This window comes from Echeneis naucrates, chromosome 19, assembly GCF_900963305.1.
Source record: "Echeneis naucrates chromosome 19, fEcheNa1.1, whole genome shotgun sequence".
NCBI classification, from domain to species: Eukaryota; Metazoa; Chordata; class Actinopteri; order Carangiformes; family Echeneidae; genus Echeneis; species Echeneis naucrates.
In genome coordinates, this window is record NC_042529.1 from 1238368 (window position 1) to 1522467 (window position 284100).

Consider the following 284100-nt stretch of genomic DNA (forward strand, 5'->3'; position numbering starts at 1 on the left):
GTTTCAGACAATAACTGTATGTCGAAGCTTTCAACAATAACTATGAGCCTCATGGGAGAACTGTTGTATGAGCAGATTACCGTTAACTCATAAGGACTCTTTAATTTAAAGGCAGCTTCTAAGTAAAAGTGCTTCAGTGTGACGTCACAACAGAGCCAGGTGAGTCTCTTCTGATTGGCTGACTGTTACTGGATCACCTGTTTAGAATCAGAGGTCTGCCTTCAGCTTGGCAGGTAAAGACAACAGTCAGCTTCCTGGACTGTTGACAGATGAGGCGTTCACAGCCATCATGTATAAGAGGGTCACCTTTATTGTCACAAAACCACAACAGGAACGTACAAAAGCAGCAACCTTTTAGTTTGGTCGATTTTTCTCACACGAAGCAGCAACTTTTACTTTCCATACACAAAGTTGCGCGTTTGTTTTGCACTGTTTAAGTTGGTCTTTAGAGTTATACTGACTTTGTAGTAGATGATCATTCTTCTTCACAATTCACAAACGACACTTACCCCACACAGCAAGCATCATCAGTATTTAACTCATGTACAACATCATTCCCATATCGTCCTCAGTAGTTAGGATAGTTGTTTTCTTCTCCTTTATTTTCTCACAGTAAAAGGGGCTCTACCCCCCCGTTTAGACATAATACAAAAAAACTATGTTACTGTACAATCTGTTGTTTACTCTATCATACACTCACAAGTATACACAGAATTATTGACAAGAAAATGAGACCTCTGTTGACTCAGCGTGCAGATTTCCAGGAATGTATACAGTATGCATGCCATTTTGGATTTTTTTTTTTTCCCAGTTAAAAAAAAAAAATCACATAAAATCCATTCTGTAGTAGATTATTTGGGTTTATATACATGATCGAAACATCCACATACGGTTTGAACAATCACACATTCAAGAAACCATCAATAGAGTTTTAACTGTGTGGTGTAACACTATCGGTTATAATAGGAAGAGGAAAACAGCTACAAAATGGAGGCGTCCTACACAGAGGTGATTGTTTTTAGAGGAAGGAGGTTTTGTGCCCCCCCTGCCACAGCCTACGGAGTATTTCCCACGCCGCCGCCGCCAACTGGTCTCTGTGATCTCGTACAATGAAACAAAGTCATGATTCGCAGAAAAAATAAAAATCTTTAAACTCAGAAAAATAATAAATTTACAGAATAAATGCGCCACATGCTCATGAATCCTCTTCTTCAAGTATAAAAATACAAAAAAACCTTGATTATATAAAACATAGATGACACTTTTCTTTTTTACATGTTAATAAAGCGATATCTTCAAAACAAAAACTAAATGGTCATATAATAATATACATACAATATATCTGGAGTGTTCAGGATATAATTAACTGCCCCCCCCCTATTTTTGTGCTAGCTTTTAATGCTATCTGAGACTTCTAATACATTCCATTAATGTATGAAGCGGCCGCCTGTAATTTAATTTCCCTCAGCGGTATAAATACACGTGGCAGATTCGTATTTCCCCCCGGCGATATGTCAAACAGCAGAGAGCCTGTGTGAGGGATTATTCCTCTTGTCATTTTAGATTTGTTCCATGCCACAGTTTTAATATTTATTAATATTTCGCCCCCTCCCCATCCCAAGAAAAACAAAAAAAAAGAAAAAACCCAAAACATCCTGACTCTATTTCTGTGCTTTAAGTCAACCTTACATGGCACATCTGAGGTTTGAGTTCAGTTAAACTCTGAAAAACAGAAGCTGTTCCCAGTTTTAATACACTAAATCTGCACACTTTGGCATTTTGTCCAGTGATCCTGCCTGAAACTTTCTCCAGTCGTCCGCCACTCAGATGCAGACTTGATGTCTCCTAAACGTGCAGATCTTCAAAGGAACATTTATTTAAATTTAAATCTTCAGTTTGGCTTCTGAACTTCCAAACTCATCGATCTGATAATCAAACTGTTTCTTCTTCTCATTTCTGGGATTTAGGTGGACGGAAACCTGCAGTCCCTCCACAGTCCAACAGTCCGGGACCAAACCAGCGACTGAAGGGGATTTCAATCTATCAAAGAAACATCAAGCTGCATTCTGGGAAATGTAGGAACTGGAGCCGTTGGATGGACACACAACAGACTGCCTGGATTAGTGTGCAGACGTTGTGTTGACTTGTTAGATTTGGTGGATGATGGATTTACAACATAGAAGCGAAACCTCCACACAGCTTCGAACTGCAGCTCACAGCCAACTGAGTCACCTCCAAACGGTAAAAAGTCTACAGTGTGACCAGGAAGACGTTTTATTTAACTAATCACGGCTGTGTTGTGACTTCCTGTTTGGCTCCCTAGCGTCATAATTTCGTCGCCTTCAAGGTCTGAACTAGGATTTAGGAGTCCAAACCCAGAATGATGAACTCACTCCAGCTGAGACCTGAGAGACCTGAGAGGCAGAGAGACAGAGGATGAAGGAAGCAAAGCAGCAGAGAGAGGACGGGTGAGTCGGGGGGGGCACAGGGTGGGAGGGGGTGATGTTAGAGGAAGCAGCGAAGGGAAACTGATGACGAGCAGCGTTTCTGCTGTGGCACAAGAAGCAGCAGTCAGTGACAAAAAGCTCAGCACTGCCCCGAAGACAAGCGGGGGGCAGATTCAAGAGCACAAAATAAAAATGGAAACGAGAAGTAGTGACAGGGAGGGAGGGGGGGGAAGAAAAAAGACACAAATCAAAATTCACAAAGAGACAAATGTATTTCAAGTTTGTGTTAAATCTTTCAGTTGTGTTTCTAAAAGCACGTCCCCCCCCCACTACCAACACAACCAGTACCCTGCGCTTCAATCTCCTGTTTGGCTGGGGGTCGAGGGGGAGGGGCGGGGGGGTCATGCTTTGGTGCATCCTCTGTGGACGAGACAGGCGCTGCGATCAGAACTGTCCTCCACTGGGAGGACGACAAGGAGAGGAGACAAGGAGTCAAAAGGCAAGAAGAGGTGACTAATTGGATAAGGAAAGGAGAGAAGAGGACAGAGGAGGAAGTAAAAATGAAAAAATAGCCAAAACCTGCCTCACCTCCTTCCCTCCTTCCCTCCTTCCCTCCTTCCCTTACCCCTTCTGCCGTCCCTCCTTCACTGCTGGCCTCAGTGATCTGGATTCCTCCTCGTCCAGGCTCATCGGACCCTGATGGGTCTCAGCTACTAAAATCGTCCAAGATAATTCATTTTCATTCATTTCTCTGGACTAAGCTCTTCTGTTGAAGCTTTTATTCCTCTCATATTGTTACTGTGATTCATTATTAGGACTGCAGCTGCTTGGGGGGGGCGGGACCGGGACCGGGACCAGGACTGGGGGCGGGACCAGAGGACACGGTAAGAGTGATGATTAAATCCACCGTCTGTTTTTAATCAGACGAGCCTCTCCATCACACTGAGAATCAAATGACGTCACGCTTCATTAATTTCATTTAAAGCTTTTAAATCATATAAATTTTGTGATTTCAAACTAAATATTTGCTCACACCAGTTTAATCTACTTCATTTATGTGTTTTTCTTTTTTCCTCTGCAGTCTAATGGCCTCTGGGTAACAAACACCCGCACAATCCAAACGTGTTCATTTGCCCCAGGCAGGTGAAAACAAACACACACACACACACACACACACACCTCCTGCCGTTCACTGCCTGTAAACACACTGCAGCAGTGACACAGCAGTGAAACACGAAGATTAAAACGTTGAACTTTTGCTCCTTCTAAACCGATTTTGGCCCAAAATCAGTGAATCTGTGTTGCTGCCTTTGAATAATCAGAGATTATGAACAAAAAAAAATGCTTTAGCGCCTCATTTCAGCTTTAATTACATCTACAGAGAAAATCAACACTTTGCTGTTTATATTTGTGTGTATATTTAATACATGCAGTGTGATAGCTGCAGGCAAATCTGTTAGTTTTCAAAGCAGGAGGTCAGAAAGAGAAGCTCAGTATCTGACTTAAATATAAAAACAAACAATTTATTAAAAGTTCTGATGAGTTACAAGCTACATGTTTGGATTTGGAGTCTGGATCTGTAAAGTGGGATCAATGCTTAAACCATTACAGGACCTTTGTGTTGAAGTCTATGGGAATATGATTTTGTTAATGACTGAGTTAACTTGTAGTTTTATATAAGTAAATATAATATCTATATAATAACAGGTAGTTTAATGCCTCATGATTCTTTACAGTTGAGGCTGCTATTTATTTATATTATACTTTAAATATATCACACTGTAAATTTAAATTTTGGAGGATTTTTGATGGCGTATCAGGTTCACTCGTGACAGTGTGGGAAAAAAAAATGATTGAATTATTTTCTTTCAGGCTTTAGACGCTTTAAGCCAGGAGAGGAGAGGAGATGAGATGGAAAAGCCCCCCAACGCGATAATCAGAGCAGTGAAGACGTGTTAGCTTTGTGGCCAACGGGAGCTGCTGTCATCAGGAAATAAACTCAGGTGACGTGCTGCATTTTCACAGAAAACTGAAAACAGACTCCTGAAGTTGGAGCTTGGTAACAGAGGCAGTGAAGGTGCTCCTTCAGAGGATTTCCTGAGCTGCTCCCCTCAGCAGGTCGGGGGCAGCTTGGGGAGTCTGCAGGCGCAGATAAGATGAGCAGAGCTGCACATCTAAAGAAACCCACTCACACTCAACGCGGCGGCCTCATGCTCAGCTCTGATTGGCTGCTTTTCTGCACCACACTGGGCAGTTTCCTTGAAACCGACGAGTTTAGTTTGAGAGTTTAGAAGCTGCTGATGAAAACGAGTCGGGCCGGTCGACTTGCTGCTGCTTCTCGTTTCCTCTAAACGTCTCTCCAACATTCGGACTTTAAGAATCCGCTAACATGCTTATATTTCTCTGTTGAATAGCGACAGATGCTCGTTTACGTTGGGCTGAATAGAAACCGTCGTTCATATAATTGCAGTGTTAAACTTATATTTGTACTAAATGAAGCCGTTTGTTTTTACCTGCTCGTGGTTGTAAATTTCTTCTCCTTAAATTATTGTACACGGAGTTATTGATGCATTTCTCATTTTTGGCTTTGATGATGAATATTACATCAATAGAATCTGATCAGTTTGACTTAAATTGAAACAGGTTGAACATATGTTTAATTTTAGAGTTTCATATTTTCTATCTGGTCCTTGAAATAAATTAAATTACACAAAAGATGAAATTAGATTTCATAATCAGGTGCTGTTAATGTTCAAGTCTGAATCTTTTCCCTCCGTCTTCATTTCACGCATGAACTTAAAAGGCTTCTCTTGGGTCGACTCGTGCTTCGCTCTCATCATCTTGCATAATAATTTGTGCTAGCTGAGCTGCTAAAAAAATTAAAAAAAGCTGAAATGGATCGGCCTTTTGGTTCATCACACTCTGCCGCCTGCTGACCTTCAGAATTGAAGGAAAGCTTTTACAAAAAGAGCAGCGTGCGGTCGTTATTGGATGAATAGAGTGAGAGATGAAGGGGGGGTGGGAGATGAGAGTGGGGGGGGTCAGAGAGAGAAAATGTCTGGAGCATGATGAAATATCATCACGTTGACCTTGAGATGTGAAATCATTCCGTGGCATTGTTGCAGAGACAGATCTGACTAACCTAATGAAGCTAACTGAATCAGTCACAAGCACCAAAGACCTTCGTCAGGAAATCAAAACATCCACAAAAACAACAAAAAAAAACTTCACCTCAAACAAGCTAGGCTCGAGCCGGGAACTCAAACGTCAAAACACACATGAAGTGCCATGCGGCCTGCCGGTGGGGCCGATTCCGGCTCTCTGGGGCCGCAGGAGTCCCAGGGTGACGGCAGAGAGGTGATGCGGGCGGAGCGTCAGAGGTGGAGGTTTTTAGAAGTGGAATACCTGCTGCTGGCCCTGGATTTTGGGGAAATCCTCTTTCTGCTTGCGGGTCTTGGGCCTCTCCAGGCTGCCCTGCTGAAGGTGTTTGAGCCTGGCTGCCACAGTGGGGCCCTTTGTCGGCCCCGGGGAGTTGCTGCTGGTCTGTGGGGGCCAGAGGACGGCAGGTGTTAGCAAACGGCCAAATGTTTGTAAAAACAGTTTGTTTTGTCCAAAAAATGCCAGAAATTTGTGAAGCAGCGTTCAGGGAAACTCCGTAAAATGTAGCACCTCTCAACCACCTCTGAGAGGCATTCAGGGGAAATCTGCACATTATAGCATCTACTAATGGGCTGCATGCTTTTCTTTTTCTGTAAATAAATAAAAAAATTTAAGAACTGCCCTGACGTCTGTTTGGTCACCATTCATGAATCCTAAAACGGCGTGTGGAGGAAAAACGCAGTTTTAATGACATAATGAAAGATGCCAGCATTAATCACTGCAGACAAGAGCTTCAAGATAAAACAGTGACCTAAATGCTGTAAGTGAATAAAACCTGGCTCTGAATTTAAAACACCTTCAGGAGGAAAATAGATTCTTTCTGGGAAACGTTTCTGTCTGCAGCTTTGAACCTGAAATCCCTGCCCCCCCCCACCACCACCTTTATTTTGACAGCTACCTGCTTAGCGCCGTCGTGTGATAATTCCAACAAAAACAAGACGTCGTTGCTCAGCCCAGTGTGTCACCAGAGCTGTCGAGAGGATCACAAAACATCTCCCTCCATCCGTGCTGACTCACCGAGCAGCACGAGTTACAGGCTTTACACAACTAACGCAGAGAGCGGCACAAAAAGCTTCATCGCAACGTTCACAAACAAACATCATCATGCACAGGTTTACGGAGGAGGCAGCAGGAAACTGTTAAAAAGGTCAGAAAGAGAAGTTATGATTCCTGATATCAGGAAATAAATATAGATATCTTTTGTTAGCGATTAAAAACAGATTCAGTTTCTGATTTTTCAAGCTGCAGCTGAAGCTTCATATTTGGTCCAGAGATCTGCCAACTGTCAGTCTGATCTGGTGCAGGTGTGAACGCCTCCAGGTGATCACCTGATGTTTTAAAGGTATTCAGTCTGATTTCTCTCCAGCATGGAGGCGTCAAATTTGGTGTTTAGCAGTGAGAAAGGTTTGAGTAAAGTCGGGAATAAAAAGGAGGACAGGCAGAGTCCACAGGTGAGGCAGAGGACTTTACCTTTCTGCCCAGGGACCCCAGGGTGCAGGGAGGGGCGGGGCCGTCCTTCGCTCGGACGCCGTACCGTTTACTACAACCTGTTACAGGCGTTCTCTGAAACACCTTTGATCCAGAGACAGCATTATCACAGAGACATGACAAAGTAAAAACGTTCACCTCAGACTGACGGGTAAACCAGCCTCACCTCCAGCTCCGCGATGATCTTCTCCTCGTCGTCCTCGTCTTGAATGGCGGACGCTGCGATCACAGGCGGGGTGGAGGCGGGTCGAGGGGTGTCGGAGGGGGTCCGCCTCAGCTTCACCAGCGCTTTGGGCAACTCGGCCTCATCCTCCATCTGGAAAACATGATTGACAAGTTTCAGTGTGACCATGAGAGGAGCCGTCGTGGTGGTTTACAGAAGGAGGAAATGTTGACTTCATCAAAAATAATATTACGCTTATTAAGCTTCAGAGGAAACGAGCAGCGGCACCACACAGCAAAGGTTATGTAATTACTGCTGAGCTCAACTGGTAATGGCATTAGATTTAGATCAGAGGACGCAGGAATATCGGTCAACAAGAAAGAACATTTAATTACTGCTGCTTTTATTTTTTTTATTTTGCAACAGCTGGACGTGAACAAGAAGAGCTGAATGTTTCCAGCTCGGACGTGTTGACAATAAAAATCAGAAAATGTAAAGAGTAACCGGGAAAAGAGGATTGAATGTGTAGAAAGGTTCAGCTTGGCGCTTCCAGCCAGGTGAAGTTTATTTAGCAGATGAGTGAACCTTTGTGGAGACGAGCTGCCAAGAAAATGTGAAAGAACAACTTGACAATGTTCAAACAAAACGGGCCAAGTTCCCCCGAGGAGGAGCGCCATCATCTTTTCAGAGCGACGCCTCCAAAAACTTCAGGCTGCTCCGAAGACTCAAGTGAATTTTTGTGGGGATTAAGAGCAACAGCAGTCTGAAAACCTGAACCTGAACTCTGCTGGATCAGAATCCAGCCCGTCTCATAAAACATGAGGCTCAGCCTGACTCAGACAGAGTCATCAAGGACTGATCTGAATCCAGAACCTGGAACAGAAGGCCCCCACTGAGCCCTGATCTCCAGCAGCTTCTCACCTTCAGGTTCTTGGAGGTGAGGATGACTTCTCCGGTGCGGTTGGTGGTGAGGCCGTGTGCCGACGGGAAGCTTCGTCGTGGCGGAGGGGGGGGCGGAGACTTGGAGGGCTTCTCTGTGCGGTACCTGGCAACGCTGAGGTCGACTGCAGACAGAGGACAACACTTTTAGGGCCAAAAAATACACACAACAGCACAACAAGAGCAAGAATTTACCCCATAAACTCACCGGAGCCTCGGTGTGAACCGGCCCCCTCCATGCTGTTCAGCTTCTGGGCAGCCAGCTGGACTTTGCCGGGCTGCTGGTCTCCGCTGGGGGTGGGGGTGGGGGTGGGGCTGGCCGTGGTCCCGGTGGTCCCAGCTGTGGTGGAAGTTATCGGGATGGTGATCTGGGGCTTGGGGGGCACCGCCGGCTTGTTGATGTGCCTGGCTGCGAAGTCCAGGTCCGGGATGGCCTTCATCAGCTCGGCCTGGGTCTCCTCCAGCAGGCGGTTGATGTCCTGGGCGCTGAACTGGGTCAAGCTCGCACGTTTCTCCTCCCAGTCCCGCTCCGCCGCCTGACACACATACAGATCAGATGCAAAGTGCAAACAGCAGCGACACAACAGACACATCCGTGTTGTGTTCTCTTGTATTACATGAACAAATGGATTGTAAACAGGCTGCTGCTGGTGTGTGTGTGTGTGTGTGTGTGTGTGTGTGTGTGTGTGTCTGTGTGTGCAGGGCCTCAATGAGAAAACTACTTTAAATGTAAATGAATATTTGCCATCTGCTTAATGGCGACACATTCACACCGTTGAATAATGTTCATCCAACAACATGATCCACAGTCAGCAGCTGATTACCAGCCTGACTTCGGCCGACACCGACTTATCAGCCGGACGCCGACTCGGCAGCTCGTCCAGGACTCGGTTCCTGAAGGCCATGGAGGGCTGGATGTCCTGCTCAGGGCCCGAGGCGTCGGCGTCGCTGGCAGACACGGGCATCCAGTTGGCGAGGCTGGCGCTGGTGCTCAGGTCGGTGAGGCTGAGGGGGGGGCTGTTCAGGATGTCCAGGTCCGAGCCGCGGCCCCCGTCCTCTGCTCGCTTCGGCGGCGGGCTGGTGAGGTCCTCCGGTCCCTTCCACACACCCTCCGTCACTTGTCTGCACATGTAGGAAGGATACAATACACTACAATACACACAGCACAATACACCATGAAGGTCCTGGACTGTGTTACACAACAAACACAAAATACACACAATCAATCCTGAAATTGCTTATTAGAGCGGGAACTGATCGACAGGTTAACAATCTTCCTCTTCCTCATTGTTATCATTTTCAATTTATTTATATAAAACTACACAATCAGAAACATGCAACTGAAAAAGATTGAATAATAATAATAATAATAACAATAACATTAATAATGATAATAATATTTCTAGAAGGCTGTAAAGCACAATAAAAGGTTAAAGGAGCAGCAGACAGAAATCCAACTTTTTCTTCAGTGTCAGTGGACGGAGCTTTGTGGTTTCTGTTCCAAACAAATCGTCTGCCGCTTGTTATATTTTTATTTTCGTTCGTTTCATCTTGGAACCGCCGACTGTCTCTGTCCTCTGGTGATTTGATTCTGTTTTACATTCAGGCTTCTGTTTTTTCTTTTTTTTCTTGTTTACTTCAGTCGCTGAACAACAAACCTCAGACGACAACACGGAAGATCGAAGAGCATTAAAACTTTTTCTGCCTTAAAACGAGGTATGACTCAGAAATCACTTTGGAGCGATAAAAGCTAAGTGGTTTATGAGTCACATGACGAGATTTTCAACTTAATAAACAACCTGCTTTGATGAAATAATCAACTCTCTGATGTGTCTCTCCGTATTGAGTCTGATTCTTTTCCTCCAGAACTAACAGCTCATTATTTAGTGTCGTACGTCAGAAATCATTTTTCATCTGAGCTACATTTTTTTCCTCTTAATCTCTGAAATTTGAATCTTTCAAAGTTATCCTTGGAAATGCTCTATAGAAGCTGTCTGTGAGGACGATTGGAATCTCATCTGAATTTCAACCACTAAAATCAAGTTTTCAGACATTTTTTTTAAAAACTGCAATTTAGATCATAGACAAAACTCAGCGGCCAGTTAAATTTATTTTAATATCTTCCTCAACGATCACATTTTAACTTCTACTTTTAGACGCATGGACCTTTGAATGATTTTTATTTGGTTCACGTTTAGTTGATTCTTAAATCAGCCTCACAGAAAAACGTATCTGTGAATCGAACTGGCTTAAGAACAAACTGGGAGCGTTTGATATTTGTACCTGCGCAGCATGCTGAGCGCATCAGTCATGGTGTTGCAGCGCTTCAGCAGGGCGTCCAGGCGGTGAGGCTCCTCTTTCAGGAACTTAACCGCCTCCACCTCCACCCGCAGCACCACCCGCATCTTACTCTGCAGGCTGGGGAACTGGTCTAGGGTGGGGGAGGGAGAGAGAGAGGGAGGGATGAATGGAGGCGTCGGTGCATCAAAGGGATGTGTCGAGGTGTTGATGCGTGGAAAAATGGAGGCAGAGAGTGAGTGAGGGAGGTAAAGAGGAAGAGGACGGAGGAGGGTGAGGGGATTATGGGAAAAAAAAATGCATAACGAGATGACAGGATGCTGTTTCAGTCACAGCTCCTTGAAGGCGGTGGATTTTCCTGTCACATCCAGGAGGCGTCAGCGAGGCGGATGCTCGCTGGAGGTCGGCCAAGTGAGAGGGAGCAGCACGCTCGACATGTAGAAGCAAGAAACACACGCCATGTTTTCCTGCGTGGACGATTCACAGCCGCTCACAGTCTGGGCTATGTGTGGGCACGCCACGTATCGTGATAACGGAGCCGCCGCAGAGCTTTGGAGTCACACATTAACATTTAGGATGGAGTGTGAAGTACAGAGGTCAGAACCAGAACTTCACGAATATCAATTAAAGTCATAAATATTCATCTTTGGAAACACAAATTTGACACACGTAGTATTTCAGCAAAACAAGAACTGATTCGTGTTTTGTTCTTTGGTATTCGTAACCTTTTCGACCATGAAGCACAAAGTCACTACAGGGGAGAACGAGACTGAACGTTTCTTACTCTTGAGCTCAGTGAGCGTCTCTCCCAGCAGCCTCAGCTCTTTGCTCTTCTGCTCCACGTCCTGCTCCGTCACCAGGCCGTGGTTGACAGACGAGTTCCTCTGCAGCTCCTCCACTGATTTCTCGAGGTCACTGTGGATGTTCAGGCAGGTTCACATCACTCAGCTGAATGGGAACAATGACGTCTGAATTAAACTGGCTAAGTTTGAATCAGGAGCTGTCAGGATTACTCCACCGCAGCGCACTGACGTTCGATACTCTGACTTAATCCTTCCTGTCTAGACCAGGACCACCAAGACAAACGACTCTGTTTACTGCGCTTGTTGCATAAATCAGTGCTGCCCTGAACTCACTGCAGCTGCTGGATGAGCAGCTCCTCCTGGTTGAGGTACTTGAGTCGCTCCTCCTCCACCAGGAGGCGCTGTCTCTGGAGCGGGTCCTCCTGAGTGCGCATGGCGTCCAGCATCATGAGGCTCAGCTCCGACTCTGTCTGCCTCAGCAAGGACAGGACCGAGTCCTGGTTCTCCAGCTGGGACACAGAGACGCAGAGTGAGCACGCAGTCTAACAAACAGAAAGCTGCCACCCGATTGAAGTCAAACTGATGATAACGTCATTTATACAGAAACAGAAGCACTGATGGATGGACTTATTTTGAGCCTGCTGCTCCTGATAAACAGAACCTGACGAGCATTTGATTTAAAGCTACACACCTGCATGTTGCGCAGCTGCGACAGCTGTTTGCGCAGAGCGTTGGTGTTCTGCTGCAGGCCCTGAAGGTGGAGCTGCATCTGAAGCCGGGACACGGCCACCGGCTGGTTGGCCCCCGAGGACGGAGGCGGCATCAGGGCCAACGGAGCGGACGGCGTCAGAGCTGCACGATGACAAGCGTTGGTTTAAAATGGAGAAGCATCTCTCAGCTCCTGGGCTCCTTTAGAGCCCGAGGGAGGAAATAGAAGTTGTCCCGAAACACTTGGATCAGATCGAAGGTGTGAAATTGAACTTTGCACGAAGTCAAACTTGAGTGGAATCCCAAAAGGTTTGACTCATGACCTCAAAACTATTTGCTGGACTGAGAAGAGAATATTGGTTTTTGTTGGATTTGGCAGCAGAAGCAATTCAGGACAAGTTCTATCTCTGCTGCAGGTCAAAGGGAAGAGATTACAGACTTAATGGTAAACAGCATGGGGGGGGGGCTCGAGGACAAACAGGGTCAGGAGTGAAAACAAAGCTTTTCCACTAAACCAGAGCATTTCATTATGGGAAAAAAGTCCCCAGACGTATGAGTGTTTCCAACTTGTATAATCCCCTGAAATGACAATGCTCTGACAGTAATTAGGGTGTTGAGTCACACACATCATGCAGAAGAACACAAAGGGAAAGGAACTGGAGGACAATCGATAACAGAGTGGTGGGAGTTGCATTTCAAAGACACTTTCATCCACTACGACCTAAGAAACAGAAAAAGATGGACTCCTGCGTCGCCCGCAGACCAACACGTGTGCTGAAAGTAATATCTCTAACACCTCTGCAGACGAGGTGACACCTCCCAGTGAGCTGCAGAGCATGTCCCCGAACAGCTGAAGGCACCGCGGACTTTTTCAGGATAATTTAAGAAAAAATTTAACCTGTCTCTGCGGCCTCGGCAGGAATTAAAGATGAAAATGCTCCATAGTTGAAATGACCAGTAGGTTTCCTCAAAAGACAAAGATGTCAATGATATATTACCATGAATTTAATTATTCATACATCCAAAAAAAAAAAACAAAAAAACAAAAACCCAACTTCTGTATCAAAGCAAAACATCCAAATCCTGGAGCTTTCTGTTCAATCATGGACATGCAGCTGAAACCGAGTTCATTTAAAGATAATCAGCATTAAAGACGTTTAATGTTTAAATAAGAAGTAAAAATATTAAGAACATGTCTAAGAGTCATTTATTGTGTTTGCCGGATGGGAGGCAGAATACTTTCAATCTTTGTGTATTTATTATGTTGCTGTTATATTTGGCTGGGAAATAAAAGCATGAACACATTAAACAAGAGCACGTCTGGCTGGTTCACCTTCCCACACCTTAAAACCACCAATTACCCACAATCCTCTGGTCAGTCAGTCATTTACCGAAGACCTCACTGAGCACGGCAGCATCACACTCTGAGCTGTAATTGACTGAAAATACACCTCATCGATGTAACAGATGCTCCAAACAATCTGACCGACTTTAATTGGAGGAAGATGAACGATGCAGGTATCCAGTTTCAGACGGTCTGCGAAGCTTTACTGGAATTTAAGCAAAAATCTATTTCCAACAAGCAGAAACTCTGCCAAAGAAAAGCCCCAATTAATCTGCAAATATGGACGATTATCTAGGAGATCAAATTTCCAAACATTTAGGAGAATCAGATAGAGAGAGAACATTAATTAAAAAAATAGGGGATCCCTCCTCCTCCTTCATTCTCCACACTGTGAAACGGCCACGAGAGAAATTAAACATGCAGATCTCACAGCAAGTTTCAGAATACAGAAAAAAACAAAAAACAAATGCAACTGAGATGATTCTGACTCAGGCAGGGGGGCATGAAGGAGGGAGGAAAATCCTTCAGGACAACAAGCTAACAGGGATCTAAACACAGAGAGAGAGGACGATCGAACAGGAGACACACAACAGTAGCTACCTTTCTTTTTTTTAGTTCGTCCAGCTAAAACAAGAAGCATGAGCAGCAGTTACACAACAGCAGCGGCGGCGGCAGCACATACAGTACGAGGAAGCTTTGCAGAGTCAGCCATTAGTCACATACGGACACTTTAAGAAATTATGCAGAGAAAATGAAACAGCGGCGGCTCTGTGAGAGCAAGAAGAGCCCATTTATGTGGATATCACACAGGCGGCAGCAGGGAACAGTGACAGGCGGTGATAGAAAAGAGTTTGGCTCTTATTTTCTGTTTTTGTTTTTTTTTTTTTTTTGGGGGGGGGGGGGGCAGGGTAGTGAGCACTTACTCTCAGTTCCTGAGCAGTCGCTGGCTGACTCAATCTTCTCCCTGGAAGAGGAAAGTGTCAGAGCACTTAGAGCCAGAACACAGTATCGACTGAGCTGCTGTGCTGCTGGAAGAAGCTGGTTTCAGACTCTGCTGTTCTGCCGTGTGTGTGTTTGTTAGATTTCAAATCTGAATGGTGAATCATCACCTGACAGATGCTGCTGTCGCAAGTCTGACAAAAGCAAAAGCTTCAGACGTTCAGTTTCTGATCCATCAGGAGGCGTCAGGACACCGAGCTCAAACTGAGTCATAAAGAACCGTCTGCAGAGACCAGGAGGACCAGGAGTCCTGCAGCAGATGGTCCGGACCCCACTGAGACCTGATACCGGTCCGGGGGAAGTGAGAGACAGCGAGTCCTGACCTGATTCAGTTCTGATCAGGGCTGAGGTCAGTGTGTGTGTGTGTGTGTGCGGTAAATGTGTTCATAAGATAAAAATCCAATGTCTCAAAATATGAAAAAGTAGAAAATAGTAGACATTTAAAAAAAATAAATGTAAAAACTGATTTCTACAATAATTAAATAATATACAACTGCAAGGTTAGAGATGAAGTATCTCAAATGAGCAGCAGGTCTCAGGTGGATGATGCAAATAAGCCACCTGAGGACTAAGTCAGTCATTAGTCCTGATCTAATATGGTGTAATATTCATTGGTGCTGGTCTAAGAGGGTCCACTTCTCCGATAATGGCTTTCTGTGTGTGTGTGCGTCTTACGGGCTGTCGGCCTCCGGCGCTCGGCTCAGGACTCTCTGCAGCAGTCCGGTCAGGCTGGCGATCTGCTTCTCCATCGCCTCCATTCGCTCCCTGGAGTCACACAACAGAGAAAGCAGGACTAACAGAGGCTTCACAGATCTGGAGGGCAGATCCAGGTTCCTGTGTGTTCCTGTCACAGGGTCAGGTCACCACAGTGTCTTTGTTTTGACCTTTGACCCCTGAACAGTCAAACAGCCTGGATCTTCTTTGGATCAGAACATTTAAAGAAGCTCAACAATTTCCCCACTTTGAGAAGTCCCTGAGGATCCGTCCTACCTGGTCTCCGTCTCGTTCCCCAGCAGAGGAGAGCCGAAGCCTCCGGCGCCACCTCCCTCCCCTCCGGGACCGGCCATGAGGCAGAGCTGCTCCGAGGTGAGACCCAACCCGGCGGCCTGGGCCCGAGCTTTGGGACTGTCCCCGAACACTGAGGTCATGGAGTCCCTTCGTAAACTCTGCCTCCCGGGGGATCCGCGTCCCGGCATGGTGCCTGCGTAGGAATCCCTGACATCGGGGATCTTCTGTGGGGAGGAGGGCGGCGCCACCCGCAGTCCCATGGCCAAGACGGACGCGGCGTAGGCATCGTTGTAGAGCGGCCCCCCCGGCCTGTAGAGAGCGCCGCTTTCCATCAGCTCTCCTTGTAAAGCGGCGGCTGAGTAGGAGGTGAGGGTGCGCACGGACCCAGCTCCTCCCCCTCCCCCGCCCCCTCCCCGGCGGTACAGCGAGCCGTAGGGGTCGGCCCGGGCCGGCAGCGGGGAGTGAGGACCTCCTGCGAGACTCAGCCGGCTGGTTTCTGCACCCAGAGCGTAGGGGTCGGCGTACAGCCCCCCTCCACCTCGGTCGTCTCCTCGCAGCAGCACCATGCTCCTGGACCCGCCCACTTCGTTGTCGGGCTTCACGTCCCTGCGCTCCAGAATGGCGCTGGAGGAGGCACAGAAGGCCGGCTGGGCCTGGTGAGGCTGGTGGAGCTGTGGCTGCTGGTGGGGAGAGGAGTGGTGGGACTGGGGGTGCGGCAGGGAGTGGGTGTGGTGGGGGGGCCCGGCGTAGGAGGAGGGCCGGCCGCCGCTGTAGAGGAGGCGGGCGCGGGACGGTGAGCCTTGAGGAGGCGAGGCGGAGGAGGACGAGTGCTGGGAAGACATGGGCGGGTTGCTGAGGCGGCGGTTGGGTGGAGAGTCCTGAGGCGCGTACACCATCTCCCTCTGTGAACACACACACAGACAGTGATGCATTGTGGGAGCTTCCTTCAGGCCTGGGTGTCTCATCCAGGAGATGGTAGTCAGGCACATACACTGAAACGGCTCCAACAGAACGGAGCACACATTCCCGCCACAAAAAAACCTCACGACCTCCGTTAGAAAAATGGCGGCAGCAGCATGTTTGTTTGATTGTGTGCAAACAAACAATCATGGAGTCAATTAAAACTGTTAAAAAAAAAAACAAAGTTTCTGAAGTTGGTGGAGATTTATTTTCCGTGAAATAAAAGTTTGGGAGGAGAAAAGATGATGACATCACATGGTGAAGCCATCTTGGTTTTTTTAAACATTCATTTAGCGTTCAATTTCAGTGGAATTTAGTTTGATAAAGTTTATTTATATAATTATAATAATTATCTGTAGCTTTGCCTCTTTTTCTGTGTCCACATCGGATCCTAACAGCCTCCTCGTTCTACCTGACGTCTATTTTTAGCTTCACGCGGTCACGCTGCGTCACAGCCAGCCCGTCGAGCCCTCCCTGTTTAAAGCGTCGTAAATGACCAACCCTGCAATTTTGTTGTTTTTTTTTTTTTTTTCCAATCTAAAAGAGTAACGATCTTTGTCACAAAGAGCCGCTGCAGTCCACTACAACATCTCACAACAATTCACAGACGCTGACAGGAAAAACTGTAAATTGGCCTTTAAGTGCGTTTCAAGTTACACTTCATCGCTTATAGACAGACTGAGCATGAAGGGATTTTGTTTTGGAATCAGTTCTTGAAGTGTGAGAGGAAGGCGAAGCTTCAGTATGTGACGGCTGTGCAGTGGACGATACAGATACAGCGAGGAAACAAAAGACGACGCTGTAATTGCTCATGACGCACAAAGCCATCTCCAGGCGATGATGCAAATTGAAAAACCAATATTTCCCCATAATAACCCTCCGGCCTTCTGCAACAACACCCCGTGGACAGCCTCACAGCAGACTAATGACTCCGGTGCCATCATCTTCCATCTTGTCTCTTAGCAACGGCCTCGTATCGACACCGTCCTTTAAGACGTACAAACATTTCATCTCCACCTCCCGAGATCCCTTGAAGGCACAAGGCATCTATTACAGGTGCTCCGCGGAAAGAGCCATCCCTCGGCGCCATTCAGCGCCGGCAGGATCTGCCAATCAATCTCATCCTTAACCACGTTCTGTCCGGAGCCACAGCCAGACTTCAGGAGTCCTGGACCGCCTTCTGTGGTCCGCAACCAGGGCATAATCTTACACACACACGCACACACACACACGTCTTCGTTGCTCACCTTGGTGTGGCAGAAGCAGCCAATGTACCTCACACACATTACAGTCAAATAAACCTTCTGTGAAACGCTGGGAAGATTTCAGAGTCGTGCTCGAGCTGGAGCGATCACGGCGAGACGGAGCGGTTGACCTCCAAAAACATCAGCTGCAATGCATGCCCACACTCAGAAACGCACCGAGGCAGCAGCAGAACAACCACTGCACACACACGCTCAGAAAAATAAGACCTCGGGCCGTTTGAGTGACAGTAACAGGAAGAGAAAACGCGTCAGAACCGTCCAGCTGTCGACTGTTTAAAATGCAGGTTCATTTTTCGCAGTGTGCACTTCACGTGTCTGCTTTTCTGTAATGAGATATATCTGCTTTATAATTTATTCTATTTTATAAAAGCTGGCTTCTCCAACACTTTAAATTAGCGCTTCCTCATTTCCATAATCACAGCACAATTAGAGGCAACAAAAGGCGAAAGGCTTGTGGAGGAAACACTGAGCTGAATGACACAGCTTCTCTCTATCAGCCCGTGAAGCATTAGAAATCATGCTACTCACTTTTTTTCAGGATCCTGATGAGTTAACATAAAGTGTGGCTCAATGAGAGCAAAGGTAAGTTTCACTGTGAGAGATGAAACCACAAGTTTTAGTTCTGTCTGAAATTAAAATAAAGCTCTCCGGACCATCTATGAAGACCATAAACTCATCAACGCACAAAATGATGATGATGATGTCATCAGACACACCTGGGAAAAAGACAGCCCGACTGGATGTCATATTTCAAACACACATCATCTAACTCTTGTTTTAAAACTCTCCCTCTCCAGCGGCCCAAATCTGGATCCAAAGCCCGGTTCGAGGATGAATGTCTGTTGGTTTATGTAACTCATGTTTCTAAACACAGAAACATCATCAGCGTTAACGTGGGGGAGAATGAAGAACTATTTTCAAGGAGGAATTACGAAGTGTGTAATTTGTGGGGTGATTTGGTCGGCTCTGCCAGGAAGACACAAACCTTCGTCTCGCTCCTTAATCTATGAGTCATGAGCCAAGTGCAAACACTGAATTGGTGATGAAGAAAAAGGTGACTGGGATTGAAGCAGCAACGTTTTCTTGGCAGCACAATAATACAAAGCTAATGCAGATTAGCGAGTAAGTCTTTCCCTCCTACGATCGGTCTTTTCTATCAGGGAGAGAAAAATTGGGATGCAGCCGCACACTCAGATACACTGTCACCTACCCGCAGGTCTCCGTTGGCCAGATGTGGACTGTGGTGTCCCGGGTAGGTGCCGTAGACAGGCTCTTTGCAGTAAATCTTAATTACGCAGCGGTCCTGAACGTCCCGCGGGTCCTCCAGCTCGTAGAAAACGTTCCGGGTCTCATCTTTGATCAGCAGAGCCGTGCTGGGAGACCTGAACATCGATAGTCATCAAAGCAAACTGAGAAATAGTCCATGCAAAGACAATTTCAGCAGCTATTATGGCCATTCATTTACAGAACTGGGAGGTCTTCAGTGGAATGAGACAGTCCTGGTTCCAACGTGAACGTGAACATCTACAGTGGAGGAGAGTTTGAAAAGTTTTTGGTCTCACTTTGTCAGATTCTTGATTAGAGCTTTGGGAAAGATGAGATTTATTTATCTCTGTCCACTTGTGGCCTGAAAGTGGCAATTTCACGCCTCCTTCATCTTTATAGATTTTTATCTGTTTCCTGTTTACAAGAGCTGTTATTTCTATAAAAGCTTCTGAGGCTGAAACAGCAGCGTGTCATTTACACGTCTCATCTTGTGATTGATCGGTGGGAACTCGCACCAAACGAAGCGTAACTGCATCACTAAACAGATCAATAAACATCCCGTCTGGAGGGGAGGGGGGGCGAGTCACCTACCTGAGCATGGCCATGGTGAGCCTCTGGGGGAACATGTGGACTATCAGGGCCCTCAGAGTGTCCAGGCTGGTCAGCTCGTGGGTCAGATGGACCCGGCGGGTCTCTTCTCCAAGCTGGAGGAACAAGATTCCTGCATTTATGGATGGGGGGGGGCAAAGAGGGAGATCCGTGATGGTGGGGATGATGAGGTTTGAAGAGAGTGGAAGGACAGAGTTCATCTCAGAGTGTTCTAATTCTAAGATTCAGGATCGAGAGGATCCTAAAAAAGGACAAATAACTACTGCTGACATTCTAATTGAATAACTGCTGCTCAGATAAACTGGATTTCTTGTAAAGTTACACTCTGAGATTTAACTCTGGCCTGGCAATAGACAACAATAGAATAATCCAAATTTCAACACATTTGGTGTGAAATAGCGGACAGACGGTCATTCTGCTGTTTCCATTTGTGTCACACCTGAACGCAGTAAGTGAAATTACAGTTATCTCTGCAGCAACCAAGTGAGGTGGCCGTTTTTAGCTATCAGACTGTGTGATCGCACATCTGATCACGTTTCATGCTGCAGCGATCATTTCAAAGGTCCTTCTTTCTTCTCCAGTGTTTTATTTTGGAGGGCCGAGCTCAGGAAGAAGATTTATTTGACATCTCTTCAGAGGTCCAGGTGGCGACTGTTACAGAGTGACATCACAAAGACCCCAGACATCCTGACGGACTGTTTCTGAATCTGTACGGACCTTTAAGGAGCTGACAGGTCGCCTTTCTGTCGTTCATCATTCAGTCATAATCACAGCTGACAGGTGGACGCTCGGCCGGACCAGGTTTTACTGGACTGACACTTGATGCCTTCAGTCAACACAAATCAGTGATTTTCTGTATGAGGACGCCGCTACTTCGTCACGTCTAATGGGCCTTGTTTGCTGCTGATGTCAAACACATCAAACAGGATTAATAGTTCATCTGCCCGGATGAGTCCGACCGGCTCTCCGGCCGTCAGTCAGAGCTGCTGTCGATAGCTCAGAGACAGTCAGAGTTTCATCAATCAATTCACCAAATGGTGTCAGTGCAGTCGGCTCTCTTCCCACAAAGGGAAACCACATCGCTGCCACATCCTCACCTCAAATGATCAAACTGTCATGGGGGGGCATGAGCACGAAGCAGGAAGTGCACGCTACTGATGTAAAGTCATGACAGTAAAGGCTGTAAACTGTGACTCCAACAGGTGAACATGACATTCAGCTTCAGGGCTGATGGGAACGTCACGGTGCAAATGAAACCTGAAGGTTTCCAGGCCGGTGTGACTTTTGTTTGTGTGTTCTCAGATTTCTTTGACAGGAAACCAATCGGGTTGGTTTCTTTCACGTCTCTCAACAACGTCATCAGCACAAAGTGTCACCAAAAATGAAACCAAACCAATACGAATAAGAAACTAGATTGATGCTGCTCTACGATACAACGGTGAGAAGCTTCAGACATGAAAATGGAATTTCTCGTCATTTTTTATGGAAATAAAACGTCTTCACTAAGAACAATGCGACTGAACCTATGCCTGAGTTCAGCCCTCAGGTGTGGATCATTTTCAGGGGTCTCACCTGGTGCTCGTAGTTTGGCCTGGCTGGACGATCGGGCCAGCGGCAGGCTCTGCCGGAGCCGGTTCATCCGGTTAAAGCCCATGGGGATGTCGGGCTCCGACATGGTTTCCAGATTTTCTGCTGACGCGAAGGAAACCCTGCTGGCCTGGTCAGCGAGAGCCGGCTGTGTCGGGCTGAGTCGGGTCACACGTGGCGTACGAGTCTGTGAAGCAGAAGGCAAGAAGTTAGAGTGGAAGCAGAAGGAGACGGGTAGAGAGAGAAGATGCCAAGACAACATTCAAGCCAATGAAATGTAGAACGAGCAAACAAAGACAGACAAAATGCGTTTGATAATCAGCGGAAAGAAACAAAAGCACTGAGAGGGAAAGCTTTTAGCACACAGGCACAGACAAATTAAACAGTTAAGCTCAGACAAAGCAGCTCTTGCATCATCCTCTACCAACACAGGCTCGACAAAAGGAGGCTGAATCCTGGAGATAAAATTAGAGCAGCCAGTTGGGTTAAACAAACCGACTCTAACTGGAGTCCAGAAACACACCCACAGTGACAGACAATCACTTCAGTCAATTAAGGGCCCCATATTGGACGAAATGAGAGATCCATGTGTCCCTTTCTGATTCTAAAGCAGGTCCAGGTTCTCTGTATTCTCCATCAGCCTTCATTGACAGCAATCTGCTCAGCTGTGAAGAGCCCGCCGATCACAGCTGAACTCAATTACAAACCCGTAATGCAGATTACCACCAATTTTTCACCTGTGCAATTTGAAGCGGCGGGAGGGTGCCAAATTGTGAAGGACCTCTCATTACAGCACAAGCAGGAGCTGCTGCAGCAGGTTGGCTTTTAATGAATCTTTACTGACAGACATTTTCCAGACCAAAGAATCCAGTAATGAGCTCCCCCGGAGCTACGTGGAGCCGCCGCCGATCGCCTTCTGCATCTGTGCATCTCAGCTGTGTGAGTCCGTCGTTTGAATCCTCGGGGCCACTCAGCCGCGCATGTGTACACAAATATGTGGGAAATGCCAAGAACCATGTGAAAAGACATAAACACTGAGCATGAAACACACAAACGCACAATCTGATGCACAAAATCATCTCTGGAGGTTTTTTCTTCTTCTACATTCACAGTCTGTGAGCCGTTAAAGGTCGACGGTGTTGGTGTCCAAAGAGAGTCAGCCAATCAGAAGAGAGTATCTGAGGCTCATCACAAAGTCCCAGAAGTCCTAACAGCTTTTTTTAAGTCTCAGTTTCTGAATCCAGACTGAGACCTCGGAGACTTTGACTGGATTAATGTAGAACCTGGAGCTGATTTAGAGTCCCACACCACATGGAGGTCTACCTGTAGACCCGATGGACTCTAACATGCAGTCTGACTGTCTGCTTCCACATTAATATTGTTTTGTGAGTCCACGTCTTTCATAACAGCCTGACAGATTATGTGTGCTGCCTCTCATATGTTCGGAGATTTACGGCCTCGTCGGTGCTCGTCAGACGACACACACTGCACAACAAAAGCACACAATAATCAGACCACTGCGGGAAAAAAAGAAAAAGAACGAGGCCCGCAAGAGTTCTAAAGTTTAAGTTTAGCGAGCTGTGAAGAAAAGATGAGAAAGAGCAGATAAAGGTTAGAAAAAGCACGCGGCTGAAGAGAGTAAACAGCAGAGTGGAGAGAACAGGACATAAAGATGGATGAAGAAATATGGTCTCCAACTTCTTCCAAAGTAATTTCCATTTGCTGCAGAGGACCTTTTCTTCAGGTTAAAGAGGGAGGGAGAAGCTCCGCTGCACATTCAACACTGCTGGGCTTTTTGTCCACTGTAAAGGACAATTAACTTTAATCTCTCTGAGCTCCTGAATCATTTAAACCACGTACAGCGCCGCCGTCCTGTCCAGGTGAATTCAGGTGCAGCGGTGCATCGTGGCAGGTCTATGAGAGTCAGGCTTTTTCATCGTCAGGACCGAGGTGAGAAACTGAGCTGCTGAGAAGAAATTAATCAGCTTCAAAGGGAAAATTTACAAAAAAAAAAAAAAAAAAAAGATTTGGGCGCTGAAGTTTCAGGTTCTGCTCATTTCTCAGATTAGCAGCAGAAATGTTGCTCAGTTTATCTTGAGATGTGACAAATGGCTAAAAAAATGATTTGACATTTACGTGAAGCGAGTCCTAAATAAACAGATTAAACCTCCTCCCGTTTTATCTCTGCAGATGTTTTGTCCATCACAGAGGAATCTGTTTTTAGGTTTAAGTCTCTTTTCATACTAATCTTTTATCTGTTGTGGTGTAATTCTGTATCTGTCCCATGTTGTTGTTGATAAATGTCTCTGTGTGGTTTTACTTCACCAGCCCGTCAGATTCTACAGTGTCACAGGCCGCAGAAGTAAACTTCACTCACCATTACCACAAAAAATAAAATAAACCACCACAACATTACTGAAGCTGCAGCTCTGTTGGAGTCAGGCGTCCTGGTCTGAAATCTCCAGAGCACAACAGTCATCGGATGGGATGATGGACACAAACACGAAGGTCACTAAAGTTCAACAAGCTGCCACAAAAACGTCCGTGAGAAGAAGCAGCGAGTCAGTCAGCAGAAGGGCTGATTCAGTTCTCCTGTCAGTCAGTTTCTTCTTCACTGAGGAACACGGTGAAAGGAGGTACATCATTTCTGTGAGCTGCTCAGGAGTTCTAACGTCGGCTTGTCTCGTGTCTTTATTGCGCAGACGCTTCGTTAGGAAAACCTGAGCAGAGTCGGTACGACTGTGAGACCAAACGCTGCTGCCGCCGAGTCATTATTTCACAATGACTTCAAAAAGGAAAAACTCCAGGAGCTGAAATTTCCTTAAATAAGCATTACATTTCTCTGATCTTCAGTCCTTCACCTCTGACGATGAATCAGAGATCCAGTCAGTCTCACTGAGTCCGTGTGATTTGTTTCAATATGAATTTTAACAGCAGTTAACTCAAAATCAGGAGGTTTCACTCAACTACCCATTTAGACTATTAACAAACAGCTGGCTGCTTCAGAAACAGCCTCCGTCCAACCAGTGAAGGCTGACAGAGCTCCCAGCCCAGCCCGACTCTAAACGCAGGAACAAGTCACCGGCATCGGAGAAAATGCTGCACAGCTGCCAACATCTGGGCACATTTGGTTTGTGTCAAAGTGAAAGACGACTTCACACCTTCTCTTCAGAAAAAGGTTTGAGTAAGAAGCTCATTATTACTGAGTTATTGGCAGAATCAGCTGACAGTCTGGACCGACGTGTGAAAGCCAAAGAGGAAAAACGGAGGCAGCTCACAGCTGAGTGAACAAAAAGAAGACGGCGGCGTCGCTCGCATTAGAACATTAACGTTAGAGGACAGATCTGTGAGCGCGGCGTCGGTGAATCAACATCATGTGACTCTTCTTACCTCGGCTTTCAGCATCTTTAACAGCCTCTTCCTGTGATGCATCAAGTCCTCAGAGTGGTGTGCGTCTGACACACAACTTGTTTTTAACCCTCAGACCCTGTGAGTGTTGATTGATGGGGGGCAGCTGTGCACAGCTGTCCAGAAGGCCCCCAACTCAGAGATTTCACAGACATTATCTCCACACACCGTGACATTCCTCTCCACTGAGGCGCCGTCCTGGGAACTGCTGTTTCGCAGCATCAACAGAGCGAACACACCTTCACAACAACAACCTGAGGGGAGGGAACACGTGTTCGACACGTTTGCTCCGGAGCTGCCTGATTTAGCCACTTCCTGCAGAGCGGCCGGAGGTTAATCGCTGAAGGGTGCTGCTTTTTAAAATGAGAGGAGGGAAACCTCCTGTTCCCTGCCTGGATATGGAGTCACGGTTGAAGTGTTTCGATCGGAGGCTTTAACCCCTCCGCGGGCTGATTGGAGACCGGGCTCGACCTTGACATCGACGGACCAGATCTGTATGATCCGTCTGACCCGTCCTGGATCTTACTGTATCTGTAAATCACTCGGCAGCGTTCGGCCTTCAGCTCTTCAGCTCTACGGCCAACACAAGATAATTGTCTTTCACATCAAGTCGAGAGGGAGTTTCTCCTTCTGTTATTGCTCTCCACCAAGTTCAGCCTTATTACTGTGCCTGCTGCTGAGCAGACCTCACAAGTTTCAATAAGTGATTCTGGCCACGTAGCTCTGTCCGGCGCTGCGGCAGTCGGCCTCCTAAGCCTTTCAGCGGCCGAGAACGCTCTCTGTCATTCTGCGAGTCTGACTGGGGAATAGCCATTTTCCGCGGAGCATCAAATCAACAGCCAAGCAGCACGGGGCCAACAGAGGCAGGTTAGCGTTGAGCTGGCTCGATGGGACAAATATGTCGGGGGAGTCATTCACCATGCCAGACACGGTGAGCACAGCTGAGCACTTCACACACCACTAAAATGAAACATCCCTCAAAGAAAATCTATTATTTTATATTTTCAGACGAGTCATTATTACCGACCTTCATGTTTAAATGTAAAATATATTTCAGAATAAAGTGTGAAATCTACACCCTCCAAAAAATGTGCACAAACTACAACGCTGTTAACACAAACAATATTAGCTCCTCTTTAAAGATGCTGTATAAGAATTTTATTATCTTTTACTTCCTCCAGTGATGAAAATAAACTCTATTAGCATGCTAACAAATTAGCACCATCCCATCTCATAGCGTTTCCCACCTGCTGCTCCTGGAAGAAACAAAAACCTTAAGAACTGATGATGAAGGTCAGTCCTGTTTGGTGTTTTACAGTTCAGCGTTTCTTTCTAATGAACTTTTCCCCTCCCTGTGTCACCACGGTTACTTTAACCAGCCGTGGAAAAATCCCCCACAATTATAAAACCCTTCAAAATAACTGGGACCCCCCCCACTCTAAATTCAGCAGAGGGGACAATGAGCTGAGATTACTTTGGCCACTGCAAACAGAAAGACCAGAGCTCATGAGACGTACAATGGAGGGTTCATATTTGTAAAGTGAAGCTGGAGCTGCGAAAAATGAGACAATTAAAGAGCTCTGAGCTCCGTTTGTGCTTCTGACAGTGTCGCTGTCAAACAGCAGCAGATTGAATCCTCGCTCACTGACGAGCTGATATTTTCCTGTCCTGTTTCATGTGGATGTGTGTCTTGGAAAATGTGCACGGTTTATGCACATTTTCTTGCAGTTTCCATGACCACTGCAGGCCCACATGCACGTAAAAATGTGCATGTGTGTGCTTTAGCTCACATCAGGCTAAACACATTCACTAATCTCTCACGTGTTTTAGCAGTGGTAAGTGGCGTCCACGCTTATGTGTGTGCGTTTAGTCAGTCGTCAAACTAATAAAACATCAAAGGGGACCAATGGGGGACGATTAAACACACACACAGACACACACAAACACACACAGCGGCGCACTGCTGCAGGGGTTTCTATTGCATCAGAGGAGGAGGCGAGAGTCCCCGACTCCCTGAGAGGAAGAGGAGCGATAACCAATCCTGACTGAGCTGCAGACCGACAACGAATGGGGGCCGATCGGTGTTTGTCACCAACAGAGCTGCTGCTGCTGCAGACTGCACACAGACACACAACAAAACCGAACATGACCAAAGACTGCACACAGACACACAACAAAACCGAACATGACCGACACACAACAAAACCGAACATGACCAAAGACTGCACACAGACACACAACAAAACCGAACATGACCAAAGACTGCACACAGACACACAACAAAACCGAACATGACCAAAGACTGCACACAGACACACAACAAAACCGAACATGACCAAAGACTGCACACAGACACACAACAAAACCGAACATGACCAAAGACTGCACACGGACACACAACAAAACCGAACATGACCAAAGACTGCACACAGACACACAACAAAACCGAACATGACCAAAGACTGCACACAGACACACAACAAAACCGAACATGACCGACACACAACAAAACCGAACATGACCAAAGACTGCACACAGACACACAACAAAACCGAATATGACCGACACACAACAAAACCGAACATGACCAAAGACTGCACACAGACACACAACAAAACCGAACATGACCAAAGACTGCACACGGACACACAACAAAACCGAACATGACCAAAGACTGCACACAGACACACAACAAAACCGAACATGACCAAAGACTGCACACAGACACACAACAAAACCGAACATGACCAAAGACTGCACACATCAGCAACAACCAGGAAACGTCACTTAAATTTGACACACTGACGTCATAATTTGAATTTCCTAAAACTCTGATGTTGTCATGATGAGTCTGTGTTTTATTTATTTTGTGATCCATCACAGCAAAGAAGTTTTTAATCGGGGTTCGACGTCAGCGACATTTTGATAGAAACTTAAGATAAAAGCTCTTTGACGTTTGCAGATGACTCATAATCATTTAAATCAAAACAAAAAAGTGTTGCAATGAATCTGTAAAGTGTCAAACTTTAGCTTTCTGAATTAAATTACAAAAACAAACGAGCCTTTCTGTGACAACACTTTTTTTTTTTTTTGAGGAAACGGAAATCAGTTTTGTTTTTTTTTTTACTTTTCGTATGATGATGCTCGATGATGCGGATAACAAGCTCCTTCCATTCCAGGATGCTCACATTCAACACCTCCATCAGATTTTTGAGTTACAAATGTAAAATAGCTGCTCCTTTCAAGTTTTTTTTTATCATATACTGTGAAACGAATCAAAGCTTTTACAGCCTGTTTAATCCGAAAGCTGCAGCTCTTCCATTGTTCCATTTCAGAAAATCCTTCAGCAGTTCATATTCACTGCATCAGCAGCAGGCATGAAAGGAACCTTTAAAAATATCAAGTCATTTTATGGCTAAGATGCTGTAAGCTGCACTAAGTGCTTAGGTTAGCATATACACAACAGCTCAACCTCCGGGGTCATGAAGGTTCGCTCAGTGAGCAGAATGCATTCAAGTCAGAAGTGGTACTAATAATGTTTCAGAGCTGCTCATTGCTCTGCAGCGCTGCTCTCATTTCATGATCGGACCTGCTGAAGTCTTCTCTGTTACAGTTCATGTATTTGTGCATCATTCTTGTATCTATGTCTGTAATTTGTCTATTTTTTTACATTTCCAGCAAAGAAAGCTCAAAGAGAACTTTGGCTCAATCATCCAAATCTCTCTTTTCTTCATTTCACTTGTACAGTTTTGAATATACGGTGCCATTTGACGTGTTGTATCAGATTTAGCTTTAAGCTAATTCACTCCTGACCTGTTAAACACAATCACATGAACTCAGACGCTCATTTCAACAGGATTACGTCCGTCCTTCAACTGAATGTCGCACTCGACTGCTGTGATGAGATTAATTAGCTCATAGTCCAGATTCTGGTTAATTAGCTGCAGACGTTCACATGATGAGAGTCAACTTCCTGGAAGCGTGAGGCCATACATGTGGCTGTCACTGACTGATCAGCACTGTTTACATCTCTGTGTTGCCAGAGCTGTGAAACTGAGGTTTCATCTCGATGGTTGTGTTGAGTGTGGGCAACCGAGTGGAGCAGAAATCCTGAAGGCAACACTGTGTTTGTAACAGTGTGGGCTTCCATTGGCACCTTTCTCTTTTTTGTGTGTGTTTTTGCTTCATGTCAGATAATCCCACGTTCCATATTTTCAATCACTCAGTAAAGTGTAAAGGGGAGAGACTACGCCGATATTAGCAGGAGAAATAAGAGACTGCTCGGAAGCTTCGTTCAGGATCACACCTCTTCACCAACAACAAGCCTGAAGGGGAATATGGCTGTACAGTGAGGTGTCGGGGGGGGGGGGGGCGGTTGACCGACTGGGAACTGTGACGTTAGCGAAGGAAACATCACGTTTCAGGATTGATCCTCCGACCATCATGTGACTGTCAGGCTGAGCTAAACTTTACCGGCACAATTTCAGATATTCCACAATGGACATGTACGACATCCAACAATAATAATGATATATGAAATGATCCCAACATGTTCTCAGGGGCCCACCGAGGGGCCACAGAGGCACTGCATGAGGGCCGACAAATCATTTTTAATACAGCCAAGCTAATAAATCAGGGAGAATGAGGTTATTATAAACAGTAACAGAGCAGCAAACAAGGACTCTGAAATGACCTCATATGGTGGGAAATGTTGAGTAGTTTTAAATATCCACCTGAACCTGAGTCAGGATTCATTCATCCTCTGGGGAGCATGAATGTGTATTATATCTCATGGAATCCATCCAAGAAATTCACAAGACAATGAACCACAACGCTCCACTTGGCCTGTTTATCTTTAAACAAAGAAGACACAAATCCAGGACCATCAGAGTCCGTCAGAAAACCATCATGCCGGAGCAAAGTCAGCAGTCAGCTCTGCTTGGAGATGTACAAACAAAAAGTTCAACACAAAAGTGTGCGGCAGAATGTGACCAACACAGAGCGGTGATGGCGAAGAAGCAGGCAGGCATGCAAAGAGACAATGGAGAGTGATCCTATTAGAGACAAATCCACACAGAGACACAGATTTACACCCAAACACAAACACAATATTGGCACTGACCTTGAAGCTCCAGTAGTTTGGCTGTTGCTAAGAGCAGGAGGGGAAAGGGGGAGAAAAACAAAGAGCAAAGGAGACAGAAAAGGGACGGGGGGTGAAAGGAGGAAAAACAGGATCCAGTGTGAGACATTTTCTCGTGTACAGAAGGTCAACCAACCTCAGAGAGACTGATGACGTCTCACCGGTTTAGTTTGATACGACCACAAACCGTCTCATCCTAAACAAACAAGAGCTGGAGAGAAAATGACGAGATAATTCCGGCGACGATGGCCAGATTAACTCGTGCTGTCCTTCACTGTCACCAGAACAGGACTTTAATTGCCTCTTAGCAATGAATTAATTATTAACCAAATATTTACAGTGACTTCACACACACACACACACACACACACACACACACACTGATGTAGGCTCCTTAAATTCATCCCCACGCGTTGTCTGGCGAGGACCCAGCGGTCGGATTAAAGCAGCGCACCAACACTGGATTAAAAAGATGCATCGTCACTTCATCTCCCAGGAGGCCAAGTTTCAGGTCAATGATGGATCAAACTGAACCCCAAGAACCGTGGAGGTCGCTGTTTACCTGGGAGTCAGATGTTCTAAACGCTGCTGACCATCGATTACTGATGGCGGGAGGCAGCTAAACGATCGGAGAGCAAAGCCCGTGACAGCCTTCATGCACTGAACATTTTCCCCGGAAAGAAGCTGCTGCGGACGCTTCCAGGTTCAGGCGAGGTCCTGGTCCCATAAAGTGAACGTGTTGAATCAGAACACGGATCCAAACACAAAGTCCTGAAGTGAAAGAGGCAGAGAGGCGGCTGCACTTGAGCGGCCTTCACAGGGCGCGGATTTCCTTTTCAATGTCAATGAACCTCTAAATATATTTTCATGGAAGGGTTTTTTTATACTACAGCACTTGGACTTAAAAATATTCACATATTGGACATTTTTGAGTTTGAGTCTGAATACAAAACGTCATAGTGAGTCATCTGAATGTTTTTGATATTAATTTCAGATAAAATATCAGGTCAAACATCATTATTTGATCTGGCAGCTTTGCAGAGTAAGAGATGATAGTTTTAGTTTAGTAAACTACACTAAAGTCATATTTATTGAACATCCGTCTCTCCTCTGATTTAGTCAGTCGATGACCGTTCACTGTATGTGGCAGAAACAGCAGCTGAGAGAAGCTCGAATAACGAGGCAGCTGTGATCGTCTCGTTCCGGCCCTCGAAGTAAATTCTGATGTTGTAGAAGGTCTCAGAAAAAGGACTGAGCAGCAACAAGCCCGTCCATCAGATAACAGTCAGGTCCTCTTAAAACGAGGCAGCACTGACCCCAAAAGCCTTCAATCAATCAATCAGCGTCTGGATCTGACTGCTCTTCTCCGAGCCGAGATGTCTGCCTCTGTCTATCATCGTCCATCAACCGCTGAGCTCAGCCAGAGTTGGACTCAGCAGCAATCAGACAAATATGACGTCATCAAGAGAAAACATGTTTCATCCGTTTCAGAGTGAAGCTAAAAACAGACACAAACGAAGCACAAAGACCACAAATAAACACAACTGGACCTTTAGACCGCTTGAGCCTTTCAGACAGCTGCTGCTCTGAACACATTCAGATCAGGCACAACAAACTATTTACGTCTATTTCAGCCAAAGTGAGAGCGTACATGAGACTTTAAATTTTAAATTCAGAGCGCAGGTGTCTTCATGTCGTCTGTGAGAATGAATTCTATCACAGACGCTTTGAGAGCTTCTGAAAACACAAATCCTCTTAATAATTTAACGAAGGTGTAGGTGGAACTTAATTCATGTTTGAGCAGCTGTTCTGGGAACTGCCTGGATTTTCTCGCCCCGCTCACAAAATCTTGGTTGCCACTTTTGAAAATGGGTCTCACTTGATGTTTAACGTGGAGCGGAGCGGGCCGGACAGAAGAGACAACGAGCTCTGTCCAAGCCCGCTGACCAACACAGCACAATGTCTAAGATGCCTTCAATCAAACCGAGAAAGTCAAAGCAGCCCAAAACCTGTATTTTTTAGGATTTCGGTCCTTAAAATTTCCTTTTTTGGACTTGACAGCCACATGCAGTCTGCCGTTGTGTCCCAGTCCAGGGACCAGATCCTGGACTCCCATCACCTTGCACCCTGTGGACGTCCAGCTGTTTTGGGGATAAGCCTTTGTGTTTTATGGCCCCTGGTTTTCCCGTGAACATTTAAAAGTCTAATTCTCTCTCTCTGTTGTGTTTGTTTTCATTTACCTGCCCAACGACTTCTGGGATAGTTCGGACAAATTAAGGACCCAAGTTAGGGCCAGAACACATAGACACAACAGAGCGACCATCAAAAAGACAAAACAACACAATGAGTTTCCACAGAGACACAAAACCACCTTAAGATCTTTATCCCCAACTCTCTGAGCCTCCTGATGATCTTTCTTACCAAACAAACTGATCCACAGTGTAAATATCTGTTGATTCAACCAAACGAGGACTTTGTCGTCTTCACATTTTATCTGAACTGTTTCATTTATATAAACTATAACTAGTTCAGGCCGTAAGTATTTGGTCAGTTAAATATTTTTTTGTTCTTCAGGCCCCGAGCTTCTTTCGAGGGGATCTATAAATAATAGATCTGACATTAAAGTCCCAGTTTGAGCAGGTTTACGTCAGAACTGAAGCGGCTGTGAGGGAGATCCGGACATTTTAGCGGAGAGAAGTTTAGGTTTTCAGAAATAATTGGACAGATCAGACTCTGCTGGACTTCCCTGGAGATCCTCTCCGGTCTCTGTCTTCAGCTGACGGACTCCTTCCTCAGCTGGACGTGATGAATGATCCTGAACTTCTCTCTGTGTTGGAGGTCATCAGCAGGTTTGAACATTCGACCAACTCTGAGCTACATGTGAGCTCTTTAGTGCTCAGCATGACAAAAAAAAAAAAAAACACGCTGTGTCGGCAGGTCCACATCTCAAACTCAATTCTCTGTATTTGAACATAAATCTAGTCAAACTGAAGCTGAGACTTGGCCAGTAGCTGACAGTATTGATTTTATGTCACTAACATCCTATTGAAGATTGTCTTAAAGTACCTGATGATACAGCAAGCCTAAATATTGTTCCATGGCATTCTTTTTTTATTTTCAGTTTTGATTTCTGATTATCTCATTCATGATAAATAAATGCTCATCTTTTGCTTTTTCTTCTTTTCTTGCTGAAAAATGCTGACGCTGTGGAGGACCGCCTTCGGGGTTTGAACTTTGGAGCACTTCCTTCCACGTGGCGGCTTCCTGATTACCGGAGAAGAGCTGCGAAGTGGGCGTCAACATTGTCACCGTCCTCGCAGGTTCTCGTCAGAAATGATCAAAACAGAAACAAACGGCTGATTGTTGTGTCATAATCCTTGGCGTCTTGGCGTTCACACGGAGCCGTGCGCTGTGTAATCACCTGCTCCCACCGTTTATTCACCTTAAATTGGAATGACGAGAATTACCGCCAAGTCACTCCACAGATAATTTAATGCACCAACAAGCAGACCGTTTTTGGAACATAAAGCTTGTCCCATCTCACACAAACAGGCCCCCTATGCGCCGTGACTCAGTGATCAGTGCCTGCAATATTTCTCAATCACTCGAGCTGGAATCCCGAAGCGCACATATGTGCCGAGGAGGACGAGCTCAGAGGGACGAGTCCAGAGAGACGAGAAAACACGTCTGACCTGCATGCCAAGTAGCCATCTTTGAACCCCCCATATCGCCACCTCACCCCTTCCTTCCTCTCCAAACACACAACAACACATTTGCACTCACACGCACACCGAAACACACTTGTGTTTACGCTTCTGCTCAAAACCTGAAATCATGATTCACAAATGTTCACACACACGACTGCGGCAGCACAAACACACCTGGACAACACCTGTCTGACACAGGTGGACCCTCCCCTACACACACACACACACACACACACACACACACTTAGATTAATCAGAGGAGGAGAGGATCAGTTTTGACCTCATCATCAGCTCGAACTCTCTGGACTTGTACACACAACAAACGCACATGCATACACGCACACACACGCACACACTCTCTCTCTCCTGTACTTTACATCACTCCACTCCGTCATCAGTCATGCAGCAGCAGCAGCAGCAGCAGCAGCAGCAGCAGCAGCGTCACAGTCATGGCAGCTTTACGGAGGGATGCCTGAACGCCTCAGCTGAGGATGGAAGGACGGCGGTTGGAGAGAGTTACCGTGGCTACTTAAAGAGCACGACGACCGCCTGCTGCATCCTCCCGCTCCACACGCCTCCCTCTTCCTCCTCCCCCCTCTCCATGATTCTTCTTCCTAAAATGTATTTTCACTGCAGCTCTGTCTTTCCCGCGCCCCGAAGATCCGCCAGCGTCCCCTCTTCGCTTGTACCCGTAGTAACGCCTAAGAGGCAGATAGCATCCCTTCCTGCCCCTCCTCCTTGCTCTCTCTCGCTCTCTCCCTCCCTCTCCTTCTGTGTGTCAGTCTCTCTCGCCCCTCATCCCTGCTGTAAACGATAAAAAAAAGAAATCCTCTCTCCTTCCTTCACTGTCTCTCCCGTCGCTCCGTCTCTCTCACTCAGAACAGCCTGTGCCTCCTTCCAAAGCTCAGGCATTGCCAAACATATGATATCACTGGGTTGCCATATATGGGGAGGCAGTGGGTTGCCATGACGACAGCAGACTCCACCTGTTTCCTCCTCCTCGGCTCAGTCCACCTTCTCGTCAGGAGACGGATGGGCTGGTTCGGGTAAATAGACACAGACCATGAAGAGCAAAGAGTGGGTGGAGAGGAGGGAGGAGCTGGACGGGCGAGACAGGGGACATGATGGACAGAATGGGGGGGGGGAGACAAGTCCAGAGACAGGAGGACCAGAGACAGAAGGATCAGAGACAGAAAGAACAGAGACAGAAGGACCAGAGACAGAAGGACCACAGACAGGAGGACCAGAGACAGAAAGAACAGAGACAGGAGGACCAGAGACAGAAGGACCAGAGACAGGAGGACCAGAGACAGGAGGACCAGAGACAGAAAGAACAGAGACAGGAGGACCAGAGACAGAAAGAACAGAGACAGAAGGACCAGAGACAGAAAGAACAGAGACAGGAGGACCAGAGACAGAAAGAACAGAGACAGGAGGACCAGAGACAGGAGGACCAGAGACAGAAAGAACAGAGACAGGAGGACCAGAGACAGAAAGAACAGAGACAGAAGGACCAGAGACAGAAAGAACAGAGACAGAAGGACCAGAGACAGGAGGATCAGAGACAGGAGGACCAGAGACGGGAGGACCAGAGACAGGAGGACCAGAGACAGAAGGACCAGAGACAGAAAGAACAGAGACAGGAGGACCAGAGACAGAAAGAACAGAGACAGGAGGACCAGAGACAGGAGGATCAGAGACAGGAGGATCAGAGACAGAAGGACCAGAGACAGGAGGACCAGAGACAGAAAGAACAGAGACAGAAGGACCAGAGACAGGAGGACCAGAGACAGGAGGACCAGAGACAGGAGGACCAGAGACAGAAAGAACAGAGACAGGAGGACCAGAGACAGGAGGATCAGAGACAGGAGGATCAGAGACAGAAGGACCAGAGACAGGAGGACCAGAGACAGAAAGAACAGAGACAGGAGGACCAGAGACGGGAGGACCAGAGACAGGAGGACCAGAGACAGAAGGATCAGAGACAGGAGGACCAGAGACAGAAAGAACAGAGACAGGAGGACCAGAGACAGAAGGATCAGAGACAGAAAGAACAGAGACAGGAGGACCAGAGACAGAAGGACCAGAGACAGAAAGAACAGAGACAGGAGGACCAGAGACAGAAAGAACAGAGACAGAAAGAACAGAGACAGGAGGACCAGAGACAGAAGGATCAGAGACAGGAGGACCAGAGACAGAAAGAACAGAGACAGGAGGACCAGAGACAGGAGGACCAGAGACAGGAGGATCAGAGACAGACAGAACAGAGACGGGAGGACCAGAGACAGAAAGAACAGAGACAGGAGGACCAGAGACAGAAAGAACAGAGACAGGAGGACCAGAGACAGGAGGACCAGAGACAGAAAGAACAGAGACAGAAAGAACAGAGGCAGGAGGACCAGAGACTGAAGGACCAGAGACAGGAGGACCAGAGACAGGAGGATCAGAGACAGGAGGACCAGAGACAGAAAGAACAGAGACAGAAGGACCAGAGACGGGAGGACCAGAGACAGGAGGACCAGAGACAGGAGGACCAGAGACAGAAGGATCAGAGACAGGAGGACCAGAGACAGAAAGAACAGAGACGGGAGGACCAGAGACGGGAGGACCAGAGACAGGAGGACCAGAGACAGAAGGATCAGAGACAGGAGGACCAGAGACAGAAAGAACAGAGACGGGAGGACCAGAGACAGGAGGACCAGAGACAGAAGGATCAGAGACAGGAGGACCAGAGACAGGAGGACCAGAGACAGAAAGAACAGAGACAGGAGGACCAGAGACAGGAGGACCAGAGACAGGAGGACCAGAGACAGAAAGAACAGAGACAGGAGGACCAGAGATAGAAGGACCAGAGACAGGAGGACCAGAGATAGAAGGACCAGAGACAGGAGGACCAGAGATAGAAGGACCAGAGACAGGAGGACCAGAGACAGGAGGACCAGAGACAGGAGGACCAGAGACAGAAGGACCTTTTGATGAAGGATCCACCAATTGGATCTTTGGTCTCCCAGGGGAGGGAGGAGCCTTCGCCTATTTGCCCCGCCTCTGAAGGATGAGGCTCTGAATCAGGACCAAACTATGATGTCACAGAGTCACTTCAGCTCTGCCAGAATATGATTGGTCAAAATGGAGGCAGAGCTGCAACACAATCAGTGAATTCATAAAAACGCAGACGAGACTTTAAGAACTTCAACAGCAACAAGAGAAAAAGACTGCAGCGGAAAAGTAAAGCAGGAAAAATGATGTGACAGATGTTTTGTTGGTCGTTCGTTTCTTCGACGGAACACTTAACCCGAATTCATGACCAACTGTTCAAATGGAGCCTAAAAACACAAGGTGGTCCGTCTCCTCCCTCCAGATGTCGACTGACGGACGGGTGTCAGAGCCGGAGGGGAGAGTTTAATATCATATATTTTTCATTCTGACATTTCCTTCACATATTCTATCGCTCACTCTCTCCAATAATTACCACGAAAAAGTGCCCATTGCTGCCCCAGCGTTGAGAGCCGGTCACGAAAATGCCCCGGAGACATCTCGCCACATAATGCGCCTGTGTGGGTTTTTCCGAGCCCACCGATGTGCCGCTATTATCTCCCAGAGAGAAAATGTTTGCGTGGAAACGGAGAAAGCACTCAGCGAGCTCCCACCTCCCCCGAGGCTGCACTCTCCTCTGGATCTGCATCCCAACACACACACGTGGATAATCTGGGAATATGTGTTCCACCGAGACGCAGCGCAGCAGCACCGAAATCACAGACCGCCATTAATCATCCATTCCTAAGTCGGTTAACAAACAGACTCTGGAGTTTGTTTAGTTCTTTCAATGTGAAATTCAAAGTATGAGCAGACAATTTACTGTAGTACTTCACATTATTTTTCTTTTTTTTTGGGGGGGGGGGGGTAAAACTTGATATTATTCTGCCTACATTTTTTTTGTTATTCAATCTAACATATTTTCACAACACTAAAAACTATTTTTGAAAAAGATATGTATTTTATAACATTTTTAATATTTTGTGTTGTTTTTCATATTTTCATTCAATTTTTTTTTTTTTCTTGTTACTTTGTTGTTACGACAGTAAAAAGCACTGTGTAAGAATAACTATTATATTAAATTTTTCTTATTAGAAATATCATCATTCTACATGCTGCTGTTCAAAACTATATATACGAAATTATTCTGTTTTTGAATATTCTGCCACCTTTCATGATGTACAATATATGACACAAAACATTATATTTGATATTATTGAATATCGGTCCAAGTCCGGCTCAGCATCTGTCTTTCTACTTCAAACTCTCAGTCTTTGCTCGCTAATTTTATTTGTGATAAACATCTTTTTACTTTTTACCTTCATGTGTTTGAAAACATCTCCATAAAATCAGAACAAACAGCATCAGTCCGAAGATCTTTTATCATCAAACCAACGCTGTCCTTCTGATGATAGCTGTCGTCGTGGTGAAGTTCTCGGAGCTGCATCGTCACGTACAGAAAGGTAAACGGTTTGTGGCTCAGCTGAGTCCTGCTGCATGTTGGCGGGTCCTCGGGAAGATTCAAGGAAACAGCAGGATAATAAAACCTCCATCTATTTTCACAGAACTGAATTAAGTGTGTTTCTTGGTGTGCAGGACTAATGAGGATTTTAGTGTCCAGTAATAACCCTGCAGGTACCGAGGGGAACCTTTAAGGACTTTTTGTTCTTAGCTGACAGCTCATTAGGCGTGTTATTAGCAGTTACCTGTCGTCCGGCGGCGGCGCCCTGCGACAGGCTGCCAGGGCTGTTGGAGTACTTGGTCTTCTGGAGGTCCATGAGGGCGTCACGCTGCCGCTCGATGTCCGCCTTGTGTATGCTGTTCAGGGCCTCCAGGCTCTTGGCGGCCACGGCGTTGTGGCGGCGGTCCAGCGAGGACGACGTGAACCCCCCGTTGGTGTTGTCGGGGAACCGCCGGGCCCCACGGGCGGTGCCGCCACCAGCCAGGGTGTGGTAATCCCGCGGGAACTCGGCATCACCGGCAGAGATCATGGGACCCTTTCTCTTCTCTCGACCTTCGGAGGAGGAGAAAGTGAAGGCGTTAACAGTGACATAACTATCAGTGCCTCTGCTGTCATGATGACTGAAGGACTCACATTAGACAACATCTAATACCAAACGTTCAGCAGGACTTTCTGGAATAATCGACATTCCAGAATTTTATCCCCAACTTGGTCAACAAGTCAAGTAAAACAATGCAGATGCCATAAGGTCAGGACCTGAGCTGAGTTTGTGTCAAAGAAAAATATCAACTGAGGTGGAGAAACGTGACGAAGTGAACCTGAAGGCCGGATTGTTTCGACAACAAACAGCCAACCAAATCTATTTTTAAAGGTAGATGTTCACATCTTTAACATCTCTATATGCTTTTCTGCATAAAATCGGCCAATCAGAATTCTACTATCCTCTCTTCTGATTGGCTGACACACTTAATGAAACACTGCAGAGAAGAAATCAGGGACGCAGAACAACAAAAGTAGAAAGATGTCGACAGATCACAACAACAAAGAAAAACTGAAAAATTAGGAACTAACAAATTATTCCGTTTTTTTTTTTTTTTTTACAGCAGCAGCAACAGTTATTGGAAGACACAATCATTTTCACGATTCATTCGACGTGACAGTGATGTTCGCTGGATGTCAGGCCGACAGAGGAACGTTTCCTGACAGACGACTATAAATTCTCAGATGTGGGAGCTCACGGTGGTGATGGAAATATTTCCTGCTCGTAACAATCTGGCACAAGTTTAATATAAAAGTCGAGGAAACAAACGTTCGTGGTGACGGATGGCTCACATCGTCAGTCTCTGCCGGTTCATTTTCATATTCTACTGATACGAAGAAGTGTATGTGGGTAAAAGTCAAGATGTGAGATATGTGGTGAATAAAAAACTGGATGGACAAAGCCAAACATCCTAAACATTTTCCTGATGAGTTTCTGGTCTCAGTCTGACATACAACATGATGCTCCATTTAGAGGGAAACAGAGCAGATAGCTGGTATTAAAAAACAAGATGGCCGAAGGAGAAGTGACAGATCGGAGGCTTTGGAACAGCAGCTCACAAACTGATGGGTGGCGTCAAGAGTTGTGATTTAAACTGCTCTTTGGAACGCACACAAAACACACAATGTGTGTCGTGTCAACAATATTTAAAGTTTTGACCTTTAAATCTGTCAAGTGAGCAGCAAGAGTGTTAATGTGATGAACCACAAAACTGTGTCCTGAAGCAACACACACACAGAAGAACCACACTTCCCTGTCTCTTGTTGCTCCTAAACACACAGACACAAACATGAGAACACAACATAAAAACATAAACACACCTCTGGCATCTCCCCCCCGTGACAACAACTGCAACATCTGTCTAATCCAACAACAGCAACTGTCCTGGGAACCACGAAAATCACACACGAGTAACTTCCAGTCAAAGAGCTGAGGCAGAGATGGAAACGAGGCGTTCAGTGCCCTCTGGTGACCGCCGACGCTCAGAGCAAAGTCGGCTCGGTGCAGGTGAGCAGCTGCAGTTCAAGTGTGTCGTTCGCATGAGAGACCACAACTTGACTTTTATGGATCTGCATCCGCTGAAAATGAAACAAATGACAGAAATAAACCTGGAGGGGGACGTTAAAGGAGAGAGAGAACGCTCCCTGAATTTAAAATATCCAAATAATGACAGGCAGACAGATAGAGATAAAAAATAAATGTGTGGAGCTGCTACTGCACCTTCCAACAAAATGTCATGAGCGTCATTTAAACTAAAAACTAAATGCAAAAAACTGAATTTGACTATGAACACCGACTGACTGATTAATTGTTAGTTTCTGTTCGGTCCACATCATCAGCTGCCTGTCCAGGATTCAGGAAGACACAGATCTACCAACAAGAGCTGGTACATCTGTGACCAACTCAAACAACAGGGTGTATCCATGGCGGGAAGAAAAAGTGTCATAAAGGAGAAAGGGAACTGAGAGCTGGGAGAGAGACGGCCATGTCACTATAATTTATGTGAAGCTTTGAGCAAACCCCTGCAATGTTGTACAAATGGCTATCAGGATCTGTAACGCCTGCTCCTGTACCTTCACTTCACTCATCCAGGATCGGACATTTTACTGACCAGTTCAACCAGCAGCATCACAGCACCACATCACGTCTCACCGAGGGATTCGTGACGCATTTCCCCTTTTTCAACACAGATATTCTTTTATTGATGACGGATTCAATCATTAACATGAAATATCAGCTTGTCTAATTGAACGTGTATCTAATTCAATTACTTCTGAATTTGTCTTCTTCAAAAGGTCACGTCTCGTCTTTAAAGCGTTTATCCGGCTCCAGATAACCTTTAAAGGTCCATCTGGTCTGAAGGTAGACCTCCATGTGGTCTTTGATTCTAAAATCAGGTCTCGGCTTTATGTATATGCAGTGACACTATCAAAGGCCTCAGTCCACAGAGAAACACTCACAGCCTGGATAATGAAACTGAGAATTAGAATCGGACTCTTCAGGCCCTCCCAGAGCCGTAAGATACAGCTCAGATCTAAAATAAACACGCTGTTGTGGATTTATGGGTTGATTTTCGTTAACTCTTTCACGTCTGACCTTCGCCCTGAAAGCAGCTGCAGCTCTGTGCCTTCTTTTCCCGGAACCACGTCATTATTGGTCCTGGTGTGGGTTAAATGCCCTGCTGCCCCGCCTCTGTTACCCCAGCTCTGCCTGATGAATTGTCCTTTAATTTTCTTTCTTAACTCACATTGTTGAATCTTTAACGTGGCCCTTTGTCGCCGGGGGGCAGATTTCTTCCATTTCAGCTTCGTTGGCGTGCATGTGGGCACTTTTACAGTCTGGACAAAACAAGAGGGAGTAATATTCCGACGCTGGAAGCCGGACTATTCACATGATTCATTATTTGGTGTTTATTATAGTTGTGGGGGGAACGGAGGACCCAGCCGCCGAGGCCATATTTCAGCAGTTGGGAGGCGTTCCAAACGGCTGCTCAAGGCCACGTCCCAACATTTCTCATTACACGGCTGTAAGTGTGCGACTGTGTGCGTTTTGGTTGTACAACCTTGGCCGCTGCTGGCCGGAGCCTGACACAGGCCGTTTGTTAGTTTTATGGTTTCATCGGGTTGAAGTCTAATCACTCGTACCGGTCCGAGTGTCACTCAATTCTTCCTGCGTGACGTTTCAGGACAAACAGGAAGTCCTGCGTTGAAACACAGCTGCTCCAAGTTCATCTGGATTCGCTGAGATGATTCATCAACCGATTCACCTGCTATAAAACACCTTTTGGCTTTAGAAATATTCAGCACTAATGAAGCGTAAATGCTAAATATTCTCTGAAAACATCACATTTAATATCTTTTTCATTTTTCAGCTGCTGGTTGAACTTCTCCGTCCTTCCACTGATGGATTTATTCATGTAATCAGTTTTTCATACTCTCAATCATACTCCATGTTCCAGCTGATGGAAGGGCTCTGCCTCTCCTCCCTCCCTCCCTCCCTCCCTCTCTCTCTCTCTCTCAGCCATCAATTCCCAGCTCATCAGAGACCATTAATTACGAAGGAAGGCACTGTAGCAGGAGCGAGCGCAGAAACACTGCTGCTCCATCCACAAATTAGAATATCCAGCTCTCCGGGGCACTCGAAAATTAAAATAAAAAGCAAACAAGATCAGAACGCGGAACGCCGAGCTGGCTATATTTGGAACAAGGTCTGCCTGTGCTGAATGCTAAAATAAATAAATAAATATATAAATCTCTCCAAAACTGTTGCCGGCAGGCGTGGCGCCGGATTCCGGATCACAGCGAGCCGGCGGTTGGCTCACACATCTCACCCCACAATCACCCGCACTCAGAACGCAGTGTGCCTTCCCTCCGGAGGGAGCGCCACTAAACACTGCTCTCACAGTTTACAGTCCTTGAGCACAGATTAATAATTACAGTGCTTATTAGTAGTAACAGTAGTATTCAGAGATGTTAACACGTGACGCCTCTGACCGGCGCTGAGCGTTTCCATTATTCACTCTCAGCCTGAAGATTGATGCAAACGTGATGGGGCTTTTTGAAGTAGCTCTCTTCAGCTCACACTGAAGGTCCCTGACTCTGGACCTGATAGGGATGTGATTGAGTTCCATCATCTAAAGGCTTGAGAATATTTTCACGAGTGACTTGAAGATGTCTCATTCACCAAACAAACAGACGAGCGTCATCTGAGACGTTAACATGATTTCAGCTCTAATCTTTCAACATGGCAGCGAGTTCAGTTTGACTTTAGGACGACCAGTTGGACTTTTATTTCATCCAGATCTGCATCATTAGGCGGAGAACCGTAAATCCGGTTCAGCCTCCACCTCACATCTTCCCACAAACCACCAGCTACTGTATATCACACCATATGAATTTCAATAGGGGGCTAATTACGGCATAAATATGCAACATTTAGAAAAAGCTCTGCCTGCAGGCAGAAGGCAGAGTGTCATCATGAATCACACAATGAGATAACAGGACGGTGTGAAAGACGGCGGAGCGTTTTAGTCAGAAAAACCTCGCTCAGGTTCGATTCCCCCAGAGTGATGGCTCGGAGGGCGGCGGCGCCAACAACAACAACAAACAGTTGTTTTTTCCCCCACAGGTTCAGTTTGAGGTGGAACAAAAACGAGCCCACTGGTCGTGTGTCAGCAGGTCACTGTGACCTCATCGTTAGGTTTTGTTGCTAGGCAACTTCTTGTGGTCATCCAGGGAAACGTTTAAAGAGTCCACATCAGGAGGACGGCGGTGCTGGACAGATGGGTCGACGACATTATTTATCTTTTCCTAACCCTAACCGAAACATGGCTGTTACTATAGTAACCATGGCGACACGGGTTGGTTCACCGCCCTTGATAGTGCCACAATCCAGAGGCTGCGTTGGTGTCTCATTTCTCTGTGTCTCCTGGGAAACGAAGGATGCAGTCAGCTCTGTTTCCTCACAACAAAGAGGTCCTGGTTCGGTTCCCGGCCTGGGGCCTCCAAAGACATCCTGTTTGGGTTCACTGGTCTCTGTCTGTCTCTGTGATGGACTGCAGACCGGTCCAGGGTGACCCCGCCCCTCGCCCAGAGTGAGCTGGGATTGGCTCCAGAACCCGCCCTGACCCGGAAACAGATCAGAGGCAGAAGGTGAATGAACGAACTTGTGAACTGGCCTTTTAAAGGTTCAGTCTGGACCCGTATGAGTCTGAAGGGTTGATTCCTTCTTTAAGGGTGTCTTGAAAATAGAGATCTTCTTGGTGGAGGTTCTTGTGTTTGTTTGTGCGTCCCCTTAAACACACAGGACTGATGAAATGAGGGATGAAGGCTTTAATAAAACCAGGTACATTTATAGCACAAATAATCCAACGTGACGCAGCCGTGTGACATTTATCCAGCGCCGGTGCTGTTGAACGGACAGTAAACACCGACATTTATCACTGCATCAACATCAGCCCGGCGCCCGCTTCTTCTTTTGGGCGTCATCTCTGATAATCCGAGCCAACCGGAGAGGGAACTGCTCAGCCTGCAGATTCCCCCACATCTCTGGGAGTAGATCTTAAATTTGATGATCCGTCTTCAAAGAGAGGAATAATTTAGGACAGCGCGATGAGAAGCGGGGACAGCTGAGGCTCCATCCTCTTCCGCTCTGATCCGCTGTCTTGTAGTGGATCTTTGCTCCACGCTCGGTGAATCTGAGCCTCCTCTCCTCTCCAAAGCTCCTATCAGCTCATTTGGGCCTAAGTATCAAACTCTCAGCGCATCAATTTACCAACACTCAGAATGCGGCCCACTGAAGTGGGATGAGAGGCTGCATGATTAGGATGTCAGATGAGGGGGGGAGTGCAGGAATGTGACTGAGGTTATCAACAGACGCATGATTGAATTCAGACCAGACAGTCAATATGAATCCCTCTTTTCTGAGCAGCGCTGCTGGATCACACTCAGGCTTCACCCTCTGCAAAAAAAAAAAAAAAAGACGGAAGTCCTGATAATTAGAAAGTGATATTTTTGGCCTGTCTGAGTAATTGGTATCATCGAGTGAACAGCGGGACTGGATGAGTCAGGGATCCAGATCTATTAGGGGCCACTAATCAGAGCCTAACACCGGGCGCTGGGAGGCAGCCAGCTGGAGGACTGCTGCTTCGGCGACGACAACATAAACACTGTGCCGAGCTGGAGAGTGGCAGTGAAAGGGTTAAAAGCCATCAGACATCCGACGGTGGGAATCTCGTTTTCAAAGGAAACGCTTCAGTATTAATATATGCAACGTGAAACATCCGAGCTGTAACTAGGGCAACCCCGAGCCTTTGAAATCTGACGAGCATGATTCATTTATAAAATAAATAGCGGGACAGAACATCAGCAGCTCCCCGAGTAGGTATGAATGACGGAGTCAAATTACAGCTGCTACAAAGATGAAATGAGCCATAACTATTCTTTCCTTCACACATCTGAACGGAGAGGAGGTAAAAAAAAATAATAATCCACCAGGGTCGTCTTTTTAAAAGTCATCTCTCTGCAGGAGGTTTGAAAATATGAAAATATATTCATTTGATAATGTTTTGGGTATTTAAGCTTTATTGTCTTGAGAATCCACCGAATTTAAAAAAAAAAAAACAAAAAACAAAAAAAAACAAACATTGAAATATTCAGATAATACAAAGAGCTCAATCAACAATAATTTTAACAAATAAGAGTTTGTAATTGATTAATCATGAATTTGATTTGGTTTTGATTGGGGTAGAAATGTTCTGCTGCATTCATTTTAATATTTGTTTTTTAGCTAAATATTGGCACAGTATGTTTTTTTTTAATCTGAACTGCACAACAATCCATTAATACTGACGTCAATACAGAAAACTATACTCTTTATAAAAACTCATTTATGCATTGTTGTTGTCGTACAGGGCTCTCTGGTTGTGTAGTGTTCACTCTTCTCTTGGTTTGTGTAACCAAACAGGAAGTTTACTGACGCATTTTGGAGGACTGTTGGACGGCTTTGGATTTGCTTCTTTGTTTGTCCTCTTTCATGTCTGAATGTATTGTTGAAATTAATAACGTCTCTGCCAAGCTGCTTCTTAATCACAGCCGTCACTCCACGGCTTATTTTCATTTTTATTCTCTTTTAGCCAAAAACCAGGTTCAGATCAGTTCCCCTGAAGCTCTTTATACTGGACTACAATATTTACTTATCTGTTTCGTGTCGAGGTTTGGCCGACCAAGAACGGAGCATTAATGCTGACGGCTGATAGACATCACTGACTGACTGTTGGTCTTCAGACGTGATTTGGTCTGAGGAACTGGAGGTCTAATCTCCTCAGTGTTGTCGTTTGATTGGACTGTGAGCGTGAGGTCACCATGACATCATCCAGCCATATTCAGACTTTTATCCTCCGTTTTAACAGCTCTTGACTTCTGAATCACCAAAACAAAACAGGAGTATTTAATCAGGACATCAAAGATGGCATCCTACTTCAGATCCATAAAACAGCATCGTTCCCGTCAGGTTCTCCGTCTCTCCACCTTTATCGCCATTCACCTCAAGCTTAAAGGAAAAAAAAGTAGTTTATAAGCAGATGGTGTCGTTAAATCCAAATAATTCAATGAAACTGGTCGATTGCTGGCAAACTGCCTAAAAATATCTCCTGTCTGCAGATGGTGTGCGAGTTTGATCTGCACATTAGACTCTTCCTAACTGGCAGCGTGTTACATCAGCAGCCCGAAGTCAACTGGTGTGAGGAAAACTGGAGCGGGCCAGACAATTAACAAGACGGATGTGCTCTGAGAAGTGAAGCAGGAGGGAAATCCACTCAGCTGAGGAGGCCGTTTCAAAACAGCTTTGTGTGTCTGTCTGTGTGTGTTTGTGCACCTCTGCAGTCAGTCAGTGTGAGTGTGTGCACATTTCAGGATTTCAAAGCGAGCGGTTGCCTTGCTGATAATGAAATCCCACCGCTTATACAAATAATACACAAATCCAGAAACACCCAACAGTCCCGATATCCCAGAACGGCTTCGAAACGCAACACTTGGAAAAGTCTTTCATCTGTCAAACGGCCCGTGAAGGAGGAGGAGCCGGTTTCAACCTGGACACTTTGACCCGGCAGATGTGAACATGAGGGGGAAACTTATTTGTCTAAACTCCCACCAATCGATTCGGTCTGCTGCCTTCCTGCATCGCTAATGGAGGCCGACAGACTGCAGTCCAGCTCCGTCTCTGCTTGTTATCCCTGATCTCCGTGCTGTTCGTGTCCCCCGTCTCCTCTTAGCCCTCAGCATGTGAGGCTGACAGCTCGCTGGGCTCCGTGCCAGAGTTGATACTACTGTCTGTTGTAGGTCAGCCTCCCTCTGGGGATGGCGGCGGCGGCGGCGGCGGAGGGCAAACACGCAATCACAATACGGTTAACATGAGGCCGTGCCCCTGTGGCTGGATGGGTCACGCTCTCGCAGCTCTGTGGGTGTTACCCGTCATCTCCCTCACATCTCCTCAGCAGAAAACAGCACAACCTCAACAGACGCTCATTAATCCTTCCACACTTTTAGCTGCGCGGCGAGCTGGAAGCCTGATGACCGCTACACAGCCGACTTTAGCATTAGCAGATGCTAACTTAGCAAGTTTGACATGAACTCTGTGTCGAAACAAGTGAAGCTGATGCTGAAGAGCTTTAAACCTGCATCCAGCTGTTGGAAAAAGAAGTCAGACTGCACTGAAGTCAATGGGAAAACTAAAAGCACATTGATGGTGACGGTCACCTGGCTCTACTCTGTTAGCTACCTCGCCAACTTTAGCAGGAGAAGAGAGCCGTTTTCGACAGGACGCTGCTCTTCTTCAGTGTTAATGTAACCACGTAGCAACAGCTTAACGTACACAACACTCCTTCACAGAAGCACAATTTAAAGAACTGCTGTTCCTTCCTGAACATTGAAGACAAACTCTCAGCAGCTGTGTCGGAGTACCTTGATCAAATTTGCTTCATGGTCAGTGTTTTAATTTGCTGTTGGTTTAATTTGTCTCTAATGTGCCAGTCCAGCAGTTTGAGGTCGACACAGATTATTTTTCTGCGGTGCTGATTTAACTTGGTTGGCAGTGGAGTTTGTGCAGATTCATAATTCAGGAAGCCCTGAGGGGAAACAATGGATTTACTGCCTGTGACTGTTTGTGAAGTCATGCTGTGCTTGAGCCCGGTTTGTTGTTTGTTGTGAATCTAAAAGGTTGTCTGCCGCAACGCTCGATTTCCATTAAAAAGTGAAGATCAGAAACATCATAGATATGCACGATACTTCGAAGAAACAACACGAGGTTATCATTTTCATTCACATCTGAGAAGCGATGCGGTGCGGTTTCTTAGCAACTGGAGAGGTTTCCTGCAAAGTCATCGCTTGTCAACACTGATGGACAGTTTGGATCTGAAAATAAACAGGTATCTTAATTAAAGGAGCCGCAATTACACAGCAGATATTTAGCGGAGCTTTGCTCTAACTAGTCTGCCGATTTAATTATAATACAAAGAGTCGTGTAATGAATACGAAACTACTTTTGGGGCTCCGTCAGATTATCAGGATTGGTGAAGCTATTTGTGAGCCAGCACCGACTCTTTGTGCGAGATCAAAGAGCCGAGGAGGGAAATGTCAGCAGTGACTCAGATTAAAACTTCATTTGGAGCCGCTCTGCTTCTCTGCTCTCCAGGCCCGCACAACTTCATCCCAGCATATTCCAGACAGAAAAAAGGCCCCTGCAGTCTGGAGATGTACAAACTGATACCAGCCAGCATCAAAGTGAATTCTGAAGCCCCAGATTGTGAGTCACTAGATGCTCCAGCACAAAAAAAAAAACAAACGTAGTACACCCACTTCAAATAAAGCTTGAAATTGATTGTGAGTCAGTGGTTGTGGATCTTGTGAGATTTGCTGTACAAACTTGATGCACCTTCCAAAAAAAACCAAAAAAAACAAAAACGCACACACACAGACACACTATCATCCTGGGAAAGCGCTGAGAGCAGCAGAGTACAGTCAGTCAGCTGTGCACAACCATTTACATTTCAACCAACGGCAGCTCGTCCCCTGAGCATGTTCAGAAGGTATGATTATTAATACGGCCCGAGAGCGAGAGAGAGGATGGACAAAGTGGGGGTGTTGGAGCTAAATGTGCCTTTAAAGAGGAGCTTTAGAAAAGGCAGCGTCCCACATACGGCTGAAAGTACGAGCTCTGCTTTGGTCTCCACGTGAAGGTCAGCTCAGGTTATCTCCGCCACCACCGACCACCGGATACTTTCCCTGCCTTCCATGACAGTGCTCAGTTTGGCCCCGTCCCCTCTGCCCCCCCCCACTTCCTCTCTGGCTGCTCTCCCTCGCTGCTATCTTTTTTGTGGTTCTCTTGGGGCTATGCAAAGAAGCCGGATAATCTTGGTGCATGCAGACTGCAAGAGTGTTCTGCAGAGAGTGAGGGAGCTGGATCACTACAGCAACAAACCCCCCCACATTAAAAATCCCTGTGGTGCAAAATGTAGCATTCAGAGAGACCAGAAGTGAATGAATGAAGGAATGAAGCGTACCTGGATTGGTGGTCAAGTGCAGGTTGGCGTCCCCCTCTGGCCCGAGACTCTACATGGCTGTGGTGTAGTTATGACTGCACGTGTGTGTGTGTGTGTGTGTGTGTGTGAAGGAGGAGGAAAGAGTGCACAGTGCAGCGTCGGAGATTGGAGGCAGAGTACTCAATGTGAGCTAAGACAGAGTCTGTGCATCCCCCCCCCTCCTCTCTGTGAGTATAATCCTTTCCACAGTCTACGGGGACGAGCTGCAAATGAACCAGCTCTCTCTCTCTCTCTCCTGCACTTCTCTCTTGTTCTGTATCTCAGCTTTGCACATGAGCCCCGAGCAGAATCACCCCCCCCACACTCAACTCCCCATGCCTCCACCTTGCAGTAGATAAGCCAGAGAATTGCAGAGAGCAGTCTTGCCCTTAATGACGGCTACAAGTCTATCGAGCCAACCGCCTGCCCGAGGTCTTTACGACACCACCGTGTCCTCGCATGTTTCAGTCTCAGCGAGTCCCGAGTGGTTCGACCGTCACTCCAGCTGTTTGATATTTAGACATGCATGTTTATCGTTCACAGAAGCACTCAGGACGCGGTAATACCTCGGTGTCATTTCAGCGCTGGCAGTATCCTGAGTTGGTCTTATTTGTGTGGCAGCTTCAGCTGCATTTGAAGTTTTGTGTACTCATTTCTGGCAACGCTTGAAAATGCACGATGCAAATGCTGACAGTGACTCAGACCGTCCCTTATCCCATCTGGAAATGTCTGGAAACATATCAAAAACAGGACGAACGCTGTGAGATATTCTCCGCTGCCTGTGTTACATATTTAACCCTTTAATTCTGATATTAAAGGTCCCGTACAGTCTAAGGTAGGCCTCTGATTCTAAACCAGGTCTAGCTTCTAGAATAATACAGCGAAAGGAAAAGATCTCAGTGTGTATTCATGTCAAACCTGAAGAACCAATCTGAGAAGGATCGATTTTCAGGTGTATTCAGGTATTTAGGTCTGCTGTCACCAAATTCACTCAGGTCAACAAAACATACAGATGCTGCACACGAGAAGAATCATCAAAGCATTCAGCATTGTGATGGAACCGTTGTTGTTGCCGGGTCTGAGACGTCGCTTATTCAAGCCATTCAGTGCATTTCGCTGCAGCGTACAGAACAGATTGTGATGTTAAGATGTTTTTTCTCCTGCAGCTGGTTCAGATTCATCCATCTGCACATGTTGGTGTGCCCACTCCAACGCTCCTGATTCCTAATTTAGTGCGAGAGTTCCTCCCCACCCACGCGCTCGGCCCACTGTCTGTACCCATGATGCTACGCTGCTCCGCCACATCAAACCTCGCCTCACCGTGATGACGGATTATGAGCGTGTCAAATTGGCGGGATGTGTTAGCATCACACCGATCGCAGTCACATTTACTCCAACTACTCAATTATCAAGACAGACAGCTCAAAAGGATGATTGCCCACGATGGCGCCTGGACCCACTTTCTGCTTAGTGGACAGAGAAGGAGGGAGGAGGAAACTGAGCATTAGGGATGTTGTGATAGGAAGAGGACCTGGGTTACTGCAGACTGCCTTTGGATCCGGGCGGCAGAAATATGGAGGCAGAGGCCTACTTGTCATCCCAATGAAATCATTCTCCAGGGCTGCTGAGGAAGGCACGAGCTGCACACAGATGAGATCCTACAGTTTGTGTGAAGCTGGAGCAAGAAATAGACAGAAAAACGCTCCAAAAATAAAACTGTTCGCCGATTATATCGTGTTTGCGTACATGTTTGCAGCCTCGTCTTCTCTGCCAGTCATCAAAACGTCCTTGTTTTGATTTGACGGATGAAACGACCCGAAGAGTCCGGCAGTTTGTGACCATTAGACAAATATATTCACACAAGAGGCCGAATATTTGACACCAACATCCCTGTGTGTCGGGGGGGGAGTTTATTATAGTTAGCATTTATCTGCAGCGTGTAAATATTTAATGGTGCAGCAGCATAATGTCTCTATAAACATGAATGCATTTTAAATGTTTACTAATCTATGTACACTTTGAATTTCTTCTGACACTTTCAATATCCGTCTGAAGAGCAGCCTCCACTTACAGCCGCGAATCAACACATTTATAAACAATCAACTTTTTACAAGTTAATTATGTCTTATAAACATTTAACGGACCATAAACCAACAATAAATACTAGATATGGAGATTAAATCTGGTTAAACAAACAGTCATCCAATAACTCACTCTGCTCAACACAACACAATCATGTCACAGAAACAGAGTTTCTAAATAATCATTTTCTATAATCTTCGTCAGGAAGATGGAGAGAAGCAACAAATCTGGAAAAAGGGCTTAGCTGTCTAATAAAGACGGAGGAGGGTAACTACAGTCTCACACGATAAAGCCTCAGTTGTTTTACGATCTGCTGATACGGAATCTAAAAACAGATCCTGAGATCCGGATGCAGTCGGCCGCAGCTCAGACTCAGTTACACAACTACTTTTATTTTCCTGCTCAGATATTTGTGCAATAAAATGTCTCTTATTCGTGAAAGTGAACAAACCCTTCGCCGTGGTCGGGCGCCTCTGGGTTTTTGGGACATTGTGTTTTGACCTTGACTGAGGTTGAACTGATTGATTCAGAAACACACACACACCTGAAGGAAGTCCAAGAATCTGTCTGTAGACTTCTGCAATAAACCTGTGCTGAGATATAGATCTGGGTAACGGGATAAAATCATTTCTAAAGCTTTTAGTGATCGCTGGAGCAGAGAGGCCTTAACAGCTGGACTCTTCCTGACCGAGGTCTAAGTTGGGAAGGTGCCAAGAATCTGAAGGTCACCCAGAGAGCAAGAGAAGAAGAAGTGGTGAGCCTGGAGGACTCGAAGGTGGGTGGTGTCTTTAAGATATTAAATGTATTCTTGTCTAATGAGACGAATATTAAAACGTTTATCTGAAAAGATACTGATCTAAAATGTGCTTTTTCTTCAGCAGCAACAAACACTGAATTCGTTCCTTCACATTTAAAGCTTTCTGAGAGACGACAGGAACAATCTTTATCATCAGAGAGCTCACCATCAGAAAACAATGTGGTGTTCTGGAGCTAGCTGGTTAGCATGCTAATTTCAGAAGAGCAGAAGTGATAGAAAGATGGTGAGCAAAGAGTTTGTTGTCCAGGATAAATTAATCAATCATATAATCAGTTCTATGAGCAAAATCTGCCTGTTAGATTAGGATTCATCCTCAGGGGACCATGAACAGCTGAATTACATTTAAGTCTGGATCCGATTCATGGACTGACTGACTGACGGTCACGGTCGGCCCTAGACGCTCTAACCTTGGAAATGAATGGCAAAAGAATCAACTCTTCTCCGACCTTCAGCGGGTGACGCCTCACCTCTCTGCAGTGATGCAGACATGTTGGTTGCGGCGGCGTCTCTTTGGGTCAAAATGAGCAGCAACGCTACAGATTATACAGCGAAGGAGCAGGAAACGGAAACAAACTCTGGTGTCGAGCTGCCTTATTATTCTCCTCAACGTCTGATCACCTTTTTATTCAGCTGCAGGGGAGATTGATAAAAATCTGATCCGTCTCAGGTCACGCCACTAAATTCACCATCGACTCAATTTGTGTGCCATTTAAGTGACAACACTGTGATTCAAACAAACAAGTCCAAGTCTGAGCTGTTCTGCCTTTAAATCCATTCAAACTAAACGTGTGCTGCTCACAAATCTGCAGACGTGATGAATTTTGCACGATCAAGACAATTTCAGGAAAAAGCGTCACCTCCTCTGTTCGTTCCACAGACAGACACACACTCCCTCCACCTCTGCGCCCTGATGTGTGACAGTAATGCCATCTGATAGGCTGCTCTCCATCAAGAGATGTCACCGAAATAGAAATCCTTATATCAAGGACAAAATGTTCCAGCTGTTAGGAAATAAAAGATCTGCTGATGAAAATCTGTGATTTAGTCTTTGAGGGAAACTTCTCAAATGAGACTGAATGTGTTTCCCACTACATCAGAATACATGACGGCAGCAGGAAGACCTTGAAGTAACCTCCCCACGTGCACAAGCACGCGCACGCACACACACACACACACACACACTGCAGAATCCACAGCTCCGTGACGATTGTAAATGCGTTTCATTCGGCATCCTAAAAGCTACAACACGTTGGAGGTAAAAATCAGTCCATGCATCGAGAGACTTCTCTCCATTTAGGAAAACGGTGCAAAGCTGGAGCACGTGTGTTTCACCGCCGCTCACCAGTCGACCCCCGGCTGGGCAAGAGAAGCTGATTGGCTGGCGAGTCGGACTGATCTTCAACAAAAACACTCACAACTGGGAACTGCGGAGCAGCTTCAGAGGAGCCTTTAGTGTGACACACTGAAATTCCTGCAGACTTTCTGTCAAGAAAAACAACAATCGGACAAATTCACTGCGGAGAAGAGAACGTTTTTATGAGCGGCAGTGAACAAAAATCACTGATATCTTCAACCACAGTACGAGCTGATGAATGAATGCCCAGTTACATTAGCCATTAGTGGCGTTAGCTTCACCTGCTGGAACAGAAGCCACTTCAGCAGACGTCTGTTGACCTTAGACTCTGTCAGAGTGGACGAGGACTCTGCAGCGTCTCCTGAGACGACCTCTGGAGCTGGCAGAGATTCAGTTTCTGTTCAAGGACACTTTGGCCGAGCAGCAGCGAGTCCGCTCACGGCTCTGTGGTCTGTTGGGCCGACGCTCCTCAAATGAAAAATTAGGAAGATTATTATATTTTATAATTATTGCTGTGTGTTATGTGTTTAGAGGCACAAGGTTGAGTCTTAGCCAACTAAAACACTGACTCACACAGTTATTAACCATAAATCTCCGTTAAATGGGCTCCTCCAGCACCGTGACCCAACCCTGGATCGCCCCCTGCAATCCATCTGCACGTCATCTGATTTATTTGCTGACACACGTGGAGCCAAACAGGCTCATCACATGATTAGGAGTCACCAGACGGCAGGTCGGAAAAAGCATCAACAATGAAGCTGCTGTTCCTCTAAAGGCTGAGTCCTCGGTTCGATTCCCAGCCGGTCGGACTCACTTCCCCTTCTCTCCCTGTCGTTTCCTGCCTACACTGTCAAACTGCTGAATTCTTTTTAAGATAACACACCTGTTTACGGGGGCGAGGCCTCTTTGAGTGACAGCTGGGTGAGCGTATGCATCGAAGTGGCTGCCAAGATGGCCGCCATGGAGCAGCAGCCAGCGGTGAGCCCTTGCAGGGGGTTCATCTGTCTTTATTCACAGTCTGTGCTGCTGTTTCTACGACTGAACGTCTTTTCGTCCAAAATCTTCCTGACTCAACCTGCTGTGGCCTCAGGCTGCCTCTGACTTTTAGCTCTCCTGAACATGCAGCAGGACATCTGGGCTTTAAAAGCCTTCCAGCTGATGTTGCTCATGTTTCTCTGCTTCATTCCTACAACAAGCTGCTGCTCCTCTTTTTTTAACCTTTAATGTACCTGTTTTTTCCACCAACCCGCAGACGATTTGGTCAGAGCTCGTCTGATCAGGTGCCCTTTAAAGGCTGCATGGAGACAAATGATGTTGGATCGAAAGGCAGAAGACACGAAGTAACCTTTTTCTGTTTTGGTCTGTCATCAGTCACGGAGGAGGAGAATAATATTCAGGCCGAGGCCGAGACCAGACTGTGGCGGCTTTTCTGCAGTAAATCAGCTTAATTGCAAACCACTGCGTCACATTTTTCTCTGTGTCGGCCGATCCCATTTCTTCTGCGGCTGACAGTTTCTGGATGTAAAGTGCTGATAACAACCTCCGGTCTGCTAATGTGGAGGTGTCCTCATTTATAGCCAGGTAGCTTTCAGCATTTTAAGGCCGCCGCACATCAAACGGCTGTTTCTGTCATGCTGTTGTTGCTTGGACGATAACACAAGACAAAAGGTTAAAGGGTAAATCCTGCCCCAGGGCATCATGGGTACACGCTGTGCACCTACAGCAGCAATTTGTTGTTTTTCTGTTTGTTTGTTTGTTTGTTTTTACGTGAATAAATCCAGCTGAGAAGATTTGTTGTGAGTCCACAATATAGTTCAAACTTTAAAAATAAAAAAATGAAAAAATAAAAACTTAATGCAACTTCACGTCTTCCAGATGTTCTCATGTGAAATTTCAAAACCATGTGCCAGATGTGTCTGTTATTGAGTTGTTGAGCAAACAGAGTGAGCGGGCACGTCGACCTGACCTCCTCCAGCAGAGGGAGGCCTTCAACACACACCTCTGTTACACACCTGCTAAGTTTCCTGGCTGCAACTTGCAGGTTGCGACACTTTCACATTGACAAAATCTCAAAGCACAACATCACATTTGGCCTCCTGACAGCTGACTAATCAAAGCTGCAGGTGAAATAAAACCAGCTTCTCCACTTTCCTCGATATTTCCACCAAATTTAAGTCTCTCTGTTTGAAAACCAAACTTCTCAAAAATGCAGTTTTGCCTCATAAAAGAAGTCAAAGGCAGCAACATCAAGCACAACAACACAACTGATTCTCTAAATGTCAGAGTGTGAAGCAGCTCTTGAAGGAACAAACATCTCTCAATCAACATTACAGGCGGCTCACCCTCACCTGGAGCTTCCATGGCAGCGGCATCAATCCGCCGTCTGATGTTGGCGCCCTCTGCTCGGCAGCTTCCTGTCTCTGCCCTTCATTTCTTTCCCTTTCTCTCTGTCTCTCTTCCAGACGTCAACAAGTTTGATCAGGCTGATGTGGGAAAACTACTGCTTGGCTGTCTCTGCTCGACTCAGCGACAGATCCTCCACCCCGTCTCTTCTCTCTCTAGTGATTCCAACCAGCTTGATCTTTTTTCTCACCGCCTGCCCACCTCCACGCAAACTCTCCTGGGGAGCCGAGGGGGCTCTGACTTGTTATTGAGGCGACGTGACTCACATTCATTCATTCATTCACTCAAGAGATAAGTTGGGTGTTCACAGGCCACTTTATAGTCTGTGTTTCCAGATGCTCTGCTCAGAGTTAATCTCCTCATCTCCCGCCACATTCAGGGCCCTCCAGCCGTCTCTGGCCCGACACAGATTTGTGCCGAGTGGGTGTAAATCAATACTGATTATAGAAGACCTCCATTTTACTCAGCCGGCCCTGAGCCCCTCCAGTCAGATATTGTGCTTCTGGTGTGTTGTGATTGGGTGGTACAGTCTGTCAGTCACACAGTAGCCCCGCCCCCTCCCCCCTCCCCTCCTTCTGCTAAATGGAGCATCCTTTAAAAAATGGACATCATGTTGTGTTGAAGACTGTAAACTAAAGGCTGAGACCATGAACTCATCAGGGAGGAGTAGGAACATTTTCCCATAGACTTCAAGGGGATACTACTGGATCAACTAATCAATTAAAATCACTGAAATTTTGAAACTCCATTCATCTTTTTTTTGTACAGATTGTGCAGAATATGTTAAAAGTCTAAACATGAAAAAAAAAAGAGGCCATTTTCAGTTAAAGAGAGAAACTTCATGATCAGTTTGGTCGCAGAGAAAACGACTAAACGAACATCGTTTGCTGCCTGAATGTCAGATGAAGGTTAGTGATTTAACTCTTTGAGCGCTCCACGTCTTTAACATTTTACATGATTGTGCGAAATCTGCTGCAGATCGAACATCAGACACATTAAAAAAACTGAAACAGCAAACCAGCAAGACGAGGTTAGATACACAAAACCTTTTCTAGCAGTCAGACCTCCCGGGTCTTCCTGTGAAGATCTGAACGGGGGACCTGGAACAGTCGACTATGAAACGAGAGGATTTCACTTTCTAGGCTCAATACAGACAACTGCTGCTCACTTCTGTAACTTCAACAATAAGATATTCGAGAAACGGAAAATGTGAAAGGACCAAACTAACCAGTTCACCCACTGCCTTGTTAAAAATGAAGCCCATGTTCAGATAAACATGTTTACTACGTAAATGAGTTTCTGTTATTGCAGACGGATTCGTGTCTCAAATCTCCTTCGAATTAGCTGCCAAGTCTCCGTCCCTGTTTCCATCCTTCCTTCCTCTCAGGCCGACGGCAGCCTCCACCCGCCGCCCCCTTTTCAGGCTGCCCCAGATGCCAACCACAGAGGAGCAGAGCATCAACAGTCAGGCAGTAAACAAGCACCCCCGCCGCCAGACACAACCGACACCAGACACCTCCTCCCTCAGACGCTCGGTCCGGCCGATATCTGCAGGAAAATCCAATTTAAGAGACACTTCTAATGTACTTCAGACCGCTGCAGCTCTCTGGACTGACTCTAATTGGATGCAGCAGCTTCGTCTCACATCGAACTGCCCCAGATTTTAGAGCATCTTCACAACCTGCAGAAGATTTAACCAGAAAACAAACAAACAAACAAACAAAAACTAAGTACTGAGCAGCAAACACACACTTGGAGGCTGTGAAGTGATATCGATTCCATCTTCTTAGAACATGCAGGCAAAGACAGAGATCAGACTGAGGAGGAGAGGGAGAGCAGGAAGGAGGACAGCGGTAGTTTCCCATCACCCCCAGCGCATCAGAGAAAGGCACTCAAGTTAGAAATACCTGCAACTACAGAATGGACGGAGAGAGAGGGGACATGCCTGGGAAGGAGGAATTGCCCATTCTCCGCCTGGATGCACCAGTTTACCGTCACTTTCTCTCTGATCTTCTTTATCCCTCTTCTATCTTCTTCCCCATCCACTCCTCTTCTTCTGCTGCAGTTTCCTCTTGTTTTTCCTCCCCCCGCAGCGTCTATCCCTTTATCTCCTGCGGCGGTCCATGACGCCTCGGCAGCTCATCAGGCAGAGATGCTCTTGGTGTGCGGCGGTGTGAGAGCACGCCGGTGTGCAGGGCGCTCCTCAGCATGTCTTAGCATGGCCACTGAATAAACTCATGTTTTATGGATGCAGGGCCCTCCCCGTTCTGCTGCTCTTAAAGGGCCAGGGCGCCCCCCTCCGTTCATACGGCCTTTGATCTCTGTGCCATCCTCACACAGTTGGGTTTGGACCACGGGCCCAAAGCGTCTGTGTTTATCAGTAATCCAATCTCACCGTGTGGGGTTTGATCCGTCTCCCTGAGCAGCCGAGGCCGGGAAACAACTGATGGAGGGATGAGAAATAATAAGGGACTGCGGATGTTTCTCCGACACTTTCCACCAACAAACTGAGGCTGGTGATGAATTATGAATGCCAGCAAGGAAAGTGTGATACAGCAGACACTGATAGCACCACAAACAGAGCTCTGTGTGTGTGTGTGTGTGTGCGCGCGCATGTGTCCACAACAAAAGACATCGTCAAAGTAAATCCTGCGCTCACACCGGGTGTAATTCAATCCTGAGTTGAAGGCCATGAATTAATGACACTGTGTGTGTGTGTTCAGTGTCACCTGAGCTGTATATCATGCCCACTCCTGACACCTGATAATAAGATCTCCGGGGAGGAGGCTGGGGGGGTACGGCCACGTCTGTCATCTGCAAAACAGGATCAGAGACAAAAAGCATGAAGAAAGGAAAAAAAATGCTGGAACACGAGAAACGCTGATGGCAACAAAATACACGACGACACACAAACGAGTGAAAACTGAGTATATCACACTCTGAGATCGATCTTTGAAGGGCCGTTTTCATGTTTTGCCAGTTTAGCAGCTGTATTTTTCAAATGCTGGGCTTGTAAAGTGAACAGGAATAAAACAGATCGATAAATTAAAGATAGCACCGGGCCTGGAGGCCTTGACTTTGCCCTTGAGCTGCTCGCCTCTACTTCACTACACAGACACACAAACAGACACACAATCAGACACACTCCCATACAGCCGACACCACAGGTGGGCAATAGAAAGATATATCAGCGTGATGTATGCTCACCCTCGGTTTCTCTCTCCTGGAATCTCATTGAGGTTGGTTCGGAGCAGAGACGTCCTCAGCGCCTTTCTATAGGTGGCGATGTAATTAACGCACCAAGTCACAGCTCAGCAAGCCACAAATCACACCCTGAAGAGACGGAGCAGAGGAAACGCAATTACAGCGATGTGTGCCAGGCGAAGGGAACGGAAACAAGGGAAAGATTAATACACGAGTGGAAAGTTTCTTCCAAGTTTACATCAGTTTTTACTTCAGAAATGTTGGATTCCAGTGTTCAAAGAGCACCAACAGGGATAAGGAGAATAAAACTCTGTCCTAAAAGAGGAGGAAGGTGACTGACAGGAACTCAGAGGGGGTGAATACAGAAAGAGGGTCCAGAAAAAGACAGCAGCAGGGAGAAAGGAGATAATTCCAGATTCATGGAGACCGCAGCAGCCGGACAGTCCTGGAAAATACCAGCTGTGAGGACAAGAGACGTCATTTGACGTTGGGGGACAAAAATGTAAAAAATAATAATTAAATAAAAGTCATCATTACAACATGGTGTTTTTTTAACCTTTGCCCCCAAATTTGAGTTCATCTGGGAAAACTAGAGGCTCCCACACCGACAGGTCACATCACGGCGGGCTTACACTTTGTCCTGTATTCTTTTTCAGATAAATACACGTGTGGGTTGAGTTCCAGTTCTGTCAGGAATTTACAGGAAGATCCCCAAAGTAAAGTCCAGAGTGTCTGCTGGTTTCCTGCCAGTCCACGTCAAATCTCACTGTCTGGTTTGACAGCAGAAAGTTCCTACATTCAGGTTTTGTTTTAATTCAGAGAAGTAATTCTAAATACATTTATTGATTACACTGAAAGCTCTCTTTGGCCTCCTTGCTAACTTTCTCTGAGATCTTTGGGTAAAGATTTTTCTGGGGCCTGGGTCAAACTAAAAGGGACTCAGCCTTTGCAGTCGGGACCCCCGAGGCTTTAAAACAATCTGCTGAAGGAAATCAGGTCGCCTGAAACTGTGACATCCTCGCCTGGAAAGAGTTGTCACTGTTTTATGACTGTATTGGTTTGATACCCCAACTTGTTAATATTTTATTGATTCAGTTTAATTGCTGCATTACATAATGTAGATTTTGAAAAAAGAAAAGTAAATATGTTTAATTAAACATAACGAATCTCTGAAAAGACAAATATGTGGAGAAACACTGGAGACTGAGCTGAACACAGATCACTCCAAGAAAATAAACTAGTTGAAGTCAGCTTGAGAGGTTTAATGAATTACTATGGAGTCAAAAACCTTCATCTTCTGCTAAAACTCAAATATGAAGCCAGACTGAGTTACAGTGAAAAACATTCTGTGACATTCAGCTCGTATCAGCACATGAGACCTGAAAACAGAATCAGAGAGCTGCGACTCTCCTGGACCGTCTAGTTGTTTGTCACCGGCTCCGTCTGAATTGAGCTGCTCTATTTTTAATTTGCTTTGGAACAATCAGGCAGACGGACGCCTGATCTTTTGGCTGAAAGTGAATTATGAGGACAGAAAGTGGGTCAGGTATAAACACTGTGCCTCTAAACTGAGAGCACTTATTTCTAAATGACGACAGCATTTTAAGAAATCAGTCCATCAAGGGGACGGAAAAAAAAGGAGTCAGTTCATATTTTTAAGGATTGCCCAATTTTTTTTTTATGGACTGACGAAACTCACAATGTGTGTCAAACCTGAACAACCCAAAGTACAATCCAAGCAGATAGTACCTCCCTCCGCTGGGTCAGAATGAAACCACGAGGCTGTCGAACTGAGAATGAAACCAGGACAAGGACACATTTCAGAATAAACAAAAAGCTGCTGTTCTCGTCATATTTGGACAGGACTTCCAGCAGTGGTGCATCTTCGCTGTCAGAAGTTCCTGACATCCCCAACTACAAGTTATAAGTCAGAGGTTTGACAGCGTCTCCAGTCCGCTGCCCAAAGGTCACATGGCCTGCCAGCCCTAACCAGCGGCGCTTGTTGGTGGCCCTGTATCATAAAAACGCCAGCGTGCAGCGAGTAAACACTGCCCGCCTCCCTACGCTGACAGAAACACATCATTTTCTCTGAGTCATCACTTCTTTTCACTGTCAGGCCGAGAATAGACCAAAGCCACCGTTTGTACCATCGAAGAAGAAGGCCGCCTCTCTGAATCAAAGGCCAACTATCAGCTCGCTTTTAACATCTTATTGGTTAAAAATGAAATAAAACTACATTCATCACACATTCAGACTACAATCAGACGTCTGATGGAACCAGCAAATATCCACAAAAACCTGGAAACTAAATATTTTAGAGCTTTTGGGGATCAATAATAAACCATCACATGTGAAAAGATGAATGAAGCTAACTATTTAACCTCTACAGACAATTGTAACTTTTTATATTTTGTATGTTCAAAGACTGAGTGATGAAAATGAAAAAAAAAAACAAACGCTGCAACAACACGAAACAAATGAACCGACCAACAACGAAACAAGTGATCACAATAAAACCACAAACACAGCATCGCTTTAAACGAGACGAAGAACGGCAGCAAAAAAGAGAAAGAGCGGGATTTACCGTCAATACACTTCCGCTTCCGGTGCTTCAAAATTCTTCCTCACTTCCGTCTTGTCTTATTTTGTAAAGTGCGTCATTTCCGACAACACGCCGCCATGTTTCCTCCAGACGGCGCCACCTGTGGAGGAGCGTTGGACTTTTGTTTTTTAGTTCAATCACGTTTACATCTATTTTATTATTTAATGATAAAAACGTTTCATTCTTGGACAGCAAACACTGTTGTTTTAAGAACGAGTTAAATGAAAACTAAGTGGGATGTGGGGGCATTTTTCCATAGACTTCAACACAGTCTGACTTGTTTACAACCAGTCGATTGTTGATCCACTTTTGTACGTCTTGGCGCTGTAAAGATTATCTTTGTTGATTCGAAGGGGGTGGACAAAATAATGACAACACAAACAGCATCACAGGTGGAATTAATAGATAGCATCATGTTGTTGATAGCTTGATGTGTCCATGTTTAAAGCTCCCTTCCCTACAAACCCATCAACTCTTTTTCATTTCATTCTTGGTCTTTCTGCATTTTGTTTCCGCCTGATTTGTTTTCATTAGTTTCTCTTTGAGCGACGAGACAAAAGGCACGAGGAAAAATCTACAGACATAATAGAAATATCACAGAGCATAATAGAAATATTATCGGGGACGTGACCTTGGTATCTTCAATTACTCCGCACACTGCTGAAGAGCTGCAAGAATATAATCATAAAATGAACTGTAATCTACAAAACGACAATTTAATTTTAAAATATTTGACTCCTTCACAGGCTGCTGTTAAAAACCTGAACTTCACTCCCTGAGAGAAAAATCCTGGGAGATAAAATACATATATATAAAAATTCATTCTCTCCATTTAAAAGAACACTTGAATTTTTATGACTTTGTAGAAAAGAGAGCGGTTCGTTCTCTCCGGCTGCCTGAAGAATTAAATCAGTTGGTCTCTAAATGTGCCCCCCCCCCAGGCGTCAGAGCGTCTCTGACCCCAGGCTGACCTGTCTCTCTCACCCCTCAATTTACCTGCCCATCTAGGCCAATGCAGGGGTAATCCGTTGCCGTGGCAACCGCATCCTGCAGTGAAAAAGAGGAAGGGTTGCCGGAGCGCACACAGTGCACAGCTCAGTCATCCAGCTGAGGATCTGGGACGTGAGCTGGACTCCACATAAACCCAGAACTACTCCAGGCAGAGCAGAACCCGACCTCCGTCGTACTGGACCGGAGTGTCCCTGACATTTATCTGATGACTGATGAGGGTAAATAAAAAAGATTAAATACTAAATCTTGCTGAATTATTTCTACTGAGATGCAGGTCAGATTTGGCAGATCATCGAATTGTGTTTTTATACTGTACTGAAGTTACTTTACAAATACAAGTGTTTTAACATTGTTTAATTATTCTGATTAATGTTAATTCATCAGGGACAGGCAGGTCAATCTGTTGCAGAACAGAATGTCGTATTGCAATAATACATTGCATTGGATTTTTTTCTTCAGTCATCGATCTGAACACATTTGTTTTCACCACAATGAACAACAAAGATTTGTCTTTAAATTTTAGAAAATGTGTTTGATATGAAATGATTTATTCAACAAATAAAACAGATCTGAAACAAGAGCACACATTTATAAACCGTAAAACTAACAAATCCAAGTTAATTAAAAGATGTGTTTGTTTGGGAAGAGTAAACTGGCCATTTTGATGGAAGGAATAAAGACAGTATTTGTACAGATTCATTGGATCTTCATCATAAAACACAAACAATAAGTGCAAAATGTTTACGGTAATAACACATATTTACACACCCACCAACGACAAATGAGTCAGAAACACTTACCAGGAAGTAAACGGATTATAATTGAAATCAAATTTTAATTTCCAATCCAATTAAAATCTAATATGAACTAAAACTTAAGAACACTTGAGTGGATTGTTTGTGTTAGTTTCTAATTTGCTGCGAATGTTTTTTTCCAGGAAACTTGATAATCAGTTCTGCAGGAAAATATTCCAGAGAACAAACCTGTGAAGTAAAGTTTTGCTAAAGAGTCTAACGCTGCGGTCCATTTACTGCCGGAGCTTTCACCAGAATCTATGGGGCTTCCTCAGGAAACACACAACACAATGTAGCTTACCTTCAGCATCGTTGTGCAAATACAGCACAGAAAAGTGGCGTGTCGGGCTTTAACTTTGTTCTACGTAAAATATGACATTATTTTGAAGGCACACTAAGAAGTTAATATACAAAACATCCCACAGTCAGAGGAGTGAGGATTCAAATGCTACATGACTGCACCCTGGGTCCTTTTCATCATCGATATGTCACCATTCTTACATTACACAGCTGGAAAAAAACAACATGAATGTTCTTTTGCATGGGAGCGCCCCCTGATGGCCCCCCACCCACCCACAGTGTTAAACCTCCAATCCGGATCCGGATCAAATACCAGACACTCTGCAGAGTGAATCTGCGGGGACCAAGAGCTGCTTAATTCAAAGTAACCACTGGCAGGTGAGAGCAGGAAAGACGATGCTGAACCTCCTGTCGTTATCACCCAGACACACCTTTGATCCGACAGCAGTGTAATGGATCCGGGCTCAGAACGAGGAGCAGAGGTCACCTAAAGACTTTACAGAGCCACGCAGACACACGGGTGCTTCAGGCAGACCGGGAGAATGCCCCTGTTGATCTGGTGGAACTCCACCAGCTGCAGGAGGTCGATGAAGAGAGTCAGGCCGTCGTCCATGGTGAAGTACTTCCTGCCTCCGTCCTCGCACTGCAAAGAGGAAGAGGAGAAACACAGTTAGGCCTCAGCGTGTTTGCTCCTGCAGCACTGAGCCGGAGGGGACTCACAGGGATCACCAGGTAGTGTTTGGTCTTCAGCTGGTAACACAGTGACAGGACGAAGCACTGAGCGTGCTGCTGGCTGTCCCGGATCAGAAACATCCTGCAGCAGCACAAACAAAGCAAACGCAGACATTCAAACTTTATTCATCCAATGAAAATGTCCCTCCTCCTCCTCAGTAAACGTCTGTGGTCTCAACAACAAGCGGGAGAAACACATCGGTCCATCAGCTGGACTCCCGTCCTGCACTCACCCGTCCACCAGTCCCTGCTTCTCTATCAGCCTCTGAGCTTCTTTCCTCGACACGCCGCCGTGAAACCATGGCTGGGTTTTGTGAATGGCTAAAAACAAAAGAGCAAGAGGAGGATGAGCAAAGCAGGAAGCTCAGAGTGGAAGGTTTATGTCTCAGCTGGACTTACAGGAAGGTCTGGCTCCGGAGTTCAGGTTGGGCAGACTGCAGCGCAGGGCTTCCCTCCTCTGAAACACAAACATTTTTAGAAGCTTTTCACGTCACTGCGTCTTCCAACCTCCTTCAAGAAGAACATCACAGATTTGACAGACTAAAATCTATCAGCTCTCCTTTCAGGTTTGTTGATCACAGATTGATGTGTCGGATAATTGTGAAACTGATGAGCTGGATAATGATTCCAAGCGTATCCCTTGCAGTTTCTCTGCGGGCCGTCTCATTAATACTGAACTTGCTTTTGTTGGTTAGCTGGTGAATTAAACCTCTTTGTCCTCCATCCTCACCCTCCAAGCTCGGCCCTCCTCCCTCTCAGCGTTCTGGGCCTCCATTGGGCTCTGAATCACTCGTCCTCCGGCCTTCCCTGAGAAGTCCATGGCCACCAGACTGGCCTCCGACTTGGACTGCGCACGCGCGCACACACACACACACACACACACACACACACCAGGTATAAACAGCGTTAATTTGAGAGGATGGTGTGGAGATTATTTCCCAGAATCCTCCACTGTGACAAGCTCACCTTTCCATCTGTAAGATTGGTTCCTTCCAGGCTGTGTGGGGCCGACTTGGACAATTGGTAGTTACACTGAAGCTGCTTCCCGTGCTGACAACAACACAAAACACACAAAACGTCAGCCATTTGTAGGTTTTGCTGTCCGGACACGAGCATCAGAAGATCCTGTCTTTGCCAAATTTAGATCATCGGATAAACTGGCCACTCGGATCAGCAGAGAAAAAGATGTGGAACCTTAAACAGTCTGAAAGCCGACGTCCAACAAGTTCGTGTCTGCTCATTCTCAGCACACAGGATCTTCAGGTCCTGAACACGGACCGGGTTTTTGGAGGGCTGTGAAAAAGGCGCATTTATTTATCCTCATTAATATTCTTGATTGATTGAAGTTATTCTCCTTGTTAGTGTTGTTACCTTGATGCAGAAGGTGAAGTCTGCCGGTGCTCCGTACAGTTTACGGCTGTTCACCACAGTGTAGACGTTCAAATCCTCCAGCTCGGCCACATACTGTAGGTGTCGAGGTTCCTGCAGCCCAAACACAGAAATATAAATAAAGCTGAAGGTTCTTCCTGGTTCTGGTTCAGAGTTGATTCCCTGACCTTTGACGAGCCCTTGGTGGAGCAGTAGAGTCCGGAGCGCCGCAGGAAGAAGTAGACCTTCTTCCAGGTCTTCCGATTGGGCTCCTTCACGTGCAGGAAACCCTGGATTTCCGGGCAGGTCCCTGACCTCAGCAGGTTCTGTGAAGGTCACAGGGATCAATATTTGGATTTGTTTTTACAAAGTTCATCTGTTAGTTCAACTGATTATTGTGAACATTTCCAGAAAATGGGTGTTTTGACCTCGAGGTTGTATTTTGTAATGTAATTCGTGTGAGTCAACCTGTTTTATCCGGACTGGCTGCGCTCCATAAACAGATCGCTGTAGGAGAACCGTTTGCTCTGAACTCACTGTGTGTTTGTGTAAACATGAAACTGGTTTGAAAACCATCTTGAATGACTTAAAGAGCTGATTTTCTCTTGATTTTAATCTTTGTGCTGAATGAGCTGATTTCACCTGGTTTACCTGAATGAGCTGTGATGACGTCATCCCTTTGCCAACATCAGCGCTGTCGGAGATCATTGTTTCAGGGAAGAAGAGCTGCAGGAGGAAGGAGAGAGTTCGTCATTAAAGACGATTCGTATATACTGACAACACAAATAAAACACAAGAAATTACGATAGTTTGTGTATAATGGACTGGGAGAGTGTGTTATCACAAAGTTGCTTTACACCTTTCAGTATCAGTCTTATAAGAGCAGATAGGAGTCCTGTTTGCTGCTTTTCTCTGGTTTATATATATATATTCATAAACTGAATACAATCGGCTTTTTAACTGTTAAATCGTTGCTTCAATCTCTGGCAAGTTTGCTTTTCCTATTTTTTTGACATTTAATGATAATCATCAGATTGACAGCCGATCAGATTCCGGGCTGAGCCTCGTGGAGGCAGTGTGGGCCAGCGGCAGCACGGTGGGCTGGTATATCATCATCGAAACCAGTTTTCAAAGTGAGCTGGCATCTCTGAGGCCGAGCTGTGGTGTAATCAAATATCTGAGGCATTAAGTCAGCGTGTCATCTGGGATCAGGAACCAACATGACGTCAGACTACTGCACCAACATGTTTCGTAAAGAGTGTGAAAAAGGCTGCTCTGTTATTCAGCCGGGCTGAGGAGCTTTAAGGCTGCGTACCACCGGCTTCCTGAAGAACTCGTACTTGGCATAGTTTTTGCGGAAAACAAGCCTGGTGTCGCCCTTCAGAGACCAGGTGGCCTGAACATCCAGCACGACCTCGTGGTCCTCCAGACACCTCTCTAAAGGAGGCAGAGGAACGAGACTTGAAGTCAGCCATTTCACAGTTTCACTTTCAGCTCTTTGGCAGCCAGTTTTCAGTCCTCACCCAGGCCGATGGTGGGGTGGACCTCCAGGAGGGCCCAGTTCTCCTGGTCGCTGCAGTGAGCCGTCTGCACCAACATGTGACACACGTCTCTGGCTGTAGCTCGGACACACACCCAGACCGACCGGCTTTGGTTGTCCTCCCCGAACACCTTCACCAGCTGGACAGAAAGTCAAGTCAAATATGGAGCGTTAACGTTCTCACTGCAGGAAAATTCATCTCATCACGTGTGTTAGTCAGGTGCACAGCTTGACTGATGAAATAGAAAGTGTTTTACATTTTACTGGTGGTTTTTGCTCCAACATGCAGGATAATATTTCAAAGAAAGAAAAAAGAAAAACAGTTAAATTTGACAAACTGTGAATAAAGAGTTCTTTTTTTTTAGACTTTAATTATGATGATGAAAAAGTATTTAGGTGAATTATTCTGTCATAGGACAAAGAAAAGCACCAAATCCAGACGTTCCATTATAAATAGTTTCAGATTATTGGACTAATTGTTCCATTTTCATCCTCACTGTTTATTCTTGGAGGTGGACTTCTGGGCTTATTGGATTATCAACATAATTTCTCCATATGTCTGATTCCAGCAGCACATGTGATGGCGGCGGGGTGAACCGAGTGCAGGTTATTCGAGGGTCATGACGTACCGCCATCTGACACGCCGTCTGGATCCAGCAGCACGTTTTCCAGCCAAAAGGAAACAAACCTGTCTAACCAGAAATCTGCGGCTGTCAATCAGCAAGCCCCGACTGGTCTGGTGAGACCCGGCGTCAGTCGGGACAAATAATGTCTACGTATAAACCAGGAGGCTCGTGGGGGAGGGACATTCCTTCACAGTTCAATATCCGGCCAGTCTGCTTTGACTCCTGAGTGGTTCTATGAGAGCCGTGGAGGCGGAGGAAAATTTGTTTTTCTCAGTCAGAGCTAATTCAGTTTCTGTTTCACAGGAGATGTTTGATTTCATCCACTAAATTTCATTTAATATTGTAACCCAATCTAAAAGTGATTTTATGGCTCTCCGTTCCTGCTGGCCTTCTAAGAACCCCCAATTCAGACCCTGATGGGAGCGTCATTTAAAAAATGAAGACTGTAAACTAGACACTGAGATCATAAACTCATCAGGACATTTACTGAGGAGTCCCATAGACTTCAATACCATCTGACTTCTTTTTAGATAAGTTTAAGGCTCTTCAGACCCAGAGGGGGTCCTCATCTGAAACGGGTGACCAAATTGTGTTTCTGTTCAGCACCATGAGGACACAATACAAACACTCACTAACGCCATCCTAACAAACGGCGATGACGACAACTTATCTTCCAGTACTGGACCTGAAACAGCGACAGGCCGGACATGTTTACTCTGACTGTGTTTGGGATTCAAAATAAGGCAGCGTAGGCATGGCAACACAACTCACCGGTCACACACAATCACAACCAGCCTTCAACTGCTGCATTGGAAAACAGGTTGAGACACATTTAGAGGCTCTGCTTGCTGATGCCACCTGTCAGGCGTTGAATACCTGGGCAGGTGTGATGGGATTAACACTGCAGAGCTCTCATTTGTGCAAAGAAACACTTCTTAAAAGGATAAATCTGATGTTTTATACGTGTCGTTTTCACACATTGGCAAATCCCGCAAGGACACAAATGTGTTTCCCACATTTGGGATTCTTTTGTCTGCGGCTCTCACAATCGACTGCTGATCTCTGCAGCTTTTAGTAAATATGACTTCAACCGGAGGAAACAGTGCATTTATTGGAAATTCATCTTTATGGCAGTTTAACGTTTATTCGGCTGAAAAAAACAGGACTGGGGAGTTGGATCACTGCATCATTGGCTTTAGGTACTAAAATATAAAATATGTAGAATGAGAAAACACAGAATATCAAGGCTGAAAAATAAAGTGACTTTTCAGAATAATATTAAAACCAAAGTCAAACTGCAGCAAATATTTATCACACTCACGTGTTTGTCACTTGACGGTGGTGGAAGTGAACTGATGAGCACCGGCGACTTGGAGGGGCTGCACAGCTCTGGAAAGGGGTTTGGTATCGGCGGGATGGAGGAGGAGAGAGAGTCCACACTTTTCACCCTGAGGGGGGGCGGTGAAACCACAGAGGTGAGGTGAGAACCAGATACAACCGTCCTTTTTTATTCAGTTAATGTGGAACTTTGTGCCTCTGTTCTCATCTTTGATAAAAACTACAATGTCCAACTCTTTCAGGAAAGAACCAAGCCTTAAAAAATGAAAAATTACACTTGATTGCTGTTGTTTTTTTTTTATACATTAAGGCGACTTTGGTGCTACCTATTGCTGATTTACACTCTCAGGACACATAAAGTAACACTGCGATTCATTTAGAGTTGCGTTAAGTTCACCTGATGACTCTGGGTTCAGTAATTTCCTTCTTTTTCCTACATTTTTGGTCTCCACTGATAATGTTAAAACAGGCACCTCTTTTAACATGACGTATAATCACTTGATCTGTCCTTCCTTTAAAAATAATCTTCTTCATTCAGCAGAAACACAAAGGAAATAAACGACAGACTGACACACTTCTGAGTCAGACTTTTGTAATTTTGTAATGAAAAAGAGCATTACTGAATAACATCAGCCAGTTCCTTCAAGCTAATCACAAACCTTTTCAACTCAATACTGGGAAGAAAATCACAACTCTTTCTTTTTTTGGTAACTAAACCTAAAGCAGAAAATCTACCAAAGCATCAGGAAGAACTCTTTGTTTATGGTAAATGATATATCAAACATTAAATAATGAACTTCAGCCTCAGGTCTGTGGAGGAAAAAGAAGTAAAAACAGCAAAGCCACAACTCTGCCCAGAGGCTGAACAAACTCTTTAAGTAGCTGAGATTATTTCTGTCTCTAAATGACTGACAGCCTGAGGGCGAGTCACAGACTTGAGTCATTCCCCAGAACTCGGACTGACTCACACGTGTTTGTGCTGCGTATTGTGCAACCTAACTTCCCTCCACAGGTGATGGCGTCCGTGCTCACCTGTTTGAGGTGATGAGGATGGGCTGGGAGCGACGAGCGGACGAAGCCAGAGTCAGACTGGAGCCGCTCAGCAGCGTCTGAGCTCCGTCCTCGGACGCCTCCTTCCTGTCCGAGCCGTCGAACACTTCGGTCCAGGGACCTGCCACCTCCATCATGATACCTGGGGGGGGGGCAGAGAGAGAGTGTCTGCTTACAGGGGTCTTGAAAAACACCAAGCCCTCACTTAAAGGATCATTTATGTGATTATTTCACCAGCTGATGACAACAAACACATATGAATAAAATAACTTCAGTTCCTATTATTCAGCTAAAAAAAAGAGTAAAAAAAGATCTGTTTTGTCGCAGTTTTTGGGCTGGTGATCGACGCTTGTGTTGTTGGATTGATGCAGGTGTTTTCTGAATTTGTTTGTGTTTTGTCTATTTGCATGATTTGCCTGATGTTGCAGGGAGTTGGACTCTAACCCTGATTTGTGCAAAATAAAAAGGTAGTTTTAAGTTATTGAGGTTTTTGCTTCTATGTGAAAAATGCAGCTGAACTGACTCCTAATTTCAGGTTTTATTTCATTTTTGTGATTTCAGCCTATTCCTTCAACATCTGGAGGACATCGATGATCTGCTGTGACACAATTGCCCTTAATTTTAAAAGAATTAACTGCCTGCAATTTCACATCGCCTCCATCCAAACTTCAAAACTCTGTGTGAATCTCTTCATCCAACCTGCAGCCGTTTCCTCAGACGAGACAGGATGAGAATAATAATAAAACTCATCGTTCATCATTTCATCTCTAAGTCTATAGTGTCCAAATAGCGAAAAAAGATGGCAGCTTGACGCCTTTAAATGTTGTGTTAAAACCCAAATAAATAATATAACTAATAAAATCAGTTGTTGTTCTACAGGAAAAGAGGTGTAAAGCAAAGCAGGACCAAGATCCGGTCCGACCAGTGGTGCCACGGGATCGGGTGCATCTGAATGTCCTCAGACGAATGTGACATGAGCCCAGACGAGAAGGCCGTACGCCACCTTAAGGGGGAGGAAACCAGGAAAAGAGCAAGAGGCCGTGAGAGGGGCCACTCCCGATAACACACACAACCATCTAGGCAGTGCTGGCGTCCACATCAAGCACGGCTTGGATCTGGGATAAAACCTGGACCCTCCAGATGAGATTAAATTAGAGAACCCTATGGCCCAAATGCTAGTCATATGACTGTTCAAAGGGTTAGGGTTAGTGTAAAGTGACATTGTGATTGTAACAATCAGGAACAAGACAAGAACAAAACTATTACTGATCGACACAGAACAGAACCATTACTCTGAAGCCTGATGAGACCAAAAATGTCGTAGACGGGGGTTAGTCAGACAGGGGGGTGAATGTAAGGCGTTTAGGAAACACCGTTGGACCAACCAGGTCAGAGATGAAGGAGAATGCTGCAGGGGGAGGTAGCCTGTCTTTGGATTGGCTGGCCATTTTGGCCAAAGCAGCCATGAGTGCTGCCATGGTTCTGATTCCCTGAGCAGCAACGGACAAACGAACAGACGTGACGATCAAACGGTGTCATCCCAGGTGTGCTGGGGGACCCAACGATGTTCCCGATGCCTGATTATCTGACTGACATTGATTGGACGAAGACCCATGGACACTGAATAGCATGGCGGAGGGGGGCTGGACATGGGACACCTGCTGACAAACATACTGGACTGAACTGCTCCACAGTATACCAACAAACTTGTTATTATGTTATCACTGTAGTACAATCACTAATCAAGTACTATTAAGAGCTCAAATTACAAATGTATGCTTCCTCACCTACGTCACTGCGAGGCATTAACACTTCACATACATTCTGTAGTCTGTCTTTGGTTGTGGTAACAGCATTTATCATGTTGTATTTACTTAAAATACTGAACAACAGATCCTGTTAGGACTCAGTCCTGACAGCATCTGAGTTAGACAACACAATACACACAGAAGGGAGAACAATCATGAAGTCCAGAAAAAATAACATTTGCCACAGCATTCATCCATCAACACTGAAGTCTGCAGTTCTTCATCCTCTGACTGCAGTAATTCTCAGTTTAATGAGCCAAAATATAAAGATGTCAAATGAGGAAAGGAAGGAAGTTTATGAAGCTGACAAAGATTTTTATGCCATTTAAAGTTATAACAATGAATCATTGTATTTCTAAATAATAATAATAATAATAATAATACACTTTGTCGTTTTCCCGCGATCAGTGTGAAGGGAAAACATTGCACCAGTCCACCTTAATGAGAGTTCAGGCAGTTAAGGTGGACGGGGCCACATTCACGAACAGGTGTGGCGGAGAAAATTGAGAACATTTGAGAAAAGAAATTAAAAAACGCTCTGCGGTCACTTCCACAGTGAACCGGAGGTCCTTTCGGACCGCTGAACGTACCTGTGAGCAGTCTGGGCAGTCGGAAGGTTTCAGCTGTCAGCCATCGTCCTCATGCTCGGTTAAAACCCAAACAAGAGCCGTGCCGACCGGAGTGGGAGGAGCCTGCCCGCCAGGTGTGCACCGCGGCCCCGCCCCCTCCTCATTTTCCTCACTGCTTCAAATATGGCCACGCCTTCCTGCTCTGCGTCACTGCGTGGTTTCTGGGAGGATAATCACACATTAATATGGTATTTTTACTCCCAAACAGAAATATTAAAAGTTTAATCCAATAAATTCATTAAATTGTATTAGATTTGCTTACTACATTTATATAGATATAGAATAAATATTATTAATAAATATTATTTTTATTCAAACACATGTATTCTTTTGTATCTAAAGGTGTCAGATAAACACACTGGAGTAAGAAGCACAATGTTTTCAATGTGATGATCAGAAAAATAAAGTAAAATAGTTACAAGAAATATATTAATCATTCATTGCTGCTATTAAAATGGTTTTCTTGTGAAATCATTTTTATATAATCACATCAATCGAATTTGTCTGTTTTGCTGAAGATCAAATGGTACACAACAGTTTTCCTGTTTTAAAATGCCTATATTAACTTGGTAGTTATTTTTTTTAATTTTGATCAGTTCTACCAAATGACTGATGACAGTTTGTCTCCATCTGGTGTTTGAATCTGATGATTTTGAGTTTTGTTTCTCTTCAGCTGGCTCTGACCAGAAGGAGTTTATGTCCTGGGTTAAATATTTACAGCTTGTTTGCCATGTATGAAAAGACACAAAAAACGCAGAAATTCAAGATAAAAAACTTTTATTAGGCAATTGTTGAATGGAACTAATTAGTTTTCTTTCTGAAGGGGATTTGGAGGTGATGGCACAGCAGGGAAAACATGAAAACTTTGATGAACTAATGCACACCATGTTTGGAGGTCAAATGGCCGTGCAAATTCGCCCCAAAAACACCGTACCAACAGTGAAGAGCAGAGCTGGGAGGATCATGGTGGGGCTTTTCACGAGTAACCTGCATTTAATTGAAGGAAAAGTGTACAGAGAAATTACTGATTCAAGAATCTGCTGCCATCTACCAGGATGGTGAAGATGAAACGAGGGCAACAGCGATCTCAGACAGAAGGCATCTTGAAGCTGTCATTACCAATGAAGGCTTTGTATGAAGTCCATCCATCCATCCATCTTCTAACGCTTTTTTGTTTCTGGGTCGTGTGGTGCTGGAGCCAATCCCAGCCAATGTTCCAGGCAAGGGGCGGGGTCACCCTGGACAGGTTGCCAGTCCATTACAGGGCCAACACACAAAGACACACAGAGACAAACACTCTGTATGAAGTATTAAATACACTTTCAGTAAGCGCGTTCATTACTCTTCATTGTGTCATTTTATTATACATGATTTAATATCTGAACTTATGCTTGTGTGGATTACTTGGGTTGTTACAGACATCTGGTGAAACTTTCATGTTGATAGCACCCTCAGAAATACATTTACCGGGAAAAATGGTGTTCAATACGTATTTTACCCGCTGTATTATAAAAGTACAGTGGGAATAACTCACTGACTCAAAGTCGACTGGAAGTAAGTATGGTGGGAATCTGGTTGGACTTCACATGGACTCAGGAGCTCTCTTGGTGGGCCTGAGGCTGCGTGGGTGGACTGACCTAAATACATACATGGATATACATATACAAACACACATTATTAGGTTATAAATAAACACTATGCCATGAAAAATGGTCAGCATTTCATAATTCCCCCAGCCATGTCTGAGTCTTTTGTTGACAAAAGTCAAAGAAAATATTTGTTCCAAAAATCAAATATTAACGGGGTAAAGTTAAATGAACTAAATAAACTCCAAAGTACAAGAGTCTAATACTGTTTGTCCTTTATAAGGACGCTGCAGTAAGACGACCTTCAGTTATCTGCAGCCATTCCCTCCACCATGCTGTCGTCAGTCCACTGGCTGTGGCTGGTCCTTTGGTTACATCTGACCAGTCTTGAAGACGTTGAGGCTCAGTTTCCAATTCCCTGCACGAGACAGGAAGCTCTGGACTCGAGGACGTGTTGTCCCCTCTGGAATGGTTCTCCCTGTGGAGAGACGGCAGGTCGGGGCTACTGTGCACAGCATTTTTTAGAGGGTCGTGACTTACCGTTTGACTACAGAGTGGACTGGCCTAACTCCTTCTACGACAAAGTGTGTGCGTGCTACGGAAACTTTGATGGATTTGACTGTGGGGTGTGCAGTCCAGGCTGGCAAGGACCCGACTGTCTGGAGCCGCACAGAGTGGACCGCAAAGAGATAACTGATATGACTGAAGATGAGAGGGAGCTCTTCATTTCAAACCTGGACCACGCAAAACACACCATCAGCAACCGTTACAAGATCCTGACCAGCAATGACACAACCAAAGCAGGCAACTTTAAATTTCACGAGGCAACTGTGTATGACCTTTATGTGTGGCTGCACTACTACGCAGCCAAGAAGTACGCCGATACTGATGATGATGCTGCACATCGAGGCCCCGCTTTCCCTTTCTGGCACCGAATCTTCCTGCTCTTTATCGAGAGGGAGATCAGATTGCTCACTGGGAACCATAACTTCTTCATCCCATACTGGGACTGGACCAGAACTGACCACTGCAACATCTGCACCAATGACTACTTTGGGGCAGTTGATCCAGACGGTCACATAGACCAGGGTTCCCGTTTCTCAAAGTGGAAGGTGAGATCTCCTTCCTGTTCTTTTCTGAATGCCTCTTTCCTTCTCTTGCTCAAACTGCTCTTTTCCTACACAGACTGCCTGTGTTCTCGATGAAGGTCTCCTTATGATCTGCAGCCACCCTGATGACCCTTCACCTGCACCCATTAGCCGCAAACCAGGAAAGGACCGAAGCGCAGACACACTGCCAACCTCTGGTGATGTTCGACGCACAGTGTGCGAGGACAATTATGACACACCTCCTTTTAACAAAATGTCTAAGCACAGCTTCAGGAGCAGCCTGGAAGGTAAACACCAGTTCTATTTTTATTGAAGACCAAAAGACTTTCTGTTGAAGTGTCTGCTCCAGAACTTCAACAGTTTGTCAACAGTTGGCCTGAATGAACAAAACCAACAAAGGACTAAGATCTGCAATAAAAATGTGAACTTTGTGTTTATTTGGGTTCATTTGTCCTCTAAGGTTTTGATATTCCTCGTGATTCCCGAAACCTGCAGTCTGCTATGCACAACCTGGTTCACGATTACTTCAATGGCACCATGTCCCACCTCCCTACTGCAGCCAACGACCCGTTATTCATGGTTCATCACAGCTTTGTGGACAAGTAAGTGATCTCTTTTTAATTAGGGTTATTATATAACTTCTAATAAAGGATAAACTCCTGACATGTCCATTTGTACACTGAAAGGGTTAATATCTCATTGAATAGAGCAGACAAAGATCAGAGCGCTGAGCTGAGGCTCATCAGGGAATATAATTAGATCACCTGTGAAGAGACAACCGGTCTGAATCAACCAGCTAAATCCTAAAGTTTGGAAAACAAAGACGTTGGGTTAACAACACAATGACAGATATTTCCTCTGCTGTGGAACTCAACATCAGGCTTCTTGAGGTGTGGCTGGAGAGGCACAGATATGCGAGGTACCCCGAGAGTGACGAAATCCATAAAGCCCAGAGGAAGGAGTCCTACATGGCCCCGTTCTTCCCTCTGCGCACCAACGGATACTACTGGAACAGGAACATCTTAAGCCTCGGCTACAAGTACATAGAACACAGCATCCCTCACCCTGGAGCTGTTCACATTGGAAAATTTCACGATGGAAGTCTTTACTGTCTCTGGAGAGAGGCTGAAGGTACAGACCATTTAAAACTATTAAGAGCTCATCACAGTTGTAATTTGTCCAACCTTGACTGACGTGGTGGACATTGGACCTGTCTTCTTCACTGTCAGCATGTGGCTTGTGTTGTATTGCTGTGCGTCATTGTTGCAGTCGCTGTTAAAGTCACTGTGGAGAATAACAGTGTCTCATCTCTAATCTCCGTTTAGCCGGAAAATGACCAACGTACGACGCTCCGGCAGAGCAGGAGCTGCAGAACCTTTAAGAGGTGAGACGACACGTTTTATGGACTTGATTCTGATGAGAGCTCAACCCTCAGACCAAACCAGGCTGACAGCAAACCAATCAGTGCAATCTGTTGATCACAGTCAGGTTAGTTAGCTTATGGCTCATACAGTTGCTCAGTTATAGTCATTTTTGGTGAGGGGTGCCTGTTGCCAAGTGACAGGTCCTCTGTATCCATGGAAACCATCAATCAGACTCCAGCGCTCCGGATTTATGTAGTGGACATACCGTTCTATTTGGACTCAACCAACCCAGAAAGACACCTGTACAAAGCAATGTCTCATTAATACCATCACATGAGCCGAAACTTCGCCCCTCCTCTGTGATGTCATTATCCCATTCTACGCCCTGATGAGAGTCGTTGCTGAAATATACACAGCATTTACAATAACAGTTATTAATGCCAAGTTTTAAAAAATACCAATAACAATAATGGATAGCTGGGGATTACTATTGGCAATTTAAACAATGAAGATTTCTGAAGTTCTGTCACCAAAACTTATGTGCCACAGAATCTTATGAAAAAGCAGACTTCTCTTCAAACCATCTAAATAAATAAATAAATAAATAAGAAAGGGCAAACAAACAAGGCTCATTATCAAATCAGTTTCACCTTCATAAATGAGGGCTGAACCAGAAACACTTCGTTTTCGCTTCATTATTCAATTCTGTGATTCACCTTCCTTCACTTTTTTGCTTGTCTGTTTTTGTTTCACATGAGAATGACAACAAAAGGAGTGCGTCATTGTTGCTTGGCAACAGATCATAGAAGCCGATCGGTGGCGTCATATTGATGACTGAAAGCGTAAAATGCTGTCACACAATAATGACGTATCTTATCTTCCCGCGTTTTAATGAAGGTGTGCGGAAGTCCCCAAGAGTCGCAGAGAAATATGACAAAGCTAACTTCCTGTCAGGAAAAAGCTCTGCGGTCACGTCGACAGCAAAATGGAGATCCTGTCGGCGGCCTTCGGCTCACTACACCTCTTTATTTTATCTTTATTTTGGCCAGGGGTGTCTCTTTTTGTAGTGGTACACTGCTGTACCTGTACTCCTCCATCCTGGACTGACGCATCCGGAGCTACACCTCATGAAAATACACACACACACACATATTGATCTCACTAATGTTGGTCAGGTTAGCTGGTTCTAACCAACCACCTGCTACAGCTAACCATGCTAACTTCTCGGACACCTTCTTCCGGTCAGCCGCCTCACCTGGCTCGTTCTGGGTCACCTTCTTCCGGTCAGCCGCCTCACCTGGCCATTCTTCTGTCGTCTGTTTCCGTGTTTAACTTTCTGACTTTAACGGCAGACTGATCAAACTGGCAGAGAAACGAATAGTTTCGCGGGCTTTGCGCCGAACAAGCGTGTTGCTGTTACTTAGCAACAGGCCTCAGGCGACGGAAGCCTCAGACGGCCAAAAGTGATTAACACAGAAAGGGCGAAAAAGTTAAAGTGCAATACAAAATGCTGTTGTTGCATGTCATTATGCAATTTGAAGAAGGAATATGGAAATCACTGATCTCTTCTAGTGTGAATACGGCGTATAACAGCGTATCACGAAGACTACACCACCCGGCATGCACCTGTTCGGACCGCTGAAAGTACCTGTGAGCAGTCTGGGCGGTCGGAAGGTTTCAGCTGTCAGCCATCGTCCTCATGCTCAGTTTGTGTTTATTTTTGTGTTAAAACCAAAACAAGGAGCCGTGCCAGACGACCAGGTGCCGACCGGAGTGGGAGGAGTCTGTCTGTCAGGTGTGCACCGTGGCCCCGCCCCCTTCTCATTGCCTCACTGCTTCAAATATGGCCACGCCTTCCTGCTCTGGGTCACTTAGATTTTTGGGAGGATAATCACACATTAATATGGTCTTCATTTTTACTCCAAAACAGAAATATAAAAAGTTTAATTCAATAAATTCATTAACTACTTAAATAAATTGTATTACTTAATTTATTTGACCTGATTTGTCAGTAATAGAGTAGACTGACTTATTGTGTGGGTGTTTATCAGAATAAATTTGAATGATTTGACAGGTTGAAGCTCTGACCATTTGTCAGACACTGGTGCAGAAATGGATGTAATCTGAAAGTGATTTTATCTTATTTTGTTTCAATTCACAACATTAGACATTTACAAAACATATGAAGTGACTACAACATATGCATTAAATGTATACATAATTTTTCATGCAAATAAAAAATAAAAGTTAAAATCATAACTAAGCCATGTCTTTTAATTGAAAATGTGAATTAAAACAAAGTACCTATAGCTGAATTGGCCTTTTATTGTCAATCTGTGTCTTCATTTACACTTTACATTTTATTCTTTTGTAAAGAACTTTGCGTTGCCCCTGTACTACGCAACTACATCATTCACTATCGCCAGCATGGTGCTGACTGAGGGACAGGAGGAATGATCCATTAAATCAAACTCTAACAAAAAGTCGACTGGAAGTAAGTATGGTGGGAATCTGGTTGGACTTCACATGGACTCAGGAGCTCTCTTGGTGGGCCTGAGGCTGCGTGGGTGGACTGACCTAAATACATACATGGATATACATATACAAACACACATTATTAGGTTATAAATAAACACTATGCCATGAAAAATGGTCAGCATTTCATAATTCCCCCAGCCATGTCTGAGTCTTTTGTTGACAAAAGTCAAAGAAAATATTTGTTCCAAAAATCAAATATTAACGGGGTAAAGTTAAATGAACTAAATAAACTCCAAAGTACAAGAGTCTAATTTGTTTTTCCTGTTTGTCCTTTATAAGGACGCTGCAGTAAGACGACCTTCAGTTATCTGCAGCCATTCCCTCCACCATGCTGTCGTCAGTCCACTGGCTGTGGCTGGTCCTTTGGTTACATCTGACCAGTCTTGAAGACGTTGAGGCTCAGTTTCCAATTCCCTGCACGACACAGGAAGCTCTGGACTCGAGGACGTGTTGTCCCCTCTGGAATGGTTCTCCCTGTGGACAGACGGCAGGTCGGGGCTACTGTGCACAGCATTTTTTAGAGGGTGGTGATTTACCGATTGACTACAGAGTGGACTGGCCTCAGATGTTCTACGACAAAGTGTGTGCGTGCAACGGAAGCTTTGATGGATTTGACTGTGGGGTGTGCAGTCCAGGCTGGCAAGGACCCGACTGTCTGGAGCCGCACAGAGTGGACCGGAAAGAGATAACTGATATGACTGAAGATGAGAGGGAGCTCTTCATTTCAAACCTGGACCACGCAAAACACACCATCAGCAACCGTTACAAGATCCTGACCAGCAATGACACAACCAAAGCAGGCAACTTTAAATTTCACGAGGCAACTGTGTATGACCTTTATGTGTGGCTGCACTACTACGCAGCCAAGAAGTACGCCGATACTGATGATGATGCTGCACATCGAGGCCCCGCTTTCCCTTTCTGGCACCGAATCTTCCTGCTCTTTATCGAGAGGGAGATCAGATTGCTCACTGGGAACCATAACTTCTTCATCCCATACTGGGACTGGACCAGAACTGACCACTGCAACATCTGCACCAATGACTACTTTGGGGCAGTTGATCCAGACGGTCACATAGACCAGGGTTCCCGTTTCTCAAAGTGGAAGGTGAGATCTCCTTCCTGTTCTTTTCTGAATGCCTCTTTCCTTCTCTTGCTCAAACTGCTCTTTTCCTACACAGACTGCCTGTGTTCTCGATGAAGGTCTCCAAATGATCTGCAGCCGCCCTGATGACCCTTCACCTGCACCCATTAGCCGCAAACCAGGAAAGGACCGAAGCGCAGACACACTGCCAACCTCTGGTGATGTTCGACGCACGTTGTGCGAGGACAATTATGACACACCTCCTTTTAACAAAATGTCTAAGCACAGCTTCAGGAGCAGGCTGGAAGGTAAACACCAGTTCTATTTTTATTGAAGACCAAAAGACTTTCTGTTGAAGTGTCTGCTCCAGAACTTCAACAGTTTGTCAACAGTTGGCCTGAATGAACAAAACCAACAAAGGACTAAGATCTGCAATAAAAATGTGAACTTTGTGTTTATTTGGGTTCATTTGTCCTCTAAGGTTTTGATATTCCTCGTGATTCCCGAAACCTGCAGTCTGCTATGCACAACCTGGTTCACGATTACTTCAATGGCACCATGTCCCACCTCCCTACTGCAGTCAACGACCCGTTATTCATGGTTCATCACAGCTTTGTGGACAAGTAAGTGATCTCTTTTTAATTAGGGTTATTATATAACTTCTAATAAAGGATAAACTCCTGACATGTCCATTTGTACACTGAAAGGGTTAATATCTCATTGAAGAGAGCAGACAAAGATCAGAGCGCTGAGCTGAGGCTCATCAGGGAATATAATTAGATCACCTGTGAAGAGACAACCGGTCTGAATCAACCAGCTAAATCCTAAAGTTTGGAAAACAAAGACGTTGGGTTAACAACACAATGACAGATATTTCCTCTGCTGTGGAACTCAACATCAGGCTTCTTGAGGTGTGGCTGGAGAGGCACAGATATGCGAGTTACCCCGAGAGTGACGAAATCCATAAAGCCCAGAGGAAGGAGTCCTACATGGCCCCGTTCTTCCCTCTGCGCACCAACGGATACTACTGGAACAGGAGCATCTTAAGCCTCGGCTACAAGTACATAGAACACAGTGGGGACCAAGCTGATCTCGAGTACGAAATTCCACAATTTTTACTGATTTAATTTTAAAGCCTTCTTGGTGGATTGTTCAGTCTATTTTTGACATCTCAGTAAAATCCTCAATGTTTATTATTCAAATAAATGTATTAAAAAAATAGAACAGTTGAAATGTTTGTTGCATTGCTGGACTTTGATACCAATATGCTGCCAAATAATGGCCGGAAAACTGCAGCTAAGCACAGCAGGTAACACAAAATCAGTGGACACCAAACCCTGACAAATTCAATGCACATCATTTTATTCAAGCTGTGGTACTAAAACAGCGCAGTGTTATTCAGGTTTAACTATGCAAATTTCACTAACTCCACACATCCTCAGCAACATAAATGATGTCCACATATAATTCACCGGGGAACTAGGAGAGCTCAGGTCCACTGACTGTGCTTCACTGGCCATTCAGTGTAAAAGCTGTTCAACAAACAACCATAAATCAACACGTTTTGAGACTAAAACATACATATGAACAATTTCAATCTCTCTCCGAGTTTACCTCAAACTCCACCTGCTCTCCAAAGACACCAAGTGCTGAATCAGCTAAAGTAAAACTGTGAACAAACACACACACACACAATATGACAAAAAGTGAACGCAAGTAACATAAAACAATCATTATCATCATTATTATTATGATTATTCAACAACTGAAATATTTCTAAAGAAATACATAAAGTAGGTCCTCCTGTCCTGGTTGCACACACAGCATGGTGTTTGATTTCCAAAAAGGAAACAACCACATTTTATTTAGTCACCTTCTTTTTGTCTATTTTTCGCCTTCCTGCTCTTTAATATCTCGGCTCGTTGTTTTTATTTTTCGAATGTTGTTAAATTAACTGTTAGCTAGTCTGTTCGTTCCTCTCTGTGCTATCAGCTTTCTTCGTGGCAGAGTGATACAGCTCTGTGAAAAGTAACTCGATGTCATTATCGTATCTGCTCATTATACAAAACTTAATAAAATAATAATAATAAAGAGAAATATTCATCCCTTCCACATTGTTTCCAGGTTCCACTGTCTTCTGTTTACGTTTTTAAATGTTGCTAAATAACAGCTAGCTGGGCTGCTTGTTTGTCAGTGGCCGAGTGATACAGCTCTGTGACGTCACACCTGTTGAACGCACTCTTTGGACAAAGCTTACTAACCAATCAGATGGCCTCAATTGAGCTTCCTGCATCATAAAAAGTTTGTTTGCTGTCCTGTTGTATATAAATAAACTATAAATGCAGAAATTCATGTTCAGACACTTTTGAGTGTCTATTTTTTAAAACAGGAAAATCCTGCAAACTTTATTTGGGTGGCACCTTAAAATAAGTATTATTATTACAAACCCAGAGGCCATTAAATAGGCTGAACAGTAATAAACTCATCACAAACACTGCAGGAAAAAACTGAAAAACCATGTCACTAATATCATTAAATAACTGAAATCTCTGAAATTTGCCCTTCCAAAGTAATGCAATGTTAAGAAGGCACTAGATTACAAATATGACTTTCTTACAATCTCTTCTCTTGACATGTTTCTGGTCAATGTGTTTCGTATTTCTTTATTTTGCTAAGCAGGTTGAACTGCTCTTGGACTATACAAGTACATCATTGATACTGTTTCTGGCCAATCAAGCTCCTGCATGCTATTGACAGAGAGTATGAGAAAATACAGTAGGAATGATTCATTAACTCAAAAGCAAACATTTACTTGACTGGAAGTAGTAAGAGTGGGAATTGGGTGGGACTTTACGGGAAATCAGGAGTTCTCTTGAAGCGGGGTGACCTACTTCAATAACACACCCATACATTTTTTTAAGGATCTTATCTTGCCACTACAAAATGCATCCAGTTCATTTCCAATAGAGAACAACTGCAGAACAACGATAACAAGAGTAAAGTCCAAACATATGTAGAATGAGTGGTGATGCATAGGTTCATAAATACGCACCCTACCATGAGCAATATCTGAGCACTTTGTCTTCTTTTCAAAACGCTCAGACACATAAAATACAACATCAAATATTAACCAATACATTGTCAACCTACAAGGAAATTCCAATGTCGGTGAAACAGCTCCAAGATAAAAGTCAAAGTACAAGAGTCTAATACTGTTTGTCCTTTATAAGGACGCTGCAGTAAGACGACCTTCAGTTATCTGCAGCCATTCCCTCCACCATGCTGTCGTCAGTCCACTGGCTGTGGCTGGTCCTTTGGTTACATCTGACCAGTCTTGAAGACGTTGAGGCTCAGTTTCCAATTCCCTGCACAAGACAGGAAGCTCTGGACTCGAGGACGTGTTGTCCCGTCTGGAATGGTTCTCCCTGTGGACAGACGGCAGGTCGGGGCTACTGTGCACAGCATTTTTTAGAGGGTGGTGATTTACCGATTGACTACAGAGTGGACTGGCCTAACTCCTTCTACAACAAAGTGTGTGCGTGCTACGGAAACTTTGATGGATTTGACTGTGGGGTGTGCAGTCCAGGCTGGCAAGGACCCGACTGTCTGGAGCCGCACAGAGTGGACCGGAAAGAGATAACTGATATGTATGAAGATGAGAGGGAGCTCTTCATTTCAAACCTGGACCACGCAAAACACACCATCAGCAACCGTTACAAGATCCTGACCAGCAATGACACAACCAAAGCAGGCAACTTTAAATTTCACGAGGCAACTGTGTATGACCTTTATGTGTGGCTGCACTACTACGCAGCCAAGAAGTACGCCGATACTGATGATGATGCTGCACATCGAGGCCCCGCTTTCCCTTTCTGGCACCGAATCTTCCTGCTCTTTATCGAGAGGGAGATCAGATTGCTCACTGGGAACCATAACTTCTTCATCCCATACTGGGACTGGACCAGAACTGACCACTGCAACATCTGCACCAATGACTACTTTGGGGCAGTTGATCCAGACGGTCACATAGACCAGGGTTCCCGTTTCTCAAAGTGGAAGGTGAGATCTCCTTCCTGTTCTTTTCTGAATGCCTCTTTCCTTCTCTTGCTCAAACTGCTCTTTTCCTACACAGACTGCCTGTGTTCTCGATGAAGGTCTCCTTATGATCTGCAGCCGCCCTGATGACCCTTCACCTGCACCCATTAGCCGCAAACCAGGAAAGGACCGAAGCGCAGACACACTGCCAACCTCTGGTGATGTTCGACGCACAGTGTGCGAGGACAATTATGACACACCTCCTTTTAACAAAATGTCTAAGCACAGCTTCAGGAGCAGGCTGGAAGGTAAACACCAGTTCTATTTTTATTGAAGACCAAAAGACTTTCTGTTGAAGTGTCTGCTCCAGAACTTCAACAGTTTGTCAACAGTTGGCCTGAATGAACAAAACCAACAAAGGACTAAGATCTGCAATAAAAATGTGAACTTTGTGTTTATTTGGGTTCATTTGTCCTCTAAGGTTTTGATATTCCTCGTGATTCCCGAAACCTGCAGTCTGCTATGCACAACCTGGTTCACGATTACTTCAATGGCACCATGTCCCACCTCCCTACTGCAGCCAACGACCCGTTATTCATGGTTCATCACAGCTTTGTGGACAAGTAAGTGATCTCTTTTTAATTAGGGTTATTATATAACTTCTAATAAAGGATAAACTCCTGACATGTCCATTTGTACACTGAAAGGGTTAATATCTCATTGAAGAGAGCAGACAAAGATCAGAGCGCTGAGCTGAGGCTCATCAGGGAATATAATTAGATCACCTGTGAAGAGACAACCGGTCTGAATCAACCAGCTAAATCCTAAAGTTTGGAAAACAAAGACGTTGGGTTAACAACACAATGACAGATATTTCCTCTGCTGTGGAACTCAACATCAGGCTTCTTGAGGTGTGGCTGGAGAGGCACAGATATGCGAGTTACCCCGAGAGTGACGAAATCCATAAAGCCCAGAGGAAGGAGTCCTACATGGCCCCGTTCTTCCCTCTGCGCACCAACGGATACTACTGGAACAGGAGCATCTTAAGCCTCGGCTACAAGTACATAGAACACAGCATCCCTCACCCTGGAGCTGTTCACATTGGAGAAGTTTACCATCAAAGTCCTTACTGTCTCTGGAGAGAGGCTGAAGGTACAGACCATTTAAAACTAGTAAGAGCTCATCACAGTTGTACTTTGTCCAACCCTGACTGATGTGGTGGACATTGGACCTGTCTTCTTCACTGTCAGGGGCTGCAGAGGAATCGTCAGCCTGGGAAGTCCAGTGGCTGTGGCCCGTTGTGGGTGTGGCTTGTGTTGTATTGCTGTGCGTCATTGTTGGTGTCGCTATTAAATGCAAAGGTGAGAAAAAAACATCATGAGGTTGTGATGAAAAAGTCACTGTGGAGAATAACAGTGTCTCATCTCTAATCTCCATTTAGGCAGAAGACGACCAACGTACGATGCTCCGGCAGAGCAGGAGCTGCAGAACCTTTAAGAGGTGAGACGACACGTTGATGAGAACTGAACCTTCAGAACAAACCAGTTGGTGCAAAGATGATGCTGAAGTTAAAGATTAAAAGAACAAATTAAGAAGTTTTGTCAACGTTGTTTAAACGTCCCAGTAAACAGAGCCACCCCTCATCCTCCCCTACAAACGTGGATAGAAAAAAAATTGTGGCAGCCAGATTATAAACTCGAAGCTTTAAAATGGCAGCTCACAAACTAACTGGTGACTTCATGTTGGGCTGACGATTCTGGGTTTCTTCTATGAAGAGCTCGGCACATTGAAGTAAATGTAATGTAAAAGTTTACACAACACAGTTCTCTGACCTCTATGATTTGGCTGGTTGCTGCTAATCAAAGAATCAGTTTTTCTTCATTCCCAAAATGTTCTATCCCACCTTCTGGAAAATGGAAACGTTTCAGTAACTTTAAACAATTCTCTGTGTTTCTCGTTCTGATTCCGGGTCCAGCTCTGATCCAGTCTGGGTAAAGGAGAGGAACTTATCATCTTCAGCTGATGTCTAAGATTCATGACGATGGCTGCTGTTTTGTTTTTTTCTTTTTTAATGATCAGCTTTGTACTTTTTAAGGTTTTTTTTTTAGGTTAAATCTAAGACTGACCTTTGGAACAAATGTCATAAAATGTTTTTTATAACTCCTAACCCCTGAACTTATTCACCAAAAAGGATTTCACCTCATTCATGTCTGTGCAGTTTTCCTCAGTAATTCAAATAAAGGATTCAGGAATCAGGTGTGACATCCAGTTTCCAGTTTATTTGGTTGCTGATATTAATGCAGTCTATTAAAAATACTATTTTCATGGCAGGAGTTATAGTTCATTTATCAGGAGATAAGATGATCAACTTGGGTTGCCTTTCACATAAAACCTTTTTTTTTATCATTTCATCTTCATTACCAAACACTTTAAATTTAAATTGTATTCTGTAATGGTTCAGTTTGTTTTGAAATTCCCTTGTTCTTTTGTGTTTGTCTCCATCTAGTGTCTGAATTTGAAAATCTGAGTCATCTTTGACTCTTGATCTCAGTTTTGTTGGATCTTAGAGGCCTGACCCCAAAACAAAGGTGACAAGAATGTGACATTTCTCAGCAGAAGACTTGAATGTGGGAACGTTGGGATCAGTGTTATTTTCGATTCAAAACTGAAATTTGAGAACCATCTCAACTGTCTAGTCTAATTCTGCCTTTCCATCTTAGAAATAATGCTAAGATTAGATCACAGTTATCGTCCAGAGCCCTGGAACGTACCATTCATGCCTGCATCTTCTCTGCACCACTGCAATTCTCTTTTTATCTGCCTCAGTCAAACTGCTCTAACTCGTTTGCAGCTTGTTAAAAATGCAACTGCCAGATTTCTCTGTCGGGCTCTCCAAAAAGATCACAAAACCCCATCCTGGCCTTGTTGCATTGGTTACCATTAAATTCAGGATCCATTTCAAAATTCTCTAAATCACTTGCAAAGCATTACACGGCCCAGCTCCTGTCTACATTTCTGAATTACTTCACACAGATACATCTGCTCGTCCACTTAGATCCTCCAATCACAACCTTTTAACTATTCCACATACCAATTTAAAAACGAAAGGTGCCATCCTAACTCCTAAACTCTGGAACAGTCTCCCTCTCCCCGTCTGATCAGCGGAATCTGTTGTTTGTTTGTTTTTTTTAAATCCCTAAAGACTCACCTTTGTGGGTTAGCATGTATGTGAGCTTGTAAACTGTGAGCCTGTACATTGTCCTGTATATGTTCTACATTCTTATATACATAGATTACATACATATACATAGACTCCGGGAGATTTTACTTGATTTATGGGCATCAGGGAGCCACTATCGATATGTGGGAGACTCCCAGAACTTCCAGGAGACTTGGAATGTCTGAGTTGCTAAACTCATTTATGAAGTTCACCACCACCATGAGGGAAGAGTCTGTGACTTCTGGAATTGGATATTGGCCATATTTAAAATATAATGTCCACAGCTTTAAAAAAAGATATATAATAAAGTCTGAGCAATAAATCTGAATTTAGCACCACGAGTGTGAAACTAGCATATGCTCAGTTATTTTACAAACCTTCAAATTCTTTTCTAGATTTGGAAGCAGATAATCTGTTAAATTAATCTCAATGTGCATGATGAGACCTAATTTGAACCACGTTAAAAAAGGAAAGTAATCCTCACCTGCTCGAATGTTAATTACATTGAGAAGCAGAAAACCCATACCTTGCATGTTCTGAAAACTTCTGATTAATCCTCCTTTAAGTGGTGCGGTAAGCCAGCCAGAGCTGTTATTCAAGCTGCACAGATATCACCTTTGTCCTGTTGCACAAAGACAGCGTATGCAAGGGGATGTTAGTGGTCACTGTTCATATTCAACAATGTAATTCATGAAATAAAAAAATTACCCCTTCCTCAAATGCCATCATTACCGCTTCCAAAACTGCCAGTCTTCCTCTTTTTGGAGAGCTGTAACAGCTGAGGTGCATTCTTGTTAAGTGAAGCATAAAATGTAGATGGCAGTTTTAGATTTGTTATTGGTTTTGGGCAGTCAACCTTGTGTGATTGCTGGTAGGGCAAACAAAGGTTTGCTTTATTCAGCTCTTCCAACGTGACCTATTTTTTGCAATCAAATCTTTCAAACAGCGTGCCAGCTCCACAGAGACAACATCTTGGAACAAGTGGTGCACAACATCCGGCAGAAATCCTGTCATGGGATCGAAAAGGAGAGATGATCAGAAAGAACACAACTGTGTTTTACACCATAATTCTCATCAGTTTCATTTGTCTGCATTTCTTGACCCAGACTATCATGGAAATATTTTCTTCTGATTTCCAAACCACCGGTCACTGCATGTGATTTCTGCATTTCTGTCGGAGTGGCAAGGCAGAATGTCAGAATCTGCAGAAATATGCAGACCTGAAACTGTCACTGAAGCCAGCTAGCCCAGTGTTTCCTCAGCAGGCTCTCCATGGCGGCAGATTTAACTTTTACAACTTATTCATTGGCTGGCCAATTGAAAATGGCTTTTTCCTTTACAACCACTACAACCTATACATCTCAGCCATAAACAATGTCAGGTAAAGGCTGAACATAAACAGTAAAACAATGAAATAAATAAAAAATAGTAATCATCTCTTTAACAGCCAGATGGGTTAGGCCCATCACTTTGCTCCACTTCTCCTCCCTCATATGATTACAGAAAAAAAAATCGAGTGACTTTAGAAAATGTACTCACAAGTGTGAACATTGAAATTCTTTTTTTAAGTTAACCATTATCATTTGTGAGCCAGTAAAAGGCTGATGACACCTGACTAGCGTCATCTTCATCAGTTGTCTTTCTCTTCTTAGAGAAATATTTGAAGAAGCTCGCCAGAAAATGCAGTCGGCAGTTAACACGTCACGGTGTGTAGATATTAGCCTAATGCTAACAATTAGCTTACCGGCGTTAGCGTCACTGAGTGAGCACCCATTCGCTTCAACTGCCGGTATGTGACGTGACGTTAGCTGGCCACCAATACTTTGGAATGCCTATTTAACTTATAAAATCTATACTGAGTTATCTGAAGCTAATAAGCCTACCTTTTCTCCGGTAAGTCGCTGACGTCCCTCCTCTAACTTTCTGACCCGGGGCCGGATGTGACGTCACTTTCAGTAATTAACGTCTGCTAATCTTAATGCGGGTGATTTCTCTGCGGAGTAAACATTTGTTTGAGACCTATAAGCCCTACATGGACAGGGCACCGTTTCCTCCTGTCTGAAATTCACAAACAGGGCAGCGAAACGTGCGATGAAACATCAGATCCACATAACCCACCAACTTCTGGAGGAATGAACCTTCAGTGAATTAAAAGTACTTAAAGTGCACATGCAATTAGAATACAGAAGATAAAGGGGAGACGGTGGAACCTTTAATGTCTCAATAACTGTGTTTTCAGCAACTAGAAAACGCACATAATTTACATTTCTGCCTACGTTCATCAAATAATTGCGTCTATCCACAAGTCTGCTCGGTAAACACGTTTTTCTGTCCACTGCAGAAATTAACTATCTTTTTTTTATTAACCAAAGGAAGTGACTTTTATCGATACAACTCAGCGGAGCGCCCAAATGGAGTCGAGGCTCACTCGACTACGGGAAGCGATATTACGAATCCTACTATGGCCACGCCAAAACCCGGAAAGATTAATGCAACATATTAATCTTTGTTTTGGTTGTGAATTGTATCTAATTACGTGCCTTTATTAATTTTATTTATTTTTTTTTTTTTTTGTAAGCGCTTTTGCAGACATTGCCTTTAGTCCTTCCTGACATGCCGTACTTACAGTGTGTTTTGGCTTCCTTCTCCGAGTGATGACGTAATTTCTCATTGGTGAAATTCTTCTCAATGATAATATTAGTACCTTTAAAATAAATCACATCAAATACTAGCCATGTAACAAATTTAACAACTTCAATGTGCACAGTTCAAAATATATATATATAAAAAAATGAAACAAATAATTGACATAAATATTAATTAAATAAAGCACATTTGAGCCTTCTTTGAACTTTTGCTGAGCGGCATTATTTTCAAAACAATATATTTACTATCAATACAATACAAATAATAATAATAAAAAATATATATAAATGAAATAAAATTGTAAGAAACTAAAGATTGCACATTTGAACTGCATCTGCCTCTCTCCTTTGTTAACTGACAGCCCCCCCTTTCAGCAGTCTTGCCCACTTGTTCTAGGTTCCAGAAGATTTACTCTGAGTTGCAGGCGTCACAGAGTCACTGTCAACATGCGGGAAACTCCCACGTCCTTCCCTCATTTGCAGCCATTCCCTCCACCATGCTGTCGTCAGTCCACTGGCTGTGGCTGGTCCTTTGGTTACATCTGACCAGTCTTGAAGACGTTGAGGCTCAGTTTCCAATTCCCTGCACGAGACAGGAAGCTCTGGACTCGAGGACGTGTTGTCCCCTCTGGAATGGTTCTCCCTGTGGAGAGATGGCAGGTCGGGGCGACTGTGCACAGCATTTTTTAGAGGGTGCTGACTTACCGTTTGACTACAGAGTGGACTGGCCTAACTCCTTCTACGACAAAGTGTGTGCGTGCTACGGAAACTTTGATGGATTTGACTGTGGGGTGTGCAGTCCAGGCTGGCAAGGACCCGACTGTCTGGAGCCGCACAGAGTGGACCGGAAAGAGATAACTGATATGACTGAAGATGAGAGGGAGCTCTTCATTTCAAACCTGGACCACGCAAAACACACCATCAGCAACCGTTACAAGATCCTGACCAGCAATGACACAACCAAAGCAGGCAACTTTAAATTTCACGAGGCAACTGTGTATGACCTTTATGTGTGGCTGCACTACTACGCAGCCAAGAAGTACGCCGATACTGATGATGATGCTGCACATCGAGGCCCCGCTTTCCCTTTCTGGCACCGAATCTTCCTGCTCTTTATCGAGAGGGAGATCAGATTGCTCACTGGGAACCATAACTTCTTCATCCCATACTGGGACTGGACCAGAACTGACCACTGCAACATCTGCACCAATGACTACTTTGGGGCAGTTGATCCAGACGGTCACATAGACCAGGGTTCCCGTTTCTCAAAGTGGAAGGTGAGATCTCCTTCCTGTTCTTTTCTGAATGCCTCTTTCCTTCTCTTGCTCAAACTGCTCTTTTCCTACACAGACTGCCTGTGTTCTCGATGAAGGTCTCCAAATGATCTGCAGCCGCCCTGATGACCCTTCACCTGCACCCATTAGCCGCAAACCAGGAAAGGACCGAAGCGCAGACACACTGCCAACCTCTGGTGATGTTCGACGCACGTTGTGCGAGGACAATTATGACACACCTCCTTTTAACAAAATGTCTAAGCACAGCTTCAGGAGCAGGCTGGAAGGTAAACACCAGTTCTATTTTTATTGAAGACCAAAAGACTTTCTGTTGAAGTGTCTGCTCCAGAACTTCAACAGTTTGTCAACAGTTGGCCTGAATGAACAAAACCAACAAAGGACTAAGATCTGCAATAAAAATGTGAACTTTGTGTTTATTTGGGTTCATTTGTCCTCTAAGGTTTTGATATTCCTCGTGATTCCCGAAACCTGCAGTCTGCTATGCACAACCTGGTTCACGATTACTTCAATGGCACCATGTCCCACCTCCCTACTGCAGCCAACGACCCGTTATTCATGGTTCATCACAGCTTTGTGGACAAGTAAGTGATCTCTTTTTAATTAGGGTTATTATATAACTTCTAATAAAGGATAAACTCCTGACATGTCCATTTGTACACTGAAAGGGTTAATATCTCATTGAATAGAGCAGACAAAGATCAGAGCGCTGAGCTGAGGCTCATCAGGGAATATAATTAGATCACCTGTGAAGAGACAACCGGTCTGAATCAACCAGCTAAATCCTAAAGTTTGGAAAACAAAGACGTTGGGTTAACAACACAATGACAGATATTTCCTCTGCTGTGGAACTCAACATCAGGCTTCTTGAGGTGTGGCTGGAGAGGCACAGATATGCGAGTTACCCCGAGAGTGACGAAATCCATAAAGCCCAGAAGAAGGAGTCCTACATGGCCCCGTTCTTCCCTCTGCGCACCAACGGATACTACTGGAACAGGAACATCTTAAGCCTCGGCTACAAGTACATAGAGCACAGCATCCCTCACCCTGGAGCTGTTCACATTGGAGAAGTTTACCATCAAAGTCCTTACTGTCTCTGGAGAGAGGCTGAAGGTACAGACCATTTAAAACTAGTAAGAGCTCATCACAGTTGTACTTTGTCCAACCCTGACTGATGTGGTGGACATTGGACCTGTCTTCTTCACTGTCAGGGGCTGCAGAGGAATCGTCAGCCTGGGAAGTCCAGTGGCTGTGGCCCGTTGTGGGTGTGGCTTGTGTTGTATTGCTGTGCGTCATTGTTGGTGTCGCTATTAAATGCAAAGGTGAGAAAAAAACATCATGAGGTTGTGATGAAAAAGTCACTGTGGAGAATAACAGTGTCTCATCTCTAATCTCCATTTAGGCAGAAGACGACCAACGTACGATGCTCCGGCAGAGCAGGAGCTGCAGAACCTTTAAGAGGTGAGACGACACGTTGATGAGAACTGAACCTTCAGAACAAACCAGTTGGTGCAAAGATGATGCTGAAGTTAAAGATTAAAAGAACAAATTAAGAAGTTTTGTCAACGTTGTTTAAACGTCCCAGTAAACAGAGCCACCCCTCATCCTCCCCTACAAACGTGGATAGAAAAAAAATTGTGGCAGCCAGATTATAAACTCGAAGCTTTAAAATGGCAGCTCACAAACTAACTGGTGACTTCATGTTGGGCTGACGATTCTGGGTTTCTTCTATGAAGAGCTCGGCACATTGAAGTAAATGTAATGTAAAAGTTTACACAACACAGTTCTCTGACCTCTATGATTTGGCTGGTTGCTGCTAATCAAAGAATCAGTTTTTCTTCATTCCCAAAATGTTCTATCCCACCTTCTGGAAAATGGAAACGTTTCAGTAACTTTAAACAATTCTCTGTGTTTCTCGTTCTGATTCCGGGTCCAGCTCTGATCCAGTCTGGGTAAAGGAGAGGAACTTATCATCTTCAGCTGATGTCTAAGATTCATGACGATGGCTGCTGTTTTGTTTTTTTCTTTTTTAATGATCAGCTTTGTACTTTTTAAGGTTTTTTTTTTAGGTTAAATCTAAGACTGACCTTTGGAACAAATGTCATAAAATGTTTTTTATAACTCCTAACCCCTGAACTTATTCACCAAAAAGGATTTCACCTCATTCATGTCTGTGCAGTTTTCCTCAGTAATTCAAATAAAGGATTCAGGAATCAGGTGTGACATCCAGTTTCCAGTTTATTTGGTTGCTGATATTAATGCAGTCTATTAAAAATACTATTTTCATGGCAGGAGTTATAGTTCATTTATCAGGAGATAAGATGATCAACTTGGGTTGCCTTTCACATAAAACCTTTTTTTTTATCATTTCATCTTCATTACCAAACACTTTAAATTTAAATTGTATTCTGTAATGGTTCAGTTTGTTTTGAAATTCCCTTGTTCTTTTGTGTTTGTCTCCATCTAGTGTCTGAATTTGAAAATCTGAGTCATCTTTGACTCTTGATCTCAGTTTTGTTGGATCTTAGAGGCCTGACCCCAAAACAAAGGTGACAAGAATGTGACATTTCTCAGCAGAAGACTTGAATGTGGGAACGTTGGGATCAGTGTTATTTTCGATTCAAAACTGAAATTTGAGAACCATCTCAACTGTCTAGTCTAATTCTGCCTTTCCATCTTAGAAATAATGCTAAGATTAGATCACAGTTATCGTCCAGAGCCCTGGAACGTACCATTCATGCCTGCATCTTCTCTGCACCACTGCAATTCTCTTTTTATCTGCCTCAGTCAAACTGCTCTAACTCGTTTGCAGCTTGTTAAAAATGCAACTGCCAGATTTCTCTGTCGGGCTCTCCAAAAAGATCACAAAACCCCATCCTGGCCTTGTTGCATTGGTTACCATTAAATTCAGGATCCATTTCAAAATTCTCTAAATCACTTGCAAAGCATTACACGGCCCAGCTCCTGTCTACATTTCTGAATTACTTCACACAGATACATCTGCTCGTCCACTTAGATCCTCCAATCACAACCTTTTAACTATTCCACATACCAATTTAAAAACGAAAGGTGCCATCCTAACTCCTAAACTCTGGAACAGTCTCCCTCTCCCCGTCTGATCAGCGGAATCTGTTGTTTGTTTGTTTTTTTTAAATCCCTAAAGACTCACCTTTGTGGGTTAGCATGTATGTGAGCTTGTAAACTGTGAGCCTGTACATTGTCCTGTATATGTTCTACATTCTTATATACATAGATTACATACATATACATAGACTCCGGGAGATTTTACTTGATTTATGGGCATCAGGGAGCCACTATCGATATGTGGGAGACTCCCAGAACTTCCAGGAGACTTGGAATGTCTGAGTTGCTAAACTCATTTATGAAGTTCACCACCACCATGAGGGAAGAGTCTGTGACTTCTGGAATTGGATATTGGCCATATTTAAAATATAATGTCCACAGCTTTAAAAAAAGATATATAATAAAGTCTGAGCAATAAATCTGAATTTAGCACCACGAGTGTGAAACTAGCATATGCTCAGTTATTTTACAAACCTTCAAATTCTTTTCTAGATTTGGAAGCAGATAATCTGTTAAATTAATCTCAATGTGCATGATGAGACCTAATTTGAACCACGTTAAAAAAGGAAAGTAATCCTCACCTGCTCGAATGTTAATTACATTGAGAAGCAGAAAACCCATACCTTGCATGTTCTGAAAACTTCTGATTAATCCTCCTTTAAGTGGTGCGGTAAGCCAGCCAGAGCTGTTATTCAAGCTGCACAGATATCACCTTTGTCCTGTTGCACAAAGACAGCGTATGCAAGGGGATGTTAGTGGTCACTGTTCATATTCAACAATGTAATTCATGAAATAAAAAAATGACCCCTTCCTCAAATGCCATCATTACCGCTTCCAAAACTGCCAGTCTTCCTCTTTTTGGAGAGCTGTAACAGCTGAGGTGCATTCTTGTTAAGTGAAGCATAAAATGTAGATGGCAGTTTTAGATTTGTTATTGGTTTTGGGCAGTCAACCTTGTGTGATTGCTGGTAGGGCAAACAAAGGTTTGCTTTATTCAGCTCTTCCAACGTGACCTATTTTTTGCAATCAAATCTTTCAAACAGCGTGCCAGCTCCACAGAGACAACATCTTGGAACAAGTGGTGCACAACATCCGGCAGAAATCCTGTCATGGGATCGAAAAGGAGAGATGATCAGAAAGAACACAACTGTGTTTTACACCATAATTCTCATCAGTTTCATTTGTCTGCATTTCTTGACCCAGACTATCATGGAAATATTTTCTTCTGATTTCCAAACCACCGGTCACTGCATGTGATTTCTGCATTTCTGTCGGAGTGGCAAGGCAGAATGTCAGAATCTGCAGAAATATGCAGACCTGAAACTGTCACTGAAGCCAGCTAGCCCAGTGTTTCCTCAGCAGGCTCTCCATGGCGGCAGATTTAACTTTTACAACTTATTCATTGGCTGGCCAATTGAAAATGGCTTTTTCCTTTACAACCACTACAACCTATACATCTCAGCCATAAACAATGTCAGGTAAAGGCTGAACATAAACAGTAAAACAATGAAATAAATAAAAAATAGTAATCATCTCTTTAACAGCCAGATGGGTTAGGCCCATCACTTTGCTCCACTTCTCCTCCCTCATATGATTACAGAAAAAAAAATCGAGTGACTTTAGAAAATGTACTCACAAGTGTGAACATTGAAATTCTTTTTTTAAGTTAACCATTATCATTTGTGAGCCAGTAAAAGGCTGATGACACCTGACTAGCGTCATCTTCATCAGTTGTCTTTCTCTTCTTAGAGAAATATTTGAAGAAGCTCGCCAGAAAATGCAGTCGGCAGTTAACACGTCACGGTGTGTAGATATTAGCCTAATGCTAACAATTAGCTTACCGGCGTTAGCGTCACTGAGTTAGCACCCATTCACTTCAACTGCCGGTATGTGACGTGACGTTAGCTGGCCACCAATACTTTGGAATGCCTGTTTAACTTATAAAATCTATACTGAGTTATCTGAAGCTAATAAGCCTACCTTTTCTCCGGTAAGTCGCTGACGTCCCTCCTCTAACTTTCTGACCCGGGGCCGGATGTGACGTCACTTTCAGTAATTAACGTCTGCTAATCTTAATGCGGGTGATTTCTCTGCGGAGTAAACATTTGTTTGAGACCTATAAGCCCTACATGGACAGGGCACCGTTTCCTCCTGTCTGAAATTCACAAACAGGGCAGCGAAACGTGCGATGAAACACCAGATCCACATAACCCACCAACTTCTGGAGGAATGAACCTTCAGTGAATTAAAAGTACTTAAAGCGCACATGCAATTAGAATACAGGAGATAAAGGGGAGACGGTGGAACCTTAAATGTCTCAATAACTGTGTTTTCAGCAACTAGAAAACGCACATAATTTACATTTCTGCCTACGTTCATCAAATAATTGCGTCTATCCACAAGTCTGCTCGGTAAACACGTTTTTCTGTCTACTGCAGAAATTAACTATCTTTTTTTTATTAACCAAAGGAACTGACTTTTATCGATACAACTCAGCGGAGCGCCCAAATGGAGTCGAGGCTCACTCGACTACGGGAAGCGATATTACGAATCCTACTATGGCCACGCCAAAACCCGGAAAGATTAATGCAACATATTAATCTTTGTTTTGGTTGTGAATTGTATCTAATTACGTGCCTTTATTCATTTTATTATTATTTTTTTTTTTTTGTAAGCGCTTTTGCAGACATTGCCTTTAGTCCTTCCTGACATGCCGTACTTTCAGTGTGTTTTGGCTTCCTTCTCCGAGTGATGACGTAATTTCTCATTGGTGAAATTCTTCTCAATGATAATATTAGTACCTTTAAAATAAATCACATCAAATACTAGCCATGTAACAAATTTAACAACTTCAATGTGCACAGTTCAAAATATATATATATAAAAAAATGAAACAAATAATTGACATAAATATTAATTAAATAAAGCACATTTGAGCCTTCTTTGAACTTTTGCTGAGCGGCATTATTTTCAAAACAATATATTTACTATCAATACAATACAAATAATAATAATAAAAAATATATATAAATGAAATAAAATTGTAAGAAACTAAAGATTGCACATTTGAACTGCATCTGCCTCTCTCCTTTGTTAACTGACAGCCCCCCCTTTCAGCAGTCTTGCCCACTTGTTCTAGGTTCCAGAAGATTTACTCTGAGTTGCAGGCGTCACAGAGTCACTGTCAACATGCGGGAAACTCCCACGTCCTTCCCTCATTTGCAGCCATTCCCTCCACCATGCTGTCGTCAGTCCACTGGCTGTGGCTGGTCCTTTGGTTACATCTGACCAGTCTTGAAGACGTTGAGGCTCAGTTTCCAATTCCCTGCACGAGACAGGAAGCTCTGGACTCGAGGACGTGTTGTCCCCTCTGGAATGGTTCTCCCTGTGGAGAGACGGCAGGTCGGGGCTACTGTGCACAGCATTTTTTAGAGGGTCGTGACTTACCGTTTGACTACAGAGTGGACTGGCCTAACTCCTTCTACGACAAAGTGTGTGCGTGCTACGGAAACTTTGATGGATTTGACTGTGGGGTGTGCAGTCCAGGCTGGCAAGGACCCGACTGTCTGGAGCCGCACAGAGTGGACCGCAAAGAGATAACTGATATGACTGAAAATGAGAGGGAGCTCTTCATTTCAAACCTGGACCACGCAAAACACACCATCAGCAACCGTTACAAGATCCTGACCAGCAATGACACAACCAAAGCAGGCAACTTTAAATTTCACGAGGCAACTGTGTATGACCTTTATGTGTGGCTGCACTACTACGCAGCCAAGAAGTACGCCGATACTGATGATGATGCTGCACATCGAGGCCCCGCTTTCCCTTTCTGGCACCGAATCTTCCTGCTCTTTATCGAGAGGGAGATCAGATTGCTCACTGGGAACCATAACTTCTTCATCCCATACTGGGACTGGACCAGAACTGACCACTGCAACATCTGCACCAATGACTACTTTGGGGCAGTTGATCCAGACGGTCACATAGACCAGGGTTCCCGTTTCTCAAAGTGGAAGGTGAGATCTCCTTCCTGTTCTTTTCTGAATGCCTCTTTCCTTCTCTTGCTCAAACTGCTCTTTTCCTACACAGACTGCCTGTGTTCTCGATGAAGGTCTCCTTATGATCTGCAGCCACCCTGATGACCCTTCACCTGCACCCATTAGCCGCAAACCAGGAAAGGACCGAAGCGCAGACACACTGCCAACCTCTGGTGATGTTCGACGCACAGTGTGCGAGGACAATTATGACACACCTCCTTTTAACAAAATGTCTAAGCACAGCTTCAGGAGCAGGCTGGAAGGTAAACACCAGTTCTATTTTTATTGAAGACCAAAAGACTTTCTGTTGAAGTGTCTGCTCCAGAACTTCAACAGTTTGTCAACAGTTGGCCTGAATGAACAAAACCAACAAAGGACTAAGATCTGCAATAAAAATGTGAACTTTGTGTTTATTTGGGTTCATTTGTCCTCTAAGGTTTTGATATTCCTCGTGATTCCCGAAACCTGCAGTCTGCTATGCACAACCTGGTTCACGATTACTTCAATGGCACCATGTCCCACCTCCCTACTGCAGCCAACGACCCGTTATTCATGGTTCATCACAGCTTTGTGGACAAGTAAGTGATCTCTTTTTAATTAGGGTTATTATATAACTTCTAATAAAGGATAAACTCCTGACATGTCCATTTGTACACTGAAAGGGTTAATATCTCATTGAATAGAGCAGACAAAGATCAGAGCGCTGAGCTGAGGCTCATCAGGGAATATAATTAGATCACCTGTGAAGAGACAACCGGTCTGAATCAACCAGCTAAATCCTAAAGTTTGGAAAACAAAGACGTTGGGTTAACAACACAATGACAGATATTTCCTCTGCTGTGGAACTCAACATCAGGCTTCTTGAGGTGTGGCTGGAGAGGCACAGATATGCGAGTTACCCCGAGAGTGACGAAATCCATAAAGCCCAGAAGAAGGAGTCCTACATGGCCCCGTTCTTCCCTCTGCGCACCAACGGATACTACTGGAACAGGAACATCTTAAGCCTCGGCTACATGTACATAGAGCACAGCATCCCTCACCCTGGAGCTGTTCACATTGGAGAAGTTTACCATCAAAGTCCTTACTGTCTCTGGAGAGAGGCTGAAGGTACAGACCATTTAAAACTAGTAAGAGCTCATCACAGTTGTACTTTGTCCAACCCTGACTGACGTGGTGGACATTGGACCTGTCTTCTTCACTGTCAGGGGCTGCAGAGGAATCGTCAGCCTGGGAAGTCCAGTGGCTGTGGCCCGTTGTGGGTGTGGCTTGTGTTGTATTGCTGTGCGTCATTGTTGGTGTCGCTATTAAATGCAAAGGTGAGAAAAAAACATCATGAGGTTGTGATGAAAAAGTCACTGTGGAGAATAACAGTGTCTCATCTCTAATCTCCATTTAGGCAGAAGACGACCAACGTACGATGCTCCGGCAGAGCAGGAGCTGCAGAACCTTTAAGAGGTGAGACGACACGTTGATGAGAACTGAACCTTCAGAACAAACCAGTTGGTGCAAAGATGATGCTGAAGTTAAAGATTAAAAGCACAAATTAAGAAGTTTTGTCAACGCTATTTAAACGTCCCAGTAAACAGAGCCACCCCTCATCCTCCCCTACAAACGTGGATAGAAAAAAAATTGTGGCAGCCAGATTATAAACTCGAAGCTTTAAAATGGCAGCTCACAAACTAACTGGTGACTTCATGTTGGGCTGACGATTCTGGGTTTCTTCTATGAAGAGCTCGGCACATTGAAGTAAATGTAATGTAAAAGTTTACACAACACAGTTCTCTGACCTCTATGATTTGGCTGGTTGCTGCTAATCAAAGAATCAGTTTTTCTTCATTCCCAAAATGTTCTATCCCACCTTCTGGAAAATGGAAACGTTTCAGTAACTTTAAACAATTCTCTGTGTTTCTCGTTCTGATTCCGGGTCCAGCTCTGATCCAGTCTGGGTAAAGGAGAGGAACTTATCTTCAGCTGATGTCTAAGATTCATGACGATGGCTGCTGTTTTGTTTTTTGTTTTTTTTTTTTAAGATTAAGGTTTTTTTGAGGTTGAATCTAAGACTGACCTTTGGAACAAACGTCATAAAATGTTTTTTATAACTCCTAACCATAGGATTTCACCTCATTAATTCAAATAAAGAATTCAGGAATCAGGTGTGACATCCAGTTTCCAGTTTATTTGGTTGCTGATATTAATGCAGTCTATTCTATCTTTTGTCTTCATGACCAAACACTTGAACTGAATGGTACTCAGTAATGGTTCAGTTTGTTTTGAAAGTCTCCTTCTTTTGTATTTTTCTCCATCTAGTGTTTGAATCTGCCAACCGGCATCATCTTAAATTAACACTGATCCTGGTCGGGTCATTGACAGCAAATATTTGTTCATTCTATGGAAGCTGGAATAATGCAGTTTTGTTGGTCAGCTGCTGTGATGTAGGTGAAAGTGAAAAACAACTTCTCTTGTTCATAAATTAATTTTCGCCTTTTTAACTGCAGGTCAGAAACAAAATGACTTCTGCCATCTTGTGCTTTAACATGACGGACAAAAAGGTTCCTAAATAATCAGTATAATAGTTGAAGCCTGTGAGTTGGAGCTCATTTTAGATGTAACTTCAGGTAGGGGAAATTTCAGGAAGAAAAAAAAAAAAAAGGCTTTCACCGCTGACTGTTGGATCAAATCATGTTTATTAATGTGTTCAGGAAATCCCCACAGAAACAGTTTACAGGGGAACTTACAGATTTACAATCATTCTTGACAGAAGTGCCAGCTTAACCCCCACGGTTCAACACTGAGGACGCCTGCTGAATCTCTCCACCAGCAAACTGCACACTCATTCCCCCCTAACAAGTCTACTGCCAAGTCCTTCCAGCCCACAGACCAGCTACTGACAGAGTACTTGTGTTGCTCTTTCAGTCATGAAGTATGCAGCGCTTTAAGAAGTAGTTGCCTGTAAACACCCAGGGAATCGAACTAGGTTTCCTCTCTCTGCATCTGAGCCGTTCACAGTTAGAGAGCCTTCATATTTGATGCCAATCCTTCATCACAGAGCTGGATGCTTTCAGGTGTCAAAGTAAAACCCCCAACCGCTGGTGAGAAAAACCTCATTTGAAATCATACGCAGTTTAGGCCCTACTGTTCATGTACAGGATTTGTCTTACTGCTCAAATGCATTTGGTTCAGCAGTCATAGTACAAATAGAAATGCTAAAACTAGTTACAGAAAAAAACCACATGTAACATTTCTTAAAGGAATAACATGTGAAGCTTGTGAATGTATCAGGACAGCTGTCTCAGTACTAACCGGCTGAAGGTTGTGAAATGCCCAACACCTTGGATTTGACCCACGTTACGTAGGAACAGTCAGAATGATTCACTACGCTCGAGGTCGTCTCAATTCAATCAGAGGAATTCAACGCCAGCTACCAAAAACATCTCAAGACAAGAATTGCATATACTCGCAGATTCTAATTTTTGAAGTAGATTTCATTGTTTTTAAGATTGTTGGCTTGCCTTGTGCTTCACGGTCTCGCTTGGTGGTGGAGGGAGGGGGAGAAAGGTAGTGTTCGTCAGAGAACCATTAAGAATAATCTGATATATTCCGATACAATAAAACAAACAGCATGATTTTCAAATGACACCAGAATGATCGAGGATGGCCGTTTATTTTTTTCCTTTGTCTGTTTTTTGATTTGCTTCGACCTGATACAGGTTAAGATGCAATTTACTGAATCTCTTACTGGTGGGTTGAGGTTTCAAAATCAAGAGGTTAAAATGAACATCTAGCATTCAGTCTATCTCAGGTGAACCATTTCTAGTTAACAGATATATACTGCAGGGGACAGGGAGGAGAGCTTGCACCCTTGCTCTTTCTTTGCCGTGTGAAAACCATGCTTCCTCTGGAGAGTAAGGGTGAGGAGAAAGAGGGGAGGAGGGGGCCGTGCAAGACTGAGAGTGGGGGTAGGCTGAGTGGGGCGGAGGCTGAGTTTGGTGGATGGAGAAAGGGGCTTGAAAACCAGACTGCTGATTCCACAGGAGGTGTGTAAAAGGCACGCCAGGGTTACTCCCAATCCCAGCCAACATACACAGAGACGCCTTCACACCCACACACACACTCGCTGAACACACAAGGTACACACACCCAGACTCACTCTCTCACACTCACTCACACACACACAAGCAGCACAGGCTAGAGCCCCACTGACGAGGGAGGCGGGGGGGAGAGCAGGAAAGGGAGGGAATGAAGGAAGTTCTTGAAAGAAAGAGCTGCGGATGAGAGTCGGGTTAAATGGGAGCGAAGGGGCCTGGATCCGGTGCTGCCGCTGTGTTGAAACAGAAAAAATAAACAACAAACAAAAATCAAAACTGGTGGAATGGATCATTTCTGGTTCTTCAGCTGGTTGGAGAGCCAGTCCAGGCCCTCGTACAAGCCATCCCCGCTGGTGGCGCAGGTGGCCTGGATGTACCAGCTGCGCTGGCGGAGGGCGTGCAAACCCAACTTGTCTGTGATCTCTGCGGCGTTCATCGCGTTGGGGAGATCCTGGGAGGACAAGAAACTTTGTCATGATGCAGGTTTGATATTTGACACTGCAGCTGGACTTACCAAAAACAAGACTTTCTTATTAAGGGCAAATTTTTCCTTGCATGGTCCAACATGGATACTTCAAATCAATTGACCATCAGTTGAATAGTCAATTTCTGATAGAATATTAATAAATAATATAACATCTTTAATCGGCAGGTTTATATCTGGGAAAACAATCATTTGGAGGCACTCCAATAAACAGAAATGTGACTTCACCTGTTTATTTGCGAAAACGAGCAGCACAGCGTCTCTGAGTTCATCCTCAGCAAGCATTCTGGACAACTCCTCCCTCGCCTCGTTCACTCGCTCCCTGTCGTTGCTGTCCACCACAAAGATGAGCCCTACATGCACAAACGAGGTTAAAAACAGGGCTGTGTTAGGAGTAGTAACATCATCTCCCTTCAGTTACAACACAAAAAGTTTGTTTGTAATCACTCAGAAAATAACTTATCCTTTTACAGATCAAAAGCTTTTACTCTATGAATAACGAATGATATGAAAATTGTTCCCACTTCCTACTACCATAAGTCTGTTTGACCACGGTCAAAGTGATGTGGGGCCATGGAATGGATGTAACTCTCAATCAGCAGCCCCAAACATCACAGGGTCAGACACCTCCGCTGCAGCTCATTCATATAATACATACAATAATATCTGATCCCTCCATATTGGCTGTTATTGGGAAAATTTGCCAGCCGGACACCAGATAACAACCTTGCTCCCTCTCTTCCAGGCCTTTAAAGAATCTCTGGGTCTCTGCATGTCATAGCCCCCCCTGGTGCCCAGAAGAAAACACAAACTCAATGTCTCCAATAGTAACATTCAGTGCAGGTCAGATTGAACATCTCATCCAATCAGAAGAAGCCTTAAGTCCTGATATCTGAGTTTAAATGATATTTCCAAACTCTATTTTAAGTGTTGTTGCTGTGAAACGCTGGCACTGCAGCAGACACAACAAAACTAACTATTAAAAACTTTCATGCTGAGTTGGACATCTCCAGCCTGAAAAGGAGTTGGGACTTGCTTGTGCAGCAGCATCTGTAGGCAGGCAGCTCCACCGATTCTGTCTGTCTGCAGAATTACTGACTCCCAGCCTCCAGTGGACTACAAAAGCCACAGCGTATTTTCTGTCATTTATTACTGTGTTAACCTTCAAAACTGCACAGGACTGCTGCCTGCAGTTGTCACTCTGACCTTTGATTGTGCAGCTTGGAAAGGTTGCGTGATTATCACCTCACAAAGAAAGAGAAACTGTCAGTTTCAAAAACTTTCAAAGACCCTTTGATGCAGGTGTCTGAGCGCCCTTACTTGCCAGTGGCTGAAGATATTTGTGAAATATCACAGCTTAACACAAATAATTCAGGAGTCTCACAACAATTCTCACTTTAATTCTTTAATTTCATTTTAGGGGGTTTTAGAGGCCTGAAATTGTCAAGGTATCGAGTATTATATTATTACCATCCCAGGCAAAGAAAACAACTTGAAGCTACCAAATTAGCTCAAATCACCGTGAAACTTCTGGAGACAAGTATGTAAACTAAAAAGTTAAATTAAGAGTTTCTAATTGAGCCCCTACAGATTCCTTAGAGGGACACAAGTGTTGATTTCAATGTTTTTGTTCTGTTTTCTTTGTTTTATCAAATGTTACACCCAAGTTTGTAAATTTTCCTTTTACACTGCACTTGCTTCTTTTAAAATTTATTTTTATGCACAGAAGCAGCATTAAGTTCCAGGCAGCTTTCAACCTTTAGTACTGTCACAGATTCTAATGAATTAAATTTCAGGAAATGGCAGAGGAAAATCACACAATACGCCCTCTGAGAGCTGAACAATGGCGTATGAGTCAGTGGCTCACTGACTTTAAGATCATCTTCGACGCACCAGTGAGGCCACCTATGGGCAGCAATGTTCACTGACACCTCTGCCAGCTCAGATAAAGTCCCACTCACCTTGAGTGTTCTGAAAGTAGTGGCGCCACAGCGGCCTGATTTTGTCCTGACCGCCCACATCCCACACTGTGAAGCTGATGTTCTTGTATTCTACGGTTTCAACATTAAAACCTGGAGGAGGAGAATCAGATGAGTCAATGGCTGAAAGAACACACTGGGAAAAAAGCTCCATATCAAACACTCCACAAAATTTTATGTTTATCTAAATTAAAATCGTATGGAAATCAAGTTAATTCAAAATTAGGGCTGTGCAACAAACCGCTACACACTTTTTAATGTGACCATGGAGCGCTGAAACAGTCAGGTACATAAAACATTTTCCACTATTAAATAACCATTGAAGTATTTGGAAAAGACTTTCTTTACAGTTGGAAGAAACATTTGAAAATGTTCCTATTTTATGACATTACATCAATAAAATTACTGAAAAATATCCAGTAGATGAATCAATGAGATTAAACGGTACCAGTTTCTTTATCTCCATAGAATGAAACTGTGTTGGCCTAAAGGGGGATTTTGATCAAATCATTTATGATTATATTCTAAATCTTAAGTTTTAAGCTTGTGTCTCTGTTGACTAACAAAATTTGTTAGTCAACAGAGACACAAGCTTAAAACTGTGAAAACTTAAAACTGTGTGCATGTATGTTCAGATGAATCTCTGTGCACAGCTTGGTATTGCATGTCATGTCTTGTTTGTGTAGCGTCCCCGTGTCACTGTGGATGTTTGTAATTGGTAAATGTTGTGGGACTGGAATTAGCTCTCAGTAAACTCTGGTGCAACAGAGAAAATGATGACATTTGTATTTAATTTTGATCCTTGTTCTTTACAGCAGGTTGTCAAAGATAAAAATAGACACATTTTTGTCAGATTTGAAAAAAAGACAGGTTTCTGTAACAGAAACGGTCTTGTCTTACATCACTCAGTGCTACACACAAGAAGCAGTGAATACACTGAAGACATGCAAAGTTAAGTCAACGTGATGAATATATGGAGACTCATACCGATGGTGGGAATGGTGGTGACAATCTCTCCGAGCTTCAGTTTATATAGGATGGTTGTTTTTCCAGCAGCATCAAGCCCAACCATGAGAATCCTCATCTCTTTTTTGCCAAACAGGCCCTTGAATAAGCTTGCAAATACATTCCCCATGGTGACGAAGCTGTCAAAGAGAGGAGGAAAGCATAATTAAGAGTGTTAACCTCTGCAGTTCTTTTCAGTTTCAGCACCAAGGTAAACTCCAAGCTGGAAGGACAGGACAGAAAGAATGAATGATTGAGATAACAGTACCACCTGTCTGTTAGGCTACAGCGCTGGCTGTAAATACACAACACAATCGTCATTGGACAGTTCACAGAAGCACAAATAAGTGAAGTGAAAGAGTGGTAATAAGTCTATCACCCAGCGAGTAAAAGTCAGTTTTGTCTTTCCAATGAACTAAGAGCACTGAAGGGGAAAAAAACATGGTTTACTGAAGCTACTGGTTAAACATTAAAGGCAGGGTTTGCGGCTGTACATTACCAGCCAGCTCAAACTGTCAGCGTCACCCTCTATCTAATGTTTCCATGCTGCGAAAAAAATCTTAAATTTAGAGGTGCAATGGTTGCGGGCACACAAAACTCAAACTGACAACTATTTTATATTACCAAGTTATCATTTCAACTAAGATCACCAACATTTGGTAGCTTAGGTCTCTAAATATATATATATGTATAAATATATATTAACAGTTGCTCAAACCCGCTCAAACCCATCTGAGAAAACAATGAAACGGCAATGATTACTTTGGAGAGGAAATTTAGGACAAATTAGTTTTTAAAAGCTTTAAAAGACATTTACATCTAACTCATATTCAAATCTCCAAACTAGGCTGCTAAAACCTTACAAGGCTACATTTGCTGAATTGACTTTTCTATATATTTACATGCGTTACACATTTTCAGCAGCAGACAAACATATAATGACCCAACTGTTCAAATGCATGTAATCTTTAGTTAATGATCCACGTTTGTCAACTATTTCTTATGAGGTATATTTTTATGATTCCATCTTCTCAAATGTGAGAAAAGTTTATATTTTCTTAGTTGGACATGAGTGAAGTGAAGCTGTGTTTTGGGTTAGTCAGACCTCACAGATGATCTGAAGACGTCAACGTGTTTAGGAAGTTCTACCTTACATTTTCAGCCGTTTTATACCATTTCATTTCCTTCCCCATGTCTTCAGCGAATAGAAAATAATAACATGGAGATATAACGTTGAATTATTCCCAAGCATTGAAAGAAGCATTTGAGACCTTTTTAACCGGGATAAAGCGAACAGATAACCGATCACCAGATAAGAGAGGCCCGGTAAATGAGCTAACATGCTAACAACACCCCGACCTTAGCAAAAGGCCCACAATCCAGCTACTGTATGATTTACGTTTACATCTGAGTAAATGCGTTCATTGTGAGTTTAGTTTATAATCTTAAATGCTCGGACAGCCTGGGCTGGATAGTTTTATCCGGCTAGACCAGTCCGAAGCAGATTACCAGCGGCTTCATTAAGGGCGGATGCTCCGGCTAGTTAGCCTGCTAGCTTACGTTAGCTTCCTGCTAGCTGACGGGCGACACCGTCCGCGGACTGTTTAATGAGGAACTCCGGCGTTTCCGGTGAACGGCGTCGCCTTAATCAACCGATTCAACGCCGAGTAGCTGGCCTGGAAGAACCCCCCGACTCCAGCGGTTAGGCCCTAAACTCGGCGCTCTTTCGGCAGCTTTTCGGGGTGGCCGGGACTACCTTAGCGGGCAGGCTAACCGAGCCGCCGCTTGCTAGCTAACTGCCGCGTCACAGTAAAGAGAGTCCACCGTGACGTCATGTCCAACGGCGGAATAAAACGGCCCGTTTGCGCCAAGCAGCGGTCGGTTCTGTTAACTCGCGTTTTAGGAGCGAATGCTGCCTTTTTGTGATGGTTATTTACCTTTACAAAGACAGCTTCTCGATCTTTCCGTTATCTCTCACTGTCACTCCAAAATGGCGTCTTGCGCAACCAGGGAGACACCGGCGTACGGACCCTTCCCACCGCCTCACCGGCTCCAATCACCGAGGAAATGGTGGACCTCCCCGCCCGCCTCCGGCGCCCAGCCGGCCTATCACAGAGCCCGCAGCGCGGTGCGCAAGATGTGGAGGAAGTGAACCGCACACAAGTTTGTTCAAGTTTTACACCGTGACACCGGAGAGGAGGACGACCGACCGACCGACCGGACCCTGGCCCGGTTCTCCCGGTACGTCGGTGAGCCATCCGGACAAGATGGCTGCGGCTGTTAAACGTTAACATCATTAATATGAGTGTGTGTGTGCATTTTAAAAAGTCTCACATCTCAGTTAAATCATTACAAAGAGCCTCAAAAATATCTAAATGGGCTGATACATATCCAGAAAGACACACAAACTGACCTCAGAGACACAAACTGACCTCAGAGAGACACAAACATGACCTCAGAGACACAAATATGACCTCAGAGACACACAAACATGACCTCAGAGACACAAATATGACCTCAGAGACACAAAACTGACCCCAGAGACACACAAATATGACCTCAGAGACACAAACATGACCTCAGAGACACAAACATGACCTCAGAGACACAAACATGACCTCAGAGAGACACAAACATGACCTCAGAGACACAAACTGACCTCAGAGACACACAAACATGACCTCAGAGACACAAACATGACCTCAGAGACACAAACATGACCTCAGAGACACAAACTGACCTCAGAGACACACAAACATGACCTCAGAGACACAAAACTGACCTTAGAGACACAAACATGACCTCAGAGACACAAATATGACCTCAGAGACACAAAACTGACCTCAGAGACACAAACTGACCTCAGAGACACACAAACATGACCTCAGAGACACAAAACTGACCTCAGAGACACACAAAACTGACCTCAGAGACACACAAACATGACTTCAGAGACACAAATATGACCTCAGAGACACACAAACATGACTTCAGAGACACAAATATGACCTCAGAGACACAAAACTGACCTCAGAGACACAAAACTGACTTCAGAGACACAAATATGACTTCAGAGACACAAATATGACCTCAGAGACACACAAACATGCCCTCAGAGACACAAAACTGACTTCAGAGACACAAATATGACCTCAGAGACACACAAACATGCCCTCAGAGACACACAAACATGCCCTCAGAGACACAAATATGACCTCAGAGACACACAAATATGACCTCAGAGACACACAAACTGACCTCAGAGACACAAACATGACTTCAGAGACACAAACATGACCTCAGAGACGCAAACACGACCTCAAAGACATAAAATGGCCAACTATAGATCTGAAACAACAAAGATACGAAAACATCCAAGATGCCCAGAAAGAGACAGAAAACACCCTCAAAGTGACACAAAATAAGACGCGAAGAACCCCAAAGACACAAAATGAGACACCAGAGGACTAAACGTGCAGCGTTCAGAGAGAATGGATGAAGACCACAGAGTCAGAAGATGCTTCGGTGCACAAACCAAACACACTTTCCAGTGTCTGCTGTGGTCGGGCCATTGTCTCTCCAGACATAACGTGCTTTAAAGCCACTGGGGTCATGAGTCTTGTTTTCATTGTGTTATAATCCGCCCAGAGGGGATCAAGTTTTTAAGTTGGAAACTGGCTCCTGGGCTTCCAGCTGGTGGGCCGTGTTTAAATATTTGCCACGGGAGGAGCCGCTGACTGAACTCCACATTCCTCAAACATTAACCAGCTGAGCCTCAGGCTCTCAACCACAGTGACATAGTTAGGTTTGACTTCAAGTTTTTTTTTCCTGAGAATAACTGTATTTTTTTTCTCAACCAGGTTTTCTGAATGTTTTCCACAATGAAGGTTTAAACTTAGTTTGAACACGTGGCCTGGAATACGATTTTTGTGGAAAAATTATGAATTATTCATTCCTATTTTCAGCGGCAAGAAGGAAGTAGAATTTAGATATAGATACTAGAAAAATAAAATTTTAATTGTTCAGTGAACTACTTTCTGAGTTCTAATAATTCCATGTTTGCAGAAAAACATTTTGGTGTGGCTGTGTTATAGATCCAAATGATCAAAGCCTATTTATTAGAAATTAATCTGATTTAATCTGCAGAATAAATCTTTGCCAACGTCCCTTATATGGACGAATCATCTCTCCAAAGCCACCAAAGTCTACACTGTGTGTGTGTGTGTATCACAATCACACAAACCTTTCACACTATCACAAGAGCACAAGGAAATAATCTGTAAACAAACAGAAGCAGCTTCTTTGCTTTGAAGGTGTTTTTTTTTAATTAAGATAGAAAATATAAGTTACATTCAAGTATTAAAGTCTTCAGGGCTCAGGTGATATTATGACAGTTATTCATTGTTTTGAAGCAGCTTCGCTCATTTTACATCAGAAGATGAACTTTAATCCAGACATACAAAAACAGTCAAAGATTAGAGAACTGGGTCTCCTCTGTAGCTTGTACACATGGAAAGAAAAAACCCAACAACAACCAAGTAACCTATTATCCCACCCATTCAATGTTTATTCCAGCTCTCATACCATTGTTGTATTATTTGAATATTTACTTGTTAATTTCACCAGTGCTTCTTTAAATATGATATTTATATGTGCATCTATTTTGTAGTGGTTTTTGATAAGGTACAATTTAAATAAATTACATGTAATTAATGAATGTATTATTGAATAATATATAATTTATTAATTACAATTATAATCCATTAATAAGAGCAACAAATCCTCCTTAGCTTTGTCTTTTCAGCTACATAAGTCTTTAGGGAGACTGTCTGGTCAGCTTTCTGATCACTGACCCCCACCCCCAAGAAAAGTGCTGCAAGTTTGTCACTCACCCACAACTGTAAATAATAACCAGTGAAAAATTAAGGTTGATAACAAAAATCCACCAACTCTGTAGCTGTCAATGTTAATCCTCTATAAATGGATTTTGGTCCAGATCTGCTTTAATGCTTTTCCAGATGATGACTGCCACAACCTGGCAATCCAAAAGTTGTTTTTAATAATAAAGAACTAGGAAATGATTTATCAATCATTAACACAGCCATTAATTATAGTTTTTATAGCTCTTATAAAAGATGCCTGCGTAGAGTGGCAGTCATATGTATCTACGTATGAATGAGCAGCTTTAATCTGGAGTCAGGCTCCCTGTCCTTCTGCACACTTTGAAGAAATCCTTCTCTAAATTAACATACTAAAGTATTAAATTCACTGATCTCACATTTGTCCTAAAAGCAGCTTTACCCAGCTTTAACCAGGAAATTCCATTGTATACACCCACATATGGCATTTTTCACAGAATACAATAAGTGCAAACTCGTTAAAGTAAATTATAAAATAACAAAAATGTCTATTTCATTCCTGCAGCTCCAGTTGGCCGTTGCTGACTCTCCACCTCCAGCGCCGACAAGTATCAGGAGCTGGAACACAGCGGAGCCAAACACCAGACTTTTGGATTTCCTGGTCAAAAGGCACCGTCTTCCTGTCCAGGGTCTCCAAAGTAAAAGCCTTTCCCAAGATCTGGATCAAAGATGAGATTTTGTTGATCAGTTTACTGGAAATGTTGTATAGGTCAGATTTATAGTCCATTGAACATTTAAGTTATGAGCTATTTTCTGATTTCATTTATTCTTTTGAAATTTGTTTGAATACCTGATCACTGATTCCAATAGCAACATGGCCGACTTTGACCTGCCGACGTTCGCGGATTCTCAGACACTCGCCCTGGACGTTCTCAATCCAGATCTCGACACCTGAGAGAAATAGAAATAATAAATAAAAAGATAAACCAGAAAAACACATTGGTGAAATATTCCGCCATTGTACCTTCAAAGCAGTATGATGACCGATTGGCCGAGGCCAGCCACTCCAAGTGTCCATCTGCCTGACTGTTGCAGGAGGAGAAGACTCCAGAACTCAGGTCATCAGACGAATGATCCGAGTCCTAAAAAGGAAGAAGAATGATTTCTTTGACTCCACCTGAACATACGGGCCCATCTCTGTCTGGGTCCACATCTGCACACCTTCTCTGAGGCATCAATCTGAGACGTGTCCGAGCAGCTGAAACAAGACGGGGGGTCATCTCGAGGCTCAGGGGACGGGGTCTGCATCATGGTGCCTACAGCTAGATCTGCTGAGACACATCATATATCTAATTAGGAAGTGATTTTAAAGAGCTACCCTGGATATGCCCCTTAAATTAAAAATGATGTTGGATAATTACTGAGCTGAGCTGAGGACTCACCGTCCCTGAGGGACTCCAGCTCCGGCTCAGATCCCCACGGACTGTCTGCTGTCTGCTGGCCTTTCTGCAGCAAAGGGAAGAGGCCTCTGAGAGTGCGGAGATAATCCGTTGACACAGAAGATTCCCAGTCTTCCTCCTCTTCATGCTCCTCTTCCTCCCAGTCCCCCTCATAGTCCTGAGCCAGCTCCTCCTCTCCTACGTACATGTCCACATCTGAATCGGACTCCCAGTCCTGTCCGTCGGTGGTGTACTCGTCCCGCAGTGACTTGGGCTGTGAGTCCCACTCCTCAGTCATGGAGTCTGTCTCCACCTCCAGGTCTTGATCTGAGTCTCTGTCCTCCCAGTCCACCGCTGTCGTTCTCCAGGGGCTCACCCAGTGCATGGTGGGGGCTGAGGCAGCAGCTGATGGTTTGTTTGGGGTAACCTCAGGAGACAAAGAGCAGGGGGTGTCTCCAGTCTGGGTCTCTTCATTATGCAGTATCTCATAGGCAGTTTCGACGGACCGGGGACTCAGGCCTCCAACTGTGGGGCAAATAGTCACCAGAATGATGCAGAAGTGAATGAAATGATGGCAGGAGAGCTGCAGAGTGAAATACCTGCTCTGAGGGCCTTGGTGGCTTTCCTCCTCAGCTCTGTCGCAGACGCTCGTTTTTCCGGGTCCTTCCGGAGCCCGGCCCTGAACACTTTGGCTGTGAAGTTGTTACAGGCGGACGGCACCTCCCACAGAGGCGGAGGCTCATTCACAATCTGGGAAACGTGAAAATCCATCATGGTGGCCATGAGTCCGATTTTCAAATGAGAAAGCAAAGACAAGATGTTCACCTGCAGACACAGCGGATGGGAGTAGTATCGTATCCACGGTTGGCAGCCGTTGAGCATGTGCAGAAGCATGCAGCAGCTGCTCCATACATCCGCCTTGCTGCAGAGCTGATCTCCACAGGCCACCTCTGGGGCCATGTGGGTCTCTGTGCCCGGAAAGACGGCTCCTAAACACAAACACTTCGTTAACAATGAACCTGTGACCTTTAATAAAACAGACTCACAGCAGATAAACATGTGAACATTTCCCCGTTGGTCATCTTTAATATTTAAAATATAAATTCTAATCACACACAAAGTGACTTTCAGAATGGAACTGCAGGACATTTTAAATCATTCAGAGCACTTTGCTCCATGGAATGGAGGAGGTCATGTCTGCTCACTGCCACAATGCTCCTGTGATACCTGCTGCTTTTACTGCCTCCACTTTACAATTACAATAAAATGTGGTTTCAGCAGATTCCTCTGTCTGTGTGTGTTTCTGTTCATGCCAGTGTTGTGGGGCTGATGCTCTGCTGTGAAGAGTTAATTAAATTAAAAATTGATGTTTATATTGTTTGAATAAAATATAAATGTCATAACCTTGTGTGGGATGAAGGGAGAGTAACTTTTACAGTAGGATGAAGCTCAGTTTCACTGCTAAAACGTCATGCAGTCTGGTTTGACTGTCAGCTTGGAATAAATTGGTAAAACATTTTGTTACTTATTATTATTATGTAACCAGCCAGACCAACCAAGAAAAATATTAAACTTTTCAAGATCAGCATCCATTTGATAGAACAGCAACTTTTCAGTGATTAAAAACAGTGAAATTTGACTGACAGAATCTTTTTGAGTTGTGTTAATTTGTGTATCGCTGACTCCTCAGGATGGACCCACCTCTGAAGGCCTTGGTGCTCCAGCCGCTGTCATCTAATGTCTGTGAGAGACCGAAGTCACAGAGGAATGTGTCTCTGCAGTCTGCAGACAGCAGCACATTGTCAACTGGAATAAAATCAACACACGGGATTGAGAGAGACAGCTTGTTTTCATTTGGAGCTCATTATGAAACAGTCGACTGAAGAATCAGGATGCTGTCAGGGTGACGGGGGGCGCAGGGGAATGAGGCCTCAGCTCATCCAGCTCCTCAACTGTCCACTCAGAGCAACACAAGGTGAGACCGCTACAAATATAGCACACACATTTTCCCATTGGCTTCATGGAGATGTGATACGATGAGACTCTTAATTTGATGGCAGAGTGAACCTGCCCAAAGAGGGTCCTAATTTGAGTGAGCCCCCTCCCTGTCAATCCTCCCAGAGGGATTACTGAGGGTTTAGGCATGAGGTGTCAGTTCTGGATTAGGGACCGTCAGCACTGATGCTGTTTGACAGAACAACCAGCAGCTTCAGGCTTTATCACACATACAGCTACAGTACATGCAGATGATGCATTTCAAAATGTATAAAAATAAATATATATATATATATATATACATATATAAACTCCACTGAATTTAGAATTTGGAACCATAAATGTCCAGCTCATTTGGACTGTGTTGGTCTGTGCTTATGTTTTTATGCTCTTAATGTAGAGAAATGTCACATTTTACTGTTTAGTTATATAATATACATCAATTCACTATCTTTAATAAAAAATAACATTTTAGTCTCTCGTCAAAATAAAAGCTGGAGTCAGATCAATAGTGTCGTAGTGGTGGAGGAAGTAAGTTTACTATTCAGAATAAAAGTACTCCATGCGAGTAGAAGTTCAGTCGTACTAATTCACAAAATGTACCTGTTTTTGGATTATTATCATTGATACATTGATAAGAACAGGCAGCTCAGACAAACATTTACCTTTGACGTCCAGGTGAAGCACCTTCCTGTGGTGCAGGTGCTCCAGTGCCCCCAGTGTCTGGTGCACATAATGCAGGGCCAGATCTTCAGGTAGGCAGTTCATCTCTTTCAGGAGCTGGGCCAAACAAGCTGAGATGGGAAAAAACATCTGACATTAATTTATTTTAACGTCAGTAAAGTATTCTGTCCTTATTCTGGTTTCATTTATTAATTATAAAGGTCCACCTGGCTTTAAGTCCATGAAGAGTACGACATTGAGCCCGTCCCTCACGGCCCCAAAGAGCTCGACCACCCGAGGAGAGTCCAGAGTGCTCCACGTGCTCACCTCCTCGCTGCTGAAATGACTCAGCGGGATCTGAAACACGTTAACTTTTAATTCCACCATACTGCAGCAGTCCAGAGCAGGAGAGGCTTCGGACTCACTCTTTCTTGGCTTACCCTCTTGGCTGCACATTCAAACCCTGTCCTTCTGTCCCGGACACAGAAGACGTCCCCGTACGAGCCGTTCTGGATGTGATGGACGATGCTGTATTCCTCTCCCTCCCTGTACTGACATGTGCTGGGCTGCAGTTCCTGAAGGACACAAAGACACACAATGTCAGCATCAAGACAAAAATCAACACAAATCCACAAGTCCTGTTTCTCAGTCCATAAACCTGGACTTGGACTCTGGGTTTATGGTCTCAGTCTCTAGTTTACAGTCTTCAATAGAACAAAATGTTCATTTTTTTAAATGAAGCTCCATTTAGAGGGAAACAGACCAAGAAGGAGGGGAGGGGTTAAGGGGGCGGGGCTACTGTGTGACTGACAGGCAATAGAACCCAATCAGGATAGATGACAGAGGAGGTCAGACCCACCTTCTCCTCCGAAGATGTTGACAGATAAACAGAAGGCTGTGTAATGGGTGATGTCATGGAGGTTTGACATTTGGGCCTTAAGGGCCACCATACAGAGATGTGTGTGTTTTTAACTCATTGTGTTTTGTTGTGTGTCGCTGTGAACATCTTACATGATGAAACACAAGTCCTTCGTTCACAGCCATGCTGTGTTTCCGCTCCTTCAGCGTCTGTTTGATCAGATCTTTGAAGAAACTTGAAACAAAAAGCTTTGGCGTCCGCGTCACTTTGCCTCTTAATCCGTCCAGTCGTGAGTCGTCATCATCACTCAGGTCGTCAGCACCGAAGGCACAGAGGGTCCTGTTCACTGTTTCGGGGGCTCTGGAGGACTCTGAAAGTCCCAGCAGACTTTGCAAATCCCCCTCAGACTGACAGGATGAGGATTTAAACCCAGACACACGCATCAGGTCAAAGGTCAAACTTAACTCCTGTGCACAGCAGGAAGAGTCTGAGTCACTTTCATGAGTGCAGACAGATTCAGAGTCCTGATCCAGACCAGCATCAGAGTCTGATCCTCCTCTGTCGTCGGTGCTGGAGGCGTGGTGTCGTCCTGGTCTGAGCTGGTCCTCCAGTCCTTCACAGCTGCAGGCTTCATCATGGCAGCAGGGCCACGAGGCAGAGTCAGTGAACTGAGGAGGTGGCGGAATGATGTCAGCAGATAACGTCGTTTCCCCGTCCGCCGACTTCAGCCAGTCGATTTCCTGCACCCACAGGCCGCGGATGATGGGACGTTGTCCTGCTTCCTCCCAGCTCGATCTCGTTCTGCCCTTCCTGCATTGTTTCCTCTGCAGTTCAGCAGCCACGTCAAAGTCCTCGTCCTCTGTGTCACTCACGAAGGAAGATGTCTGGTCGAGACACCTGCAAGTGAGAAGAGGCACAGTACACTGAAAACGCTACAGAAAGGCTCAGCAGCCATCACCTGCAGGTTCAGGTGTTTGGTACCTGTACTGTTCGAGCAGCTGAGTCCTCGAGTAGAGACAGTGAGTGCAGGTTGGACTGAACTCCTGGAAGTCTTCCCCTGAGTCAGTGTGAAGTACAGTGTTCATTATTCATCCTTTCTAATAAGAAGAAGCTTTAAGTTTCCTTACAGGTTTCTGGTTCCTGGTCTGATGTAGACCAGAACAATCCTGAAAACTTAAAAATGTACTTACTCTCAGCCTGTGCAACGATGGAGATACAGGGCTTCTCCTCGGGCCCCTGGGGGGCCACATGTTTGGCGGTCCCATGCTGCATGACCCTGCTCAGATGGGGGCCGATGGCTTGGACCAGCGAGTCCTTCTCCTCCTCACCGGCTTGGCCGTTGTCCTCTTTGCCCAGAAAGGACAGCTCAGAGCCTCCAGTGACGATGATGAACGGCGTGTTGGAGTTAAACCGAGGGATGGCCATGTCTCTGTCAGCGTCAGCGTTCATTTACTGGGAGAACTGGGGGAGGACATGAACAACAAACACATGGGGTCAAAGGTCAGACTTCCATCCAATGATACTGTGCCTTCCTGAAAAACACACATCAACCACAAACAGTCATATCAGTATATTTCCAGATTTTGTTTGTTGTTGTAAATGTTCCTTCCTATTTTTAGATGATCTGCATTTCAAATTATTGTGCAGTATATTTTTTTTGTCACACTGTGACATCACTTCAGCAGGAAGAGAAGTGTTACCACTGGAGGTCAGCAGAGTCCAGGTCTTCACATCGTTCAGTCGACCTTCAAGCTCCAGTTTCATTCAACTTCACAGCAGAGGTGTCATTGGATCATATCAATCGAGGCTACAAAGCTTTTTTTTTTTTTTTATTTACTTTTAGACACTAAAGCTCATCTTTCAAAAAATGTCAATGGCGGTTCCATCATAGCTGAAATAGCAGATTTGTATCTGGCGAGTGTTTAACTTGCTGGTATTTGCCGGGCGTGAATGAATGGACACCGCCAGGCTGGCAGAGGGAGTATAAATAGCATGCAGAGAAGTAGCTGCATGCTTTCCACTGAGCAGGCCAGCTGTCAAAGTCTCTCTTCCTCAGCCCCTCGCCATGTTGACAGCAACTACTGGGGGGGGGGTAAACACAGAAACGTCCCACACAAAGACAAGTCCTCTCAGAAACCCTCCAGGACAGCACAAGTCCATCTGAAGTCTGACCAGAGACACAACCAGAGCTCTCAGAGGTCCAACTTTTGTTAGAAGTTTTAAAAGTAAAGAAACTAACTAATGAGGTTTAAACCTCATAATGATCTCAGACTGAAGTCAGGCTGACATGCTGACTTAAAGCTCCACATAGACCTGAAACTCAGCACCACGTTACCTCAGAAGGACTCTGCTGGTCCGGTCCACTCCAGGTCCAGGGATCCTGTTAGAGGACAAAGGAGGAAGAGAAAAGTGTCGTCCTGCTACTTTCTGCCTGTTTGTCCGGTGTTGTGTGTTTATTGGTATCCAAGTGTAACCTACCGGCTTTCGGCCCCCGCAGGCTCCACTGATTGGTTGACCACGTGTGCAAGTTATGTGCTCTTACACCTCTGTCACCCCCCTCCTACACACAGATACCAGCCTCTGGGACCCTGGACGGATCCGTCTGTCTTCCTCTTTTAGGTCATTCAAAATAAAAACAGGAAGGTCACTGAACTGAAGTTTGTGCCAGAAAAGCTATTGTACTCTTAATTTTCTTTGAGTCTCTTTATTCTGTCTTATAAACAGTAATTGTAGAACATGTTAACCAAAAAGCACAAATATGAACAATGTTTGGTGCTGATCCTCCTGCTCACTGAAGTAACCAGGCTTCATCCTCTGAGGATCACGAATGTCTGGAGAAAATTCGGCACTAATCCATTCAGTGTAGTATAAATTCAGGGATCCTTATGATTTAATGACATCAGTTTGGAGCATCAGGCACATTGATGATCAGTATGTTAACATGAACTCAAAGTGTTCAGCCGTTTTCTTGGACTGGATAATTGAATATTGAAATATTTAAGCAGACGTCCAATTCATTCAGTGTAATATTCATTTTTCTGCTGTTTCTGAATCAGGCATCAGCTCCATCACTGCTGCTGCTTCCTGTCCAACATCTGCTGCCCAAATAGAGATCACTGGAATCTATACATTGCTGCGGGAATTAGCAAAATACCAGAGGAGGGAGTGTGTGTGGGGTTTGGTGGAAGGCCTCTCTCCCTGGCAACATGTGAATGAGATCAGCGGCTGACCAATGAAGAGGCTGAGGACGACTTTTTGTCACTTCGCTGTTCTCTGCTGTTGGTGGGTCAACGCTGCTAAACATAGACCTGAAAATCCTCCTCCAGCCCCGTTCACTCCCACACACTCTGAGAAATCAGATAAAAAAAAACAACTCCTCTGTTCACTCAGTTTGACAGGATGGGAGAACTCATCTTCCTGAGGACAGTTAGCTTCGCTGAGCATGGAGGAGCATCCTCGTTCTGGCCAACCAACTGGGCCGATTCCAGCTGTTGTCATCCTGGATAAACGTCCACTGAATGTGAGACGTAAACTCATCAGAAAACAATTTACTGGGAAGGACATTTTCCCATAGACTTCAATACAATCTGATACGTGCTCCAAGATTTAAATTTCTATGAACTAAATAGATATTTGCTCTCAATCAATCCATGAGATCAGAAGCAGAATCTGGAGAAGCTGCTCAGTAACAGGAAGAATTTAAAGCTAGGTACCTCTGCCCCGCCAAATTAAAAGTACTTCAAAGTGCAAGCTTTTATTTTTAAAGGAAGTGCTCAGCTGAAAAAGATGATTTAAAAATTTGAGATTCAGAGCTGACTGTCTTGTGAGTCAGACTCCATTGTTCTTACCTCCACCGGGGCAGAAACTGGAGCCTCAGTGTCTGTTTTCGCCACCAGGGGGCAGATACTCCAGCCTGCCACTGCTGGCCTTAACACTGGGACAACTGACTGTCCTGTATTTACTTTGGTCGCCATAACACCTTCCTCCTGAGGAGGTGGGGGGGTAAGAGGATATGGAGGGAAAAGGGCAGAGGAGGACGTGAGTGGGCTTCAAAGATGACCTCACTGAATTCAATGTCAACATCAACCAAACTGCCATTTTCACAAACTTTATTTCAGGCTCGGGTCTTTGACCCCCCCCACACCCCACAAAGAATCCGCTGCCAAGTTTTTTTTTTTTTTTTTTTTTTTTTTTTTTAAAGGCAGCAAAAATGTACATCTGGAAAATAAAACACATTTAAACCAAGATATGTTTAAAGAAAAAAAAAAAGAAAAGAGTGACGGCTTGATGTTTGAAATGGTGACCTGTCGGTCCGTCCAGAACCTCTGACAGAAAACCAGAAACATTTTCACAACCTCGAAGAGCGGAGTTCAGAAGAGTTTCCCCAAAAATGATCAAAAAGAGTTCTTCTAATAAATCAGGAGGTTTAATGTCTTGACTGATAATTCCGACCATTCCATCGCTTCTTCTCTCTCAACTCTGGCAGCTTCACAGTCAGGAAAGTGTGTCAGAGCCATTTCAGTAAGAGAACAATAATAAAACTATAAAGGTGAGGAGGGAGAATAACATTTAACTTGGATTTTCCGTCTCCTGGTTGGAAACGAGGCCCCCGTGTGTTGTTAAAAAGCCGAAGTCTGGACTGTTTTCAGTTCCCCGTTGAAGGAGCCCAAACAGAATTCGTCCCCTTGTGTCATTAGGATGTAAACTATAAAGAAACTTATTCTAACCTACTGACCAGCAAATTCCTGTTTCTCCATGTCAGGACTTAAAATCACAAGAAACAATGAAGCAGACATCAAATTCAGCTTTGAAACTGAATTAAAATCAGTCTGGAAGCAAAGAAGTGGTTCTTCCTCAATAAGGGCTGATATAAAGAGGCAAAAAAAATAAAAACTAACACTGTGCAGCGATTTCAGTAAATCGTACCCAGAATAAGGCAGAAAGTACATTCAATTCTCAGCACCAGCACTGGGCAAATTCCATTAAGGTCTAATTCTGTTCTCCACAAACCTGAGCCATGCTGCAGAACCCAGATAGTCCAGACAGTTTGATAAAATGTTTTGATTTAAGGTCCAGAACTTTCCAGGACAGCATAGCTGCTAAAGCTGTTGGCTTACTCTATTCTTCGCTTCATCTTCAGTGTTAATTGATTTCAGGACGTGAAAATAATCAATGTAGTGCAAAAGATGAAAGTTTGAGTCTGGCCTTGTTCACCAAAGTGCTTCTGCTTCAGTATAACGTCTTAATTAGAGATGATCAGAGCGGGCCGTCTACTTCCTGTCCTCCTCACCTACCATCAAAACAAACATCCACGGACCAACAGACAAAACAGGAAGTTTGGAATAATGGGCTCGTGCCATCAGACAACACGAGCTGTAGGATCTGTTCACATCAGTGAGATTAAAGTCCACGGGGGACAAAGTCTGTCTTTCTGTCCCGCAGCAGAGAGTCCCAGGTCAGCTGGGTCTGCAGGGAGCAGCCTCCAGCCTGCAGGTCACAGGAGTATCCTTCAGGGCAGCAGTGCTTCGAGTCGGAGCAGCAGGTCGCCTGTCGGGGCAGAAAACACAAACACAATCAGGCCGGCTACACTGATGTGGTTTCTCAGTTAATAACGGGCTGAGCTGCTGAGTGGGGGTCGTACCCTCGGCGAGGGGCAGCAGGTCCACTCTGTCGCCGACTTCCTGCAGCACGTCTCCTGTTTGGAGCAGCGAAACTCCTCTGCTGCGTCACATGGTACGTCCCCGTCGTCTCTGGGCTCGGGCTGTACCACCTTGGTCTGAGGGACGGCATGGACGAGTGCGTCCCACTGCTTCTTCTCACACGTCCCTGTCTGCATGTTGCAGGTGTAGCCCTGAGGACAGCAGTGCTCGTGGTCAGCGCAGCAGACCGCCTGAGGACGAGAGGAAGAATCACAGTAATGCTTTGAAACGCTTTGAGGTTCTTCAGACTTCTGGGTTTGTTTCGTGGCGTTCGGACCTTGACGAGCGGGCAGCAGCCCCACTCCCCCGTCGGCAGCTTACAGCACGTTGTTCCGGAGGCGCAGCTGCTTTTGTCATCACATTTTACGTCTGTCACGGCGGCCGGCTCGGTCAGAGCGCTGACCTTGGCGACCCAGGGGATGACGTGGAGGCCCCTGGAGCAGGAGGAGCGGTGAGGCTCACAGGTGTGTCCGCTGGGGCAGCAGTGGTTTCCATCTTCACAGCAGACGGCCTGAGGGAGCAGCGGCAAACACTCATCAGCTGATCGTCACCAGTTTCCAGTCAGTGTGAGGCTGTGACAAACTCCACCCTTACCTCGGGCAGAGGGCAGCAGCCCCATTTGCGGGTGCTGTCGATGAAGCAGCAGGTGGTGTCTCTGGGGCAGCTGGTCTGGGCGTCACACATGTTCCTGACGGACTCCTTCTGCAGGGCCGGGATCTTCCGGCGCCAGGGCTCGCTCAGGCCGCCCGGCCTGTTGCAGGTCTGCTCGGCCACGTTACAGCGGTATCCTTTGGGGCAGCAGTGCTCGTGGTCGCTGCAGCACACGGCCTGAAGAGACCCGTTAGGGCGTTTACGGAGCACGACATCCAACAGAACAAATAAAACAACGCAACACTGAGACTCCTTTCACCTAAACAACTGTTCTGACACCGTCTGTGTGTTTGCACATGTTGCTGTTTTTTTACTGTCAAATAATCTAATAATTCATTTTCTTGAAAAATGTCCCTGCTGTCTCTCAGACTGTCGTTTTGGTTGCTGCTTCATTTATTTATGGCGCAAAAAGTGTTTTTATAAACACAGGAGTCCAGGGGATCATTAAATGATATGAAGGCCATCAGATTTGTTCCTGACAACATGTTTATGCCCTCTTTGTCATTTGATGGATGACGACAACTATAAATACGACTGCAGCTTCTGTTATTGGAGAAGCAGTCAGAGGATCGACACGACAGGAAAACGTCCCATTAATCTGATGTCCACACATTCCACAGCAGTCGAAACTGAAATCAGCAGCCTCAGTTTGTTAATGCACGTAGTCACCATGGAGACATGACGACAAATACTGACTTATTCACTCATCAGAACATTCAAGATATGAAACGTTGTCCCTGTTGTGTTATAAACACAACAGTCTTCAACAAAATGAATGGAAAAAACAAATGAAGCTGAAGAATCTGAATGTCAGTTTGTACTGTCAGCTCACATTCTGTGATCGGAGGGTTTTTAGTGAGACGTGGTGAGAAGAAAGAAAACAAAAGAGTAAGACTGAGAGGACAACGATGACTTGGGAAGGAGACAAAAAGGAGGGAGGAGAAAAAGAAAAGAAGTCAGAAGAAGAGGCAGAGACTGACCTGAGGTAAGGGACAGCAGGCCCATTGTCCCGAGTCCTTCTTACAGCAGGTCGTCCCCCCGGGACACATCGTCTCCTTGTCACATTTCTCATCCTGGACGTCAGAGGTGAGAGCGAGGCGTTTCTCCATCCAGGGGACAGAAGATGAAAAACCTGACGGGTGGTCGCAGGTCTGGGTCGTCAGATTACAGACCGTCCCTTGAGGACAGCAGTGGAGGAGGTCATCACAGCACACGGCCTGGAGGAGACGGACATAATTCACCATTATGACATTTTCTTTCATTGGAAGAGAACAGCAGTTAGGATGTTTTACAGTTCATCTGGGTACAGATGAAAATATTTCTGGCAGTGGTCACCTGAGGCAGGGGACAGCAGGCCCATTCTCCCCGAGGGGATTTACAGCAAGTGTTTCCATCAGCGCAGGCCACAGAGTCATTACAGGAAACGGCACCAACTGAAAGACAGAAGTCAGAATATATTGAAGTCTATGGGAAAATGTCCTTCCTTCTCTCTGATGAGTTTATGGTCTCAATCTGAAATACAACATGATGTTCGTTTTTTAAATGATGCTCCATTTAGAGGGAAAATAGATGAGGGGGTGTGGCTACGCTGTGATTGGATGGAGTACAGAGCAGGCCAGCTCCACCTTCGCCTAAAAAAAAAAAAATAATAATAAAAAAAAATAAAAAGATAAAAATCCAAGATGTCCAAACTGCTCCAGTCTCACTCACCAGTCACACCTTGGCTCTGTGCCGTCAGCAGCTCTGTCGCAGTGTTAACGATCTTCTGAGCCACCATGTGGACTCCGTGTGCAAACACACAGCTGCTTTTCCCATCAGGACACTTCACTGAACCACCAGAGGGCGCTAAAGACACAACAAATAAAATGTTTATTAGTACAGTATCATCAACATAGAACTTTAGACAAAGCAGAGTTTTGGTGACTTACCATCGTTGACTGCAGCAGGGAACTTCTTCAGCAGCGGCAAATGGATGTTATTAGGTTTGCAGACCTCACGCTCCATGTCACATGTTGTGTTACCAGGGCAACAGTGGACATTATCACTGCAGCATACGGCCTGAAAACGATTAAAGTATCAAACAGTTCATATCTGTTCCTGCAATAAGACATCACTCTGCTCGTTGTTTTTCGGCTCGCTCTTCATCAAGGAGTTGTGGTTGAATATAGTTGAAATTAAATTTTTCTATGAAAGACAATATTGTGCAAGTTGAAAATAACATGAACTCCTTACAAGTCTGATATTGACAGTGAAATAATATTAAAGACTTATTTTCTTCCTAAATCAACTTGTTTTGGTTTGGTTAAAAATTTCCTCGTGAGTAAATGTTTTGAATTCAATCATGCACATTAATAATCAAGGATAACTTTCAATTCTTGTTTTCTGCACCAGAGTTCTACATACATTTGGGGCAGGGCAGCAGTAGTAGCCTTTGTTGTGTCCCAGACAACAAGTTGTTCTATCAGGACAGCTGCTTTTCCCATCAGGACACATCAACGAACCACCAGAGGGGGCTGCAGACACACAAAGATGTTTGTTAAAAGTACAGTATCATCAACATAGAACTTTAGTCACAAAGCAGAGTTTTGGTGACTTACCATCGTTGACTGCAGCAGGGAACTTCTTCAGCAGCGGCAAATGGATGTTATTATGTTTGCAGACCTCATGCTCCATGTCACATGTCGTGTTACCAGGGCAACAGTGGACATTATCACTGCAGCATACGGCCTGAAAACGATAAAAGTATCAAACACACAGTTCATATCTATTCCTGCAATAAGCCATCACTCTGCTCTCACTGGTTGAATTCAAACTCCTTGCCGATAAATAATTATCTAAACTGTGCAGGTGAATAATCAAGAATTAGCTCCAGTCCTGCATACATCTGGGGCAGGGCAGCAGTAGTAACCACCGCGTTGTGCAGGACAACAAGTTGACCCATCAGGACAGCTGCTTTTCCCATCAGGACACTTCACTGAACCACCAGAGGGCGCTAAAGACACAACAAATAAAATGTTTATTAGTACAGTATCATCAACATAGAACTTTAGACAAAGCAGAGTTTTGGTGACTTACCATCGTTGACTGCAGCAGGGAACTTCTTCAGCAGCGGCAAATGGATGTTATTAGGTTTGCAGACCTCACGCTCCATGTCACATGTTGTGTTACCAGGGCAACAGTGGACATTATCACTGCAGCATACGGCCTGAAAACGATTAAAGTATCAAACAGTTCATATCTGTTCCTGCAATAAGACATCACTCTGCTCGTTGTTTTTCGGCTCGCTCTTCATCAAGGAGTTGTGGTTGAATATAGTTGAAATTAAATTTTTCTATGAAAGACAATATTGTGCAAGTTGAAAATAACATGAACTCCTTACAAGTCTGATATTGACAGTGAAATAATATTAAAGACTTATTTTCTTCCTAAATCAACTTGTTTTGGTTAAAAATTTCCTCATGAGTAAACGTTTTGAATTCAATCATGCACATTAATAATCAAGGATAACTTTCAATTCTTGTTTTCTGCACCAGAGTTCTACATACATTTGGGGCAGGGCAGCAGTAGTAGCCTTTGTTGTGTCCCAGACAACAAGTTGTTCTATCAGGACAGCTGCTTTTCCCATCAGGACACATCAACGAACCACCAGAGGGGGCTGCAGACACACAAAGATGTTTGTTAAAAGTACAGTATCATCAACATAGAACTTTAGTCACAAAGCAGAGTTTTGGTGACTTACCATCGTTGACTGCAGCAGGGAACTTCTTCAGCAGCGGCAAATGGATGTTATTATGTTTGCAGACCTCATGCTCCATGTCACATGTCGTGTTACTGGGGCAACAGTGGACATTATCACTGCAGCATACGGCCTGAAAACGATAAAAGTATCAAACACACAGTTCATATCTGTTCCTGCAATAAGCCATCACTCTGCTCTCACTGGTTGAATTCAAACTCCTTGCCGATAAATAATTATCTAAACTGTGCAGGTGAATAATCAAGAATTAGCTCCAGTCCTGCATACATCTGGGGCAGGGCAGCAGTAGTAACCACCGCGTTGTGCAGGACAACAAGTTGACCCATCAGGACAGCTGCTTTTCCCATCAGGACACTTCACTGAACCACCAGAGGGCGCTAAAGACACAACAAATAAAATGTTTATTAGTACAGTATCATCAACATAGAACTTTAGACAAAGCAGAGTTTTGGTGACTTACCATCGTTGACTGCAGCAGGGAACTTCTTCAGCAGCGGCAAATGGATGTTATTAGGTTTGCAGACCTCACGCTCCATGTCACATGTTGTGTTACCAGGGCAACAGTGGACATTATCACTGCAGCATACGGCCTGAAAACGATAAAAGTATCAAACAGTTCATATCTGTTCCTGCAATAAGACATCACTCGTCAACTTGTTGTGTACTTGGTCATTATGAGGCAAGTTGTGGCCAAACATACAGGACCTTAATTTTAATTAAATGTTGGATAATCAAATAGTTTCAATTCTTGTTTTCTGCACCAGAGTTCTACGTACAATTGGGGCAGGGCAGCAGTAGTAGCCTTTGTTGTGTCCCAGACAACAAGTTGTTCTATCAGGACAGCTGCTTTTCCCATCAGGACACATCAATGAACCACCAGAGGGCGCTAAAGACACAAAGATGTTTGTTAAAAGTACAATATCATCAACATAGAACTTTAGACAAAGCAGAGTTTTGGTGACTTACCATCGTTGACTGCAGCAGGGAACTTCTTCAGCAGCGGCAAATGGATGTTATTAGGTTTGCAGACCTCACGCTCCATGTCACATGTTGTGTTACCAGGGCAACAGTGGACATTATCACTGCAGCATACGGCCTGAAAACGATAAAAGTATCAAACAGTTCATATCTGTTCCTGCAATAAGACATCACTCTGCTCGTTGTTTTTCGGCTCGCTCTTCATCAAGGAGTTGTGGTTGAATATAGTTGAAATTAAATTTTTCTATGAAAGACAATATTGTGCAAGTTGAAAATAACATGAACTCCTTACAAGTCTGATATTGACAGTGAAATAATATTAAAGACTTATTTTCTTCCTAAATCAACTTGTTTTGGTTTGGTTAAAAATTTCCTCATGAGTAAACGTTTTGAATTCAATCATGCACATTAATAATCAAGGATAACTTTCAATTCTTGTTTTCTGCACCAGAGTTCTACATACATTTGGGGCAGGGCAGCAGTAGTAGCCTTTGTTGTGTCCCAGACAACAAGTTGTTCTATCAGGACAGCTGCTTTTCCCATCAGGACACATCAATGAACCACCAGAGGGCGCTAAAGACACAAAGATGTTTGTTAAAAGTACAGTATCATCAACATAGAACTTTAGACACAAAGCAGAGTTTTGGTGACTTACCATCGTTGACTGCAGCAGGGAACTTCTTCAGCAGCGGCAAATGGATGTTATTATGTTTGCAGACCTCATGCTCCATGTCACATGTCGTGTTACCAGGGCAACAGTGGACATTATCACTGCAGCATACGGCCTGAAAACGATAGAAGTATCAAACACACAGTTCATATCTGTTCCTGCAATAAGCCATCACTCTGCTCTCACTGGTTGAATTCAAACTCCTTGCTGATAAATAATTATCTAAACTGTGCAGGTGAATAATCAAGAATTAGCTCCAGTCCTGCATACATCTGGGGCAGGGCAGCAGTAGTAACCACCGCGTTGTGCAGGACAACAAGTTGACCCATCAGGACAGCTGCTTTTCCCATCAGGACACTTCACTGAACCACCAGAGGGTGCTAAAGACACAACAAATAAAATGTTTATTAGTACAGTATCATCAACATAGAACTTTAGACAAAGCAGAGTTTTGGTGACTTACCATCGTTGACTGCAGCAGGGAACTTCTTCAGCAGCGGCAAATGGATGTTATTAGGTTTGCAGACCTCACGCTCCATGTCACATGTTGTGTTACCAGGGCAACAGTGGACATTATCACTGCAGCATACGGCCTGAAAACGATAAAAGTATCAAACAGTTCATATCTGTTCCTGCAATAAGACATCACTCTGCTCGTTGTTTTTCGGCTCGCTCTTCATCAAGGAGTTGTGGTTGAATATAGTTGAAATTAAATTTTTCTATGAAAGACAATATTGTGCAAGTTGAAAATAACATGAACTCCTTACAAGTCTGATATTGACAGTGAAATAATATTAAAGACTTATTTTCTTCCTAAATCAACTTGTTTTGGTTAAAAATTTCCTCATGAGTAAACGTTTTGAATTCAATCATGCACATTAATAATCAAGGATAACTTTCAATTCTTGTTTTCTGCACCAGAGTTCTACATACATTTGGGGCAGGGCAGCAGTAGTAGCCTTTGTTGTGTCCCAGACAACAAGTTGTTCTATCAGGACAGCTGCTTTTCCCATCAGGACACATCAACGAACCACCAGAGGGGGCTGCAGACACACAAAGACAGCAGAAGAACATATTAATTAATCAATAACAAGTATCATCAGCACACAACTAGAAACAGGCAGATTGATGTCAGGATGGCTCACTGTTGTTGGGTAGAGCAGGGATCTTCTTCATCAGGGGAAAATGGAACTGAGGGCCGAGAAAGACGTCTGAAAGAGATGTATTCATTATTAGTTCAGTGTCAACATGTCGAATAAAATCAACCATTACAGAGCAAAAGACTGATGCTAATGAAATCTGTTATTATCTTCACCCTTGGTCGACTTGTCTAACGGTCCATATGATGAATTTCCCACCTGCATTATTCTTCCTCTTTCTGGCAGGAAACTTGTCCAGCATGGGGAAGGACTGCAGCAAGGCAGAGACACACTTTGAGTGAACAAGATCACACTTTGTTCCCTCCGGGCAACAGTGGCGCTTATCCTCACAGCACACTGCCTGCAGAGAGAGCAGAGTCATGTGTGATGGTCAGTAAAACTCTTCAACTCAGGATGCCGTTTCCTGCAGTCCAATGGTGGAACAGCAGGAGAGGATCCCGAACAATCAAAACTGAATGTTTTCCTTTTTACATACATCAACATATAAACCGAATTTTAGTAAAACACATGAATTTGATTTCAACAGGATCAAATAACTACAATTTGGCTATAAACCTTAATTGTTCCATAATTTGATCACCAAATGATGCAAACAAAAGCTGGAATGAACCAATAAATCTCTTTTCTACACCATCGGGAGCAAATGCACTTACAAATAGACTTTCTTTTTCTTGCTTCTTTTAAACCAGGTTTGATTTATCTACATACTTCTCAGATGATATTTGGATGCAGCCAATTTAACACTGATGTCCTGAATCCAGAAGTGGATGTTTCTTCTTTCCACAAACAGCCTCATGTTTAGTGGAGCTGACTGATGGAACATGTAATATGTTTCTGGGTGTAAAGTGCTTGGCGTTTGTGTGCAGCCTGTGGTTTGAGGTGTGCATCACCTTGGCTAATGGACAGCAGGCCCAGGAGCTGTCAGGAAGCTGGCAGCAGGTGGTGCCATCCGGACACTCGGACTCCTTGTCCGGACAAACGACTGCCTTCACTCTCTGACGGAGCTGCAGCCATCACAACATGACAGGCCATGAATATCAATGACAGGAGTCAAAAAGCTCCCAGAAACAAGCCAGTGGCAGGATTACAAATGAATGTAATAAATGTCAATGGAGAAACACATTCATTCATTATGCTGTCCTTTCTTAGTTTACCATCAATCAAATGAACACCAGCGTGCAGGGAGAGAGTCTTGGTGTGTACTTATTGTGCTGAACATCAAAAGTGAAGAACTGAAACGAGTCGTAAGCCCACAGAGAGCTAAAACAGAAAAGGTGCCAACGCTGCAGATCTGAGGGTGTAAATGTATCAAATGTGTTATCCTGAAACTACAGAGTTTCTGCACTGCTGCCTCTCCTACGGCTCCATAAATGTCCTAATGAGCTCAGGAGAGATATGAAAAAAAAAAAAAAAACACACACACGTGTTGGACTTGACAAAGGCCTTTGTTAGAATTACCTGAGGAAGGAGAAAGGCCTCTTTGGTTGGAAGACGTGTCATCCAGGGGAGGGAAACGGTCTTATTAACACATTTCTCATGAACCAGATCACACAGGGTGCCTTCATAGCAGCAGTGGAGGTGGTCTGAGCAGCACTCAGCCTACAGATGCATTCGAAATGAGATGCAGAGTTCAAACACTATGCAAAATAAATTAATAAATAAAAGATATAAAAATTCCCAGGTTATATTTTAGCTATGATAGAAGAGCTGATGAAATATGAGCTGCTCAAACATCAGAAATTCTGATGAGTCCTCCTTAAAAAGGCAGGCCGGAGTCTATTTGTTTCTGAATCATCAGACGAGAGAGAAAACTAAAGCAGCACGACGGTGAAACTCAAGATGAAGCATCGCAGCTTGTCTCAACTTGCCCTGAGTGCCAGGAATCGATTAGTATTTATGTCCCGATTAGAGCTCTGACTTTTAGCAGAGCTAACTAATCGATTATTGGATGAACGAGTAAATAGTCACAATTCCTTTAACATTTCAACTTTAACAAAAATACGTCAAAATCCCAAAATTCTACTTCTTGAATATGTAAAAGGTTTTTGAAATGAAAGCAGCTTGTTTTAAGAAAACAGCTGGGCTCCATCTTTGTATTTTCATTAAAATCTGATACTTTTATTTATTGGATTACTTTTCCTGAATTATTTTCCTGCCTCTATTTTCATAAAAGACTTGGTGTTTTGCTCGCCACTGTTTAAATTGGTAGCAGGTTCAAATCCAACAGTTTGTGGAAACTCGACTGTGCGTTAACTCACGTGTGGTAAAGGGCAGCATCCGTAGCCCCCCGCTGTGTTCTTGCAGCAAGTGTTGTTGTCCTCGCACATTCCTCCATCAGGACAGACCAATGCCGCACTGAGGCCCAGCAGGGCCAACCAGATCCACATCTGCAGAGCCTGAACACAAAGAGGAGGGAAATAGACTGTGAAGAAATGAAGCCTGACAACAAACACACACAAAAATAAATAAATCTAAACCCGGATCAATCTTTGGTCACAGTTTGTTTGTCTGGTTGTGAGAAACCGAGCTCAGCAGCTCAATCAGCATTCAAACCCATAAACTGGATTTCTACACTCAAACAGATCGTTCCTGTAAAGTTCATGTCCTTTTATATTTAGCTCTTATGCTGTCGCCTGAAATTTTCCCCATCGATAGCATTCAATTATTTGGGATCAACATTGGCATGAAAATGTATTTAAACAGCTTTCCATGAAATGTTTGACAGCCTTTTGACATCCTTTATTTAAAACAGGGCTTCTCGTTGAGGTCAGATCATTTATAAAAAGAGACTAAAGCAACACTTTCACTGGCATTAGAACACTGATTATTCAACTCCACTGTGCTGATGCACACAATCATTGTGTTATTTATATTTCTAAATGTTAGATACTGCCCAGTCAAATGCTGTGTTTTATCCTGAAATGTAGCGAGTTGACTGCATTTTATAATAAAAACTGGTAAAACTTAAATGCCTTAAATGATTGCCTGAGGATGCGTGTACAGATACAACTGTACACAATTATGACATGCAATACATAAATCAGCTTATCTTTCCCACTACTGCACACGTTAAAACTAATTTAAAGAGCCATATTTATGAACTGATTTAGGATGCATACAAGTCCCAGAACACAAAAAAAAGTACTTTAAATCTTTCTGGCCTTCTGAACTGCTGCAAAGCAGCAAAAATCTAAAAGTTATAATCACCATGTAGCAGTAGCTAAAATATGCAAAGACACATATTGTTTTAGTCAAAGGTGCTTTTCACATCCTTATCTGTGTCGGTCCTGTTTTGAAGCACTCCTCTGAATCAATGTTCGCACAGAGAGCAGGAGATTGTTCTGTACTTATGAAAGGAGAAGCATCGGTAGATAAAATTATTTGGTAAAATTGTTGGTTTGACAGTGAAGTGACTGGAGCTCATGTGACCGCTAAGTGTGTTATTACGGGTGACTCCTGTTTGTTCACACTGACTCAGCAGCATTTTACTGCTGTTGCTGCTGAAGTGAAGCAAGACGAGTCAACTATAAATGCCTGGTGTGCAGTTTTTCCTTCAAAATAGTGGCATGATCAGTCTGAGGGGTCATGAGATGAATGATGAAGGATAATTCAGTTTTAATGTTCCAGACTTAGCTCTCATTTTTGATTTTGATGAGTTATTGCAATATTCAGGTAAAACTGTATAAATTTTACTATAATTTTTAATTGACAGATCCAATTGCACTGTGCTTGCATACTCTCAGGTCAATTAACCACGAGGGAGCATCATAATCATCATCAAGTTTTAATGTGACAAACTTTTCCTGTAAAATAACAAACTTCAGATGAAACATACAATATCTACTTCTGACAAACGGAGGCGACTAATTAAGAAGCATAAAAAGAAAATACTCAAGTTATGTCCACGCAAAGTGCATTTTGACTGAATCACAGTAGGCATTTAACTGTATTTGGTGACTTTACCATTTTTCTCAGATGACTGGATTTGGATTCGGAGTTCAGTTGCTATTGAGGCTAAACGCTGCACCTCATTACTCCTAAAAACAAACACAAACAACGATACATTCAGTCAACAACACTGTGGTGAGAGTCTAAACTTTCATCTATAAAAAGAAACACTTAATATTATAAAAGCATGCCAAAGTCAGAGACAACGCAGTGATGTCGACAAAAGAAAAACAAGCCAAGTTAGCTTAGCATGCTAGGCGGCTAACGGTAAAACCGACCGGTTTGAATTAACGATTAACTGCCGTTTTTTTAACTAAAAAAGTTGGTTTATTTTGTCCCACCTGATCGTTCCAGAGTCTGAAGCTCGGACCGTCGGTCCTCAAGTCGGCTGACTAAAATCCAGAAGTGACCGACGATGCTTTTTCTCTTTTAACTCGAATCACATGACACACTCATCCTCATGTGACCGTGACGTCACCGCCCTCAGAGCGGAAGTGGAAAAAATAAAGTTTAAATACGGAACTGCAAAGGTGTAAAAATATTCGGGTAGTTTAAAGATTAAAAACAGCAGAAATGCATCTAACTGTGGAAAAACTGTCTGTCTGTGGCAGTCAGTTTATTAGAACACCCATCTAAAAACGACGAACTCACTTTATCTCTTCCAGATTTTGTTTTTACTTTATTTATATGAGGGTTTTTTTTATTTTATTTATTTATAAATTACAACAAAATGTCATTTGGTTTGAGTGATTTGTTAAACTCTCTGAATTAGATTATTTTTTAAGGAGCTAAGATGATATAATTATAAAAGCATCTAGAATATAGGGTTTGGAATTAATGTGATGGATTCAAACACACCAACTGTATGTTTTTGTATATTCCAAATAAAATCATATCATCTGACAGACTGTGGGAACAAATTTATTTCTATTTTGTCTCATGTACAGAAAGAATCAATTTACAGTTTACAAACAACTGACCAGGTTTATGAAGCAAATAATTTAGGGCACAGGATGAAGACCTACAGCTCAAACCTCCTGACCTCCAAAACAAAAAAAAAAAAAAAAAAAAAAAAAAGTCCAGCAAAGCAGGTTAAAAGTGTCTCCTAGGGGGTTAATGTCTGGTGTAAAGTCAGCTCTCTGAAACTGTCCAAACACAAGTTCACAAAATCTACTGAGAAACACACCAACCGCTGTTTAAAACTAAAAACAAGTAAGGAAAGCCACAATTGCACAACTCATAGGAATTCCTTATCTGGTCCAAAGAAAGTGTACATTTACAGCAGTGGACACGACAGTTCAGTAGGAATCGTTTCATGGCTCTTCGGACTCGGGACTTAACATCACATTTTCAGTTTGCACTTTAGGCTACTGACACAGGCTTATGAACAGCAAGCAAGTGGTGAAAAGGAGCAGGAAGTCAGAGCAACTTTTATATAGCTTTCAAGATTTTCACTTCATAACCAATCGACTAATCTGCAACAGAGCAAAAGAAACATGAACCTTTTAAAGTGTTTCAAACTTTGTGAGCTTTTACAAATCTGCTATGATGTAAGTAATTCACAGTAGTTGAAGCTTCGCCGGCAGTGATGATGCTTGTAACAGCGGGAGCGTGTTGGTCAGTATGTTATTGTTGTAAACATTTATGACCGGAAGTGAATTTTTGATAGAACTGGATTAACGGGGGGGAAGAAAAAAAAAGATATATCAGCTATCTTCATATAATTTGGCAAAACAATTCAATACGCCAGTGCGTCATCATTTAGTGCCAACACCCTTATCATTTCAAAAAAGGTTTCATTAAAAACACCCTATTCTACATGTTACATGCACATCATACTGTATAGACATAAAATCTCATATAGTTTACCATTTACAAGTTTGGTGAAAAAGAGGATAGATATAAGAAATTAAGATATCCAAGGATGTAATAGCCGCAAGAAAAGTTGTTTTTTGGCAGGCATGCTCCCCAGAGTGACGCGTGTTGCTGTTACCACAATGCAGTGTGCTTATCAGTGCCTGCCAATCTCAAAGGCTTCGTTTAGATGACGACTAACTGCATCTGAAGAAGGGACCTGCATGCCTATCACTCGATCCTATGTGAAAGAAGGCACTTACAGGAGAAAAGTGGTACAGGCCCCGTCTACAAACACCCCCTGTAGACCTCAGCAGAATATCAAATAATTAAGTCTTCAAGTAACATGATGTTTTTGCTGCGATCGCGTTTTTTGTCGATTTTGGGGGGTTGTCTACGCAAGAGCCCAAAGAACTGTGGGGGGCTTTTGGTGCCTTTTGTTTTTTCATACATTCATATGCATGCAACCTTTCTATATCAAACTGTCTTTCGAATGTGTGGGAATCTATTTACACAACAGAAATCGCATAGAAGTCCCTAAAAAGAAAAAAAAATCTCTATATCTCAACAACAGGAGAAAAGGCAGAAATGCGCAATTTTGGCAGAATAGTACAGTAGATCACTGCGATAAATTGATGGCAGGAAGGGTCACGATGATGGAGAGACTTGAAGATGATGCTCAACAGCTCAAATCATTATTATTTGAATAAGTAATTACAACACATGAACACAGTACAGCAGGAAGAGGAAATCAAGTACATCCCTGAAGGAGCAAAAAGCCGCGATGGACTGTATGATTTTGCCTTATCCATTCACAGGGGCTTAAGAAAGAAGTAAAATCAATACAGTTGATGGGTTCCCCACAGATTCAGGGTTTAGGGAGTTTGTTTCCATCAAAGAAAATTAATCTGGTTACAGTTTAGGATGGAGGAGGCGCACAACTTCTACCAATCAATGTGAGCCTTTGTGTAGAACAAGTCCAGGGACGGAAATTTAATTCATCTTAATCCCCAAATGATCCCATAAAAATTTCATTGACTGCCAAATACTTGATTATCAGTCAATCAACTCTAAAATTATTAGTAAGTGCTTTATTCTTCTATTTTGCTCTATAAAATGGCTATTTCCACAGTCAGTGTATGCAATGGCTCAGATGATGGTTCAGTGACGTGATGGGTGGCAGGATTCAGGATAAACTGGACGGACCCCAGTCTGCGTTAGATCATATCAGTGGGATTAAAAGACAGCGAGACTATGAGAGGAATCGGAAAGTGCATAAGCACCTCACCAGAAACACAAAGGTCAAACAACAACCTGAAAATGGACCAGTGAAGCATGGTTGTGCTTGTTGTGATTTCTCTCGGTGACAATGTCACTCTTCTTCCATGTTTGAAGCGGAAAGATTCCCCGTTGAAAAGATTTTTAAAGGTCCAGTGTTTAGTAAGTTCGAACAGCTCACTTCCTTGGGTGGAAGACCATCAGAGGCCTGTCTTCGATCTTCTGCCACGGGCTCTTCTTGTTCTCGTCTTTGTCATCGGGATCGTCCTCGGGGCTGGTCATCGAGTCGCGGCGGTTTTCGCTGTTGCTGCTGCGGCTGCTGTTCACACGACTGCGTCCTCTCCTGGGGATGGTGGATCCTCGGGAGGATGGACCTTCGTCCAGAAGAGGGGTGAGGGAGTTCTCCTCGGGTGAGACCGGGCGTCCCTCGCTGCTGCTGGGCTCACTGTGGTCGGGGTAGGCCAGTTTGGAGTAACTCTTCCCGCTGACGCTGTGGCCCTTCCGTCCTCCTGTGCCCCAGCGGTCATCTTTTCCCTTTCGGCTCACTGCAGATTTTCGTTCTTGAGCCTCCAGAGGGGGTTCAAGGTTGATGTCTCGGGGAGTGCTGCTGGAACCAACTCCGAATCCACCACCCCCGCCACCGCCACTGAGGTCATTCCCGACATCTATGTAGGAGTGGCGGACATGGGCGTTAGCTCGTCCATCCAGGGAGATGAACCAGGCCCTTGGGTGCTGCTTGACTCCCAGCTCCAGGAGCTTCTTCTCGGTCAGCGCTTGCAGTTCTCCGTTCATCTGAGCCATGGTGGAGTCGTTGAAGAGCACGGGGATGGTCACGGGTCCACCGGAAGAGTCAGAGGCCCAGCTCGGCTCCTCTGAGTCGTCACCTTGGGATCCGCCTTGCTGCTGCTGCTGCTGCTGCTGTTGGCCTGGTTTCTGAGAGTGGTGGTGATGGTGTTGCTGGCCTCCTCCCATCGGTGCTCCGTCTTTGTCTTGCTCTTTCTGGTCCTTTCCATCTTTCCCAGAAAACTCAGAGGGAAGGCGCATATAGTGGGCTGGAATGACCAGGGTGGGCACCATACTCCGGTACATGTTCTCCTTCATCTGGTCGATGGAGCTGCAGAAGATGATTTGACCCGGCTGGGTGTTGAGGGAGGTCGGTCTGGCGAGGCTGTCCGCTGCTGCTGCTGAATATTCTGGAGGTTTGTCGGACTGGCTTGGTACGTAGCCTTGGAAACGAGGCGGAGACGGCGGATCAGATGAGTACCCGCGATTGTCGTTGGCGTTGTGGTGTCGGTGATACTCAGACTCTTTACCCTCCATGGGGCTGTAGCTTCGGTTGTAGTCTTCATGCAGCAAAGGGTTGTCCAAGTTGTTGGTCTCTGTGGCTCGCGTCACCTTCATGGGGAAGCTCTCCCCTCGTTGGGAACCTGAAGCACTTTTTCCCTTTGCGTGTCGCAGCATGTGAGCTGGAACGTGTTTGGTTAAGTCCTCCCTTGAACTCTGGTAGTCTCGAGATGGCGACAGGTCAGATTTATCATTCGAAGGACCAGACTCAACATGACCCCCACAGATCAGATTCAGGCGTGATGTGGACGTACCCTGGTCTCTCTTTGCACCGTTCAGACCAGAGGTGTGGGGTTTGCCTTGCTGTCTACGAGGTTTCAAACACTTCCTCCTAGAAAGGAAAGAGGCCGATGGTCAGGAATAAAATGAAAACACCTTTTATTTGTCAAGTTCTACAAGAAGGCTATTCTTATAACAGTCTAAAATTAAACTCGCATTCACCACCAAAATTGCTTCTGTCATTTTTGCTATGAATAGAAACCTAGACCCAGAGACCTGCGCCTACGCTCCCCACACCTGCAGTAGTAGAGCAGCACGCAGAGCAGGATGAGCACCAGCAGGGCCAGCGAGGCCAAGATGGAGAGCAGGAACAGGGTGTGGTAGGTGGTGATGTCCCTCAAGCCCGGATGAGACAGACCCAATCCTGAAAGAAAATTTATGCAAACACCTAAGAGCCATTCTGAAAAATGAATATTTCAGATTTAATGTGTCCAGAGACAAAACCTCTGACGCTGCATGAATCATTTGTTCAATTTTCATGTAACCGGCCCCATCAGGTCAGTTAATGTTGGCTGGTGTCATCCTGACATCATCCAGAATTGTACTAAGAAGCACAAAAAGAATGTTTTTCATAGCCATGGTATCGTTGAGGTGAAGGTTGAAGGTTGAAGGGATAGGAAAGTTATTTGAATTTTATTGCTTCAACTTAATGCAAGAAAATCCTGCTTATATTTCATGCTTTCATCACGGCAGCTTTATGAGAAGAAGACCGAATGAAATGCTTCTCTGGATCAACATCAACACCATCTTTTGGACCTGGACTTCAGTAACAAGAATATTTCACTCAAGAACAAAGAATGTTTCCTTTATCTGCCCAGGAGACGTACAGGGACATCTGCTGGCTCAACAGTGGAGATCAAGAGCAGCCCAAACAGGAGAACAGAGGGTGAGATGAGCTACAGCACCTGAGGACGAAGGGAAGGCGGCCAACCAGTATCCCATCTGAGGAACCACGATGTTCCAGACAAACTGTGTGCCGTCTTTTTTAATGTAGCCCGTCCCGTTCCTGACCCAGAGTCCTGGAGGAACATGGAGGATGATCATTAAATCTGACAGCTTCAGGAATTACACAGAAAACACATAAAGAACTGATGAAATACAATGTGAATGAAAACTAAAACAATCAGCCCGTTAATTAGCAGAGAGTATTTCTGCGTCTTCCTCACCCGTCTTTGGCTGATACAGCCAAGTGGGAACACTTGTGGCCATCCTGTTGCGAGTGTCGGACGGCAGCGGCACCGAGATATGGATCGGGTCCGAGACCTGGACTGTCATGCCGTCTTTGTCAAAGAGCTGAATGCTGACCACCGCCAAGGCTGTCAAGTCCGTCCACCCGGTTTCTGCACCTGAGCAGGAGAAGTCGCTGATGTCAGCTTCAGCACATCTGTTACACATCTGGGTGTGTTCATGTTATAATTCTGAAATGTTTTCATCTCATATCTGCATGTGGGGAGATTTATAAATATACTAAACAGAATTTAGGATTAAAAAAAGTGTATTAAAAATGTATGATCACCTTCAACATCCAGCTGTGATCTGTGATAATCTATTCATGTTTCACACCCGTAAGTGTAAATTCTATCTGAGTTTGGTTAATGTGGAAGTGCAGATCACTTCGACCGGACCTGGCTGTAGGGATTTGCTCTCATCCAGCCACAAGATCATCATGGAGGCCTGACACTGACTCTGATATGTTGTGGCCCACAGTTGGTGTTGGTTGAGGTCAACTGTAAAAATGGAGCTTGTTGAATCTCACTCATTCACTCATGTTTAAAATATTATTCCAACCTGAGCTGTTGGTCTCTTGGCCCAGAAGAAATGGAAAACCACCAATTTCATACTGACTCCTGGCTGTGGTCATGGTGGCGGACAGCGCGGTGTAGTTGGAGTTGGAAGGCAGCTGGAGGGATTTCCTCTGGAGCTGCACCAGCGGCTGGTTACGAGTTCCTGAAAAAGAAAAACCACAGTACTCCCAGTCTGCAAACCCTGCGGACAGCTTATCTGACACACAGACATTCAAATTCATATCTTGATGCACAATATTTACTTATTTACTTAAGTAAGTCAGTTTTTGGACATTTTGGACACTTGCTATAGTTTGTTGTCGTAGTGTTGCTGTAAACTGTAGTACTCTGTAGTACTGGCATAAGAACTTCCTTAAGGATCAAAACCAGTTATCATGCCATGACATCTTTTAAAATGTGGATTGAGTTACGAAGAGGCCGCTGTGATGAAAATAAAACTATCATAAAGTCCAAGCGCAGCTCATCTAAATGTGAAGCGGTGAAATAGAGGCAGGCCTGAGGAGGCGCAGCAGAGAGGAAGGGGGCAGTGATTTGTCTTCGCTCTGACAGAATTATTTAAGACACTATGAAAGAAAAACTGCTGAAGCGTTCAACTCGACTCCCAGAACTAAAAATATGCCATAATTTTCACAAGTTTCATCATGGAAGGATGAGTGAGCAGCAGCTGGAGGTCCCCCAGGGTTATCCTGGTTTTAAAAGAAAAGAGGAATTTGGTTTATTTTTGTTACCTGGTGACCCAGACAGCACCTGGAGGACGTCATCGTACAGAATGAGAGTCCCTGGCCTCTGAACCAGGAGGTACAGGCTGACTGATGCATACACTAAAATATGAAAGAATAGTTCATATTAGCTCTGCAGATCTCCAGCTGCAATAACAACGCTGAGAAAGTAAAATCAAAGACTGATTAATAGCACCAACCCTAAGAACTATCTGTTCTGGTTAACTGACATGGTGTTGTTATTCCACACAATAAAAAAAAAGCAGCTAAATCAGCTTTTAGGAATTTAAAGAGCAACAGAATCAATCGAGTGGAGAATTTACTTCATGCCTCATAAAGTGGCTTTCCTCGCTGGCTGACTTACAGGGGATGCGGCTGGACGTCCAGGGCACAGAGTTGGTGACGTAGTCTCGTTTGGAGGCTGTGATGATGACCCTTGTTCCCACGCGGTACAGGAAGCTGACCCTCAGGATGCCGTCGCTGCCGGCACTGCTGGACGCTAAGACGGTTTTATTCCCGTGGACTTGAACCTGAGCGTCCGCCAGCGGCGACAGGTCGCTGTTGTCAAACACCTGGACTTTTATTTGGACTTTTACCTCTGCCAGGAAATAAAGAAAAAGGGGGTTTTTACACGAATCAAACGCATTAAATAAAATCTGAACTATCATTTGAGTCTGTCAAACAGAGCAGGATTTACTGCTTTTCCCTGTTTTTAAATCTGCAAAAAGGTCAAATATAACTTTCTAGTGAGTGCACCATGTGGAGAGATGATTACAAATTATAAATTATTTCCATAATTATCGAATCAAAGGTCCAAAATCCCTGAACATTAAATCCACAATGATGCAAACCAGAGGAAAACTGTAAATTTGGTGCTGCCCTTTTTGTGTTAACTTTGGAGGAGAATAAAGGTGATGACCGTTTTTTTTCTTCCTTCTTTTGCATTTTCAGGAAGCAGCCAAGCAGCGAGGTCGTCGGGCTGGAGCGGTTCAATTGTGTGCTGGACAACTCCTGAAAAGCCGGACAGCCCGATTTCTTCCATCTGCTCTGTTTGTCTAAATTTGTCTGGTTTTACTGATATGAACTTGATATGTTGAGGTTTTTATAAATAATTGGCTGGTTTAATTATCTGTTAACAGACGGATTAGACAGAGAGATTTGTTTCATCCAGTTTGTGGTACCTGGTCATGTCACTGACCCTCCAGTAGGTTTATCATGATCCGCTTACATTACCTCTGGATCATCTGTGTGACGGCTTGGTCCCATTTTGGCAAAGTGACATCATCGAAATGAGCCGAATAAGCCTTCAGCAGCTCTGGGTTCCAGCTGTAAAGGCAGCGGCTGCGGTGATCCAGAGGGGAAACTTAAAAACACGATGAATCTCAAACAGGTTCTGCACTTATGAGGCACATCTTATCTTTTTCTTTGACCTCTGGTTTCTGGATGTTTACTCTCAGAGACTGGATTGAAGGAGCCTGACTCACACTTCCTGAGTTCACAGGATCAAAATATGAGTGTGTTGCTCTTTGTTGTAAGAGTGCGGTCTGTGTCACGAGCTCTGCTGCTCCAGCTGCTGACTATGTTGATAAAATATGTGACCAACTTCCTGTTGATTTCAGCAGATCACTCATTTCCAGCAGAAGAGGATGATGACAACACACCCGTCACAAATCCCTTGCGAAGCTTTTTCCTGCCCTTCATCTTGCCATGTTTTCAGCCCCAGAATTTTTAGTTTCTCATCTTGCTTCTTGGACGGCGTGGATGTGGGTCATGCTGGGGATGTTTCCATGGATACGTGCTGACTCTCCAAAAGCTGGATTGTTGTACTTTGTCGCTGTGAGTTGTCGTCCTCTAAAACCCAGCAGCCCTCGAAGCATAACTTTACAGCAACAGCACTAATGGCTGCATTCAGATAATAAGCAGAATGTGTGTGTGTGTGTGTGTCTGCGTATGTAAATGCTGTCAGCCGTTAGCACAGTTGGTTCAATAAAGACTCTCTTGTGTGTGTGGAGAGGGTTTTCCCAGTCTGGGCTCCGCACTTTAAACACTGAGGCCTGAAGCAGCTCCATTGGCAGAAACACAGAGTGTCACAGTGTCACATTGAGAGTCTGGGAAGTTTTCACTCCCTTTCAGTCCTCCAGCTGAGGTTCAGTCCAATCAACCCCTCCTGAAACTCAGAGAGCTCCTTTAAATTTAGATTCTCATTGTGTTTGTCAAAGTCAAGAGCAAAACAATGATTGATTGATTTTAGTAATTAAGCTGTTCTGACATTTTCTTCAAAAGGCCCATCCAGCCTAAAGGTAGACCTCCATGTGCTCTGATTATAAATCAGCTCTAGGTTCTACATTAACACTGCAAAGTCTCAAAGAGACTCAAAGAGAAATGCTCACAGTCTGGATTCAGAGAGTGAAGTCAAATTTTGGCTTCACACTAAACGCTCCAATCAACTAATTAATTAACGGTTTGTTCCACCTCTAAAAACACCACTTCCTCTCCTAAACTCTGCTGCTTGCACATTGTTACGGATCAGGAAAGATGCCAACATGGATGCTGCCAAAAAACACACCTCGGATTTCAATTAAATTTAATCGATCGAGCACAAGAGAGCTAAAGCTATTGAGAGTGAAACTAAAATGGACTCAAATGGCCAAAAAAGACAGAGAAATCTTAAGTATGAGCTGTAAAACCACTGAGGGAAGAAGAATCCCCTACATGTCGAAGGTAATATGGAACTACTGTCACAAAACAACATAATAAAGGATGCAATGATGCATTCAGGGGTAGAAATCCTGTTCAATCCAGACTGTGAATATTTAATATTGTCTCTATTTGTCACATTTTAGAGCTGATTATGTTTAACTGCAGCGTTCAAATACAACCTACAGCCATTTTAAATTTCAGTATCTGTTACTGATCGTGTACATTTACCACATGCACCACATTCAGTGCAATATTGAAGTGTAAAGTAGCTAAATACTGAGTTACACTCCACACAGTCTGCAGCCATCCATGCATCTCAAAACAGCTTGAAGCAGAATGCAATGCAATTACACAATGTCCTTCAAAATGCACAGCACCAATGAAAGGGGTGGTTTTAAAGGAGCTTTGTTATTTCACAGGAGGCCATCGTGTCTGTGACTGACACATCAGCAGGACCTCGGGCCGTCCGGTGTCATCGATGTGCAGAGCAACAAGAAGAAAGAACACGAAAGGCCAGAACTGACGTTATCGGGCCCGGAGCACCGAGCCCGGAGCACCGAGCCCGGAGCACCGAGCCCCGCCGTGGCCCTCCGTGTGAGACCACCTCACATTTATGGACCCGCACAATCTAAACCGGCAGACAGACAGAAAAGCCAACATCTCTTTCCCGCAGCCTGCTGTGGCAGCAGCGCTGCAGATCGACGGTAAAACGAACCACTCCCATCTGCTCATTGTGCTGCATCCCGCCGTGCCGAGCTTACCGACTGCTCCCGGATCCGGCACCGATTTGGCCTCCCAGACGGCGCACACGGACGCGAACAGCAGCAAACGGGAGACGCAGTCGGCCGGCATGATGGCAGCTACATCTCCAGTCCCCACCGGAAGGCCGTCGGTCCGGATTGGGTCCCCCCGGTACACGGTCAGGTCCGGATCAGTCCTCAGACATGGGCTCGGATGGAAGGCGGAGATGCTGCCGTCTGTGTGGGCTTGTTTTTATTGTCTGAGGGGGGAGACGAGGAAAAAGGGCGAGCAACGTTTCCCTCTGCTGATCTCCAGAGGAACAGCAACGGGATGGATCAGGCTGCAGGACTGGGGACAGACTGGGGACAGAGACTGGGGACAGAGGACAGACTGTGGACAGAGACTGGGGACAGAGACTGGGGACAGACTGGGGACAGACTGGGGACAGACTGGGGACAGAGGACAGACTGGGGACAGAGACTGGGGACAGAGACTGGGGACAGAGGACAGACTGAGGACAGAGACTGGAGACAGAGGACAGACTGAAGACAGAGACTGGGGACAGAGGACAGACTGTGGACAGAGACTGGGGACAGAGACTGGGGACAGAGACTGGGGACAGACTGAGGACAGAGACTGAGGACAGAGACTGGGGACAGACTGAGGACAGAGACTGGGGACAGACTGGGGACAGAGACTGGGAACAGAGGACAGACTGGGGACAGACTGAGGACAGAGACTGGGAACAGACTGAGGACAGAGGACAGACTGGGGACAGAGACTGGGAACAGAGACTGGGGACAGAGACCGGGGACAGAGGACAGACTGGGGACAGAGACTGGGGACAGACTGTGGACAGAGACTGGGGACAGAGGACAGACTGGGGACAGAGACTGCGGACAGACTGGGGACAGACTGAGGACAGAGACTGGGGACAGAGACTGGGGACAGAGACTGAGGACACAGACTGGGGACAGACTGGGGACAGAGGACAGACTGAGGACACAGTCTCTGTCCCCTCAGAAAACTGAGACGTCCCCTCTGTGGGACGGATAAATGAAATGAGGACTGTAGAATCTGGATCTCAGCTGCTACACTCCAACTACACTCTGTACTTTTGTTACTTTATTTGACTTATTTAGTTCTTATGATTCCTTTATTTCTCTTTTTTTACAGTCATTGGTGTCTCCTTTAGCACTTTGGGATATACTGTTGTATAAAACATGCTACACAGGGACAAACTGACTGATGGAAATTTAAAAACAAACCATTACATTTGTGTATCATAAACCAAACAGGCCTCATAGAACATTATATTCTTTCATATAGTGTAAGTTTTAATCCAAATCCAGTTTTCATGGGCCAGAAGACAAGGCCGACAGGTAACTCATCCAGGTAACTCAACCGTTGGCATCAAGGGGAACCGATATGTGGAACTTTTATTTCATGAAACACAAAGGTACAATTTCACTGAGCATTAAAGTGTTCTCCTTTCATATATTTGTTATTTGAAAAAACAAAAACACGTTTGGCTTGGTTCTTTGGTTCTTGCATACTGGAACATGACCATTTAAGTGTAAAACACTGACATCACGTCTTTGATATTTTTCTCTGGACCCGTTCGCTCTGGTTTGGCTCTTGGTGCAGTGTTTATTTTAAAGGCCGCAGTAATTGTACAGTGAGAATATTTCGGTTTGGTTTTGGTTCGAGAGGATCGGAGCGGATCAATGTTGGCCTGTGTGTGCGTGTGTGTGTTTGATGCTGATAGAAGCTCCACCACTGAGGTCTGTTACTCACATTAGAGTTGTGGTTCAGAGCCAGGACGGAGGCTGAACTCCAAGCTGATTTTCCCCCATCGGTCAAGGTTTCTCTCTGCCTACTTTCACTGCTTGACAACAGCAGCTGGTCACTATAGCTGTTATTTTTTATCGTTCAAGAAAAAAAAAAAAATCACATTGGGTCACGTGATTTTATTCCTGGCAGTGTGGCGATACGTTTGTAGATTTACTGTTTGAAAAAAAATGCATTTCTGATTCATTACAGAAATCCAGCCTCCTGCCTTTGTGGCTGTAACAGCCTTTCAGATTGAGGCCCCTCGCTTTGTGTTGTTGACTGTAACTAAAGTAAAATTTGAGAAATATCTTGCTATTACCCAAATGGAATGAAACTACACGAAAGCTCCATGAAAGACTTATGACAGGCTACAACAGAGCTCTAATGCAAGCACCTTTTGTGTTTGTCATCATCCATAACTTATCCTTTAAACCCCTCAAAACTTCATAAATAAATTTGGGACGCGTTCTATTCACATTCATGGCCGATTTAGTGACCTTCAGAGGACTGTTCAAACTCTTTCAGAGTCAATCACTAATAATAATAATGATAATGCTGATAATAATAATAATAATAATGATAATGATGATAATAATAATAATGGACTGGTGGACAGGTAGACAGGTGTAGTTACGGAAAAATCCCGGAGGATAAAGTTTTTACCTGCTCTGCTGTCATTTAAAGAACCAAGATGGCGACACCGTCAAACGTCAAACGGCTTCCTGCTCGACCCGGAAGTTGCTTCTCTTCCCTTCCATCTCCGCGTGAGTACTTTAATAAATATACTATCATATTTATTATGGTATGAATCTGTTTCCATGGTTACAGTAGTTTGTTAGCTTAGCTGCTGTTGTCTGTTGTTGCTATCGCTTGCTGGCTAACCGTCTGGCTAGCTTAAAGCGGAAGTCGGTAGCTCGGGCTAACGCCTGTAGTTTGACAGCTTTTCTTGGTTTTTAGTGTTTAAAAATGGGGGGACTTCTTTTCGTTGAGCTTCTCCTCTGGAGTTCACCGGCCTTCCTAACACTTTGGAGGCCGATAACGAGAAGCGGGCGGCGGCGGTTCGCAGCTAGCCGGAGGCCGACTGAGATGAGGTGGGCGACTTCTATCGGAAGAGTCGGTCTTTGAAAGAAGGCCTAAAACTACCTTTTAAATAAATTATCATATAATATATTATAATTTTTAATTAAATTATCCTCCATAATATACTCACCTGTATGCTTTGGTGGCATTTAATTCAACACAAAAAGCTTTATTATGTGCACACAAATACATTATTATACAAACAAAGGAGTCAGTAACAGGAAACTAAAACACCAACCAAAGAGGAGTGAACATATTTAAAAGGAAAAAGTTACACGTTTTAAAGTTTTAAATGCATGCAAAGACTTTGTGGTGTTTAACGAGGACGAAACCCTGAGGGAAGGAGTCTGTCCTCAGGTCCAGATTCAATAGATGTGAACACATGAAAGAGGAGAAAAATAACAACAACCAGACAAAATGAGCCAAAAAGTGAGGAGGGAAACGTAATTATAATGGGAACGTTTGTTCGGATGCCAACGATAGTCCTACCTCTTAAAAATGAACCAATTAGTTGCTCAGAGTTAAAGTGGCGATGGACCTGACCTCCCATCACCTGCGGCTCTGTCAGGGTGAAACTAATTTGTTCTCATAGCATTTTTTCATCTTTTTAATTTCTTTTTAATGGCTTTGTAAAGAAGATGGAATTTGGACATTGGCCAGCTTCTGCTTGGGATGTATTAAAAATGTCAAGGAGACACTCACAGAGACATGGGGACAAATGTGTAGATTGCTTTAAGTTGAAAACCAAATTAAAGCGTTGTCCTCACATGATGTCAGTCCTTAGTTTAATGATCAGAGAATGACCTAAACCAGCAGAGGACAGAGATCATAAAACTCCCTCGGCTGGGCTCCTCACATGATGGTTATTATTTTTATTTTGCAAATGTATTCATCTGATGTTCCAGAAAATATCTAATGCTGAGCAACAAACAGCCAATACATGCCATTTTATTATGAGAGTGAAAGAAGACCACAAACATTTCTTAAAAAAATTTACTGAGCCTTGACAAAATGTCATAAAATAAAAGTATATCTTCCACTATGGCATTTTAATGAGTTTGATGAAGAATATGCTCAATTCATCCAAAGCAGCTGGTGGCTTATCTTTTTAATCATTATGAAAAATGAAAAACAACAATGCCAAAATATTTCAAATTCATCTGAGTATCTTACTAATTCTAAAATATAACCACAGCAATTTAGAGGCCAAATTCTGTGAATTTGTGTGGTCTGTATTGTTCTGTAGAAAAAAAAGTCAAGTCCTTCAAATTCTAAAACATTTCTTAAATGAAACATTCAATGGAGTTGATCCATTTGAATTCTGAAAATGTAAATCCAGAGAGACAACTAATCAACTGGCAACTTTAGAAATAACATTCTTAATATATATATTTTTTTTTTATTTGTCAAATACAGATATACAAATAGAAACTGCATATTCCCATATAAATAATAAAAAAAAATGTTAAAACCGTGCTGAACATTGAAGCCTGTTGACTCTGAAACAATGTTCACTGATGCCGTTTGCGTGATGACCAGATGGGGAAAATCCTGCCCACCAGCTGAGCCGATGTCTTGCATTAACAGGCTAGCCCCTAATTCCACCTAACACGTTTTTCCATTGTTGGAGAGGGACTTCAGAGCCACTTTTGCAGCTTCATCTATCCTTGAGCTGTTCAGACCACTGCCCAGCCATTCATTGTGTTGTCTTGTGTATGTAATCATTCGCGAATCTTAGCCCTCTTCACTGACTTTGAAAGACTAAAACATCTGTTGGAATCTTTTTGTGCGTGTTGTCTGGTGTTTAGAAAGTTCATCCACTCAACTTTGTCCTGAGTTTTAGACACTACTGGAAAAATGATTAATTGTTGTCTTTTTTGTGTACATTTTGGATTCAGGCCTTTTTTGCCTTTTGTTTCTGTATGTCACTCTGTAACGAAACAGTCCAAAAAACAACCATTTATGTATATATATATATATATATATTTTTTTTTTTTTTTTTTTTTTTACAACACTTTGTATGTTCATCCATGTAGATTTCTCTTAGTCATCTGAAGTTAGGATTCATGTCATTGTTGCAAAATTCCCTCTCTCTCCTGCAGCATTTTATTAGAGCTAAACATGTTGATTTCCTGTTACGTCCAAATTACGGTTTCCTAAAACAATATCTGTGTTCTCAAAGTGAACTTTTCTCGTACTTTTACTCTCATGCTCCAGTGTTTATTTCCATCTGAATTCTCATAGTTCTTACAGATGCTTCGGTTCATTCATCATTCTTAGGTATGTCCACTAAGATGGAATGGTATGTAAATCAAAATGTTGACAGTATATTCTGAGTTATTGAATGACGAGATGAAATATCTACAATACCATCTGTAGAAATCTTTGGCTCTTACATGTGAAGAGGAGAGTCTTGGAACTGGTTTCATCCAACATTCAGGTTTCTGTTCTGCAAATGTATGCACATCATTGCATTTTTAATTATTAAAGTCACCCTCCAGACACATCTAACAGGGCTTTCCCCACATAGAAAGTAAATAAAATTCAGCACGATTCTGGATCAGCAAATGAAAGAGATCATCAAGCGAGTTAGAGGAGGAAACAGGAGAGAGACTGTGCCACATTTATTTCCTTCTGCACTTAGGACTGTAACTCACCATATACCTGTCAAAAATCAATGCTCCGTCTACGGTTACCTCAGATCCCTGCAGCTGGGCTCCTTACTCAGGCCATAAAAAAGGCGTTCACATCACCACAGTCTTAGCGTCTCCTCACTGGCTTTCTGTTTATTTCCACATTCCACATCCAAATTCTTTAAATGATACTTTTAAGGCCAGGTTTTGGCTGTTGCTTCTGCATATTTCTGGGGGCTCTGTGTTGGCCATCCCAAGGACTAGGCTGAAACCCAAAGAAACCAGAGCATTTGTAGTCAGAGGTTAGATTTAACAAGAATCATTGCAGAATCATTTTCTCATTTTGTTTCTCTTCTGAAAACTGGTGAGGATTTTTTGATTTTAATTTGATTTACATGTCACCTAGATTTGTTTGGATGTTTCACAGTTTATGATGCAAAGAACTTTGTTGCTTCTATTGATAAGTGGATGAGTTACTCTTTAAATTGCTCTTCAGATATCTTCTGCAGAGCAGTCACACAGGCTAAAGCGGAGGTGTCCAAATCCAGTCCTGGAGGGCCACTGTCCTGCATGTTTTAGCTGTTACCCTGCCCCAACACACCTAATTCAAATGATCAGCTCTCATCATCAAGCTCTGCTGAAGTCTGAGAAGGAGCCACTCATTTGAATAAGGTGTGTTGGAGCAGGAAACATCTAAAACACGCAGGGCAGTGGCCCTCCAGGACTGGATTTGGACACCTCTGGGCTAAAGTAAATAAACATTGGTACAGAACAGTTTGTTGAAAAGTTTGAGAATCTTCTAGTCAAACATCCTTAATAATGGATTGTAACAACTCTCCTTTCAGACTCGGTGGCTGTTATCACAGTTGTCTGCAGGCTCAGGCACTCTGGCTAATCCTGAGCACACAACAGTCTCACAACAGGACTGAGTCATAGTTCCATCCTGATGCCAAGTGCCTAAGATCAGCAATCAGGAGAGCTGAGGGAATCAAGGTGCTCAGTATGAGGAGATGCCCATAAGGACGAGAAACAAGCAGATATGCAGGTAAATCTCACCTAATTTAGCCAGCAGATGAACCTGATGTTGGTTAAAGGGCAAAATTTTGTGTAAAGCAAGACTGCTACACTATGGGGACCCAAGCATCAGATTTAAATGGTCAAATCATTGTCAACCTTGACAAGATCAGTGTTAGGGATTGGTAGAAGGTCAGGGGGGCAGAAATTTTGTCAAAAATCAGATTGTAGTTCATGAAAGTGAACAGTTGAGAAGAGTTTGCAGATAAAAGGCAGAGGGGAGAACAGTGGCATGTTAAAATTAGGAAGGCAAAATACCAGTCGCCAGAAAGCAGTTAATACTTTCTAAAATGTCTGGGTCAACCATCTGAAATGCAGATTTTTAAAACCCCATGTGGGAAGGCAGTCCGAAAGGTGGATGGATGATTTAGGAAGTCCAACTATGTTCCAGCGTTGAGACAGAGAAGTAGGTTAATGTTGATGGCAAGCAGGCGTCGTCATCAAGGTCTCTTATTAAAATGAGCCTTTTTAATTTTTTTTGTAGAGGACTGATGAAGAACTCCCTCAGGTGTCTGGATATACGTACCATCTACAGAGTACATTATGTCTCTTTGGACCTTTGGTCTATTCTTCTGTAGCTGATAAAATCTCCAGATGGCGCAGAAGGGTCTTCTGTGTTTGTATCTGTTGTTCATATCTCTGTCCAAATCTGAGTGGACACGGTGATCTGGCTGGGAGACAAGAGGGCTTATCATTGTCTAATGAACACAAAGAATAGTGTGTGAAGGGCTCTTTATAATGTGCGAGCTTGGCACCGCTGTGATTCATGCGTCCCCACTCGGGCAGTGATGCAGCTGGTTTTCCATGGAATTGTCTCCGTGCTGTGGTGACAACCCTGGTGGTGTTTTTCAGAGGTGTAGATTTCTTTCGGGCTTCGGAGTGCTGCCACTGTCTGGCTGCACTTCTGGGCCTGCTTGGAAGAAGAGTTTTACACCAGCAGGGGGCAGACAAGGGCTTGAGTCATTTCCTGGACACTCTCCCATGTTGATACTTGAATTCATGTCAGCCAAGTGCATGGTGAGACTGTTGTAATGTGCCATCATCTGGAACGAGACGCCCTGCTCCACTATCAGTGTGTTTGATCCCCATGTGGGCTCTGTGGTCATCGAAAGCCCCGCTTCGGTCTGATGAAAGGTGGAGGGACATGATTGACGCCAGGCTTTGTATTTCAGACCCCCTCTGTGTGTGTATGTTGAAATTCACCTGTTGTTCTATATGCTCTAAAGTTAACCTGCATTAAAGCTATGTAAATATTTATTTCTTCTACAATTCCTCTAAATGTGGTTAAAAGGCACGCCACATTTTCTCCCACTAAATTTAGCAACACTTAACAGTGCAGCACTAAATTCTTCGTGCTATATCATTAGTCCATCTATAGATTTTTTTTCATTTCATACTCCTTTTCCATATTAATCAATTCCCATTTAAATGTAAATTAGTTATTAAACGTCTGAGAATTGCAGTCAAGAATTCCTCTACGGGCTTGAGGGGGAAAAAAAAGTTCCTCATCCAAAATGATGAGTAAGACCAATTTATCAAGTGACTCACTCCTACTGAGAGTCGAGTGTGATAACCATGAATAGCACCTCTCCAGCGATCACTGCATGTTAGCTCCAGGAGGAATAACTAATCATATAGAAGGATTTATCAAATCTCCTCTTCTGCATCCTCTTCATTTTCTAGTGTTCTCCGAAATGAAAATAATTGTGTAGAAATTAATTTAAAGCAATCACAAGAAATATCCAATTAGCAATGAATCTTATGGAGATGAAATTATAGCACCAAAAACAAAAAAGGAAAAACTTCTCTGGATTTGAGAGGAAACTTGGCTGGTGCTGTGGAGATACATCAGCAATAATGCAGCACGAGGCCAATTAAAAATCTTTACATGAACACTAACGGCATATGTGGAGAAGAAGTGTGTGTGTGACGGTAGATGACACTATCGATAATTGGTGACAGTGGCTTCCTTTCAGGACTGTTGGCTCCTCTGTGGCGTGTGATCCCTGTTGTCAGTCTTGGCTCGAGCCCAGAATCAAGGTGCATTGCGACACATTCTTCAACACTAATGGCTTCCTTAGCAGAAAACCTGTCCAACTGACATTTATGCGTACCAACAACCCCACTGTGTGAATGCGTGATAATTAAAAGGTGTACACAGGAGAGCCTTTTCACATCTCCTTGAGTGTCTCTGAGCGTGGTGCTCGCTGGGGGAGTTTTATTTTTAGCTTCTTGGTCTTTGATTAAAATACGACTCCCTTGTTGACCTTCACACCTGCTGCAGCTCTGCCAGGACCGCTGGAACACGACCGCTTGATAAATAAAGTCCTGCTGCCGAAACTGCTGACAAGACGTAATCAATTCTCCTGGACCTGGATGGTCTTGGCGATGCTGCTGCAGGAAGGTTCCTGTCATCCTTTGCAGGTCATTCTTTTGTAACCCATAAGTGTGAGCGCGTTGAAAGCCCTCTTTCTTTTTTAGCTTTGCTAGCAGCATTGGCTTATATCAGCCCGTCAGTCGGTTCACCACCTTGGTCCAGATAAAAGTATCTCAACAGCTACGTGAATGATGGCTTTGACATTTCATTGACCTCCATGTTCCCTTTGGATTTTCCTCTAGCGCCATCATGTGATTGATATTTTTGGCTTTCAGTCACCATACCTCAACAGAATTTGGAAGAATCGCCGTAATTATTAGTACATTTATGGAGAGAGTTCTGAGGCTGACTGAGGCTGACTTCCCCTCGGCTTTTCATGTAGTAATTTATGTTACCGTTACTTTTGCATTTCTTATTTTAAGGTTATAATTTAAACTCTCTGACACATTTCATAAACATGTCTCCATCTTGTCATTTATTTTTTCCCCATGGTTTTTTAAAATAATTTCCCGTCGTGTCTGCCTGCACTGTGTACAGTCTCACAGAGGGACACAAGGATGTTCTCGTCTGAAATCATTGGCTCGGCCCAGAAGCCTGATACACAAGAAAGGGAATCCATTGTGTGTCCAGATCAGATATAAATTTATCCATGAAAATTGACATTGTGCACTTTGGGAGCTGAGAGCGACGATGCAAAATTATGATGATTAAGTGCCTGAAATATCAATTTACTGCTCACTGTCAAGTAAACTACCAAGTGTCAATTAGATTAGATGCAATGGTGGAAGGAATAAGGGAGGGTGTTTTAAAGAGCCTCTTCTTGTTTTCTAACACAAGAACAGGCAGTAAAGCAGGAAATACAATTCTACAGACAGACAACAGATGATTGGATGGAAATATGGATTCACTCGGGCAGAAAAGTAAATGAAAAACGTTGGATCAAAAAATGAGGCAGATACGAGAGAAAAGGTTCAAGGAGACTGACCTGCTGCATCTTATTGTTTATTTGCTGGTGGCTTCATTAAGATAATGGATGAATATAACACACTTTTTCTGTCCAAATGAATTAAGAGAGCAGTCACTTCAATTCCCTGTGGGGAGGAAACATTTGTTTTTTAGTGAGTGGGCATGTTCTTTTATTCATGTATTTGTCTGAATTTATAGTCACACAGTGTTTTAGTGTTTAACAGTATTGAGTTTCATACTGCTTTGCACTTATTTCTTTTATGAATTAATTTTTATTTAAATGTTTATTCATGATGTCTAGTCTTTTAATTATTAGCAAAAAAATCATTTCTACTTGTGTTTTATTCTTATTGGTATATTTAAAAACACATTCATACTTATTTCATACGTATTTTCATTTGGTTAATTCAGTGATATATAGTTTATATACATTTTGTGTATTTGTATTTTATTCATTTGTAGTTGTTCTGAATAGTTTCTTTGCTCCTCGTGTATGCGCCTGATGTTGTGATGTCTCCAGTTGGTCGCAATTTTCTGGTTACATGGACAGTTACAACACAGTGACTGATCATCCTGGGAAAAGATAGCAATTTCAGCTGTGGTATTATCATCTTACACAACCACCATCTCTGTCCCCATATCAGCAGTGCAGAATGAAGAGTCTGTAAAATTTTCACAAACCAAATGACGTCTTCCCCAACATGATTTCCAGGAAATAATCCCTAAAAGAGTATTGGAAATTAAAAGGTCTGTGTGTTTCATTCTGTGCTGGAAACCACTACGTGATCATATCATTGTAATCCTCGGCTCCGTGCACTTACAATAGAGTTTAAATGTCACAGCTGTGAGGCGTGTGGACAGAAATGCTAATGAAGCCACTTAACAAACAGGGAAAAAGCTATACAGATTTCTAAATGAACCTACTTGTGTCTTATAAAGGTTGTCGCTAAGCCGACACACAAAGGCGGCCTCATTAGCATGCACCAACTTGTGTCACGTTCAGAAGGTGCTACTACATCCAGCTATGACATAAAATCAATACACCATCTTCTGAAGGCTTCACCAATAACTCATATTGGCTTTGTCACAAACCTGGTTCAAGGACCGACTCTTTAAATTGTTTACTGCATGAAATATCTCTATGTTCTGGTGTGTGAGAGGAAGGAAGACGGATTGGTTGGGAAGATGCACAACATAAATATATAGCCTGTCGTCCTCAGTCAGTGCATAAGCAGAACCAGCGTTCCTTCGTTCTCCTTTCTCCATTCCTCACAGATTGTTCTGCCGGTTTTAGACCGCTTTGTGTTTGTTTTCTTTGGGTGAGCTCTTGATGTGTTGCTCTGAATGTGCCAGTGAGACAGTGCACAGATGTGGCAAAAACGCAAAACAAGAATCAGCATGAGCACACACGCCTGATACAGACTCACACACACGCACTGTGAAGCTGATGCCTTTTTTTAGGTTACCGTCTTGCTGAGTAACTTGACAAGTTGTCTCTTGTAAAAAGCTTTTGAATTTTTCAACAGTGATGAGATAAATGAATTTATGGTTACACAACTTTCTCTACTGACAGCTGACACATTGGAAATTGCTTTGAAATTTTTAGCTTTTTACCGGCCCCTGTGATCTTCATCGACTTCCCTGAAGGTTCAACAGGTTTCTCAGATGTTATCGGCACCTCCGTAAGCTTTGGCTGAAAAGTTGAGCTTGACAGAATCAGACTTCAGAAACAGCAGAAAACAGAACAGGTCCGCTAACTTTCTCATTCTGGATCCTTCAGTTAAATCACTCCACATGAGACTCGGTGCCGTACGAATCAATCCTGGTTCTAGACTAGGTCTTATTTCAAGGCTCCTTCAAATGCGGCCAATAAATGTATCCAGCTGATGGATCCTATGTGGCCAAACATGTCCCAAGATTTATTGCACACTAGTGTCAAAAATAATATAGCGGCAAGAAACAAGAGAGTGCCTGAGGATTATAGCCTAAAATGTAAGAATTGGCTTACAGTTAACCTAACAACCCAAAATTTAAGACTTGGGGCAGTAACGCAAAGCAGATCCTTCGTAGACTGGTTCGTCTCATTTGGCTTTGACTTTCTTGAGTTTATAAAGGTCCACACCTTTATAGGCAGAATCCTTTAAGAAAGCACAAGTACTGTTTTCATCAGCAGACTGGTGTCCTGGAAATATAGTGGACTTTTCTCTGTGACTTCTCACTTACATCACCACAAAGGTTATCAACCTTAGAAAACTGCAGTTGGCACAATGATCCCAGCTCAATGTTGACTTACTCAGTTGGTTATGTGTAACTTCTGCTGGGATTGTAGTCCTTCACCTTGGAATCAACATCTCCAGATCACTTCACTTCTTTTTCTGGGCCTTGATCTTTCAGTCATATCAAATTGCCCTCATCTACAACTTAGTGTTGCCCAGTCATTAATAAACTGTAAAAGTTATACTGTATCATGTGGTCTCTCTCAGCAGATCGCATTTTAATAGCCACAGAAATGTGTTTCAGACTTTTTATGAAAATCTAGGAGCTCCATAGTTTATTCTAGACCTCAGGAACAATCGTTGGCAGACCATTCGAACTCAACCTTGGCAAACTGTCTTGTTCTGGAGCTTTTGACCGTATCAAATGGTCTTAAGTTTTCTCAGTTGTCAAATAAACGTCAGTGTTCAAACTTTCCATTTTTTGGAGCAGCACACTGGCACCAATGCTGTCAGCTGTGTTGCCTTAAAAAGTCGAGCTTGACAATTTAACAAACCAATCGAAGCTCAAGACTCACTAATTTGTTTATTTAGAATTTAGATTAAATAAATGATTTCATCATTCTGACTAACAATTTCAAATTATTTGTCCTGTTGTCATTAGGAAAGTGGGCCGCAATTATTATTCTATTACAGCAAGAGAAACATTTGTGGGAAAAACAAAGACAAATTCAACTGAGTAGACTGTTGAAGACTGTCAAGAAATCAAAAGCTTCAGATCCTATGAAATTAATGTGATAAACTGTAGAGAAATTTGCACAACAGTGACGTAAATCAAGCACGAACTGTACCCCAGACACAATTGCTGGCACCCATAACAAATAACTGGTTGCAGAATCTTTGGCAGGAGTGAAAACCTTTCAACATTAGTCTGCAGGTACATTCTGTCCCTGCTTTGTATCGAAGCTCTTAAAAATTGCACAGATCCTTTTTGCAACAGCACAGCTGGGGTCTTTACAGAGGTTTTCAGCTGGATTTAGATCAAGACTTTAAGCGCTCCTTCAAGTGGAAAGGACTTTTCTACAAGATCAACGTCTTAAATTCTTTAGTACAGACGGTGAACTTCCTGTCTAAATCTGGACAAGAATGGGAAGGGGACATTGAGACAAGCCTGCTGTCAAACTTTAAAGTTTAGGGCCACAATTAAGGATTTTTTTACTGGCGATTTATCTCCCAATTTCTTTCCTACTTAATGACTTTGTCTTTAAAATCTCAGATTGGTGGATGCCTGGAAATTGCTCTTTTCTTTTGACCAATAGTTCAGAACCCAAATACAATTAGGTATTACATAAAACCACCAAAAGCTTAAAAAGCTCAATGAATAGATTATGTCCAGATACATTTAATTCTCAGATCAGATGGAGAACAGAGTCATCAAGCATAAATTCCTGGTGAGTCAGTAGGGGGCACATCTTCATCAGTAGATGCCCTCATGGAGGGATTCACTCTTTCATCTTCTACCACTTAAACATTTCCCGGTGACGGGCGGTGTGACAGACAGACCTACGGACACTTTAGAGTCACCAATGAAGACAAAAAGGATGTCATCGGAGGCCCCAGGCCGGGAACCAAACCAAGACCTCCTTGTTGTGAGGCAACAGCGCCAACCACTCTGCCGTCATGCTGCCTGTCATGGAGGGAACAGCGTGTTAATCTGAACATGTCTGTTCATTACGTAAATGTACCACACCCCAACCTGCAGTGAACGCCTGTTCTGTCATCGTCCACGCATCTCAGATGACCTTTAACACTGCAGCTGTCTCATGCCTAGATTGAAGACAAATTGTTTTTCAGAATGGAGGCGTGAAATTCATCCATCTGATGGCAAGGGGATTAGAGAGACTGTTTTACACAGTCTTGAATAAGTCCAGGTGGCAAATGGTTCCGCTAAAGCACAGCACCTTTCCTGCTTATTGATTAGCACCACGCCTTTCAGCACCGCAACATTAGTTTCAGGGGCAGGTGTGTGTTTGGAGAGCATTGTGTCCTACCAGGTCCAGTAAGTCCAAACAGTATCCTCACCACGTAACCCGGTTGGTTATGGTCTCCTTGTTGCCACCACTGACACTTCAGATGGCGTACTCAGGGGAGGGCACTGTCAGCTTGAATTAAAGCATCTTTTGAATAATGCCTCTTTGCACGTCAGTAGGTCTAAAGAAAGCTTTAGCACAGTGTGCATTCAAAGTCTCTGTGGTATATTAGCTGCCGTGCCATCCGTCCTCCCACTTGTGAGCCTTATATCACATCTGATAATATCATGTGTTGTGAAAATTATAAATTTGGATTAAAATGTACAGGGACAGCAGCACTACAGGGATGGAAATCACAGATGCTGCAGATAATGAACTAGAACAGCAGCTGACAATTAATCTCCAGATTGATTATACTGTCGATTTATTGTTTCAACTATATCAGACAATAATGTGACAAATGGACATGTTGGAGGAGACTTGCTCAAATGTCTTGTTTTGATTCAGTTTACAGAGATTGAATTTATATAAAAAACATGAAAATAATCACAATCGTGTTTCCGTGTTTTCCAGCCTTCGAGCCTCTTAAAAAAAAGAATTGAGGATGTGCTTTCAGCTCTTTATTTTAACTTTACAATCTGTAACTTCACCAATTGGATTCAGTCTTATTGGTTCCAGATGACAAAGTCAGGTAGTTGCAGAACGTGGCCAGGATTCACATCATGTTGTCTACGGTTATTTATTGATAAAACGTAATGGCCAGTTGTCAGTTTCATCTGAATCCTGGTCACATCCAACGAAGACCAGCTGAGGAAATAATCATCTGTTTGAAATTTCAGCTCTTAATGGGTGAAATGATGAAAAACTGTGTTTGTGAGTCACAGTTGCTGCCCTGAAGGGGCCTAAACATACCCAACAACTGGCATCAGCCTCATTATAAAAAATACTCACATTTGTTTTCAATCCTTCTCTGTTTGTGTTTTTCGTCCCTTTAAATCAGTTTATGTGCAATTCAAATCTATTTCTCATTATTTGCAATTTTCTTTCAGATGATGATTTAATTGGTTAAGTCTCTGTTTCAGAGTTAATCTGAACACACGGGATTGAAATCATAAATCTGTCCTTTGGAGCGCGTTTCATTGGATTGGAGGTTATTTAAAGGGATCCCCGGGGATAGTTAACTTTACTGACACACAGAGACCATCTGTCACAGCCAGAGCTCTGGCACGGATTCATCTGCAACATAAAAAAATAAATAAATGAATGAATAAAAGGGGGGGCTCGTGGTTAAAGGGTTCCCTTCTTGGATTGGAAGCGGCAGCTCGGTGTCTGGAGCGATGCGCACGGATCCACCCCTCCCCGGATCAGCCCAGTCCGGCTCCGTCCTTTAACTTTCTCCCAGCAGTCTCATCTAGATTGGACGGGGATTACAGATTAGAGTCCGGAGAATCCAAGAGGAGGAACCGGGTGAGTCCTCAGTCCGACTTAGGTGGCACAACGTGGGCGGCGCGTCGAGGAGACGGGGACGGTCTAAAGGCGGCCTGGAGCCCGGAGCCGGCAGCCGGGAGCCGGGATATGCAGCAGGGGCTGCTGGGTGGTGGTGGTGGTGGTGATGGGGGGGGGGCATGACGGTGTAGCTCCGGGTAACCTGCGCAGTAAACCAGGCGTGTGAAAGGAGTTTGGTCGGACCGGAGCAGCCTCGAAGGAAACCCGGCTGAAGGTGCGCGTCCCTCCGGTGGATTCGGCTTCCAGGTCCCGCAACGAAAGCTGGCAAACCGGAGACGATCCGCGAGGACAGTCCAGCACCCGGAGGCCAGCTCCCCCTCCTGTATGTGGAGGAAAACCTGATCCAGCTCCGGACGCCTCTTCTCATCTCCAACATCGACAACATCCCTGGAGCCATCCGAGAAAACTGCTTTTCTTTGGCACCAGTAAACTCGGAGGACAAAATAATACCAAGGTGTCATCAAGTAAGAAGAATAAAATCAACAACTACAACACGGGAGGAAATAATGTGAAAAATCAAGGAGTGGAAATGCGTCGCCAATGCTTCATTCTGCTGGAGGTGAGTTCAGATCTTTGACCTCTGGGTTTGGACATGTAATTAAAATATCTTCATACTGTCTTATTCTGACGGATTGAAGCTGAGTGTAATCTTGATGCAAAGGGATTTAACACTGTCATCCCACCCAGATGTCAGATTTGGTTATCTCCATGTCAGCTATTAAAAAAATAAAAAATAAAAACCCCTCTCCTCTAAGGTTTGAGGCAGGAACATAATCCAAAGGGAGACTTCTGGATTTTTCCCTCCTCCCACTTTCCACTGGAGAGTAAAGACCTGCATCCTATTAGTTCATTAAAGTGCTGAAGCTGCCAGAATTCAGTTTATTTGTAAACACAGGAGCATAAAGCAGAAGTTTAGAGTTAAGATGGAACATGATTAATTTTCCTATCCGGGACTCAGAATTCTCAACAAAACTGGGATTTGGGCCTCTGGGGATTAAAGAGCGTTAATGTGCACTCAACCCGCTGAAGAAAAGCTGACGAGCTGAGCTTTAAATTCACATTTCAAGTCCTTCAAAAGTAAAAATGCTTTGGGGCCATCAGAAAAAACCATGATGTTGATGAGTTGAATTACTTTGTGTGAGGAAAACTGTCCCACTAAGAATAGTAAAGATTCCTCTAACCCCCCCACACACACATACCTGCCCAGGTCAAACATGAACGTTTGTACATTTCCTCCACCTCTGGACCCGAATCCAGCTCCAAGGTAGAAGACGTGCTCAGCTCTTTTACCAAGCTGAGTAAAAAATAGATTCTGCTGCTAAAGATGGAGCTAATTTTATCTGCTTCATGATGCAGAGTGGCCTGTGGATTCCCACAGAGAACAATAAAATCTTCTTTTATGGATTATAACATGAAAAGCTAAATATCTCCACCCACACGTGAGCAGTAGCACCGAGGAGACGTAACTGAGTAAAAGTGATTCATCAGTCATTGGCTGGAGTTCACGTCAGCTGTAGTGATTACTCATGTTGCTTATTGGCTGATTATTTTCCACACAGTTTAAGATAATATCGACCTGATAAATTATTAAACTGGTTTAGTCTTCAGCTCTCTGCAGTCAGCCGATCTTTTTATAAATCAGGAAAACTTTGATGCAACATCACCAATAAGATCAGAAAAAGAAAACTGCGTTCAGAGGAATAAATCTATTTTCACAAATGCTGAGTTTTCTCAAATAAGGAATGGCTTTATAAACGTTTCAGGTCACGCTTTAAAACATTTCTGACTTTAAATCATTTACAAAATGTTTTCAAAGACGACAGATGATTTCATGTGGAAGTAGCTGAAACACTGAAATACTTCATTGTCAGCAGAAATGTGGCCATAAAGTTGTTTGACAGAAAGGCTGCTCACACATCAGAGCGTCAGTAATAAAGCTCCTGTGGAAAGGTTTTTTTTTTTTTTTTTTTCAGGGTGGGGGGGGCGTTTTCAGCTGACGACACCTTTGTGTCCTCTTAATTAAAGTTTTTAGCTGAACTCTTCCTCCAGGCTCCCTGATGAAATCCTTCAAAAGTTTGTGGTTTCCTGCCGTTTACATTGTAGCTGTTGGATGTTGAGAATTACCCAGCGAGGGGGTGGACAGCTTGTCCAGAGGGTTACTTCTCCTTGATACTTGCCCCAGGATTCACTGAGCGTGAAGCAGAAGCAGAAACCCGTGAGGAACCCTCCTTTGAAATCTGGGCCACCACAGAATTTCATCAGATGTGACTGCATACACTGGGAGTATTTCACGCTGCTGTGGTCGGCAGGTACGAATGTGTGTGAAACATCTTCGCTTTGAGGCGCTGCATTATGGATGAATTGGAGAATGTTTTATTAAAGCAGCAAACCAAAACGTTGACTTTATTGATAATGGCCACCACCTTCCTGTCTGCTGGGAGGCCGGTGTAGTGCAGACTAAAGCAAACTGATGACATTTTACAGTCTTTCGTGGTCTATTCTGCCTCATAAAATGGCCCTGGCAGATGGTGCTAGCCCAGAGTTTCAGTGTTTCCACATGTAACCTGAAGCACATCCACTGGATGATTTTTATTTTATTGATTTTATTCCATTTTTTTTCCTCATGGTTTGGACACTCCAGAAGTCACTCTTAAAGGCTGAGATCAAAGTGTACTGGTTTTGAAGTAGCCCCAAAATGAGCTGTGTTGTTGTGGTTGTTAAATACAGGCCTTCGTGCCGTAATCGTGGTGGAAATCAGTCATACTTGATGTTGTACGGCAATCAGCAGATACAGATAGATACAGATGGATCATGCTTCCTGAGCTGCCTGCTGTAGTTTTAAAATGATGTGCATTATTCAGTGTTTCTCCCCCTCCGCGCACATGCAGAGCAGGCAAACACTCACTGGTGATATCTTCAATTTGTCATTACATCCCCGATCAGTAATATATATCTTATTGAATACTCACGTCTGTAAACATGCAGGACTGTTGACAAGGAAAAAGATGATTACTGACTACAAAGTGCTCTCAATTAGCAGCGCCACGTCAAACGACGGGAGTTGTTAATACATGCATCGTCTGCTCAAGGGCACATAGAGTCTTACAGTTTGATTCAGCACAACTTCATCTACTCGACGTGCAGTGGCTGAGGGAGCAGCAAGCAGGGGGTGCAATGTAATCTGGTGAATCCTGATCCGTGTGTCTCTTATTCTTGTTGTCAGGTGTGCGCCGTCGTGAGCCTCCTGCCTTCGGCCTGCCTGGCAGATCTGACATGTGAAGCTCTACTCATGCTGGCGGGGAATTTCTCACGTAAGTCCAGGACCGTTGTCGGTGGGATGTATGCAGAGCTTTTAAAGAGGCGTTTGAAAACCAACACGGGAATCCAAGATGATCCACTGCTGCTGAACTTGAGATTAAATCAATGATAGGTCTTTTTCCATTTCACGATGCTAACTGCTAAATTCCAAGCCCTCGTCCTCAATCACAACTTTTCACTTGTGGCTGTTGGCAAACTGTCTTTTCTTGTTCTGCTGCCGTGCAGATATCACAAGCACAGCATTGACTGGATTTGAAACACCCAAAGAGAGGACACCTACACATTTCTCCTTGTTATCAGCCTCTAATAATGTTCATAAAGATGTCTCTGGTACCTCTCAAGTACTAACATATTAATATACTGTCATATTGCTTTGTGAGCTGCAGCAATGAAGTGTCTAAATTAGAGCAAGAAATGGTTTCACTTATTGATTCAGGTGTCCTTTATTACTCTGACTCATCTGTAAGTCATGTAGTCAAAAGAGTCACACAGTTTATGTCTCAGCCCACAATATTCACTTAATAGTGATGTCAACAAGAGACAACCAGCAGAGTCCACAGCTGCCGTCAGTTTAATCCCCCGAAATCGAAAATATTAATCACATCATCCATACTATTTTACATTGATCTGATGATATCCAAGCTGGCAGATTGTGTACTCAACACGCTGAGCGCACAATCCACACACACATGCACATACGCACACGTGCGGTTTCGACCCATCTGTTCCACAACCTGGCAACGCACACCCCAATTTAAAGAGCCAGTCCTCCAGTAAACAAACGAGCCCATAGGCCGGCACTTCGACCACACCGTTTGAGCTTGTTTGCTAGACAACATCTAGTGGTCGTGGTGATGACAACTGGAGCAAAGGGAAAAGTGTGGTGACAAAGTCAACGACAGGAGCAGGCTGGGTGACAAGGGGTAGCTGTGTTCGATCCCCGTTGGACAGCAGTGGTTTATGTTGTTGCTGTAACCACGGGGCAATGAGGCTCGTTGAGGGTTGAAGTATTTCAACACAAATCACCATCTTCACCTAAACCCAACCAAGATGTGACCGTTATCACAGTAACCATGGCGACACGCTGCTGTCGGTCCAGTTTATCACTGTAACCATGACGACCCAGGTTGGGTACAATTGGGCTTGTTTAATGTTTATCTAATAATCATTTTAATTGACATATGATGGAATTTAACTGTAGCAATTTCAATTCATCTTTTTATGTGCTTTTATAGTGATTTATTATAAATTTATTGTAAATTGACATTTGAATTAAAGTCTCAGTCAGGAAATAAATAGATAAGAATCCACAGTTGCGCTGAGCAGATTTTGTTAATAAAGCAAAAACAAGGTTTGAATTAACAATGCTGAAACTCAGATTGTCAAAGCAGTTGAAAACAACAACAACCAGCTCCACGGTTGCCTGTTGGATTGTGTCTTGGTGAAATCATAGGTCCTTCGAGCAAAATAGCAGAATGACAGCCTCTCAAATATCACCTCACACAAGTGTTTTCTGATGTGGCTCCACTGTGATTAAAGGGGACTCATTGTGCATCGATAAATTTGGGGTATTTGTGAGAGCCAGGCACACCTGCAGCCCCAGCTCTGAGCTAACCACGTAGGAATATGGATGCAGAGAAGGAAAACTGCTTATGAATACAAGATTGTGATCATTGTATTCACATGTGCCTCACCACATCAGGAGGTGCTGTGACTCTTTGTTCGGATCTTGGCGTAAACACATTGATTGCTTTGGTCTCAATGAACAAATGAGAAGAGATAAAAAATAGCATCTGTAAACACAAACAGATTTTATCATCTATTATCTGGTAAATGTGTCAGGACACACGCTGTTTTGGAATTCCAGCAATGAAAGACAAAGACCAAATTGTTGAAGTAACCAAGACTCACTGAAATTAATTTCACACAGCAGTCCCATAAGTTAACATTTACTGGGATTAAACTGCTGTAAAATTCTACAAAGTCGTCTGTCACTGTCCAACTCTGTGAGGAAACTGACGCTGATGAGCATCATTTGGACTTCTCAAGAGCTTATTTCTGTAACAAAATGTATTTGTGGCTTTAAGATCTGAAAACAGTTTACTTTTACAGCTCCTCTCTCAGGATTTTGTGTGAAGGTCAGGTCAGTCAGCCATTTAGGATCATCTGATCCTCTCTATTGATTGGCTGACAGTGGGGGGGGGCAAACGCAGGGACTCTACTCTTTTTCTACCATCAAAAACAGGTGTAAAAACATTGGTTTGAATAAAACTGAACAAAATGCATAAAGAAGCATCTGCTTAGCCCCTTTTATTTCCTGATATTTTCAACTAAATCTTCTTGTGTTATTAAAAGAATAATAACGTAACCCTCAGGGCACGTCTGAATTCATATTCACAGCTACTATCCTGTTATTGCTCAGGGAAAAGGTCTGTCACCAGTGTTTACTGTTGCCCTTTAATGCTTCACTCTCTGTCACTGTTAAGCTGAATCTAATTAAATTTCAAAGCCTTTTCTAACTGCACAAACAAAGATTGGAGGTTATTGACGAAACTCTCCCTTCTGGATTGCAGTGCAGTCCCTTGCTGCCTCCTGGAACCAAACCCTGAGCAACGGCACGGGCCAATGGACCGGTGAGTTGGACACGCAGTCTGCACAAATCAGGGTTGTTGTGGAATACCCTGCCAGAGAGACCAGTTTTGATCTGAACTTAGATTATAAGGATGAACATCAAAGACGAGGGGGACGCCGCTCGGCTCGCAGCAGCAATCATTAAAAGCTTGTTTTCACAAAAAAACATTTTCAACCGCAACAATTTACTGCTAACATCTTCAGAGTATTACCACAATTTCACCACGTCTATATGTAGCCCTGAGCCATGACGGGAATGTGTGTTTGTGCCCCTCCTCCCAAACATGCCCCAGGGTCGGGACTCTACTGTGAAACCTCCATCGACGGTATCGGCACCTGCTGGCCCAGAAGCGGTGCCGGCCAGATGGTGTCGCGACCCTGTCCGGAGATGTTCTACGGCGTCAGATACAACACCACCAGTAAGTGCCCCAGAAACGACAGATCACAAAACAGATTTCATTGGATCCCCCCCTCCCCCCCTCCCCCTTGGGCAATTCCTGTTTACGTAACTGTGCATACAAAAATTAACATCAGCATACAAATTAGCGCGAAACACGGAAAAGTGCAAAAGAAACACGTGTACACAAAAGTGGGGCTGCCATACATAATAGACATACCAGAAGAAAGGAGCACGATGTAGAAAAGACAAAGCAAGTCAAGGCCTGCTATGAAAAATGTTTATGTCAGGATTTGAATCGTAACAAAAAGAAAACTGGGATAATGCCAGAGAATCAACCTTGTAAAGCTTCAGCCTGAGAATTGAAGGAGATGCTTCTTAATATCCACCTCTTGAGCAGCTTCTTTGTCATAGTGCTTCTTCCTGCAGCACGTCTGCAGCTCAAACGGCGCTTTGACCTGTTTTTTCCTTTTCTGAAGAATCCAACAAGCCGGTGTGTCACCTGACTCTAAATGTCCAGATACCAACTAATGAACAAATTAGGTGGCGTTTGGCTTCATTCCACGAAGGGGAATTAACTCAGTGTGTGAGCAGTAGGACATTCTCCTGTGGTTGTTGTATGAGTCTGACCATAAGTCTTCATGAGTGAGAGCTGAGCAGTCTGCTGTTGAAGGAGTCGTTCTGCACCAGCTCGACGGGAATAAATGACTATTTGTAATTAACAACATGAAATACATTTCTCTTTGAGTCAAACGTCAACAAGCTTGAAATCTAATGTGAAATATTCCTCTCTTTTCCCTCCTTGCCTGAGTCGTCTTCAAGGTCTCCGGTATATTACACCAAACATTTTCTATTTTCAAGTAAGTTTCAGTCTTGAGGAAGTGACATGAGGTTGGACTGACTCTGAATGTCGGAATGTCCATAAACTACAGAATCACTTTTTAACAAGCCCAACAAGCGTGCCCTGTAACATTAAATTGTTTTTAAACACTAAACAGAGTTAGTTCAGATCTGGATCAGCGTGAGAGCATATTTGTGTGTTTATCCATCAATTCTCAATTCTCATCAATTCCATCTTTGGAGAAGTTGCTCCAATAAGATATTTTTCATCGTTACTGCTCCAAAGAATGAGCAGAAACCCGAACACACGGGGAACTTTCTGTATTCAACAGTTTTCACTGTGGTGTGTCGTGGTCTCAGGAGTAATTAGCTCAAATGGTAGCACGCTCACTTAGCATGTGAGAGTTATTGGGATCGATGCCTGCCTTCTCCAGCAAACTAAGAAGACTTTTGAAGACAAGAAGCTTTTGTGTTTACTTAACGGAGTCTTCCCACAGCAGCTCGAAGCAAGTTAATCAGTGTGAGACAATGAATTTGAAAGTTTGGCATCAAATATGAAACATGTTTGAGGTCCAATTAAACTTCTTCAAGCACTTCCAAAGCGTCCACTGTGGTGCGTTCACTGTTCTGCTCCACACAGGGGAGTTAGCTCAAATGGCAGAGCACTCGCTCAGCATGGAAGTAGTGTTAGGATTGATTGCTATGTCCTCCACAAATCTTTAGCTCTTATTGAAGTCAGGATAATGAGTGAAAGATGATGTTACAGTGAACAGAGTGACGCACAACAAGCTCAGTTTTTCCTGGTCCTGTGAACACTTGGCATTTCAGGAAATGACAACTTCATGAGGAAAATAACAAATGGAGCAAAAACACTTCTACAATACAAAACACATGGACTAGAGCTCGCTGATTTGTCAAACTGATCTGCAGTTTTGTTGAACACAAAGAAAACAAAAGGAGTAGCTTCATCTATATTTCCGCCACACACATTTGAGCGGCTTCATGTCATATTTCATCACCATGATGCCAACATGGCTGCATATCTGATCTACAAATCTGTCTCCATGAAGAATCTCTGCCCGCTTTATCTGTTTCTGATTGAACAGAGTAACCTCAAACTAGTCGGACAGCTTTCTGCCCAGATAAAGACTAGTTGTTAATGTGCTGATAATTACGCAGATAACATTCCTTCCCTGCAGAGGTCAACCTGGAAGACAGAAAGCAGTCAGGTGGCATTGTCCACAAGTCTTATTTTTTTCCATATAAACTTACATCAAGCATCAGCACAAAGATAAACCATAAAAAAGCAGATGCTGACCGAGTACAGCTGAACATCAGCCCCCGAGAACAGAGTCTTGAGAAAGAAAAAGGCATCTCGGAGACGAATGGATGACGAGGTGGTGGGTTGTCATTGGCAGACCCCCGTCAAACCAGAGTCAGCCTCGAACAACACACCCCAGACTTCTTAGGAAAAACATATCATACCAAATGTGAACGAGAAGTTCCCTGCACCAAGTCTGATGCCAACTGGTTCAGTACAGTTTTCTTTATTCTGCTGACAATAACAGGAAACACGGAGCCCAGTTTACAGAGATAAAAATACAAAAGAGTGACCTAAAATCAGCACACACAAACACGATGAAGGTAACACATCCATGTTTTACTGTAGAATGCAGAAATCTGAGCACAGGCTTTAAAATGATGTGGATGAATTATGATTCTAATAACTAATACCACTGTTACCTACACAAATACTGTGAAGGTGGCTGTAAATGAGACAAAAGAATCATCTACCTGGCAGTGAGTCCTATTGCACAGGGATCTGGATCTATCTAGGCCACTGCAGCACTCTGAAGGTAACGCAAACACTACCAAGGGACATCCAGCAAACACAATTAAGAAAATTTACCAGATAAAAGCAAATGTGTTTCTTGGCAATTTAAAGTCTAAAACCCCCACAGGACCCGAGGAGATGAGAGTGAGCAGGGCCGTAATTCAACCACAGCCTGCTGGTAATTTGACACCACAAGCTTTGTTTCACCTTCAGGATTAACATAATCTCTATTCAAGCGTGGACTAAAATCTTAAAAAAGACTTCCTGTCATCTGACGGTGCAAGCAGAGGTCAAAAGTAGAGAAAGAGTTCAGGTTTCGTGTTTACTTCAGTTAAATTTATATATGGAAGCTTAATTTCCAGCACTTTGAGCTGACAATACCACAAAGCTTAAACCTCAAGTACTTTAGATTATGGAGTGCACATTTACAGCCACTTTAAAGACCCGCTGCATGACTCAGGCTCATTTAAACATTAAGTTTGTGGGGACAGAGCTAAATAATCATAAAATCATAAAACACAGAAAAAGATTCAGGTTTCTTAAACAGGAAGTAAACGTAAATGTGATTAGAACACAACTTTTTCAAATTTTTTTTTTTTGGGGGGGGGGGGATCACATTGAAGAAAATATTAACCAAAGCAGGTTATTCTGAGTTTATATCACATCTGAAAAAAATCTTTAGTTTTATGTCTATTTGTTAAGTCCAGGAAGAAACTTTTGAAAATTGTTTCAGACATTCACGTTTCCCTCAGGATGAATTCAGATACTTACTGATAACTTCAGATCATATCCTTCATATCGTCAGCTCAACGTTTCCATTTAAATGCCTGCAAAAGTATGTTACCTTGACATATTATTATGAGCATCTTAGTGCAGCTTTACTTACATTTTTAGATCATATTTTAAAGTTCATTCACATATATCAGGTCTTTAAACATTTGTAAACATTACTCAACATTTTGGCAGCAGCATGTTGTTAAAGCTAACCAATTAGAGGAAAATCATGGAAATGAGTTCCTAATTAAATCGTCTGTATGAATTTAATAGGACATAATATATTAAAATGTAGATATATGAATTCTTAGAATTTCAATCCTGGTTCATTTGTCAAGTCTCATTAACTCTGTGGAGATTAAATGTCATGAAATGCTAAAAAAAAAAAAAATTTTAGGTTTAATGTAATGAAATTCTGAAGATAAAAGAAGAAACAGAATTAATAACAATTATTCAGTTCTTGTAATAAGTTTCATTATACAGCCTTTAAATGCAAATGTAATTAATTGACTGTAATCATTTTGGGGGTTTTTTTCCATTAATTGATTTTAATTAAACTGTAAAATTTTATAATTCCTTCACTGGCGCGGTTTAGCCTCCATACATGCCTGAACTTTGAACAACCTCACGTGAAGACGATGCCCGCAGGCTGCCTGATCACCAGCTCCTGTGTTTTCTCTAAAAGCCGAGGTACTTGTGGACTTTATTTTACATCATGTATATAATTTTGGGCCTTTGCTTAATGTTTTCATAATGTTTTTGATTTTCTTCTTGGAAGTTATTTAAAAACTGATGTAGAATGTGTGAGGATCCAAAAAGTTGCTGCACAGACTGCAGCATCAAGACGCTGAGACGAAACTGAACAAGATAAGGATTTACTAATTTTGTTCTCAGCATAATAAAACCCCAATAACAACTTGGCTACACACACAATAACTATTGAACAGTTCTCTGCAGGAAGTCAGGGAGTAACTCAAAAAACCTCAAATCAACAACAGACATAAAATGACCATGAAAAGCTGCAAAACATCAACATGTACATCTACAACATGAGCACGGAGAGATGCAAAACTAATCCAAAAGATTAAAAACAGCTAGAAAAAGACGGGAGCATTTACTAAGAGATGCAAATCAACGAGGAAAAGACAGCTGCTATGTACAAAATGACCACAAAAGAAAGCTGCAAAGCAAACAACCACACACAGACACAAAACATCCATATATTGTCTGTATGGTAGTCCTCATTTTGTGTGTCTGTGTGTGTGTTGATGTGGAGTGTCACTTGGCAAATTCAAACGCAGGAGTCCATTTTATCATTTTCAGAGAGGATGTGAACAAGCCGCAGATTTCGGGACAATCATCCCAGTTTTTGTGCGTCATATTCTCTTATTTTTCCGATTTTTCTGACGAGTCCATTTTGATCCTTCGTGTGGGATTCTCGTCAGACTTTCAGCCACAGAATGAAGCAAGGCTTTTAAACCACAAGCACATGTGTTCTATTTCTTTTTCACTGGAGACTTGAATGCTTTTGTGGAAGTGGTGAAAAGCGCTTTTGAATTTCATTTCAAGTGTTTGGTGTGACACATTATTTTATTATTTCATGATTCGATCCAAAGGAATTACTGAAGATTGTGGATGTTCAAGCCACCACAGCCGAACTTCTTCTTTCTTTTCAGCTGCCGAGCGACAAAGCTACAATCTAGTCCTCTATGTCGACGCACACAACGTCCTTGGCCGGTTAATTTTCTTTGTCTCGCATGTTATCATTTATTTGATTATTTACCTGCAACGTCTTTAGCTTTTGAAAGTTGTCTTTGATTAAAAAGAAATCTTGGATTGGTTTTCTTCATGAAGCTGAGACTGCAAAGACAAAAGAGAGAAGCTGTAGATTAAAGAAAAGTGAGTAAAAACTGTATATGATTTGTCTTTAATATAACAACTAAATGATAAAAAAACATATTAAATGAAAATAAAATCTGAACAGGAGAAACTCTTATCATAATGAAACTCGAAAGTTGTAAAAGAACGTATTCTGAAGTGATTGTGACCCAAACTGAGATAAAACATAATTATCAAAAAATGGCTAAAATATATTTTACTTATATTATTAAGATTTGTTAGTTTTCTATTAAAAAAAAATTAATCTTCATTCTTTGTATGAATACATAAACGGTTTGACGGTGGCTCTTGATGATAAGACCTAATTAAAAAAAAAATAATTCTAAATATGAATGTATTGTTATCATTATAGTTAATACAGTTAATAGTTTTAAATGTTAGTGGTTCATCCTGCCTCTCCCTCCTCTTTGTTCCCTTTAAACACTCTGACTTTAGTTTTTCTTATTCAAATAGACAGAAGATAAACAATAAGAAATGCTTGTGACTGGCTCCAGAGGATGAAAGAATGTTAAATGTATTGTGAGTGTTAATCACAGCGGAGCTGCTGGAGGTGTAGGTGGTGGTGTAAGTGGCAGTTGGGCAGAAATAAGTGCTTTAGTTGGAGTGAAAGTAAGTTAGACAGAGTGGGCCCTTAAAAGCTTGAGTGTTTGTAGCTGCTGTGTTGAGTTCCACAGGGAGATCACTGCAGAGGTCAGGTGTGCAAGTACAAGAGTCGTCTCCTCAGCTCCGCAGCTGAAGGCGATGAAGCCATGAAAAGATTTACTGACACGTTAAAAAGAATCTCGGAGTTACCGTGGAGACGGGTCGTACCAATTCCTCCTTCTGTGCTCCAGTTACAGACAAAACCAAGAACTTAAACCCCGACCGTACTGTGCCTGCTGACAGAAGCCTTGTCCACATGTTGACCCGTTTTTACGAAGCATGGCGAGCACAAAGGGTCACCGTTACAAACACACCTGTGGCCTAAATCCCTGGTCTGCTGTATCCGAGGAACGTTCCCATCCTCCCAGCTGCAGTACTGGGAAACAGCCGTTCCGTGAATCAGGATTGCAGGCGGGAGCTCCCAAATTAGATCCAGGAAAATCCTCCCCTTGCATTGTTGAGCTATAGGAGGCTGTTTGTACATTTCCACTCGGTGGCTCTGGTGTTTGTTTATTATATTTCTTTTCTTCAATCTGAATTCATCAACCTACGTAGAATATTAACCCCTTCCAGCCCAAGCTGCCCTGGAAGGCCTGTTCACCGGCCTATTCATGTCTGTGTTATGGCCAGCAGGAATATTTCCCTCTGGGGATTGATAATGACCTGAAGGTGCCGGACTGACATCAAATACATCAATATAACACAACAACCTGAATACAGAGAGCAGATTACTGAGAGGAATATGTATTGATTTCTTTTTGTCTTGAAACAAAGGATAACACACGAAGTAAAACGCTGTTAAATTTAGTAAAGAAGTGATACGAGTGAAGTTATTGGATCCTCTTTACGCTCAGTTTTCCTTTACATGGAACAATCAGCCATGATTGCTTACAAAAACTCAGTTGGCCTCCCGGCCACGGGTTGGGCAACGCTGCAGCGCGTTAGTTGTGTTATGTTAGTAAAACAAGTCTACACATCTGTGTTTACACACAAGAGTCGGCTGGCGTTCTTCCTCGTTCTGCAGATTAAACATTCATTTTCAGGAGTTCAGGAGTCATTTCCTCCTGAACGCGTGATATCTGAGGGCTGATGTCACTCAACCTGGAAACACATGTGATTGTTGACTTTTGTCCTAAACAAACATACGAACACACAAACACACTGTAACAGCCTGTGGTCTTAAAGGAAGAGGGAACATTTGGAGGGCAACTGGTTTATTTTCTCTCTGACAGACAGTTTGATGTGAAGATTAATATCAATCTCATCGAAGTCTAAAATGTCAAAAAGCCCGTAAAGAGGAAACGACCTTTTGACTGGAGGGAAACTTTAAAGGAGGACAGGAAGACCACGAATACGACTTCATGGAAAAAAGATTTGACTGGTTCAGAGTGGCAGATGAAGTGGAAACATCTTCACCGCCGCCCATACGATGACGGCTGGCTGTCAGATGTAAGCGTTGATGGGACGGCAGATGCCCAGCGGGCGCCATCCAGGCCGCTCAGCTGGATCATGACAGGCGCTGGTGGCGCTGCACGCCGTCCTCAGGGTCTGTGACTCAGACGGGCATTACTGTCTTTGTTGTTGCCCCCGCCCACCCAGAAAAGCCCCTCACCATTTGGTGCTGAGCCTCACTTTGCCTTTACGGCCCCCACATGTATGTTTGTGTATGCGGAAGCCCGTCTGCGCGACCTGCTGTGAGTTGAAGGCTTGAGTGGCCGTCACAGAGGAGGAGGAGGGTTTATTCAGAGTGTGCTTGCTTTTGCTGAATGAGCTGGAGCACAGCAGGTGGAGCATGCGTTGAATATTAACCGGGGAGTGGAATTATATGAATTATATGAACCTCCATCTGAACATGCTGTGGTTTCACACATTAATAAACTTAATTAATGAATGGCTGAATTTATGCAGCCTGGAACAGAAAATACAGCATTAGGAGGGAAGCTTAAACGCTGCTCACTACAGGGGGTTCATCCTGACGTCCCGATGATGGGAAATAACCAGGAGAACAGAAACGGTTCATCCATCATTGCAGCAGCTTGTGATGGGTGCGCTGGAGTGGAAAACAAACATACCTGCCTGTCAGATACAGCACATCACCCTGCGTTGTCACGTGAGGAGGGAAAACGACAACATAATGAACTCATGAATAATGAAACAGGGACGACATAAAGAGCTCTCTGTGTAACAAGGAGCCGCTTTACACACAGAGGTTAATATTAACGTCCTTTTTTATATTTATTCTTTAATTAGGAAGCAAGAAAATGTCAAATAAACAGCCAGTCCTTCTCCAGTCTTAAGCTTGACTGAGTTTTGAATGAACAGCTCTGGCTTTTGAAAAGAGAGGCAGTTGTTTTCAGAGCTCACCTGAACTGTGTTTCTGTTTTAGTGAATCCAGCCTGACTGTAATGGAGGAAAATATTCAGGCCCTTTATTTGAGTAATGGTAATAACACTGACTGTAAAATGACTTCAGTGAAAGCGAGCCATTAAAGCCATTACTTGAAGCACATTGAAAGTCAATGTCAGGTTTTACTGTTTTACTGCTACAAAATCCATTTTGTCCTGGAGCTTCTAAAATTTCAGCTTCTAATTCTTTAATTTTACCATTACACTTTTTGCACATAAAATCCCTTTGGTCAGCCGGGGTGCACCTCACCTCTGATCTGCTGCTGCCAGTTGGAGCCTGAGCTGAGCTCTGTCACTTTTACAGCGAAGCAAAAATAAACACCAGACTGTGGAGCTGCTCTTTAGTCCACTTTCACAGGCTCAGACAACAAAACACTGACCTGCACAAGGCCGTGAACGCACTGCTTCATGCTACAGCTCAGATTAATGCTGTTTATTTAAGTGTTGCCAGAAACAATGGTGGGAGGGGACTCCTGCTCCAATTCTGTGCAAATAATGTGTTATTTTCCTCGTTCTGTTCTCTGGGTTTAATTATCCGGCTGTCCTAAATGCAGAGGAGGAAGATGCATCTGCAGCCATTGATCCGGGGTGTTGAAGTGTTAAGTGTCTATGGCTGAATTTGGGTCAGCATATTTGCTTGTGTAAGGGCCCCACAGTTACAGCAGCGTTCCTGCTCTGTTCTGTGATTTTTGCCACAAAGGGAGCAACGTTCAGCGGCGCTCGCTTCTGAGCAGAGTGTTTGTAATGTTTGGAAATAAAATGAAAAGAGGATCATTTCACCTCAGGCTTTGGAGGGCTGCCTGTGTTCCAGCCGTGTACCTCAAGCTCCTGTTTCCACAGGGAGGATTTAGCACAGATGGCTGGCTGGTTTTAGCACCCATTCAGAATCAACAATGGTCGCGAACTGAGTGAAAGATTCATACTGATATCTGCGATGCGGCGTACATCCATTCAAACAATCAAATCCAAACAATCCACCTTGAGCCTTCGAGATGCTCCGGAGACAAACCGGTCTGCCGTTACTGTAAATCCTGGCAAATCCCCAGTTTGGCAGCAGCCGCCATGTGAGATCAGCAGCTATTTTAGGGACGTTGAGCTCATGACCCATGCAAATGTCGTTTCACGATGCCGTCAGTGGTGTCGCTCCCTGCAACCTGCAGGAGGACTGCAGGAGAATGTTAATATGGCAGCGTCGCTGCGTCGTGGGGAGTACAGTAAGGAGGAGGAATGCCGTGTCATTCATTCATGGATATGTATGAGTGTCCCAGACGGCCGACAAGCTGCTGAGAGAGCGAGCAGAGAGAGAACGTGAATATCTGGATTCTGGCTCCAACGCTCCCTGGAGTGGTGACTGGGGTTGTAAAGACTGTGCAGGAGTCTCTGGTTCGATTCCCAGGAGGCCGGACTCTCTTTCCTCCCTCAGGTCATGTCCCTTCTCTCCGTCCCATTTCCTGTCTCATACACGCTCCTATCAAAACAATAAACACAACTTGACCCCAAAAATAACTTGAGTGGTAAGATTATGTCGACTGTCAACTGATCACAAGCTTTTACTTTGGGATTTTGGTGGGAACTGTTGTGTTGAATAAAAAAAGAAATTCCTCAATTAATGTTGGGAGTAAAACCCAGAGGAGGAGGGTCGGAGCTGGATTCACTCAACTCTCTCAACCCGTTAAACGTCGGGCCAGTCAGACTCTGGCTCTTTATCAAATCTCCAGTCTAATTAACATCCCTGTCCTGAATTATTCATGTGACGCCGCCTGTGCAGTGTTAGAGCATGCAGCAGTCTGCGACTAAAACGTGAGCCGGTCAGTGAGCTCTCAGCAGGTGAGGTAACACCTGGACGAAGACCCTGAGACAGCAAGAGTGGGGGTTGAAAAACTGGCTGAATTCTGATCAAACCAAAGTCTCAACGTGCAAGCAAGGCAGCATCGCTGCGCCTTTATTCTGCCTCCCCAATCAGTATAAAAGGTACGAGCACAGTAAGAATGAAGGTCGGCGCAGACAGACGGCAGCTTTTGTGTCACATCTCTCAGCCGCTGATCACAGAATAACAGCTTCAGAGCAAAAAAGTAGGATTTCTGTTTGAAACAAGCGTCTTTATCTGCTCCTCAAAGATCCATACAGTCTAAAGTTAGGTTCTGAATCAGGTCTACGTTTTATAGAAATACAGTGAAAGAAGCAAAGGTCCGTCAGGACCAGAACTTTGTGATGTCACAAAGTGAAAGGCACTCGCCTCAGCTGCGTCCTAAGCCCCGCCCACATGGACCAACCATCCTACCTTGTAGGATTTGGTTTCTGTCAATCTGATTATGTGGTTGTTGCCTCTCTCAGATTGGCTGGCTGATCAGGAGATAAAAAACTACACTAAGATGGTTTTTGGGTGAATTTTCTGATGGAATATGAGCCGGAAGGGCTTCTGTAACTTTGTGATGTCACAACAGCCTTACGCTAACTCAAATACAGGAAAAGGTAAAGAAATGAGACCTTTAAGATCTGAAACACAGTTTCCACCAGCACCAACTCAACAAATAAAAAGCTGCATCTGGTTTCAACTTGAAACAGAACAATTTGTGGTTTTCTGGGGAGTTGTGCGCTTTGTGCATTCCCTGTAGAAACTGACTGATGAATAAAATAGCAACATCAGCCGGTGTGAGATTGCAGTTTGCAACTCCGTTCCTATAACAACAATACAAATGAAATGCTGTCCAGACTTTAAATCCTTCAATCGCTTCAGCTTCTCCTTAAATATCCTCACATGTGAAGTAACGGGAAGCAATGGCCAAAAACTCAGAGTTAAAAAAACCAAAGGGGATCATCAGGAGAAGAATCCTTTAACACATTCTCTCTGTTTTTTATGAAGCAGTTTAGCAGCTGTAAATCACTCTGGTCCAGAGCCAAAGAGAGTTTATTTCAAGGTCATCTTCCTCCTCAGAAGACTGCCGTTTAGCTCTGCTCTGATGTTCTCCTTTCCAGATGATTTTTACAGTTTTCACACTTTAGGCCATGTAAACTCACTTTAAAATGTCCTGTTCACTGTTAAAACATGAATTGGTGTTGTGACATCACAAAGTCCCAGAAGTCCCGAGGGCTGGTTTTAATGGATTCTGCATTGGAGGTTCATGGACTGTGAGGAGAAAGGTAATCTTGTCTGTCACTGTCAACATGCTATTTTTACTGGGCTCAGGCAACCCAGGCAAAAAACAAATAAATAAATAAAAACACTCATCATTTAAATGTGCGTTTGGCGTTATCTGGCTCCGTCTGAGGCCGAATGTGGAAACAGCTGATCCCTGTTTGTGTCTCGGCTGTTTTTAGAGCTTATCTCCAAAGTGCACTGGCCTGAAAATTTCAGTCTGTGATGGAGAACCAGAAATGTTCAAAATGCCATGATGCCAGGTGTTTCTGGAGGAAATTTCACCTGAACAATAACAATGATGTTTTAGTTTTGTTTCACAGAATGAATGAATCCAATGAATGTCTCTCAGTGAATTATGTTAATAAGCTTTAAAGGAAAATGTCACATGATGCCTGACAGAAGCTGCTCAGAGCTTAAAAAGTGTATTTTAACATTCATTTTTACTTCATCTATAACTGGACTTTGTCAGATCTGTCATAAGAAAATGGTGCTCCCGATCTTTCTGACCTTGACTTGTGACCACGCCAAATTTTGCTTTACTGTTTGTCCTAAATGTACAATGCTCCAGTTTAACTCTCCCCCCCCCCCCATCCCCGTCCCACTTGTCTCTAAACTCTGTCTGGTGTGGAAGAACGGACAGTAAGAATTTCATTGTGTGGTCTCATTAATATATTTTTCAGCTGTTTAAAATCACCAAATATCAGAAATAATCACGCTGAATTCGGTGAAAATCATTAACACAGATTTGTGTGATGAGACTTGACTTGTCCTCCTCCATCACATATATCATGTTGAAACCGGAGACAGAAACCACAAACTCATTGGGAAAATATTTACTGAGCGCAGGAAAACTGGAATGAAGACCAGCAGGACTGAGGTTTAGGATTTAGTGGTGCCTCAGACTCGCCGGGTTTCCTTCTGTTTCCGAGCTCTGAGAAAATATTGTGCACAGCTCAGGTTCAGGTAGCCTCCAGGTGGACAACATGCACCGCTCCCCCCGATGCAGCAGACTCTGACCCCCCTGCTCTGAACACATGGCTGCTAATTTCACCCGCCCCTCATACGGGGGACATCATTTTTCTCAGAAACGACACCATGTAAAAAGATCATTCTTTGTTTTTACACTCAAATAGAAAGAGTTCAGTATCATAAACATCTGCTTATACTAACTCAGAATAAATTAAGATCGAAAACCAAACCTGCCCTGACTTGTTATTATGTGACACCAGAGCTAAATCAGTTTGAACAGTGCTTGTTATTAAATTAAGTGAAGCTCAAACTTTAGCTTTGAATATTTTCACCTCACCTGTTCAAACAGCAGCCGATGTGCCCGAAAAATTAGCTCCTTCAAAAGGTCTGATAGCTCCTTTCAACTTGAAATTGCCTCATTTGCAGTATTTCATTTCCTCTCTGGCCTTTTCGATGGATTTCAGTCTTTCATCTTAAGAAGTAATAAATGTGAGATGACAAATGTGAAATTTGCGACAGATTATTTTATGTCCGTGCTCTCTGATGCAGCGAGGCCATGAGAGGAAAAATATCATTTGACTCATCGTTTATGTCGGAGCCTTCATGTCCCCGTCCCCACTATATGGATCTCATTAGGAAAATAGATAGAGAATAAACATCCTGCGATTCCTCGTCTCCAGTTATCAATTTAAATGTTACTGATATTTTAAAAAATGCTTGGAGGGAAACTGACAGCGATGTGAGGAAGTGCCTCACATCGCTGTCAGCAGCAGCCTTTAGTTTTTTCTTTAATGTATATAAACCGCTGTAGAATCGGGGGGTGAACGCAGGTCAGGGCTGGATAAATTGTGGATGTAAAGAATAATAACAATGCTGCGTCGCCGGGTGGCAGGCTGACAGCAGACGTGTGAAAAATCACAGCTTGTACGACTCCCTCCAATGACATCGCTCCCTATTAGTCTCAAAAGCTGAAAAGGTCACGAAGAGTGGAGCGGGAATTGGTATCCTGGATATTTAAAAAAAAAAACAACAAATGGACTCCACATCAGCAGAGAAATGAATAAAATATGAGAAAGCTGATATTTTTGAGTAACATCCCTCCACTCTTCGTCTCTCTGTGCAGATAACGTGTATAGAAAGTGCCTGGCCAACGGGACGTGGGCGCTGAAGGGGAACTACTCCATGTGTAAGGCCATACTTCACGAGGAGGTGAGACTTCCGTGTGTGTTTGTGTGTTTGTGTGTGTGCTCCCTGTGCGTTAATCTGAACCAACCTGAAGGAGTGCTGCACTTCAGGCGTGCTTACAGTGAATATGGAATCAGGTTTCCTGGTTTTCAGAGTCGGCAGCAAAAACAGGACTCTAAAAATACTTTGACTGTATGAGGAAAGGCCTCCGAGCATCGCTGGCAGGAATCGGCTCCAAAAATATAAAGAATGGGTTTGAATGATGAACCTGCAGCTACTTCTCTTGTCTTGTTTTGGGAATCCCTCAAAAGAAAATGGCAACGAAAGGCGCAATTTTCTCAGAGCGTGTTTGTCCTGCAGTGATGTGAGTCATGAAAGCAGCAGAGAAAGTCAGGACGCCGCCGTCACGGTCCTGCTGTGATCCACATTTTATTCATCCTCCACCTGCAGGTTGTGTTGTGATGTGCAGATGTGATGAGCTCTCACTTTAATTAGGATAAAGCTTCAGAGGGAACACACTGACCCAAATCAGGCTGCTACAGGTCTGCTTTTAAAGTATACATGAAAAATGCTAAATGTGTTTGTGTTGTCTGGTCCGACCGTCAAACATTTAAGCTTTCGATTTTCAAAATGTGTTTTCCAAAAAGAAAACAGACTTTTCTGTTCAAATGTTTAAAAATATTGAGATAATGTCATCTGCATTGTTGTGTTGTGTTGTGACATGTGACATGTTTCATTACTCCTCTGCCAAAATATTTCCCGTAAAAGACAATCATCATCATCATCAGCATCATCAGAGCAAACAACACACAACAGTTTACAGTGTAGTGGGTTTTCTCTTCTCTTGGTTGTGAAGAAGGGAGAGGTCAGTGAACGCACCACCAGGCTCTGAATCACTGCAGAGGTGTAGGTGGAGATCCAGATCTGGAAAAAGGCAACATGCATCATGGGCATGGAGGAACACGTCAGCCGTTGTTCTCGTGGTTCTTGTGGTTTTAATTATCGCAGAAAACAACAGAACGTTGGCTCAGAGGAATAATATCCTGGGTTTGCTTTTTTCATGAGATCTGTTTAAATTATGATGAATCTAAACGTATTTCCCTTCGTGTCTCATCATCAGTCCGCTTGCAGGTGTAATCATTTGTACTTTATAGATCTGTGAGCACAACAAAGCGCTGAGGACTGAGGCGCCTTCATTTAGTGGCCCTGATGTCCAATCGATCCCTACAGAAGATGGATATGGACTGTCTGACCCTTTTAGAAACGTGTTTGATTTTTTTTTTTCCTCTGTCTCTTTGTAAGCGAAATAAATCACCAGGAGGCAGCAGCTTGATTGACACCAGGAGAGAAGGAAAGGAGGAGTGGAAGCAGCTTGTCTTTAAAGTTCAGCCTGTGTTGAAGCTGATTTTCAGCTGAGAGGAGAAGCTTATTGGAAAGTTAGTTTGAGGGGAGGAGAAGAAGATAAAAAAAAATCCTCTTTCGTTTGGGACTTGCTGCAGGTTGTTTTCTCAAATTTAAGATAAGTGTCGTGGTTGTTTCTTCAGTCTTGGTTCTGACTCAGGTTGCTGCTGCTGGGCCGGTCTTATATTAAACCCCTTTCAGCACCCCCAGACTGAACTCACACACTCTGCTTCCCATTTTAAAGCTCGCAGTGTCCTGATGTGTCGGCCACTCCTACACCAGCCGGCCTCTATTACAGGAACTAATTCAGACATATCTGTAGTCTGTTCGTTTATTTGTATCCCTGTTATACATTATTGCTCGCCTGCTGCCTGTACATTGGAGGATTCGTGTGTCTTGTCAAACTCCCTTTGTAACGTTTGCTGCAGCAGAAGGATTCGACCTGTTGGCTGCATCGGTTTTTTATTACTAAATCCTTTTTTTTTCTAGCAGTAAATATAAAGTATGCATCAGCCTGCAGGAAGAAACCTACATGAAGGCCCAGTAAGAATTCTTTACAAAATGCAGCGCCTTGAGTCACAGTTTCTGAAAGCAGGTGGTTATTTTGAGAAGCGATTAAAGCTGCTGCAGTTAATTCTTTTTGCTCCAAAGGGGAAAAAATTCCACGATAACCTTTCCAAATATTGTTCAGACTTGTGTACCTCGTCCTGGTTCTGGTTTCAGGCTTCAGAAAATCCAGCCCAGCTCAGGGGGTTCCTGTTGGCTGCCCTCCAAATGCTGGCGTGAAAATATAAACAGTTAGGGTATAAAAAAATAAAATATAAAGAATATAAAATGTAAAGAAACTTTATCAGACAAAAATCATGCGGAAAATTCAAATTGGAAAAAGCTCAGGAAGTGCAAAAGTGTTTTACACCTTTTTCCAACGATCACCCTCAAAGTCGAGGTGAGAAACCTGCTGTGGAAACCTCCGTCCAGGAGCCGGCGGTTTTTCGTCATGGATAAACGGTCAAGTGTGAAAGAATGAGGCGAGAGATATTTTCAGGTGCAGCGCCTTCAGAGTTTTACGTCAGGACATTGTGGGTTGAGTTTAACAGGCTGCTTTATCACTGTGAAGTGTGTTAGCAGCTGGTGAAAGGATCTTTTGACTTCATGAGTTTTTGTGTTTTAGAGACTTAAAAAATCCACACATGGTTTTGGCACCACCACTCTAAAATCTGACATCCTGAAAAAACACTAACAGTGGAGGTGAACCGGTTTCTCTGACAGTTTTTCATGTTTGGAATCCTTTCGAAGAACATTGACGATAAACGGCGATCAGACAAAACATCATGACCGCCTGCCTGATGTTCTGCTCGACGTCTGGACTCCTCCGGACACCTGGAGCTGAGCTGTGGGATCTGGACCAACGCCTTAGCTGGAGATCCTTTACGTCCAGGAAGATGTGAGGTGAAGTGTCTGCAGATGCTGGACAAGATGAATCTTATTGCAAGGAAGTGTTCCTGTAATGTCGAGTGTCTGGAGCGCAGTTAGCTTGTTTTTCAGACATCTTCTGTTTATTTATGATGAAGCTGATCTGCAGTCGTGAGTCAGACAAGGAGGCGGACTCAGACACCACACCATCTGTCCACTTCAGAGTCAGAAAGAGTTAAAGGTGGAGCTGCTGAGCCACAAAATATAATGACTGGGACAGACAACATGTTTGGGGGGGTGGAGATTAAATATGCCCACTTTTAATCTGGGCGTACACACCAGCAGGTTACGTAAATCCATTTAAGGCCCAGATTACTGTTGGTACTGTGGAGGAAATCCGATCACAATGGATATCTGAGTCACAGACAGAAGTTTTAGAGGAAGAAGGGCTGTGTAAAACCTTCAACAAACTACGACAAGGAGACTCACAAACGACAAACTAAAAAGACACACCACTGCCACACAAGGCAAAATCTCCACAAAGGCACAAATGACAGCAAGGAGATGAGCAATGATTAAAAATGATCAACTAAAAGGTAAAAATCAAATACAAAGAGATGCAGAAAAACACAACAAAGCAAAGTGGATTTATTGTGTTTGTGTGGGACCAGCTGGGACGTTTGACAACATGTTGATGTACTTGGTGCTCGAATCTTCATTTTAAATCTCAACTACAGAATTGATTTGTGTTCAGTGTATGCTGCAGGTTGTCATGATATTGTTGAACACTTGCCACAATGGCGCACACACACACACACACACACACACACACACACAAACAAGTTAAAAACAAAACCAAGAGGCAGGTTCTGCTGTTTGATCCCGTCCCTGTTCTGAGCCGCAGCAGGAAATGAAAGAGGTTTTCAGCCTGTTAAGTCTCTTCTCGTGTCCTAAAACACTTTCTGTAAATCACAAACACCCAGAAGATTCCTGCTGAGCGTTGTTTTCTCTTCTCCTGCAGAAAAAAGGGAAGATGCACTATCAGATAGCTGTGATCATCAACTTCCTGGGTCACTGCATCTCCATGGTGGCTCTGCTCATCGCCTTCTTCTTATTCCTGTGTCTGAGGTAAGTGTTGGTCCCTCTGCCTCCCGTCCTCTGATAATCCTAAAGACGTCCTTGATGTGACAGAAACGTCAGTATTCTCATGATCCGTCATTCGGAGCGCCTCTCGTTCTTATTCAAAAACCGTTTGGTCATGGGATGAAACCTTCCCTATCTCAATGCAGCAGATGTAAAAGGCTTTAGACGCCCGCAAAAACTAGGGCACGTTTTCCCCCCACAAGTGGGAATAATAGAGTCGTCTCTGAAACCCAGACAGCCTGACGGAGGCCTGCTGGGACGGCTGGTGGAGCTGGAGTGGGCTTTTCTGACAAACCGGAGTAAACTGCACGTTAACGACAGAAAGGTCTTAGCACCCTCGACAGGCGAGGCCATTATCGATCTCACATACGCCCCCGGGAGTGAGAAAAGCGTGAAAGGCCACAGAGAGACGTAATAAATAGAAGCTGTACAGGGCGGCGTTTATGCACAAGCCGTGTTTGAGGGACGCAGCGGCTCGGGCCGGGAGGACGAGTGGTGGCCGGCTAAAAATGGCATCAGGCCACTGAAGGAGTTTGGACTTTATTAGTCACCTTCTCCAGTTTGTAATGAGATTGAGAACCATTTAAGGGAAGTCTGCTGCTGCTGTGATGGAGGGAACGGCCTAACAGTCCTGCTGAGCGTCGTGGAAGTGGAGAGAAGAACCAAACACAGAGATCACCGAGAGAAAAGCATCTGACTCGTCCCTCAGTGAAATCACACAGAAACAGTGTGAAAACTCCTCATGTCGTCCAATAGAGACTCTGTTCTCTGTAACAAGGGACCATAGCTCAGAAAACAAGACAACAAAACAAAACACAGACTGATAGAAACTGTAAAAAGCAGAATAACCAAAGAAAAGTTCCTCTCATGTGTTTGGGTGGTTTCTATCTTTATCTGATCAGGAGGTCTGCTCATTAATGATGAAAAATCAGCTCCTTATATCTGATTGTCAACGTCCCTCTGTTTTTATTCTCTCACTATAATAACGATGTGGCTGTTGGCATCTTGGTTATTTGAAGCCAGAAGAAAACTTTAAAAAATTCATGTTGGTTGAAGGTATGAAGATAAAAACAATGAAAAATGATATCAGCATTATATAAGTAATAAAAAAACGACAGAATTACTGAATATACATTTTTAAAATGGAGCTTTATCTTTTCAAGCACTGAATTTGATCAAACTGATAATTTAGCAAACACAAGGTCACGTAGATCAGCTGCAGACGACTCTTCACCTTCAGCTTCCTCACCGTGAGCTCAGGAAGAGGAAGGAATCTGCAAATGAAAAGCCAACAAAGCTTTTTCTTTATCCAAACGCACCTCTGACCTGCTGCCAGCCGCTCCACAGCACGCTGTCCTCCGAAATGAATTCTGGCTCTCTATTATAATAAAGTTAAAAATAAATGGCCAAAAAAATAACATTTAAAATAGCTTTTTGTTCTCTGATATTTAAGTAAGAAAACAGAGCATGAACATGAACAGAGTATATAAACATGTATGAAACCACAGAGACATTATCCATCCATAATATATGATTGTGAAGTAAACGAGAATAATGTAGCTGGTGTGTAGTTAGTGCCTGAACAACAGGCAGATGTGCTTCTGAATGTTTTTCAGACCTGTCTGCCGGAGCGTTCAGCTCTTCCTCTTAATTACGACGCATCAGGCCGCCGAGCTGTAGCCACCGGCAGGAAGTCAGGGGACGTGAGGTCACATGTGGAATGATTACGACCGAACAAAATAAATAATTAAAGCTGGTGCTTCTGGCTCTGCAGCCTCTTCCTCTGTGACACTAATGAAAGCTCCACCATTACAGAACGAGTAGGAACGGAGCTGCTTATTTGTGGGACAACAGAATTCATGAACCACAAGTTTGTATGTTTTTGTCGCCTTCGGGCTGCGTCTCTTTTTCTGCTCCTGTGTAATATTCTAATGATTCAAAACTCTTTGTTTCCATGCCGCTGTTGTCGTGTTAATGAGGCTGCTGGTGCACGAGAATGTAAAGAAAGAGCGATAATATAGCAAAAACACGAAAGTGGAAAATGTACGTTTGCTCAGTCAGCACAGAGCCGGCGATGCCCATTAAGGACTGACGCTCACTTACAATAAATCGTGTTCCATTTGTGGCATGCAGGCAGAGAAAGAGGCCTCCGCTGGCTGAAAACGCCGTCAGCTGGTGACAACAAACAAGGCCGGCACTGCAGCATCGAGTGTCCGATACGTCACACACTACTATTTTGGACCCACCCGCTCCGAGACACTGGAGCCGGTTTTAATTGTGTCCCGAGGTCGATTTATTTACAGCATTAAAAAAACATTAGACTCTCAGGACGTGACACAAAGAAGAGAGCAAACAGCGCGAATGAAATGTTACTTCATATTATATCAGAGGTGACGGGGGACATGACTCTGAGGCTCCAGGTCCTCATTATTCATCTTCTGTTTTTCTCAGATTACTGAGGGAGATCTCTCCGTCTGAGTTTAATGCCTTTGGTTAAAATACAGTAGAACACTCAAAATCAGCAGCAGCAGATACGGAATTCACTAATTCCCCTCCAGTTTGATCGTGTTTGCTTTTCCCACCTTTTCTCTCTGCGTTCCCTAAAGAGCACTCAGAGATGATGAGGAGGATGAATGCGGTCTGTTCTTCCCACAGGAGCATCCGCTGCCTGAGGAACATCATCCACTGGAACCTCATCACAGCCTTCATCCTGAGGAACGCCACCTGGTTCATCGTCCAGCTGACCATGAGCCCCGAGGTGCACGAGAGCAACGTGGTGCGTTTCAGATAAAACCCTGTCAACACAGCCCATGGATGAAAAATAACTCCATACGCACATTGACACAGTAAACCTGCTGGAAACTTGAAAAATAAAGCGTCCAAGTTGATGTTTTCAAATTTCTCAGAAACAATCAAAAATCTAAAAATGTGACTGAAAAGTTAAAAAATCAGAAAATCTTTGATCGACCAAGCGGTTAAATTCTCCATTTTTCAGAAAGCAGCAGAAGTAAATCAGCTCATGGTGAAAAGTTTCTTTAGTTTTAGAAACCTGACTGTTGAATTTAGCAGACTGTGAAGTTTTTCCTCGATGATCAATCCACTTCAGAGAGTCTGACGATGAGCGTTTTGTGCTTCAGGTGCTAAATTCATCAGAGACAGACTGACGTGTTTTTCAGACACCAACAGCTTCACATTCTGGGAAAAGTGCCATAAAAACATTTCCTTAAATCTCCTTATATGGTTCAACTCCTTTGGTGGAAGAAGAATAAATGAGCAAATTCACAAAAATATCTTTAAAATGAACAGTAAGGAAGAGCTTTGAATTAGTGACGTACAGTTTTGAAACTGGCTTCGTCTTTGTTTGGTCTTTTATTTTGAACATTAAACGTGATTTATTTAATGTTGGGCTGATGTTTTTGTAGATTTGGTGTCGCCTCGTCACCGCCTCTTTCAACTATTTCCATTCCACCAACTTCTTCTGGATGTTTGGTGAAGGCTGCTACCTCCACACCGCCATCGTCCTGACCTACTCCACCGACAAGCTGCGCAAGTGGATGTTCATCTGCATCGGATGGTGTACGTACATGTTTCTTCGCTCAGCTTAGCACGAAGACCAGAAATCACCTACTAGCATCTCCACAGAGCATGAATGAATAAAATGTATAACCCAAATTATAAATAAGGTGGTTATAACCTCTAATTAATGACTAACTGCAGACAGTATAATGGTACAAAAGCTTACTAACTCAGGTCGGATCGAGTCTGCAGCTTTATGTTATTGAGGAGTTAGACATTCATTTTGACTGGATTACCAGCCCCGCAGCCCAGAGACCTCCAGGGGCCCCAAAGTTAATTACAATCAGATATCAATCACACATTTCTGCTGAGTCGGATCCTCCATCCTGCCTTGTAGAGTGCAGTGGACAGGGACCTGTGGCTCCTCCAGAAGGAGGCGGCTCTCTGAGTTCCAGTTTTGTGTTTGTGGTGGAGTGCTTCAGATGATAATCCTGGAGGATTTGTTGACGAGCTGTTACGGATGAGGTGAGTGTTCTCTCTCTGGGGGGTGTCTGAGGACAAACTGAGGCGGCTGGCTTTGTTTTGGTGCTGTGGTCAGTGCTGATGTTCAGTTGAGGCAGCTGCCAGAGAATTCAAACGAGTCAGTGATTATTAACGGCTCCTCCTGCGATGTCTGTGGAGCGGAAATGAATAATGAGTTCTAGTGTTTTTGAAGTGTTAAGCTGAAAGTTGTTGACTGCGCAGATGCTCCAATTGCAGTTGTGTTCACTGGGGGGCTGCAGTCAGGCGGTGGCGTGCCGTGGGGGGGCGGGGGGACTGCTGCAGCAGTCAGAACGATTTCATCGTGCTGAAGGTCGAGCTGGAGTCAATGAAGAGGAAGAGGCCGAAGGTGAGTCCAGTGACTGATGGGGGGGCTGTCGGCCAACTCCTCAACTGTAGACTCTACATTCAAGTCTTCAGCACAACATGATGCTCCATTTAGAGGGAAACAGACCAGGAAGGAGGGGAGGGGTTAGGGGGTGGGGCTACTGTGTGACTGACAGAATGGACCACCCAATCAGGAGAGAGCAGAGAACAGGTCAGATCCACCTTCTCCTCCAAATATGATTTATTTTAGTTTGAAAAACCAAGATGGCAGAAACTTGAAGCACAAAGTCACTGCAGGCCGAAGACAAGTTGGAACGTCTTCCTGGGACGTTGACCCGACCACAAGCTCTTTTTCCAGTCAAACTGTTTTCTTTTTTCTTTTGGCAGAGAGATTCCCACAAAATAAAGACCAAAGGTTGTTTGAGTTAATGGTGCATAACTGATTTATTTAATCTTTATATCTTTAATTGAAGCCATTAATTACAGCTTTTAGCTGATTTATAAAACGGAGTGCGGTTTCCTTTGTTTCCTCCACCCGCTTGGAAAGAAAGCTAATTGGTTTCACTTCATGTGATAAGAAGAAACTGAAGGTCAGAATCAGTTTTTCCTGAGCTTGATGGAGATTCCAGGATTCGGTGTGGCAGCTGGGAAACGTATTGGTGCAAAGTTCACTCACACTCACTTTCACACTGTTGAGATTTGGTGTATTGTGCCAGCTGGATTACATTTGCCCCGGGGCAGCATGAAGCCTCTGTGTGAAGAGGAGATGGCAGAACCTTTCAGGGCAGCTGTGAAAAAATAAATATAATCACATTTTATTTGCTTCGCTTCGTTTTGTATCTCCAGCTCCGAGAGGTGAAATATTACGAAGGAAGGCAGGTTTGGGAAATGGATGAAAACAAGGAGAACAGCGCCATTTTTCACATAATCTCCGCCCGTGGGCGAGTAGATCTGCTACAGTAATGTTTAACACCACGCTGATGAAGTGGAAAGTTCCCAGAGTTGTGTGTCAGTGTGACGTCCTCGCTCCCCAGATGTGAGTAAGTCACTAAAAGATGAAGTCGCTTTGCGTTATCATCAAGCAGAGTCCAGCTTTTATTCATTCACAGAGACGGTGACAAGTCCTTGCTTGTGTTTGTGGATCACAACACAAAGCAACAATCTCTCCCGACAGAGCTTGGCAGGCGCTGCTGCCACGCCGACAAACCGAAAGACAAGGATTTCATCTTGCCGCTGAAATCCCTTGAATGATATGTGATCGGAATAGCAGAGAGACGAAAGGAGATTCTGTCACTTTCATCTTTTTCTTTTTGTGCTTTCTTCGCAGGCATTCCTTTCCCCATTATTGTGGCGTGGGCCATCGGGAAACTCTACTACGATAATGAGAAGTGAGACTCTTTTTTTTGTTTTTTTCAGGCTGATAATTAAAGGACAAAATCACACTGCGTCACATCGAGGAGATGAATGTCTAATAATAAACCTGCTGTAATTACATTTGCATTGGACCATATTCTTGATTCCACATTATCCCACCGAGACTTCCCACTTTGACTTGATTGATTTTAAGTTGTCTCCTTTTTGCCTGGTGGGTGAAAATCGATTCAGCAATTCTTTTGGGGGGGAAAAAACAACTTTTTTTATTAAATCTATTTGTTTGTAATTGGCGTTATTAACACAGGACACTGATGACGTTTGTTTTTCTGATTGTCAGAAAATCCAATGAAGACAATAAAACAAATCGAATTGAAGTTGATGTTCCAGAGAACAACAGAGCTCCACAGTTTCCTCAACTAACACAATGAACACACACACACACACACCGTTGCTGTGAATACTCACCAAGCAACAAAACATGCAGCTAAAAATATAACAAGCCAAACAAATGTAAGTAAAATATGTTGTGTGCAATTTGAAATGTGGCGTCATTTAATTTTTACATTTCCAGAATAAGATCCTGTCTTCTCCAACACAACAATAGAAACACAATAATAAAACAATAAAATTATAATAATTGGGTTTTTCTTTTTGTGATGCATTACATAAACCAAACACAGTTCTGATTTCTAACACTTCAAAAACAAAAACATTTTCTGTGTGAGTCCTTAACAACAACAACAGTAATAATAAGAATAACTTAATTGTGACTGTGGAGGCCTTTCTCACCTCTGGGCAGAAAAATCCACAACACTATAATTTAGATTTGTAGAACTGACTGACTGGAAGACGTGTTCAAACCCCCGAGCATCAAAGTGGGAGCTGCCTGCCGACGTCCGCAGGCTGAGAAACGGCGAGTGACAGCAGAAACACATCTGCCTGTTCGGATTCAGCTGACAGCTTCTTTTTTTTTCAGGTGCTGGTTCGGGAAGCGAGCCGGCGTGTACACAGACTACATCTACCAAGGTCCCATGATCCTCGTTTTAGTGGTAAGGACCTTTTTTCCCCTCTTTTCTTTGGTGCTGCTGAAGCAATTAGTCTTCATTATGCCTGTAAGACGGCTGGCAGGCGCGAAATGTTGGAAACCTCAGCACATTCTTCATGTGAAGCAGAGACAGATGTGAGGATTAAACAAATCAGCTACTGAGTGTCACTTTAAAACTGCTGCATTCTGGAAACGTGGAGAGAAAAACGGGTAAAAACAGGATTCTGGGCTGGAAAGCTGAGACGAAAAATCCAGGGTGTTGCTTCGTGTTCGTACTTCATCAGAATGATCTCTAACTCGAGGCCATTTCCATAATACCCTGAGGGGGAAATGATGAACGCCTCCATGCGTCATCCTGAATTTGTGTATTGTCACTTTTGCGCTGCCTCTCTCACAGCTAAACTACAACATGTCGAGCTGGACGTCAGCCTTTTCTGTGCACCCAGACCACAGCTGTGTTGTCTGGACTCCTCAGACTCTCAGGACTTGACCCGGGGACTCATTTTGCTGTACAGTCTTTAGTAATCTCTCTGCAGGCGCTGCCTCCTGGCTCAACTCTTACCTACGAACTCTGACCACCACCGCCTGCTGGAACTCAATTTGGCGGCGGGTGACTCCTCCCCCACTGGGTCCCCAGCGGTGAACTGACCTTCCCATCCCCGTCAGAAACAGCACATTCCCTCGTCCTCTGTGATTCTGTCACTCTCCCCCTTCAGCTCACATCTGCCTCCTTTAATATCGGCCTTCACTTTGTCTGAAGATTCCTCCTCTCAGGCTTTTATCTTTTCACTTGCTGCTGCAGGGTCATCGCGGGGTCACCAGCATGTTGGTGCATTTTCAGATGGGCTGATGCAGCAGCTCTGACTTCTAAACACAGGATGTTACTGGAACAGTTGTCATCAGCACCGAGACCAGCAGGATGGACAGTTCTTGAAAGCCTGCCATACATATGCTCAGGCCAAGGTCATGTAATCTGGCACTGGAGAGGATTCCTGCTGCTATTTCTGTTCCCAAACTGCAGCGTTCACACATCAGGCCTCCGTCATAATTTGGAAAATAAACTGAAGGAGCGCTTCAGATAGTCAAAACAGCTTCAGTCATTGCAGCGTCCTCCAGCCGCCATTTTATGACCTCCTGACCCCCCTCTGCAGAAGGAGGCAAATTATATATTCAATGTTCCGTTGTTTTGTTAGCAATAAAAAAAGTTATACAAAATGACAGCTGGGAGGACAAAATCTGAAGCATAAAAGAAACAGAAAGGAAAATGCTGTTAGCACGTAGCATGTAGCATAAATCAGGTCAGTCTAATGTCTTTATAACCATAAATGCTAACGTTAGCACCTTTGGTCCGGTCCCCCGGCCCGACTTTGGCCCACATGTTCCCACATCTGGGCCGATTCTGGTTGGTCGCCAGGAAGCTTCTCTGTGTGAAGCAGATTTGGCCCGGAGGTGGGAGCTGCAACTGAGACTGTGCTGGATCTGGGCTGGGCTCGGACCCACAAATCAGGACTGTGTCGACACCAGAAGAAAGAAAACGTGTGAGATGATTGGCCAGGATCTTTTTGTCTCCCTGGCACATCTCCTGCTCTCTAATTGGCTGCAGCCTGAGCTAGCATTAGCGTTACTAGCTGCCTCCTATCTGTGGAGCTCCGTGCGTTATGTTAGCCAGTCAGTGCAGACAGATGTCTGTCAACATGTGGAGATGGACTTCAGAAACAAACCGAAGAAGGAGGTGCCACTTCTTCCCTGAATACTGGAAATCCGGAAATGGCACCAACTAAATAAGGAACAGTTGTATTCATGTTGATAACATTTCTGTTTATCTTTGTGTTCAGCAGATGTGCTCGCCTGGTCACTTTTGGTGCTCCCTCTCTTTGTTAATGTGTTTTATTTTCCAACAGATCAATTTCATTTTCCTCTTCAACATCGTGAGGATCCTGATGACCAAACTGCGAGCCTCGACCACCTCGGAGACGATCCAGTACAGGTAGGTCTACTGAGGGAGACTCTGCAGACGCTCACCTGATTTGGGGAGTGTGGTGAGTGCTTTTACTCCCAGAGCCCGGAGATGTCGGTCTGATCGCTGCTCTGCTGTTGTGCAGGAAAGCTGTGAAGGCGACGCTGGTTCTCCTCCCTCTCCTGGGAATCACTTACATGCTGTTCTTCGTGAACCCAGGAGAGGACGAGATCTCTCAGATCGTCTTCATATACTTCAACTCATTTCTGGAATCATTCCAGGTGAGCTTCATCTCCCGAAGACGGGAACAAACAGGACGTTTGTGTGTGAGAGAGAGACTCTGAGTGGGCATCAACATAAGTGTGTTTCTCTGCAGGGATGATTGAATGAGTGTGTGATAAGCTGCTGTGCGATTAAAACCGAATCAGGCCGTCCATGTTTTCAGTGGCCTCCTTTCTGAGGATGTTTTGTCCTGTTCTTTATCTCCCTCCTCCTCTCACAGGGCTTCTTTGTGTCCGTGTTTTACTGCTTCCTAAACAGCGAGGTAAGCAAATTCACATCCACATATTGATCTAATATTTTGCTCTGGTTCTGGCTCTTATTTATGCCCCCCCCGCACCCCTCCATCCTTGGGCATTTCCACTCTCCCTTTTTGGTGGCTCTTGCTGTGCAAGAGAGCTGAGTGATAAAACCCCCGAGCATTTATATTTAGGGCACAATTAAGACTTGTCATGTACCGACATAAGTGACATCACGCTCTACACTTTATGACAGTGTCAACACTAATTTGGTTTCATGGGGAAATCGGGATGAACCCGCTCAGAATAGCACAGAGATGTGCATGCATGCAGAAATGCTCCTCCGTTATTCATATTAGTGTTAATAATAATAATAATAATAATCATCATCATCATCATCATCATAGTGCGGAATAGCTCTTTTGGGTAATTCATGTTTTGTATTTACAATCAGCATCAAAATTCACCTTAGGGCGCATTCAGAAAGTAATCAGACCCTCGTTATGCTAAAATGAAAAGGTTCAGGCTCTTCAGTCTGCTTTTCTGTAAAACCATTTTGATCTCTGATCTTCTGATTGTATTTGGCCTTCAAACTTTATACCGTGGTGAAGTTAATCAGTGAAGATGATCCCTCTGAACTGAACCTGGATCAGCATGAGAAACTGTTGATTTATTGGCCTGTATTCATCCAAAAATGTTAAAGTCCAACTGGCCTCTTCTCAGGAAACCAAGTGATGCTGAAATCAGAACCCATCATCGTCCCTTGGGTGTGTTCTGCAGACTTTCAAACATAAAGTTCTGACAGTTCAGATCTGAGCAGAACCCCGAGCAGCTTCCTGCAGCGCTCAGACAGTCTTACATATGACAACGGCTGTAAAAAGAGATAAAAAAGAGAAGTTCCCATAAGCACAGCTACGACGAAACCGACCAATCGGGAGGAAGCTGCTGGCTGGGGAAGTCATCACGAAGGCAGATAAGCTGCTTCCTCGTCCCTCGTGGCTGGAAGCTGTGGAAATACATAGATTTTTAGGTTTAATGTTGGTGTTGGCCTCTTTCAGAGTGTTTGCTAAACGAGCCACCCCATCATGTTCTCCGACGCGCCAATCGATTTCATGTTGAACTCCTAATAGAGCCATCTGAGCCAGGCAGGAGAAATACATATAATGGGATTATCACTTGACCTTTCCAGCGATAATCAAGACAACCTGCTGGTTTGTCGGATGAATCCTAATCTGATGGTCAGTGGAAACACCCCCACCCCTCAGAGCTCGGACATCATGTCACAGTAATCATCACATTAGCAGAGATTCCTGGAGAAGCATGTGAATGTGATATCAGCTGACTGATGCCGGATGATGAGTGGATATCTCATCATCATGAGGCGCTGCAGCTCACAGAGGATATCGATTCAGTGTTTTGTTACCGACTGGGAGTCACACAGAAGAAGGGGGGAGGAAAGAGGTCGGATGAGCAGAGAACTTTGTTGGTCACATTCAAGGCGAGAGGAAAACATTTGAAGGATCAAACGACGGGGCTGCGTGCTGAAGGACAGCAGCCAAACATGAAGCTGCTTTACATGCTGATGAACTGAGCTGTGAAATATTACACTGTTTGGATGTTTTATTTGGATCATGGCTTCAGATTAAAGCTCTTCCTTTGAAGGAAAAGAGGAAGTGGGACACATGGGACGAGTGATTATAGGATGAGAGCAGAGAAACTGCTTTAATCAACATTAACATGATGTTGTTATTGTTTATTCTGTTTATAAAATGCATTAAATTATTGAATTGCAGCTATAAATTCAGTTTTACCTTGAATGAGGTTGTTTTATACAGAAAAGCATAGTGAACAAATAGAAAGCATGACATTCATTTAAAAGTTGAAGTTGTTTTGAGTCAGATCATCATTATTTTGTATATCTTTTTAATATTGTATTTATTATAATTATTGGAATGTTTTAAATTTTAATTTGTTAAATTGGTTCTAATCTACTCAGGTCCTGACTAAACTTATACAAAGAGGAAATATCTTATGAAATCAGAATGTCTCGGTATATCTGGTCAGTGTGAACGAATGGCAGCTGCCGCAGTTTGACAGAGACCTGATGTTTCCTGTTTCCTGTTTCAGGTGCGCTCGGCTGTGAGGAAGCGTTTCCACCGATGGCAGGAGCAGCACTCGATCCGAGCCCGGATGACCCAGGCCATGTCCATCCCCACCTCACCTTCACGGGTCAGTTTTCACAGCATCAAGCAGTCCACGTCTCTATGAGGGCAGACACCAGCTCCGTCCTCCACATGAACGCAGCCTCAGCCTCCTAAACGTCCGCAGGGACATTGGAGTTGAGACTTTCAGGAGACAAATGACTAGGACGGGGACGAGGACACTGCTGACTTTATGAAACCAGAGGTTAGTGGATCAGACCACGGGCTTGGATCTGAATGTATAGCTCTCCGTATTCCTTCATGTCTGAGCGCCATGTTAAGTCCGTCTTATTTGTATTTGTGCTCGGACAGTTTTGCTGTTTTTCATTAGTGAGAACTCGGATCTGGACTGCACTGCACTGAACCGGATTCCACCCAGGCAGACACAGGACTCGCTGTTGTGGACCGGGACTAAACTATTACTTTTATTATTATTTTGGTGTCACAAACAACTGTCGGATCACGGTGTTTGTGTTGTTTTGGTGTTGTGCGATCGTCAGCTCGGTGCTGGAGGGTTCAGCACATTCCAGACGTTCTACCTGAGGGGTTTTATTCAGAATAATATCAATGCAAAGTCTGTTTAATGAGCAGACTGATGTCATCTTTCTTCTCATCAGTCATCATCATTATTTCTCACAAAGTCCTCTTCGTGTCCGTTTCACACTCTCAGTCCATGGTTGTTCTCTTTTTAGCTCCTCCTTTGGTCTCCTCCACCTCCTGAAGGAAACGGCTGGCTCTTTTGCTGCTAAATGCTCCGCCCTGTTCACCGCTCGGCTCTCCTGGATGTAAATTATCTGGAATAAAAACTCTTCAGCTGAATAAAGAGACTTACTGTCAACCAGCAAATCTGATCAGTGGCGGTGCGTTCATTGTAAATATAAATTTCTAAAGCGTCAGAAGCGCCGGGTGTGGAAACTCAATGGAGCCGTCACAAATGTAAACCAAACATGAAATAAAGAGGAAGAAGGACAAACCACCTGCTCAGCAGCTCACAGTCACATGCCCACCAGCTCGCCTCGCACATCTGCATTTCAATAGACTGCTGTTTATGTCAACTCGTATATGAGCTTCATCTTTTTGTCGCCCTAAGATCACATTTATCTGTTGTTGTTTTTTTGTTTGATGCTTGTGATAAAAAGAAAACAGATTTCCACAAACTCATCTGTTACTCATGTTGTGACCGAGCAGCCGTTTGTTTGGAGACGCTTATATTAAAGAAAACACTTCTGTTTATGTCATTTCTATTTTTTTTTTTTTTTTTAAACATCAACCAAAAGTTAAATGTCAGGAGGAATGTTGTTGTCGTTTCCACACAAGAAAAAGCATTTGGTGAAAATGATTCTGGACACTGACTTCTCCGTAGATGGTGCGGTACGTGTGGTGGCCAATCAGAGTCACAATGTAATTCACAACATTATTTATTGTTATTTATTTCCAAAATTGTTATTTTCATACTTGAATATATGTGAAGAGATAATAAATTATGTGTTGCATTTGACTGAATGAAATATTTATGTCAGGTCAGGGTTAGTTTAAAACACAACGCCTTCCATAAAGAGAACAAAAACACATGGAGCTGCTGTTGTCTCCCAAGAAAACAGACAAGAAATACACTTGGAGCATCTTGTGATCCTTTTAAGCTCTTGTGTGTTTGTGTGCGCCTCAGAGGGAAACTGGGCTGAACACGAGCTTTTAAATAAGATCTTTCTGCCCAAGTGAGCATTCACTGTTTTCTCCCATGACCACAGAGCACCAGAGTTCTTCTTGCTTTGTATCTGTGGCGCCCAAACATGGGCAGGGAGGAAGATGAAGAATTTTCCCGTAATATTACTCATGGTTCGCGACACGCGTCGGGATTCGGGGGCTGTTGGTGCCGCCGTGATGCTTCCATGCCGTCGCCCTCTAACCCTAACCCAGCTCCTTTTGCAAGTTTCTCATCTTTGGTTGAACTGCTGTTTTATCAGGAGGCCGACGGCCGTCTTCCAGTTAAACTGGTCAACTCCACTTCCTGGGTTAAATAAATATGGCTGCAGTCTTTCCCTTCATGAGTTACAGCCAGAAGTGTTTTACTGACCGTTATGATGTCGCAGTGAAGCCGGATTTTGACCTTTTGGATATAAAACGTCACCATTTAATTTTGTCCTTTAGAGTTGAATTGTGTCATGAATACTGTATGACGTCACAGTGACCTTGGCCTTTTGACCTTTGACCACTAATCACTTCCTCCGTCAGTCAGATGAATGTTTCCCTCAGAGATAATGAGAGATCACATTCACTGAGCTAAAGGGGGGTGAAAATGTTCTAAATTTAATCCTAATCCTAATCCTGATCCTGAACATGCGCCTCGTGTTTTTGGTTCCAACAGCAGAACCAGAATAACCAGTTAAACTAATTTAACCTAAAGTGAACTACTGTTGACGGTCAACATGAAAAGAAAAGCAGATTCTCTTCCGCTTGCAGTTAATAACACTTCTATTTCCATACTAATAATAATATTAATCTTTTCAAGATGCTGAGACTTTTCTGACAAAATACGTTAATGCAAAAAATCTAATCAACAAGTAAATGATGACACATTCACAAAGATTATACTTTCAAATGAGTTTCACCTTCAGCAGCGATCTGGAACAAATATTAATAATGAAATATTTCATCAATGTGCTGCTGTACATAATGAGTACTAACGAGTACAGTCATGTTAATTTAAAAGTGAACAGCATCACTGACTGTCACGTCAAACTCAACAAAACTGCCCTCATTATTCTAACCAAGATCACAGAGTGCAGAAAAACACGTCATTGTGATGAAATATGATGCAAACACATTACGATTCTGATGACACCATTTCTGTCATCTGTTGTCTCACCTGCGTTACATTAAATAGATCATCGGATGGAAAAACAACGGGGCAGAAAATGTCACATCATTAAAGCAAAAGTGTATTTTAATGATCTAAAGATGACATTTCATGATAAATATACTTTAAAAGAATAGTCCAAAGGAGGTGCCCAATAATGAGACATCAGACACTATTTATATCAGGAAGATTATAAGAAATATATTTATAAGAACAATATAAAATTTGATTTTGTACTCTAAAATAGTTGTAGAAGACTTGAGTCTGTTTGCTGCTTACAGATGTTAAATAATGTTACTGAGAAACATTCAGACGGACGTCAGCTGGTCCACAGAGACGATGTCTCAGCTCCATCTAGTGGATTCTTTACTGCAGCAACATTCAGGTATTGTTGTATTTCAAATGATGGCTCTTCGTTTATGAGGCAATTTTCACACAACAGCAGGAAGAGCAGTTTCTACTTTGGCAGCAACTTACGAAGAAGAAATCCATTAAGTTTAAAAGCAACAAAGAGGAGCTTTAACGTTTAAAGAGAGATGAGCTTCCCTCCAGCTGGACTGAAGGAAAACTTCTCTAAACATGAAGGCCACCTCTGCTAAAAACACACGATGAGGACGAAGATGATGAGCACAGAGGGCAGAAGAGAGAAATCCAGGAGGGAAACGGGACAGACGGAAATGGTCTTGAAGATTTCTCCGAATAAAGCTGATCAATGATGCAGCGAACACAAATCCAGAAGACAACAGACATGTTATTATCACACAGCAGAGACAAAGACACAATTGTTCCCTCCACACCAGTTTGTGTAGTAAATATAAACCAACCTGAGTTGTCGTGTAGCTTCATCCTTCAAAGGTAAGAACAAGCTGCTGTTTTCCAACGTGAGTTCAACACAACTCTAACCTGCTCTGAGAGATGTGATGTTTTGTTCTGTGTTTTTCTTGCCAGCAGCCTGGTTGTGTTGTTGCTCACCTTCACTCTTTAGTTCTCCCCAACTAAACTTCCAACGCACAAAAATCCTGCACATCTAACAGGAGGTTTGGCAGAAACAGCCAAGACGACAATGTTCCAGCTCAGTTTTACTCAATCGAGCTTTTGATCTGCAGAAAATACATTTTTCATTTTGGCCACTGGCCATTCTGAAAACAACAACAAAAAAACAAAATGTGTTTCTGTGTGAGTGTTTGTTGTTTCCTCTCATCTGGAACAGAAGAAAACAAGACCAACAAATTAAATGAGCCGCTACGCACCAGCTACTTCCCAAATTTAGATTTCTGTTAATAAAGAGTTAATAAGCTCTTCTGTTTGAAGAGTATTGAAAATGTTAGTTAATCTACTGGAAACTATTTCATATATAATTTAAGTAGAGTTTTATGAAAAAACATCAAAATTTCATGATTACAGTTTTTTTAAATTAGGTGCTTTCCCTTTTAATTATTTCAATTCATCTTAAACAAAGCTGAGTTCTGAACTGTTTGCTGGACAAAGCCGTAGTGAGGACATCATGTTTGGTCCTGCGTTGGGATGAGTGTTTCTTACAAATCAATCAATCAATTCATCAAAAAAATAATCTGATGAATAAATAGTGAAGACGATCCTTTAATTGCCTTCTGCCTAGACAGTGTGAATGAAAATGATGTCTGCTCCAAATGTGCTTTTACATTAACGCACAAGTCAAACAGCCACAGAGGCTGTTTATTGTGCACAGTATTCTCAGCGTGAGCTCATTATGAGGTATTTACAGTGTGTTGGTAAATTTTATCTTTAAAAAGGACTGAAATCCTTCCTCCAGCCCGATGAAAGCAGTTTTTCCCCTTTGAAACAGACCACGATGAATGTGTGCTGCTGTGTGTGTGTGTTGGGGCCTTCCTTGCAGCAGCAGAGGTCAGGATGAAGTCTGGATTCAGACTGAAGCAGCTCAAACTCAGCTCAGGCCCTTTCTGTCTTCACCCTGCTGCAAAGCTAAATCCTGGATATCCATCTGCAGGCTGAAGTCCAGCCTGGACAGTCAGATGTCTCCATCTGTGTCCAATCTGCAGGGACATTCAGTGTTTCCATCCATGTTTAGCAGTAAATGCACAGACTGCCGGGGCCCCCCTGCAGCCTTCGGCCTGCTCCCTGCTGCTCTGGGGGAATGTGCGGCTCCGTTCGGATCCGGGCTCGGACACAAAGCGCCGGAGATCATCTGAATCTGGACTTTCTTTGGGCGAACATGCATCAGACTGGAGGACGGCAGCTAGCATCTGCCCGGGGGAAACAACAGGTCTGTGACGGCGCAGGAGAGGCGCCGGTTGGCGGGTAAAGGGGGGAGTTGTGAGCCTCGACACGGCGTTTCCAAATAAAAACAATATTTTCTCATAATGAAGTTTCGTGCTATGAACTTTCGTCCACATTTCCGCTGTACGGGCATTTGCGATGAGCGACGGCAGCGACGGGCCAATGGGAAGCCTGGATTTGACGCGTCGACCAATCGCAGCGCGGCAGGGGCGGGTCGTTGCCAAGTCGTAAACGGCTGGTAACAGGACGGGCAGGTAAGTCAGATTTAGTCTTCTTATTTCTCTCTAAATTCAAAAACGCTCCGCTTGTCAGGAAAAAACACGCATTTGTCTGAAGCTTTGGCTGTTGGCTTCGGGCAGGAAGGATTTTTTCAGTTGACTTTTTCCCGTCCGACGCGTTAAAAACGGCAGTCATTGAGAACTCACGGTGGGATCGGGAAGCAGACAAGCTAACGAGCGTTAGCTTAGCCCGCTAGCGGCGTCAGCCTCGCTAATGTTAGCAGCCGAACTAGCGTTCGGAGAAAGTTGTGTATAATTCAGCCACCAAAATCACTGGCAGCGCCTCACTCACACCACGATCGACAAAGAAGGCCCTTTCATAACTTGCATTTAAATTTCCAGGCTCGGTGTTGACATTATTCAACGTTTAAAACTTTTTCATTATAGATTTTCAGTGATAGGTGACGTTAGCCGGCTAGCGTTAGCATGCCAGCTGGACGTAAAAAAAAAAAGGAGACTGAACTTCATTCTGACAGCTGAGATGTTTCCAGAGATGAAACTGATGCTTCACCCGCCCGTGTCTTCTTGTTTTTAGGTGCCATGCTGTTTCTGCGGGGGATACCTGGAAGAATGGCCCCTTGGATTATTGAATGGAGCATTTCAACAATGGAGTTACAGGTATTCCTCAATAATAAGAATGATTGTTTACCCCTCATTTCTCTGTCACCGGTTCCCAGTGAGGCTGGTGCTCTGTGGTGGACCTGGATCAGATGCCTTTGTTGGGGTCACCCCTAAAAAACGGCTGCCCTTTGGACCGAGCTACTTCAACAGTGGAGGGAAAGTTATTCTCATATTAAAGAAAACGTACTATTTGATTTTTAATTTTGCGTTTCTGGTTGAGCCTGAGAGCGAATATCTCCATCCAGTCCTGGCCTCTGGCCGTTGGATAATATTGTGGATACTAAATGATTTGCCTCAGAAGGAACAGCAGCTCTGTTGTTGTGGATGGAGCCACGTGTGGTGCATTAAACAGTGGATGCATCCCTGTGGGGATATTTCAGACACTGGGGAGACCCAAACATGCCAGATGGATTACACATCTCAGCACGAAGGAAAAGCCTCTGAATGCTCCAGGAAGAGTCGGGGATCTCTGTCGGGAGCTGAAAGTGGAGGCAGTGCATAATTTGTCACTGTCCCCCCTCGGAACAGAATAAGAAGATGGATAGTTGGATGTTTTTACTCATCACCTGTTTCGCTAATGAGGATAAATGCAGCTCATTGGATATCTATCAAAGACGTCTTCCCTTTGATCCTGATATTTGCAGTTTGCCCTTCCAAGGCCTTTATGCAGATTTTAATTGGATCAAATGGACAGGCAGTTCCTCTCTCTCAGCTACATTCTCTCGCTCACACATATATAATTTCATACTTAATATGCATAACCACCTCAGTAATCTGATAATGCACAGTGGCCATACAAGACCTGTGGTAAATGAATGACATGCATTAATTTGCATTACTTAGCAGTAAAAGTGGTTCACATCACTGTTGTAGGCATTAGCTGATGAGGTGTACTGAACCTGCCTAATTTCTACCACTGCCAACATTACCCTTTTCTGATAAATGACAGGATTGAATGAATAATGCACAATCCAATTAGAAACATTTATATTACCCTTTTTAGGATGAAACCCAATTTTGTAAACATTGAACAAAAACAGGTCTTTTTTGGGAAAATGTTTATTTAGTCATGGTAGATGAACAGAATTAAACATTAGTATAAACTAGCACAGCAGAAATTTTCCAAGTGTAGACCGGAAACGAAACAAATATCAGAACTGTAAAAATTTTGAAATGCGCTTTCTAAGGCAGCACCAAAACAGTGCTGTCATGACTTATCTGTAAGGTTTTAGGTAAACCAAACAACAAAACCCGGTGACTGTTGGACAAATACTTAGATTAGACTAATATAAATGAAACAATGCTTAATGTATTCTTTGTGCCAAAAAATAGTGAACCGAAGGAATCATGTAACTGAGAATTTTAGAGCTTTTAATTTTCTCATCAGCCAGAGCACAACAGTACCAACATCCAAATGCTAACACAAGGCCTCACGCATACACAAATACCTTTCAAATCAAATTTGGTCACCAAGATTACAGGAAATGGACATCATTTAACCTCCGGAAGTGGGATCTGAATGTCAAATTTATAAAATGGGTAACTGATTTGATGAGATAGTTCCCAAACTAAACACAAAATCACACCTAATTCCAGTTAATATGTGGAGTTTGCTTTGTGCCAGAATTGTATTTGTCTAACTTCTGAACCTTTTATTATATATAATAATGTTTAGTACAACTGTTTAAAAACACACTTTTTCTTACTCCACTGCAACACGGCCCTCGAGTTACAGAACCAAATGACCAATTACCAACCTTGACAAAGACTCAACAAAAATAACCTCGAATGGCTAATGTAGTAAATTGCATTATATTGGTGTCTTTGGTTTTATGTCCATGCCTGTAGTTTTGGTGATTACAACACGCGTGCTCCAAAATACCATATGTTTTGGTATTATATTTAGATAATGGCTGCTTTTTACAATCATGTGGGAAAGAGCTCCTTCAAGTGGCCACTGCATGCACCTTCACCACAGTTGCTGTATAGGTGGGCGTTTGATTTCCTGCACAAAGTGACATGAGACACAGTTTGAACTTGGCTCAGTTCTCCTGAAAGGATGATCTCTCCTGTAATGACTAACAGAAATAAGAAGCATAGGCAGTCGATCCAATCACTTGTCTTAATTTAGCTTTTAAGGAACAGGGGCTCTGCAGTGCTCACCAAATTAATTTAAATATCCTTTTAATACCACAGAAAATACTATTTAACAGGTTTGTCATGGCCACGGCAATCAAGAAATGAAGGAAAAGCATAATTAACCAGTTAACACGACCTGAACCCAGACTAAACAGAAGATTCATTAACATATAAATGAATTAAAGAATTTTATTTTTCAACAGCGTTTTACAAAAACCATTTCTAAGACTTTGTAAACCAAAGAGTTTATATCTTCTAAGGCTAAAGTCAACTGAAGAGGGTTCAGTAGCTTTCCACGACAGGATTGTTGGCTTTAAAGAGCAAATGGGAATATTAAATGACCAAAACATGTTTTTGTTTTTGGTCTTCATGGAACAATAACCTCAGTCCAAATGTACAATATATAAAGTACATTTTAATATTAACAGATCCAAATAAGGTAAAACTTTACTAAGACCTGTGACAGATCAAAGTAGAATAAAAGCATTTGATATAACAACATGAGTCCATGAGCCTGCAGAGCCCTTTAAACTGCACTCAGCACAGGACAATGCCCTCCTGTGGTATCTTCTGAGCTTTTTCTGCCATTTCTTATCTGCCCTTTACTCTAGTGGTGAGAATGAGAAATGTCTCCCGCCTACCACACACACACACACACACACACACACACACACAGCACTTCTATGTTTGTCAGACTCAAATCCGAGGGAGCGGAGCTAGCCGCCATTTTCTAAGCGTCTCTCCCTAAAACGAGAGAAAAAGCCCCGCGACAAACTGCCATCTGGATTACCTTCCGCCTCCCGAGAACCGGAGTTTTCGGTGGAGGATTGCGGCGGAATCGCCCACATTTGAACCGATTCGGCCTGGAAAGGACGGTTTCGGGGCCTTGTCTTATATTCGCCGTAAGCGGCGAGGCGAAGCTAGCTGCTCGGCGAGCAAGGTGTAGATCGTTGATTCGCCCAGCGCCTGAATCCGGAACGGCTCTGTCAGCCGGGCCGCGCTGCGTTTTGGACTAATTCATGGCGGACTGATCGAATCGGGCCGTGTTGGATTTTTTTTGTTTGTTTGTTTTGTTTTTATTTGTGTGTGTTTGTGTGTGTGTGTGTGTTAGCACCATTGGTTTTTTCCACCACAGAAAAAAACTGCAGGGGATTGTTGCTGAAATTCCCTCGGATAGTGCAACCTCGTCACGTGGTAGGTTCCTCCTTTTTCTTTGTTAGCGAGCTAGCTAGACTGGAAAGGTCTACTCCCAACTTCTCCTCTTTAGACACATCTGCATCAAGGAGACACACTCTTTCCTCTCCCACCGGCTAGTTGTCCACAAGTAAGCCGATTTGCGTACGTTTACAACAACAGCAACAACAACAACCCGCCTCTATTTATTTCCGTAGTCTTAATTGCAATGCACACCATGTCCTCACTCTGCAATAGCGTTGTTTAAAATAAGTTGTGCTCCACAACGAGCGGGGGCCAAAATGTGAACAGGGCTGTATAAACAGCAGCACGCTGTTGTCATTATTGTGCAGTCTGTATGTATTTTGTGTGACTCGGGGCGTTATTGACTGTAAACTGTCGGGAAGGTGAGCGTTTGTTACGTAGCGAAGTGACTAAAATGTTTACTTGCCTAACGAGGTTTGCGTAAACTTTAGCACCGAGGGGGGGGGGGATGTAAATGGTGAAGTCTCCATGTGCAAACGAAAGCCACCCCCTCTAAAAAAGACATAATGTCGTTTCACTGCAGTTGGCTTATGGGACCAGCACGCTTAGCTTGCGAGCAGGTTGTGTTTCTTGCATCAGCAGCTTTCCTCCGCTAACGTTAGCCTCCAACGAAGCGCATTCATTTTCGGGGCAGTGAAAAAGAAGACGACAAAAGAAAACTGCCTTTTCTTTAACACATATCCATGTTTGTGTGCTCGGCAGCTCGGTCGGTGTCGTGATCGGTGTGTGTGTGTGTGTGTGTGTGTGTGTGTGTGCTCAACGCCACCAAACATTCGTCCCGTATTTCCGCTGAAGCTGAAGAGAAATCCATCATGATGAAATAACGTAATTGCACCGATCGGTCGGTGATATTTACAGAATGTCTCTGTAAACACCAGGAAGACATTTTGGTGGTTACGGTGTGGTTGGCTAACGTTTGATGGGCTGATGTGGACGTTTTCTGTCGCATCTCCAGGTACTCTGGTCATAATGAATGTTGCCGACGTTAGTGAATGGATTTCCTCCTCCGTGGCTGCCGAGGAGCGGGATGGGCGGCTTTAGGTGGATGAATTGCATTGCATAATCTGCTTCGGAAATACCAACATGGCGTAGTCCGCGCTGACTAGAAACTGCGGTGAAATACTGAGCCCCCATTCATCTGACCCTGCAGACGATACGTGGAGATACAGCTCGCTTTTATATCTGCCTGTTTGAAGGGAGGCTTTGGAAAATACAGCCCATTGTTTCATATACAGGTCATCGTTTGGAACATCGTAAATAATAATAATGATGATGATGATGATGATGATGCTCTCATCCTAATCACTCCGTTATCTGTTCTCTGTATTTATTTTAATTCGGTACTTTTGCTGAGATATTATTCGAGGAATTTTATGTTGAATGTGTTCTTTTGGAATTGACACAGGAACCTAGTCAGGATGACATCATGTGCTTTGGACTAATGCTGAGGCCTAAATCCACCTACTTACACTGCCTGTGTGGAACCCTGCTGCACACTGATTTACCAGGGCACATGTAGGGCAGTGGGGTTTGGAGAATTTGCATTGGCTTTTCCTGTTTCTTCCCCCATCAGACACGAATTGCATGCATATTCTTTAAAGAGGAGCCTTGTAAGTAAATGACAATGGGGGCTTGTTCACACATGCATGGGTGTAGAGAAAAATATTTATTGGCCCGTGGTTCCACTCACATGTCCGTTGTCCTCCATGTATATTGTTAGCACCCTGTCCCCAAAGGCTAGGGCATGTCATTAATTTGAATTAAAATATATTTAAATCCAGTAAAAGTGGACAAATATTGAAGTCATGATGATGAAGTCAAAGAAATTGGCACATTCTATCATCTGAGATGTTCACCTGAAGTGTTTTTTCCCGTTGCTTTGTAGGATCATTTTTAGCAACACCAGAGCCAGCAGGTCAGCAAAATGCCAATGAGTCACCCGTTCATTTGATTAGGCCTTTCACTGGATTAGTTGTAGACATTCACTTGGTTTGTATTTGATTTGGTGTCTTAGACTTCTTATCAAAACAAGCTTTTAGTGCTTTTTTTCCACAGGTTATGTGGTGCTTTCCTATTAGGTGCTGATTAGTAGTTTTCCACTCACTGCAAAGGCTTACAGAACCTGTAGTGCAAGTATTTTAGCTGTATGGTTTACTGTTCGCAGATAAAGTCCATCATTGGGTGAAGAAGTCATGTTTAAGTTTGAGAAATATGCAGAGGCCTAGTTCTGTGTCTTACTCATAGCAAAGTGGGGTTTGTTTGTTAGTTTTTTTTTTTGTTTGTTTTTTTTTTTGGAGTTCCGTATCAAATCTGTAGTTGGGTTTGTTTACACTGAGGTTTCGGGTCCATAACTGTGCAAGATTGTGAATGGTACCTGTGTTTATAAACGGGAAATTATCTCCACCCAGCTCCTCCCACAGCAACACAGAATCAGAATTTGATGATGTATTGTTAGGAATCGTAATTTCTCGGTCATTGCTGAAGTTAATTGGACTAAAGTGTCTAACTTTATTGTTTTGTCTCCCCACCCCCACCTGGCTCTGTTCTTTCTTATTCAGGCTGTCCTCAGGTGGGGCAGTAAGCGGGTGGTGTGGAGCAGGCCGCGGTGCCCGTCCCTCTGCACTGCATGGCTGCGATGGCGCCCGCTCTCACCGACGCCCCAGCCGAAGCTCACCACATCCGCTTCAAACTGGCTGCCCCATCCTCAAGTCTCTCACCAGCCAGTGCAGAGAACAACGGTAACGCCAGCAACATCCTCATCCATAGCAGCGGCCCCGCAAAGTGCAAGGCTGCCCCCGAAGAGTGCCCTCTTGACTTTTGTGGCGGCGACCAGGAACAGCAGCAACAGCAGCCCCAAGCCGACTCTGTGGCCCAGGCCTCGGCCCTGGGCAAACTCCAGCCACTGGTGGCTTCCTACTTATGCTCTGATGTGACACCGGTCCCTTCAACTAAGGAGTCAATCAAGCTGCAAGGAGTCCTCATCAAACAGTCTGTGCTGAAAAGCCACAGAATACTGCCCAGTTCCCTGCTCAACGGTGGAGGAGACTTCCTGTTGAGGAAGAGGCAGGCGATTGAACTCTCTGGCGGCCAGCTCAAAAGCCTCATGAGTGGCAGCACTAACGGAGGTGGCCAGCCCATGGCACCTGTCAACGGCTTGGCCAAAAAGCTGGCCACTATGTCTGGCTCTGGCTCTGTTGTGGCAGTGAATGGAGACAAACCTCCTGCCACCACAGACTCTCAGTCCCAGAACCTGCCCTTGGACTCTGAGACCTTGACAGCTACCTTATCAGGGCATATCCCGGTAAAAGGAACCCTTAAACAGAAGCATTCCTGTGGGGTTTCTCAAAATACAGATGGAAAGAACCTTGAACCACCAGTGCTTCAGTCTGCTGCACTTTCCCCCTTTACCCAGGACAACCTTAACCCCAATGAACAAGTGAATTTAGAGGAGGCTAATTCACACACGTCTGCTAGTCAACAACAGGGCTCTGACAGGGAGAAACCAGGTAGCAGCCAGCAGGGCTCTCCATCTTGCACACCTGCACCACAGCCTCCTCTCCCCTGTAGTTCTTCCTCGGACAGCCTTGATGCCCACGTTAAGGAGCGTACTGTGCTGAACAGCAGCCGCCAGGCTGAGATCGAAAGCCGACTACGGCGTCTGCGCAAGCGTCTTCAGGTGGTGCAGGCCAAACAGGTGGAGCGGCACATTCAGCAGCAACTAGGTGGCTTCTTGGACTCGGCTCTCAACCGGCTACTTTCTGGAAACCGCAAATCGGAGACAGCGACACCCACAGCTACATGGAGGACCGGACGCCACTCTTCTTCAAACAGCAGAGATGGCCTCAGCCGCTTCCTGAAAAGCGGCTCCATGCCTTTGGAATTGGAGAGGCTGTATCTGAGCGGCTCAGCCAACCTTCATTCAGCAGAAAGCGCCTTTGACTCAGACGTAACAGAAAGTAGCTCTGGAGGGGACTCTGACCTGGAGGAAGAGGAGCTGGCCAGAGTGGACATTGAGCAGAGACATGTCAAAATGTAAGTGAAAATGTCAGCACTCGCTGACATGAAGCGGCACTGTATAATTCACTGAAACTCAAGTTGAATATGGAATGTGACATTTTTGTGACATATGGTTAGTTAATAGCCAACTGCATATTTCTGTAACCTCACACTCAAACACCCAACCTCACTTTTACCTATCCATGGTACTTTTTCAAACTGCGTGTGAAAGTCCCAGAATCTCGGCCTAGCAGGTGCTAATGACACTTATAGCTGCCTGGTCTGCCTTAGTAGTGGTTAGGTCAAACTCCAGCGAGGTGTGGTGATATCATTCGCCCACTGAGCAACTACAGTTGTGTGGGCGCTATCATCCTGCCGAGAACTCTCAGGCTCGGATGGACTAAAAGTAAAAAAGCTCATTCGTCACACAGCGCTTCCTCTTGAGAGGGCCACGGCTGAAACTGAACGTTCTGTTTATTTGCAGAGCGAACAAGTTGGCTCCCACAGAGCCAGTGAATGTTTGGATTTAAACCGAAACCAAGAAGTAACAGAGAGTTGAAGGTGATGGTGGTTTTGCAGAAGGATGCAGCTTTTGTGTTTTTACACGCTGCCTGTTGTGATGTCAGGTTTACACAGCAGGAGCCTGCAAATGTATTCCATGGGAAGTTCACATCAGAGTAAACCTTTGTCATTGGTGTTTGCAAAGAGGCAGAAACCTGTAGCAGGTTGGTCAGCAGTGTTAATGGACTAACTGACCTGTGTAGGATTGGGTAGATTATTAATGAAGTAGTTAGAGCACAGATTTTCTTATCCTGTACTGTGTGACATTGAACCTTTGACCTAAATATCTTCATAACAGGAACAACAGGAAGTGTGTGTGTGTTGCCAGCATAATTCAAAAGTATGAAAAATGGCTGTAACTTTATATATTCATACTCTGTCTACGTTTAAGGCCGACGGAGACATTAGAGCAGTTTTTTTTCATGTTAGGTCATTTTCAAGGGGAAGGGACAGATAGTCATGTGCTCTAGGAGAGAAGGAAGAGTGGGAGAGATTGATATGAGATAATGAGTATTTTAAGTAAACATCAGTTACAGGCAAAGAATTCCTTCGCCTTGGTCAATTCCTATTATATCAGGTGAAACCAACTTTAGTTTCCTTTGAAATATTAATATTTTCCAATAAGCCAATATGTTGACAATTAAAAGTTAACGCTGTGGTTTTAGGTCATGGCAGGCTGTCATATACACTTAAGTAAATTTATAGAAAGTGAGTGCATGTAGCAATGAGGAAGTTTACTCAAAGAGTAAAATGACAGCTGACTCAGACTCACTCATTTTAATTTAATACTTCTGTCAGCATTGTTGTTAAGTAAAAGGAAGACTAAAAGTTGCTTTAATTAGAAACTGAATTGAACTTAACCATTATTTATCATTTATATTTCTTCCATGGCCCGTGGCTTTATTTTAAAAGAATCAATTTATTTCTTTTGTTAAAATTTGTGATCAGTGACATCACATGAGAAGTGTATCCTCTCTTTCTGTTCTAATAACCATTAATGATATTTTATACATTCATTGTGGAAATAATGTGAAAAACAGACTGTCTATAGTGTTCTTGAAAATATAAACCTTTTGAAGTTGTAGTTGCTTTCTACAGTTAGTAAATATTTTAAATACTACTAATACTATACTAATACTACTAATACATAATGGTCATCGCAGAAATATAATTTGGCAGCATTTTAAATGCATATATATATATATATAGCCGAGGATTAGTTTAAAGGCTACATTAATGTCAGGGAGATTGAATAATAGTTTATTTTCCGTAGCACTTAATCAGCTCAGAATGTGTTTATCATTTGTATTTTATCAAGATGTGTATTTTTCGTACACCCAAAGTAATTGTGTCCATTCTCTCATTATAGTAATGCTCTAATTAATAGGACATGGCTCTGGTTGGTTGCTGTTGCTAAGGGCACCAATCATTTTTGAGGCAGTCTCTAAACAGCTGATGTAGATCAACCTGCATGAAGTTACATTCTTTAGAAAGCATCTGAAAGACACTGATTATTCAGATTATACAGCAGGGAAAGGACAGCAAAGTCTGTACAATGGTAACCCGACTCCTTCCTCAGTCATTACAGTCACTGCTGCTCTTTTTTTCCCACCAACATCTGTAAACAAGTTCCTGCTAGAAAACTTGTTTTTCTTCATTTGTTTCAATCTGAGCTGTAGTTTTTCCTTAAAGCTGAAGACATGACGTGTCTGTGTCCTGCTTTACCATAAAATCTCTCATTGGCCAACTATATTTAATTTTTTTTTCCTTCTTTTTCCTCTGTAAAGCAACTCCAACCTCTTGCAACCTTGGTCAGTGTTATTAACAGCTGCAAATGTATTGTGTTCTTTTATTACTCAATATCACATGTCACAGGGTGTAGCTGTCATCTGTTACAAGAAAAACACCAGCCAGATCAGATATATTACACATATTTATGTAAAAGAAAGTAGATGTAGTGAATGATAATGGTTGCTAAAAGTGTCACTAACGTGTCAGCTGTCAAGGAAGAAATCACTAACTAATCACTATGAACTAACACTGAGCAAAACAAATGAGTGTTCAGCTTCAGCCAGAGAAAGAACCCAGAACTGAGCACTACACAGATAGATAGTTCAGTCATGTCTTACAAGAACTCAAGCTTGTTTTTTGGCCCCTGTTTCTTCCTGCACAATACAAGAAAAATTATGTAATTTGAGCAACGAAACAGATTCGGAGCGGGCCAAGTTAATTTCCTCAGATGTTCTGAAATAAGCCACGTTTGAGTTTTGTATTGTCACCAAGTCATCCATTTATAGGTTTGCCAAGTGGTGGCAAATGTAATCCTAAAAATTCAGTGTGCACTGAGCGAAGGCTGCCTTTTAGACATCTAGAACAGTCCATCTGTAATGGCTCCATAAAGAGGCGGCTGGTACACGTACAGTCAGCACGGCATCTCACAGCAAAAAGAAAACTGGTTCTCAGCTCCCGGCCCTGCAGAGGAGAAACCTTACCTCACTGTGAACATGCTAATCTTTCAGGAAGTTGTGTTTGTGTGTGTGTAACTGTAATGCCACATTCTCACAACTGACATTTTGTCTCAGTTACCAATTAATGGCTTACAGCACCACACCAGTCAACACGACGGACAATGTAATGTCTTCTTCAGGCAGCAGCAGCTCAATTATTTAACGTCAGCTGAGTTGACAGCATTGTGGAAAATAACCTATTTGTGATGTTTGTTTGGATGCAGTGCATTGCTTACAACTAATCCTGTCATCCCTGTCTATACTGTAGACGTGGTTTCCTGTATCTCAGGATTGGGGGCTGGCCAACATCTGTTGCTGTGCTTATGCTGCTGCAGGGCCTCTCTGGTCCAGCCAGTTTGTCTGTCTGTGAATGACGTCCACATTTGCCTACACCTACATTTGCTGCTTGCTTGAGAAATGAACGTTAATACCCATCTTTTTTTTTTTTTTTTTAAATGGGAGCTGCAAATTGACTTGGACAGCAGATGCATGGGAGCTAGATATTCATGGGAAGTTTGTTATTTAGGCACGTTACAGCGAGCACGGGTTGTTCTGTGTTCAGAGAAGAGTAGGCACAGCTTCTTGTTTCTGAGGCAACAATAATGCTCATCAGGAAATCTCAGATCTTACGTAATGGCTCATAGACAGAACAATGAAAATGTCTGAAATTCTGTCGTCCAAAGAGCGCTGAAAGGCTCCTCCATTTGTTGGCTTGTTGCCTGCAATACGTTGAAGCTGCAGCTAGTACATGAGCACGGGTTGCTCGTGTGATCTTTATGCAAAAGGACGGTCAAAATGCCCGTCTGCCTGCCGCTCCTGAATTAGGGTAACTAGGTTGGCTGAGACTCCAGCGTGCCTTTCATGCTTATGGCTCAGCATTACTCTGCAGTCTGAGTAGCTTAGCTGTGTTTTCTCCCTCTTTCCACCCTGTGTGTGTATATGTATATATGTGTGAGCGCCTGTATATGTTTCAGTCCTATTTGACACATCTGGATGTGTTTAGCTCGGCCCAAGTTCCTCAACACGAACCCACAGGCGTTACATAACCCCCCTCTTTTATGTAATGACTGCTGCAGCTCTCTGGCTGCATTTGCCCTCTCTAGTTTTCCTGCCCCACACCCTGTCGGCCTGCCTCGCTCAGTCCTGGCTCCCAAGCATTTTTTTCCTGTAAAAGACTAGTTTAACCAGCTGTCCTTTGAAACCTTGAGTCAGCCTTCCTGACATATCTATATAAACAAGAAAAATAAGGTTGTTCTCAATCTTAGTCTCAAATGGATTGTTTCATTGTTGGCATAAATTTTCAGCTCTCTTCATGTGTTTTAAAATCTTTTATTCTGGAGGACAAAAAATGACAGCTGCTGCTTTGATTTCACTTGTTCTTGATATCGAGCATCAGGTTTTCAAGTGAAATTGAGAATTGGTTTTATTTCATTTCAAATGTAAAAGCTGGATCCCTTTCCTAACCATTTCCCAGATTTTTGTCAAAAAAAAGTTACTTTTCAAAATATGTTCATGAGTTTTACATGGGAAAAGTGAAAATTATTGTTTTCATCTAATGCACATAAAAACCAAGATAGCAGTCAGGAGATTAGCTGGGGCAGCCTTGATCGAGTGTGTTTTCCCACAGTTGGAGCTGTTGTTACTGTTGTTACTCCTAATTCTGCAGTCACAGGTCATACTTTACCTAAATTAGCCCTAACCTTTAATCAAGTTTAGATTAAACATGTCTAATATTTCTGCATTTAGAGGATGCCGTCTGGAGCTCAGCTTTGCTTTAATGGCCTCATGTGATTCTGCTCTGCAGAGGCAGCTTGGAGGCTGCAGTGTTGAACCCTTGTGGCAGGAAGATTAGTGTGCCAGATCTGGAGACCACTCTCCTCTCCTCAGTGCCAACCTGAGCAAACTATAGACATTGGCGTCCTGTTTTCAATCCGCAGCAGCACTGTGGAGTTGGAGCACATCTGCAAAACCTTGCAGAAATCTGAGGGTGGGAAAGAAATGAAAGTTGGACTTGGACCTAAAACTCAACCCCGTGTTTTTTCTTTTTGTGTGTGCAAAGCGTCAGAGAGAGCAGCTGAGCACAGGTGATCACATCCAGAGATCAGCTGCAAGCATGTGATGGAAATGAAGTGGAAGGCTGCACATTTTGTGCTATTTAGATGTAGTCTTTTGTTCTCTTTGAAATTTTAGTTGTCTTTGCTGCTTTTCCTTTTTATTTAGAGCTATAATAGCTTCTTGAGTCTTTTCTAAAGGTTTCTCAACAGTTTCAGGTTGATGGATGAATGTTTTATCATCTGCACAAAATTAGAAATTGCATCATTCAGTGCTTAGATTTTGATTTATGAAGCTAACTTTGGGACGCTTGCCTGCTCCTGTGTAATAAGTATGGAAGTTGTATTTTCTGATAAAACTTGTGTTTATAAAACACACCTGTGGGCACATAATGGTGCAGTCAAGTTTGACTCATAAAGGAGACTTGTAGGTAAACACAACACCGCTCAGGTGCTCAGATGCTGCAGGATGAGGTGATGAAGAAAAAAATGCCAGAGCAGATTAATTTCTTGAACATTAAATATTGTTAGATGTATCACATAATTACACCGCTTCTTACAAGCGTCAAACAAAAGGTTAATCTCCTTCCACCAGCCTATTGTGTGTCCATATGGTAACAGAGTGCTTACCCCCCCCCCCTCACTCTGGGGAGGATGAAGGCAGAACCAAAGATTATTAAATTGTTAAAAAATGCAAAACGTTCATAAGAACATGAAGGACCAGGACCAGGTCTGTTCATTTTTCTAAGCAGCCATGTTGGTTTTTGGAAGGGTCAGTATGGCATGGAGGTGCCGAGCGTTCAACATATGCGCTGCATCCAGAGAAGCATCACAATGGAGAATGTGCTGACAGCCAGAAAACGGCGGCTGCAGTGATTGCCGCTGGTGCTTTGTGTGTGGGAGTGGAGGGGGAGGAAAATATGTCCTGGTTACAGGGGGGAATGGAGATCCTTGTGTCGGGGGGTGTCAGTGCAGCTAACTGACCCCTCCTCATCCTCCTCTGTCTCCCTCTGACGATTAAGGTCATTGGACCCGTAAAGGCCTCTGTATTTGAATTTTACTCAATGACAGCTTGATCATCCATGTCAGTAGACCCAAAGAGCTGTCTGAATCGGATATCAAACCCAAAGTCTGGAGTTGTGCCACACTTTGGCTCCCACCCTGACTCGAACAGGTCTTGGTGTCCCTGTTCTGTGACCTTTGTCTTTGCTGTCTTTATAAGAATGCCAGAACTCCTGCCTCAGTCTTTCCTGTCGTAGCGCCGATAAATCTCCTTGAGATAATTTTCCACTACACCTGGGCCCATCCTCCCTTCAGTCGATCCGTTGTCCACCCACCAGTTGGTGAATCACAGGCTCAGACTAATCTGTGCAGTGGATGGTGGGGACACAATTAAGGCCCCCAGTGTTGCTTTCAGATGGGTGTTACCAGAGACTCTGGGATGCAAATGAATTACCAGTGCATTGATCTGATGCACCAGCCATGGGCGTGTTCAAGAGTGTTGCAGTGTGAATGTGTCGTTCACGTTCCATGTTTGTTTATCTGAGCGTAGCACGCCCGAGTCTGTAGGAGACGTTAACAGGAAACACTGCAGCTGTATTTGCAGCAGTGTCCTTGATACAGTCTCGCAGAGAACAAGCCTTAAATGGATAAATGTTTCAGTTAAAGGAAGGAATCAAACGTTTGTCATTGCACTGATTGGTGGCTGATGTCTGCGTCAAAGCTCCAATAACGCTCCTTCCTTCAGTTCCACAGTAAGACAGGATTCCTGGTTGGATTATTGGTTATCTCTGTCTGCTGCACTGGTCCCTGACCCAGCCCCCACTTCCTCCACTCTGTGGCCTGCAGATCGTTTCTGAAGCCCGTCTGTTCCTCTCCAGGCTGCCAGAGATTCCCAGTCAGTCCTCGTCTCCCTTTTTTTTTTACTCCCCTCTTCCTTCCCTGCCCTCCTCTCCTCCTCCCCTTCTCAGTCTTTCTCCACTTCCTCCATCCTGAAAACTGAAAAACAGGGGAGGGTGTGGAGGGGCAGAGAGAGAAAGCACAGAGGAGGGCAAGGTCTATCTTTGTCTGCCATCTGAGTCATTATTTTCATTGTTCGGCCTCAGTCACTGCGTACTGTATTTTGATGGAACGGCGCCCTCTGTGGTCGCTGCCGCACAATGCAAGAGCAGACATTTTCCTCTCATGTCTGCCTTTGAAATGCCCATTCTGTGTGTCATACTGGTAAAATGGAGTACTCTGTTCTCAGCTACCACTAGCTATTTGACATGGGGCAGAGCAGGAAAATGAGAATCCCAGTTTTTTTTTACATTGATCCAGCACCTAATGATGACTGATTATACAGTTTATTTTATCAGAAGGCTTTTATGTGCAGCCTGCAGTTGGAGCCATTGCTGGGAGCTTTGTATAATGCTGATTCACTGACCTCTGCAGTCTGGCAGAGGAAATGCTTGGAGGCTCACTAGATAAAATGCTCTGATCAGTTTCAGTTTTATTATTTCAGTGGGTTTCATGTATAATATTGATTAGCGACAGCTCAGGCAGATTTTTGTCAGTACTTGTGCTATTGCTCTGTTTATTTAATAATAACTGGTTATCATCACATTGAAGTTGTCTAAAAACTTTCATTTTAATTTCTTTTTTTTTTTTTGGACAAATGACTTGATGTTTGTCGATGTCTACTAATTGATAGATAAGTGCAGCTCTGTTTTACCTGTGACTCATTGGGCATGTTGGTGCACCTTCTCAGCCAAAATCTCAACCTCTCACCCTCTTTCACCTCCAGATGGAAGCGGGCAGAGAGCCGCTACACCGTGGAAAGAGCTGCAATCATCAGCCACTGGAACTGGCTCCAGGCTCACATCTCGGACTTGGAGTATCGCATCCGACAGCAGACCGACATCTACAGACAGATCCGTTCCAGCAAGGTCTGTCCTTTTCTTAGATGTGTCTGTTTTTGCTTCACAGCTCATGATGAAACACTCCCTTTGGGGTCCATGTCTGACTCCCTGCTCTTGGTTCCACAGGGCTCAGTAGAGCTGGGAGGAGTCGCGCCCAGCGCAGTGCCTGCAGGTGGTGCAGAGGTGAAAGCAGAGCCTGTCAGTTCTCAGGTAAGCAATAGCCATATTCTCCAAATCAGCGTCTGTCAGAAAGCAGGTCTGGATCATTGTGATTCATCAGCCGCTTTCAGTCATTCTTAGTTCTGAGTGTTCAGCATTCTGTGCTGGTGGAGGGTTTTTTGTGTTTTCTTTTTGAGGTGGTGGAGGGGGGTAATTAAAGAAAAGACTAACGATGTTCACATTTTCATTCTGTGATGCATTGTGGTTAGAGATCTCAGTAAATGGTGCTGCTGTAATTTAAGTAGTACTTACTGCAACCAAAGCAAAAACAGCACGATGTAAAAATGGTTAAGGTTCAAATATTCTGATAAGAGAAATAACATTTTAGCCCACTTCAATGCCCGACCACTTGAATTTTAATATTAGTAGTTCTAACAGAAGAAATGGCAGAAATTCATAATGTAAACTGCACGGATACGTCATGTTCAATGTAATCCTTAATTGACAGTAATAATCGATGATGTAAACTGTGCACTGTCCTTAACTTCTACCAAAACATTCAGCTTGTTTTGTTTGTTGTAAATGAAAGAATTTCGTGCAAATGAGGCGTTAAATGTTCACAGGAAACAATTTCTTTTTATGTGTCCCCCCGGGTCTGGGTGAATCAGACAAAAGAGCTTTGGTGCTGTAAGCTCCTTCAGCGTTCATATCCAAATACATTGCCACATAATTTATCAGAGGATGAACCGCCTCCCTGTGGATTTGTTGAAATTGTTTATTTAAATATTTAACCCAGTACAGCTGCAGGTGTGGCCTCTAATCTTTGTGGATTATGTTTTATGTTAGTTTTCACTTTTATTTTGTGAAGTTGTAGGATTTAGTATCTTTGCTGTGGCACATTTCTCCACAACAAAGCAGAAAAGCGTCAGTGTGGCTCTAAAAGGGTTAACGGCGAAATCTCTGAATATAATGTGAAGACGTGTGAGGAGACATGAGAGTTGAGACCATGAGTTTGTGCTCATTAGTGTTGTAGCTTGAGAAGTAGCAGCTCGCAGCTACACGTGATGATGACGATGCAGAACAGGTTTCAAAGCGATGGGATTGCCCAGCTCCGTTCACAAATCCAGACTGAATAATTCAAGGCCGCAGCGCCGGGAGGATTCAGTTAGTCCAAGTTGTAGCTTCCTTAAATTACATCGCTCTTCCTGCAGCTGTTAACGTGAGCTGAGATCTCACTGGCTTTATCTTATCTGTCCATGCAGGATGTCGGTTCAGAACGGCTGGAGCACACGGGCACCGCCCACCTCTCCAACGCAGAGGGCGGCACTTGGAAGAGTCAAAATGGACAGCCAGTCAACGGCGTCCTCAGCAGGTAGGCCTGATAGCAATGACCTCATGCCAAGCTCCCAGAATGTAATCTGCTTTCTCAGAAATGAAGCGGGGGAGTTGATGATAATTCGGTTGGATGTGTATATATATTTTATTTATTTATTTTTTTTTTGAGACGCTGAGAAGCTTGAGAAGCTGAATTAATTAGTGATGAAGCTGATCAGCTGTACCATAAATCTACTGCTCCCACCTGCTTACGTCACATTCCTCTTTATTATACAACACAAGTAACAAGATCTAGAAGACTGTCAGTAAATAAAACAAGCTATGACATTTCTCCAGCCTGGCCTTTAATTACTCAATTAAAATAATCATTTTGTTAAATGTATTTATTCCATTTCTGTCAGTTCCCTTATTATTGGTGTTGATGTTTGAACTACTTAAAATGATAACAATTCTAACAAAAAAAAATTAAGACTGTGAAAGAGTTTTATCTGCTCTGTTGTGCTGTCTTAAACTGGTATTAAATTAGGATTTTATCATTAGAGCTGATGGATTCTCTTATAAATCCATTTGTAAATTGACAGAAAATTGAAGTTTAAAAAAAAATGCCAACAACAATTTTGTGCTGCAGTTTCTCAAGTTGTAACTTGTCGTTGTAAATGGAATGAGTTTTGGCTCTTGATCTGTTATTCACTAAAAATAAGAAACTTTCAAACAAGCACTGCTCTGAAAATGATCACAATGTAGCATTGATTATCCTCTAAGTTTATTTAACCCTCCGTATCTAAGCTCTGTTCTGTAACTCCATTTTCTGCTTTGCTTCTCTGTTGGACAGGATGGTGGAGAGTGCAGACGCCAAGCACCAGCAGCCGTCGGCCTACGACAGCACGTGCGTGGCTGCGAGGACGCGACCACTCGTCAGCTGCCGGCGACGGCGGCTCATTCAGCCCAACACTGTGCCCAACCTGAACGGCAAGGTGAGTTCCATCCTCAGCATACTTCTTCATGAGGAGTTCCTCATGGCACCATGAGCTGTAGCTCTCTCTTCAGTGTAAGCTCAAAGATAGTAAAACTGCCCCTGCTGTATCTCCATTTCACCCTGATGAAGGCTATTAGCCTCTGCAAGCTGACACCACAATTAAAACACAAAAAATAGTTTGTTTGTCAAGTCACACAGAGAAAGTTGTGCTCAGCCAAACATTGTCATGTTAAATGTTTTCTGATGAGGCACATGAAGGCAAAAGGTATTCAGAAACAGCCTAAATATCCCAACAGTGTTTTCATCCTAAAGCATGTTGCCTTGTGAAAATGTTGAATGCTTGTTGAAGTGGACTTTTCTTCTTGTTTATATCCAGTGGGGGTGTGGGTGTGGGTGTGTGTGTGTGTGTGTGTGTGTCGAGGTTGCTCTCACTGATTTGTTCCTTTGTTTGTAAAGTAATAGTGGAATAAACAAGAGCAGGGTGGAAAAGTAGGCCATCTTCCTTCTGAGTCAAACAACAAAGAAGGGTAATCACCCTCGACGACTCACGAGCTTTAGTCGAGGAAAAGCAGAAACGATTGTGACATTTGGTTTGAAAGTGTGTTAATATCGGGTAGTGACTCACTTCAGGTTTTTGGCCATGAAAGATTAACAGCAAAACAATAAAGAAGAAGAAAGAATTTAACCTCAGTTTAAGACAAATTCAGTGTCAACATGACACCAGTCCCTGCAAAGAGCAGGATGTTTTACTCCTGTTGTGCGTTCAATCGAATTCGTTCATCGCTCAGTAGAATGTGCTGGAGAGTTTTTATGTAGCTCAGTTCTACATGGTTTAAAGCCCTCGGTTGCCCCCCCACAGGCCCAGAGAAGCAGCTGTATCCAGTGTAACTGCAGGGTTAACCCCAGCTGTGTGATGTGCGGTGGCTGGTCCACCCCCAGAGAAGACCCTCAGTATGAGCTGCCCACCCTGGAGCGCCTGTCAAGGCTGGATCTTGGCGTTCATCCCATCCTCTCCTTCCCTGACGGTCAGTGCTGGGCTCCTCGCTCACAGGCCAACTCAGTTTACGCAGCCACTTCCTCCTTCACATCCAGAGGGGAAGACAAACAAGGAGTGGCTGCAGAGACAATTCTCCCCAGGAAGTTCTGAGAACATTTTCAATCATTTAATCTCTTCTATCTGTTATCGAGTAGTAATTCAACTCTGAGCTGTGCTCTTCTTTGTTTAAGATTGTTTTTTATTTTTCAAACTCACACAGTTGAAGACATTTGTGTGATGTATTAGTTTGTCACGTTTTCTTCCAAATGTTGAACATGAATCACTCAAAACAGATGCATATTTGAGAAGGGTTGGGTTTGTCTGAGGTCATGCAGTAGATCCAAGTGTGCACGTCACAGTGACAGACAGCTGCATGCTGCCGTCTGACCCACAGTCTAAATGTTTACTCCTCTCCCCCCTCAGACGTTTGTATAGGCCTCCGTCTGCAGCAGGTGATGAAGAGCCAGTGGCAGACCAAGTCCCTGGAAAGGAGCAAACCACTGAAGAAGCTTTCCCTCAAACACAAGCTGTCCTCATCCAAAGAGAAGCACAAGTTCACTAACTCGCTCATGGCAGTCAGTAAGTAGAACTCACCCCCAACGAGCCGTCTACAGGTGGTCTGAAAGCCCTTCAATGCTTTTACCTGAACAGGAGTTTATTAAATGTGTGAATGAAGCTGAAATGTTTCTTCGTCTTGCTTCATCCCAGCAGTTTTTTTTTTTTTTGGCCCCAGTATCCGTTTCAGTCCATAAGGCCACAGGGCTGAACTGTTGCAACGCTCAGCTCCAGCAGTGAAGCCAACGCTCTTATTCTATTTTATTGTAGTGGTGAAATAAATCTGTTCTTCATAACCAGTAGGTTGATTGTTATGAATTGTGAAATATGTGAGTATAAAACCTGCACCATGACCGCTCCGGAGCTCATACGGGATGGTTGCTGATGTTGCAGGACTCGGCCACTATAAGAACCGTGCTGAGAAGCCGAGGACGGTGGACAGCAGCATGGGCGGCAGCAACGCTCTGCTGAACGCAGCCAGACTTGAGGGCCAGAGCGTGTGCAAGACGGAGCGGCTGCAGGCCCTCTCCACCCCGTTAGGGCCCTACGACAAGAACTACAGCCGCAAGAGATTAAGAGAGCCCTCGCTCGACAGAGCTGACAGTGAGTCTTTAGTGAACGGAGGCTGTCCTGAGCCTTATGAACAGCCCTCAGTGTGGAGCGGAGGTCTAAAGCTGTTTCCTCTCTTCTCCTCCAGCCTCCCCTAAACTTTTCCTGGACTCGAGCAGCCCCTGCCCGACTCTGGCCAACATGCACTCATCCCTTCACAGCCCCCTGACACGCCAGCTGTCCACGTCTTCGGAGAGCTCCACACCGCTGGGCCCCAGCAGCCAGAGCGTCCAGAGCACACCTGTAAGGAAACGCTGGAGCACAGCTCCAATTTCATTTAGAATAAACATGGAGCATCACAGGATGACAGCAGGGAAATTCTGATAATTCTAAAATCCCAGCTCAGCCTCCGAGCAGATCACTGTGTCGCTCCTTCCAAATTCTGCTCCAGGAAGTGAACCAGATCAGACAGAGCGGGCTGCAGCGTGTTTACTTTATCATCACATTATTATTAGAACACACAGGTCCTGGTGTTTTCCCATGACAGGTGATCATGGCGTTAAAGGATGAAATGTCAGACACAAACAGGAAACCACAGAACAATCCCAACTTCTACAGTAAGACAATGACAAAGCCAGTGAGTGAGTGAGCATGAAAAAGAAACTGAAGGCAAACTGAATTTTTTTTTAATGGTTACTGAAGCAGAAAAACACATCAGAATCAGAGAAACTGAACCATTTCGTAGCAGCTGCTGCAGTATCTGACGCAGAGCTGTCATACGTGGCATTCGACAAGTCAAACCAAAGTGTCAATATTTGAATGGTGCCTGCTCGGGGTGAAAGCCCTCTTACATATGGACACAACAGCAAAACTAAAGAACTTAGTTTAAGTCACATTTCTAATCCTGTAATTTTCCATTCATGTCAAGCCAAATGCTATGTTGTTTAACTGTCGGTGTGTTGCTGTTTGCTCTTCTTGTGTGTGATCTGTATGTTTACGTGCTCCTTCGCCAGCAGCAGCCCATCAAGAGGAGGCGAGGTGAAAGCTCCTTTGATATCAACAACATCGTGATCCCCATGTCTGTGGCAGCCACCACCCGAGTGGAGAAGCTGCAGTACAAAGAGATCCTGACTCCCAGGTAAACGCCAGCTGCTTTCCTGACGTCACTCTGAAGCTTTTTAAACCTGCAGGGCTCCTGTACTCAGATCTGTCTGTCTTTGTGCACAGTTGGCGGTCTGTGGACATCTTATCCCAGCCAATAACCGAAGAGGAGGACGAACGGGAGGTAAGAGCTGAGCCCTGCTGGTCTTTAGCACAATCAGCTGATGATGTTGAACGGGGACACCTGCTGGTCACACATTCTAACTACAGCCAAGTCAGACTCTTTATCTGTTAGTCAGCATCATCACATTACTTGTTTGGACTCCACAAAGAGACCAACAAATAATCACTTTTAACAAGGCAGGTTATGTTACATTAATGATCCCCAGTCTGTTGGAGTAAAATTGGTTAATCCATCTGTGATCTGCTGTTTATCAGCATTATATTATTATTATTTGTCTAGTAAGACAGAAACAATAATAATTAACATTTTTTGCAGTTTCAATAAGGTCATTATCGGATTGAAGGGAATTCATTGAGTCGGGTTCTGATGATGCTTTGTGTCTGCAGGTGGAAGATCTGTCAGAAGCTGCCTTCATCCAGCTCCATCAGCCGTACGAAGACCAGGAACGCGCCCGCTGGACTTGGATGGCCTTGGCTCCGGCGAAGAGGAGGGGCAGCAGGTCGCTACCTGCAGTGAAATATGAGTGTTTGCTAGTCGGCTGTAGAGGTGAAGCCTAAACGTCTCGCTGTGGGTTCCCTCCCCCTTCAGGTCGTACAAGTCTGTTGACGGGCGGACCACGCCGCTGCTGTGTGGGACCAACCCTCCCACCCCTCAGCCTGCGTCCCCAGACCCGGGCAGCTGTCCCATGCTCCACGACTACAGCCACGTGCCGTCGCCCATGAGTCCGGCCAGCCCCGACACCGCCTCCAACCCCCACACCCCCTGCTCCAGGGATTCCCATCGGCTGCTGTCCAGTGAGGACACGCGGTGCTCGACGCCGGACTTCACCTTTGAAGAACGGGTACGTGTCGCCGCCGATGGCATTCAGTCAGTCTTTAGTTCGACGTGTCATTCTGGGTTGAATTAGAGTTGACAATAAAGAAGCGAAGGCTGCTGGACATTTGATGGAATCAAAGAAACAGAATATGAGTCTAAATATCTGTCTGCAGCTCCAGGCCCTAAAAATAAAATCATTCAGTTCCTGTTTCTTTGTGGCTGTGCACGTTGCTCAGGAGCCCCGCAGCTCAGAAATCACCATGGAAACGTCTGATATAACATGTGATTACATTAGTCTGTTGACCGTCCTCTTACCTCACACCCACACACCGCTCAGATTTAGTCCCTCAGAAACATGTTACAACACGCTGTCGGAACCTCAGCGTTCATTAGACGTCAGGAGCCTGAACTGCCCCTTTAACAGATAAGTTTCAACTCTGTTTGGTTTGTTTTCTCAGGTAATTCATTCTTTTTTTTCCAGTTCAGATTGACGTCTTGGTTTCTCCTGTCAGACTTCTGAACCCAACAAAGAAAAGAAATAAATTGTGATTTTAAAAATGATTCCCCTTATAATTGGAAACCAAACTTTTCTGCTCTGTGGAGAAACATCTTAAACAACACTTCCTTTACCTGTGAGGACGAGTGAAGGTTAAACTGAATTAATTAGCTCTGAATTGAGGTAAAGAGCCGACCTTCAGGAATTCACTGCACTTTGACTCTTTTGGGACTTTCACTGTTTGTGTCAGTTCATGTGGAAAGAGAAGAAAAGATGAAGTATTATTGTCTGTAAAAGCTTTGTGGCTCCTTTTGGCCTGAAAAGAATTAAATCCACTCCGAGGTTCTATAATTTTATATCACACAGGAGGTGTGAATTTTGAACTGGAAAAAACTGGAACCAGGAATTATTTTTTTTCCCTTTTTCCAGTTTCCAAATAAATGTGAAATAATCTCTGAAATGTTTTCCAAGTCTCTAACAAACTGCGTGACGTTTTCAGACGGTAGCGCCGTGGGAGCGCCGCAGCTTCCCCTTGCCAGAAGACCCGGCCCCGGAGCCCGAGGCAGAGAGCGACCACATCAGGCCCAGAATGCGCAGCATCTCAGGTTGCCGAGCAACAGCCTACGGACGTCTGGAATCGGACGACACGGATCTGCCTTGTGACGACGACAGCGGCCCCAAACACAAGGCCTCCACCCACCGGTGAATGACTGACAGGCTGAGGCCACGCCCCCACGACCCACTTTACCCAGACACCCTCCCCCCCCCGTCCCCCTCTGCTCCTCTCTGGCATTAACAAGCAGAACCTCAAAGCAGAATAAGATATTAAATGGGTTCCTGTTGTTTGATATTCAAACATCAGTCTAATACTTTTCACAGTTTTTAGTGAACATTACGGAGATAGAAGCCTTTCCCTACACTTGTTTTTGTCACAGGAAAAAAAGGATAAATGTTTAAAAAAAAAAAAAAAAAAAGTATAAAACAACACGTTTCAAAAAATGATTTCTGTAGTAGGCTAAACAATGTACATGGGGGCTTAGTGGTGTTTCATACGTCGCGTGTACACTCGTAGCGCACTATGTAGCGGACTCCTCAAAATATGGCCAAAGGGTGTTTTCTATTGACTAGTTTGCTTGTAATTCCCATGTACATTTTTAGTGGAGTGACAAATAACAAAACAAGAAAAAAAACGCCCCCCGTCCTCCTCTCTTCTTCCTCATCCAAATAAACAGGTACATTTGAGATGTGGCCCCTCCCCCCCGGCCCCGTAGAGCTCACCTGAATCACCAGAGCACTTCTCCAACTGCCAAGTCTAGTTTTGTTTGCTTTTGTGTTTTTCATTCCTGACATCTTTTCTTTGTATCTGTTGTCTGTTCCAGCGTAACATCACATTCTTTGTGTTGTTTAATTTTGTTTGTTTTTTAATAGTAAAAGAAAAAAAAAATCATTCCTTTCTGATTGGTGTGGAGAGTGTCCAGCTCCCGTCCCGCCCCCCTCCGCCTCCTGAACGCTCCTGCTCAGTTTGTTTTAGTAGAAGAGGGTGATGACGCATTACAGGACTGGGGGGGTTCTTCTTGAGCACTTGCCCTGCAGAAGCGCTGCTGCATGCTGAAAACGTGCCGATGTTTAGTCTTATCACGGCGGCACACAGTCAGATTTTCACTTATTCAGAGAAACAAAGGAATGAATCACGGGACGATTTGAACCATCTGCTCCTCTCACCCCCTGCCCCCCCTTTTTCTGCCCCGTCCTCTTCTTTTTCAGCTCCATCTTTTTCTCCCGCACACATTTCAAATGTAGCAGCTCTCAGCTAGAAGCCGCCCTGAGCTCAGGTTCTTTAACGTAAGGGAATATTTTCTGCTGTTTCCTGGTCTCACTTTCAGATGAATCGGATACAAACTTCTGTGTCGCAAGATGGATTTTTGTTCTCGCCGCCCGCCCACGTCCATACAGCCATCGTCCCCCTCCGTCACCCCCCCTCCCCCCACCCCACCCTGATTGCTATGCAAAAAAAATCTATGGTTGTTTTTTCATTTTACACCTTTTTATGCCACAGCCATTCAATCACTGTTTTTTCTTCTTTTGTAGTTGAGCAAGATGTCGATGTACCTGTTCGATTGTTGCAGCAGTTAACCTAATCAAAAAGCAGAATTGTTTTTTGTTTTTTTTTCTTTTTTGTAAATAGTACTATTAAAACATTTATGTTTAACTTGGTGCAGTTGTCCTGGAGTTAGTGCTTCACTTCGACGCCAAACTGCCCCGACGTAACAAATGACATTTGTGACTTCATAGCATTTATTTTTCAAATACACATATACAGCAACAAGAATCATCATAAACCAGTTATTGATAAAATGCACAATAACGAGAACAATCACATTTCCACAACTGTACAGCGTCAGAAGTAACAAAGTCAAATAAGAAAGAAATGAGTGAGTTTTTCTTACTGCAGAAACCTCCAAACAAACAAACAGACAAACCAACCGACCATCCTTCCATCCATCCATCCATCCTGGGAGCGACTCCCCTCCCTCAGCCGCTTCACGTCTGCCCTGAACACAGATCGATGTGCTCTATTGGGAAAAAAATAGAACCGAGACTTTACTGTAGCATGCAGATAATGTTTATCACACCCTGTTCTCTTAAATTAAAAGTAGCTTCTTTGCAAACATAGATAAAATGCAGTTTTTATATCTATGTTGCCAGGAAACGGTTAACAGACACAGGTGGGAGCGAAGTTTGGGACGTCTCAACTCTTTATCACAACCTGTGAGTGAAGGTTAGAACCACACACAACTCTTTTTTCCAGAGAGCATACACAAACAGGATATACAAAGAGACCACTTGGTGAAGGGGAGGCAACAAGCAGACGGCTGTCTCTTACATGAGCTGCATGCAAGACGTTTCAGTGATGAGTCAGCAGGAAGCATCAACTGAGCTGCGTTGTTCAGAAAGGTTCTTACAAATCGAGAAAACAGGAAACGAAATCTGCAGCTGGCTGAGAAGATCTGATCCTCCCACACGGCCAAAAGTATGTGGACATGCATGGGGGGTGACTCCCCACTAGGGGGCAGGAGATCCCTTCGAGGACTCCACAAATCCTGGAATCTTTTCAGCCAAAAAGATTTTCTAAAGTAATCTGCTGAGTCATGTTTTAAATGATGCAGAGCTCAGCGTCACTGCTGCTGCTGAACCAGAACAAACCCCGCAGGCTCTAAAATGTAGAAGGCCGTTGGAGCTGCAGCTCAACGCCGTTTCAACGGAGATTGTCAAATTCAGGAGTCCACATAATTTTGGTCTGTCACCAACCCAACAACCAGCTGACGGCCCCGGACCTCAGTCTGTCCGAGGAGACGTACATCACTTCAGCAGAAATCCCTCGGTCGGCCCGGTTCACCAGACAAACCGGACAAACAAGACAAACCGGAGAAACCGGTACAACCAACAACTGGACAAACCGGAGAAACCGGTTCAGCCGACAAACCCAGTCAGCCCAGCATCCGTCCATCTGCTCTCCGACCCATTTTAAAGCACTTTAAAGCGTGACTATGTAACGTTTGACTGGAGAAATGACTCAGTCTTCTTCAGAGAAGAAGAAGTGAGAATTTGTGAGCAGTGAACGCGCCTTGGCTCAGAAATTGACCTTTAGCTTCTGTCATCAAACGCCTGCTGCTGTTACAACAGCAACGGATCTTAGCACGATGCTAAATCACATTTAGCATCATCTGAAAAGTGGCCTCAGTTTAGCAGGAGTCACGTAGCCTCGCTTTAAGACTCTGATTAACGTTATTCTAGCTACAGCAGTTTAAATACTGTCGAACTCCGTCTCGACGATTTGGCCGTGAAAGTTACGCTTTTAAAATGCCTTAAGGTTAATTTTCGTCCTCGTACGTCAAGCTTTAGCGCATTTACAAAAAATAAAATGAAATTAACACCGACAGTAGCAGGCACGATACAAATGTTTTCTTCATATCAAATACATGTCATATATCCACAGAGTACGATTATAAAACTGTGCCCAACACAAACCAAAGTTTCTACTCTAGCCGGTCTGTTTCTCTTTTTTTTTTTTCTTTCTATTTTTTAAAATCTTTTCTTCATTTTTTTTTGTACTATTATTTTTTTAATCCAGGTTGCTTCCTCCTGCCGTCACCTGCAGTAGCCGGAGATGCAGCACATGTCGGGACTAAACAAAGACAGCAGTGTGAGGTCTAACAGCGTTTTTCTGCCTTTTAACAAAAACTTGCTACTTTTCTTTTAGAGTTTTCCTGCGCCGGCCCCCGTGACTGTTCCTTCTACTGGACCCCTACAGTCTGCTTTTCCCTCCATTATCCAGGTTGTGTATTTCTATATTCACAAAACAAAATGGCTTTCGGGCTTACGGTCCATGTGACAGGAAGTTTTAAATCAGATTCACCAGGACGTGTGAAGAGATTCAAAGGGAGAAATTTGCTCTGCTGGGGCGCTCGGACTCCTAATGGGGCATTTACAAAAGGTAGAAATAATCAAAAGACCACAGAGAGAAATCAAATAGGTTTGGGCCTAACTTTTTTCTCATTACTCTACCAGTAGTGGCTGAAGAAGAGTTTCAAAGGTTAGTGAAGGATAAACGGTGATGGGCAGCTAAAAAAGTCCTGTGAAAATAACGAGGAAGGCATCACAACTCCTCTACGTGGTCGTGTTTTTGAGGTGGTGTTGGGGAGGAGGAAGAGGACGACAAGGCGTTCACAAGCCTTGCTTGGCCAGAGAGGCGGAGACCTGGTCGGCCAGCGTGGAGAGCTGCGGGGAGTCGGCCATGTTGATGCTGCCAGAGGAGGACACGGTGCTGAGCTGGTGGGGGGAGTCTTCCAAAGAGACGATCTCGGCGCCGTGGTCAGTGCGGGCCTTGGCCGTCTCACGGAAGGTCAGTTTGTGGCTCTCAATCTGCAGTGACATCACACAGGGGGGAGAAGTCAGACATCAGCTGCAGCACCTTTAAGTCTCCTGACTGAATCCAGCTCAGGATCTGATCGGGAGACATTTTGGGTTTATTCTCTGTGGACAAAGAATCGGACAATCCCATTGGCTCCTGTGGAAGATGTCACAGCCAATCAGAGCCAAGTTCTCTGGGACCAATCCAATCCAAAGTGGGAAGAGTTTTTCTTTCTTCCTTCATAACTATATTAATCATTTAGATTTTCATTGAATATATTTATACTAGGACTGAATTTGATTAATTTTTATTATTATTCTAAGATCTATAAATTCATATTTTCATTCATAAAAATGTAAATGTGTTTCCCTAAAGAACTGCTCCACGTGTGTGTTTATTTTAAACACACATTCCTGCCCGATTGTGCGTCAGTACTTACAGGAGTCCTCAATCTTTATGAGGGGGTTCGTCAGGATGGGGGTGTAGGAGGCTGAAGGGGCGGTCTGGGGTGACCGAGGGGGGGTGACAGTGGGGGAGGGGATGGAGGGGCTGCCTGAGGTGCTCCCCTCTGCTTCCTTCCCCCCCTTCTCCCTCTGTAGAGGAGCCCCAGCAAAAAAAAAAACAGGGGGGGTGATGAACAAGAGCATGCATAAATAAAATAGAAAAAAACCAACAAACAAAAACAACATGAGGACATCAACTGAAATCAAAATGTGAACTCATGAGGTGAGAAACAGAAGATCATGGAGGAGGAAGAGGAGTGATGAGGAGGATGAAGGTCTTATTCTTACACACTAAACGTGGATGAGTTTCAGGATTTGAACTCTTCCATCGATGTAAGTGAGGACAGTCGGGACGGAGAGTCCAGCTCTGGTGTTTTTACCTTTCTCTGTCCTCCCCCGGGGACGTGGCCGATGTTGTCCAGAGAGCCGATCTTCGACTGGACTTTAAACTCCAGCTTCTCGTTTTTTATCTCAATGTTTCCCCCACCTGAAGAGAGAACAGGACCATTATCACTAAGTTTGAATTAGATTTATGTCCATAACAGATTCATTTGTAATAGTAGCATGTCGGATCATTTTCTTTGTTTTCAGATCTCAAACAGAAAATTTTCTTTGCTGAAACTAAATCCAGAAACCTGAGAAGGAAACAGAAGTTTTTAAGAAATAAAACCTGACTAACTTTATCGGTGAAATTAAAGATACAGTGAAGTAAATAACGGATGAAGACAGAACGACCAACGACCTTTGAGTAAAGATTCACAAAATGAAATGACATTGAATCTTCATCTTTAGTCTGCATGACTGTGTTTCTCTTCCTCTTCACCTGGTTTGTGACGAATGTTGTCTTTGGAGCCACACTTCGATGTCACCGTGCTCAGGTCGATCTTTTTGTGCACGATTTGAACCTTCAAAGAAAAAAAAGACAGTTTCAGTTTCGGAGGAATCAGTTTACCTGCAGCTGATTCTGTTAGTCTGCTGAAGATTAAAACTGGAAAACTGAGATCGACCAAACTCGGGATTAGACACAGAGGTTTTGTTTTTCCGACTGAACATTTTTAAAAGCTCTTTCATCTAAAAATACAGAAAAGAGACGTTAAAATAGTTGACTTCAAACATGCACTGCTCCTGCAGCCATGCATCACAATGCAGGTCTGAAATGACCTCATCTTCTGTCATCGTACCACAAAGCACTCTGTAAGTCAGCTGAGGTCACAATCACAACAACAGGGGCAGTTTGTCGGAGGACAGAGACTCTTTGTCTCCGAGCTGAGACCCCTTTACTCTTTAAAGTCGTCACCAGAGAACAGAGTTTGGATAAAAAACATCCACACACAGGATTCATGCATGTTGGTCGAGGGAGATCACAGTCAGACCCAGTCAGGCTGACATTCGACCACGAGCATCACATGACGCCGAGTACGTGAGTACGACACTGTGACTGGACACACAAAACACACATTAAAGGAGCTGACGGTGCTACGTGGCTAATATTAGCATTAGCAGCTGTTCAGACAGTCTTAGAAGGAGCTTCATCCATCGTTGCATTGATGACATCACACGTGTGTTTGTGATGCTGTGCAAGGCCACAGTCTGAGAGCAGCAGTTACAGCAACTCAGGTGTGACACTGCTTTAACACAACAGCTCCGGATTACTTCACAATAACAAGCGACAGCTAATTTTTTTGTTTATGTGCAGACAAAAACTGGACAGGAGCTGGACTGAACCCTGGCTCTAATCTAAAGTCAACAACGAAATAACAGTTCAAACACCTGTGAAGCGTTGTTGGACTCTACGGGGTGAAGACAAATGTCTCTCGTCCAATCAAATTCCGCCGAGACCAAATAATTATTATGAAAACGTTTACTGAGCTAATAAATCAAAGGCGAAGTAGGGGCATTTTCCCATAGGTTTCAATAGAATCTGACAGCTTTAGCTCCCTGATAGCTAACTGGTGAGCATGCTGGCTTCACTGGAGACCTGAGGTTGGTGATCTTACAGCTGTTGATGCTAACGTTGGCTACGTAGCGACAGCAACATTTAGCTCCTTTAAAAATCGAAGGTGTGAATCAGAGAAGTCGACAGCCGCTCAGGCCGCCTCAAAGATTATCAGACTGTTAATAGGAGGTGTTAACAGGTCTGAGAGCTGACGGGGGGGCGGGGGGGGGACACACAGGAGGTTTCGTGCTCCTCAGTGAAGATGCATTCAGTAGAAGAAGGTTTTTGCCACCTGCAGCTCACCCTTCGTTATCTACTCACATTGCCACCACCGGGTACATGTTTTATATTATCTTTGGAGCCACAGCGGGACTGCACACTGCTTAAGTCCAACTTCTTATCAAGAATCTGAACCTGGAAAGTCGATATGTGGGAAAAGAGACGGTTATCGAGGAGGAAGCAGCAGCTGAGGACCAGCGCTGGAGAGGAAATGAGATCTGAGGGAGTCTGAGGCTCGGCCGGGGGGCTGACACGGGGGGGAACACTCGTTCTCAGTGTCTCTTACTTACTGACAGTATGAGCTTCACTTCAATCCACCTTCAGGTTGACTATTTCAGAGGTTTTCAAAGTGTGATGAGACGTGAGCCACATGGAGAAATCATCAAGTTGCCTGATTTAGCTTAGCCCAAATTAAAATGAATTTATTGTTAGCAGAGACCTTTCTTATTAAACAGCACATTCTGCCTTCGACAGAAAGATATGAGATTGGAAACCTCTGAAAGGCTTCCTGTCAGAGCGGAGGGAGGTGTGGTGATCGTAACTGCAGAGATACTCAAGTCTGCCGTTGAGTTCATCCCTTAAGTTACTCACATTGCCGCCAGCCGGGACATGTTTCACATTGTCTTTGGAGCCACACTTAGACTGGACATTACTATAGTCCACCTTCTGATGAAGGATTTGTACCTGGAAGAGTGAAGAGTCGAGGGGGAGAGACCGTTACCCCAAAGAGTCACTGAGAGCAGCGAGGCTGCAGATAACATTTAAATTGTGTGTAACGTAGCTGCTCTTTGAGGAGAACTGACTCACTAGATGACAGAGGCTTCATGTCTGAGCTCAGAAAACAAACTCACCTTTCCTCCACCGGGCGTGTGCTTTATGTTGTCTTTAGAGCCACAGCGAGCTTGGACGTTAGTCAAGTCCAGCTTCTTGTCGAGGATTTGGACCTGCAGGAGCAAGAAGAAGAGACGACAGTGGAGAAGTAAGTTCATTAGAGCTGGATCCATAACTTGGCTCTAAATGTTTGGTTCAGACCCTACAGAGCGGAGGAGGCGGCGTACGGTGGCCCTGAAGGGTCAACGTGAACTCCGACTACACTACAAACAGAAAACAGCTCCATCCGTTTGACAAACAGTAAAAATTGTTTGCAGAAGCTTTGTCTATAAATTTGTTTGGCTTTTGTGCTGCTGCTGACTTTAGTACACTTATTGTGCAGAGTATGACACTTCGCACACATGCTCAATATTGTGTGTGTGTGTGTGCTGCTAAACTTTAACGCACAAAAAAAAAGGTCCTGACCACTGACACATTGGTGCGTTTTAGCTTTTAGTGTAACAGTTACAGAAGTTACTGAACCAACAGTCATCAGGTTCCATCTTCTGATCATCTACTTCAACACAAACATCGGATCCTTTTTTACCAAAAGCTGGATTTGATGATCGTAACTGCAGAGATACTCAAGAGTCTGGTGTTGAGTTCATCCCTCAGTTACTCACATTGCCGCCACCCGGTACATGTTTCACATTGTCTTTGGAGCCACACTTAGACTGGACATTACTATAGTCCACCTTCTGATCAAGGATTTGTACCTGGAAGAGTGAAAACGTCAGCTTTTAGATGTGGAGATAGTGGAGATGACGGTTTGACAAATGAGCTGTGAGTTTGAGGTCAGCTGGTGTCGCACTGAACAAGAAGACTCTAAAGCGGACTTTCGTTCTGAAACTGGGTCAAATTTCTTCTCACTTCCTTTAATTTTCAGGACGAACAACAACAGGACCAAACACAGGAAACAGCCTCAGCTGTGCTGGTTTCTTCGTCATTCGAGGCACACATACTGTCGTTCCTCACAGCAGCTCTGGAAGCAGAAATATTCTGATTGGCTGATCCAGTCCTCAGTGGGAGGAGCCAGTTAATCGATTCATTAGTTGAAGTTGAATGATGATTCTGGCCCTACTGACTGATGTTTAACCAGATGCAGTCATTTCGTGACCTTTAATCCACTTTATGCCGAACTAAGCTCGTCTGATCAGGCGGTTGTCTGTTTCCCTCTAAATGAACATCATGTTGTGTTGAAGGCTGTAAACTACAGACAGACCAGAAACTCATCAGGAAAACGTTTACGATGCAAACTTTAGGCATCATCTACGTCCACTTTTAGAAACTGTCTGATGTTTTTTCTTTAAATATTTTTGTGCAGGATTCCAGAAAATTGGTGAGAAGAGAATCAGACCGCCTTCAGGTTCTGATCCGGTTTCATGTGTGCTGTCCTTCTGCTCTCTGAATCTGCCAAAAAGCTTATTTCTGCCCGCAGAGCGGCGGAGGCCTGTATGAGCTGAGGTCAGTGTCGCTGTAAGAGGCGGAGTCGGGTTACCTTTCCGCCTCCCGGCTGGTGCTTGATGTTTTCTGTGGAGCCGATCTTGGACCTGACGTTCTTCAGGTCCGGCATCGGCGCTGCAGCAGCCAGAGGGGCCGGAGGGCGGCTCTTCAGGGAGCCTGGGGATTTGGGCGTCGAACGCACCACTGCGACCTTCTTCACTTTGTTGGCCTCGGCTGCAGCCTTTGCAGAAAGCGCCTGGCTAGAGGGGGATTTGGGCGTACCCGGGCTGCTCTGTCCGCTCTTGGCATCTTAAGCAACCAGAGAAGCAGCAGGTCAAAGGTTTTAAACGTGTCAGTGGTCATGGAGGAGAGGAAAAGTTATTCAGGAATAATAATAAATCCATAAAATAAAATAAAATTTAAAAAACAACAACTAGGGACTATTTGGCTAGAAGCTGACCAAGTTTGATCCAGGTCAGACCGGATCAGACTGTGGCATTAAGGCCATGCGAGGCTGAAGGTCGTTTCTAAAGATTTTTTTTTTTTTTGCTTTGTTTTACCTTTATCATTTTTTGGAGTGGGAGGTTTCTTGGCACTAGCTGTATCACAAAAAATATGACATCATAAGAAATGTTGAAATGTTGCTCCTCATGAAATGCTATAAATCAAAAGCAATAATCAATGTAAAGTCCTCGGTGTGTACCTGGTTGTGCTCCTGGCTTTTTTGCTCCTGGAGTTTGAGATTTTGCACCAACGAGACCCTGAAAATGAGCAACAGAGTCATTCACAGGCTTTTATTTTGTTCAGCAATGAACATGCATGGACTAAAGGTCAGCAAAGGTCAGACAAACTGGATCAGTCCATCCTGGCTCTAAGATCCTGAACTGGGCTGCCGTACTTACTCCGGCCTGCCTCGGCCCGGCGCTGCCGGTTTTAACAGGAATGGAGCTGTGGCCGTTTCGGGAGGAAGTGTGTGTTTTGTTGGATGGTCTTTTTAGGGAAGAAGTTGGTTTGGTGGCAGTTTGAGTCTTTTTCATGAAGAAGGGGAAAAAAAATGAATGAAAAACAAAAGTTCTGATGACAGAAAACAGAAGGACGACAAAAGAAAAATGATGGAAAACAATGACATTGTGTCACAATCATGATGTTTTAGGATCATTCTGGTTTTTATTAGCTATTAAAACTTGTGGCTGCTCTTATTTATGTTTTTTATTTATTGATTTAGCTCAGTCCGTCTGCTTCTTTAGCTGGAGCCAACGTGCTGCTTGCTTTTTCAGTCTGAGAACAGAAATGATGATTGAAGCTCATCCAGATGATCAAAGTCATTTTATCTCAAAGTAAAACTAAATTTGGGCAAACTGACAGAAATAAGATCCAAGTTTTAATAAACAAGAATGACCCTTTTAAGAAAGACTACAGCTGGTCACGTACCTTATCTGAGGAGCCGTTATCCATCTTTGCTTGAGCTAAACAAGAAGAGAGAGAGAAGCATTTTAAATTTAAATTGAAAGAGTTTGATATCTAAAATGTCTCTTTTAAATGCACCCAAGTGTTTTGCTTCCAAATGTGAGTCTGTTTACATTCACATGGCAGAAAATAATGAGGTGAAATTAGTGTTGTGGGGTGGTGCAGCATGCAACGTCACCCAAAGTGGGTTTTTCTGTTTTTTGTTTTTTTTTTAGGGGGGCTGCAAACCAGCAGAGTGAGCAGAGATGGAGAGATGAAACAAAAAGCTAAAGTGGGGAGGGAGGACAACAAGCGTCTCCTCAGGTCAAAGTCACTGTCCATAGATAAAATTCAGAGGGAGTGCTGCATAACAAACGGCAGAAGCTGCGCTGAAACCAAACAGGTGGAAGGAGTTAACTGAGGAGGGCAGTTCTGAACTGAACATGACAGCACACAGACCTTTGAAAATAGGGACCGGCACCAAAGACTTTCTGGCTGGAGAGCTTTGGGGGGGCGTTTTCTGGGGTTCGGCGGTGCCGGTGGTCTGAGCCACATTGCTCCTCATCTCTGAGTCATTAGAAATGTCAGGCTTTGAATAGTCGGCTCTGTGTAACGATGAGTCACCGCTGCTGTTTTCAGCCGCCGTGTCAGATGGCATTTTGGGTAAAAGCCCGTCCTTCTCAGAAATGTTCCGACTGCTGCTTGCAGGATGATCTTCAGAGGGAGACTCAAAGCTGGACTGCGAGGGGCTTTGAGTTTGTGGCGGGGCTCCGTCGCCCCTCAGTCCGTCTTTGACTTGCTCAGAAACGGCTTGCTGTCCCTGACTGGCCCACAGGTTTCTGCCTCCGATGGTTGTGAGGTCTTCCACGGCTGTGCTCCGGACTAAAGACGGATTGTTGATCTGGGCCGGGCTTTCGGAGGCGTCCAGGCTGATGGCTCTCTGAGGGTCCACGGCTCCGGTCCACTCCGGGCTCCCCCTGTCGGCCTCCGTGTCCCGTCTGACCTCTGACCTGCAGCCGAGGTCTTCAGAGGCCCATAAGGACTCGCTCAGCCTCTTCCCACACTCGTTAGCCGGGTCCTGGGGACAGGAAGCTCCGTCCACAGCAGACTTTGATCCGTCGCCCGAAAACATGAACTCACTGTGGACTCCAGTGTCCGGCTTCGCTAATTTGTTTGGAAAGCAGATTAATGATGACATTCATAGCACTTGTTTGCCATCTCCCCATTGAAAGCAAAAATAAAGAAGTGACGGAAAATAAAAAGTCTCCTGTATTTCATCGACCAGAAAAAAAAGAAATAAATATAAAGAACTATAAAAGGTGATAGGCGAGAATCAAACTGAGAGGTGATTAATGGTGTTTAAAAAAAACACCTTTACGTGAAAAGAAAATGAGATGGACGGTAATGCATCACTGCATGACACGACAGATGATGCATTCCAGTGACCATAATGAACAACAGACCACTCAAATATGCATTTTCAGTGTAAGAAGATTTAAATGTGAATTTTTAATCTGATCCCGACTATGAAACATAAATCATTCTCCCCCAAAAGTCTTTGAAATAATAAATAAATAAATAACATACTAAAGCTTTTAAAGGAATGATCAAAAATCTTTCCAGTACGGAGTCTGGAGTGTGTCAGAGTTTAACAGCAACACGTCTGTGTTATCAGCATTTAAATAAAGGGACTTCAATATTCAATGTTCAAATTTCTACATTACAATCAAAACTTTTTCTTACTAATGTTTAATTTAATGATTCAATTGATTGCAAAATTTTAAAGGTTCAAATAAAACCAAATTATAAATTGAACATTATGAGAAAAAAAATGAGAGAACTGAAAAGCTATTTTCCAATTTTTAAAAAACGTTTAATTTATTAATGCATCATTATAATTCATTAAATTTCCTTCAAGGTTAATAAAGTATCAATCTAAATGAATTTATATATGAATATTCCTATTATTATTATTATTTTTTTTAATATAGTGGGAATATTTTAACTGCTCAAACATGTTCATTTCATTCAGGCTTTTTGATCCCAGAGTAGTTCAATAATAAATATATGTATTGATCACACACTAAGAGTGATGGCAGCTGTTTGTCCACCTGTTGTTGTAAACGTGGTCATAGCTTTTTGCTGCAGTAAATAAATGAGGCCTGAGTGCGATCGATAAAACACAGAAGCACCAACCTGTTGAAGCTGCTGCTCCTCCTGCTGCTGCTGATCCAACATGATGAGACAGAAAGAAACGACAGTCAGTAACAGCTTTCTGTCAATCATCACTGATTAACACAATCACAACAAATCAATGCAAAAAGCCGCAGAGCACGTTTTGGGTTAATGCTCAAAGCGCAAAGCAAACCACAGCTGGATAAATAGATCGGTTAAAATCAGCAGGACTGATGTTTCCAAAGGTCCCGCTTGGTGCAGCAGGAGACGACGACAAAAAGAAAAGGGAAAGACAAATAAAATGTTTTTTAGGATCATGCTGAAAGAAAAAGATAGTAGCAGCAGGAAGCTTTGGTCAGAAAACCTGAAGCAACAAACAACAATGAGCTACAGTTAGCTTAGCTTAGCTTAGCACAGAGGAACAGACCAATTTAGAAAAGAATAAACATAATTTAATACATAAGAAACACAAATGTGGCTGCACGTTTCACTTCTGTGTCTTATATTCAGGTAATTAATTAACTGACTGAAAGAAAATTGACCTGCAACAAATTCTGATGATCAATTTAGACAAAAACATTTAATGTTTCCAGGTTCATATCGGAGAATTCGCTGCTTGTTTTTGTTAATTTTTTTTATAAAGGTCACTGATTATTTTTAGTTATATTGAAAAGCAAATGATGTAAACTCCTTAAAGGTGCTTGACTCACTGTTTCCTCCTCTCTCCAGTCTTTATGCTAAGCTAAGCTAAGCTAAGCTAAGCTAAGCTGTCTCTTAGCAGGAAAGGTCACTTCCTAAAAATGTCAAACTGCTGCTACAAAAACAAAGGAATGCAGAAGCGGCGGGAAAGCTGTTGAGCGCTCAGCCAACAGGGGGCGTACCCAGCTGCCCCTGGTCTCCACACGAGGAGCGCTCCATTTGTGACAGCTCGGCTTCAGCTCCACCCGTCTGTGCAGGCATCTCTGCTGCGGGACAAACGCAGGTCAGTCAGGTTATTTATACGGATCCACATTAGCTTTGACGCAGCAGGTGCTGGTGTTCCTGAGGGAGGGGGTGAGGGGTCGGGGTGTGTTGGGGGGGTACCATGCTGTTAAAATACATTAAAGAAATTATAATAAATCAAAAGATTCTTGGACTGCAGCTGATAAAACCAGCTGGAGGCCAGAGGGAGGTGTAACTGCTCCAGGGACCAGAAAACGTAAACCTGGTCCGGCAGCCCGGTTCTGGTCCGGACTATCTGGAGCTGCTGAGGTCTTTCCTGTTTACAGCAGCACAGCTTGGACTAATAAACTTTCCCATGAACCGATGAGAGATAAAACTGGGACTCGTAAAAAAAAAAACAAAATCTCTTCAGCTGTAACTTCTGGGGACACTTTTGGTATTTGTCATGTTCACACTCAGAAGCTGTTAGACAGATCAACGAGCCCCCCCCAGTCAGTGTTTATGGTCAAAGCTTGGCCTGACCCCGACCGGAGTGACAGCACACAGAGGCAGCGTCGATCAGTGAGTCTGCATGTTGGTGGTTAATAAATATCTCTCTGTCAACACAGGCTGCAAATATACCAAAGAAATTAAGAGCTTTTGGTAAAACATGAGGGTGGGCGGTTAGAGAAAAGCTGGGAGGTGAAGAAACAAGCCGGACATTCACTTTTCTGCAAAAAAAAAACCAAAATGTTGGTAAAAGAGCAGAAATGAACGGATGCTGACGGTTAGTCTGCGCTTCGGGCGTACCGGCTGTCGCCTGCTCCTCGTCGGCCATGTCGGCCTGAGACGGTTCAGACTCAGATATCAGCCCGTTCTCACCGAGCGCCGCCTCCGTGTCTGTGGATTGAAGGGATGAGAGCTGTGGAATAAACTTTTAAAGAGACAAAAGCTGGACAGGAAATAACATGAACGTGACGGATCATTTCCCTCCACGACGGCCTCAGAAACCGGCCGTGACGCAGCCAGGAAACAGAAGAGATCACGTTCATACTGAGTGGAAATATTAGAATGTGAGGAGTCATCAAGATCAAGTCATTTATCAGAACTACATCCAAAAGAATCTACAATAAAACCAATTCATGGGCTGCAAATATAAAATAAACACAACAAACAAACTGCTGCTGCTGACAAACCCGACATGGATTTAATACCTGTCATAATATTATACTGTAAATGGTAACACAAAATGTGTTTGTTTACATGTGTTTTCTGAAGCGGCAGTGCTTTGATCCCTCTGGGCCACCGTAGAATCCCAGTGATGTGATGATTCAGCCTTTATTCAAACTAACAGCTACGTCAGCTGATACTTACTGTGACTCCTGCTGCCGTTTACCTCTGGGGGCGGAGCCAACTGCGAGCACCGCCTCCTGTAGGCGTACAGGACGATGGAGAACGGGAACGGGGAGAACGACTGCACTAAAGAGGGCTGTAAACTGGGGAAGGCTAAGCTACGCACTAATTGGCCGTACGGTTGATTGGCGGGGGGGTTGGAGGGGTAAAAAAGAGGGACAGGCCTGAAACTGATGATCAGATACAAACTGTCAGCGCTGAAGATTTATTTTACATCAACGATCCCTGAAAAGTGAACAGTTTTCTGCACGGCGTTCAAAGCCTGGTCGTTTATGAACTGAGCTGGGGGCCCCCCAGGACTGAGGGCCCCGACCCCGAGGCCCCGTCAAGCATGTCCTCTGTCCGTAACGTAAAGACGGATTAAATCGAAGCACTTTTAGGGGGTGGAGCTAACCTTTGACCTGTTTAACCGGCTGGATCTTTTCATTAAATCAGCTACTGCAGAAGTAAGACATAACTATAATACACCGTTATAATGTAGTTTTACTGATGGTTTCTAATGTTCAGGACGTTTAGAGGAGATATCTCATATTTAGTGAGTTACTAATAATTATTGCTCCGTATGAAATATTTTCATGTTCATAAACAGATGAATTAGTTTTAAATCTCAGCCCACGTGGTTTTAAAGGTTTGATGAACAGTCGTGACAGCGACATGAACAAACATGGAGGATGAAGAGCTAGCCTCATTATCATCATCATCATCATCCCTCCAGATTTCAGAGAATCTATGACAAGAAGCTCATTAAAGACACTTGATGCTGGAATTTTTTTGGATCAGGTCAAGATGTTAATCTCCATGACAACAGAACAGGAACGACGCATCATCTTTTCCTCTATCTGCGGGGAACATGGACTGTGTTTCCTGTGTCTGACCTTTCATCTTGGCATCTCCGGGGCTTCTGTGTCCCTGGACTCCGTTCTCCTGGTGGTGCTGCTCGTTGATGCTCATGTTGGCTAAGGAGGCGCTCACGGTGTCTCCAGAACTGTAGCTATTCGAGGCGTTGTTGGTGTACTCCATTCCCAGTCGCAGGTCAGGCTGCAGAGGATAAGAACCCAGAGACACATCAGCGATCCAGGACCAGGTCTGGATGTGGACTCATTACTGGATTCAAACTTGGGACAAGTTAGAAATGTGACATGCAAAGCAGCTGACGGATGACAGATGCCTGGTTTTAAAGATTAAATAGAAATTATGGCGCACTTTGTGGACTCTTCCGGTGCACCAAACCCGTCACCTCCAAACATAAACAGACACCGTGTCTGTGAAATCTGGTTATTTATACGTCCTGACGTGAGGTCGGGGCTTCATGTTACAGCCCCGCTGGTAAAAATAGTCCCTCCTGCTCATGTGCACGCCGTCCTCACTTTCTAAAACACCCACCGGCCCCCTGACAGAACTTATGCAGCACTTTGGTGGCCACATATCAGCCGTGAAGATGCCAATACTGAGCCACAGGAAGTCAACATCACAGACCCGACGCACTCCCTCAACAGGCGAGATGGGAGTTGCGTCAAATCTCATAAAAAGAGGATTACATATCAGATTAAAGCCAAGCCTCCGGTTACATCAGCAGTTTTCAGCTTGAATTATATTCTTTTTTCCACTTTCACTATCACACACACACACACACACACACACACACTCTTATAACTCCTGCCAGAGCACAGAGCTTATTGAGCTCTTATGCCATAATCAGTGTCTGCATCCAAACTGCTCTTTCTCTCCTCGTGTTTGAACGCCCAGCTCCTGATCTTTAGTTTCGCCTTCATGGCCACTTTGGAACACAAACAACTCAGTTTAATCCGACGGAGTTGCAGCTTAAAGCAACCAAACAATCACACTATTTATATCATTAGTATGGGAAATTATCATTAAAATGATGTTAGAGCTGCAATCTGAATCTGCATCGTTTGTGTTTGTATTCTTTTGGGGTACAAAGCAGTTTAATCCACAGTTGGCCACATCAAGCTGAGTCTTGGTGCGAGCAGTTTCAGAATTTTTAATTTTTTATATTAATACACAGCCAACATTAGCGTTAGCATGAGTCTTGAAGAAATGCAAGTTCAGCATCAAACCTTCAACCATTTCTGCTTTCCTTTCGTTAGCATGCTAACTTTCCCAGTCAGAGCAGCGCATTACCTTACCGAGGAAGCAGCCTTGGTAAAGTTAACCACGTAGCTGAAGCAAAACGTGGAAATGGAACAGGATTTTGAATAAATATTTTAAAATCTTTATCATCTTTTTTTTTTATTTCCTGTCCTGTTAATGAATCCTGACCTGTCAGATTTGTCTTGTGAACATTTAAAGACCGAAGACACCGACAAGCAAACTATCTAAAATTAAATATTAATTTTGAAACTTGAAGTGGATTTATCCACACTGTGGTGTTTCTGCAGAGACATCAGGACCAGAACTGTTGTACTGTTGTGTTGTTGTGAAGACCTGAGCTCTTGCTCCACGCCGTGGTTACTCCACTCAATAAACCTGCTCACTGCTGCTCAGCATTATGACCCCCTGGCCTTCTCCGTGAACCTTCATATCTCCTGACCTTGGCTCTTTAAACACTCAGCACAAACATCACGACTGGAAAGACTAGACCAGACAGAAGAACAGAAACACGCTCGATGGGAGATGCATTTGGAAATATCGCTGTCAATGAATCCTGAGAACAAACGTCCTCAGTGTCAGCGTCTTCTGGCCGATTCCTCGGAGCCAAAGAGCTGCACTGTTTCCAGAAACTACTAAAACGCACCACTGAGGCTCGCTGTGACACCGAGGGACGTCGGCCTTCATCACCATGAACACACACTGTCCTGCTGCTGGAGGGACTCAACAGGACACCTAACACAGATTAATCCAATAAATAAACCTTTTCCTCCTGTCGGAGTTATATCTGTCCAGCTGTTTTAAAATGATAACCTGTGTATTTATGAGCTGCTATGTGTACTTGTCTTTCCCTGCTGACGTTGCTCCATCTGGTTTTTAGTAGCAGTGGTTAGCGGCGGGTGAATTAGTGTTGGTTACTAATTTTTTGTAAAGTGACTTACAACAACCTGCGCAGCGGCAGTGATTTCTCCCACGCTTGTCGTCATTTTCGCGGCCTTATCTTTCACCATTTTCCTGCCACTGACACAGGAACATGACACGCCCATTCCCTTTAATCTGAATCCTGTATAGAAAACTCCAAATTGGTTGGTTGTTTTTTTTTTTTTGTTTTTTTTAAACAGGCAGTATACAACCAGTCTGGACTGGTTATGTACTGGGAGACAGACTTATGCTTTGTTAGTTTTAGTCTTTTAGTGTCTTTTGCCAACAAAAATATACAATGACACCAGTTTTGTTGCTAAAAACAGCCTTGTTAAAAAAGGGGGCTTTCCCAACAACTCATCAATGGTAGAGTGACATTTGTGTGTCCCATAGAAAGTCTGATGAACAGCGGACTCTCAGTCTGCACACACTGCTCCCGGACAAAACTCCCATTGTGGCATCACACATGACAGAATCCAAACAAGAGGAGCGCTGCACCCTCACCAGTGAAGACAATCCTTCAGAGAGGCAGTTCACTCTGCATCCGGGAGCTTGGTTCGTTTGGACAGCAAACAAACTCCAGGCTGATAAGATCTGAGTCCTTCAGCTTGATGAGAACACGAGCAGGGAAAATGTAGCTGTAGAGGTTTAACGTTAGTGTAAAGATCGTTTTTCAGAAAAATCCGCTCTGGAAACTGAGGAGCTTCTTCACTGGTCCGGTCATGTTGACGCAGACAAGGCCTCACAAATTTTCACCTGCTGCAGAAAGGGAACATGACAGCAGCCTTTGTCGCAGCTTCATGAGGGGGAAGAGGCCGATGCAGCTTGGCCCTCTCAGGGCCGTGTGAAAATGTAATCTTGGCACAGGCCAAGGAGAGATGTTGACACAGCTCCAAGAGCAATGCAGCAAAGCATGCAGCCTGGAAGTGTCTGAGAGCGCACAGCGAAATATGGAAAATGGACCTTAACCCTTCGGTCCCAACAGCTTTTATTTATTCAAGCTCAGTTTACTTTACAACAGGATTTGCAGTGAGAAAAGTCAAACAGAAATATTTGAACGTGCCCATTTGTATTGTGGGAAATGTAGGAAGAAGTCTGAGGTTTGCTCAAAAGAAAAATGGTTGCACCAAACACCCTTCACTCTTCACATTTCACTAAGTATTTAAGAGTTTCTCCCTTTCTTTGTCTTATAACGTATAAAAGACCTCAGCAAACCTGAAGCTGTGTCATCACTGTTAATATAGAAATCAATGGACTCACTTTGATGCTGCATTACAGATTTAAACGTCACATATATGCTGAAAGATTAAAAAGATTTGTGCAACGGGCCAATTCTGCCATTAAATGGCAGTTATCATTTCAAACTGAACTTCTGAATACAGGATCCTAACGCTGGAGAGGCAGGAGTATATTTAGCATTTTTCCTTCATGACAGTTGATTGATTTAATGCAATTTCACTGATTGATGGCTTTTCGGAGCGAAACCAAAATCAAAGCCACGAACAAAGATGTCCGTCTGCAGAGTCCTGGTCGCTCACCAGCTCGGAGCTCAGCTGAGAGACGAGGATGCTGCTGTCATGCTCGACTGCCTCTGTTTCTCTGACCTACTTTTCCTCCTCCAAGCCGCCGCCCGGCCTCCCAGCCCCCCCCCTCAGCCTCAGTCCAGCTCTACCTTTCTAACGTGGGCCCGGCCCCTGGAGAGGAGAGGCCGAAGGTGGAGCCTCGTTTCCATTTTGCCCTCCATCTAAAGGCTGGAGGGGGGAAAGACCTTGTAGGACCAGTCTGCACGTGGCCGTCTGCTCAGAAAGACACAAACATGTTCAGAAGCTGCCAGACGAAGTCACGTATTTGTTTTTCCGTCTTTGCTTTCAGGGAGTCTACCTGTCCACACCAGACGTTTCTTACACGATCAAAGCCGGACTGTCAGCTCCGGTCGGAGGAGTCAAAGACACGTCGCAGCATCAACGACAATCAAACCTGTCAGCAAAGAATTTAAACTACAAACAAGTCTGAAGGGAAGCAGGCAGATGATCCAGCTGCTGCACAGTTCAATATGTACACAAGACCTGGAGCGCACACACACACACACACACACACACACACTCTGGTGATACTGGTGCAATGAGCCACAGTCCTCCATCAGCATGGAGCCAATTAACTGAGCACAAGAAGGCCGTTTAAAGCGTTTCTTTTTCTGTTTAACGAGACAACGCAATCATGAAGAAGAGGCCAGAGACGCTCCTCTCTCAGTCAGTCTTGTTTTATTTCTGCTCAACACCGATGAAAGAACACAGCACAGCGTTATTTAAAACACAGAATCCATTCGTCTTCAGTTGTTGGCATTTTTTCATTGTTTTCTAAATTATGTTGGAGAAAATAATGGAAACCGTAGCTTGCATGTTTTTCTTTTGTATCTTTTATATATAAAATCAGTGAGTAGTCACATTTAAGAAGCTGGAAGCAGAACCAGTTTGGCTTCTAATCAATCGGCTGGACGGTTAATGACAGATTTTCTCAGTTGTGAAGCCGATATCTGAGTCAAACGGAGCACATCTGAGCGATTTACAGAGACGTAATCTACGAGCTGCCGTCGCCGGTTCCAGCCTAAGCTCTTTGGACCAGGTCTGGCCCGGAGCCGGCATGAAGCAACCGGCCGACGGCCTGCTAAATGAAGCACTTCAGTGAGGATTCATTTCATCCTGCTGACTCTGGAGGTGATGAAGTCAGCAGCCAAAAGCAGAGCAGAGACCGTTTTGGTCGAAGGGTGAATATTATTATTAACCTGCTAACTGCACTGAACTCAAACTCAACGGAAGTCCCCCTTTTTGAACGGGCGACTTTGTTTTTGACAGAAAATTCTGGTGGTTTTAAAACTGAAAGTTAACAGTTCAATTATTCTTTAAATCCATCTGTCTGTCCTCGTCTGCGTTCCGCTGAGAACGTCACCGAGGTTAACAGAGCTCCATGAAACAGGAAACCGACAAAAACGCTCTGCTGACCCCTGTGATGTCATCGTGAGGTCACCAGTTTTCTGGACCTCTAACGAGAAAACTTCAGGAGTTTGGCTGATTTTAGCAGCCAATGATCGGACTCGAGTCAAGGCCGCCGGTTAGCTGCCCGAGCTGCAGCGACGTGTCCCCAGATGGACGTTGACCTGCGTCAATCTTTGCTCATGAACGTTCACGACAGCATTGACTTCTGCCACACACACGGCGGCCATCTTGGATTCTTTTCGCCCTCTGACCTTGTGAGTTTGAAATCACCGGTTGAGCTTTTCGACTCTGAGGATTCGTACACTCCGCCGTAACGGTCAGGATGGTTCGGTTTGGGACCTTTAACTTTTTAACACAACTGTGTCACTGTGAGAGGCCTTCAGGGACAGTTCGGACAGACTGATCACAGTGAACAAAACCTACAAAAATCAGAGCTCGACCTTCAAGAAGAAGTTCAGCAGCTTCAAGGAGGAAGAGGAGGAGGAAGAGGAGGGTGGGGCGGCATGTGAGGCCTGCTCTCTGCCGACCAGCGTGCACAGAGCTGCAGGAACTTTCAGGTCTCCGTGAAAACGGCAGCACAAAGACACCGAGATGTCCTCATCAGAACCGGCTTCAAGCTGCGGCTCCGGCCCACAGCGGGCCGCCGGAGGCAGCAGAAAGGGCCGGAGGGAGGAGGAGGAGGGAATAAAAAAAAAAAAAAAGAGGTGTGTCCGAGGAGGAAGAGGCTCAGTCCACCTCAGTCCACCAGGGCCCATTGTCTGCTGGCTGACTGACCCGGGGCGGATTACTGAGGGCCCGGATGTGTCCGATAAGCAGCCCGGTGCTCCGCTCATGAAAAATGGGCTTGGCATCTGCGCACAGACGCATCATCCCGATTCCCCACCAGCCCATCTTCATCCTCATCCTCACCGCCGGCTCCTAATAAAGGCGGAATAAGAGAGCACAGCACCGGTGCTGGTCCACGAACACAACAGAATCTGACGATGAAATTAATACAAATAAAAAAAAGGAGCCGGTTCGTCCCAGAAACCGTCCGGGGCCTCAGAGAGATCCAGAAAAAGACCCGGGCACACAAAGAACCCCGGAGGAGTAAACATGAGAGAAATAACGCGTCGTCCTCCAGAGAGCCTCCAATAATGAGATTATAAATATTCTGGATTAGGACGATGTGAGCGTCTGGAGCCGGAGCTGGAGCCCGAGCTCCGGCCGATGGAGGCGGCTGCTGGAGCTCAGGAGGGGCGGAAAAATAAAGAGAAAGGTGTCGGTGTCTGTGGAGGGAGAACCGGAGAGACGACTGCAACAAATAAATACACGTTTGTGTGTCTACCGGAGACTGCAGCCTAATAACAGTTATTATTCAGATTATTATTCATTTTGATGGTCTCAGAAATACAGACAGCTGCTGCAGGAAATTGTATTTGAACATGATTAGACATTTTTCTGCCCCCCCCCCTCAACATCATGTGCATATTTCTGTCCGTGTAACGCACACAGGCCCAACCTCTCCCACCTCATGCAAAAAAAAAATGATCAAAAATCTGGAAAAAATAAGTGACAAGACGGAGAAACGCAACATTTGACGCTGCGGGTTCGTCTCCCGCACGCCGCCGAGTCGGCTGCAGGGCCGGCGGGTGAAACCAGAGACAAATGTCGGGGTTTTCTTACCTGAGCGCAGACAGCAGTGTTGTCTCTTCAGCGGCAGTCGGTCACACACAGACACACACAGACGCACACACACGCACACACGAGCAGCGGGTCCCTGCAGTGCGGTGGCAGGCCGCTGCGGGGCGCTGCGGGGCCGAGGCCGGCTGTGATGAAATGCAACCTGTGAGCCGCTCCGTCCATCTGGCCCCACACAGGCTGTCAACAAAGACACACACAGGGGTTATTCTGGAGCAAACTAACAACAAACAGCCTCAGAAATATTAATGACCGAGATTTAAAAAGTAGAACATGTTAATCACCTGCAGGAGGAAAGATAACCAGTAACAGAGAATAAGAAATAAGATCAGATAGAAACAAAGCTAGACAGTTAAATTCAAACATTAAACGTGGATCTTTAGCACACATGTGAGATCGGGTTAAAAAAATAAAGTCAATCCTTCCATCTATCTTATAAAATTAAATGTCTCTTTATTGATCCCCAGTTTGATTTATAATAAAAACATCTGAATATTTACAGACACGCTGAGCAGCTACTCAGACATTTAACTTTTTTTTTTTTTTTTTATTCCATTAAATAAACCACATTGCAACCACTGCCAGTTTGGGGATTTAAAACAAAAAGCAGTTTGCTATAAAATGTAAATTCTTGAAAATATTTACAGGCAACACTCATAATCTTAAAGGGGAACCAGTTTGAATTCAGTGAAAATGAGCTGCAGTCACAGATCAGCGTGGTCGGCCCCCCAGAGGAGGACAGGGGGGCACGACAGTGAGGCTTTGTGTCACCATCCCTGTTCTCACACACAGCGTGCCAACTTTTACACTAAGCTGAGAAATCATTCAGCTGCAGACGCTCAGATTTGTTGGTGGACTGAAGCTCTGATGTTGATGAGTCTCTCTCACTCTCTCTCGGTTTGGATTTTCTGTGGAGGACTCTTCAAACTGCTCCTTGTCTGCAGAAGACACTTCGTCCTTCCCGTCAGCCTCACAGAGGAAGACGAGGAGCTGACAGGAAGGCCTCTTCACCTCCACACAAACTGTTGAAACTGATGTTATATTACTGACCAATCACAGTGATTCATTATTGAAAAGATATTGTTTCAGTTCTATTCAGCCTGTAAATGTTAACTGCTTTTATTGTCCATTATGGACTCTACACAGAATCCATTTCAATAAAGTAAACAATCTTCAGGGGAATAATAAAGTATTTCTGCTTCTGAAATAAAAATGCACTCGTATGAACGTGAGTCCTGAAACCAGAGTGAGACACATTGATTTATGGGAACTGACGCTTTTTTTCCCGGGATGTTCTTCCTCTGAACCCGTCAGGAACTCAGGTATTTGGGAGCGGACTGTGACAGCAGATCCAGATCAGCGTCGACTGGACGGAGAAGTTCACAACATCACAGCTGGGTTGTTTGTTTTGTTTTAAGATGCCATTTCAGACTTCAGGCTTCGAGCATCTACCACCACCCCGAAGATAAAAACGTTGTGTAACGGATTTATCCAAGTCAGACAGACAAGTTGTGATAATTCCTCCAGATTAAAGTGAAACAACTCAGATGTCCCTCCCTGTCTCTGCAGTGTAAGAGCCAGGATGTGGTCTGGATGCAGAGGGGACGGGACGGGATGTGGTCCGGGTCTACAAGTTGTTGGTTTTTTTTTTGTACAAGGTGAATTAAACAACCACAAACAACAACAAAATGTCAGAAAAACACTCAAAGATACAAAAAGAAACTGACAACAAAGTCAGCATGATGCAAAACAACAGCAAAGTGACTCACAACCAACTTTTAGACCAATTTAACCAATTTCAATCAACTTTTTTTTTTTTTTTTTAATAAAAACAGCAGCTGGAAAAGGATTTGGACAAACTGAAGAACCAAATGAAACACTAGAGGGCGGCCTCCTCAAACAAACACTGACAACTTTACACATTTGATTCAACACTAAAGAACAAAACACACAACATGACATCAAACCCAGAATAGCTCAGAGGGCTGCAGGACGTTATATCTCCCTGAAATTCACCAAAAATGTCGACGTCACACTAAATATATTTATATAATGTTTGGTCTTCTGATCAGAGACATGACGAGGAGGAAACGTCAGATATTCAGCAAAATGTTGTTTTTTTTTTCCCCTGAAGTCAGAACGTGGACCAACTTTTTATGTGATACTGAGCTCTGAGTTTTGAAAGCTGTGATGTTTTAGTCTCACAGTTTACGTTGCAAATTAAAATAAAAGTTTGGCTGTGAAATGAATTATCCAGGATTTCATTAAGTAGTTTTACTTTTGATACTTGTGATTTAAATTTTTCTGTCAAGATCTGAAAGTTTATTATAGTGAGGCCTTAAAACTCAAATCCTTCTGTGGAATACTGACATCTAGTGATTTAATCAGCTGTTGTTTCTGCACAACACGACTGATTTGTTTAGTTTTTATTTGGCAAAGTTTCTCAAACTTTTGTGTGCATTTTTTTTATTTAAAAAAAAAAAGCTTTATGTAAAGATTTATGTAAAATCTCCCTGACTCTATTTAACACCACGTTTAATAATAATTACAAGTGTATCATGAAAATATGAAATAAAGAGACAAATGTCAAATGATTGAATATTAATGAATCTGTTTAACTAATCTATCATAAAATAGTATATCTCATGTGGAATAATAACGTGCTGATTATACTGATAACGTTTTAACCAATTTAAGATGCATGACTTTTACTTGTAATTGTGTATTTCGACATTTTTATAGTAGGACTTTATAAATAGTTGAATATCTTAACGATGTCTCTCTCACACATCATGTCTTCATCAGTTTGTCTCTGAGCTCTGGCAGGCAGTTCTCTGTATAGACAAAGACCCCAGGGGCCCCCAAGGGCCTTCAGGGCCCCTCCCAGTTACAAAGACCTGGCATGAATGAATCTGTGGAGGAACTTTAGAGTAATGTTCTGCTAAAGTGGAACATCAAAAGAAGAATAAGTGTGATGAGTCTGATGAGTTCAGTTTGTGACATCCAGGACTGGAGGGGTTAAAAGACTGGGTGGGGGGGTTCCCCTCCCTCCACATTTCTGGCCTCTGAATGGTCTAAGCCAGTTCATATGGCGCCCTCCCCCCCGTGTGTGTGTGTGTGTGTGAGTGTATGTTGTCTTTGCCTTATATAGTGCAGAGTTATCCGGCTGCTCTGCTTCGGGACTCTGAGATTCAACTTCAGCCAAAGTCGACCACACGACCCCCCCCTCACATTTTCGTTCCGCCTGTTTTCGATAAGAAGAGCATCTCCGGCTCCAGCGGCTTCTCTGCTTCTCCACCTGTTTCCAAAGGCACAAACATGAACGGCACCACGGACGAAAACTGCGACCACCTTCTTCATGACGGCTCCTTCATGTTTACCTCGGAGTCGGTCGGAGAAGGCCATCCAGGTGAGTCCCACTTCCTCTCCAGTTCAGCTGCAGCCGCTTCAGACTGTGATGGAGAGCAGCCGCCGTCTTTTTATGTTTCACTGATCATTGATGACTTTGAGGAATGTGCAGAATCCATGCTGGGAGGCTCCGGCCTGAAGGTAGAAGAGCCAAACACAACTGATTAGAAGCTTTGGGTTGTTGTTTTTTTTTTCTGGATGCATTTAAAGCTATGAGACTGTGGATTTTAGTACTTTATCATAAAGAAAATGTGAATTGAACCTGCGTGTAAAGTTCAGCACAAGAACTCAAACTTGAAAGCACATTTCAGAGAGCTAACTGGGCAGACTTGAGTTCACTCTGTTAAGGTGGATAACAACTTTCAGGAAATTCAAGATATCAAGCTGAATTAATAAATTGTCTCTATTGTACTTCTTCCATTTAAAATCTGGAGTTTCTTCTTCTTCAGTTTGTGGATTTGAGACTCAGGGTCAATTATCCTGTCACTTGGAGTAAAACAGTGTTGACGTGTCTCTTATTTCAAAGAGGAGGTCGTCAGTTTGAAAATGTGTGCACAGCAGTCTCGTCTTAGTGAGTTCATGGAGATTGCGAGTGTCTGTGTGTGTGTGTGTGTGTGTGTGTGAGAGACAGTAACAGCAGCTACATCGATGTGATGCGTGCAAACATTTCAGGCAGGAGGCCACAAACTGAGTGAGGACAGGTGAGCCACAGCTTTGGCCTCAGTCCACAATCTGACACACGAGTCCAGAGAAACAAAAAGAAGGAGCTGCTGTGTGAGGGTACAGTAGTCCAGGATGATTTTAATGGAGCCGAGTGTCGCGTTGGCTGTTGGGTCGGGGCTCCACGCCAGAGCTATTCAGGGCTGCAGCTCCTAATAGGACTGATGTGTAGTGAAATGGGATATTTTCAGGCTGTGCCCTAATGAGAAACCTGACCGGCGTAGCTGAAGGTCACACGAGGAAACAGGATGACTGAAACCTTCTTTTTTCCCCAGATAAGATATGTGATCAGATCAGTGACGCTGTGCTGGACGCTCACCTGAAGCAGGACCCCGACGCTAAAGTGGCCTGTGGTGAGTAACAAAGTGTAACCTCGCTCCGTACCGTCAAACTCAAAGCTTCGACATTTACTCAGATGTTAGCGTTAGAAATAACAACGGTCAAAGCAGGATTCATTCCCAGTTACTCCGTAGAAAACACAAAAGACACACAAAGGCTGCAAGTCACATTAGAGCTCCTTGTACAAACAAGTGGAAATCATCTTTAAGGCTTCGATGTGCTAAAATAAATATATTCCATGACAGTGATTAGAGTTGAATCTCATTTCCATTATCTCTGAGGCCTTCAGAGTTCAGTCTGTTTCTCCTTCAACCAAATTATGAAACTGTCAATCTGGAAGTCAAAACACACACACACAGACAGAGACACACAGACACACACACACACAGACACACACACACAGACACACAGACACACACACACACGCCTCCTTGTTGCATGTCAACACAGGCCGTACAAATACAAAGAAATTGTCCTTTGTGCGTCCATACAGAGACGGTGTGTAAGACAGGCATGGTGCTGCTCTGCGGTGAGATCACATCGCGGGCCAACGTGGACTACCAGGCCGTGGTGAGAGACACCATCCAACACATCGGATACGACAGCTCCGACAAAGGTGACAGGATTTAACTGCTCTGTGTGCTCGACTCTGACTCTGACCCTGATCCTGGTCCTGATCCTGGTCCTGATCCTGGTCCTGATCCTGGTCCTGATCCTGGTCCTGACTCTGACCCTGACCCTGACTCTGACCCTGGTTCTGACCCTGATCCTGGTCCTGATCCTGGTCCTGACTCTGACTCTGACCCTGACTCTGACCCTGACTCTGACCCTGATCCTGGTCCTGATCCTGGTCCTGATCCTGGTCCTGATCCTGGTCCTGATCCTGGTCCTGACTCTGACTCTGACCCTGACTCTGACTCTGACCCTGACTCTGACCCTGACTCTGACCCTGATCCTGGTCCTGATCCTGGTCCTGACTCTGACTCTGACCCTGACTCTGACTCTGACTCTGACTCTGACTCTGACCCTGATCCTGACTCTGACCCTGATCCTGACTCTGACCCTGATCCTGGTCCTGACTCTGATCCTGGTTCTGACCCTGATCCTGACCCTGGTTCTGACTCTGATCCTGGTTCTGACCCTGACTCTGACTCTCACCCTGACCCTGACCCTGGTTCTGACTCTGATCCTGGTTCTGACCCTGACTCTGATCCTGGTTCTGACCCTGACTCTGACTCTCACCCTGACCCTGACCCTGGTCCTGACTCTGACCCTGACTCTGACCCTGACTCTGACCCTGATCCTGGTCCTGATCCTGGTCCTGACTCTGACTCTGACCCTGACTCTGACTCTGACTCTGACTCTGACCCTGACTCTGACTCTGACTCTGACTCTGACTCTGACTCTGACCCTGATCCTGACTCTGACCCTGATCCTGACTCTGACCCTGATCCTGGTCCTGACTCTGATCCTGGTTCTGACCCTGATCCTGACCCTGGTTCTGACTCTGATCCTGGTTCTGACCCTGACTCTGACTCTCACCCTGACCCTGACCCTGGTTCTGACTCTGATCCTGGTTCTGACCCTGACTCTGATCCTGGTTCTGACCCTGACTCTGACTCTCACCCTGACTCTGACCCTGGTTCTGACCCTGACCCTGACCCTGGTTCTGACCCTGACCCTGACTCTGACCCTGGTTCTGGATCTGGTTCTGATCCTGACCCTCTGGTCTTCCTTAATCAGGATTTGATTACAAAACCTGTAACGTGCTGGTGGCCCTGGAGCAGCAGTCCCCCGACATCGCACAGGGAGTTCACATCGATCGTCTGGAGAACGACATTGGAGCTGGAGACCAGGTCACAGAGGAACACAACAACAACAACACCACCACAATCTCTCGTCACAAAACCATCTTGACTTGAAACTTAAACAAAAACTCTGCATCAGTATGAAACATTAACTGACCAGAAACCTTTTTCTGATGTCAACACTACACGAGACAAAGATCCTGATGTCCTGATTCTGGATCTGTGTGGACAGGGTCTGATGTTCGGGTACGCCACGGACGAGACGGAGGAGTGCATGCCGCTCACCATCATCCTCGCCCACAAACTCAACGCCAAGATGGCCGAACTGAGACGGAACGGGACGGTGCCCTGGCTGCGCCCGGACTCCAAGACACAGGTGGGCTCAAGATGCAAAACTGAACCCAAAGCCGAGGGTGAAGTGACGGACATGAACTCAACACAAACTGAGAACGGTGTTCAGTCCAGATTTAGGTTGGTAACATCAACAGTCTTTCTCTGTAAAAATAACCCGGTTCACATTTAGGTTATGTTTGTTAGTTCTGTTATTTAAAGGAAAGGAAATGTGTGAGAAAGGAAAAATACAGATTTGATCTTAATTCAGATTATTTGATTCTTTTTAATTAAAGATGTTTTCTCTGCGTGAGATAAAAACATATTTCAGTGTCAGATAAAGTTCTTAAAGGAAGTTTAAAGACTACCTTCAGGATTATCTCAATAATACGGTGCAATGAAGTGATTTCTGCTCAGAATAATCCCACAGAACCGTTCAGTGATCCCTGAACTTGAATCTGAACTCAAACCGGACCAGTGCAGCTGTCCCTGTTCGTCCTTCCTGAACAGTTCAATAATGCTAAATATTTACAGTACACCTAAAGAAGACTCACAAACAGCACACATGGGCCTTTAAACTGGGGGGGTCTGAGGACGCCCCCTCCGTGGTGAGTCCTTCCCTCGGTAGTATGTGGGACCAGAATGTGCCTCACCAGCAGCCTCGGACCGGAGCGGGCCGGAATGCAACATCTGAGCCGGGAGACGCCTTTCCAATAACAGTCGGCCTGCAGAGAGCCGGAAACTGAACACTGCTCCGACAGTTTCCCTCCAAATGAGATTAAAACATGAATTCAGCCCCGATCCTGATCAGTCTCCACAGAAAAGGTGATTAGACTCCTCCCCCGTCCAGGTGACGGTTCACTACGCCCAGGAGAACGGAGCCGTGATCCCCAAGAGGGTCCACACCGTGGTGATCTCAGTCCAGCACGACGACTACGTGAGCCTGGAGGAGCAGCAGAGCGTCCTGAAGGAGAAGGTGATCAAAGCCGTGGTCCCGTCCAGGTACCTGGACGACAACACCGTCTACCACCTACAGCCCAGCGGGCGCTTCGTCATCGGAGGACCACAGGTATGACAGAGTGAGCATGAGGGAGTGAAGACGTGACAGAGTGAGCACGTGACTGAGTGAAGACGAGGGAGTGAGCATGAGAGAGTGACGATGTGACTGAGTGAAGACGTGACAGAGTGAAGACGTGACTGAGTGAAGACGTGACTGAGTGAAGACGTGACTGAGTGAAGACGTGACTGAGTGAAGACGAGCGAGTGAAGACATGACAGTGAGCACGTGACTGAGTGAAGACGAGGGAGTGAGCATGAGAGAGTGACGATGTGAGAGTGAACACGTGACTGAGTGAAGACGAGGGAGTGAGCATGAGAGAGTGACGATGTGACGGAGTGAAGACGTGACGGAGTGAAGACGTGACGGAGTGAAGACGAGGGAGTGAAGACATGACAGAGTGAGCACGTGACTGAGTGAAGACGAGGGAGTGAGCATGAGAGAGTGACGATGTGACGGAGTGAAGACGTGACGGAGTGAAGACGTGACGGAGTGAAGACGTGACTGAGTGAAGACGTGACTGAGTGAAGACGTGACTGAGTGAAGACGTGACTGAGTGAAGACGAGGGAGTGAGCATGAGAGAGTGACGATGTGACAGAGTGAAGACGTGACAGTGGACTCATGACAGAGTGAACATTAATGCTCTGAATGATATCATTACTGATTTAAGTGATTTGACGTTATGAAAGTTTTCAAAAAGCAGCAAGCTGGATTAACAACAGTCAGATAAAAATAACAAACACACACACTGTGAACACACACTGTGAACACACACTCAGGAGGACAGGTGTGTGTTAACTCACCTTCAAATTACGACAATTTGCGTTTCAACCGGACCGGAACTGAACGGCAATGGCGCCAACTCGCAGCCGGAAATACAGCTCACCGCTGGTCACGTGGTATCCGGTGGACAGGTGGAGGTGGGCGGGGCCGTCAACCGGAAACGCCGCGGCGACGTCAGACGTAATGAGAGTAGCCGCTCAGGATCTGATTGGATGACTGTAAACGAGCCAATCAGCTCTCAGAGAGGCAATGACGTCACTGTGCTTGCTCTTTTTTTTTTATCTTTGCCGAAATGAAGGACGAGAATTTTTTTTTCGAAAATATATTTAAAGGAAAAAAAAATCAAATTAACATTTTTATAAAAATTTATCAAAGCTGCTCAGTCTGAACCGTTTTAGCTGTAAAATGTGGTTATTAAGTGAATGTAGTCACCAAAAATATGAAAATAAAGTCATATTGAAATATCCCACAAAGAGGGCAGACTGAGGGCTTCCTGTTGCTCTGCAGGGCGATGCCGGAGTGACAGGCAGGAAGATCATCGTCGACACATATGGAGGTTGGGGCGCTCATGGCGGCGGCGCCTTCTCCGGTAAGGACTACACCAAGGTGGACCGCTCAGCCGCCTACGCTGCCCGCTGGGTGGCCAAGTCTCTGGTGAAGGCCAGACTGTGCAGGAGGGTGCTGGTGCAGGTGAGACCCTCCCCCCTCTGACTGGTCCTTAAATGCATCACACCTGTAGTTTAAATCATCTGAGGCCTTCAGGGCCAACAGGAATCACTTCTACTGTACAGATGTTTTAGTTTGCTTCTGGTCTGCACCTCCACCTCATCCGAAACCTTTTTGTCTTATCTGACCTCTGATGTGTCTTCAGGTGGCGTATGCGATCGGCGTGGCTCATCCTCTGTCCATCTCCCTGTTCACCTACGGCTCGTCTCAGAAGACCGACACCGAGCTGCTGCAGATCGTCAACAAAAACTTTGACCTCCGACCCGGCATCATCGTCAGGTCGGTGTGACAGTTGGGATGTAATTACACCTCTCTCTGGAAACCTGAGAGTTCATCTTTGTTGTTCGTTTGGACTTTTAGGGACCTGGACCTGAAGAGGCCGATCTACCAGAAGACGGCCTGCTACGGACACTTCGGCAGGAGGGAGTTTCCGTGGGAGGTCCCGAAGAACCTGAACTTCTAATGTATCTACTGTATGTGAGAGTGTCAGTGATTTATAAACCTCCTCCTGCTCCTGTAACCCAGTAAGGCGAAGGCAGGAGGGATTGGCCGGTGTGGTTTATGGCCCTGCAGCCCCTCAATAGTAACAGAAATATGAGCGAGCCGTTTGTTATTTCGGTCCTGTAGCTGCAGAGCTCAGTCACGAGGCTGCTGGTTCTTTCAGCTTCAGTAGACAATGACCAAATTAAAGGAAGGTGAGCTCTGAGGTTAAACCTGCAGACATCTGATCAACCGAAGCTGACCACAAACCAGAGATGAGACCTTTTCAACCTAAAGCTGTTACAGGTAAAGAAGCCAAAAAGGAGGTTTTCTCTTCCATGCCAGAAAATCAGAGACTAACTTTGACCTTTAAAACTCTCAATTTACAGTTCAGATGACAGAAGTCTTTTTAGATAAATGCATAAACCTATAACATAAATATCTATTACATTATCCCCTTTATAACTCATCTTCTTGTGATTGTGAGGCCGTCGTGGCTGCTGCTGTTTCTGATGTCTGCAGGACGGCCTGAAGCTTATGAAGGTGCACTCGGTGAAGGCTGCACAGAAAGTCTTAACAGTTTTGAAGCACAGCACTGTGGTCTGAACGTACTCTACATCTCCAGATTACACCACCTGGCACCAAAGTCGTATAAATTTCACCTGCAGACACTCAGAAAACAAAGACGAGCTGTGATCCCATTTAGAGTCCCAAAGAAGTCCAAAAAATATCAAAGTCTCATTCTGTTCATGGCATTACTTCTCCAAAACACGATGTAAATATGATTTTTCAAGAATAAAAACTACTTTTAACAACAGTGTAGTCCGTCTTATTTCACTTTGATGCTTTAATTTGTTGTTTGCTGATCTGTCTCTTCTGATATGAAACAACGTGTTTGCTCCTATTAAAGCTGATACTGGCTGTTTTCACAAACAAAATATGCAGCAGAGCCTATTTGAACAATATGAGACAGAAACTGCTTCAGTTGATACTAAAACTTGAATTACAAGAAGCACTTAAAAAAACATCAGGCACAAACAACAATTAAAATACACGACAACCCTCCAGCTATTGTTGAGAGTTTGGGGGGTTTCATTCCCAATAACTTCATCTTATTATTGAGGTAAAGAGCGAAAAGCTGGTTATGTAATAAAACTTCCTGAGTGGGAACAATACGGTCTGAAAACAAGCGGCGGCTCAGCGAGGAGCGACATGTGAAGAGACGCTTTCTGATGAAAGGCCAAGAAATCAGAGGCCGATTGTTACGCTAAGAGAGTGAAAACAAACAGCGAGGCCTGTGTGTGTCTGTGTGTGTCTGTGTGTGTGTGCATCTCTTTTCTGGCCTCAAGGCACTCATAACAGTTGTGCAAAGTTTGCACTTTTACGAAGCAGGATAAAAGTCTTTGGTCACTCCTGAGGAGATCTGCGTTGGCTGCGACTGTGTGCTGATATGCAGGAAGCAGCTTCCAGGATCCAGAGTGGTTCATATTCTTTGTGCCCTTTGACCTCCAGGAAGGAGGGAGAGGGTTTCATTCACAGGATGGACAAAGTCTCCGGCTGATGGCGGTTGGAGCCGGCGCCCACCGGTTTGAGCTCGGAGCCGGAGAAGTTCTGCACGCTGCTCCCTCTGGACAGGACCAGCAGTGTGTCCCCCGACATGCCCGCGAACTCGAAGGCAAAAGTGCCGTAGAAGAGCATGATGAGCGAGCAGTAGATCCACTCGAAGATGGCGGAGGCGTGCTGCAGGGCAAAGCTTTCCTGGCAGAAGAACACTCCGCCTGGGGGAGGGGGGGTCAGAGGTCAAGGAGGAACACTGGCTGCATGGCAGGAGATGGAAGACGTTCCCTCACAGGGCTGTAACACAATCTTTTCTCCAGCAGATGGTGACACACTACATTACACTTCACATGACTCACACAGCAGGATCAAGGACACAAACAAGGATACTGAGGACCAGAGCGATCAGGGCCAGCAGGGCCAACCCCACCCGCAGGTGTGCCACCCGGTACTCGTCCTGGGTCTTGGCCAGTTTGTAGGTCAGAGCCGACTGCAGACACACAAACAGCATGCTGGTCGGGAAGGCCACTCCAGCTCCCACATAGTGAAGCACTTTAGCAAAATCCACCTGAGAAGGAAACATGAACACAAAAGACAGATTCTTTAACCTCAGAGAGGATTTTCTCCTTTTATACTTAACTTTTCTATCATCAGTTAAACAGACAGAAACACTTCTCTAATGACATTTGGCACAAATGTTCATGCGACAGGATTAATTAGAATCTCTGAGCATCATCTTCAGGTCAGCACGGCAGTTTAGCCGATATCTTTGCTTTATGACAGACAACTAATGATTCCCATGATCCTCTTTGTCGTTTGGCTGACAGATATTTTCTTTGACTTCACCAAACATCACAGTCCCACGTGTGAGAAACGTCTTCGCTGATATAAAACCTTATTATAAGTGGAATAGTATTAATCTGACGATGATCATGGGCCATGGTGACCTGACAGGGGCATTGTGGGTAATCATCAGATGAGCGAGGAAGTGGGAAGAAATGTAATAAAACTAATTTGAAAAAGCTACGAGATGATCTCCATCATCAGCTGAGAGGCGACTTCACGTCAACCTGAACTCATCTCAACGAGCCCAGTGTGTCTGTTCACACACGGACACACACAGACGCACAACTTCAAACGCAGCAGCTGGTTTGAAGACAACACATTCTGCTCACGGCGTTAAGTGAATGACAGATCGCAGCTGTTTGAGCAGAGGAGAGTCACTCCGTTCACGTCTGAAGGAGACGAAGAACTTCACCGTGACGAACCTGCATCTGCAAAACATCTCAGCAACGCACACACAACTGAGGAGGTGCCAGCATGTCACAGAAACAGTAGTTAGATGTTTGAGTCAAAGGCCCAAATGGTCTAAAGGTTTAAAGGGCCACACAGTCTGAAGGTAGACCTCCATGTGGTCCAGATTCAGAAACTGAGCCTTAAACCAGCTGTCAGGACTTCTGGGACTTTGTGATGTCACAATGATGTTAATAATAATAATAATGTTCCATCAGCATTTAGCTGCAGCGCTTCTGCTGTTAAACGGTGTTAGCAGGTTCATCGTATCATGTTAAGAAGCACTCACAGGTAAATCAGAGGCACCTTCACTTCATTCCAACAGTCCAAAGACATAAATGTGTCAGTCAGAACGTGTTCAGATTCGACTTGGCTGCCGCCCGAGGCCACGAATTCTGATCTCAGAGGAGAATTATCTGTATCTGTACGAGTGTGAGGCTGCAGCTGGAGGACGTTCCTGTAAGTGCACGTGCTCTGTCGTTCTAATGCCCTCCAGGAAAATCAATCACACGTCAGGCACGAAAGATGGCAAGGCAAGCTCGTCCTCACGCCGACCTTCCCGAGTCAGACGACACGCAGCCCAAATGTGTTGTTCTTCAGATCGAGCTGCTGCAGAGACGCTGCCAGACGAATTCCAGACAGAAAAAAAAGGATCAAAGGAAATCCGCCCGGAAAGTTTGTAAAGTGTTGAGAGGCTGCAGGAGGGAGGAACATCAGAGAGGCCCAGCAGCCGAGGAGACGGTTAATCCGTCAGCAGGGTAACATGTAGTCCAGCAGATTATTCCCTTCAAGTGACATAATCAAATTCATTTAAATTCAAATCAGAGGCTGTAAAGCAGAATAAAGATAAAGACTAATAAAGACTCAGGTTCTTTAGATTTCTGTCCGCAGTATAAAGGCCACATGTGCTGCCACAATAACACGACGTCCTGCCGGCTGTTGTTGAAACTGAACCTGGGACAGATTAAACACTCACCTCAACAATCGCTGGAGGCAGCAGAGAGATAACATCTCTCTCTTCTCTCTGTGAATCCAAACCAACTTTGTAGGAAATTCTGTAAATTATATTTTGTGCAGCATTTATTTCGGCAGATGGTTGTTTTTATAAAGTTAATCCAGCATTGATGTTTTTTTTTTTTCTTCTGCAGCAGAATGTCAGCTTCATTAAATCTGCTGGTTAATTATTCTGTTTAAACACGAGCTTTATGACATTTAGGAAAATAAATAAAACAGTTTGAAAGCAGATTGTAAAACAAACAGGTAATTCCTCCCAGCAGCTCAGTGTGTGTTTGCCGTGTTGGTTTTGTGGGTTATCCTGCCAAGTGGAGCAGCAGGGGCTGATGGGAGTCACCACTTGGTGTGGATAAATATTAGGAGTTCCCAGTTTTCAGGAGCAGGAAGAACTGACTGACATTGAAGCGACAGGTGAGGGAGTGTTGGTATGACTTTCACTTCACCTGTGATTTATTCTGCCATTGTTTTAATGCGTCAGCTGCAGATGTTTACCTGGAAGTTTCCCACCATGATGAGCCCGGCGGCGCAGATCCATCCGGTGGAGAGGCCGGCCGTGTTCAGGACACAGTTCTGGTGTTTCTCGATGACGTGAGCGTAGCGCAGCAAACTGACCAGCATCACTGGAAGAACAGACAAACATCAACCCTTATTTAAGGAAAAATAATCCTCAGCTTCTCCAACGTTCAGCCTCCTTGTTCACTTTAAAATGATCTGTAACGCAGTTTTTTCCCATTACAGAGATTCTTACTGGAGAGAAGGTGCGGACTTGACTGCTGACTACATGAAATCATCTTATGTGAACCTCCGTCAAAGTCTTAAACAGGTTAACTGTATCAGTTCCAAAATTCTGTGTGATTATTTAAGGATGATGAAGGCCGACCCTGAACTGGATGGATGATGCTGCAGATTCTTCACGTCTGTTTACCAAACGGCTGCATCAAAGTCTCACAGCAGCTTCACGCCGCTGCACCATCTGCTGCTCATCACGCTGCGAGCTGTTTTGACGCTCATGTTGTTACTCCCGCGGCGAGCACGACGGTCAGTTTTTGATGGCCGAGCGTACGATAAAGATTCTGGGTTATCTGTTTGCCTCACCGCCCGCAGCACGGTGGCCTGATCCTCCTCTCATCTCCTCTGTCTCCACACCTCCAGGTCAAACTAACAGCCTCACAAATATAAACTGCCTTCATGAGAGTGGAATAAAAAAAGCTTTGATGCTGAGGTAATGTCCAGCTCCAGCCCACACACTAACCCTAACCCACTGTGGCCTCAACGAAGAGCGGAGAGCTCCATCTGTACGTCTGAACAGGAAACATTAAGAAGACATTTAGCAGAAGAATCAGCGTTAACTGCTTCTATTTATTCTCCCAGAACTCCACAGAGAGCTGAGACGGGTTGAGGCAGGTGGAACATGGAGGACTCAGTGTTCAGGCTCAGATGGGCCTACGTGATACGCAGCACTCTGCACTTTATTCTTCCTCCAAACCCAGTTTCCTCTGAAACGCCACATCAAACGGTCAGACGCCGCCACGCAAACAAACAGATCCACATGAAAACTCACCAGCAGCGGCTCCTCAGAGCTGTTACCTAATAGTCACGGCGGTGCCGCCCCAAAGTATCTGAGCTGGTTTATTTTGAGAGGACAGCTTTGCTCCGCACAATAACTAATGTTTGTCCCATTAAAGTCGGAGAGTTAAACACTTCAGTTTAAGGACTTCAGATGCTCTACCACTTTGAATTCATTCACAACACAGTTGTTTCAGCCACTTTGCATTTGAGTGCAACACAAAAAGTGTGCTGTCTCCTTATTTAAAGGTCCACACCAGAGAAACTGCCTCATTAAGAATAATGCATCCAGCCTTCAGGCCTGCCCTGAAAAGGAAACATCATCCACACTGAGTGTTGGCATCTTTCATTTCTTCCTGTGGTTTGTTTGCAGCTGGCAGTAGCTGACTCTGTGTAAATGTTAATGGATGTATCGAGAAAAAGAAAATCAATAGGCTCTTTGCACAGCGGGCAGTGAACTCTGGGTAAACCAGTTCAGAGGAGCAGAGGAGCCGCCCTTGTGGGGCATCTGAGGCATAAAAATGGACCATTCATGGTACAGGGTAAATTTTCTCCTGATTCTGGGGAACAAGACTTGGCTGGAGTCGCCACAGCTGCAAAAACAAGTGTGAGGAACCCCGTTCAACCGAGAGCAGCGCGTCGGGTAAATGTGTGTGTGTTTAGATGTGAACTCAAACTACGTTCTGCACACAGACGTCACTTTTAGCTCACTTTGTGCTGATACTCACCCAGAAAGGAGCCGGTGCTGCAGATGAGGCTGAAAAAGCAGCTTTCAGGTGGCAGAGTTCCACATTTACTGCAAAGAAAACAGAGCGGAGAGGAGGGTGGTTAGTCTGGGCCGGCGTCCAGGCTCAGTGGGCTAAAGTTCAACCAGGTTCTCAGGCCTCACATCGGATCCTGCATGTGCCCCTTTTGGATTTTGCTCCTATGTTGTTGTTTTTTTTACTATGCAGCATTTTCTCAGCAGCTCAAAAATAGTCCTGAAAAAGCACAAAGGCCTTATATGAGTCCACAGTTAGGCTGCGGTATTAAAACCATGCCAGCAATTCTTCTCCCTCAGAGAGCAGCTCAGCACAGAAGTGATTGTCTATAAATGGAGAACAACAGTCTCGCTGGGAGGTCGGGGAAAGAAGGCCGATGACATTTTATCTGCAGATCAAAAGGTTCAGTCTGACTCATGATGCTGAAGACGTCTTCGTCTGCGTCTCCACAAACGAGAGCTGCAAATTTCAGCCAATTGGGGCGACGGATCCGCTATGCACAACAAAAGCTCCTCTTCCTGTCGGGGTGGAGAGGTCATCCCTCCTCAACCCCTCCACTGCGACACACTCTGCAGCTGCTCCTCAACAACCAACTCCTCATTATTTTGTGCTTGTGATGAAATACGTTAACTTAGAAGTTACAGGGAAGATTTTTCATCATTCAGCTGTTGGAGCAAACACTGCTGCAGCTCTTTTTGGATTGTTTGGTGACTTTTATTTTGTGCATCAAGCTCCTACAAAGACAGTCGAGGACTTCAGTCGTCCATCTCTGTGCTTTGTCATTCACTGCAGATCACTGCAGACTCAGAAACAGAAGAAAAAAGAAAAACAGACTCGGTGGAACCACAGACAGCCGTGTGAGCTTGGATTCACTGAGGAACACGTTCAGATCGCAGACAGCTGCTGGTTCTGCAGTTTGATGAGCCGTGCAGGTGACAGACTCACCTGATGAGCGGTATGTTGTCCAGAGTGCAGCACAGTACAGGACCCCTCTGCAGAGGAAGCTGCTCCTCACAGGACTCGTTGTAAATCCTGTGGACACACACACAGAGTTCACTGTTTAAACAGTAATCCATCATTTGAGGACAAATTTTCACCTCAATGTTTCATAATGAACGTCTGGTAATGCAGGACAACTAAAGTAAGCAAACTCTGTTAATGATTGGAGCATCGACACTCTACGCACACCGCCGTAGATAATTAACTCGAGGAATATTCAGGTGAAAAGTCTCTTAAATAACAAAGTTAGAGAGCTGCGTTCCCACATGAGGACACGATCGTTTTATCATGAAATAATTTAGATCTTTGTATGAATTAAATCTGAACTGATTTTAAAACCAAATGCATCATAGTATTAAAACTTGGCTCAAAGATTTCAATAAATTACAGATAAGCTGAAGGTGCCCAGAGCTTCTGACGTATCGACCAGTAACCAAAAATCAACGATCCCCCTCAGAAACACAGAGGATTGTGGGTAATGCTGAGTTCTGTAGCAGCTGACAGGGAACTTTATCAAAGCGGAGATTTGACTCCATGTTTAGGTTTCAGCAGCAGCCCGGCTTCCTGCTTCAGTTCAGAGAACTCACATCCTCCCACCATGCCAACATTCGCCCCTGCAGCCCCCCGTCCTGATCTCCGCTCTCCTTACCCGCCTGCCATGTTTGAATTAAAACTTGGAAAACAAGGCAGGCTGGGAAGAGCAACGGGGCATTTAGGGGAGTTAGTCATCAGCAGAGGAAACCTTCTCTCAGTTTGGTCTTTGCTTTGAGCCTGTCGTTCGTCTGCTGTCTGCTCGTTAACCTGACGACTGGGGCGACGCTAAGGGAGCCATGAGAGAGAAGACAGGAAGCTGATGGTGTGTGTGTGCTGTACCAGTTGTGCACGGGGCAGACATGCTGGTTGTAAAGGGCCATGGCGTATCTGTAAGGTCAAAACACAGAAGAAGAGAGTCAAGTAACAAAAAGATAAAAGACTTTTTACACAAAAAGGTTTTAATATCTAAAAATTCTGGGTGAAGTGAATTTTAACAGAAGGCTCTGACGTCACATCGGACAGCTGGCTGTTTTTTAACCTGAACTCTGACGTCGTTAAAGTCCTGAAAGTCCTGAAAGGTACAAAGAACGTCCTCAAACCTGAGATCAGGTATCACACACAGACACACACTGTGATCACACTGCTGGACTGAAATCTCACAAAAGATTCAGCAGATTTTCATTGAAGTCCTCTGACTTGACAGATTATTTTATCTTGTGCTGTCATAAGTTCAAAGTTCACCAACTATTTGATAGATTATCTTGAAATGTGACCTGGATCCTTTTCCTGGGATTCTCCTGCACAATCAGCATCCTGGAGCGGCCTGAACTGTCGCCTCAGTCCCAGGAAAACAGAAAGGTCAATGACATAGATGCCGCCTCAGTAACTTTGTGGGACAGCAGGTAGACGGACAGAGACCAGGAGAGCGGCTGGTCCGGACTCAGTCCTGTTTGACTGTCCCCACGAGTCAACAGCATGTTATCTGATGCTTAAACACATCAGGGCTAAAGGGCACGACAGGCCAGACCTCAGACTGTTTCAGACCAGAATCAAGAAAACAAGCTGCTGATAAAAGTTACTGTACATGTGACAGCTGGGGTGGTTGTATTGACTGCTGATGGGGGGGGGGCATTTAGGGCAGGAGGATTGATTTGCAGCTCTCTGGTCTTTGCAGCCAGTTCCTTTCTCCTTCAGAAGCAAAAGTTTTGTTTCTGGGTCAGCAAAGCTAAAGCAAACAGACGGCGACACATTTGGGGGACAACAGGACCGATAGACTGAGGGTGGGGGGGTGTGGGGGGGGGGTGCCGAGATCTTTGGAGGCCTGCTGCGTCCGCTTTACTGAAGCTGTGAAAATGTTCTCAGACAGCAAACTGTGTCGGCTCAGAGAGGAAACAAGAAACACGGAGGACGACCCTGGATCTGGTCCAGGTGCTGCAGCAGGGACACGTGACCTTCAGGTTTGACATTCTAGAGGAATTCTCTTATTTGCTTAGTTGCATCTGACCTGGACGAGGTCCAGCATCGAGTTAGCTCAGCTCAGTTTATAGATACCCAACTCTGAACTGTCAGAGATGATGCTTAATCCAGGTTGAGTTGGCAAAGAGGCGTTTCCAGAACAACTTGTATCTGAAGTGTTTCAGGAGGGAAAACCGAGTGTTTCCAAAGTGTCCTGAGCGTGAAGTCAAAGATCGAGGAGAACTCCTGAAACTTCAACTCAACTCCAGAAAAAAAAACCCAAAACAAACAAACAAACGTAATATGGGCTTCACTTTTTGCATCATTGGGGAAAATACACACAATGAAACTCATGAAACTTACACAACCCAGATTCCAGTGATGGTGAAGACCGGCAGGCTGACGGGAAGGATCACCCAAACGGACATGATGACACCTGAAGGGTCACTAAGACAACAAAAACATCAGCGGGGGTTTAAAGTCTCAGGAAAAAAAACCTCGTTAGAAAATACTGTACTATTAATACAACTATTTTATTTTCTAACTGATGATGAAGATCATCGATGTGATCAAATGCTCCACAGCAGCAGCTCAGTGGACCTCAGCGGGTTATTTTCTTTTCTCACTTCTTGATTCCAAAGTACAAAATGAACTTTGAGCCTCGGAGGGCTTTAAAATGACAATAACGCTTGTTGACACACTAATCAAAGAGCTTCTGGGGGCCCCTGGTGTTCTCGGGCCCCGGGGCTGCTGGCAATCATCCATAGTTTGTCTGACTAACTAAAAAAAATGAATAAATAAAAAACTTAAATTCAACTCAGCGTAGAAAAAAGAGGCACAAAAAATGATGTTACATATCCTATTGAATCTGCTTTACTGATTATCATTATCAGTGAATTAGTTCACAGGTTGGTCCATTCAATTTCAGAAATTTCGGGACAGAAAGACACAAAACTAAAGTTTGTTGAAGCCAAAACAACAAAACTTCAGATTCTGCTTTTATTAATTTTATTTCATCTGACCAAAAGATTCAGTGGATAAAATGTCTTTTTAAAAAGTCTTCACTAACATCTGATAAGCTGCCATGTGAAGTTATTCTCATTGTTAGATTCATTAACTGAATATTAAATCCTGATTTTCCACCTGAACTAAAATCACATTGTGGAGTTTTTACCTTTTTGTTTCAGTGAAAACGTTTTAGTGTGTTGTTCTCCTCCAGACTGAGGGGGGGTCGGAGCTGCTGAGGGCGAGCTGCGTTCATGGTCCAGATGAAGATGAAGATGAAGATGAGGAGGATTTCTCACATCTGGACTGGCTCCCTGTCAGCAGTCATCCTGGACTGTCCTCCGTCGTCCGGTGTCTGGCTGTAATGGGCCGGTGGAGGCAGCAGCTGGAGTCACAGAACTGAACTCCTCCCATTACAGACTCTGACCCCCCCCCATCTCCTTCTGTGATTATTTGACAGTGTAAAACACCTTTTCTTTCCTTTGCAGTCCAGAATGGATGATGTGGTTCTGTTGTTTGTTGGTTTGTGTGTTGTTGTGTATTGTAATCACTGTGTTTTCCTTCTTGGAAAATGATTTCTCCTCTCAGCAGAAATATTTTTCTGAGTTTTTTCTTTCAAACTTTAAGTGTACTTTCCAAGAAAAGGGCCATGCTGCCTTCAGGGGCACTTTGTAAACACCTGTATCTGAGGAGAGTTGTAAATTGTATTTAGAGTGTGGATTATCTGAGTAAATTTACTAAAGTACTTGTAGTTTAGTGTTCACATTTTGTGTTACTTTTCAAAACTGCTGATTTAAGGTGTTATTTTTTACATGTTGTGTTTTTATTAAACTACATAATTTAACCATCTGTTGCTCATTTTCAGATTAATATTTTACAGATTGATTGGTTTTCACCTCGTTGCCCTCAGATAGAAAATCCAGGCCTGTGTTTGTCCTTTTCAGGATTCTGATTCCAAAAAAAGTATAAAGTTTGCACCAACAATGATTGCATCTGAATTTATAGAACTTTATATTCCATAATGTTTCTATTGCTATTTTAAAGCCCCCGTTTGTAACTCAGTCATTTGGTCATGTTTGTGTGAGCACTTCACATTCATTTCAATTAAAAGTACAACGTCCAGGCTTTAAATGCAGGTATGTTTGATTTTACTATTCAGGTGGCCCCTAATGGAAATGCTGTAAAATACACTCTTTATATTTATTTTTGCAGAAAAGATCTCTCACTAACTCAAATTTAGTAGCGTCAAGTGTGAATATTTGATATGGTGTCCACATAAAAAGCCAAATTGATAAATGTAAATGTTAACACAAAACAAATGCACAACAAATTTAAGAAAAACCCCCCAGGTCCAATGAAGGAGAATTACCTGTTTCCATGATGTCCCTGAAGGCACCGTCACGGGCCTGCTCACGTGTGCAGATGTTCCCACAGCTGTTTTCAATTAATTGCCCCCTGGCGGGAAACCTGTGGGGCATTTGGGCAAAGCTGCCGTTTCCTGACTTTCCTCTGTGACCATGAACGTCTCCACGAGGGGGCGCTGCAGGATGGCTTTTCATGACGTCATTCCTGAGGTGGGTCACGTGGTGCGAGAGAACGTCTGTTCAGGTCAGCTGGAGAAGTTAATATTCGTACAGAAAGTTTTATTATGAAAATTTGATTAAATGTAAATAATTCATCATTTGGAGTTTAATTTATTTTATGGTTTTATATTAAAAAGCACCTCAGCGTTCCCTGTAATTTATCCTGAAGTGTATTTTCTGTCCTTTCTGAAGGCGCAACGTAAAGAAAATTATTTTTCAATGATTATGACATTGAAGTTTGCAATGACGTCAGATTTTCATCAGAAAAACTGACGATCACATCTTATCAATAAAAGTGTATTTTTGAGTATACGATCATTTTTAGGCCACAGCTTCCATCAGACATGAAGACACGACTGAAGACGCTCATTATCTCAGAGACAAAGCAGAGGCATTTTAAAGCAGGATGAATTTATTGAATTGTCAGCATCGAAGCCCTTTAGCGGTTATTTTTCCTTCAGCTGAGGGGGCAGAGTGGAGGCTTAATGCAAATTAACCCACATTAGAAAAAACAACTGTTTGGCACACAAACAACTCAATTAGTTCAAGTTGAACGCCACAAAAAGGAGGCTCGACATCAACAGAAGCAGAAAGTCAAACTGACACATCGCAGCTACAAGATGGTGGTGAAGATATCTAACGTTGAACAAGAAGGTAGAGCTCCATGTGGTGTTTGATATACTACAGCTCTGAACGTATCAGACTGATGGTTTCTCCTGAAACAGTCGGATTTATTCTTCTTAAAGAACACTTCAGATGTGGGACCTTTAAAGAGCCACAACAAGAGTTTGAGACGGATTCAGTGATAAGAACTACATCAGCGGCATCATCAGTGAGGACACCAGACGCTGCCGGGGGTCGAACAGAGACGGTGCTGACTTTGTAAACGGCGTCCACACTGATTTTTAGAAGGTTTTAGAAGGAAATGAGCACGAGGACATGAAACACAGAACACTAACAACAAAAGGGGCGGCATCAAACGATGTTAAACATCTCACACATTGACAGCTTGTGAGTCCTGCAGCTTCTCAGACATAAAATGATCATGATGTTTAGAATCTCATTTCAAAACCGCCTTCTTTTGATGTAAGACGCAGAACGGCGTTATGGAGGTTAAGAGGATGTAAACTGTGACGCACTAAAAACACATTTCTACCATTTCATTAGGAAAATAAACAGAATTTCAGTTTCTACACACCGCCTACTGTCACATGATCACAGCAGGCCCTCATCAGTGTGAGTCTCTGTGCCGTGACGTCATCGACGGTGTGTGTTCAGTGTGTGAACATGGTGTTGTGCGAGCAGGACGTTGATTACAGGCTGATGTGTGTGTGTCACCCAGCTGTGACATGACAGTACTTTGTGTGTGTGTGTGTGTGTGTGTGTGTGTGTGTGTAAACATCCCTCAGTCGTTCAGTGCACGTGAAGTCTTCTTTCCCTTGTTAATCCTGGAGCTAGCTGTGCTAACGGCTAAAATAAACACTTTTAAAGGAGAAGTTCAACATTTCAGTTCCACAAACTGGACTGTATAAAAACATGTCAGCTTTGGATCCTAAAGCTAAGCTAATGCTAACTTCCATGTTATTCTGACTTTAGCATATTTCAGATGTTGTATATTTCAGAAAATGTTGAAGAAACCCTTTCAAAGCTGCTACAAAGCTAACGTTAGCATCAACAGCTGTTTAATTATCCTTGTTTTCTTCTAATAATGTGAGCATGCTAATCAGCTAGCTCCCTCTGTAGCGTCATGTAGCATCTAGAAGCTGCTCGAAGGACTTTTAGTTCTCGTCTGCAACAATTAATTTAACCGGCTCAGAGCATACGGACACACAACAACTCACTTTTTCATCTCAACATTTGTTTGGAAAGTCAAACTTTTGGTCCTCATGGATTTTTTGTTTGTTTTGTTGTTGCCAAGGTGATAATTTAAAGGAAGTGCACACATTGTTAGTCAAACAAACATGGCGCTCCACCTTTACGCTTTGATTATGATTTTAGATCCAACTAATCACTAGATCATATTAAACTGTGCTGAGTCCAGACCGTCCTGTGTTTGGACCTGCAGATGTCGACACAGTCAGGTGAGAAGCTCATCGGAGGACGAGCGTCTGGAAATCTACCTGTGACTCACACTCACTGGTGACCGATCGCTGTTGGTCGTTTTTTGCTTATGGCACACTTCAGAACGACCGTGGAGCGCGGCGGAGACGTGTTACTCGGCCTTGGATCCCTTGTCCCCAGAGGGACGTCTGAGGTAGCTGTTGTAGAAGAACCAGGCGAACAGGATCAGGTAGCTGAAGTACATGAGCGAGCCCCACGTGATGTTGTCCAGGTTGGACGGACAGTGCACCTCGTGCATCCAGTGGTAGACCAGGATCACCACCGCCAGCCCCATCACCATCTGCAGGATCTGTGTGGCCGTGATGAGCATGGCGAAGGATCGGGGCACCCGCAGGCCACCCGCCCGCACCGCGTAGTAAGTGTACATGAGAGAATGGACGGCGTAGTTCATGGTCATGAACCAGCCGCCGCCGGCCACCTGGTCCTTGTAGGAGTACCAGGAGTAGAGCAGCACGGTGATGTGGTGGTACCAGTGCAGGAAGATGAGCCGCTGCTTCCGGAGGATGATGAACATGGTGTCACCTGGAGAGACAGAGGACAGGATCATTCTGACTCTGAGCCCGCTGAAGAATTACCACAGATCTCTGTACAAACTACAGCACAGCCGATTTCTGAGGCTCATGTGTCCGGTAGTGAAGTGGAGCCCTGAGCTGAAGGGGGATGAAGAGTCACTTCCTGTCCGCAGCCGAGGAAATTCTCCGTATCAATCATACGTTAATAGAATATTCCTGCTTTCTCAGCATCATTTCCCGGTGCAATCAGCTGGTTCTGACCCGACAGAGACCACGAGAAGACATGGTTAGCCCCGCAAACGCAGAGGCAGCGTCCGTGTGCAGCGAGGCAGCTCTTAGGTTAATTGCTGAGATATTTGCTGGAAGCTCTGAGAGCTCCGGGGAACAAACCTCAGCAGCCACTCATTTTGGCTGCTGAGGTTTATGTCCTGCAGGTCCGGAGAAAGATCCAGAACTTCCCTTCTGCTCTTCCTTCAGGAAATCTTTAATGGATTTCAATTAGGATTCAAGAGGCACACAGACCTACAGTCCTCTGTTAACCAGAGAGACGGATAGAGCTGCTGATTTGGTGACGACAGAACGTTGAAATGGCTCTTTTTCCAAACAACGATTAAAAGGTACAGTGGCCTCTAGATCAGCAGATCCTGAACGTTTCAGCTGGATCAGGGAGCCTTACCCAGCTCAGGGACCTTGCTGAGAACGAAGGCGTAGGCCCAGAACTTGGTGACGGAGGCGCTGTAGAAGCTGGTGTCACACACCGACTGTCTGAAGCCGCTGTTGGTGAGAGCGTGCAGCATGTAGACTCCAGTTCTCAGAGCTCCTATGATGCTGCAGAGTGACCACAGACACACACACACACACACACAGTCATCTCTAAGATGCTTTCAATGGAAATGTAGACGTCTTTAATACGTTTTTGTCATTATTGTTGTCGGCGTGAAGAGCTCTGGTGTGTAATCAGTCAGTGTGGATGGTCGCCTTTAAGGACAAAGTACACACACTGATGGAATTACATCGCAAACATACACACCCATAGACAAACAAGACAAAGTGCTACACAAAAAGTGCTGCCATCAAACCAAACCCTTCATCTGGTTTAAAGGTTTTTCTCCAGGTGATAAAGTGACAGCTTAAAGTGGAACTTAAACAAGTATCACTCCACAGCCGAACAGCTCATTCACATAAAAAAAACCTACTGCTGCCATCATTTTTTTTATTGTTTTTGAAATTTAAGTAGATCTCCTCCTCATCATGTTTTCGAATGCCTAAGGATGTAGGATGATGATGAAGTGATGATTTGGATGATTTGGGGCTCATCAAAACCAGCTCATAAATATCTTGTTTCATTTTCTAAAAAGAGGCCTGTCTGTCTCCTCAGCAGCTGCTTGCTGCAGATTCTGCCAATTGTTACTCAAGCAGGTGGGGACTATTTTCTTCAGCGGATGAATAAATAATGTGATAGTGAGAGTTTGCAGCAGCTGGGTGCTGACATGGAGGTGCGTTGTCATCCAAAATGCACACTGTCCTGTTTTGCGTGCAGACAGGGATTAAGATTAGAGCGTGGGCTCAGCTCACCGCCACTTCCACCGGCGTTGGAGCTGTGAGCTGAGGACTCACCGCCCCCCCGCTGCACCCTGCCCTGAGCTGAGGACTCACCACCCTCACCGCCCCCCCCTGCTGCACCCTGCCCTGAGCTGAGGACTCACCGCCCCCCTGCTGCACCCTGCCCTGAGCTGAGGACTCACCACCCTCACCGCCCCCCCCTGCTGCACCCTGCCCTGAGCTGAGGACTCACCGCCCCCCCCGCTGCACCCAGCTCTGAGCTCTGAGCTCAGGACTCACCGCCCCCCCGCTGCACCCTGCCCTGAGCTGAGGACTCACCGCCCCCCCCGCTGCACCCTGCCCTGAGCTGAGGACTCACCGCCCCCCCCCGCTGCACCCTGCCCTGAGCTGAGGACTCACCACCCTCACCGCCCCCCCCGCTGCACCCTGCCCTGAGTTTAGGACTCACCGCCCCCCCTGCTGCACCCAGCTCTGAGCTCTGAGCTGAGGACTCACCGCCCCCCCTGCTGCACCCTGCCCTAAGCTGAGGACTCACCGCCCCCCCTGCTGCACCCAGCTCTGAGCTCTGAGCTCAGGACTCACCGCCCCCCCCGCTGCACCCAGCTCTGAGCTCTGAGCTGAGGACTCACCGCCCCCCCCGCTGCACCCAGCTCTGAGCTCTGAGCTCAGGACTCACCGCCCCCCCCGCTGCACCCTGCCAAGTGGGTCACGATCTCTGACACACCCTCCCGGCCGTGTTTAGGCTTTTATTGTGTCGGTATGAGGGAAGCGCTCAGTTACATGCAGCATCTGATGCTTGTAATTGTGCGTGTGTGCTTCTCACGTGCAAATTGGATTTCACATAAATGACATAGCTCTGCAGCATTACACTAATCTACGTCCTCTCAGCTAGCGGCATGGAAATAAAAGGCACTCATCTTGTTCAAAAGGGCTCAAATCGAGTCAGAGAACGAGGAGAAATCATCCACCGCACCGCGCTGCGGGAATGATTCCCTTCATCATTGATTATTATTTTCTTAATGATTCATCAGCAAACTATTGCAGCTGGCTATCTGCACGACTCTCTCATTTCCTTCACTTAGCTCTTTACCTCGCATAAAGGAAAGGAGGAAGGGAGAAAATGTTGGGAGACAAGAATCAATACGTGTGGTACGCCAACAAGGATTTATATATTGATCAAGCTGCATTAATTGATAGTCAGTTTTGTAAATATCTTTCTACCCAACAGCTATTTTTATCTTAAAGTACAAAAATAACAGGTGAAAGATGCCATTAATCAGCTTAATGGTTAATTCTTTCATTAATCAAATATACATTTAACACCAATCTAATCTTTGGAAAGTGCCGCTGAATCTACTTCTAGTAAAGGGCCTGTCTGACAAAGACTTCCTGGCTCACCTGAAGATGGCCAGGCTGAGCGACCACAGCACTAGCGGGCGCCGCAGGTTCAGCTTCGGCCTCTCCCTCATGAAGTGCTGACCGCCGAACACGAGAGCAGCGTACAGGCCGCAGAACATGAACGCCTTGCTCCTGCGGAGACACAGCAAACAACATCATCAGTGTCAACAGCAAGATAGTTCAGTTACATTTACAGTTGAATTTACAGCTGTAAAGATCGTTGCAATGTAAATACACTAATACAGAAAGAAATGGAACAATCCTGGTTCTTCACTTTAACACAGGAGGATACAAATAATCTGGATTTTCCAACATGAACTTTTCAGCAAACATGAATTGAGCTTTGCACGAGGAGGAACAACACACACATAAAGGAAGTGACCGATGCACGTTTGAGGGATTTAACTTCTGCTGCTTTGGTGATATTTAGTTTAAAGTTTGATGTTTGATATTTGTCAGATTCCGCTGCTGACACTCAGATGAGCAAAGATGAAAAACTTCTGTTGACTTGACAGCACAGAAAAAGTGGCTGACAGCCACCCCCCCCCCCCCCCCCCCCCAGATAAACCCTGAATCACCTCATCGGACACTGAAACACAACATGGTTCTCCAGAGGTGCTGCTGTTACGTAAAGATGTTACACAAGATGTTCACCACAAACAGCACTGTGTGTTATTTGACTGCAGGACAGTTCAGGTGAAATCTGTGCAAGTTTAAACACCGAACGTCACACGTCGGTTTGTGTGTGTGTGTGTGTGTGTGTGTGTGTGTCTGAGGTGGTTTTGGAAAAAAGGCCAGATGACAAATCCAGATTGACACAATAACTGTGAGGCTGAGTGAATGCTGCTGCTGCTGCTGCTTGACCCAGTTAAAGCTTCAGGGGTGTCTGATCATCGTCCCCAGTCCGACCCACAAAAACCGTCCACATTAATTCATCAGTCTGCTCCTTCATTGATTACGTCATTAATCTACAAAATGACAGAAAAGTGAGATCACATTACGTCTCCAGATAAAATATTCACCTTCAGCAGAGACAATGGTGCTGATTGATTAAAGGAACTGGAGAGCTCTGAATGGGCACACTTCCAGGAACAAGTGCACGGAGGAGGTGTGTGTGTGTGTGTGTGTGTGTGAGATGAAGAAACAGCTATCATTGCAGGCTAAAAGGTGTCCGGCTCGTTAATACTGCCTGAGAACAGGAGCTGATAGGACGGAGGACTCCTCCCTCTCTGCAAACCGCAGCGCCGCAGTGCAACACGATGCCTGCGGTGCTTTAATTACACTGCTGAGCTCCTCATCATCTGTGTGTGTGTGTGTGTGTGTGTGTGTGTGTGACCTCTGCAAAAAAACAAACAAAAAAAAAGAACACGGAGGGCAGACAGGTGATGGTCAGAGCTCCGTGTCAGCTCTGATTTTTCCTCTTTTAGTTCAGAGTTCCTGATTTTAACGAACATTTCTTTGGCCGGAGTTCAGGCTGTGTTCGGAGCTGTCGTGGTGGAAAAACACAGAGCAGATCTGAGGAAACCGTCGAAGGCGGCTGACACTCTGCGGTTACTCCCCTCCCTGAGCCTCCCTGAGCAGACGCTTCACGGCGCTCTTTCTTGTCATCACAAAGTGAAAAAATGTTGTCTGTCCTGGTTTCCCTGAACTGCCGATCACTCCCTCCCTGAGAGAGGAAGCTGTTTGTGTGAGCAGCAGAGGTGGCCCATTGATATTCTGATCCACACACACACACACACACACACACACACACATGATTTGGGTTAGAATAGACACCTCACAGCTTGAAGGAGCGAATGTTTTGATTAGATGTTAAAAGAAGCGGGAAGACTGACAGGAAAAAGATGAAACATGTGAAATGACGTGAAATGACGTGAAATGACGTGAAGGCTCCTGCACAGTCTCTCGTGCTCGCTGGTTTTCCTGCACACATTCGGTGCATGCCTCTCCCCTCCGTGCAGCCACAGACCCAGAGCCGGAGGAAGGGCCTCTTTGTTCCGCCTACCAGTTCTCCTGCATCCATTCGTGGGCTCCCCGCTCGTCGAAGCGCCGCTCGAAGTCGAACCCCTCCGTGTCGTTCATCTCCGCTGGCCGGGTCTGGGAGTCTGCGAGGTGGGAAGGAGAGCCGGTCGACTGACGCTCTTCCGCCGGGGTGTCACAGGTTCGAGTCCGGCCGGTCAAAGGATGCCGATCAACGGGCGGAGACGGTGACGCATGAGCTTCCGCTGCAGACCTTCAGAATAAAACCGACATTTTATTTTTGATTTAACAATTTGTATCTCAGATTTATTATTAATAAAGTAAGAATACATATATTTTTTAATCCCACAGCCCATTTTCACTTTGAGAAAACGTCAATTTAAGGCTGGATTCTTTTCTAAATAAAGATAAAAATGTATAAACATGTCAAAATCAAAGTCAGAAGTACTTTAGGTTCATTGAATAGAAATATAAATACGGCTGGCTACATGTTCATGTTTCCTATTAAATTACATTTACATGTTGTTAAATTGTAAATATGAATGTTATCATATGAAAATGTTGAACACAACAATTTACTGGCAGTGTTTCCCTTTATATATATATATATATATACATATATGTATTAAAGAATAAATCATAATCCATAAATAATCCGTCGTCCTTTATTGTGAATGTGAGAGACTTCATTTCCGGTATGTCTCGTTGAAGCAGTTAGAGCACGTTCGTTTGGGGGCGGGGCTTACCTGTGACGTTTCAATGTTCACGTGTGTCCCTGCAAAAATTCCCAGAAATCTTCCAAAGTCTTTGTGGACTTATCAAACATCAGCTGCTGAGATCTGTGCAGTAATAACTTTATGACCCAGATAAATACTTTATCTCTGCTGGTTAATCTTTACTCTGATTATGAATATGACCATCGTTGTTTCTGTGAAAAGCGTTGTTACATAACAGTCCACTGAGCTGTACCAGAGATCTGGACCGACATGAAGGCATCACCTTCTGTCCAGCAGGTGGCAGCCGAGAGTCAGGAGTGAAATGGAACATCCAGATTCGGTCGTTTAGGTTCAGAACGTTTGGGTCCATTTCATCATGAACTTCTGAGGTTAACTCCGCCCCCTGCTGGCCAACAGTGACACTGAACCAACTGTCAACATCTGTCATAATTAAGACAAACTGAGTTAGTTTGAGGGGTGGGATGTCGGGGGGGGGGGGGGGGGGGGGGGGGTGAGGGGGAGAAGGGGAGAGGGGGGGGGAGAGAGAGGGGAGGGAGAGAGGGGGGAGAGAGACAGGGGGAGGGAGGGGGGAGGTGAGGGGGAGTGGGGGGGGGGGAGAGAGGGAGAGAGAGAGACAGAGAGAGAAGGGGAGAGAGGGAGAGAGGGGGGAGGTGAGGGGGAGTGGGGGAGAAAGGGAGAGTGGGGGGGAGAGACGGGGGGAGAGAGGGAGAGAGGAAGAGAGGAGGGGGGTGAGTGGGAGAAGGGGAGAGAGAGGGAGGGGAGAAAGAGAGGGGGAGGGAGAGAGAGGGGAGGGAGAGAAAGGGAGAAGGGGGGGAGAGAGAGAGAGGGAGAGAGGGGGGGGGAGGGAGAGAAGGGGGGGTGAGTGGGAGAAGGGGAGAGAGAGGGAGGGGAGAAAGAGAGGGGGAGAGAGAGAGAGGTGAGGGTGGGGGGGAGGGAGAGAGGGAGAGAGGGGGGAGGTGAGGGGGAGTGGGGGAGAAAGGGAGAGTGGGGGGGAGAGACGGGGGGAGAGAGGGAGAGAGGAAGAGAGGGGGGGTGAGTGGGAGAAGGGGAGAGAGAGGGAGGGGAGAAAGAGAGGGGGAGGGAGAGAGAGGGGAGGGAGAGAAAGGGAGAAAGGGGGAGAGAGAGAGAGAGAGAGGGAGAGAGGGGGGGAGAGAGAGAGAGAGAGAGGGGAGGGGGGAGAGAGAGGTGAGGGTGGGGGGAGGGAGAGAGGGGGAGAGAGAGAAAGAGAGAGAGAGAGAAAGAGAGACAGAGAGACAGAGAGAGAGAGGGGAGGGGGGAGAGTTAGTTGAGATGTGAGCTGAGGAGGATGAGTCTGTTTCTCAGCAGCATCACATCCGAATCGACCTGACGTGTTACAGACCCCCCTACCTCACATATCCTTCACACACACACACACACACGCACGCGCACAGGAGCCGGGGACGCGGGTAAACGTGGACCGCAGTGGCACCGACAGCAGCACCAGAGGGACGGACATCCCTGCTGCTGCTGCTCCGGAGCTCCATCAGCATCAGACCTACCGGTGAGTGGACCCCCCCCTCTGCCCCCCCCCCGACTGTCTGCCGCCTTCGTGTTAGCGGAGGAATGACCGAGAAGGTGGTGCATTCGTGCAGCTGCAGCTCAGTCGGCGCAGTCAGTGCACAACTTCATCAACGCGCCGTGAACGCATCACCGACGCACCGACCCCCCCGGCAGCACCGGCAGCACCGGCCGGACCTGTAGGACTCAGGGGGGCCGCCGGAGAAAAGCCCCCCCCCAACGACAACAACACTGACTCATCCCTGCGCGCTTCTCCTTTTTCTGCTAAGTTCGCCCTTGGCAGGAAAAGTTGGCTCAGTTGTGTTAGATCTGTAAGGTGAGTGTGTACGTGAGCAGGTTTCAGATTGGACCTGCACAACGGACACACAAACAGGTGAAAGCACCTCTTTGGTCCTCAGCCTATCTGGGCTCTTCCCTCGCTTCTTATTTTTGCTGCAACATGGGGTTCGGGTTATTAATGGAAAACGGAAGCTGCTGACATTTGATGTATTTTTTTATCCAGCTCAACTTTTCTTTGATAATCGATCAGTAAAAACTTGACAGATGCCAATTTCTTGAAGTGAAAAGGTCAGAATGTGTTGGCAGGAATCATCCTTTTCTCAGACGGAGAAACAAATCAGATAATAACCGACAAATAGAACCGAAGTGGACCGAATTATCGGTTCGGTGTTGGACGGCATCAACTTTGACTGACGAGTGCGCCTGCTGATTCACTGCAGAAAGAAAACTGGTCTGACCCCCCCGCCCCCCACCAAAAGCCACTGGAAGCATTTTGTCTTCATTTGTTGCAGTCTGTGCCCCCCCCCCCCCCCCCCTTCTCCTCTGGTCTAGACTCTGAACAAGGTGGTGGTGGTGGGGGGGGGCTCCACATACACAACATCTCCATCAGCTTGGCTGTGTTTGTGTTTGTGACTGACTTTCATTCTTTCGGACCTTTTAGCATCAATTTCTTGTCGGCTCGTTGACGAAAAGCAGCTAAAAATGTCGAGAAGTTCAGAAATCCACAAAAAGACCAAAATCAACAAAACCGGCAGTCGCTGGTGGCGTTCAGACCAGAATCCACCGTGTTCCAGAGGCTTTAATCTAAAACGACCTATCAAACAGCAGCGTGAAGCATCCCAAGAGCCAGATATTCAATTCCTGAGCTGGTGGAGACCAAACACAGAGCTAACAGAGAGGCCGTGTTGTCATCAAATGATGGCGCTGCATCTTCATCGTCAAGTCAGCAAGGAAGGGCGGTAAATTTTAAAAAGTGTGTTAAAAGACGTAACGGAGACGAAGGCGGCGATTAAACTGCAGCGTGCGTGGTTGTGTGTTCGTGGTTACACAATGAAACAGTCTTTGGATGTGGTCATTGTTGGTTTTGGTCTCGTTGTGTTCTGTGTTGAGAGGATATTGAGGGTTGTGTTGTTGGCACACACTGTCGTCTCTTATTGGCGGACAGTCGGTCAGATCTGTTCTCATGCTGTTAGCGGAGCAACATCAGTGACCAGAGATGCTGTTTTGGATTTCTCTCCTTCCCACGTCTTTATTCCTTCTTACTCTCTCCCACTCCTCGCTCCCGCTCTGCTGCCGTCGGTTACCGCCTCTGTCTTTTATGTTTTTTCATCACTTTCTCTGGTTGTCGTTTTTGTTTCAAAGAACCACCAGTTTGTTTTTCTGAAGCTGTGATGAAGATCAGTTTGTGATGTGTTGTAGTATCCAGCGCTGAAAGCCAAGAGTGCGTTTTGGAGGTGTGGTGGGAGCGCTGGCAGTCAAAGAGGCCTTTTAGCATTTGGATCAGACGAGCCTGTGTGAGGATGGCGAGTATTAGCATTTTACAATCCTGCTGTTTCCCTGCGACGAGCCGGCCGCTTCGATCCATGAGGCTTTTCCTGCACGTAGGCTGCGGTGCAGATGGATCCCGTGGTGTACAGGTCGAGGCTTCCTCTCGGTGAAGGTGCAGGGCGAGTGTTGGGATTGAGGCTTCATCTTTGGCTGTTCGCTCGCATTTCAGTGCCAGTCATTGATTTTCCCTCCTTGGCGCTCCGCTGCTGTGTTCAGCAGTGAGATATCACAGGCCGTCTGACTCCAAGGTTTTAAATCAGGAGTCCAGTTGCATCAATCACAAGCTGTTTAACGTCCTGTAAATACTTTTATCGTTATTTTCTGAAGTGGTTCCGTTCCTGATGAACTTTCCACCGACAGAGGCTCCAGAAAAACTTTATTGGTTCCAGACCAGTTGTCCTGATTGCAGTTACACAAACAGGAAATCGTGCATGATGTGAAGTCCATGAAGATCAAATCAGCTGCTGATTTGAAGCCTCCAGTTTGTAATTTCTTCTTGTTTCTTTGAGACTGGCTGGTAGTTAATGCTAACATTGCATATGTAGCAATAGTGAAACTTCCTGATAGTTTATTTGAACTTAAAAAACAGAGTCCAGTGTTTCGTTGATTGTTATTCATCCTCAGGGGAAATTTGGTTCCTTACAGCTGCTCAGGAATAGAAACAGAAATAACAAGTTCTAATATGAATAGAATGTAAAAATAAATCAAACTGAATTAAGTGTGAAGGGATATCAGATGTGTTGTCCTGTGACGTTTTCGTAGCTTAATGTAGGCAACAAGTCGTCCTGCAGGATTTCTACCTCCCCTCGTTTGAACCTGGAGATGGATAATGAGTCTTTTTAATTTCTCATTTTGCCGACTGATATTGACCAAAACATGGACGTTTGTTTGAAGTTATAATGGACAGAGTGAGATCTGATCTTCGTCCTCCTCCTGTCACATGCTGGGGTTTATTTTTAAAACCACATCAATCAATGAGCTCCATTGTTTCTCTATCAACAACTTCCCCAGCGACAGGTCGCCATCCGCAATCAGCACAATGTTAACTGGATTGTCCTTAACATTGTTTGTCTGAAATAGATGAGCAGTCAGGAGGAGAGCGGGCTGCTGAAAGCTTCCCCGCTCTCTCCGACTCTCATCTGCAGCCGCCTCAGGAGTGCTGACTGTGCTGGAAGGCCGAAGCTGGCTGGCTGATGTTGGTGCAGTCTGCAGAGACGGGCTGCTGCTGACGGCTGCCTGTGACTCCAGCGCAGAGGAAACGTAATACTCTGACAAAGCCCCCGACAGACGTCCTGAACTCTTCAAGGTGTTAACGTGAGCCAATATAAGCTTCTTTAGCTGAAAGTTCGTTTGGTTGTCTGTCGTCTCAGAGGAGCTGTTGCTGTTTCTGTCATAATCCGTAACACTGGAGGAGACTCTGTCTGCCTATCTATCTATCTGTGGGCTAACACTGTTTTTACTATCTTAGTTTCTTTTATTCTTTTTTAAGACACAAGTGACTCCATATATCTGCACTTTCATATCCATGATTAAAGAAATGCTTTTAAATAAACGCGATGCGATCCAAACCTGGGCATCACTGATCCCTGACCTAAAAACACGAAATAGGAAGTAGATTCAACAGCAGTTTCAAACTTCTCAACTCACTAAAAGTCTAATTTGACAGTCTGTTGTGTTAAATATTTGATCTTTTTGACTTTCGAAGGTTGTTTGCGATGACAGATTTTCTGTCAGTCATTAGATTTGCATTATTGCACCAAAATGCAAATTTTAGATATAAGATCCACTTCTAGTTCTGCTGGTGAAGGATAAATTGATTGGCCCTAAAACGTCTTATTGAAAGTTTAATGGCTGAAATGAAAACGCTGCTGATTGTCCAAACAGAAACGTTGTGCTTTCTTGATTTAGACAACAGCGGAACCGAGAGCGAAGGTCAGCCCAGATGCATGCTGGTCCTCATCCTAAAAAATTTACCAGAATTCCAGCAGCAAATGAAATGAATCGTTAAAAACCTTTAATGAATCAGACTGTAGCATTTCTCTTTCAGCTGTTCGAGCACTTGACCTGATTTTGAGTCAAAACGTGGAAAGAACGTGTTTTTTGTCCAGTACAGGTTTCCGTACTTCTGTTGAATATTTAATCTCTCTGATCTGCTCAGCTCCCATGAGATATTTTTGATGTCACTCAGTTTTATCAGTAAAGTTGCTTCAAAAACCTTTTGATTGGAAGTCTGTCAGAGGACGTCTCAAAACAGCCTGACGGGAAACATCCTGATGTCTCTCTCTCTATGTGCCGCTGAATTATTTAAAACTAAAAAAATAATGTGGACTGAAACAAACACTGACATGACTGAAAGCACCAATTATTGATGCATAATGTGGCCAAAAGTATGTGGACACGAAAAACAGCAACTAGAGGAAGTGAAGGAGGAGGAGATGCTTTCTGTCATTTTATAAAGATGGAATTATTAACAAATGAAGCGGCGTCGTCTGCGATGTTGAGAGCAGCTTGGGGTTTTTCCTCACCTGAGCTGTTTGGTTGGGGGGGGGGTTGTTCACACCAGATCAGACCACATGTCCAGTTTTCATCATCTCACATCTGCTGCTTTTATTTTGAACTGCATCCTGCGAGGAGAGAGGAGGGAGGAGGGCTGAAGGCAGATTGTACCGCTGCCTGCCTCCCCCCACCACACAGCACATCCCAACCGTACACACTGACTCAGCATGCATGTCAAAGGCAGCGAGGGCAGGGCAGGGCTAGGTGATGGGACGTTGTTAATTGGCTGAGTGTGAGTGTCGCTGCTGGAGAGGGAGGCAGTGCTGGTGGGACAGGTCTGCTGGAGGGAAGGAAGGAAGGAAGGAAGGAGGAAAGGAAGGAAGTGAATAGGAATAGCAGGAAACATGAGACAAGATAAACCACGTGGGAGGTGTGATTCCTGCATGAGGCCACTGTGAGAGGAGAGGTGAGTGTGAGAGGGAGATGGCTGGGTGAGGGGGGGCGTGAGGAACGATGAATGTGTGCGTTCGTAGCACAAATGTAGCTGTTACTCCTGGAAGATCAGGGTCAATCCAGATGATCCAGATGTCTGTGCCATGTTGAAGACAAAAGAGGAGAATGTGTGTCTGTATGTGTGATCGTGAGTGTGAAGGCATGAATGAGAAAATATGTGTGAGCGTGTTGCATATTTTTATATAATCAGTGTGTCACTGTGTGTGTGTGTGTGTGGGGGCAGGAGATGTTTAAGTTGTGTCCCACGTGAAACTGATTGAGCTGCTGTTGGACTGATTGTTACAATCTTATTGGTGCAGTAATTATTAGGTGGGATGATTAGAACTGATTTTAATAATCAATTAACATCCTTTCAGGTACTTTTCTTTTGTCTTACATCTTTGTAATCTCAATATTGCTGCGTTTTTTCTCAGATTTGCCTCGATGAAGCTGTGATGGCCACTTAAATACATTACTATGATTATTTACACGTTCCATCGCCACAAGTGAGAAATAGATGAATATGAGATGGAAAATCAAATGAATAACCAAATGCAAGATTTGAATTTTCAGCTTGTGAAGAGTTTGTAAATTGGCACACTAAAGCAGACATCACTGCTGTGAACTGCTTCATTTTAAATATCAGCCACAGTTCTGTTGAAGTTTTCTGGAACACAGAACTTTTTTTGGGGGGGTCAAAAGTTGCAGGAGGTTCTTTGTTTCCATGAAGTGACGTAACGTAAGGAGACCTGCAGCAGTTAAGAAGTCTCTCTGGGCTTTCCTGTGGCTTCTATTGCTGTTTGAAAGTGCTGCTGAGCTGCTGTTCTTCCTTAAGTCTTGACTCGCTGACACGTCGGGTGAAACATGATCCTGAAGGTGGAGACAACAGGGTGAACAAAGTCACAAACATGATGCTAATAATACTGCAAATTATTTATAGAGCACCTTTAACGATGCTCTTCAGGAACGAAGTCAATTAAAAACAATAAAAGCACACAGAACAAATGAAATCGCATCAATAATCTCATCTTTCATCAAGCAAGATGGAAGTTGGTTTTAAATAGTCAGGCTTGTCTCAGCTCTGACTAACAGATCCTGTCCAGGATGAA

At 44.3% G+C, this 284100-nt stretch overlaps 15 protein-coding genes and 1 long non-coding RNA gene across 49 annotated transcripts; 6 read left to right on the top strand and 10 right to left on the bottom strand.

The window, feature by feature from the left end:
- Positions 1-5716: 5716 nt before the first annotated feature.
- Positions 5717-63485, bottom strand: srcin1b (SRC kinase signaling inhibitor 1b). Its single transcript, XM_029528349.1, has 22 exons — positions 63477-63485; positions 62367-62417; positions 58294-58378; positions 38039-38346; positions 29575-29601; positions 21030-21231; positions 19440-19569; positions 18793-18964; positions 15340-16259; positions 15025-15114; positions 14274-14314; positions 13951-13974; positions 11989-12149; positions 11631-11806; positions 11279-11409; positions 10480-10627; positions 9021-9345; positions 8405-8732; positions 8179-8321; positions 7261-7410; positions 7077-7178; positions 5717-5990 (listed from the first exon to the last, which is right to left on the bottom strand). The coding sequence occupies exons 1-22, from the start codon at positions 63483-63485 to the stop codon at positions 5838-5840; spliced, it is 3876 nt and encodes a 1291-aa protein (XP_029384209.1). The 3' UTR covers positions 5717-5837.
- Positions 62842-72629, bottom strand: grb7 (growth factor receptor bound protein 7). Its single transcript, XM_029527668.1, has 15 exons — positions 72528-72629; positions 70112-70271; positions 69063-69189; positions 67099-67255; positions 66891-67012; positions 66227-66301; positions 65764-65901; positions 65579-65689; positions 65402-65500; positions 65174-65257; positions 64938-65054; positions 64607-64664; positions 64441-64528; positions 64196-64289; positions 62842-64118 (listed from the first exon to the last, which is right to left on the bottom strand). The coding sequence occupies exons 2-15, from the start codon at positions 70264-70266 to the stop codon at positions 63972-63974; spliced, it is 1572 nt and encodes a 523-aa protein (XP_029383528.1). The 5' UTR covers positions 70267-70271; positions 72528-72629; the 3' UTR covers positions 62842-63971.
- A 1842-nt stretch (positions 72630-74471) lies between these two features.
- Positions 74472-78500, top strand: LOC115060418 (tyrosinase-like). Its single transcript, XM_029528350.1, has 5 exons — positions 74472-75264; positions 75338-75548; positions 75722-75863; positions 76142-76392; positions 78367-78500. Exons 1-5 carry the CDS (start codon positions 74485-74487, stop codon positions 78498-78500), a joined length of 1518 nt encoding a protein of 505 aa, XP_029384210.1. The 5' UTR covers positions 74472-74484.
- A 967-nt stretch (positions 78501-79467) lies between these two features.
- Positions 79468-81374, top strand: LOC115060419 (tyrosinase-like). Its single transcript, XM_029528351.1, has 4 exons — positions 79468-80271; positions 80345-80555; positions 80729-80870; positions 81149-81374. The coding sequence occupies exons 1-4, from the start codon at positions 79492-79494 to the stop codon at positions 81372-81374; spliced, it is 1359 nt and encodes a 452-aa protein (XP_029384211.1). The 5' UTR covers positions 79468-79491.
- Positions 81375-82595: 1221 nt separating this feature from the next.
- On the bottom strand, positions 82596-96678 carry LOC115060223 (uncharacterized). Of its 5 annotated transcripts, XR_003842250.1 has the most exons (8): positions 96504-96678; positions 95353-95627; positions 95147-95242; positions 90536-92746; positions 90129-90206; positions 88235-88509; positions 88029-88124; positions 82596-85628 (listed from the first exon to the last, which is right to left on the bottom strand). It is a non-coding gene; the product is annotated as an uncharacterized LOC115060223 (long non-coding RNA). The 5 variants fall into 5 exon arrangements; XR_003842249.1 differs by having other exon boundaries at positions 90129-92746; XR_003842248.1 differs by having other exon boundaries at positions 89386-92746.
- A 1013-nt stretch (positions 96679-97691) lies between these two features.
- On the top strand, positions 97692-100640 carry LOC115060222 (tyrosinase-like). Its single transcript, XM_029528098.1, has 7 exons — positions 97692-98542; positions 98616-98826; positions 99000-99141; positions 99420-99670; positions 99769-99879; positions 99960-100018; positions 100494-100640. Exons 1-6 carry the CDS (start codon positions 97763-97765, stop codon positions 100013-100015), a joined length of 1551 nt encoding a protein of 516 aa, XP_029383958.1. The 5' UTR covers positions 97692-97762; the 3' UTR covers positions 100016-100018; positions 100494-100640.
- A 588-nt stretch (positions 100641-101228) lies between these two features.
- Positions 101229-108184, bottom strand: arf2b (ARF GTPase 2b). 2 transcript variants are annotated; one of them, XM_029527152.1, is made up of 5 exons: positions 108054-108184; positions 106099-106256; positions 105094-105204; positions 103361-103485; positions 101229-103099 (listed from the first exon to the last, which is right to left on the bottom strand). In XM_029527152.1, the coding sequence occupies exons 2-5, from the start codon at positions 106244-106246 to the stop codon at positions 102938-102940; spliced, it is 546 nt and encodes a 181-aa protein (XP_029383012.1). In that variant the 5' UTR covers positions 106247-106256; positions 108054-108184; the 3' UTR covers positions 101229-102937. The 2 variants fall into 2 exon arrangements, with proteins under 2 accessions (XP_029383012.1, XP_029383013.1); XM_029527153.1 differs by lacking the exon at positions 108054-108184 and adding an exon at positions 107677-107862.
- A 2306-nt stretch (positions 108185-110490) lies between these two features.
- Positions 110491-118382, bottom strand: map3k14b (mitogen-activated protein kinase kinase kinase 14b). The gene is made up of 15 exons (XM_029528352.1): positions 118267-118382; positions 117122-117392; positions 116890-116988; positions 116084-116790; positions 115513-115647; positions 115300-115429; positions 115075-115203; positions 114116-114220; positions 113240-113403; positions 113014-113164; positions 112418-112939; positions 112197-112303; positions 112000-112117; positions 111826-111926; positions 110491-111693 (listed from the first exon to the last, which is right to left on the bottom strand). The coding sequence occupies exons 2-15, from the start codon at positions 117378-117380 to the stop codon at positions 111529-111531; spliced, it is 2892 nt and encodes a 963-aa protein (XP_029384212.1). The 5' UTR covers positions 117381-117392; positions 118267-118382; the 3' UTR covers positions 110491-111528.
- Positions 118383-120098: 1716 nt separating this feature from the next.
- LOC115060197 (progranulin-like) lies at positions 120099-133265 on the bottom strand. 10 transcript variants are annotated; one of them, XM_029528056.1, is made up of 30 exons: positions 133136-133265; positions 132810-132883; positions 131105-131242; positions 130305-130445; positions 129737-129850; positions 129045-129186; positions 128832-128897; positions 128620-128729; positions 128150-128279; positions 127957-128066; positions 127672-127801; positions 127480-127589; positions 127005-127134; positions 126815-126924; positions 126499-126628; positions 126306-126415; positions 126021-126150; positions 125827-125936; positions 125357-125486; positions 125164-125273; positions 124879-125008; positions 124685-124794; positions 124210-124339; positions 124001-124126; positions 123617-123714; positions 123262-123498; positions 122225-122458; positions 121908-122141; positions 121573-121821; positions 120099-121478 (listed from the first exon to the last, which is right to left on the bottom strand). In XM_029528056.1, exons 2-30 carry the CDS (start codon positions 132810-132812, stop codon positions 121332-121334), a joined length of 3849 nt encoding a protein of 1282 aa, XP_029383916.1. In that variant the 5' UTR covers positions 132813-132883; positions 133136-133265; the 3' UTR covers positions 120099-121331. The 10 variants fall into 10 exon arrangements, with proteins under 10 accessions (XP_029383916.1, XP_029383915.1, XP_029383917.1 ...); XM_029528055.1 differs by having other exon boundaries at positions 123992-124126; XM_029528057.1 differs by lacking the exons at positions 127672-127801; positions 127957-128066 and having other exon boundaries at positions 123992-124126.
- Positions 133266-133702: 437 nt separating this feature from the next.
- On the bottom strand, positions 133703-143753 carry fam171a2b (family with sequence similarity 171 member A2b). Of its 2 annotated transcripts, none has more exons than XM_029528479.1 (8): positions 143535-143753; positions 140438-140671; positions 140083-140175; positions 139338-139496; positions 138716-138895; positions 138455-138568; positions 137787-137913; positions 133703-137601 (listed from the first exon to the last, which is right to left on the bottom strand). In XM_029528479.1, the coding sequence occupies exons 1-8, from the start codon at positions 143623-143625 to the stop codon at positions 136104-136106; spliced, it is 2496 nt and encodes an 831-aa protein (XP_029384339.1). In that variant the 5' UTR covers positions 143626-143753; the 3' UTR covers positions 133703-136103. The 2 variants fall into 2 exon arrangements, with proteins under 2 accessions (XP_029384339.1, XP_029384338.1); XM_029528478.1 differs by having other exon boundaries at positions 137766-137913.
- A 15406-nt stretch (positions 143754-159159) lies between these two features.
- LOC115059691 (corticotropin-releasing factor receptor 1) lies at positions 159160-196068 on the top strand. Of its 3 annotated transcripts, XM_029527321.1 has the most exons (15): positions 159160-159785; positions 162450-162537; positions 165118-165177; positions 165469-165594; positions 179198-179283; positions 183095-183201; positions 185872-185992; positions 186639-186792; positions 188927-188987; positions 189950-190022; positions 191920-192005; positions 192121-192256; positions 192478-192519; positions 194621-194722; positions 195387-196068. In XM_029527321.1, the coding sequence occupies exons 1-15, from the start codon at positions 159756-159758 to the stop codon at positions 195441-195443; spliced, it is 1329 nt and encodes a 442-aa protein (XP_029383181.1). In that variant the 5' UTR covers positions 159160-159755; the 3' UTR covers positions 195444-196068. The 3 variants fall into 3 exon arrangements, with proteins under 3 accessions (XP_029383181.1, XP_029383182.1, XP_029383183.1); XM_029527322.1 differs by having other exon boundaries at positions 194621-196068; XM_029527323.1 differs by lacking the exon at positions 162450-162537.
- Positions 196069-200641: 4573 nt separating this feature from the next.
- On the top strand, positions 200642-224353 carry LOC115059597 (KAT8 regulatory NSL complex subunit 1). Of its 4 annotated transcripts, none has more exons than XM_029527155.1 (15): positions 200642-200724; positions 206643-208116; positions 215985-216126; positions 216226-216309; positions 217521-217630; positions 218426-218567; positions 219429-219594; positions 220029-220184; positions 220554-220763; positions 220858-221012; positions 221723-221847; positions 221937-221994; positions 222381-222493; positions 222583-222835; positions 223806-224353. In XM_029527155.1, the coding sequence occupies exons 2-15, from the start codon at positions 206711-206713 to the stop codon at positions 224010-224012; spliced, it is 3327 nt and encodes a 1108-aa protein (XP_029383015.1). In that variant the 5' UTR covers positions 200642-200724; positions 206643-206710; the 3' UTR covers positions 224013-224353. The 4 variants fall into 4 exon arrangements, with proteins under 4 accessions (XP_029383015.1, XP_029383014.1, XP_029383017.1 ...); XM_029527154.1 differs by lacking the exon at positions 200642-200724 and adding an exon at positions 203511-204060; XM_029527157.1 differs by lacking the exon at positions 200642-200724 and adding an exon at positions 203512-204060 and having other exon boundaries at positions 221726-221847.
- A 3737-nt stretch (positions 224354-228090) lies between these two features.
- mapta (microtubule-associated protein tau a) lies at positions 228091-246955 on the bottom strand. 14 transcript variants are annotated; one of them, XM_029527161.1, is made up of 17 exons: positions 246893-246955; positions 240080-240242; positions 238602-238691; positions 237752-237832; positions 236892-236921; positions 234681-234715; positions 234152-234277; positions 233953-234010; positions 233810-233848; positions 233305-233558; positions 231788-231880; positions 231528-231620; positions 230979-231071; positions 229545-229626; positions 229102-229208; positions 228658-228811; positions 228091-228229 (listed from the first exon to the last, which is right to left on the bottom strand). In XM_029527161.1, the coding sequence occupies exons 2-17, from the start codon at positions 240222-240224 to the stop codon at positions 228225-228227; spliced, it is 1485 nt and encodes a 494-aa protein (XP_029383021.1). In that variant the 5' UTR covers positions 240225-240242; positions 246893-246955; the 3' UTR covers positions 228091-228224. The 14 variants fall into 14 exon arrangements, with proteins under 14 accessions (XP_029383021.1, XP_029383022.1, XP_029383020.1 ...); XM_029527162.1 differs by having other exon boundaries at positions 236892-236915; positions 237752-237835; XM_029527160.1 differs by having other exon boundaries at positions 236892-236918; positions 237752-237835.
- Positions 246956-250188: 3233 nt separating this feature from the next.
- Positions 250189-257349, top strand: LOC115060110 (S-adenosylmethionine synthase). The gene is made up of 9 exons (XM_029527942.1): positions 250189-250316; positions 251311-251388; positions 251868-251990; positions 253118-253230; positions 253415-253558; positions 254363-254581; positions 255861-256043; positions 256225-256358; positions 256440-257349. Exons 1-9 carry the CDS (start codon positions 250226-250228, stop codon positions 256540-256542), a joined length of 1188 nt encoding a protein of 395 aa, XP_029383802.1. The 5' UTR covers positions 250189-250225; the 3' UTR covers positions 256543-257349.
- Positions 257350-257484: 135 nt separating this feature from the next.
- On the bottom strand, positions 257485-267006 carry LOC115060135 (transmembrane protein 150A-like). The gene is made up of 8 exons (XM_029527972.1): positions 266913-267006; positions 266102-266185; positions 264623-264670; positions 263696-263782; positions 262718-262785; positions 260916-261043; positions 258507-258684; positions 257485-258337 (listed from the first exon to the last, which is right to left on the bottom strand). Exons 2-8 carry the CDS (start codon positions 266164-266166, stop codon positions 258093-258095), a joined length of 819 nt encoding a protein of 272 aa, XP_029383832.1. The 5' UTR covers positions 266167-266185; positions 266913-267006; the 3' UTR covers positions 257485-258092.
- Positions 267007-268725: 1719 nt separating this feature from the next.
- Positions 268726-276102, bottom strand: LOC115059838 (elongation of very long chain fatty acids protein 6-like). The gene is made up of 4 exons (XM_029527556.1): positions 275926-276102; positions 273921-274052; positions 271636-271787; positions 268726-270969 (listed from the first exon to the last, which is right to left on the bottom strand). The coding sequence occupies exons 1-4, from the start codon at positions 276000-276002 to the stop codon at positions 270539-270541; spliced, it is 792 nt and encodes a 263-aa protein (XP_029383416.1). The 5' UTR covers positions 276003-276102; the 3' UTR covers positions 268726-270538.
- Between the last annotated feature and the right edge of the window lie 7998 nt (positions 276103-284100).

Coding starts and splice junctions, on each gene's coding strand:
- srcin1b (XM_029528349.1), bottom strand. Junction 13,975..14,273: donor CGACTGCTCAGGAACTGAGA/GTAAGTGCTCAC, acceptor TTCTTGTTTTAG/CTGGACGAACTAAAAAAAAG. Junction 10,628..11,278: donor GACGCTCACTGAGCTCAAGA/GTAAGAAACGTT, acceptor CCCCCACCCTAG/ACCAGTTCCCCAGCCTGCAG.
- grb7 (XM_029527668.1), bottom strand. CDS start 70,266: ATGATGGAGGTGGCAGGTCCCTGGACCGAAGTGTTCGACGGCTCGGAC. Junction 69,190..70,111: donor ATCCTCATCACCTCAAACAG/GTGAGCACGGAC, acceptor GCCCCCCCTCAG/GGTGAAAAGTGTGGACTCTC. Junction 64,119..64,195: donor AACACTACCTGGTGATCCCT/GTGAGTCCCCTC, acceptor TCCTCTTTGCAG/TGCGAGGACGGAGGCAGGAA.
- LOC115060418 (XM_029528350.1), top strand. CDS start 74,485: ATGCTGTCGTCAGTCCACTGGCTGTGGCTGGTCCTTTGGTTACATCTG. Junction 75,265..75,337: donor CCCGTTTCTCAAAGTGGAAG/GTGAGATCTCCT, acceptor TTTCCTACACAG/ACTGCCTGTGTTCTCGATGA. Junction 75,864..76,141: donor CATCACAGCTTTGTGGACAA/GTAAGTGATCTC, acceptor ACTCAACATCAG/GCTTCTTGAGGTGTGGCTGG.
- LOC115060419 (XM_029528351.1), top strand. CDS start 79,492: ATGCTGTCGTCAGTCCACTGGCTGTGGCTGGTCCTTTGGTTACATCTG. Junction 80,272..80,344: donor CCCGTTTCTCAAAGTGGAAG/GTGAGATCTCCT, acceptor TTTCCTACACAG/ACTGCCTGTGTTCTCGATGA. Junction 80,871..81,148: donor CATCACAGCTTTGTGGACAA/GTAAGTGATCTC, acceptor ACTCAACATCAG/GCTTCTTGAGGTGTGGCTGG.
- LOC115060222 (XM_029528098.1), top strand. CDS start 97,763: ATGCTGTCGTCAGTCCACTGGCTGTGGCTGGTCCTTTGGTTACATCTG. Junction 98,543..98,615: donor CCCGTTTCTCAAAGTGGAAG/GTGAGATCTCCT, acceptor TTTCCTACACAG/ACTGCCTGTGTTCTCGATGA. Junction 99,671..99,768: donor TCTCTGGAGAGAGGCTGAAG/GTACAGACCATT, acceptor CTTCACTGTCAG/GGGCTGCAGAGGAATCGTCA.
- arf2b (XM_029527152.1), bottom strand. CDS start 106,246: ATGGGGAATGTATTTGCAAGCTTATTCAAGGGCCTGTTTGGCAAAAAA. Junction 105,205..106,098: donor CACCACCATTCCCACCATCG/GTATGAGTCTCC, acceptor CTCCTCCTCCAG/GTTTTAATGTTGAAACCGTA. Junction 103,486..105,093: donor CTACTTTCAGAACACTCAAG/GTGAGTGGGACT, acceptor TTGTGCATGTAG/GGCTCATCTTTGTGGTGGAC.
- map3k14b (XM_029528352.1), bottom strand. CDS start 117,380: ATGAACGCTGACGCTGACAGAGACATGGCCATCCCTCGGTTTAACTCC. Junction 116,791..116,889: donor CCAAACACCTGAACCTGCAG/GTGATGGCTGCT, acceptor TGAGTGACACAG/AGGACGAGGACTTTGACGTG. Junction 112,118..112,196: donor AGATTGATGCCTCAGAGAAG/GTGTGCAGATGT, acceptor CTTCCTTTTTAG/GACTCGGATCATTCGTCTGA.
- LOC115060197 (XM_029528055.1), bottom strand. Junction 127,590..127,671: donor CCCTGCTGCAGTCAACGATG/GTAAGTCACCAA, acceptor TTGTGTCTTTAG/CGCCCTCTGGTGGTTCATTG. Junction 121,479..121,572: donor CCTGCTGCCCCTCGCCGAGG/GTACGACCCCCA, acceptor CTGCCCCGACAG/GCGACCTGCTGCTCCGACTC.
- fam171a2b (XM_029528478.1), bottom strand. CDS start 143,625: ATGCCGGCCGACTGCGTCTCCCGTTTGCTGCTGTTCGCGTCCGTGTGC. Junction 138,896..139,337: donor CCAAGAGACCAACAGCTCAG/GTTGGAATAATA, acceptor TCTCCTGCTCAG/GTGCAGAAACCGGGTGGACG. Junction 137,914..138,454: donor CGCCTTCCCTTCGTCCTCAG/GTGCTGTAGCTC, acceptor ATTTTCTTTCAG/GATTGGGTCTGTCTCATCCG.
- LOC115059691 (XM_029527321.1), top strand. CDS start 159,756: ATGCGTCGCCAATGCTTCATTCTGCTGGAG. Junction 162,538..165,117: donor GCTGGCGGGGAATTTCTCAC/GTAAGTCCAGGA, acceptor TCTGGATTGCAG/TGCAGTCCCTTGCTGCCTCC. Junction 192,257..192,477: donor CATTTCTGGAATCATTCCAG/GTGAGCTTCATC, acceptor CTCCTCTCACAG/GGCTTCTTTGTGTCCGTGTT.
- LOC115059597 (XM_029527155.1), top strand. CDS start 206,711: ATGGCTGCGATGGCGCCCGCTCTCACCGACGCCCCAGCCGAAGCTCAC. Junction 216,127..216,225: donor GACAGATCCGTTCCAGCAAG/GTCTGTCCTTTT, acceptor TTGGTTCCACAG/GGCTCAGTAGAGCTGGGAGG. Junction 222,494..222,582: donor GCGAAGAGGAGGGGCAGCAG/GTCGCTACCTGC, acceptor CTCCCCCTTCAG/GTCGTACAAGTCTGTTGACG.
- mapta (XM_029527158.1), bottom strand. CDS start 240,224: ATGGAGTACACCAACAACGCCTCGAATAGCTACAGTTCTGGAGACACC. Junction 231,881..233,304: donor ACCAGCCGGGAGGCGGAAAG/GTAACCCGACTC, acceptor TTGCTCCTGCAG/GTCCAAATCCTCGACAAGAA. Junction 228,812..229,101: donor CCGGGGGAGGACAGAGAAAG/GTAAAAACACCA, acceptor GCTCCTCTACAG/AGGGAGAAGGGGGGGAAGGA.
- LOC115060110 (XM_029527942.1), top strand. CDS start 250,226: ATGAACGGCACCACGGACGAAAACTGCGACCACCTTCTTCATGACGGC. Junction 250,317..251,310: donor GGTCGGAGAAGGCCATCCAG/GTGAGTCCCACT, acceptor TTTTTTCCCCAG/ATAAGATATGTGATCAGATC. Junction 256,359..256,439: donor CGACCCGGCATCATCGTCAG/GTCGGTGTGACA, acceptor TTGGACTTTTAG/GGACCTGGACCTGAAGAGGC.
- LOC115060135 (XM_029527972.1), bottom strand. CDS start 266,166: ATGTCCGTTTGGGTGATCCTTCCCGTCAGCCTGCCGGTCTTCACCATC. Junction 264,671..266,101: donor ATCACTGGAATCTGGGTTGT/GTAAGTTTCATG, acceptor TTGACCTTACAG/ATACGCCATGGCCCTTTACA. Junction 263,783..264,622: donor GTCTGCCCCGTGCACAACTG/GTACAGCACACA, acceptor GTGTGTCCACAG/GATTTACAACGAGTCCTGTG.
- LOC115059838 (XM_029527556.1), bottom strand. CDS start 276,002: ATGAACGACACGGAGGGGTTCGACTTCGAGCGGCGCTTCGACGAGCGG. Junction 274,053..275,925: donor GAATGGATGCAGGAGAACTG/GTAGGCGGAACA, acceptor GTGTCTCCGCAG/GAGCAAGGCGTTCATGTTCT. Junction 270,970..271,635: donor CAGCAAGGTCCCTGAGCTGG/GTAAGGCTCCCT, acceptor CTGTCTCTCCAG/GTGACACCATGTTCATCATC.